This window comes from Xylocopa sonorina, chromosome 12 (assembly GCF_050948175.1).
Source record: "Xylocopa sonorina isolate GNS202 chromosome 12, iyXylSono1_principal, whole genome shotgun sequence".
Lineage (NCBI taxonomy): Eukaryota > Metazoa > Arthropoda > Insecta > Hymenoptera > Apidae > Xylocopa > Xylocopa sonorina.
The window spans coordinates 3,895,535-4,171,780 of NC_135204.1; the positions used below are offsets into that span (position 1 = coordinate 3,895,535).

Here is a 276,246-nt window from a genome sequence, read left to right on the forward strand (position 1 = left end):
TGTGCAATTTTATTAATAATTATTTGTGTTTCAATAAAACTCGATTTTTTTTCGTTTATAAATATCTTGTTTTATCAAAAAAAATGATGTCGATCGTAATGTACAATAAATAAATATTTGCTAATAGCCAAGTAATCGGTGGCTGATAACATTTTTCTTGGAATAATTTTTCTCTACTATAAGCGTGGATAACATTAAATTTTTATCATGAAAATCCAGAAAGTAATTTCAAGTACGTACACTGCAGAAATTGTACGACTTTAAAAGTATCAGTGTTCATGATTTAATAATTGAGACATGAGCGATAATCGTCTCCATTATTGAACCTTCAGAGTTTGATTTACATTGAAAATAATGTAAACACCATACTAAGATAACTATTCTATTTCATTTAATAATTATTATATTTAATTTAATGATATTTTTAAATATTAAAATAAAAATATTTAAATTTGATTGTAAGAATTTAAAATCTTAAGGTCTAATCTCATCTCAGTCAACATGTGAGGAGGAAGTAATTTATTTATTACTTAAGTAATAACGCAAGCAAATTGAAAATGTGCGATCTAGATTTATAATGGATAAAGTTTCTGAAGCTTGTGCGGTTTAATTGAACTTCCTTTCATTACTACGCGAGTTCAAAAGGGTAATTTCCTTTAATAAATCTTCATAGATCAATAAGTAAAAAATTTCCAATGTAATTGCTTACTCGACGAACTGCGTTTTAAAAACAGATGCGCGATATTGTTTCTTACAAAAATATTATTACACTTGTAGTACGTCATACTGAAATAGCTCATCCGTGGAAGCCAATTTATGAATCCCATGCTCTTATCAACGCGATCAATATGGAGATTCATTATGATTCATTTGTTATTGCGGAACAGATTTTGCAAACTAAAAAATTGTAGACGCGTGTAAGTTTGAAAAACAACTGAAATATTCTAAAATAAAGAAGAATCTTGAAAATGGCGAGACGTTTATCCTTTCCGAATGTTTTCCGCAAAAAATTAAATGTCGTTGTCGTTATAATGTACCAACGTTTTTATCAAACTGATAAAAAACTTCTTAACGAGAAGAAACCTTGAGTGACATCATTATAAGAATCAGGATGGGAAAAGATCTGAATGATTTGAAATGTAGATTCATTGGTGGAAAATATTTGAATGAAAAGGGTACACATGTGATGTTTATTTTTAATTAAATGACTGATAATATACGCATCCTGTTGAGAAATATGTATAAAATATTAAAAAGCTGCAATGGCGCAAAAAAATTGAGAAGGACACGTTTCTCTTATTTTAACTTTTTTTTTTAAGTATCCTCGTCGCAGTACAATTTATGGTATACAAAAATAGTTTTCTTGATAAGTTCACTCCTGTGAAGCAATTTAAAAGCAATTTTAAGCAAATAAATATTCCTTTACTCTTATCTTACAAAGACAATATAAATTTTATGATCTTTGTAATTCTGCTCGAAAGTTCTAACGTATCAAACACAAAAGAGATCATAAAATAAAATAATACTTTCTAAACTATTCCGTAAACTGTCACTAAGCGTCCTAAAAAATAATAAAATTGAGATTAAGGAACGACTTACTGCCTGGTTTTAACTTTTTAATACAATTTAAAACTCTTAAAACGAGTTATAAGTGAGAACTACAATTTACTCTAACGTTCCTTAAAAATTGTAGATCTTAGCAAGTGTTTCGCGACTAGAAAAGTTTGGGAAATATTGAAATAAAAAAAGTGTGAAACATTGAGATTCTTGTCTTCCGCGCTGGAGTGGATTCCGTTACAGAGTACAGGTCGTCAGACACTCTGTCTGTGCTACGCAACTATATACTACTTGTTACGTTTAGTTTCACTTCGAACCTTTCTCTACTCAATCGGTTATATCGCGAGTGACAGTAAGATGGTAACACTGTTTAAAGTCTTCCAACAGTGGGACACAAAAATGCACTGGATGATAATTCGCCTTATAATTTGTCGATGCTTCGTTGTACTAACTTTATCAATATTACAATACCATCACAGAAGTATAAATGATAAACTTACCATTTTATACGACTTCGCACAAGACTTCTCACGAACTGAAATACCGATTGCGCAAAAAGCCACGAGTACTGCTGTGCCCTCTACGATTTAAAACTGAAAGTTTAAAAACTGCATGTATTTGAATTTACTCGGGTTGAATATTTTCTATTGGATTTTTTAATGCCAGTAGATCATTGGCGGTTAGGCACTGTGGAGTTGCAGAATCTTTAACTCCACTTGATATTAGTATAATGATATTAGTATAATTTTTTCGTTAACTTCTTCTTTATAATTGTATAATGTAGAATCCATAAGCTTAATGTCAGTACATCTTCCAGTTTATGAAAGAGATCCAAAGTCTTTCTATCTGTGCGCTTCACAATTCCAGCGATCTGGTGTTTAACGTTGCAAAGGCGAAAGAGCACTATTTCTTTCGTAGTGCCAATCCTGATGTGCTAGCGGAAAGTTGTTTTTCTTTTATTCCGCGTACGTTGTGCTTAAAAATCTAAACACGAAAAACTACGATTTTGTCAAGTCTCCGAATAAATTTTCTTTTTATACACGTTCGTTTCCTTTTACATAATTTTAAAACGAAGGCTAAGCATTTTGTGGAACAGCACCCCCACTAATTTTAGCTACGAGACACCACTACAATAGATAGCGTTTAGAAGAACATAATGCTGTTACTTTACCTAATGGAAAACTTTCTCCCTTATCCTTTCTCCTTTCTCCCTACACTTTTTCTTTCCTCTCTCACACTTTTCTCATTGCATGCTCACTCCAAGCATTCTCTCTGCACACTTTTTGCATTTAATATCTTTGCATACATTATTCTTTTTCTAAACTAAAATTCGTTACTCTGCTCTACATCTTCGTTAACCTTTTCATCCCCCTTTTAGTTGCCTTTTACGACATCAGGGGATACTGTGAGTGTATTCTGATCCTCACCAAACAGGAACACCACAGGTACTTATATGCATACATATGAATTTGTGCAATAGAAAATCTTGCTGTACAAGAATTCTTGTCACGTAGCGCATATATTAAGCTACATATCGCTATATTAAGAATAGTTGTTTGAAATAATTGAAAAAATCGATGATAATGAAGAAAACAATGCAATGCTCAATTATAGAAAGTTTAATTTTTATTATATGGTACGTTTTACCAGAAATCGCGTTATATTAAAACAATAATTATGTCATAGTGGAGTTATACGAGAATCTACTGTTCTCGATCTGACCTCCAAAGTTGACTAAGTGCAAATGTATGAACTACGCGTTAGATTCCTCGGCACATAAAGATATATACAATGAACGTGTTAGCCACATTGTTATTCACTTGTCGTGCAACGCTTGCACGTGAAAACCACACGTACAGGTGATAGGGACGAACGTCGTTGGAATGAAATGTTGTTGGAACAGATTCTTTAAATAGAAGCCACGAGTGAAATGGAGTTGTTTGAGAATAACAAATAATATTTTGTTCTAATAAGGGTATCGCATGCCATCGACATCGGCACCTGACGCGTACTGAAATTACTGCTGGAAGTACAGCGTTATTCAATTGAAATGGCTCGTCACCCTGAACTTTCTAAAAGTGGATAAAATATAGATAAAATTATTTCATATACATATTAATAATTTTTCACAGAATGAAAATCTCTTACCTTCTTTCAATTTTTATTAATATTTCGTCTTACTGGAGATTAAGAAATATTTTTAATGAAATAAATCAACGAAAAATTAGGTATGTGAGAAGAGAATCCAAATCAGGCTGTCCACTTTAAAACACGATTCGAATTTCATCATAACAACAGGTAGTATGGCAATAATGAGAAGAGAGCGATAATCTTTTATTAGAAAATATGAACATACTGAACTCGAGATTATTTAACCAGTTAAGTGCGTTTAATGTGTATACTTGTCGTGTAAAATAAAAAATTACCATTCACTACAAAAACTCGAAATCTCAATAAAATGTAATAAGAACATTATTTGGTGGTATGTTTCCTTTATATACATAGCTTGAAATTTTGTAAACTATTTTCTTATTTTTCTTGTTTATTCTTGCTATCTTCAATTTTTCTTATTTATGTATTTTATTATTTCTTGACAATTTTCAAGCTTTTAGTAAGAATAACGTATTTGAAAACGAATTGTTAGTTATTCTGACGAATAAAAATGTAATCCTTCCTCGTTTTTCGTAAAATGTATAATAGTACCATTTTCCCTGCGTTCGACGTGTATACACGTCGTTGCTTGTTCTTAATTCCGCACCCTGTGCTGATCTTTTGAAACTAAATTCCACAGTTAACTGGTTAAACAATATTTGTCAATGCGTGTGCATTACTTCAGTCCATGATAGTTCTTTCCTTAGTAAATGAAAGAGTCTATCCGTAACAGAATGGGTCGGTTACAGGAAATAGAGTCTAGAAACTTCTGATCTGCATCGTTTCGATCGACCTCATCTTTTTTTCTGGGGTCGAAACTTTTTAAAAATCGCAAGCTGGTAATACAATTCTCGGTACAACCACGTCGTTCACTCGCGCATCTGAACAGAAGCGATCACTCGTCGAACGGATGTTATCATCTGGATGTAATGCGTATCGAGTACACTTCGAGGAATCGATTTATGTAATTGATAATCGTCGAACGAACAAAATCTCATGGCTCGCAACGTTGAGGCATGGAAGATGTTTCAGCTGTTGAATTAAGTCCAACATTTTATTTGGAGAATGGTATAATAATAGAACTGGATGAAATGTTTCTTGTTGTTCCTAGAAACATTACATTCCTGGAGAAATACAACATTTAAGGAAAAGAAAACAAACGAAATGTACATGTTACGTTTCTCGTGTAAGTCAATAATTTATATTTTTTTTCTTCAGACAATAGTCTTGGTTTGTTGATTTATTGTTACAAGATTTTGTTTACGTGCAGCAAACGTCTGTATAACGCGAATCTCTACAACGTGGTAAAGATATTGTAATCATTGTTTCTCGATTTCTCGTGTAACACAGCAAATAATAAAAATTAAATCTGCTGTATTTAAGTATTACCTTGTTTTCTTCGTCGTTACTAAATCTTCTATTTTTTCAGGCAATTATTCTTAAATATAGCGATATAAGTATACGTTATGCGAGGATAGTTCCCGTACAGCACAATTTCAGACCATATAATGTCTGTATTTCGGAAAAATAGGACCCACTGTGAAGCAGCTTTCTCCACACTTCCTGTTGCAACTCCTCAGAGCTATTCTTCCAGAGTACAGAGTATAGTTGATCCATTTTTATGGAAAGTACAAAGAAAAAGTAGAGTAATAGAGTAAGTCGCGTATTAACTTCTACTGCATAATTTATTGAAAATATAGAACTTAAAACAGAACAGTTTATGGATATCCAGATATCAATATAAGCGACCATCTTTCGTCTTTCCTGTTTAATAGTTTCAATCCAGTGCGCATGTGTAGATGACGCACGATTTCGTGAATCATTTGATGAATTGTTATCATCTTATGTATCATTCAGACATTTTTGACTCGGAACAATAAAAGATTAGTGCTCGCAATTGCAATGAGAATAATAGGTCACGTCCAATTAACCACAGCACGGCCATGTACATACGATTCGATTACTTTAATGCCCCGTGACTTTTGTACAATAGATACGCGCTTCATACTTTCAATTAGCGTCGCGCATAAATATAACGATTCAACTAATTGGATATTTTGTACTTTCGATTAACCGCGTGAGTAATGTCAGAAATAACAAAATATTAACTATTAATTAGCGAAAAACATAAAAGATGCAAATAAGAAGAAGATGCTGTAGGTAGGAATTATTTATGACTATTTCCATCATGGAAGAGCGATAACAGAAGAAACAGTAGGCTGTAATAAGAAGAAACAGAGTGGTAGAAACATTTTTGCATACATGACACAAACATATTTACTTGCACTTTACACTTGTACAATCAATAATACTATAATATTGCGAACTTTTTACTAGGAAATTCGTATAGTTGAAGAAAAAGTGTAGACGTTCGCAATTAGTAATGCAGCGGAGAAGATTATTAAAAATAACATTTGCGAACTGTTTTTAATCATTTTGAACAGTTCGATTTTATGGATCGTCCATTTTACATGCTTTTAAAAATCGTGAACTAAAGTGAGGATTGCTGTGATTTAGTGCGATCCTAATCATTTTTCTTCGCTTGTATTTTAGTGGTTAGTATACCAATACAATACACCTTGGCTCAGGATTTTCCCTCAACATAACCAAACATAATCTGCAAGGTTAACGTCATTGAACTCGAATTTGGAAAAACCGTGCTCTCATCCATGGACTCCTATCAAATAAAGTGTTAAATAACTTATGTATGCATGCAAATATTATAACAATTAAATGAGAAATATAATGAAATTAAAAATGGTCGAAATTTTCAAACATTTATACATATATACCATAAGAAATAAAAAAGTGGTAATATTTTGTTACCATAATTCCTGAAAACGCGCGTTATAAATAATATTGACAGATATGTATTAATGCTGACACACGAAATCGTACAAGATCGACTAATTGGAATTTCCATGCATGCTATATCCGCTCTGATTTTTTCCAATATTTTTGTATCGTCAGCGTTAATTCACGTGTGCGTACAGCTTAATATTGACAGTGATTAATATTGACTGTTAACAAAGATAGACCGCTGAGATGAAACGCAACAGCGACGATACTCTAAGAATATTAGAAAAAAACATCCAGGAAAATCATCGTTATCGTTCGTGCTTTCTATAAACAAGTGACGCGTTTCCTGCAGAGCGGATATCGACGAACGAAACGCATTTTACCAAGCGCGGGAAACCGCGCTATCTCTCGCGACCCCGCGATGGACCATAGCCTCAATTAATTCGAATCTACGCGTACAAACGATTGCTAATGTCGAGGCAGTGCCTGTTTGAGAGGATCGTCGCGTAACCGTGACGACATGAAACGCGTTGGATTCCGTATAAGCCGTTTCGTAAACAAATCGATGCTCCTTTAAGTGATCTTCGATGCAGATGCGACGTACGAGTGCATATGTAACCTAGTTTGGGTTGCGCAATGATTACTTTTGTCGCTTAGAGGCTCGTGACAAGTGGCATTGTAACGCAAAATGAATGGAGAGGAAGATGTGAACAAAACAATTTGATTTTCCTTCATAAATTCTGGCGAGATGTTTGATTAATAAATAATTTTTTGTACTGTGTTAGAGTGTTTTGTCTACTGTTCTTGTACGAAGAAATTATACAAATTTCTTGCATTAGTTCTGTTTTAGGAAGTCTTGTGATTAGCATTCTGTGATGGTCATTTAGTAGTGCAAAACAAATATGCTTGGAAAAAAGTCATGGTTAAATCGATTGAATTGAGACTGATTGGCTGTTAGAAATAAGAACGTGCGACTCGAGTGTAACTAAAAAAAGTAAATTGATTAATTGGTTAGTTGGAGATATTTATAGTATAGTTGAGATATCAACAAAATCAGTCGTCACTTAGCTCATTGAACATAGATGCATGTGTACAACCTCTTGCATAAAAGATTCATCTATTTCACGACTATTTTTACTCATCCAATACGTATGGATATATAAGGTATACTAATTAGCATACTTCGCTCGTGCGTACTCGCGCAGGCACGCATATCGTTAACTACTATTTTTGCTGGTAAATATGAATTCTTTGCGACAATTTGCTGCCTTTTGTGAAAATAACAATGTTGAAAGCCTCGTCAAGTTGCTTTTTCGAAATTCTAAAGGAAACGCACAGATTAAAGCCATTATGCAAGGACAAAATGCTTCCAAGGTGACATCAATTTTAACTTCTAAGAAAAAACACAACGTTATTTAATTTCTCGTTGGATGAATCGCAGGAGATTGACCAATTTAAATTTCCTGCTAATGGATGATCTCAAACTTTTAAACGATAGTAAACGTATGTTCCAACTTCGGAATGATTACATTCGAAATAATTAATGGTACAATATTACAACTTTTTTAATAATAATAAATTTGTTTATTTTATTATATATAGAAAAAGTTATCAGATAAAATAGCTTTTTTATACTTTTTTTTATTATTCTACAGAAAAAAAATATTGTAACAATTGAAAGAAAGTGAGTAAATGTAACATAAAAGAATTTATTATTATTATTATCATTACACAATAAATTTGAATTCGACGAAACCTACAACGTATATCGTACACTCATATGATATAAAAAAAGTGTAAAAAATGTTGGCAATGATTAACACGTGAATGACTAAGAGAAATTAAAGTACACCTTTCGTTTAAACGTATTATACATAATAAATGCATTGATATTGTTCAACAAATACATGCACGAAATAGAATAATTGTAACTGTAAATAAATCTTTTAATTCAGTAATTTTCGCTAACTAATTAACTACTTGTAAATTATAATATTTTATTCAATCGTAAATATTATTTGATTACACTACTCTTGCTGGATATAGAATTTACACAGATTTGCAGAAACATAGATAAATGTTGAATGGAATGCTTATATTCGCGGAAGAAAACACGTAAGTGAAATAATTTATGATCGACACGACACTAGAATAATTAGGTTTCCTCAAATAAGGATCGTTTAACGTTCTTCCATAAACAATATCAATTATTTACCTAAGAATAGTTGTGAGTATTTAAATGGACGTTTTATAGCTCTTCGTTTGCGAAATAAGAATGAATTATTTATGCATATGAGGCTTATCAAATTAAGGAGATATAAGTAGGTGTTTGCAGTTTTCTGTTTTTCTTCGATGAAATTTTCATCAGTTACAAGCAGCAAATTTCTAGTGGTGTGTTTATAATATTTTTCCTAATACTTTCACTAATTTAAGTGATAGCAATATAATATAAATATAAATAAATAAATTATGCAATACCTTTGATAGAATAGAACAGCACGAAAGAAAGTCATAAAACTAGATTCATTTTCTCAATAAACAAATTAATACTTTTCCCTCTCATTTAAAACCGATAGTAAGAACAAAAAACATAATCACTTTCCTGTTTCCAGCAATTACAAGGCAAGCATAACCATGAAATACTTTTCACTGTACAAATGCTAGAAGCGCCGTTTACAATTATACAAATAGCGTCAAACAGATCACAAGGTGAAAATAAACTGAAGCGATGTGGCATCAAGGAAAGTAATTACAATTGGGATTTCCACCTCCTGTTTTATCCTCAATCCATACGTCACCATCGAAATCATGGTTACCTTGGAACGACAAAGCTGCTACCTGAGCTGGAACCTGTTTCAAATTTTTGAAGCAATTACATCGGAAATCGGTTTCGATTGAATCTCATCGCCGCTTCTCGGTTGACTTTTAACTGAATCAACGGTCACCATCTTTTTTCCCAATTTCATTCGTACTTAGAGTTAATTTAATCAAATGAATATAGAGCAGAGCACCCAAAACATTACAGTGCTTCATCTTTACAAACATCTATTGTGCTTCTAATTCTGTTTAATTAGGATATTGTAGTTTTGAATTTTTCACAGAATGAAAAATCATATTTCATATTATTAATTAATTTAGGAAAATTTTGCGTTTTAAAAACGGTTTCTACGTCTGCAAAAAGGAGGACAATTAAGAGAATACTTAGGAACCGAATGACTAAGATAATTGCCGTTTTAGTTACCATAACTTCCTCAGTATCGTTCACGAGGTGTGTTTACGAAACATTCTAAGGAAATTATATTTGTGGGAAGTACCGAGAAATTTCCGATGTCCTTCCAAACCAAAGATACTCTAAAAAGAAACTCTAAGAAAAAACCACCAAACGTCCAATGTGGTAATCTATTCTGCCTCATAAAATTTTTATTACATTTTGAGTCGAAAGCAGAATATGTTATAGCAATAAAATAATATCCTATGCATCTCTATTCCTGGGTTCACTGTCTCTGGACCAATAAATTTCCGATGTCCTCCCAAACCAAGTATACTCTAGAAAAAAACACCAAACGTCCAATATGGTAATCTATTCTGCCTCATAAAATTTCTATTACATTTTGAGTCGAAAGCAGAATATTCTATAGCGGTAAAAGAATATCCTATGCATCTCTATTCCTGGGTTCACTGTCTCTGGAGCAATCGCGACCATCGAGAGTGCTCGAGCCACTCGAGGATCAGGGCTGGACGAAAGCGAGGACGTTGGAGGAGGTTGGCGATGCTGGCGATGAATTCTTCAGGCGCAGATGAACTTTTCGTCCGGGGTGAAGACCGACCCGGAACGACCCCGCGGTGGCCGCGACTGAAAGACGGGCACACGATCAAGTGGCCAATGAGAGTGTCAGCCATGGCCCTCGCTATCTAGAATCACATGCTGCCCGATAGAGTTCGTCTTCGTATATAGTTGCAGTTGAAAAGCGTGGATCAGCCAGAGGCGCACTCGAGGTGGCACGAATACGAGCTGCAGTCTAATATAAACTAGCCAGGGTGTTTGGGATCGGTGGCCAGTCGAACGCATCCGCGGCAACGTGTGATCTTCGTTTCGATCCTCATCGGCATCGAATGACCGTGAGTACCCTGTTACGTTAACGATCGAATCCCGGGTCGATCACCTCGGCTTTTTGCTCGTGCATTAATCCGGTTCGCGATCGACGCGGATCGTTCGTGTGCTTTCGTGAAAACGCTGCCAATTATCAATTGGACTTGTTAATTCGTGCTGCTTGCCACCATAGACGATAGTGATCGAGCGTTGCGTTGTTGTTTTCAATCAATTTCACGTTTGGCTACTGTCTGGACGTGTGATCGAGGCTTTGTGCTCGGTTTTGTTAGGGGTTGAAGGAGCCTGCTAGTGAAGTACTGTGTACTGGCGAACCGCAAGGATCATATTGCATTTGCGAAGATCGGGTGTTTGTACACGTCCGGTCACGGTACACCTGCTGTTATGCCGTTAGAAAAAACGAATACCTTTCATTCTTTGCACGCTAGGGCATTGACGTGGAAAATGTGTCACCGACTGAGAGCCATGGCGAATCGAATGTTCGACTTCGATTTACCGATTTCTTGCGCGTAAACAGTTTTACGTTACGTAACGTGATTCGTAGCTGATTTAGGATGCTGTGGTTTTGATACAATTATGTGAGGATGATTTTTCAAGTTTTTCACTTTCGATGGGGAAATAGAAGAATTATGATAAACGGTTCGAACGCGGCAATGGGAATACGATTATGCATTTTGCAGTAGTAGCCAAGAATGACCTAGATTCGATGGCTATTTTTAAAAGACTGCGAAGCAAACAGAGAACGTTAATAATGGAATACTATACTGTGCTGTTGTTATGAATGAAAATTTTATCTTCCATTCTTCTGTGAAATATCGTCTCTCGATACAGCGTGTAATTTGTCGTATCACTATATACGTGGATCGCTATATATGTGGGGATTTCAGAATCACCTGTATTTATATATGTACATGGTGCAATTTTATGTAATTATCAGAGCAGAATTTAAAGTATTCAATTTGTTATTTTTTTATACTTTATTTCTTTTTGGTGATGAATGATAACGTTTATATGAGTAAACAGAACGAAGGTTTGTAAAAATAGTGTTAGTTATTTGTGCTTCTGTTTGTATTACTTTATGTTCAATTCTCTTAACTAGATTATTCCATTCTCGTTGCTATCCAGTCTGTTTTCACTGATCGAATATTTTCACTGGAAACATTATATTCGTTTTTATCCAACGAGCATTCATTTTATCGTGTACTGCGTTCCGTGCTTTAAATAATAGGTGACGCATCTGTTACATTCTCGCGGCTGTTATTGCCAATTGTTATGCAACGACTGGAATTGGCTTAGGTTAGGGACAATATATACGAACATCTAACAATTTCAGAAGAAGAGTCTCGCTTTGTGCGATGTTTCAATTCGATTGTCATTCGTAAAGTGTTATTTTTAATTGTACTTGCAAAGTACTTGGATTGTGTAAAACTGGTTCCAAACTCTGAAACGAGTACTTGTAGAATTACAATTAGTACTAATCTTTTGCATTTTGTGATGTATCATTTCTTAGTAACAAAAAAATGAACAGAATAAAACGTGGAATTAGAAAGATAGCAATATTACTTATTGCTGGAAGGATAGAGAAACATCGATAATTGCGACTAGTGACAATTACCGACAATTTGATCAGCTATCGATAATTATCGATAGTTCAAATTCTATAAAAGAAATAAAAGTATGGAAATTCTATAAAAGAATTCAGATAAGCTGGAAGGCAACATAGAATGAAAAATAGAGGAATACTAGACGGAAACATAAAATAATTTATGGTAGCAGCTATTGCTTTTTATCTAAAAAAAAATAACCACGTCAATATTTTTTGCTTTTACTTATGACCTTCTGCTGCATATTATTTGCCCTGTTTTATTGAAAGTTCTTTTAGGTTAGAAGGCTATTTTGTAAATAATCTTTATTTACCTACAAGTAAAAAAAATTGGTTAGATATACAAGAAAGTTTTTACGTGTTTATGCGATATCCAATGATGATGACGATAAATATGTATACGTGTAAGAAATAAAAAATTTATTATACAGTATTGAATCTTTACGGAAAGGGTATACACAAAAATTATACAGTGCAATTTTTATTTTAAGCCGTGCTAAATTGGAATTTAGAACGAAAGTTGGGACAGTTAGAATAACTTAAGACCACTTTCAGAATGATGCGGATTGCCCTCAGTGTCCGCCTTTGAGATCTATTTATTACTCGCACTAGCATACCAACGGCAGAGTGAAAAAATGATCTGTTGTGATTGAAAAAGTGTATTTTACAGTTGCAATTCATATTCTTCATAAATTAATAAATTTATTTTAAATATATAGTGACTATATATTTTTTTATGTCAAAACTTTCGTTTGTTTGTTGTACGTGATAACGATATAATTACAAATTAGCAGAATAATTAAAAATAATTTGGATGTAATGATTTCAGTTATCTTATAATGGCTATGATAATATAATAAATAGAGTTTGAGGTAGATAATAATAAATATTGAAGGAAATTATCGGTTTCTTGTTCTGTGTGCTATAAAATATAATATAAGAATAGTAATAATAAGAATTATGGTGCTTTTAAATAATAATTTTTGAAATACATAAATTTATACAATTCTTTGTTGTTGTTGGTGAAAAAGATATATCAATATATTAGAAAATTGTAGATTTATCTCCTTACGTTTTAAAAATAAATGATATTCACCCAAATAGCATAATTTAAACTGTCCCGATTACTAAAAATAACGCGGTTGAAAATAAAGCAGTGGGTACGCAGATATTAGGCGGGCAGCACCACGTACGTGACACTATTTTCACGAGATAAGGTCGAAAGCCTTTCGTTTACATCTTTGGTTTCTTATTTTCTTCCAAACGCAACTTAATTTAATTTTTAAACCTTATTTGAATGGTGAAACATACTTTGTGCATAAGTGCATTATATATTGTGCACGTAACATCCAATCCACGCTTACGAGAGCCACACATAATAGACTTTGTATAGACAGGTCTGATAAAAACTTGAATTATGAAGACAAGTGGAAAGAAGAAAAAACAAAATTATCCGTTCACTTTGAGTGGCAATGACAACCTATAGAAAGAGACAGAAGAAGAAGGAGGATAAAGGAAGAAGATAGTATATTTACAGGAATTAGAAAAAAGATAATGAATAGAGTATCTATACTAGATAAATAAAGTAGAAAATAGTACACAACTCGATTTACAGGAATGAAAATTTACGATCGACGGTGGAAAGTGAAAAATAATAACAACATGGAGTTAAGACATGAAAATAATAAAGAAAGATTTGAAAAATTCAACAAAAAGCGTGATATTGGATTATTTAGTAATATACAGGCTGTTTTGTAAACATTCAGGTAAATTAAGTGCGTCAGATTTTCAAAAATACAGTCTTATTTAGTCAAACTAAAGATTTCTATTCGAAAAACTATAAAAATTGTCATAGAAAGTGAAAACAAAAATCAGCAGGAATATAATTATGAAACTAGTTTGAACTGAATATTTGATAACGAAAGAATGACTCTTCGGGATTGCCTAATCATAACAAGATTTGCCTAATTTAAAACGTCAGCGTGGAAATGTCCATACACGTGTATCTATGACATATTTTACGTAACTTCCATTGAAAATTGCCATTAACAGGAACTGAATTTTTTAAACTATATCACAAAATTACGTACATTCGGTAAAAAAAAGTTACAGCTCGTAAAATATAGTAACAATATTTACAATTACCTACAAATCAACTACGCTTCATTTTAAATCTAATAATCCACAATACCTTTGATATTGTAATATCATCATAAAAACTCAATCTATAGTCATGTATTAACCATCTACACGTATTCAAAACGTCCATATTCACAATATCTAAAAGTCTCAACTTCAGTTATCTCAAGGTCCGCATTAAATGGGACACGCGTGTCTTTTGAATAATTAACAAATTACTGTTGTCCATAGAAAGTTACTAGTACCTATGCATAGTTAAGGATATATGTTTAACTACTAATACATAACGATATTTTTCGTAAATAGTGCAGGATATATCGATTAGAACATGCAGGACTTAACGACGTTAGATTCGAATATAAAAGAAATCCAATCTCCGCAAGCAAAGGCAAGAAACGGTAAAGATACCGGCCGGTCATGCGGGCACGTGATACACGCGTGACGGATATCCATTCCGTATGATCTTCCTATAGCTTACCACGTCCTTGTCGCCCCAACGGCTCGCTGGCTTTTGCCATTCCACCATTCGGTTTTTACTACGTAACTTTCATGACGAAGTACAAGTGCGATGGAGACAGGTAGAGTCACTGCGTTCGTTTTTTTTTCGAACTACTTTTGAGTCATCTTAACCCAGACCCCTGTAATGAATCTATGTGGCCTGCGAACAAATTTTCAATATTAGTATTTAACTTCTAGTAATTAATCGAATGAATTCTCGATACTTTTATATTTTTTAGAAAGGATTCCGTTATAAAGAATGAAAACTTTTATACTCATCTGTACTTGATATGATCTGTTTGATGTTCAATTTTAATATTTCCTCTGACCCATGAAAATATTTTTTTTTCCAATTCGGCTCGGAGGCAAACGAATGCATTCTCGATACTTTAATATTTTTTAAAAAGGATTCCGTTATAAAGAATGAAAACTTTTATACTCATCTGTACTCGATATGATCTGTTTGATGTTCAATTTTAATATTTCCTTTGATCCATGAAAATATTTTTTTTTCCAATTCGGCTCGGAGACAAAAACAGTTGGCCATGTCTGTCTTAACCTCTGCTATCGTCGTGTCACCTGAATCGATGAAATGCTGAAACCTCAGCAACATGAGAATTCTATGACGAAATATATGTTTTTATTCATTCCCATGCATCAGCACATACGTTTGCGTATGAGTTGCCATCTGATTCATAGAGTATATGTGCATATTGCAATATATCTGATATAATCAGGGCATATATTATATTTTTACAGGCACTACACTAATATAACTAAATATAGCAGATCTTATCACAATTCTGTCATCATTTTATTAATAAAAATGTATTTGGCTGGGTATCATGCACTACTGCCATAGACTACTATCTAATGAAGCGATACTTATTATGTTCTTCTTATGCAAGCAGAGATTTTAATCATTCAAATTGCGTCGATTATTTAAAATATTTGTAAATAATGTCTTTGGTCCAACAATAGATGTTTAATTGTTTGAGGAAAACAGGTAACATTCTTCTCTTATATAACGATGCAAATGATGCAGCGATGCAAACTTTGAAAGTTCGTGTATCATGTTGTTCTGTATTTTAAGGAAATATATAGTAACACAGTTGAAATTAAATTACATGAATAATTTGGTTACTATTATGTAAATACCTATTCGTTCTTTAATAAATTATATTAGTCTTTTGTTTGCACACGAAACGTTTATGCTTGTGTATCACGAATGGTCGACGTGTAAAGATATATGGTTTTAAAATCAGCAGTCGTTATCGCGCCAAAGCGGATGTTTTCAAGAACTTACTAGACGCAGAAGGCATTATAGATACAATGAGCTTACTGAAAAAAATCACTAAACTATTTAACATTTTATTTAATTATGTTAAATTGAAATCTGAAAGGCACTTTAGAAATTAAAAATACTTCAGCGTGTTGGGCAACTCGATTGAAATTTAATTTGCGAATGAAGAAGAATATGCTTGAGGTATTTAAAAGTTAAATTCAAATTGAATTGTGATCAACGAGTTTATGAAGTGAATCATTGCCTCTGCAGCTGGTGACAGTTTTGAACTGCTTTAGAGTATCAAACAAATACGAAAGCTTGAACTATTTAAAATTTCAAATGAAATTGGATATTTTCAACCTTTAACAAATGTTTATAGTAAAAACCTAATATACACTGCAACTTCCTACTTAGAAAAAGATTAATATTTCTTTTCATTTGAAGGAATCTCTAAAACCTATGATGGAACATGCGCAAACATATTAAATAGTGAAACATTTTGTTCTGCCTCCTAAATCGAACACATACAGGTAGTTGAATCCCCCTGAAAAAATTTCAATAGTCAATGAAAATTCATAAAATCCATTAGAGCGTTCTGATCATCAAACGTGTTAACATTATGATCGTTAACAGAACTCAACCGCAAGTGTGTACGAAACTTTACATAACTAAGATGAACCATACGAAACGAAGAATCGAACCAAACGCTCATCGTTACCTCCAGGGCGTAGATTTGTTTCATTGTTGGCACGCATGAGCACAGGCATTCAGAATCCATAGGGATAAGCGCATGCGCCCAGCAGGGAAACGTTCTGGAAGGGAAGGCAAAGAATGTCTCACCGGGAGAGTCGAATTCGGGTGGTCGATCGTACAGGAAGTACTAGATACGTTCAGTGTCCGGGCGTTTGATATATATTCGCTTTTAAAAATCGACTACTCCCCAATTGTAATTACTAGTCACTGCTCGTTCTTTTTTCTTTCATCGATCAGTCGTCGATTAACAATAAATACGCGAAAAGTGATCGAGGCTTCTGGAATCGCGAGCAGAACCGCGTTATCGATCCCGTCCGGGGCCAGCACTGTCGTCGTCCGCTAATTTTCTAAATCCCCATTGGCATAGGGGGCTCCAGCAGCCCGACCATTCGATTTTCAAACGGAAAAATGGGTGCGGACGTGTTCACCTTCCTGTACGAAAACGTGCGCGTCGAGCGTTTTAAGAAGTCCTATTTAGGTAAGCAATTGCCCAGATTTTATTAGATTGCAGATGTTATGTCGCAGAGCACTCGAACGATTCGAAGTGATGCTGCGAGAAGTAGGGGTGGAAAGTGGTACGTCTCGTTGGGTTCATACGTGCGCCATCTTTAGTAATTCTTTTTTAGTAAATAAATTTGTTCAGCACAGAAGAGTAATAAATATAACAGTAGACATGAATTTAATATTTGTTATACGATAAAATTTAATAGGATGAAGTTGTTCATATTGGATAATTAAGTTCTATAGAATTTATTTTAATAACATTTGATTAATTCATCATTTAGAATCGATATTTCTAGAATAACTGATAAATTGATAAGTAAATACGGGTATCTGATATGAATAAATATATCGTTTAGGGATGACGTGCAGTAACATTATTAAATAATAGCGATTTATCATACTGCTCGCAGAATCATGATCACGGAAGTGATGCAGTTTCATTCACAACTGTGATCGCGGTTGTTTTTATCTTCAGTGAATTTGTTTATGTCGATCTTAGTATCGTTCATTCTGATTAAATTATTTTGAATGAAATACTCGAATATAGCTTATATAAAAATATTCGAGTGAAAATTACAATTTCTGTGCATGTATAACATAAATATGTAGTTTATTTAATGCTGAGGGTGAAAAAATGCAATTGAATTCTCTTTCCCTTATTTTATTTCAGCATAATTTTATTTAAAGAGTAAAATTATTATTACATGTCAATATTTTATTTAAAAAGCAAAATATATATTAATTCTCTTTTCTTATGTCAATAATATTATATATATAATTTTTTACAATGATTCGCAAATTATCGTAATCACTTTCGACTGACGAAGAACATAATTACTCTTTGGACTCATCATACATACATATATATGCGTGTGTATGTATGATGAGACCAAAGAATAATTATGTTTTTCATCAGTCGAAAGTGGTTAGATAATTCACAAATCATTGTGAAAAATCATCGTGATCGAAATAATGATTTTCAGCGCCTGAAAAATGCTACTTTATTCAATTTTGATAATAGAGAATGATTGCAATGTTGGGTAACTTTATTACAAACGCGAAATTGTTACAAGGGTGAGATAACATTCTGGTTGAAGTTTGCCCTTTCTCTTTTGGTGTGGTTGATCTTTAAACTATTTTATAATTTCCTTTCTCCATCTATATGCTATGTAAGAAACGTATAAAAAATCATAAATCCGGTAACTACTATACAATGAACTTCAAACTATTTTTTCCTAAGTTCGAGTGCGTAAATATAAATTGTTTAAAAAGTAACTGATCACTTAAAATAATTGAATCAACTGAAATAAATTTATCTGTAGTCGGAATGCTTGCAAAAACTTTTGTGAAAGATTAAATGCCTTTTCACAGCCATCTTAAGTATTACATAGTTATTATCAAGTCTCAGTGGCGAAGTATTTATAGTATGCAGGAAAACGAAAATAAATGGAAAATATTAAATTTTTCGAGCACAAAAGTGTTCTTAATTCACATTGAAATTTCAATGGATCATTCGTTCCAAGTAAAACTAAGTTTATGATCCAAACGCTTATAAGTAATTACTTTTGAGGGTCTAACGTCTTAAAAGCTGTTATAGAATTTTTAAAGCTTCGCATTTCTAATGCTTTGATTCAAAAACTATTGACGTACTAAACCATACAAAACTCTCTGGTATCGCACTCTCCCCTCCCCCCCCCCCCCCCCCCCTCCATTCACTACATGATGGTGACCATTTCGACCTCAAAGACGCAAGTGGATTGATTTTCGCTTGCTTGCAATTATTATATGTAAACTTAAGAACTTAGAATGCGTCTGAGGTCAAATATACCTTTCACATGAAAGCAGACCGATAGAGACTCTCAATTTTCTCTAACAGTCGAATCAGTAACAGAGAAGCCGTTCTGTGCGCTTCAACCTTGCACTTGGCATTCGCGTGTCCTCTCTAAGGGAATATCGCAAGTCTAGCACATCACTCGGATGCCACCTCTGACGAGACATCAGAGTTGATTAATAGTTACGATGGTTTGCTTGATTGCATGCTTGAGATGCATGCTTGTCTCAAGTTTTCTGTTGGAATGGAAATTTTCTATTGCTGGTAGCTAACGCTGAGAAAGGCGACGATTGTAAAGGATTAATGTTAATTTTATTTGTTTCTGTGTTTTATGTCTCTCACAGACATAAATATAGCAGCGAGAGAAATTTTAAATAGAGATAGCAATATCAAACTAATCAGAATATTTTATGCTAGCAGTGAATAGATTATTAATACTGCCCTTACTTTTAATTTCCTTCTTTATTCTTTAAATTTTTAAGGCGATGTTCCTAAGGGCGTCGATTAACCCTTTTACCAACCAATCCTGATTCCTAGAATGGTATTGTCTAAAAAAAAATAAAGATTAATATCATGTAAAAAAGGGCTAGCAAACTGCGAGACAAAATAATGGATTCTGCAATTTTTCTGCAATCTCTTAACTACCCTATTAACTTAAAATATATCTCTACACTGCGAATGCAGAGTCTGATGCATTTTGATAAAGTTGAACACTCTGTCATTATCAAAATGACGTGCATATACTTTTCTATTTTTTGTAATGACACGACGAAATACAATATCTATAACGATTTTTTCTTTACATTTTTATATTTAAAAAGGCGCTGATTACAATTCCCGTTATAAGTACTGAGAAAGGTGATATTATCAGTGACATTTGGTCTATTGATCTTTGTTATTTTAAAGTAATATTTGACGTAATAATTGTTATCACCAGTAAATAGCATCGTTAGCATAAGAAACGACAGCAGACTCTGTCGTAACCAGCTGCAACTGCAGTTGCTCCGAATACGAGATCGATAATTAAACGTCGAGTGCCGAATAAAAATGTTCTGACGTCAAAACTGTAGAAAAGATAGAACACATCCATCTTTGTAGTGATAATAAGTCCTATGTGCGAGTTGTTAGTCAAAAGACTCTTACGTACTGTTAGCATTGTGATATTAAAAAATTAAAGTCAAATGGCGGTTTCTGGACGTAACAATCATTGATAACAATTGAAAAAACGATACGTGTTCAGTATGAAATTTAATTCGTGAATTTTACAGGACACAAACTTTAGTCGTTAAGATAAACTGCGATACGTTCTTTCTCTATGGTAAATCTGTTTCTCTTACTGTCTTCAACTTTTTATTTAACCTTGTTTTAATGAGACATCGAAGGCAAAAGGAGGCTACAGGGTACCTGTAAATTGGTATAATGAATTAACAAATACACGCGAAGCTATAAACTAATAATACAATGATTATGTAACATTCGAATAAGAGATGTAACGTAACAGAATCTTGCAAATAAAAGAACCCTTTTTTTAATAAAAAAGAAGGGTACTTCTGTAGAATAAAATTATTTATTGCACAGGCATATATTTCTATTTAAAACTATTAAATATAATAACCAAATTTAATTAAATATAAGTTAGCTGCAATTTTTCATAAAAATATATAAAATATTTCCAGTATGTTTGGCAACAAAAATTTGAGAAATTTTTATTTACGTACACTACCATATTAGGTTATAATTGTTAGTATATTACAATTTTAGTTATTACCATATCTTTTCTGTATTCTTATTGTTAAGTGGACTTAACTAGACAAATAAACATTTTTTATTCAGACGATGCATCATTGTTCCAAGAATAGTGCAAGTTCGAAATAAACGTTGATGTATACTTCAGGAACTCGTCGATGTAAGCTCGAATTCATGTATATTAGTGCAGATGCAGTTGTAGTTTGCTCAAGGATTCGCTCCTCCTTTTACGAAGCCTTCAAAGTGGTCCAAGGAATACATATTCACGTTTTCAAGGAGAGTCGGTTAAACTTCATTGAATAAAATCGTCAAAAATGGTAGTCCGATACGATATCAGAATAACGATATATTTTTATAGTCTTGAGAAATTGGAAGTCGTAAATCTTTGCAAACTCAAGCTTCTTTACTATAAAAATAGTTATTCGTCAATTATTTACTGAAAAATCTAGGAATTTTCTTTTTCCATCTTTATTTACTGCATTTCTCTTCAAATATTGTCATAGATTTCTCTACCATTGAAAGTCTTTACTTGTTGAAGTCACAAATTTTCTTATTTGCAATTTCTTTTTTCAAGTACATTTTGCAGGTTATTTTCCACATGATTTATTTTTTTATACACTTTGATTCATTTTTACATAAATTATTCCTGGCTGAAAATTCTCTGAACAATCAATACAATTTTTTAATTTGCAATTATTAAGAATAGTATATTCGCCTATTTCAGAAATATTTGAAAAGATTTTTAGAGACTCCAGTATTGTTCAAATTCATATAGCAGCCATTTTTTGTGTTGAAAATGTTTAAATGTTACAGTAGCTATAACAGTCGTTAGATAATCAATACTACTGGATGTTACAAGAACTATGTAAGCGAAACATTTTTGAAAATACTAAGAAATACTTCCGCGTACCTTTCTTACCGCGAAAGGCGGTAGCAATTATATAATAAAGACTTCTTATTCCATAACAAGAAGCCAAGTTGTATAAAACATACGATAAAATTCAACAGCCTTTTTTCATTTAAAAGTTCGATTAGAAAAGTACTATCCGACTAATTGTTGGTTTATATCTTCTATTAGAATAGAATTAATAAAATATTAGGGTTCACTTTGAAGTAAGACTCGTCAAATAACCTTAAATTTGGGTGGGATGAAGGAAGGGAGATGTGGAGTACTATTTCTAAATTTTATAGTTTTCAATTTTTTATATTTTCCTAGATATTAATGAAAATCTTTTGGTAACTAATAAAACAGTTTTCTCCAGAATAGTCGACGTTGGCTGCTAACGAGGGTAAAATGGCTAACGCTTAGTATCTCTAGAGTGTTTAAATTATTAATTGTTCTAAGTCTTGAGCATGCAATTTGTGCTTGAATAAATAATCAAATATAATCGATTTCATGTGGAACATCCTATAGATACTAAACTGGCCATTATTATTACCAGCTAAGACGGTTAATTAGTAACGTTTATGAGCTTTTGACATATGGTACTAAAAGGTTTTTGTTAATATCTTAAAAACTGTTAAATATCCGGAGACAAAATTTTGGATTTTAGAGATTTTTTAAAACAAATAAAAATGTTACGAAATTGATTTTCATTTCCACGATATGCGTATAATAATCGCAACAATAATTATAATAAAGTAGGATGTTGTCTGTTATTAGAATTTGATAAATGAAAAACGTAATGCAATTGAAAATTGTAATTCATTACAAGAAATTGCATTAAACGGTGAAATCAGATGCAAATCTGTGTGCATTGATTGATTGTGCCCAGCCAACCAAAATTATTCATATAACAGATCGATTTAGCAGCGAGTATGCGCATTTCTCTCCTCTCCATTTCATTCACTTGTGTAAATGTCCGTACTGCGCAGGACAGAAATGCCAGAGTGAAAGCAGTGGAAAAGTACTGGGATGCTTTGGATAGTATCGTAAATTTGTTACACACGTACAGTTACAGCTGTAGGGTAGGGAATACACATAGAAAAATAGTAAGAAATCCTTCCCTTTCTAGCCCAGGTAGAAAAATCGACAGCCTTCGGCGTCCTTTTGTAGCCCAAATTTATTCTTTTGTTATCCCTTGTATCTGCAGATTTTCGAGTTTACTTTCCTTGAGATGGAAATGCTTTTTTCAAATAAAAGTTAAAAATAATAAAAGAAAATTAGAACAAGGATACACTTTTAAAATTGTCACGATAAATGGCTTTTTAGTTATCACAAACCGTAAACATTTGCGTTAATATTCTTTACAATGTATTATATAATGATAACAAGTAGAACAATTGAACCAAGTTAATATTAATTAACTGGTCACGTGAACTACAAGTATAAATAAAAGTCTTATTGTTTCAAACAATTCACAAAATTTTAAATATTAACAATGATAGCCACGAATTGCAAGTGTACGTTACTTTCGCGAAGCAATTATCTACATCTGTTTTCCAATAAAAAAACAACAATTTAAATGCATATATGTGCATTGCAATAGTTTTACATAACAATAATTATGAAAATCTTTATCTTCGTATTATTCTCAAGGGTAATAGTACATAGATTATGTCATTTCATCAACAAAAATTGGCATCATGGACGTTAACAATAATAATCATATCTGTGATTGAATTATTTTTAAATACAGTCGTATATATTAAGGATAACGAGTCTAAATCAATCAAATTGGAGTAAATAACATAGTACCATGTGTATTAGATGCATATAACCGAAAGAAGCAGTTGAAGTGGTTGTGAAGTTATGTTTTACTCTTTGTAAAACAAGAAGTACATAAACATGGCTGCCAACATTTTTCATTTCAATGGTATTATTAACACCTCTTTTACAATCAAATTTTTACAGAATAATTACGTGTTCAAATGTAAATACGAACATACGAAAGATTAGCTTTCATTATTTATTTTGATTAGTTGGACCTCAGATAATCGATTATTACAAGAATTTTTTGCAATATATCAGTCACTTTTATCTGATAAGAGGGGCAATTGATTCAAAATTATGTAGATAAAGTATTAGTACTGTATGCGTTTAAATGATTAAAATTCTGTTAGTATTTTATCATATTTTCCATGATGAATGTTAAATATAAAAATGATATGATACATTTAAATATGTAATTGTCTTAAATTTTTAGTAACGGAATTATATATTGATTGATAAATAAATTCGTGAACAAATTTATAGCTTGAATATACTTAATTTTAGAAACTTATGGATATTAATTAACAATTGTATAATTATAAATGTTATTTACCATGTATGACATATTAAAAGTGGTATATCTTTTAATTTCATTTAATGAATTTTTAATATTATAATTAGTAAAGTATAAGGATACTTATTTGATTTTTAGAGAAGATTAGAAATGCTTTCTATTGAAAATTCTGGAAATACACGCAGTTACGATACATCTTTAATCTGATGTATTAATTTATCTGATAACAAATGTTTGATTAAACCTTATGAATCATTTTTGTGAATACGCGAAAAATCTAAAGTACAATTAAATATCCCTTTGTAAATCAAACGATAACTAAAATACTTATAGCATGAGATACTAAGTTAGAATCTTTCAACTTCTTTAAACGTATCAAACTATCTTTAACATAAATTACACTTATCAATTCTGATGTATTACATTTTGCCCATCATAAAACTACAATTATCTAAAATCCTAACTAACAATGATACCTTTAAAACAGCATCAAAAATTCTCAAATAATTCATCTATAAACTGACAATAAACTCGAACTCGATACCGCGTTAACGCTATTGCGAAATTAAGCCACGATTGCCAAATGAGATATCGATTATCGAAGCATCCGTGACATAGATCCCTGTGATCCGCTAATCGCACACGAAAGCATTCTCGAAATTGCTAACCTGCTACGTGGATCGTGTCATATGGAATACACGTTTCCTATATCATCGCCATTTGGTAAACAGAGAATCATGCGCCAGAGAATCGGCCGGCGATAACCTGGAAAACATGCTCACGAAGCGGCCGTGCAACGGGAACCAAGGGGCGAGGGACGAGTCGGGACGAGCACGTGCTCACCGAGTGATAGAAGTTTTTTTTACCCCCACCAGACGGAATAAAGTGACCCCCACTCCAGATAGCGGAGACCTGGCGAACGAGCGAGCGAGCGAGCGTGCAAAGGCGTAAAATCTAAAGAATCGCTGGCGCTAGCGAAACGAGGACGGGGAATTTTTGCCGTGGCTTAAGATAGAATGGGCGAGAGAGAAACGGAGTCACCTGGATGGCCATGGTTAAACGAGAACGGGAATATGTAATGCGTAGGTAGATGGAGGCGCGTGTAGGTGCAAGGGAAGTGGTGGTGTCTCGTGATTCGTTTGCTGGAGAGAGATAGGGTTACGCGAATGAATGAGGGGCAAAGGGATAGTGTATGTGTAAGAAAATGGGAAGGGAGCACTTGCATGTGTAGAAGAGATTACCGTATGAACGTTGGTTTTATAAGGTGGAGAGAAATGGAGCAACTATATAGAAAAGAAGAGGAGGATGTAACAGACTATGAGAATAGTGTGAGAGACTTGAGAATGTGAGTGAGGCAGCTTGAATGCGTGGTCACAGAATGAAGGCAGAGGAGGATAGCACGATCGCGTTGTAAAACTGTGTACACACTGTTACGATGTACTCAATGATATAACGTTGTTGAAAATAAATAACGTTAGACCGATCAAATTCATTTGGTCTTAATAATCTGTATCATTGCTCTGTAGAAAGAGATCCAGCGAACTTAAAGATGGATTTGAATCGTGCATTCTGCTGGTACCTGCGCGCGCAGCTTAATGCGCATGCCATGCATGGATTTGAACGAGCAAACAGGAAGAGGACAGCTGCTTGTTAGAGCGAACGAAACAGAAATAGTATAATCTGGGCATGAGGGTATACGACGTTACGTGAAAAGTAAAACAAGGAACAGAGAAACCTTAAAAATGTATGTACACGGAATATGCATAGAATATTCCAGCAAAACAACTGAATATATTCATATATATATACACACACACACACATATGCACCAAGAAGCGATGAAAATAGCTCCAGATAGTCCAGAACCCTTAAACGAGCAGGAGGGTGCACGCGTCGTGTGTGAAAGACAGAGGTAGACAACTGTGAGAGTGTGTGAATTCAAGCGAGTGAACGAGCGCAAAAGAGGGGGGGTTACACAGAAAAGAGAGAGACGTCAGAGAGAGTTCAGCAGTCCGTAGCGCGGTGTTCGCATTCAGTCGTCTTCGCTACCTTGCACACGCTCTTCGGTTCGGCTTTGGCACTCGAATTTTCGCGAGCTTAGCGCATCCACGAATACCTTTCTCGGTGATAGTTTGCGGGAGGTGATTGTACCTGCGCGGAGTAGCTTTCGAACCGAATCGCCTGCGTTGCGAGTCGCGAGGACACGACCGAAATCGTCCCAATTTTGTCAAGCGTCGCTCGGTTTAAAATTCAAAGGGAAGACACTCGTCGCCGATCGTGTTGCCAACGGAACTCGAGCCGCGTTGGAATAGGGAAAGATTCGCGTCGAACGCGTCGGTAAACAGGGGAATACTGTTTCCACCGTGGACGCAGCTGTTTCGTTTCTTGCATGTTGAGGAGGATGTTTCTGGTTGCACCCGCCGACAATAATCGCTGGGCCTACACGATGCATGGATTGGAGAAGCCTATGGGTCACGTGTCCGGTAATGTTGATACCCAAATTTTTCAGTGATATCGCGGATGGCTTTTATATATTCCATTGGTATACAGTGCTGGACAAAAGTATTGGCACAGCATGATTGTTATGATAAAAATGCTTATAACTATGAAACAAATTGTTAAAAAGGAAAAATTTGTTTACACGTTTATTTATTTATTATTCTAGATTATTATTTAACAGAAACAGTAATATAAATAAAGTGATATGCGAAATAATAACAAAAACATATTTATTGAGCGTTTTAAGCATGGACAAAAGTATTGGCACAAATGATTGAAAGTACTTAGAAATTAAAAATTAATATTTGGTTGGCCCTCCATTCCTCATGATAACTTCCTTCAATCGTTTTGGCATTGAAGTTACCAATTTTTTTGTAAAATCCGGCTCTATATTGTTCCATTCTTGTAAAATAATAGCTTTTAATTGGTTTTTGTTTGTTATATTATATTTTCTAATTTTTTTTTCTAATTCATTCCAAACATGTTCGATGGGATTCATGTCTGGACTCTGGGGTGGGGTATTTAATGTATGTGCGGTATTGTAAACGATCCATTGTCGTACAATATAGGCAGTATGTTTTGGATCATGGTCTTGTTGAAAATAAAAATCACGCGGGAGATTTAATTTATTAGCACTTTTAAATAAATTTTCCTTTAATATATTTAAATATACATATTTGTCCATAATCTCATCTATGAATACTAATTCGCCAACCCCAGACGCTGCAATGGAACCCCATACCATGACTCCACCTCCTCCATGTTTCACAGTGGCTTGTAAATGTTGTGGATCCATTTCCGTATTTGGCTTTCTCCAAACTAATACTCTGCCATCTGATTTAAATATATTAAATTTAGTTTCATCTGAAAATAATACGTTATTCCAGAATGTGGGATCCTTTTTTATAAATTCTTTTGCAAATTCTTTTCTCATCTTCCGATTCTTCTTGGATATGTATGGTTTCCTTCTTGCGACACACGCAGAATATCCCGCATCTTTTAACACTCTCCGTATAGTTTTCGAACTTACTTCTTTTTTATTTTCTTCATTTAACTTTGCTCTAAGTTGTGATGAGTTTAATTTACAATTTATTTTCACTTCCTTTACAATTTTCCGTTTTTCTCTAACTGTTAACTTTGAGGGACGTCCACTTCGATTCCTACTTTTGAAATCTGATTGATTCTCAAATCGTTTTACGACACTTCTAATAGTGAATCGACTTCTATTAACACTTTTTGCTATTTCACTATAAGATTTTCGCATTTTGTGCAAATTTAATATTATTTTTCTCTCTTCACTTGTAGTTTCTTTCCCTCTTCTTGACATTGTTGCTTGTTATATTTCCTATGTTGCTAATCGACTGAACTTAAGGATGACTGTTAGAAAAAATGACTATCAGGGAATCCCCTACCTATACCATCAAGTGACAATCGGATTTTTTTCGGAGAGATACAACTACACTAAATTTTGTATAATGTGCCAATACTTTTGTCCATGCTTAAAACGCTCAATAAATACAGTGCTGGACAAAAGTATTGGCACAGCATGATTGTTATGATAAAAATGCTTATAACTATGAAACAAATTGTTAAAAAGGAAAAATTTGTTTACACGTTTATTTATTTATTATTCTAGATTATTATTTAACAGAAACAGTAATATAAATAAAGTGATATGCGAAATAATAACAAAAACATATTTATTGAGCGTTTTAAGCATGGACAAAAGTATTGGCACATTATACAAAATTTAGTGTAGTTGTATCTCTCCGAAAAAAATCCGATTGTCACTTGATGGTATAGGTAGGGGATTCCCTGATAGTCATTTTTTCTAACAGTCATCCTTAAGTTCAGTCGATTAGCAACATAGGAAATATAACAAGCAACAATGTCAAGAAGAGGGAAAGAAACTACAAGTGAAGAGAGAAAAATAATATTAAATTTGCACAAAATGCGAAAATCTTATAGTGAAATAGCAAAAAGTGTTAATAGAAGTCGATTCACTATTAGAAGTGTCGTAAAACGATTTGAGAATCAATCAGATTTCAAAAGTAGGAATCGAAGTGGACGTCCCTCAAAGTTAACAGTTAGAGAAAAACGGAAAATTGTAAAGGAAGTGAAAATAAATTGTAAATTAAACTCATCACAACTTAGAGCAAAGTTAAATGAAGAAAATAAAAAAGAAGTAAGTTCGAAAACTATACGGAGAGTGTTAAAAGATGCGGGATATTCTGCGTGTGTCGCAAGAAGGAAACCATACATATCCAAGAAGAATCGGAAGATGAGAAAAGAATTTGCAAAAGAATTTATAAAAAAGGATCCCACATTCTGGAATAACGTATTATTTTCAGATGAAACTAAATTTAATATATTTAAATCAGATGGCAGAGTATTAGTTTGGAGAAAGCCAAATACGGAAATGGATCCACAACATTTACAAGCCACTGTGAAACATGGAGGAGGTGGAGTCATGGTATGGGGTTCCATTGCAGCGTCTGGGGTTGGCGAATTAGTATTCATAGATGAGATTATGGACAAATATGTATATTTAAATATATTAAAGGAAAATTTATTTAAAAGTGCTAATAAATTAAATCTCCCGCGTGATTTTTATTTTCAACAAGACCATGATCCAAAACATACTGCCTATATTGTACGACAATGGATCGTTTACAATACCGCACATACATTAAATACCCCACCCCAGAGTCCAGACATGAATCCCATCGAACATGTTTGGAATGAATTAGAAAAAAAAATTAGAAAATATAATATAACAAACAAAAACCAATTAAAAGCTATTATTTTACAAGAATGGAACAATATAGAGCCGGATTTTACAAAAAAATTGGTAACTTCAATGCCAAAACGATTGAAGGAAGTTATCATGAGGAATGGAGGGCCAACCAAATATTAATTTTTAATTTCTAAGTACTTTCAATCATTTGTGCCAATACTTTTGTCCATGCTTAAAACGCTCAATAAATATGTTTTTGTTATTATTTCGCATATCACTTTATTTATATTACTGTTTCTGTTAAATAATAATCTAGAATAATAAATAAATAAACGTGTAAACAAATTTTTCCTTTTTAACAATTTGTTTCATAGTTATAAGCATTTTTATCATAACAATCATGCTGTGCCAATACTTTTGTCCAGCACTGTATGTTTTTGTTATTATTTCGCATATCACTTTATTTATATTACTGTTTCTGTTAAATAATAATCTAGAATAATAAATAAATAAACGTGTAAACAAATTTTTCCTTTTTAACAATTTGTTTCATAGTTATAAGCATTTTTATCATAACAATCATGCTGTGCCAATACTTTTGTCCAGCACTGTATGTAGAATTTTCTCGGTTCTTTAGGTGTCAGCGTAACAGCAAACGAATCTTTAAACAGAATTTTTGATAAATGTATGTGTTGTAACTTATGAGCAAACGTTAATGGTGCGTTGGCTAAGAATGGAGTTTAGTCAGGCGCAAATGGTTTACGGTATGAGACCGGTATAGATATAGTCGCTGAGAACAGAAGATGATCTAGTTAGTCAAAGGCAAGACGGATGAATTCCTTACTTTAAATATTTTATGCTCTACTAAATGAGTGTTCAGTTTCAACCACTTAAGTGGTCTATAAAGCAGTACACGCGTGGCGTAGAATTAAAGGGCCGACGTAATTTTTAGTACATTTAGAGATATTTCTTCATGTCATACATTTAAAATTGATTTCATATTGTTTAATTATACGAGCAAGTGGCACATTAGAAATGTTTGAAGAATTTCATCTAACTGTATAGAGCATAATTGAGTAACTGGTGGATTCTATAATACCGTTTAATATTTACATGCATACATTTATCTAAAATTTGCTTCATAAGTTGAAGATTTTTCAATTAATTACTATTTTAAAAATTATTATTTTGATGAAAATACTTATAACATATTGATCATGATTTGTGAAATGAGGATTCGTGTTGTACTCTGCGTGTGCGCGTATGTTCTTTTATACTTTCTATACATATTTTACACGTATCGATTTCTCCATTGCTTCCATCCTTAAAAGCGATATAATATAGACATTTTACTTTTGTAATATTCTTTTTAATTCGCGGCAGAATAACAAATACAAATGTAAATTAGATATTAATTTATATCCGTTAATCTTAGCTCTCTTCATTGAAGAGAAAATATATTGAATGAGGAGGAATAATAATATTGACTGTCGATATCAGTAATGTTATCTAAATTAGGGTAGAAGCTTTTAAAATACTCAATCATTATCAATATTGTAGTTACAACACTTCAGGATAAATTGAAATATAGCGCAAAATAGTAGTTTTTACGTTTTGATTTATTTTAAGTCTTTTTATACCGCAGTCATTTTTCTTTGCATTATTTTTGCACTGATGGATCTCTTCTGCACTTTGTATGACATTGTGGTAACTTAATGTTTTATGCAAGATTTTGTCTCTTTTCGTACATATCGTCTATTTGAAAATTACAGTGGTGCGCGCAAATATCCTTCTGAATTTTTTGAGAGGGCGTTGCGGTCTCTTAAGAACCACGGACCTTAAATTAAGAATCGCTGTCGTAAAAAATGCTTTACTAATTATATTAGTCGCTTTTAGAAACGAATTAACTTCATTGAGGCATTTTTACACACTGAAAAATGTTTAACAACTACAAAATTTCATTAAAATTAAAATACAGAAATCAAATTTATATTACAAAAATCCCTTATATTCAATTCATATTAGCAGTGATCAATGAATTTGAATACAATACTTCGCAACATTTTCTTCACAAAGTGTTCCATATTTGAATTGAAAACTATAGTCTTTAATTCAAATTTTAGGTACTAATTGAAAGATTCTGTATGAAAATATTCAAAATTGATAAAGAAATCAAATCTAACGAAGTCTCTTTTTTAAGTTGATAAATTTAATTCCTAATCAATTTTAATTAATCTTGTCTAAATAAATAGTAATAATAACTATAGTTAATGATACTATACGAATATCGAAATCATTAGACAAATTTTGGTAAACATTTAACAAATAATTAACTGTTTCTTCTTAATGGTAGACGATTTTATCAAATCGTGACCAATTTTGTTTTTTCAATTTCGATGGGACTTGGTACATTTTATGTCTTCTCTTATCATACATCATATTATTTCAGTATTTTATTACTATTCCAAGAATTAAGGTTATTCTCTTTTTAGCCATTGCGCATAAATGGTCATTGTCTTCTTTTTTATGCAAACCATCATTACGGAATATGCTGGAGAGATCACTTATACGACACACGCGAAAGTTTGTATTTCATTAGGATGAGGGTACCTTATTTACGGATATCGGTATAATATAAGAGGCCGCGGTTTGTTTTCTTTCGACGTGCTCGATGCGCATATGTAAGTGAATGAATCAACGGTACGCAGTATGCGCATTGAGTTCAAATGGCAAAAAACAGTACATAATTCATGATCATATTTTATCTTGTCTTATAACATTTGCATTTCTTTTTTTCATGTTGTGCGTATGCCCAGCCGAATTTTTTAATAATTTATTTCTACGTCACTGGAACTCTGCCCTCCAAATAGATATCATGTGACCAGTATCTTCTTTCATGAATTATTTCCTGAAATTTATTACTATTGGAATACTTCATTAATAAAATATTAATGTCTGTATTAAACAATTTATTAATATTCTTAAAGCATGTGCTCTTCTCTATAATAATCATAAATTAGTTTATGAAAAGGAATATTCCATTAATTATTTTATTATTCTATTTAATACTCCATTAATGATGAATGCAAGATGATTCAGATAATTAAATATCTGAATGCGTACTTTAGATTTTGGTATTTCGATCTGTTTTTAATGCTTTTTAAATACTTGCAAAGAGGTGTAGAATAATCTACATGAAATCGTCAAGCTGGCCTTCGAAACGTTACGTTTAAGCAAAGTAAAAAATGCTAACCTAATATTCCGCTTGAAATCGTGTATTTTTTGCTTCGAATACTTTTTCATGGAATAACTAATTGAGTAGTAATTTTTAAATAGGCAAATCATTCTGTGTACAGTCATACAAATTTTCCTACATTACTAGAACCTCGATAGCGAGGTGGCTCACAAATATGTTTCAAGGCTTATATTTGTAACATTTTAGCCAATCTACTACGTCTGTTAATTTGAAATGCGTTAAATAATACGGTATCCATATAACAATTGCGTCATCTAAATTAGAAAATTTAATAATTTAGCGATCTAGTGTTACGATTTATTAACATTAACAACAATAAATATTTGGAATAATTATGTATAATAATTCGTATGAACGATTAAACTTTGAAAGACAAAATGAAACGATAGAGGAAAGAATATCATTTTTAGAGAATAATTTTAATCGAAACTCCATTTTCTTAATCTAATATACGATACAATTGTGGCTAGAAAATTTCTTACGTAGTTATAACGCAGCACAATGGCGATTGCGAGTAATAAAAATTTGGTGAATTGGGTATAAACATCTCAGACAATCTGAGGAGATCTTCATTACATTTAATGAAAAGATCGTTGAGTGCTATACATTCTTCCTTGAAGCAATTGCATGATTGCAGTCCAACGCGACATGAATAGTTGTGATACCATTCTTGTGCAATTACTGCGTCCTTTCGTAAAAAATTTAATGTTCTAATGGAACTCTTCACTTTTTTGTTGCAAATCAATTTCATTAAAGTGAAGTAATAAGATTTTTTACATCATAAGCAACTTTTAAAATTGTTAGAATACACGTACACATTTAGTACATGTTATGGAATTTTTATTCTATACATCATGTATCATATTATTCAACGAGTGTTTTCATTCAGTTAAGTAATATATTTTTCGATTGTATAATCGTTGCTGCAAGTATTTCTACTACGTTCCATTAGACTTCTGTGTACATGTGCATCTACGCAGTATAGAGTAAGCCTTATTTCCATAGAACGAAAACATGGTTCGACGTTTAGTATTAGCACTTGAAGTTAACATAGTTTGCTTCATGAAGAGAGTCATACACCGCAGGAATAATGAAATACATATTTATAGGCTTGCTGAATGTATTAAGTCGCCATTTTATATATCGTACGATCGAACGTGTTATTTGTATTGAAGGAAAACACTTGTGACAGTTGGCGTTTTGCATTCCTTTTCATAAACTAATTTAGGTTATTAAGGAAAAGAGCAGATGCGTTGGTGATATTAATAAATTGTTTCATGCAGACACTGATATTATCTTCTTACATCCAGCACATGAATTTCTTTGGACTGCTTCATGAAATAAAAGCAATAAAAATGGCGTGCATCTGGCATACTCAAATTCTTTTGTGAAAATTAATTTGGAATCATTCTGAATATCAAAATTTTTAGCACTTTCATTTTGACCAGAAGATACATATCTTCAAATCTTATACGATCTTAAAGTAAAGTTAATATTCCACAAAATACATATTCTGAAATAATTTGAAATTCCTCAGACTGTTTATTTAACGATATTCAATGACTCTGTTACACACAAAGCGATATTTTTTATTTTTTTAAATATTTCAAAATCAAACTGGTTTCTGAACAAATGATCTTTACTTTGTTTAACAGTTCTTATCGAAAGAATTATATGCATCAAAAACCTTTTAGAACAACAAAGTTGACCTTCCTATGTTTTCTGCTTGACCTTCAAATATCTTCACTGCCCACTTATGAAAACATCACTTGCATCACATTATGTGATGTAATCAGACTCAGTTTGCGTCTGATGTATATTTTGGCGTCATTAAACTCAATGGTTATATCATTTTCTAACAGAATTATCGAGACGTTTTGTTTTTAGCAAGGTCAACGACCTTAACCGAAATTCTTTCGCGAATATGATTCTGTTTGGCAAATTTCGAGTTTACTTGTGTATTATCTTAGTTTGGCTGTTCTTGTTGGGTTAATTATAGGCAACCTGGTTGATAAATCTGTATAGTTGTGTCTCGCAGAATTCCCAGCATAATACTTCCTGTTTTTTGAATAACAAATACAACAGAGTTTGTTAAACATTTTTTTCCATGGAAGATATAGTCTCAAGCGGAATTTTATTATTTCCAACTTGTTTTTAAGTTTTCTGATTAACGATCGTTATAAATCCACGATACGAATTACGTGAATACTCAATTGCTCGTTACATCACTTCGAGTATCCATCAAATATGCGATTCAACGATAAGCAAAGTGACAAGAACGGATCGAATTCCATGGAATAACCGCGGTAATGGGACACGACATTGCGTAACAAGGTTCAATTTTACCCTCTCATAGGGAACAAACGTGGGAACAATGCTAGAGCATTTTGTAGAAACAGTATAAATTTGTCATTCTGTGGAGAGGAATTAAATTTGGAATTACTTTTTCGAGATATTCAAAGAAAAGGAATCGTAGAAGTCACATGCGTTATTATGCTTAATATACAAGTCTTCGATCGATTATGAGTATGAAAAAGTGACTGTTGAAACAATCTTTAAATGCATATATTTCAAAATGGTAATTGAAACTTGTTTGGGTAATCAATTACATTTATTGTAATTAGTGTTAAATGAAAACATGTGCAGATTCTGTAGGATTCATTGTCACGGTATATTAAAGTTGACCTCTACCAAATTTTTTACTATTTTTCTTTTTAGAAAAGATATTCCGCGAATTAATAAGAATTCATACACTATCGCAATTAATATCGTAATTATTTGAAAAAATAAGTAGCTATGCTTTCTTGCACAGACTCCATTTGCAACTTTTCTAGACTCCAATTATTCAGCACCATTAAACAGCCTAATTAACAGAAAAAAATTAGAATAAAAAATTTGTTATTCTGCAGTACACATTGGCGCGTAACTTCCAAGTAAGTAACATGGCGCCACAGAGGCCGTTCAAAATGGCGTGTTCGGTATCTAGAGCTAAAAATACTCGGCCTTTATGCGGTTGAACAGTACGGTTGGATCAACAATATTAAAAACGGAATTAACGGTGCATTTCGCTTAAATTACAATGCTTTGTTTAATCACTAATTTACGCTGGACACTTTGCTTTCGATTTTGGTGTACCAGCCGCATTTCTCAACCAAAGTAAATCACCTATTTCTGCCTTAAGGCGTAAGTAGTCGACACTTCGACAGAGAGGAGGGAGTGATACGTGACATGAATCATCCTCGATAGACGCTACTGTGCTAAATTTACGCGGCTCTTTCATAGCTACTGTGTACGAGAGGAGGAGATATGTTTATGTTTGTGAAACGCGATAGGAAGGATGGCTCTTTTTTCTCTCAGTAGAATGTTTCTAGTTTTTGTCGGGCCGTTGCGGAATGAGAGGACAGAGTGGACCAAATTCTGACTCTGTTGCATAATATGGAAACGCGTTTCAAAGTTACGATCATTTTCTTCACCAATTAATAAGAAAATGAGAAATTGTAGACGAGTTGTTTCGAATTTGAAATTGTAAACTTGGGAATTTCATTTTGATGTGAGAGACAGGTATTGTGTTTTATTTTTGTATACAATTTAGTGCATATGTTTAACATTATTGGAAACAATTTTAAAAGTGTCTTCGAATTCCTTGGAATGAACTTGCATATAAACGATATATGGTATAAAATTATAACTGGAAATTTATTTCTGTCTGCATGTTTCACGTTTTGAGAACCGTGAGAAAGTAGCGAGAAGTACAAATTGGTAGATTTTGGGGAAACATCTTGTAATGATATTGTACCAAGAAAGTGGCAACGAAGAGTGGGTGTTGCAATTTCTGAGTACCGCGTAGCTCGTTGCATTTTATTTGAAACTATATTTAGTGCATTCCAAATTGTAGTACGCCAAATAACTTGTAGTAGAGGTATATTAAAAGATGATTATAAATGATGAACGTTAAATTTATTCGCGATTCTACAAATATTTAGAATTTCTATGAATACATTATGGCAGCTCTATATTTAAAAACAGAGACTCAGAAATAAGATCTAAATACTACTACAAATTGCTATATATAAAACTTGCATTTCTAAAGAAGAAAATAACTAAACAGCTAACACGTTGACTGTCACGCCAATTTTATATCGATTGCCATGAGGAATTATTTATTATGCAATATACGAGCGCAATGGTTGTCCATTTTATATGGAAATAAAATCAATCTAAAAAAATATGATTAAAATAGCAATCTAAAAATAAAAAAGCATTAAAGATCTTTTGTGGTTTGCAACAGTCTTATTCATTTTTCATTATTCTATTAACATAGCATTAAGCAATAATAATAGAAAATTTTATTTAAATTGGAGAACTATTTCAAGGCTACTTATATCCGCCTTCTACTTGATAATTCTAGACAAAAGTTCGTTTAAAGATCTACACAAATGTCACTACGTATTAATCCATCAACGTTACAGCTGCTGTTTTTATTTTTTCACCTACTTTGTGTACCGTGTTATTCGAACCTTTTGATCCGTTGTCGATCCAGAAAAACTAGCTGTCGTACAAGGCTAAGACCGAACACTTGTCAGTAGAGGTACAATCCTGAGCGTTAGAACAGTGAAGTGTATATAGTGAAAGCAAAGGCGTTCTAATTAGCGGATATAAATGTGTGAATCGAGTATATCATGTGGGAAGAAAGATATAAATCAATCTCAACTAAATTAGGTATACTATGCGCGTAATCTGATCATTGATGAAGCAATTTATTTTTAATGAAATACCTTTGTTTATAATAATATATGCATGATTTATAAATCATCGAGCACACACTACTTTATAAATAGATATTAATAATTTTTTTTAAGCATATGGCTTCTGCTTGTTTTGAAAATAGTTCATATTTTTTGTTTCTATATTTTTCAGCTGTAATATTGATATTTGTTGCAAGTTTATATTGAAAATTGCTTTTCAAATTAAATCTTACTAAATAATGATGATAATATTATTTGTTATACATACATACATAAAACTATTAATATACTTATAGGAAAAATTGCAGTTTTAAAAAAATAATAATAATATCATCATTAGTTTGAATTTGCTAATATTACTAAATTCAATTACTACTTTTTGTTTTTTTATTATCATTTCATTAGAAGCACAAACTGTGCTATTTCATATTATACCACGTATGTTTCCATACATCTGAATGTCCATGGTATCGTTAATTTTACGCCCAATCCAATTCTACTTTTTCCAGCTGTGCAGCATTTTCTTTGCCTGCTAACGAGGAAACAAGTTTTTCCGTTAACTATCCGCTGTTTATTATCGCCTGCTTGTTGTGCAACGAACGTACGGACTGTGTCTTTCGCTAATAAATATAATCCGTCGCAGCACAATTGATCTTTCGATGATAGCGAACCCGTGACTTCATCATGGCGTCGTTAAGCTACATAGTAAATATGTTTCATTGCCGCGTTACGTAAAAGTCACACTTGTAACGCTGTTCCTTTATTTTATGCCTAGCCATTAAATATTAGTCAAGTGAAGTTGCCAATACTCAATATTCGTTCCGAACCCGCGAGATATGCACGTACTATCGTTTATGCTAATCAAACGTGTCGCGTAATACGTTTCTCGTGTCACTTCGTAAGTTTTCCTTTTAACGAACGTTCGGTTACGTACGGTGAAATTTAAAGCCAGAAAAGTCAAGTAAAAAATACGTATTCCGGTATTTTATTGCTACTAAATGATTGATTATAATAAAGTTATTTATATAAGCTTAAAAGAAGAAATGAAAAAATTCTTTATTGGTTGAAAGAATTGCGTGTGTTATAGTAAATCGAAAAAGTGTATGCTAATTTGCAATTAAGAATGGAAAGTCGGTGCAGCACCTAGAAAAATCTGAAAATATTGCTTTCTAAATAGAAATTATCAGACCTAACCTATATTTTCCTTTTGAAACTTCTAGAAGAAGTGGTTTTAGTTTCATGGGCTGGTTGTAAGATAGTAATTGAAGATGGATTTTTGTATAAATTTTGTGGAAGGTGACAGGAAAACTTTAGCATTCAGGAAACGTTTATACGATATTTGCAATTTGTTAAGGAATGAAGTTTTACGACTGCATTGCACAGCTGCTAACCTTGACGAAGATACAGGAAGGTTTTGTGATAAGGAAACATCCAGGCTTCCTTATCTGGCATGATTGTTGGGAACAATTTTCATTACAAATGATCATTTCGAAAGACAAAAGTAGTAATATAATAATAAAAGAATAAAATATAGAAACAAAGATTTTTACAGTTTTATATTAATCAGTTGTTGTTACATTTTTAGAGACGTTACATTTTACAAAACATTAATAAACTAAGGCAATCAACATCTTAAATGATAAGAAAATGTTTTCCTCTTTATTTTTTCAACTTGTTATTATTATGCTGTGCTTTTTGTAAGAAGTCTGCAGAACTGTAAAGTTTAGAGACTCTTAATATTTTTAAGAATTAAGAAAAGAAACTTTGTAATTTTTAGTTAAATAATGCAAATTTCTTCTGAAGTTCTGAAAGTGTTTTAAAAATATCTTAAAACATTCTAAAAAGAGCAATATAAATTTAAAAAACAAAAGAGAAACTATATTGTATTTATAATTATTTACAATTATAGCAGCTTTCGAATTTCTACGTTCAATTATTAATAAATAGCATAAATTAAATTTCTATCACAATTACAGAATTTGTTCGTTAGAAGTATCAACAACAAATGTGACTTTTTCATCCAAACCGTTGCTTACCCTCCATATATTACAGTTTTTTTCTTCTTTTTAGATACTTTTGCAGATCACGTGCTAATTTTTCTATAAATACGTAACAGAGAGTATAAATTGTAAGTTGGTGACCAAATGTTACGTAACAGTACTTGGTTCATCTACTGTGAAGATAATTGCAAGTTTCTACATTTTTCATGCACATCGTGGTCGTACTAATTGCATCCTCACTTGGCGATAAACTGCTATTAGCAATCAGAGTACGGGTAATGGCTATTCGTTTCGAACGTGTTATTTGAACTAACCGCATTTCAACGACCAATACGGCGTATAGTTTATACTTTCAATCATTTTCGAATTACCGATCATTTACGTAGGAAAGATAAATGACAGAGCCTGAAGATAATTGGTTAAACGAGATAGAAAGCAAATTTGTATGAGTGTATAATAATATTGACGTACGTAAGTGCGTTAATACTAGAACTATGGACGACTGAGATATCTTTATTGACGCTAAAGGAATTAAAATAGAAGATACGTGAAAAATAGCGCATTACGAGAAAAACAAGCTGTTATTGGTATCTTTTTTTGTTATATCTACAAGTGTACCATAGCTAGATCATTTTTACTATTTTTGAAGGCTTGTTGCGTTTGATTTGGCTGAAATTTTACGAATAGCTTGATTTTATATAAAAACAATGCTTGCGAGAAGAACTTTTGTCGGCTCGAACGTTAAAATTTCGAAGGTTAAATTTTCATGTTTTACCACCGCAATGCCATCACCTACATTATCGACACAGCATAAAATGAGGTTAAGGTACTGGTTAAAATAAAGCGAAATACGGTAAATATGTACCTAATGAATCTAACTTAATCTAGACAAGGCTACTAACAAGTCTTATCCATACAATCGGCTTTATTTCGACTAATAATCATGCAATAAAATAGTCAAACATTGCAATCGTTAAAATCCTTCTTGTAAGCATCGTTTATGTGCAAGCTGAAGCTGTTGCAGAATTTAAAAACCAAACTGAATGTGCAAGGCCTTTAAAAGTTTCATTCAATCATCAGTTTAATAGCTTGTGATATCAAAGGTGCATGGAGAATTTCATTTCTTTTTTGTGTTTATAGCGACTACACTTTTAAAACTCACCCAGTTTCGTTTCTTTGCATCGCGCATGACACAAAGCAACTCGCTTACGGTCATCTCGCTGCGCTTGGACATAATTCAGTACCAATTCATTAACTACACACCGATATAGCATTAACGGATCATTTTTTACGCGTCGAGCTGCAATTGCAGAAAAGAATTGTAAATGAAACGTAGTCCCGTTTGTTGCATCGTTTTGACTTGATTAGTTAATAAAGTCAGGGCGAGACTAAACAAGCGGTCAATTCATTCATGACCGTGGCACACGTAAATATGTATATAGAATATGGATTAAAGTCAAGGAGGTGTCAAGAGCACGGAGACCGTAAACAAGAATTGAACGGCGCAGCAATGACGATCACGTGCACCAGAAAATAAACGCAGTTATCTGACAGCTTTGCACAGGCACGTTGCTAATACGAAAAAACACACTGATAAAACGGGTAGTTTTGATCGTAAACTCTTATCAGCGAGCGCTGTTGTCGATGGTATAAATAGACGAGAAAAACTTAGTCTCTTTGTTGACAGTTTTCGCGAAAACAAATTCATGGAGGTTCGCGTTTTCTCGACGAGATTATCGAAAGTCAATACAGTTGCTCAGGAGAATATACGAATGTCAGAAACTTTTCTTCTGTTTTGTATGACCGCGCGATACGTCACGTTTCGTCGCACAGAATTCTCATTTCGTTCACTCTCTGGGAACGTAAGGTCGAGATTCTAACGCTGTAATTCGAAACGCTGTCCGCCAAACTAATCTTGAACAGCTGGCCCTCCACTTCTCGAGCGGTAGAAGTGTTTTTGAATAACTGTTTGCTCGTTCGTGATCTCTCGTAAGGTGCACGATTTTTGCAAGAACTCAGGTTTTTCCTTTGTTGTTCGTCGTTCGAATTTTTTGTTGAGACTGGTTGTATCGATGGACGATTTTTTGGGAGCCCGTTCGTTGCTCGCTTCACCGTGCAGGATGTGAACACTGTTGGCCTTCATCGAAACGATGCAAATAACCAATCAGTGTGCCTCATCCCAGTATCGTTCATACCCTTTTTTTGCGCCCAAACCGCGTTTTCGTTTCAAGAGTTCGTTTTTAGAGATACCAAGCAGATACTAAAACTTGATAAAAATTTGTGCACGATTCTTTCTCAGTTCTTTGACTGAAGTTTCTAAAAAGTGTAAGAATATTTTTGTGGCATTGGAATTCGTTCGCCTTCAGGTTTTTTCTTAATATTTAAAGAACAGTACATGCAATAATAAACCAACGTGCATTTTCTTTTTATTTTCACACCTACATACATCATATAATAATACTGTTTTACACATGTTTATTTAAAATTGCACTTCTGCTCGAACACTGTCTGTCGCCATCTTTGAAATTAGAAATCGTGTTTTCAGTTTGTGGCAATTTTTGCCAAACAGTTTCTTAGCATTCCAGAGGTTTCTTTCGTGCAACGATAAAATATCAAAAGAATTATCAACAGTTCTTAAGATATAACACAAATACAGTATTGTTAGAACTTTGCTTCGAAATAAAAAGTACAAGTTTTTAGATTAGGTGGTATTAATAGCATTTGCCTGTAGAACGTGTTAATCTAATTATATAACAGTTAACTAAAAGAAGTTTCTAGAGTTCCATTTTATATACGAAAGAAGTATATTATTTTTTCAAATTTATTGTATAATCGGAAGAACATTTTTCATGTTTTAAATGCAGACATATTCGTTCAGCAGAACATTCTCGTAGGACCAGGAAGAATTTTATTAGTCTCGATAAGTATAATCAATTACAATGAATGAAAAGTTTTTGAAATTATTATTTACAACTGTGATTTTATTATATACAATCTTATCTGTGATAAGCACAACCACCAGGAAAATACATTATTGAGTTAGGATAGTAAATTCTTTTTATAAATCTTATTAACTGCAATATAAACATCCTGGTAGAAAAATTGTTCACCTATATACATTACACCAAAAATTATCATTGCAAATAAAAGCGTCTTATCATTCATTGTCACTGGCTATTTTTAGTTTTTTTTTTGTTGTGCTGAAAGTAATAAAATAAGTTCAAATGAATTTCAAATTTCGCTGCTTAATTAAGGGTTGAAAGTTCGAAGAGAGATGAAAAATTTGAAAAGTATACGTCTTCCAAACTGTTTATCGTAGCCATTAAATTCAACCTGATACCACACTTTTGACATTTTCATAAATCAGCAAGCAATTTAAGAAACTAATTGTGTAAGGTCAGTATTTTTCCGAAACCGTGAAAAGTATTTTAAAGATTGATATTGTATCTGTTGTTTATGTGCATGGTTGCACTCCAAGTGAAAAATATAATATAGTGGTTGTGATGATGATAACAATACGAAACATGATTTTTTCAGTATTATCAATGTTTTCTGGTAGCCTTGAAACAAAGTTGTTGCAAACAATAACAGTTGAGTCATGAACTCACGTTCTTACTTACAAGGTTGTGATACTAAAATTTATTGAAAACTTTGCTTAAAAAACTGGTGACATTTCTGCTTACTTCCGCTCGATAAGTATACAGATAAAGCAATGGCATTGATATTGCTGCGGTTGGTCAGTGTTTTTTTAATTAACATTTCGTGGTTCGCACAATTACACGCGTTACTAAATTTTAAACAATTAAAATTAAATAATAAAATTTTCAAGGTATCTATGAATAAATGCAAGCCAAACAGACAAAATGGAAGAACAAATGAATGAAAGAGAACTGTTGAGAAAAAAAATTTATTTACGTTGTGACCGGTTTTTCACGTGATACCAACGTGATACCAGTGACAATTAACATTCTGTTTACGTGTGAGAATACCTTATAATTAGTACTATCGAGCTAGTGAAACCGTTAATAATTCGTAGAAAAAACTGAGACGAACATTTTTGTAACGGAAAGCGAATATTTCCTTAATGAAAATCACCCTAAATATTTCTAACAAGATTTAACAAAAATCGCTGTAGATTTCCATGTAACGCAGTTAATTTGTGCGTTCTATGAATTTGTATCGTAAAAAGTCGTAGTGTACAGAATTTTTTGTCGAAAAATAGAAGTTTGCAATAATGAAGATTGAAGCAGATTAAAATTTTATTGTTTACCACATTGCAAAAAGATTGTCGTGTATAAAAATGCAATATCTTTCTCAATTATAGCAAAATTAATATTTATTATTAGAAAACAAGTAACTGTTGAAAGAATTAACGAATTTTCCTCTGATGGGCCTGACCCCCACCCATGGAATGGTGGGGGACAGCTTTCACCCCCGGAAAGCGCCGGCCATCACGATTGGCTACAGAGAGAGGCTTGCTTCTGCTCAAAATGTATATAAGAAACGCAAATTAGTAGTAGGAAGTAGTCGCAATAATCCACGAGCAAGCAGCACCACTTAACGAGTATCAGTAATCGAAGCATCGCGATTATTAACGACAATAAACATAATTCGACTATTACAACTATTTAATAAACGTAAGTTTTCGTTACGCGTAGAAATTAAGAATTTTTTTTCAACTTGAAATTATCTGTGAATCTTGAGAACAGCGACCTTAACCTTTAACAGAATTTAAACGCGATTAATATGCGATGATTCGAGCGAAATCGCAATGTCTGTTTTCAATATTTTATCACTCGTATTAATTGCAAATTACAAATTAAGCCGCGTGAAATTAATAAATAGCAAAAACAGCGATTGAACATAACCGGAATTGGAAAACAGAATATAGAAAAAAAACGGTGATACGCGAAATTAAATATACATCGTTGATAACCTCGCGTTTATCAATGACGTCAATGTCCCTTTACATAATCCCAGCATCGCTATCTGGAGTTGGAAAAGAAGAAGGAAAAACGATTCCCTAAATTCATCGTTATTAATATTATTTATATTACAATTTATTTTTAACTCGACGGATTCATTACTTATATAATACGTATTTTTTCAATCGAGTCAAACGTACGAAATGTTACAAGTATAGCGCAGCAATCGTTCGTTTAATCATCGTAACGAATCTCGAGTTTCAATAACAGATTGGATTTATCGGGTCCAAAACAAACGTCTCGGTTGTCGAACATTTTCAGGACACGTTTCTGATAACGGAAACAAAGTGAAATCCGTGTTATCGGTTGGTTTTCTAAACACAGCCGCGTGTGTACGCGTTAAATGACCGATCAGGGAGCTTTCGTGGAGGGTAAACTAACGATACGATTCATTCTGTTCTTTCCAGCCGGTGGCCTAATGGCGGGTTCCGTGGCTACTTTGGCGATCCTCTGGGTCTCCCTGCAAACTATGGGATTCCTCGGAAGTTCGCACTCGATCGGTGCCTACAAACTGCCGATGTCCTTGCAGAATTACCTCGCCAGTTACACCGGTAAGCCATTTTACTTTTAATTCTGTTATTCCTCTTTTTTTTATCGAGGGAACCTCATTCTTTTTTGAATGATTGCGAATGCTCAGTGCATCTCGACGATAAGTTTTGCTCTGGATTACTGACGTCAAGTCGTTCATTCTTTGATCGTTGAAAAGAGAGAAGTTGAACGGCCGATAAATATTTTGTTGTTCTGTTATTCTGCGATCGTGACGTTCGAAGATTGTTGATGATCGTATGCGTTGTATAAATAACGTTGTTTTCGTTGGTTTTAATGAAAAAATGATCGATTTTAAATAGTTTAGTTCTAGTAATCGTTTTAGAATGATATAAAGATCCTTTTCTTTTAATAATTTGTTATAGTTCTGGGAGATATTCTAAGTTGAATAAGTATTGCTGATTATTTTACCAAGTGCTTTGGCGTTTAAATATAAATACTTTTCATTATAAATATCTTGCAGTTATTTGTTGCAATTTACTTCTTGCTATTATTTTTTAAATTATTTAGAGATTTTGGTAAAAAGATGTTAATTATTAATTTTGTTCACAACTTATATCACAAGAATTAATACGTTACCAAGCAATGTATCGAAACTGATTAGGTTAATAATAAATCTAATTTTATTAATTAGCGAAAATATGAATATTGCTCTAAAAATCTTTCACAGATATAGTAATCTTTATGCAAATTAAAATAATAAGTAGTAATCCAGGGTTAAATATATCGTCCTTTAACAGAGCTTATAATACATATAAAAGTATATCACAACTGTATTTAAAATTTATGATTAACACAGATGTTTGCGAATTGCTTTTTCAAAATATTATCGAAGCTTAACCCTGTTACGATCCTTGATTGTTTTTTGAGTCAATCGTGATCTCATTTCTTCCTTCATTTTTCTCAAAATGAAAAGAATTTTTGAAGAAATTTGGCATATTGAAATGGACAAATGTCGAGGACCGTAACAGGGTTGGATAAAATTCTACTTCGTAATTTTGCAGTTGATGTTCAATAGTTTCAAGTAAGATATATGCAGAAATGTTCGAGCATATGAAAATTAATTGTTTAAAATTAATTTTCAATTTTGTTAGAAATACTTCGTACCATTATGATTCTTATTTTCACGTAAACCTGACAACAGTACCCTTTTTAGGTGCATATAGTCGTAAAATCTTCTCTTCTTTTATAAAAATTACTTTTTTTTATTTTCTAAGCACTTTCCGTGCAAACCAATCAGAAAAGAGTAATCAAAAGACATCAAAATGCTTTACAATAATATATTTACATAATTAGTTTGAAATTTTATAAAATTTTACTCTACTTAAAGGAATAAAGGAATAATATTCGAAATTTTTTATTTATTTTTTTAAATCACGAAATACTCTATCAGTAAAGATTACTTAAAAAAAAAACTTAAATTAACATACCATACTTTATCACATCTTCATCTTTTATTTAATATTCCATCTACTTGACTGTTCACAACTACAGAATACAGAAAGGGGATATTGTCAGAATGTAAATAGCCTGTTCTTATACAATCCATAATTTGCCTGCAAAATTCCTACCAAAAAAAGAAAAAGATAAAACTACTACTTTCTTTATCGACGATGAATCCGTCGAAAATACGATATCTTACACGCAAACTGAAGCGGAAGTGCACGGTCCACTTTAACCAGAACCGCAGTTGCCAACAAGTTGGAAGCAAAGTGAAAATCATAAGTAACAATTTTTCCAGAACATTTTTCCGTTTTCTCTCTTTCTTTCACATCGTTCGCTTTGCTTTCGATTTTCGTCGCAACGAAAACACGCGATCGGTTCGAGTGGACCGCGTAGTTTTCGCCTGTAGAGGTTAAAACGGACAATTGCCAATGGCAAACCCAGTTGCTCTCACTGATTCCTTTTTTACCGACGTTTTTAAAGGTATCCTTTCAGGTTTGCCGATATCGAACTACCCTTACGAGGGCGGCGTCGTAGACACGGGTCGTTCCCATAATCGGCGTTACCATCATATTGACGAGGCCGCCTTGAACAACTCGATCAGTTTCGCGCAAAGGTCGGTCGATCATATGAGCACCCTCGAAAGGAATATCGCGAACGCTGGCGTCGAACTGATGGCAGACACGCCGGCTGGAAAGCAATTCCTTGAATCATATCCTTCCGAGGATGCTTTCGAGAGAGGCCTCGACGCCATCGTCGCGATTAAAGCTTCGTCCTATCTCCTTCATCAGAGCTGCCGCAGGTAACATATACCTCTTAGGTCTCAAACCCTTTTTCATTCGCTGTTTCCTAAATTGGTGAAAGTCGCCTTACGATTGGATTCAACAGTTTCAAGGTGATCGAAGGGCTCGCGTTGATCGATCCGCTGCCGGATGTGATTAGGGCCTTCGAGTCGAAGCACACTTTCGAATTCAGAATCTGTCTGAACGTTATGAAATTGTTTATCTCGTTTTGAAACCTTTTATAGCTGTTTTATAGTGTTACGTCTATTTTTTACGATTCAGATTGATTTATTGCTATTGCAATTGAAGTTATGCAGTTGCTTTGATTACATTAGCTTTCTTGTTGTAAGAAATTGTGAAATATAGTATTAGTTTTTATTCAGACGAGAATTTTTTAAGAAATTTGGTAGCAGTAAAATTTTTGATACATTATTTTTTTAAAAATTGTATTTCTATTATTGGTTTGGAATTAAATTCTAAAAAGCAAAATGGTATATTATTTACACAAGAATTTCTCTTGTAAATATTTAAGATTCTATTGAAAAATGTTTCACTGTGAGCTTAATATTATAAATGAATATGATCGAATTAATACATAGGAATTGTATCTTAGAACAATTGCTATAGTTCAGCTTGACAGGTTTTATCTTTAACCTACGGAAATGCAATTTATTGTGTACTTAAGATAACAATGGGAAGTGTGTTCTTGCGTTTCACGCAATAATGACCCAAGTGTCTCGAGGCTCTGGTTGCATCCAACAGTATAAATGAATGTGGTCGTACCGTGCACCCTTGTCTGCAATGTTCAACACTGTGCCAGTTTGAAATGCAAAATTGGTACGATTTTTTTTTTAGTCCAATAAAACAAACCATTCTGAATGCTTGTGCAAAAGTTGATACGATTGTGTAAATATTTTTTAATTTTTTAAAGCGTTGGATACAATATTGATTTTTAAATTATATGTATGAAACGTTCTAATTTTATATTATTTATATATAATAATAAACATAGTCACATAAATTATTTCAATTATTGAAATTTGTAGATATTCAAGAATTATTAATATTAAAAATGGATAAAAATTTAGTAATTTTCTTTAATCATTTCTTTTTACAGACGTAGTTATTAAATTATAATAAAATTATTTATGTTGCACGAGTTTATTCTCAAATTTTCTTCGCATGGTTGCACGAACGTTCCACGAATGCTTACTTCTAAACGTTGAATCCTTCTACAAAGTGAGTTTCGTTAGTAAAGGAACACTGTATTTATTATATTGCCTGGAAAAGAGGAGATAAAAATTGCACAAAAGGAAGATTCTTTCGATAAAAGACAAAAACGAAAATTATTCTGCACTGCTTGTACATTTACAGGCGTATACATATGTTATAGATGTATTGACTGTTAGTCGAACACTCTATTTGCTTCTACTCTATTAAACACATGGGAATTATTTCACATGAGAACTAAAATTATAATTGGATACCTTTATTACATTCGTTAGAAGCAATTCAAGTAATAAATTTAACAAGATATTTCATAAAATGATTTTTCAATCAAAAAAATCGTTTAATCCGCATAAACATACATCACTTTATCTTCCTGTTGTCTTTATTTATATAAATAGAGATGAGACAGATTACAATAATAATAAATATTATTTTTACATTATAAATATTTTTAGTAGCTCTTGTAGAAGAAATTGAAGTCCTTTGCTAAAACTTCTGCATTAGAAAGCTACTAATAATTATGTAAATCGTAACGTTTGTTACTTGGACTTTCATTCAAACTTCTAATTAAATTTGAATTTTAAATGTCTATAGATCCTGATATAATTTATTGTCAGTATCTGCACAATGAGTTGAATAAACGGAAATGACTTTCTGCGCTATAAGCATATTTACTATTTTGGAATATCAGACAAACATATACAATCGTAATCGCTCTGTGAACAATAATTAAGTTCGAAACTGTCATTTTGTGACATATGTATGCGTTCAAAAATTCTTTAACAAATTACCGAATTAGGTATAAGATTTGAATTTGTGATTTGGATCGTTCCTCTTCATTTATCGCTGAAAGATAATTTTTAAACGCGTATGTATATCTCAAAATTACAATTTCAAACGTAATTGCTGTTTGTAGAATTGCGATAACGATGTATTCCATCAAATTGTTACTTATGTTCAAATAATATTTTAAGATTAAACAACCAATTTAATTAAAATAATTTTATTCTAGGTTTATATGATAAACTTACTTTTGTGTACTTTAAAATGCTTGGAATATGTATAATTTGATTTTATTAAGACAAGTTGTAATTATTTTCATATTCATAGTATGATTTTACAATATTCAATGTATATTTGTCATACGTAAACGATTTGCAATATTAATTTTGCAATTGTTTGCATATCTCAAGCAAAAAGACTTATTTGCAAAATACACGAACAAGAGTAACGCGTTCAAACGCAGAAATTGGATATTTTGTTGCCAATGCAAATCCTGTTTCTTGAGTGAGAATTTTTATAATAAAATATCAACGTTTCTAACGTAACATAACAGAAAGAATTCTAAAAGCTTTTTAAAATTAGATAAAATTATTAATTTGCAAAAAATTGTTATTCTTCGTGTTAAACGTTTCTTTACATAGCACATTGTGATCGATGAATAAAATATACATATTCAATGCATTGATTTAAATTTTATTATATTATTTACTGAACAGAATTATTATATGTAGTTTTTGCGTGGTGTTACGTACTTTTTTGAATGTATTTTCAACGTAACATCTCGCACTTCTATAAACAGAACTTACAAAAGCTTATTGGAATTTTACAACAGTATGACATGTCTGAACCTTTGTAAAGAATGTTTTTATCATATCACTTATCTTAATCGCAAGAAAACTAAAGAATTGCTAGTCTTTGTGGTAACATTCCATGCATTCTACAGGGTGTCTTAAAAACTAGTCCAATATGTATTCTACTTAAGTAATTTCCAAAAATATAAAGATATTAATCGTATATATATAGTTATATATATATATATATATATATATATATATATATATATATATATATATATATACTTTTTTAAAGTTTCGAGAATTAAGCGAAGAAAAGTACAAATTCAAATTTTCCAAATATCGCGTTCTATGCGTAATCATTCCAAATTTCCATAAGAATATTGTTAACTTTTACTCGTCGACTTCAAAAACTTTACATTTCAATAAACCACGAGAAAGGAAATCTGATTCCTTTCAGCTCAAATATTTGTCCGATTTGCACAATACAAGTTTCGAAAATGAATAGATAAGATAACCGCACGTGGTTGAATTATATAGGGCCCGACAATAAATCTCGCGCGTGTCTGCTTCGCAATTATCAAATATGAACTAACGATGTAACGTCAAATTAAATCAGTCGTTCTTGACCTTTTCAGAATCACTGAACAGTTAGAATTTTAAAAGATTTCCGTCTAACACACTCCTAAAATAAAACAGTATATACATCTTTTAAAGCGTATAATAAATAAAAATAAATAAAAAAAACTACTTTATATATAATTCAATTTTTCTCTCGTCTTAAGAACCGTTTCAATTTTTCACTGATTTTCAAATAATATAATTTTGGACATCACTAAACTATGGACTCGATTTTTTAGGACACTCTGTATAAACTAAATACTGCACAGACTAATCTGTACTGGTGACACGAGTTCTACCAACAATAAACAGCCTTTATAATGGAACTAAATTCGTGACCTATAACTCTGTCGGTAACAATGTAACGAACGAGCATTGATGTCTGTTGTAGATTTGGCCTGGACAAATACGATTGCGCTCGTTACATATCGACGCTGCCGCTGCAGGGGACTCCGTTGAACTCAGCCTGCGCGACCTCGCGGTCCTTGATGTGCAATCCCAAAGCCAAATACAGGAGCATCGATGGCAGTTGCAACAACGTCGAAAATCCAACGTGGGGTAGCGCGATGACCGCGTACAACAGAATTCTCTTCCCCCAGTACTTCGATGGTAAGGGTTTTGTCCTACCGTCTGTGACTATCAACAGAAAGATTCAGATAAAGGACTTGTCTACCATATTTCACTACGTAGTTCCCATTATCGCGTGAAGACTCGCGGAAATCCCGTGCAATCATCGTTACGCTCGAATACGTCAACTTTCGTTAACTTCCATTACTTTGTGTCCCGCGTGACCCGCCATATTGGTTCCCAGCGAGATACGCGTCGTTTCTGGCCACTAGCATTCGTTGAACGAGAGAAACGGAAGTAAATCGGTTCGAGACGCGTTCTAAGCTTGTGTACCGTTGGTGTCGTCGTTATTGGTGTGGAATAATAATCGTACAATTATTTGCAGCCTCTGAACGCTTGGCGCTTCCTTCGCCCTCCTCTCACGCAACCATCCTCGTCCTTAGGTTCCCAGCATCGGTCGTTTCTTCTCGTTTCTGTTTCGCATCGTATGAAACTGTTCTTCGCACTGGTTCGCTACGATATTTCTTCTCGTGTTTTGCTGTGGGTCGAACACTTTCAACGGCGCATTTCAGTCGCTCGTGCTGCAATTGTTTTCTTATGCAGGATCTGAGGCGCCTGTCGCAAGGCGTGTGCATAAGGAGACATACGCGTTACGACATGCTACGTGTTGTTTTTCTCGTTGTCGCCAAGTGTCTCGACCCCTGCTCACATGTTTTTTACTTGAGGCCTCTTTGAATATTGATACCAGGTGATAATATGTGTTTCTTCCGGATTTGACATTGAAATCAGCACGATGGTGTCCTAGAATTGTGTTTCCCAGCATTTAAGGAAAATTGCGATTTTTTAATCGGTCTGTATATTGTTTTTAGAGAGTCATACGATTTTTTTTAGCAAAACACAGTGTTCTATTTATTTGTCCAAGTGCATTGATTGTGATTGTACAATTTTTTAAATGTATGTGCGCGAGGTTTTTATTACTGTCGACACTTAAATTAATATTTGAACGCATCAAATTATTTTTTATCAAGTTAATGAATTTTCAGCGACAGAAAACCGCTTTAGAAGGTGAAAGCTACGTAGTAAACAAGATAAAAATGTGAATGAACGGTACTGAGTTGTTTATAAGATTTATTATTTTAACAACAACGATGCAACAATATTCTTAATGAAATTCAATAGAATTCGATTTTTTCAGTAGTTATGTATTATGAATTTGCTTCTCGACGACTTTCTACTTATAGAATTTTCACAAATCAAGAAATTTGTGTTCCAAAATGTGTTCCATTTAACAAATTTAGAGGTTATGTTGTTCTCATTTGCGTCAGAGTAAATCGTACAATCGTACATTATTCATTTAATTTCCACATTTTTCGTTAAATATTCCAATCTATTTATGTCTCCACTTAGAGATGAGTTTTTCTCAGAATTCTTATCGTACACATCGATTAATTTAAATATGCAGTTCGAACCTAGCCTGTAAACTTTGTAGGTTTCCTCAGACTTCCAGACAGCATTAGCAGACTTTAAAGTGCTGGGATGATAAACGAATTTGCGTCAAGCGAAGCTCCTCAAATGCGGTGGAATGTCAAACACTACGATGTAATGGTTAAATGATTCATTAGCAGAATTTATGAAAACAATTATGCCTCAGATAAAACAATTTTTGCCAGACTTTTTATTCGAGTATCATTCGCTCGACAGATTTATCAGCCTTTACGCTCGTGCACAGTTATTTATACGTACGAGTTTCGTTGTTGTCTCGAGGAGGTTAAGACCTTAGATAACGTTAGAGCATGACTCTAGATTTCTGCGGAGCATTTGACAAGGTTCGAACGCGCGTACGTGACTTACGAAGCATAGAACATTCTGTCTGTTTCCAAGCAATTTATCGTATTTGTACCGTATTTGTCACGTTTACTAAACATATCAAGCATTTTAATTAATTCACGCGTAAGTCAAACGCGACAAGCTTCGAGCTTCCTTAACCTTGAGTCGAACTCCAATTAAAATTGTTTACAGATTTGTGACATCTTGATCTTTAACACGTTTTTTTTTTTATTATAAAACATCTTCTTACTTTTGACCTCGTATATGCATTTTAATAAACGATTTCTTTAGTAGGTATATGAATTCTGAATTTGGGTTGTTTTTAGATTTGTTTAATGTAAACGTTTAAAGTTTTATGGAACTCTGTACACCATTAACGAGTATATTATGGCATAGTCAACGTTTTCTGCATAATTTTTGTACTGCTTGCTTGCTTTGAATTAGAATCACATCGAAATCAACTTTTAAAGTACTTTTACAAAGTGCTTTCTAAGAATAATTGATATTATATGTTGAGTTTCAAGATTATCATCGATATGCACGAAATTCCTTTTTGCATACATAATTCTTGGACATCGTCAGTGCATTTCTCTTCGATTCTCTTGCCCAACTCTAGCAGAGGTGTCTCAATCGAATATTCCACCATTTTCAAGTCAACAGCAACGGACCATTAGTCTCTCAGCCATTTCTCATCGGCAAACAGGTTTCTTTCACAACTGCGCATTTTTATTCAAAGCATCCTGTCTTCGAAGGACTCATAAACATCATTCGCCGCAGTCTCATAGTTCACTCATCGCCCATCGAATCTTCTGACACAAGAAATCATAACCGAACGAAAACAGGTGTCCGTTCTGTCTGCTCGCAATTCCAAATTCGCCATAACCGCGTGATATCGCACGCGAGTCACCAACCTCGACCCACTAACCCACCTAGTCCACTCACAACACACCTTGCAGTAATGCAAATACACGACGATACACAGAGAGGCAACCATGTCACACACACGCATCAATACCGCAAAAGACATACATGAAATAGGTGACAAACGTATGAGCAAACAACAATCTATAGTCCGTATATACGAAAACGAACACACTCTCTGATCCTTGGGCGCTAATGGATTTAAAAAAAAAAATAAAAAAATAAAAATAACGTTCGTCGATGGGCTTAACAAATTATATTCTGTGATTTGCATTACAGTTGTTGTGCGATAAGGCACATAGAGCATAAAATGCCTGAGTGTAGCAGTGAATAATACTGCCTACAATAGGGTGACCCGGTCGGGAGATTCTATCCAGCAGTAGAATGTGTATGTAAACTAATTCGGATATACCTAATAATGTATCATATTTATTATTGTAACACTAGTTCAAATATTTTCTGTTAAGTTGATTGCGGTATACGGGTCTCGTTAAAGGTGTCCGAAACGGGTGAATTGGGTTTGAGAGTCGTTCGTGGTCCCGCCATCTTTTGGTCCTATTAGCTACACGAAACTGCTCAGCCATCGATATGTACGCTGGTTATTTGAATTCGTCGATATAACGCATAAGTATATGATAGTGAACGCAAGGCATTCGAGCTCTCAGATCGATTCACTCACTTGGACACCTTCATCAGCCACCTAGATAAGTCACTTAAATTCCTTCTGCGAGCGTTCTCGACGTGATCGACGCGTTTTGCCAAGGGCAAGCCTGAAAGAGCCGTTAGTAGTGCAGAAAATCGACTGAGAACCGTGTTTAAAGCCCCGTTCTCAGCGCGCGCGCGCGTTTCCTCGTCGACAACGCATCAGAACAGCCATGCAAAGCAAACTAAGTAGAAGACAAGTATTTTGTACCGTTGCTTCGCAGCGCGAGAGCAATCGTTTCCCGGTCGAACCAGGGGCCAATCAGCGTCGCGCTGGCGCGGGAGAAAAGGTTCGAGGGTGATTTCGAAAATTCCGTGCGCGCGTGTTCGGAGGTCGACGGGCTCCTCGAACGGCGAGGCGAGACGGTGCGTTTGGTGGTCAAGTTCGGCTGACTGATTGGTCGCTGACGAGTTGGTCGCGATCTGAGGCAGGCTTAGGCGCAGTTAGGCTCGGGATTCTCGTACGCAGGGATTCGTATTTTCGATTCCGGTATCCAGAATCAGGCACGACGCGAATAACATGCTCGCTCTCGCGCTGCATGAACCTATTCTATATGCACCCGCGGCTGACCTCGTCTAAATCGGAGTAATCGTCACGATATTTGAATCTCGCCACGATTCGCGTTCAAAATTGAAATTCTTGACGAAAGATTCGAAGATTCCACTGTTTGCTATCGCGTAACTATCACTGTTAAAATTTTTTAATAAAAGCCGTGTTCTTTCGAAGCATTTCTTTTACAGTCTCCCTCTTGATTGGTCAATAGGGATGACACGTGGATAGTTCCTCGAAAAGAACGAATAATACTGTAGAACGTAACATTCCTCGAACTGTACAAATAGTATTCTTCTTTTTGATTGGATTGGAAATGAATAATTTAATCGAGAGATCGATCGAGCTTGTCTCACGACCTGACATATTTGAAATGTAACGCGGTGTTACTCCGATTTGGCGACATTTGATTGATTAGAACGCGAGAGTAATGCTTAATTTGGCGACCAGGAATTCAAGAGCCGAGGCACATGGGGCGAATGAAACAGCCGCTACCTGGCGCCAGGAAAGTGAGCATGGCTGTGTCTACGCCCAACGATCAGGTGGACGTCAGCAGAACGTTGGCGGTGATGCAGTGGGCCCAGTTTATCGCGCACGACGTCTCTTACACACCGGTGCGCAAGATGCGTAAGTGTCGTTGATGTTTAATCCACGTGAACGCGTAAATGAATTACAGTATTCGTTGGTGAAAAGGAATTTTCATGATTCTGATCGGTTAAAATGTGGTAGGGGAGTAGCTACGGTTTTTTTTGCATAATTATATAATTACAATTATATATTTTATAGCTTTTGTAGTAACAGATTTGTTTTTTAAGTTTAAGTAATAAAGTGCTACATTGAGTTACAAGGTCAAAAGAATTGTTCAGAAAATTGTTAAATTTAGAAAATATAGTAGACTCTTGAATAATACGAATTATTTGCGTGAAAATGGAATCTTTTGATGGTTTCTTGTACAACGCGTTAAATAATAAAAATTAAATTTGATATAATTGAGTACAGTAGACTCTCATATTATTTTTCGTGCAATGCACCAAATAATGAAATTTAAATCTATTATAATTGAGTATCGTAGACTTTTATTACTAGTAAACTTGAATATAATGTTGTATTAATACAATTAAGAGTAGAAAATACTATTCCACATCGAGTATACATATCTATACGTATATAGAATATAATCGAACGATAAGCAGTGGCGTGCAGTGCATAGAAGTTGTGGAAGCTCCACACCCTTAGTATTTATTGTGCGACTATTTTTAGAATATTTATGTTCTATCTATCTGTTTTAAAATCAAAATAAATAAACCGTTTATTTTTGTCATTTTTATAGATTTTTATGCGAACACAGTTTCTTTATCAGCAAATGTCACAGCACGCCACTGACTATAAGCAATTATTTTGTTCCAATTCGAACGATACGTAATATTAAATCGTAATTAATATTTTTCATTGATGATCGTTCACAGTATCGTCAGGGAAACCAATCTCGTGCTGTCTAGCTGATGGGAGCTCCTTGTCTCCGCGATACCAGCATCCCGACTGTTCTGCAATCAAGGTGCCAGACCAGGATCCCATTTACGGAGAGCATTACGTACGGTGCATGAATTACGTGCGATCATTGCCCGTGCTTAAGTCAGAATGCACGTTTGGACCCGCGGAACAGGTTGGTCAACTTTTACATTGTATACGACATTAATAACAGTGTGATTAACATTATCTAATTCATTTGCTGCTTTTATCTTGTTTGAGAATTTATATTGGTAGTTTTCAAACTTTCTTTTTATTGAAAATCACTGTGCAGACTTGTATCGTAATTGGTAACGTAATTGTTAATACAATTCGAGATGATACGATTATGCAAAAAAAAGTTGGGAATTCTGATATGTATCGATTAGATATCCATTTTTAAAGTATCACATTTTTTGAAACTTGGAATATTTTGTAATCTTTGCGTACCTTTCTTATGGTTTAGATGTAGCATTACATATATTTGTATGGTTAAGTAGAAGTACAGCTTTTCTATGTAGCAGATAATTAATAACGTTAACAATTTTTAATCGACAGATGAATCAAGCGACCCACTTTTTGGATGGCTCAGCGATCTACGGATCCAATGTGCGGAAATCTCGTGAACTCCGTGAGTTCGCAGGAGGACGTTTACGGGTACACAAAGAACATAACCATGATTTCTTGCCATTTGGAAAAATTGAAGTGTTGTCCGAATGCAAGGATGGCTGTTACAATTCTGGTAATTATTAACGCTTTTCTACCTGAAAAATACTTTTCTTCTTAATTTAAATACGTCAGTCGAATCATATTTCTATCGTTCAATGTCATTTCAAATTATCAACCATTTTTTCTGATGTAGGCAGTTACTCTATAGTTTTTTATATTTAAAGAGAATTTATTGCTCGTCCTTTTCTTATCAGAAGAATTAACCCACTCCACCATTGACTTTGATGCAAAGCTCATTTCAAAATTGCTCGATCGATTCATAATTAATTTGTTTAGATTCCATGATTTACTTATATTTTTAAATTACAATTCTAGTTTTTTTACCGAATAAATATTGCAGTATTTTCATAATAAAATTTTCTGCTTGTAAGTTCACACTCGAAATATAAATAAGTCAACTTCTGAACACGATTTGAAGTAATCAAAAATGTAGCGTTTGATCTGATTTCGTGATGGGATGGGTTAATATGCAAGTACTAAAAAATTGAGATTTTAAGGGGATCTAATCACCGAGAAATGGATCATTCACGATATAATTCCGTCAGTATATGTTGTCACCCCTTCACTCTAATATTGCAACATGATTCTACAGTGAACAACTTGGTAATGCTAACTACATCTAATTTTAAAATTAACTACCACTGGCACTGTCAACTATTTCATTTCAACTCTTAATAAACACTACTTACTTTCTCGAACCTATAAATTCTTCCAGAATTGTGCGTTTATCATTAATGAAATTTTCTATTAACTTGGTCCTCTTCCAGTTGCAATTGTCCATCTTTATTAAAAGTATTGGTTGACTATAGGTGATTATCGTGTGAACGCGCACCCTCAGCTGGCTGCGATGTACACTGTCTGGCATCGTGAGCACAACAAAATCGCTAACAATCTCGCTGAGCTGAACCCCAGCTGGTCCGACGAGAAGTTGTACCAAGAAGCAAGACGCATAGTGATCGCTGAGATACAGCACATCACGTACAAAGAGTGGCTGCCCGTGTTATTGGGCAAGAGGTACACTCGAGCTGTTGGTCTCACCATTGGGAACAGCTACAGCCGTAATTACAATTCTGAGGATGATCCAGCGGTTACCAACGAAGTTGCAACAGCTGCTCTTCGGTTCTTAACTTCTTTGATGCAAGGAAAGTTGAGGTGAGTCGATGTTTATCAAGTTCGAATCAAATTCAGCTTTCGTAGAGTTGTACAATTTCATAGGTTCGTGTAAAGTACAGTAGGCTGCTTTATAATGAGGTTGGTATGAGGTTATTGGATATTTGGCATTAAATAGATTGGCACTAAACACTTGTAATTCTCATAAATTTTTCTTTCCACTTCAGTTTCTATTTAAATAAAATTGTGATCCGTTTTTGGCATTCTCCGCGTCTAGAGCACAGCTCCGCCATTTTGGTAGCATTATTAAGTTCACTAGTAGGCATAGAAACGTATCTTCTTCTCCATTCTCATATAGTAATCGTGTATCGCTTCACGCATTATATGAATTTGTGTTCTATGAGAATTGTTCTCGTGTACTTATATTGCTATCAATATAGCACTCAATAGTGGTCGTGTGGGAATATAGGGAAAGTCGGTAATGATGAAGAAAAATAATGCAATGCTCTAAATTATAGCAGATTTAATTTTTATTATTTGCCGCGTTGTATGAGAAATTGTGCTATATGAAAACAATAGTCGCAATATCTTTGTGATGTTATAGGGATTTATGTTATGTAGGAATCTGCAGTTCTCAATTATAGCAGATTTAGAGAAATCGCATTTACATGAAAGAAGTAGTCGCAATATCTTTGTTACAATATAGAAATTTACATTATATGTGATAGAGTTATATAGAGCACAGTACTTCCGTATAACGCGGTATAGCAAATCGTTGTTTATGAGAATCTTTCTCACATAACGTGTTACATTAGGAATAGTCGCGTGAAAAAACAAAAACAGTCCGTAACAATGAAGAAAACAATATAATATTAAATTATAGCGGATTTAATATTTGTAATTAGAGAAATTGCATTATATAAAAACAGTAGTTCCGATATCTTTACCGTGTTATAGGAATTATAATTATACGGGAGTCTACTGTACAGTTATTGGTTTTTTTTTAAATAGTAACTCTATTGAAATAAGAATTTTTTTTGAACGACTCGAATTTTTTTGTTGCAGCTTGACAGACGATACCCGTCAGATTAATGAAACACTTTCGTTAGCTGAATACTTTTTCAAGCCCAGCATAATTACGGCGGACGGGGTGTTCGACGGTTTACTTCGTGGTATGGCAACCCAGACCAGTCAGAAAATGGATACCAGCTTAATCGAAGACGTAAGTTTGTGATCTGATTATATCATTTAATTACATTTGTTTTTTGTATTTAAATGCCACCTTTCATCATTCGAAATTATTTAAATCGGCTTTTTTATATTTAAAGTGTGAAATTTCAAATAGACAATTATGCAATCAAAGAAAAAATCTTTTTGTATCTTTTATTGAAGAAAGGGACTTGAATTTTAATTTAAAAAAAGAATTGTAGAAGTAAATTGCAATTAATAATTCATAAAGATGTTTTATCTAGTTTTGGTAAATGATTGTGGAATTACTACATCGTTAATGTAAAATGCACGTTATTTGTATTTTACAGGTAAGAAGCAAGCTGTACGCAGAAAATGAAGACAGTCTGGGTTTAGATTCTATCAGTTTGGACATTCAACGTGGCCGGGATCACGGTTTACCTGGTTATAATTATTATCGTAAATACTGTGATTTTCCAGCTGCCAAGAGTTTTGATGACTTCTTAGATCACATTCCAATGGAGGTAAATATTCTGTGATGAACATTTTTATCAATACTTATGTGACAAAAATATACAACGATATCTATGTTTCATATATTAATTTATGAAATTTCAGTATATCATTTATCTAAATTATAATTTTAAATCTCATCAGTGATATGATGTAGTTTGAATTTTTTATTCAACTAAAAGGTCTTCCTTTCTTAATCCTTTAATAGAAAATTGACAAAATCTATTTCGTCTGCCTTAACGATAAATTTATTTTGTTCTACGCATATAAAATGATTCATCGTAAAAAAATACTTTAAAGTTCGTCAAAAATTAAACAGTCGCGGCAACTCTCGTCTTTAATCTCTGAAATGTTTCACTTGCATGTTTGAACAGATGGTGAAGAAACTGCGCGCCACTTATGCTCATCCTGATGACGTTGATCTTATTGTTGGCGGTATGGCTGAGAGAGCAGTAGAGGATGGATTGTTGGGCCCAACTTTCCGCTGTTTAATTTCCGAGCAATTTTCTAGAACTCGTCGCACCGATAGATATTTCTACGATTCTGTGTATCAGCCATATCCCTTTTCACTTGGTAAGAAATAGTCATTAATATAAATTAAATTATAATTCACGTATGCAATTATCATAATTAATGCAACTTGCTATAATAATTGCAATTTCTTTGCGATATATATAAATTGCTTGCTATAAACAAATTAAACGTTGGATAAATCGTATAACACTTGATATATAAAATTACTGTTATAGTACATGCTATAGTTTGTATTAACATTCGATACAACAGTATTAACTTCATTGTAACTTATTATATTTTTACATTAATAACTTTAGAATTGATGTTCATAGTTATATTTCTTTTAATTAGAAATAATTGTTTAACTAACGAATCCCCAAATTTTTGTTGCAGAACAATTGAGAGAAATACGTAACGTAACATTAGCAAGAGTATTCTGCGACAACGGTAACAATATCACACGTATGCAACCAAACGTGTTCCTCAAACTACGACCAGGGTAAGTCCTTTTATGTTATTTCTTAACTTGTAATCATTAATATATTCTTCAGATTCCTAATACAAAAAATTATAAGACTGCATAGCAATTTAGTATATAGTGTTTGTTCTAAAGTCTCGCTCGCGAAGAACGCTGATTTAAACGAAAAAACATCCAATTTACATATAAACATAATTTGTATACATTTTTGTTGTTATTAGGAATGAGCTTAGGTCCTGTACAGACTTCGAAGCGATTCCCAGCGTGGACTTATTCGCCTGGGCGGAAAGGGCCAAGGCCTATCGTTGAACTCCCCCTCTAATTGGCTGGTCACATTGCCGCATCGATTTGCCCGGGTCGCAGGACGGGCATGACACAGAGGCCACAGAACGACGATGAAACAGCGTATTCGCGGTAACACAGGCGATCGACTCGAAAGCCTTGTCGAATTCTGGCGCGCGCCAGACAGCGTAGTGAAAATGGAGCAGAAGAGCCGCGTATACCGATGCGATCGAGGTACGGGCACGATGAAGTGAAAATCAAACAACTGAACAGCATGCACGCTTACGCGACTATTAATTAAACGAACAATAACGTAACAAAGACAAGGTGCATCCGATACACGTGACTAGTCGATTAAAGGAGAGCCTTTAAGGGGTTGAGCTGCGACGCTCGAGGTCGATGAGGAGGGAAACGAGCGGAGGAACAAGTGTTGTTCGACGTGGGGGGAAAATGGACACAGAGGGACGCTTAGGTCCCGTGGGATGTTTCTTTCTTTTTAGGATAGTCTAGCAATAGCGTGGGTCGAATTCGTTTATGCGAGAATGCGCGTGTGAGAGAACTTAGGGGTTGTGGATTCGTTATGTCTTTTCTTTGATTTTTTTCTCGAAGCCGAGCGTTCACAAGGTCATGTTGCTCGATTTTACTTGTTGGTCCGTCGAGCTTCGTTTTTTCCCATCTTTTGTTCTCTGTTCGAGCAAGTTGAGAGAGGGAGGAGCTCGTTCTCCCTCCCCCCTTTTTTTTCTTCGTGCGTTCTCGCGAAAAAACGTACGTTACATACGTGGTGTACTTTTTTTTTTATACCAGAGCCGCATGATGTTTTGGATGCTCTCTGTGAAGTGTGCAGTGAATGCGTGAGTGAGAGTCTTCGTGTTTGCTGAAACTTACTCATCGTGGTCTAGCAGTTATCATATTTATTGAATTTGCTATTCTAACACATTTAGGGGTTTGATAAAAATTAAATTAATTATGGATGCTCTTGTGCATTCGTATTTGAAGACATTTTGCTCAAACTTAGTGTTTTTTCCAACAAATGGTGTCTTTATTATTTTACAATAAGGAAGGAGGTCCATTTATGTTGAAATTTGAATTGTAGTCGATTGATAATTTCGCAAGACCACGATGAATTAACGCAATGAAGGAACCACATAAAATGTCTCGATATTTTTTTTACTGAAGTATGCCAATATTTTCAAAGTGATTTGAAGCAATGCACTTAAGAATGTAAGAAAATAGATCGAGATGAAAGTGAGTTTAAAAGAGATTTATCAGTTGAGAGAAGAAACGAGAATTCGAACAAGCAATAAGTTTTAAAAAAGTAATCGATATTTTAACAGATAAAATGAATATGCTTAAACGTACACACAATGTACTTGTGCGTGGCTAGCGAGTTTTCAGGTTGATGAAACATGATCCAATGGAGCATAGTAAAATGGCACACTTGTAAAAGAGCGAAGTAGACGCAAATATGAAAATCAAATGAAACAGCGATTTCTCATATTTTTGTGTCAAATTGTCAACTTACCAGTCATGCACAGTAGACATAGAAATGTGTTTAGTGATTCTAAAGCGTTTATAACAAGATCAAAAAGCACTGGAGCAAAAGAAAACGAAAGAAGAACAGTTAGGATTATTTCAAAATTACAAGAAATAAGCAATATATTTGATGACGAATATTTTTTTAATTACGATCAGTAGAGCCATATTGTGCTCTCCGTTTTAGAAAAATATAAAGTTGGAAAATATTTGTACGAGATATGCGATTAAGGATCTATCGCGCGATGAAGTTCTTCTTTAGTTAAAATATAGATATTAATGAAACTATTTTTCTATGTGTAGGGTAATTTTTATCACGATGTCGTTTTGAATTTTTACTATTTATTTGAGATTACAGTAGACTCTCTGTTAAATCGATACACAGAACCTGTTAAATATCGATTATTAAATAAGATTTGCGCACGTAGCTCTTATATTCTATGGCTGCCATTTTAAAGCACTTACGTTTTTTAAACTCACATCTACAATTTTTTTTTCGTATTCATTGTTATTCGCTTCGGAATAATTTCAACGAAACTCTACTTCGCGTTTGGGCTGTTTTGCATGACTTTAAATGATCGAAATACTGTTTAGGAGTATATGAGGAATGACTGATTAGATTTTAAGAAGTGAGTGATACTATTGAGCGTTTTGTACATGATTAGAGTTACTTGTACTTACGGCTTTCAATACGACCCAATCTTTTTACCGAAATTGATTAAGAATGGGATTACTCGTATTGTCTATTTAGAGAATAAAAATGATATTGTCACTACTATTGATGTTTTTCAATTTCTTTTGTTGCAATGTAGTTCTCTATGCCACTTTCACATTCCTTTAAGAATTGAATTCCTACATATCTGGGTTATATCATAAAATAAAATGACTTATTTCGGTAATTAGGTGTGCCTTTAATGATATCATGGATAGACTGACTTATTCTATGTTGTGGATCTAGAGATTTAAACTCATTCACGAAGTTGAAATTGCTTCCATAAATACAAAAACTTTTAATTTAAAGTTATTTAAAAAACGAATCGATTTAGACATTACTTAGGATAATGAATCAGCTCACAAATTATTTAAAAATTTTATCCGAACTAAGTTAAAACTATTTAGAATATTTAATAATTTATACCAAACTATACTATTAAAAATATCAACTAATTTATACCTCTACTTAAATTGTGTAATAACCGATTTATATTAACTTAATTATTATAACACCCAACATATTACTTTGATTACTACAAACGTCTAACTTATGTTATTTAATTACTTCATCGCTCGCTTTTATTCTTAACCTAATTACTTCCTCACTGGCTTTTTTCTAACTTAATTTTCTTCATTCGCTCGCTTTTATTCCAACTTAATTATATCATTCGTTCGCTCGTCTAACTTGGTTACTTCATTAGCTCGATTACTTATGTATTACTTATAAATACTTAAATATTTCCACGCACTACTCAAATCTAATTTATACTAATGTAAACATACCGAAAAGTTAAATTATATAAGTGCATATACACTGCAGATCTTCCTAATGAAGATCTTTCCGAGTTGTTATGCAGGCACTAGTACATGTTATGTTATTAAGTGTATGCTTTAAGACAGTAAATACGACCTCCACAGGAGCTGCTTATTAGCGCTAGCATTGCAATAATGATTGCGAGATAGTCTTCAGCGCACTACCGCGTAGCAATCATGGCGCGTACCACGTGGTCTCACGCGGGGGTGCGAGTTAGAGACCAGAGTGGCTTCAGTTGGCTGCCGTCTAGCAGCGAGGGATGACGTGTGTTATGATTAGAGTTTCGACAAATGATATAATCCAAGTTTTCTCTCTGTCTTCGAATAAACAAAATCCAAGAGATTACACAACTTGTTACTAGTAAATGTTGAGACATTGTGACTTTATTTAAATAGTATTTTTAAACAGATATAGAGAACTTTCTATATAATAGTATTTTTAAATCGTACACGGAGAGCTTCTATTCGCGAAAGGCTTTGTTATTTGATGACAAACGATTGAATACTTTGATTATTTAAAAAGATATCTCCTTCCATTTGAAAGATAAACTGTTCGATTATTTGAAAAGCGGGTACTGAGATTAATTCGAGCAATTGGGGTTCTACTATGTTTTCATGTTTCAAGTGTAGTTAACTCTGTAAATATTTAGAGAATTGTACGGTTGAAAATATGGATATTCTGCAGTTTCAATTTAGAAATTAAACACATGCAGAAATGCAACAGGCATCTAAAAGCAAGGTTCTGCGTTTGGAAGAATATTGAAATTTAAATTTATCGTATTGGTGTGTACTCTGCAATTTTTATTTATTCTATGAAGCATCGATACGAACGTTCTAATAATTTTGAAAGAAAAGTAATCGCATTTCTTAAATGTCGCACAACTTTCTAGGGGACAAATTACAGTCTGTCACTAAAATATTTCGACATTAACGTGATTTCACTTTTTACACTCTGTCTCGCAAAAATATAATTGTAGCATAATTTCAAAAAGGATAGCTCTATAATTTTTATTTTTTAACATGAAGCATACATAGATTAATACATTTAAAGTATTTTTTCCTTTACAAATATAACTTTAAATTTATTTCTTTTTCTACGAAATAAGAACATGGTCATTGTTAATATTTAATATTTAACTAATAATTTTTATTTCCTGTCAATATAGTGTACTATATTCAATTATTATTTCTTGTTGTTATCATGTAAAATGCATGATATTATATGTAGTAATATTCTGGATGAAATGCTTATGTATTTTGTTGTGGCGTGCGATGACATTTGCTGATAGGGAAGCTGTGTTTCCATAAAAATTATAAATAAATACTAAAAATGATAAATATTTAGAACACATATTTTAGAAACTGCAAAGGAAGCAGCTTCCGCGTACTGCATTCCAGTGATACTCAAAGAAATCATTGCTTTATCAAAATTTTAATATGTTCTAATTTTCGAACGACAGTGTACACTCACAATTAAAGAAAAGTTTAAAATTATTATATTACTTATTCCAGTGATACTCAAAGAAATCATTGCTTTATCAAAATTCTAATATGTTCTAATTTTTGGACGACAGTGTATGTTCACAATTAAAGAAAAGTTTATATATAAAAAATTATAGCATATATTTTATTAAAAAATGATTTAAAATTAACTGCCTTCAAATTCGAATTAAAAGAAGAAAAAAAAACAAATTAATTTGAGAATACGTGGGACGGATACTGAGACGTTTCTAAAAATCAGCAGATGTTCGTTGTATGTGGAACTACCTAAGAGAGTGTCGTAAATCCGAGCGACGAACCATGCTGCAGTAAACAGAGCGCACACTAACTTCCTTTACCAAATAATTTACAACGTCGGAAGTCTACAGAAGCATTGAAAAGAGGAATATGTTCCCATTGGTTTGTGGAAAAAGATCCACGGGAGGAACACGTGTTCCCAAAAACAACGAGCGCACGCGTATCTGGTCGTCGACTTCACCGTTTCGACGTTTCGTTTGCACGCAAACGCGTAATTACGGTCTCGTATTGTAATCGAACCTGATGCCTTTTTTACGCTAATTGTACAACCTTCGCTCAGCTGCGACCGCAAAACTTTTTCCTTGTCAAGAGAAAGCAAATAAATCAGAAATAAACGCGTAACAATCCCAGAAACGGGTCGATTTTCCGTTTATGAATTCCTTTCACGTCAAAACGGGCAGCCGGTCCCGAAGAAATTCGTCCACAGGTTTGTTACCGACGGTGAAAAGTAGATCGTGTACGAAAGTGCGTCCCGTAAAAGGCGATCAGCCAACGCGATTGTCCGGGTCCATCTGAACTGGATCGAAAAATTAGCCTTGGAGAAAAGAAGGAAGGATACTCTCTCGAACGATACCTTTTCCGTGAAATTACTCATTGCTAAATTATTCGACGACGTTTTTACTGTTGTTGCGAAGCAGGCGACGAATAAAAAGAGGGGTGTGCGCGCGTTCGGCTGCTGGTTTGTAAAAGTCTGAGAAAAGCGACGGTGCATTCCTTTAGAGCAAAAATGCATCGCGCTCCCACGATAATATAGAGCAGTCCGTAGTAAAAGTGACATAAGAAAGAACTTGAGAGCTTGAGCGGCTCGTTTCGCTTTGTTTTTCGAATCCACTGCCATCGTGTTTTTCATTGTTACCTCAGCTGGATAGTTTAATACTGTAAAGTAAAATAATGACACGTTGCGATGAGAGTTTGTGGGTTCGTTGAAAACTTTTTAAGTAAACGTTATATCTCTGTGAGGAGACTTGAGAGGTGGAAGCGAAAGGGTGGTGAGTAATGAGAGAAGTTATTCAACAATGGCGTGGTAGCGTAAGCGGTGACTCAGTTGCTACTTAGCTATGGTACTGTAATTGCAAACGAGTGGCCGTTTACGATTACTGTTATTTCAATCTGAATATATTAAGAGATGTCTTGTTAAAAATATTTTTTATGCTTAACGCGCTTGTGTATATCTTCTTTCTACTTTTATTTTTAATGATTATAATTTATTTCTTCTGTTGCTCACCTGAGGAATAGACTAGGACAAAAAATCGAGAGTTAGGAAGTACCAAAAGTAGCTCTTAACAGATTTTAATGTTTGATAAAGACAACAATGAGCATAGAAATCGTACTGTCTTAAAAATCAGAATGATTACTGTCTATATTATTAAAACAGTTTATTGTAGCCACAAAGTTTGCAATGTACCTATACATTTCACAAACTGTGTTTTTCTATATGTTTTCTTTTTTGTTCTCAGCTGAAAAAGGGAAAGAAAGACACAGATGCATTCACAAGGTAACTGCATTAACACACTGGCGGATAGTAAAATTTAAAATGAGCATTTCTGACGTTGGACACGATAAAATTGTAATTCATCTTGAGATTAGTAACAATTAATTATCTTGATCTGTTCGTTAGTGTAAATATTAATCAGTTAACTGTGGAATTTAGTTTAAAAAGATCAGCACAGGGTGCGGAATTAAAAACAAGCAACGACGTGTATGCACGTCGAACGCAGGGCAAATGATACTACTATACATTTTACGAAAAACGAGGAAGGATTACATTTTTATTCGTCAAGAGAAACTAACAATTCGTTTCTGAATACGTTATTCTCACTAAAAGCTTGAAGATTATTAAAAAATAATAAAATACATAAACAAGAAAAATTGAAGATAGCAAGAATAAACAAGAGAAATAAGAAAATAATTTAAGTATTGGTAATATAAAGGCAACATGTCACAAAATAATGTTCTTATTACATTTTACTGAGATTTTGAGTTTTTATAGTGAATAGTAATTTTTTATTTCACACGACGAGTATACACGTCGAACGCACTTAACTGGTTAACTAAGTTTGCAAATAAATCACTGCTCTGATCACTGCCTTCACTTTTGAGCCAGAATGTACAGACAGCAGATTCTAGTGACCAATCAAACGCTATCGCAAGCGCAGACACGCCGTCTAATAGGAAACGGCTTTATCTACTGGCATCATTTCTCATCGGTCGGTTGCGTTAGCGCGACACGAGGCGCTGTAATCGTCTACGAATATAATTTTTCAGTTTAATCCCATGATACGCACGTAGACACGTTTATGGAGTAATACGGCTCGCAACATTTCTCCTTTGATTTATATTATATATTATCGTTTCCAATTGTTGGGACGAGGTGATATCAACTTTTCCATCGAGCGAACGAATCCCAAGATACGGATGAATTCATTGGCCAGCTTTACCACGTTTCTCACCATAAACGACAGCCGAACAATAAGATGATACAACCGTATCGTACATTGAATAAAGGCATGAATTTTACATTGTATATGCATATGCATTAGGACAGGTCTTTAGTTACCTGCACATGTCATGTTCACATAATTCTATCCGTTACGGTTGATTCATGTTACTCGTATTTCCACGTTTTGCAATAACAGAAAATATTATTAGATCCTTCTTCGATAAATGTTTATTACCCAGTACGAATCGAGTCGTATTATACGATTTTTCTTTCGCACAGTATAATTCCGTTTTCTCCGGTGCTATTAAAATTCCTTGTAATCACTTCCGTAGAGCACTTACAGTCAAATCACGCTTGCTCATGCATATATATCGAAATTTGTATCGTATCCAGTCGTCCACTTTAAGTTTCCTCAAGTTTACGCCATTATTGGTATGACATATATTGTGGAATATGTAAAGGTAGACAGAGCAGAAACTTTGGAGAATCAGTGATAAAATGCTAATTATCCGTGTGTTCCAGAATGGCTCCAGATGAAGAAGATAATTGGAATTATATTTAATTCAAAAAATATTATGTAAAATTGGGATTTAATGAAATAATTGGAATTATATTTAATTCAAAAAATATCATATCAAATTGGGATTTAATGAAATAATTGGAATTATATTTAATTCAAAAAATATCATAAAAAATTGGGATTTAATGAAATAATTGGAATTATATTTAATTCAAAAAATATTATATAAAATTGGGATTTAATGAAATAATTTGTTTAGATTGTTGTAACTCTTATCAGCTGTATTGTTAGTTATTTATTTTTTATATTATGATATAGGGTGAGAAATTATTGTAATACGATTCAGCAAGGGATGATTTTACGTGGAAAAATAATTAAAAATAAATTTCTTTTTTTATGAAATTTAATTAAAAGTTTAATATTCGCTGAATCTGAATGTGTTGAAGATTCAACGAATATTGGACCATATGAATGAACATAATACATAATTTTATAATTTAATCCAATATTAATATACATTTGATTCCATAATATTTCTACAAATCTTTATGAATAATCCTAAATGAATTTAATTAAATAGAGGATGCTTCAGGTTTGTCTCATTAAACGATGCCAGCATAAGAACAAAAGTTACATAAATATAAACGGTTAGTACAAAAAGTAGGAAATAACGAAATTAGTTCTTTCTATCCACACAGTGTGGGAATAGATCGGCGATATTTAGTTTATTTAATTCCATTTCACAATATAGTTCGCTCTAACCAATACCAAAATGACGTGGACAGTAAATTCGATCGGCTACATTAGAAATCAGATTTTCCTCAATTTCAATGAACGCATTAAATGGTCATTAATTATTCCTGGGCACACCTGCGTCTCGACGAAAATTTTTCTACGCCAAATCTATAGGAAATGAAGTAATCGTAATGATATAGTTAATATCATCGATCTGTTTCCCACGTTGTAACGTACAAAGAACCAGTTCATTATTATTTCGTATTTCTCTTATAACTTTTTAATAAGGCATTTATAAGCCTACGTTTACATAACTTTTTTACTTACTTTTACTCGTGGAACATGCTGGCACCGTTTGTCTAACATCGACTGGCACGTTCTGTGAGGCAAGTGCAGGATAATGATCAATTTTTGAAGAAAGAAGAAATAGATTAAAGAGAAGAAATAGTCTGACTGTTACGTTTTCAATGGCTGTTATACGTACGTCGTGGAAACGTTGATGAGTAGTTGTTAAGAAAGTTATGGTAGTTGATGGTAGTTGTTAAGAAAGTTATTTCATACGATCGTAGCATATTATCTTGAGGATGCAGATCTCTGACGTTTTGAACGTTTGAAATGAACGTGTTTAATTTGCCTATAAAATCTGCTTGGAATTGATGCTTGGAAGGCGTCTTCCGTCATGAAAGCGTCATCCATCATGGAGGCGACCTCCTTTTTTGTAATACAATCAATATATTCAGAAGATATGTTTAAAATGTTCGTTGGGCCATGCGAATTTCATTAAGATATCTCGAAGGTTTGTAATAGATGTTTTTAAGATTGCAATATGAGCTGAAGTAACAAAATAATGATCTGTTTAAACGACGTAGAAATAGAATTGTCTACAAGACGATAGAAATAGATATGTTTAGATTAAGTTAGGTTGCGATTCGCAGTTCCTCTTTATTGTTATCTTTATGAGAATCAGGCTCCATGTACGAATATGCTGGGACACTGATGTGTCGCAGAATGATAAATTTCGTCATAGACAAGGTTTGCAAGACTAAAAAACGAAAGATCTTTAATTTGTATTTTTTACAAATATATAGATATATTATTCTCTGCTATACTTTTTATTTAAGGATATAGATGTATTATTTTTTTTTGTTTGAGAAGCCTTCAGAGTATAATAATCTCTATGTATCCAATACATAATTTTTTTTATTCAAAATTTCTTAAAAATATAGTAATTTTCATATATTCAATACATAATTTTCTTTCTGTTTGAGGCTTCTTCACAATATAGTAATTTCCATATATGCAATACATAATTTTTTTTTTTGTTTAAGACTTCTTCACAATATAATAATTTCCATATATTCAATACATAATTTCCTTTTTCTTCAAGAGTGTCCTGAGTCTAATGATTTCTATATATTCAATACATAATTTTCTTTTTCTTCAAGAGTGTCCAGAGTATAAGAATTTCTATATATCCAATATATAATTTTTTTTAATTCAAAATTTCTTAAAAATATAGTCATTTCCATATATTGAATACATAATTTTCTTTTTCTTCAAGAGTGTCCAAAGCATAATAATTTCTATATATCCAATATACAATTTTTCTTTAATCAAAATTTCTGCAGAATATAATAATTTCCCCTAAACTATAATAATTTCTATATATCCAATACATAACATTTCCTTTTATTCAAGAATCCTCCACAATATATCAATTTCCATACAAACCTTCCACAAAGAAAGAAAAGACATGCAGAGAGAAGGTAAGTACATAAATACTAAGAAAAAAAAAGTAACTAACGTAGAGAAGGATAGCCAAAGAAGCATGGAGGAAAATCGCAAAGAAAAACGGCGAACCGTTACAAAGTGAAAGTGGTTGTTGACAGAAATTGTGGCGGTTTCAGAGGTTCGCGAGGGTCCGATCGCCACGTGCGTGCGAAGGGCAACCGGAGCCGAGTGAAACCTTCGAAAGAAATTAAAAAACAGGAACTTACTACAGAGAAAGCGAGGAGAAGGTACGAAAGTGGAAAAATCGTAGGGGGTATAGGGAAAGCGGTTCGCACGGACCTGGGACGTTAAGTTCGTACGAAAATTGATCGAGTGCTTGTGCAAGACCGTGAGAAACGTAGAGGAGGAATTGAAAAGAACGATCGGAGAAATAAATGTGAACTGGAGGTATCTCGGGTATTCTCATAGAAAAAATGTTATTTCAACTGTGTCGTGGTTACGTTCGCTACGGTACGATGCACCCTATAGTGGCAGAGCGCACAGTGGTAGCTCTGTATAATATAGTTTGATATTGTATACAGCTGTGTATGATACTTAATATTATTTTTAATTACTATATTTTAAATATTACGCTAAAATTTACGTGAAAAAAATAATAATAGTCGAATACGCTACTTCTAATATACATGATGTTTTATATACAGCTATGCATGATACTTAATATTATTTTTAATTACTCTATTTTAAATATTACGCTAAAATCTATTTGAAAACAAATAATAATAAGGAGCAGAAAAATAAAAATGCCAAAATATACACCAGATAATGCCAGAATACACTACTTCTAATATACATGTTGTTTTATATACCTTGATATTATATACAGTTGTGCACGATGCTTAATATTATTTCTAATTACTATACTTTAAATATTGCGCAAAAATTTACGTGAAAAAGGTAATAATAAACACCAGGAAAATGAAAATGCCAAAATACACGATTGAATTTATAGAGTCAAAATGATCGAATACACTACTTCTAATATACATGCTGTTTTATATACCTTGATATTATATACAGCTGTGCATAATGCTTAATATTATTTTTAATTACTCTATTTTAAATATCACGCTAAAATTTATTTCAAAAAAAATAGTAATAAGCACCAGAAAAATGAAAATGCTAAAATACACCATTGAATTTATAGAGTTCACTAGCATTGCTGTCGATGTTCAAAGTGATCGAATATGCTACTTCTAAAATATTGTAGGGCATGAAGTAAGACTGATCGGATATAGTGAACCAATAAGGTACGAAAGAAGAATGTTTGGACTGAAAGACAATTTCTTTGAATGGAGATATATATGATTGGATAGAAGTAGGATGTATACGTGGTAGAAAATTGACAAAAATGTGTGAATCTATGACAGAAGAAGAAAAGAGAAAACTGGGATGATAGTCAAGGGCTTCTTTTTAACATTGTGAATTTAGAATTAATATACTATAATAAATTATATTTCCAACGAATTAACACCACTCATCATATCTTAAAAAGCTTAGAATATATTAATTATAAATATATTAGCAGAATCAATGGAGGATCTATTATGGAGGACACATTTCAAGCAGTCCTGAAAGAAAAATGGTGAAGTCATTGCAAGTGTGGCACTGCACCCTAATTAAGATATAAAGTAGAAACTAGACAAGACCAGAAGTATAAAAAAGGAGCTTTCAGCTTTTAATAAGACGAATTAGTAGAATGTCTATATTGTACATTGAAAAGTGTGTTTACCTTCTGGCCAAATTGAGCAAGACTATTGGCGTTCCACGTCACGTGCAGTTTTAACTCGCATATAACAATTAGTGGTAGATTTAAAAGGTTTATTATCTGTTCCTTTCATTTGATACGAAAATTCGCGTTTCATATTAACCGCTTTTTCTGTAGCTCTACAATCCATTGGTTTAAACGCATTTCGTTCACAAAACGTACAAAATTATTGTAATCTGTGGATTTACATAAGAATAAGTGACTTCAGTTTAAAACTTTCATGGATTTCAGCATTTTAGCTCATCCGCGTATCCTGGGTGTCCGAGAACGCTCAGATCGATTGCCTTGTCGGAAGTTTTAACTTCTAATTTGATTGAGAGCTCTTCTGCCTCCATTTTACCTCCCTTGCGATTGATCGTGGCACATTTGTCTTCGACAAGTGTGCTAGGTGCAAGCTGATTGCATTATGACTTGCATTACCGGTGATATTTCTCTTTATTACATCACATCCGTAAGAAATTGGTGTTTATAAAATTAATCCAGTTATGGGCAGTTTGAAACAAGTTTGTGGTGTCTCCGCCATTGTTGTGTCTCTCATTTATTTACATCACAAGAAGCTAGTTTTTTCGTTTATATATTACATTTATTATGAATACCAATTTCGTTTTCGTTTATTGCACAGAAAAGTGTAAAAGTGTAAAAGTGAAATTGTAAGAAACTTTCTTTTACTGTTTCTTGTGGTTTCAGAGGATTTCGCCAACGTTCAAGACTGCAAAAGAAGAAAGCAAAACAGTGGACAATCGCTGAAGATTTTTTATTATTCTAGCAAATTTTTCGTTCAACATTAGTGAATTTTTGCTTCGAATACTTTATTCTTGGACTTAAATTCAAATGAAAAATCAACAAAGAAACGACACTAACGTCAAAATGTCGTTCGATGCATTCGACTCACCCTCCAACTCCAATTATAATTCATTCTCTGATAATCACGAATATACTCGTAGGTTCTTAGCAGAATCTTAACGATTACATTTTATTATATATTTCAAATGTATTTTAATATTAATATATGCATTGAAAAGCAAAAAATACAAAAACAACGAAGCTTATACAAATGCAATAATTTAAAACGACTATAGAAATGACTATACTAATACAATCACAAAATTATGTACCAACAACGTATGGATCAATACAATCAATGCATACCGTGCACTGTTGTACAAAATACCACAAATAATTTCAAAATAAAAATCCCAGAAGAAATCTAATCCACCCAACGACCGTGAGTGACCATCGTCTCGCGTCTGTCCTCGCCCAACGACTCAGTCGCGATACTTAACACTTTGATGCACATTTTTGACTTTACGATCGCCCTCAGAAACACATTTCTTTCGATTGTTTATGACTGCCAAATGAAATCGAGTGTAAGTTGTACGTTTGTAAGTGAAAATGATCACATTTTGCCACAGTTTTTTCCAAAAAACTTTCGACAGCTATAATCGTCATTTGCTCAGCATGTCATGTTTCTATTCCAAAGCAAATGACTATACGGCATTTGCTTTACTAATTCGTTGTATTTACTTAATTCATGAAAAAATACAGAATAAATGGTTCGTCTTCACAGAATCATCTTTCGACTGTTATAGCAGTCAGTTGTCTCTAGATACTCAAATGTTCCAAAGCGAAAAAAGACAGCTAATATACTATCTGGCATGCTATCACTTTATTTCTAGTTGCGTTACTCAATAATTTAACAAGTGTATGTGTTAGTACACTTCGTACTAACGCTGTTCTTTTTTTCTCGATTAACCAGTTAAGTGCGTTTGACGAGTATACTCGTCGTGTAAAATAAAAAATTACCATTCACTACAGAAACTCGAAATCTCAATAAAACGTAGTAAGAACATTATTTGGTAATATGTTCCCTTTATATACATAGCTTGAAATTTTGTAAACCATTTTCTTATTTTTCTTGTTTATTCTTGCTATCTTCAATTTTCCTTGATCACGTATTTTATTATTTCTTGATAATTTTCAAGATTTTAGCAAGAATAACGTATTCAAAAACGAATCGTTAGTTTCTTTGACGAATAAAAATGTAATCCTTCCTCGTTTTTCGTAAAATGTATAATAGTACCATATTCCCTGCGTTCGACGTGTATATACGTCGCTGCATGTTTTTAATTCCGCACCCTGTGCTGATCTTTTGAAACTATATTCCAAAGTTAACTGGTTAAAATATGCACGACGGTTATAACCGTCATTTGCGTCCAAGTATCTGACGGCTATAGACGTCATTTGTTCATCAAAGTATTAAAATATGCACGACGGCTATAACCGTCATTTGCGTAGACACATTGCCAAGGATTTGACGGCTATAGACGTCATTTGTTCATCAAAGTGTTAAAATATGCACGACGGCTATAACCGTCATTTGCGTAGATACATTGCCAAGGATCTGACGGCTATAGACGTCATTTGTTCATCAGAGCGTTAAAATATGCACGACGGCTATAACCGTCATTTGCGTAGACATATCGCCAAGGATCTGACGGCTATAGACGTCATTTAGATAAAAGTGTTAAAAGCACGTCGACGAAACGGCCGTGGACGACGTTGACGTTCGACCCGCTGAACGGACGCGCGGTTCCGTCGCGAGACGGGGAAAGAAAGCGAGGTGGTCCTTTCTAAAAGCCAGACGGTAATCGTTGGTATAAAGACACGAGGCCTCGCGGTGCGAAAAATCGTAAGGCGTAGATCGGGAGCTTTTGGCAGCGTGGGGTACCTGTCGATCTCCGATCCAGCACCAACTGCACTTTCTCCCAACAATTATAAAGTTCGCCCCGTATCTCGCACTCGTTCAGTCGTTCTGCCAGCACGTGTTTGGAATATTGTCCGGGAACTGGCAGGACTAGCCGGCCCGTGCGCAGTGGACACGACGGTTCCGATTTTGTGCGTCGAACTTTTAAGTTTGCCAAAGGAGAGTGCGAGTGACGTCGAGCAGCCGAAGACATCCCGGTGGGTCTGATTTTCTATAATTTTCCGCGATTTACCGAGCGATTGGTATCGCGTGGACTTGTTACGGCTCGTTTTATCGATGGACCACGGTTTTCTTACTTTGTAGGGGTTGCCATGTCTGTTTTGTCGCGAATCGATCGGTTGGTAGCTTAATGAATCGAAATAGGGGATTTCTATGTTGGAGGATTCGAATTTTTATTGTACGTGTTGTTTGTATTTTTTTGATGAGCTCTGTTGACGCGTGATCGACGAAAGGATGTGATTTTATGACACTTTGATGGTAATTGATATTTATTTGAAGTGAGTTTTTGTATAATTTGATTTTTTGTTAATGTGTAGTTGATGTTGGGTTGATCAAACGTTTTAGTTTTACGTTTCCTTTTTGCTAATCTAGACTGCTGAATTGTATTGGCTAAAATGACTTGCGAATATAAGAAATTGTTTGAATAAAGTAATTTGTTGAATAACTTTGTTGTTTCTTTAAGTGAAGAATGTGGATTTGGAAAATTATAATCGCTAGTCGAGTCGGTTTGACTTTATGACGAGGTAAATTGGGATGCACACATGAATGTTTCTATCGTAGAAAATTTGAATGACGGATTAATGTCAAGTGAGACATAAATGCTTTCCTTACGTTACTTGTTACGTAAGTATGAAATTGTATAATTCGCAGGAAGATGACAATCTTTTGAGTTGGACGTAAAATGACTTGTAAATTTCCAGTGATTTACTTTCTAATGTGAAGTTAAATGGATTGCATGAGAGACTTGTTGATTTGAAGGAATAGTAATACTCGTGTAAGAACAATAAAACTTCATAAATTAAGTGACAATGCCTTCTTTTTGCAATATATTTATTTTATTCTGTACTTTCAAACACTCTCTCTCTCTCTCTCTTTCTCCCTCTCTCTTAATAGACACATTTCATGGTGATGAATAATGAAAAATAACGATTACACAGAATGTTACAAAATAGTACATTTTTGCATTTAAATTATTCCACATTGACAAATAGACTGCAGTGAATATTCAAATAATTATGGAATACTTTGTTTTAATATTTTCGAATTATAGAACTCGTTAATACTTGGAATACATTTAAGTTCTAAAATAAATTTCTATTTAGTTTCCTTTTTTTAAATTAATAAAATGTGTACAAATGCGGATAAATCTATTTTTTTAAGACACGAGTCGTATTCGTGTTGGGAATTCTTTTCAAATTCGCGCAAGATCTCACAAATCTGCTTTCGCTGCTGCATTCATGTAATTTTTGAAATTTGACTCAAATTTTCAAATTTTACACAAATTATATTTGTTTCTTTTCTTTCTTTACAGATTTTCATATTTTCAGATATTTCTCTCTTTCGTTACAAATTTTAATATTTAATTACACAACAGTGTATGAGAATATTTTCAAAATTAAAAATTTGAAATAAATATAAGAAATCGTGAATCAAATTTTAAAACTGTGAGTATCCAAGTACACTCTTGGCAATTTATTCGAGAGGTGGATGCCCGTGCACCCTTAATTTGCAACAATTTCCTCGTTTGATCAAAATTGAATGACTTCTACAATTACAAAAGTGAAAATGATAAATATGAATATTTAACATTCTGTTGAGAGATATGGCAAACAAAATGATCTAAATCTGCTAAAATATTATAAATTCAATAATCTGTCGTGCTTTTGTTTTTGTCAAGTACCAAGCATACTCGAGGAAGCTTTAAAACACTTACATGGTGCTCTCGTTAAATGAATGCGACGAAACAATGACACAAAAAGGACCTCGTCCAAGCATGCTATGGAAAATACCTTGGACTTGCCATTTAGGAGTTACCGTGCGAAGATTTTGACAATTAAATGTTAAATAGTGCCTAGCTATGTCACGAGTGCATTCTACTAGATCAATACTTTCTATTTGTTTCTTTTTTTCAAAGATAAATGATGAGAAAATAATTAAGAAATATTAATATAAATGGCAACATGATGGTTTTTAAATAATAAATTATTTTAATTAATCCGTTAATAATTCAATTTTAATTTTATTTTAATTATTGTACTCTTGTTCGCTGCGTTACTCATTAATGTTATTATCAATTTTAATAAGATATTTCTAATAAAACTTCATAATTTGAAGAACTATTAGAATAGCAACTCTAAAATTTCTCCAATACTACAGCTAATTATTTCATAAATTTCATTGCGTATTTCATACAATATTGCTTTATTTTGCTTTATACAGATATTTTACAATATTTTGCCTTTCGTTGCACGTACACGATGTTAAAATATTTATCAAGAGATCTTTGATTCACTTTATACAGTACAGTGTAGCTTTAATATCTCTCCAATCGTAATAAATCAATTCTCATCACACTTTTGCCATCAACAAAGAAATGAACTTAGATAAAAACAAAATTTCCTACGATATCAAACCAGGAAACTGGTTGAACAGAAAACAGTGGCTTGATCGCGTGTAAATCAGCCTCCAGCCTGTTCGTTTGTGTAATTACCGTGAAAATAAATAATTAATCAGGATCACAGTCTATTCTCCGGAATCGAAATAGCAGATAAACAAACCTGTACTTTCTCTTTTCATTATGCTCGCAAATTAGCATTGTTTAATGTACGGCGAGCGGCGATCATTAAAGAGATCTCAACGCTCACTGCGGCTTGTCCTTGATAAACAATGCTAGGACGAAACGTGCGTGAAAATGTTGCAAAAACGCGTGCTAAACACTTTTTGAGTGCTTTCAATGGTTTATTTTTTCTTTACAACACGATTTTCTGGATAAAAATTACTAAGTGTATCATCAAAAGTAACAGTAGCATAATCAGTAGACAAATTTATATTAATTTTGTTCAAGCACGTTGTTTCAATTAGTCACTTCTTGCTAAATCAATTTTTACATGTCAATGTAAAAGTTAATATGTAAATAATGATAAAAATGGTTATTTCTACAGGATGTACAAAGTTGATGTGCCACGATCGCTGTAGCAACATTTTACAGATTTGGATGATGGCGATCTGTTAAAAAAGTGGTCCTTGAGGCAATGTATCAAGGCCAAATTTTTTCTACTCGTAGAGAGGATAAAAATTGTAGATGAAATTATACATCCCAACTACATCGTTTTACTGAGAAATTATATAAAAGTTAGTTCGATGGTATTAGTTCTTTGATTCATTTTATTTGCAAAGTGCTTAGACTTTGTAAGCAAGTACAGTGTAAATAGTGTGCTATTGACGGGACGAGAGGAAATTATATTTAAGCTTGGGAAATACCATAATCCATTGCGAAATAATGGTAAATTACTGAGTCCACTTAGAGATTTCATGGTTGACGCTACTTTTATCGACTGGATCAACAGTTTGAAGGTCGAGAAATTTTATTAAATACTACATTACAGTAGACATTACGTGCATTAGCGAAAGTGGTAACTTTTCTGCGATAACGCTTAACCTGTTACATGTATGACAGTTCTTAATCAGATTACAATTGACAAGTTTGTTAATTTTTGAATGAAATATTCGAAATACTCTTTGTTCATCAGATTTGACAGCTTTATTAAGTATTTACAGTCCATCTCTGCAATTAAAATACCAAATTCAACGATTTTTCACAAACTGTTAATAAGATCGATATAAATGGCGTCCATCTTGGTATCTACTGTGGACGTAGTGGTCTCTCTGCTACATTTCAGTGAATTACAGTATATTTTTGGGAATAAAAAATAATTTTTCTTCGTTTCATTGATAATAGATTATTTATAACATTTTATGAATAAAGTGTGAACTGTTACATAATCTTTTACGAAAAAAATTGGGTCGCGATCTGTGATTTCTCTGCCGCTTCCGTTATTTCAATGAATAGAATGAGTTGTATAAAAGAAATTTGACTTTAAAGAAGTGGCTGAAGGACAATTTCACGGCTCACTTTTTTAACAGGTCTTCACCGACTCAATAGCGTAGAATTATTCTATGATGGTTGGGACAAGAGTACGTTTGAATAATTTTATGGAAGCAATTGCTTAGATTAAAGTATCATTCATAAATGGACCAATATTTATTCAAAAAAATTACAATAATACTTCTAATTTATGTCACAATTGTTTATACACTCTTCTATGAAGTGTTTAATACATTTATGAAAGTAATTGCTTAGATTGAAGTATCAATCATAAATGGACGAATATTTATTTAAAAAAAAGCATAAAATTACAATAATACTTCTAACACGTGTCATAATTGTTTATACACTCTTCTATGAAGTGTTTCATCCACCATGATTTCAATAACTCTTTTTAATTGCTCGATTTAAAAAAGAGAAATATGTATAAATAATTTCAATCTGAAGTGCCATTTAAAAATAAAAAATAAGCACGAAAATGACTGAATTCAGATTTGAAACCGGCACACCGGTTGGAAAGGGAAAATGTAGTCGATCATGCGAGAAGCGAGAACAAATGTTTTTAAGTATGTTCATTTACAGCCGCTATTGTGAAAAGGGAACGGAAGCATAAACAGTTTATTCCGTGCTTCGCGAAGTATATCCTTCATTTCTAATGGGAAGTGATGTCTACGTTGCGCGTTCGTTACAAGGAATTTTAATCGAGACATTAATCTTTTCGGATGCGCTTTTGAAATTTATAGCTCTGATTCTTAACTGTAGCATTTTCAATTCCAACATTAATTTTCAACAGAACTAGACAACTTGAAGCTATCAATTTATTTGAATAATATAATAATAATAATAATAATAATAAACATCATTATATACCTTGCAATAATAATAATATTAATAATAATAATAATAATTAACGTCGTTATATACCTTGTTATACATACAAAAAACCAGAATATATTATACAATCCTTAACAATTTTGTACGCACTCGATATAGTTGTATCATTAAATGCAACCGCTAGTTTTTATTTACTTACTGCAGAGGTAATCAACTTTGTGCCCGCGGGCGCACATGCGCACTCGGAACTATTTAAATGCGCCCGCGGCAAAGTGTTGAAATAATGACAAAAAATTAAATTTTTTAACTAAAGAAAATAAATAAAAAGTTAAGAAACACGTTACAAAATGTATGTTACAATAAACGACGCAATAGTTACTTATTTATTTATTTATTTCTTAATCAAATTGAGCTTGTCACTATTTTCTGCAATCTCGAATGCATCCGTGTCACAGAATGCTCGAGAACTCCTGACTTACTGTATAGACCTACTAGTCCACAGCAAATTTGTCTTTAAATAACCCACAACCTGATTGTTGTACTAGAAAACGTGTCAAACGAAACCTTGTATGGTACCAAGATGTAGAGCACGATAATTGGTTAATTGTTACTTCATTTCTATATCGAGACATAAAGGTCACCTCTAACCTTTTCTTATCCTGCAATTCGAAACAGTGTTAAATACAAACTGAGTAAAGAGATGCTATAAAAGATATATGGGAATTAAAACTAGTACGAACATATTTACGACTGTTCAAACTGGCGACGTCTATAACTGGTCTTAGAGAGAACTTATACGTATAAGGAGATTCTTAAGAGTATTTTGAGTTTGGAGGAGTTAGAGAGGAGAGGGAGAAGTGTAGCCATGGTTTTCCACATTTTGTTCTTCAAGGCAGACACCCATTGCAAATGGTTGTTGATGAGTACTCCAAGGTATTTTACTTGCGAAGCTTAAGTAGACAAAGAGAGAGCCAATTCGGGTTTGAACAATGGTTTTTCTAACCTCAAAGCACTGAATGGCGAGAATCTAATCAACTCAGCTATTGTGGAGGGGATGTGGAATTACCGTATCGTACGTTCCTTTCATGACTGACAATGATTAGCTTAGGCTAGGTTTAGCAAAGTCTAATTTCTTCTTTTTCATTCTCAACACTTGATACATACACCATTCAACTCCCCTAATCAAGTGGAATCAAAATATATATGTATAATGTTTAATTTTTGGAACTAATTCCAGAAGTTACTTTGTTAAAATGTGTTTGGAGTCTCTTAATAAGTGGGAAAAGGTCCCAAGAGGAATTAATTAATGCGGTGTCATCTGTAAATAGGGCAATTTTATTGTTTTCTCTCGTTTAAAAGACCATAACAGTGTCCTTATTTCTAAATTTCTATTTTTACATATAAAGTTGCAAAGAAGTGGTACACCAAATCAGCTTACTGCCTAGAATTTGGAGTGATATTGGTCGCTAGCTTGTCGTGAAGGTAGAAAAATTGAAAAATCCATCGAATGAGGGATGGATCGGGTCAAACGACCAAGTGAATAATACCTAAGTGGTTTTACGTTTATGGTACGTCAATAGCTATTGTATTAAGGCATTAACAGTTTGAATCTTTACAGACTCTAAAGCCACCCTTAAGATCGCAATTCCTGCGTCTCTAATTATGAAACAAATCATGCAGAAAGTAAATAGCAATTGGAAGTCCTAAAAAATAATTAACTACAAGTGTTCGTATCGTAAATTTGGTTTTAATTATACTGTATTTTAATGATACGTAACATTACCCAATATTGGATCCGATATTGCAATTAAGCGTCACGAGGTTAGCAAATTGTAAACTGGGACACGATTCGCGGAACATTCACATACCAGTCAACGATACTTAGCTCCCCGTTGAGGAATGTCATACCCATTTTTAACCGCAGGAAATTCACCAGTCGGTTTCTCAATCTGCCATCAGTCGTCACTTGCCGCTAACCGTGATCTCGAAATTAGCGCGCGCTATGGCCATAAACCGTGACAATTGTCGACGCGATCCGTAACCATCAAATCTGATTTACGCGCGCAACATGAAATGCTCGACGCGGTTGGCGCGATTCTCGTCTCAAGTTGTTTCAGTTTCGAATTTTAAGTGAGATTGGATGTGACAACGGCAATTTAACGCTAGCATTGCCGAGGGCGTAAAACTATACGCGTGTACTGTGTACGTTTTGCATTGTGCCATGAAGTAATTAAAATATTTTAGTTTATCATGCTCTATCTTATTTTTAGTAAATTGTATGAATAGTTTATATCATACGTTTCTTACTTTTGTTTTATTTTTTTCTATTTAAAATTACATGTATATGTATATACGTACATTTTATGGGATTGTCAGGGTGATTACTATATTGCAGCAGTTTATATTAATGTTATTGCATAAGTCATTCTACTGTTTTACTAATAACAAAATTATAAATTTTAGACGTATGTGCTGGGGCTTGTTTCACAGTTGGCCACTTTTTGCTAGATAAATTAAACTAATTGAAGAAAATATGTATTGTTTAGAAATTATAAGAAGTTTTTTTATATTGTTTATAGTTAATTACAGAATTTTTAATATTTTTATATGCTACATTTATTGATATATATACACTGAAATAAATAATTTTTAATCTTTAAGGAATATAATATCACATTGGAGTTGCAAAAGATTTTTAGCCAATCTCAGAACAGGTCACATGTTTCCTAAAATTATAAACGCAAACCTGTGAGAATTTGCTGAAATATCATAACGAACCCACTTATTTAACGTCTTAAAATTTAGCATTAACAGAACGGAAAGTATGGGAAGAATGAAACTGGTTGACTAATGAGATTAGCCGATTAATCTCCTCTAATTATCGTATTATACAGCGACTATAATTGAAAGATTGACGATCACAAGCACTATCTGTTTTATAATGCAGCAGTTAGGGGGAACTAGTCAATTAACTCTATTAGTCAATTAGCTGCAGTCTATTTTATATACTCCTAATAAACTACTGGTAACTTATGATCACGTAAAGAAGAATAAACATATTCTTCTTCCTTTGACGTGTCTCGTTCTTTTACGAAATAAATTATTTTAAATAATAAACGCAACAGAATCTTTAATATTCACTGAATATTAAGTAATGAAGTGCCTTAAGTAATCGAGGACAAAAGATTGTTTAATTTGACATATTTTATGAATATTAATATTTGAAAATAGAAATTTTTCTGAACATTTTTCTGCAATCGACGAGTGCTTTAATAATCGAAATGTCGTCTCGTAATAATTAGAAAACTATAAATTGTGAATATAGTTTTGCAATTACCCAGCATGTACATTAATTAGGAAGTTGAAAGTTTAAATAAATAAACGCATGAGCTTCAGCCTAGGATCCATTTATGGATCCTAGATCCATTTACTTCTTCTTTTCTATCTAGATTCGCAATTTCTGATGAAACGTGATGCAATAAATAACAGGGTTATCCTAATCAAATGTTCCATATAGAGTGACAATAAAAACGCGATCACATCGAGGTATAAACTAATTAATTCTTTACAGTCGAGGGAAAAAGTAACAGCATTATTATTTTCATAACATTTCTAATTTTCTAAGAGAATAAAAAAGTTATTACGATTCCTTATTATCCTTATGTCATAAACTGAAAATTATCTGCATTGTCTCCATCAAGGAACATTCGAGTTTTAAGATCAATTTTAACTGGTTCTGCTTCGAAGCCCTCGAGTGCAAAGGGTTAATTAATAGAAACGCTAAAAAGTCGCCAACTCTCAATTCTTCAATTATGCACCATTACTCCATATTCGAACGGGTTATACAATTTACAAACCTCAAATGCAACCGCAAAAACCGACAACGTTCCAGAACTTTAGTGTCAGTTAACGATTCCTCGCGAAAAACCCACGAGACTTGTATCGTCTCCATCAAGGAACATTCGAGTTTTAAGATAAATTTTAACTGGCTCTGCTTCGAAGCCCTCGAGTGCAAAGGGCTAATTAATAGAAACGCTAAAAAGTCGCCAACTCTCAATTCTTCAATTATGCACCATTACTCCATATTCGAACGGGTTATACAATTTACAAACCTCAAATGCAACCGCAAAAACCGACAACGTTCCAGAACTTTAGTGTCAGTTAACGATTCATCGCGAAAAACTCGCGTGATTAGATCGTTCGTCGTTGCAGAAATCGATCAGGGCGTTCCCCTGCGCCCCTCGCAGGACCTCGTCAGTGACGTTTCTTGGAATGTCAATGGTTGAGGGACGCGGATAGATGAAAACGAGGCTCGCCCCAAGCGAGTTACACGGTGTTTCAGTTGATCGGCAATCAGGTGGAAAAAACATTGTCAGTTTTCTTGTTCGGTGCTTGCATAATGCGACGGTCGCACTGCAGTTGCTGACTAGCACCGATTGCCACCGACTGCCGCCATTCAGTGGCGAAAATATCGTTTGTTCGTGGGTGATACAATAAATCTTTTCGAGATAGTCACGTTTCTTTTCTTGTATAGATTGCAGGGTTGAACGGTTATTTGTACTTGTCGAATTTCATTTTCTTACTTGAGAATCAAACTGTTAGGTTTTAATCCTTTGCGCTCAACGATTTTTTTTTTCTGATTCTTAAAACTACCAAAGTAGTCAAAATAACTCGCTTGCAACTCCTTATAGAGACTTATTTCTTAGAATTTTCTACATAATTTATAGCTGTTATTTAATCAAGTAAGCATTTTTGCCTAAAAGAAGAAAACACAAATTTTGCAGTAGAATTTAACTTTATGGATATGCATTTTATTTCATTAATCAATGGTAAACATTTTAAATGGATATAAACCACAAACCTATTTCATTCCCAACAATTTCAAAATTATTTCAGATCTTCCAATCATTTAATAACCAAAACTAACATCACAATCGTTTCCAACCCTAATAATTTATAAATTACGTCCAAGAGCAATTCTTTCCAAGAGCAATTCTTTCCATTCCTCACCAAACACGAACTCCACAGCCTGCTCCATTCGCTAGACCCACCCAGTATGCAGAGTACTCAATTTCAAAGGACTCTTTTCAATTTCTCCCTACTTTCATCGACGAATCGACAGTATACATTTTCCTATTCACAATATACGCCTTTAGAAAATGTTTCTCTTCCTTGGATGGTTCACTTTGGGTCCACGTAGCCGTTAAAGAAGAAGCAATCGATGATCGCCTTCCAGACATCCTCTGGGAATATCGATAAAACGCACAAATACCATAGAATGCGAACAATGAATCAACGATCGACTTTTTTATCTCATCTTCGCGATTCGTTTCACGATTGCGTTAATCGTCGACGCGAAAATTTGAACGAGTCGAATCGACGGACTCGACGAACGTTTGAACGTTCGACGGACGTTGCCACGTCGTGAACCGTGATTTCGATTGGCTGAACACCCCCGTAATGGCCGTTAAACTCGCGTAACCTTCGCTCGAGTCGTAGCCGGTTTGTGTAATCGAGTAATTACACCCGCTGTGCCTGTATAATTACCGCGCTCTTAATTAACGCGTGGAAACACGTGGCGGAGTTCCGCGTGAAAAATCAGGAGAAGAAAGCGCATTCTTCTTCGCTTCTTTGACTTGGGAATCGTTCCTGTCGCGCGACGCTCTTTTATTCAAGTTAAACGATGTTACAATCGGTTTAATGGCTGTCTGTTTTTCTGATCGTTTTTAGAATGAACGTTCTGCTCGTTTGGTCTGGGCTATTTTTATTAAAATTGGAAAATTAGCATATATTGTGGATTTAAAGAGATATTGAAATTGCTGTTTTCGTATAACGCAAAATTAATTTGTTATAGTTGAGTATTACATTCTTTTCCTCTCTTTTAATTAAAACGCAACCAGTTTCAATATAGCGATATAGATATAGCAAATTCTTGTGTAACACGAATTCTTATAACACAGTTAAGATATCGCGATTACCATTTTCATAACACAATTTTTTTAATAGTAAATATTAAACTTACTGCAATGAAGCATTGCATTGTTTTCTTCGTCATTATCGACTTTTTTCATTTTTTATGCTACCACTTTTTAATATAGCGATATGAGTATGCGTCATGTGAGAAAAATTCTCGTACACCACGATTTATATAGAGCGTGATATATCTATTAACTACGTTATACAGTAAGTCTACTGTACACACAAAACTATTTGTATTTTTTCCAAGTAATGTGTTTTATACAATTATGCTGTACGTGTATTGCAGAAAACATTTATATGCGTTCATAATAAATTATTACTTAACTTTAGAAGATTTTGCATATACTACAAAAATGATTACTTAACTTCAAAAGATTCTGCATACTTCGTAGTATAATAGTAAGTATTTAGATATTCTTACAATGGTTTGCCATTTTAAGCACTGACTTTATAAAATGAAACCTTGAACAACATGCTTATGGATTTTTCGTTTTCAACTACTGCAGCAGACGCTTGGGGTCTGCTTTATGGCTTCGCCTATTGCTCTTAGGTGGATGACATAAAACGAGACTCAAGGGTGCGTTTAAATCAGTCCACACGACGACAACGAGAAAATCTTTTCCAAGAGGGCAAATTTTCAGTTCTAGTTTAATCTGAATTTGAGAAACACTCGTGTTTGGTTTTTGAAAAGAATAGTATTGGTAAAAAATTGAGGCAGAATGATCTATACATAAACATTATCCTGAACATTATAATTGGAACCACGTACTACACTATATATGTCTAGTTATACAGATTAAAACATTGTGATTTTGAATTTGATGATTTTTCATACTCGCAGTTATAAAAAAGTAAGTACTAAACAATTTCAAATCACCATCTTGATTCGTTTCATAAAGGTAGAAGCGAGATAAGAGGCGCCATTTTGACCTATCTTTGTGGCGTTTTAATTGCGTTCTTTATTGCCATTTATTTATCAAGATAGCACATGCCTCTCGGTAGTCTTGATGTCTTAGCGAGCAAATTGATCAGAATTCCTTTGCCAGAGATGTGATGAACAGGCTCGCAACTCGACTACCGCAAGATATCGCGTGTAAATTGCCTCCTTCCAATTATTCTGTCACTTGACTTTCAGTTTCATTAATCACGCGCGAAATCAATCGCAAAAAAAACCGAATGATTGAATCCCATGAATGGAGAACAGGTTTCACTTCGATGTAGCGTTGCCGAATATGGGACATGTTAGGAAAAAGCAAGGAATTCCTGTAGTAAAAATTGCTACGAGGTACTTTTAACTATCGATACGACTAATGTACTTAACTTGAAGATAAGAAAGATGATATAACAGTGGAAATATTAAATAATTTAAATAACCAGCAAATTGATCGCATAACAATGGAAATTTTTAAAAAATACAGAATATTTGTATTAAAAACTTATTTATTTTGCAGATGTGAATCGAACTGCTTGTGCGAGAAACAATAATTTAAAAATATGGAACTGTTTAAAAAATACAGAATATTTGTACTAAAAAATTATTTACTGTGTAAATGTGAACAATAATTTAATTATATAATTTCTTTCTTTTATTATTTTCTTAACGAAGTAATTTTAAAAATAGATAAATAGAAAATAGTTTGCGTTCATTTACACAAAACAGGGTTGCAAACGAATGGTTTCCTGTGACATAAATTACACACGTATATAAAATACATATTAAATATTATATGTAGAACGAAATCATTGATACATATTGCTTTTTGTATATTTCTATATCTAAGAAAATGGAAGGAGAAATTTTTCATTTTTAGATTCGATTAGGTTTTCATTTTTAGGTTATATAGTGAAAATTATCAGAATAAAGTTATCTGACAGACTTATACTTCGTTGTGAGACATACAAATATTAAAGAAAAATTAGCATTATAATTTAATTAAATTATAGGTAATATAATATAAGGTAATTATAATTTCTTATTTAGGACTTAAAAGGTGGAAAAAAGGACTTGTGGGAGATTGTAACTACTGTTGTCTCTCTGATGAATATCGAAGTAACTAAGAAACATCTATATAGCATCGAGACTAAAATGACTCTCAGAAAAGGTGTTCTTCTAAATGGAATTCATTTTTGATTGATATGAAATTCAAAGTGGATGGAGTATCGCAATATTATTAGATCTATAGAGAATTGAATAAATCAAGAAAAATCTGTTATTCTTATATCGAAAATATTAGTTAAAAATGACTACGATTAGTCAACGTACCATGCATCACATTTTCGCTTTGGATTTCTCTTTGGAAAGTGCAGGTGAACCCAATGGTTTCGTTAGATACGCAGCTTTTTATTCAGCTACGTGCAGACGTTATCGAAAGAAGTTCGTGACATGCAACCGGAAAGCGATCGTAGAGTCTTGCACGTGCCATTTCGATTGCATTTACCAAGTTTCTCGCACGTGGTTAGCACCAAATCGTTGGTCTACGTAACTTTGATCTTGTCGTAAAATATCCAGCATGAAAGTAAGAACGTAATATCAATCGCTGTTCCCATTCGCCGAGCATATTTCGTTTCTCTGCGATTACGATTTCGATTTGCTAAGAACTTGAACATTATGCAATATTTATTCTCTCTTTTTCTTTTCTACTGTTCTCATTAATTTTTTCCAAGACAAATGTTATTCAAATTTCGAAACACTTACGAAGCTCTTAGAAATTAATTCATTTTTTATTAGAATTATATCAAATAAGGATTATTTTATTAAATAAACATTATTTTCAATGGATTTTTCCCGATGTAACGACATTTATTCGTTTATTAAAGTATGTGCTTTAATTTCGTAAAACTAAATATATTAAATTTGTATGAAAACTATATAATGAAGTATATGCTTTTATTGCGAAACACTAAATTTACTAGAATATTTATACAAAAACAGTTTCACGATGGTGTTTTATGTCTCTACAGAGCTGCACAATTTCCTTGTCATGCACCACCGTACCTTGCATACGAAATTCAAGAAAAAACCAAGGGAAAGTAGTATGATACTACAGTTTCCACATGATCGAATTTACTTTTCTTCTGATTAACTAAACACGTTCTAAATACCATTAAATTAAAACCGTGTACCACTTTGTCACTTTCTTCTTTCTACATATATCAACAGTTTATTATGTTTCAAGACAAAGTGCTTTGTTTAAATTTAATAAATTTTATTATATCTCGATCAAGTAAATATCGAATAATTTTGTCAAAATTTTGCACGATGAAAAAGAATAAATTGATATAAAAAAGTTCAACTTTCATATAAATTTAAATATCGATTTTATAATGCATTATTGTTAAAATTTGATAAATTCAGGTAATAAATTATACTATAAATTCATAATTTGTGCATTATACGTGTATATAATGATTTGTTACAAAAGTTTTAAGACGCATGTACAACTGCAAGATCACAAGTGATATGTTTGTAGCCATATGTCAGACTGCACTGCCAGTAGATTACTCCGTTTATGATCAGACGTATCTCGTCACTATAGAATCATCGATAAAGTATCAAACCGTTATAACAATAAATTATAATACAAAAATTGTGCGTCCACTTTTAGAATCTGTGAGAAATATAGATTTAACGTGAGCCAATTAAATTTGCAAAATAATACATTCAAGAATGTGCAAAATAATGAGAAATATTCGTTATACTCATTTGTGGCCTGAAGAAACAGTCAAAATTTGTTAATAAAATGTAGTTTACATAGAATACAGAAAATTTGTGGAGATATAATTTGTTTAATTATAATGTGAATTAATTAGATATAATTCCATTATAATATTTTTTTGTATTATTTAAAAATCATTCGATAAATAAACTACTTTGACAATAAGTAATTTATTAGAGTATATGTTGTTTCTTAACATAAATATAATATTTTATGAATTTTTAAAATAGTTAATACGTTAGTTTTTCACATGTAAATTCATTAAGATTTATTGGAAAATTAAATATTGTACTGTGAAGTCACTTAACATTATTGTACATCTATTTTTTGTACAAATAAATTATATGTGCCACCACATATTTTATTTGCGAATAAATTTCATTTGCCATTGTCGCATGTGCCATATTTTGTTCACGCAAAAATTGTAATGCAAAATATCATGGCGTTTTGATATTTTTTATTGAAATTCGTTTAACGTTGCAATTTATTGATTTGGTTGCGATTTATGTTTCAGCAACATGAAGAGACGAACAGACCGATGGATTGCAATAACGTTCGTCGTCGCGTTTCTAATGAAAGATGCGACCATAGTGAATAGCAACAATATTTCATCCGAAGATGAGAAGTCGTCGAAAAGCGCAAGTACGAATTGAATTAAACTTAAAATTAATAAATGAAATTCAGAATTAAGAAGTAGCAACAAAATTAAAATGTTATTTGCATACTTTTTGATACGAGACTCTAATTAACAGTTTTACTTGTACTGTTACACTGCAATCTAAAATTGTATGTATCTTAGTTGCAAAACGTGTGCAATTTAGAATTCTGAACCTGTTTTTCTGTTACAACTTTGATATTAATCACGACAAAATGTCATGGCGTTTTACTTTCAAATATTTCAGATCAAGAATTCGTCGAACAAGAATTTTTATAATTGCCACAACGTTAAAAGAAACTGATCACGTTTACTTCATAACGCTAGGTATTTTCAACAGAGCACTATCTTTACTTTCAAAGCAAAATCATTTAATGCAAATCAGGCAGCGAATTATTGTTTCTTAAATTCAGTACTAATGAATTTTACATTAAAAATAATATACAGTAAGTTTTCGTATAACATCTGAAGAAATTTTCCATGTTTCCAAATTTCCACCTCGAATAGCCGTCGAATAATTAATCAATACAGAAGCTGCACGCATTTCTAGTAATTAGCTACATTATTCATGATTCCTGGTCTATGGAAACGGAGCTTAAAACACCTCCAACAGAGACCAAATACAGAAGCACAAAAGCACGCGAACACCCACGTTCATAGAATTAAACAGAGCACCAGGTGTTTCCACTTCCTCTATTCTACATTCTCAAACAGAGGCATTAGGAAACCATTACAAACGGCATTAACAAGTAGCACATCCGTATGCTTTACAGTGCTGCGCGAGTTTTTATCCCCCTGGCTTACCCTTTCTCTAATGGCGATCGATCGCGATAAGGGACAGCAATATAGCAGAAAAACGAGAGAAAACAAAGTAACAGAACAAAAGTGGTTGCTTGCGTTTCTTCGAGGCGTTGAACGGTTTGCTTTTGTACCCCTTTCGCTTTCTCGAATGGCGGTTAAAGCGTTAATAATCGAAGTAAGGGGCAGGTGGCACGAAGCGAAAGAAACTGGAGCAACGAGTCTCCTTGTGCAACAAGTGGGAGTTAATACTCGTAAGAAATAGTCGGCGAGATAGGAACTGTTTGCATGCGCCGTGACGTATCGGGATTTTTGTCCTGGCTTTTTCAGGGACGTTTCTACGAGCGCAATGTGTTATAGAAACATGGCTGCTGTGGATCGATGATGTTTTGACAAATGGTGGTTATATATATACTAGTTTAAAAGGCTTAAGATACTTCTGCCACTTTTATTAGTGTAGGTATCTCGAAAGATTTAGAAATTTTCACTATTTAATAAGAGTATCTAGAGAACGGGTTTAAAATAAATTACATTAGTTATTTTTGTTAAAAAATGTCAAATTTTATCAAAGCAATGCCTGATAAGATTAAAATAAAATTTGCATTGCTACAAAAGACATATTCATCTTATTCTACTTCAAATCACTTCAATTCGAGTAACTTAACAGTAGTCACAATATCTTTATTCGGATTCTACGAACTCGCATTACAGAGAGAATCTACTGCATCTGAATTATTCTAACATTTCAAGAGAAACATTTTAGCTACTCAAATATTTCCCTCCCAGTGCGAATCGAACCCCTTAAAAGCTTCCACTAAATCATTAAGCAGAAATCGAATCGCTGTTTACCAAATCGGTCGTAGGGCACGTGGCGTCCGCGTAACTTCCGCAACAGCGACCTCTCTAAATACTGGCGCGCGAGCAATTTGGCCACGCTCCAAGGCGATACTCCCCTTTGCTGATTGAAATTCAAATTCAGCCAAGAGTAGACCAAACGCCCTATAATCAGCGCGCGCAGCTGACTAGGTCCGTTCATTTACAGAGTTGGCCCGCGGTCGCATCGATAAGATCTGTCTCGTTGCTGTAGCATTTATCGTTCCGACTGAAAGCAGTGAAAGGTATCCGGCTGTGCGAGCCAGGGGTTCTCAAGCTTGCGTCTGAGGGCGCACATGCGCCCTCGAAGTTATTTACATACGCCAAAGTGTTAAAATAACGAAATCAACGTCTCCATTATATTAGTTATCATTGCGTACTCTCGCTACTATTTTTTGCAATCCTGAATGCCTTTACCATTATTATTTCAAATCTTGAATGCGCTCATCACTATTTTTTGCAACCTCGAATGTGCTCGCCATTATTATCTGCAATTTTAAACGCGCTAGCCGTTATTATTTGTAATTTTGAATGCACTTGCCTCTAGTTTTTGCAATCCTGAATGCCTTTACCATTATTATTTCAAATCTTGAATGCGCTCATCACTATTTTTTGCAACCTCGAATGTGCTCGCCATTATTATCTGCAATTTTAAACGCGCTAGCCGTTATTATTTGTAATTTTGAATGCACTTGCCTCTATTTTTTTGCAATCCTGAATGCGTTCGCCATTGTTATTTCAAGTCTTGAATACGCTCGTCACTATTTTTTACACTCTCGAATGTGCTCGCCATTATTATTTGCAATTTTAAATGCGCTAGCCGTTATTATTTGTAATTTTGAATGCACTTGCCTCTATTTTTTGCAATCCTGAATGCGTTCGCCATTGTTATTTCAAATCTTAAATACGCTCGTCACTATTTTTTGCAACCTCGAATGCACTCGCCATTATTATTTGCAATTTTAAATGCGCTAGCCGTTATTATTTGTAATTTTGAATGCACTTGCCTCTATTATTTTGTAATCTCGAATGCATCGTCGGCATAAAAATGATTGAGAGCCCCTGGTGTAAACGAACGTACGTGTTTCACGATCTATTACAGAGCCATTGAATTTCTGCGATCATTTATGTGTAGTCTGGTGGATGTAGGTTTGATTCGATGATACGAGCGTGTAGCAAACTTTTTACCCATGGGATGCGTGTACATAACTTCACTTTTAGATGAACATCTTCGGATGCATATCTTATTGGTGCGCTATCTTCATCGTGGGAGCGACTAATGTCCTTCTGTCGAAGCAGAGGGAGCACAATGCAACCGACTGGCATTAAACGATACACATTCGCTCCACTCTTGATTAGAATGATCGCAGTTACGCACCGACTGCCACAGTTCCGGGTAATCGAGTTGGGAAACCGGCGAATGGATCGAGACGCGTGATTGAATTGGAACATGTTCTTGGATGTATGTGGAAATGGCCACTGAAGAGGATCGTAATTTAATTGTGATTAATATGTGTCACATTATTTTATTTTGCTCATTTGTATGAATAATATTAACAGTTGTATCGTAATATATATTTTAAGAATGTCGTTTGTGGTGGATTCTATTTTCTTTAGGCCATAGGTTAATTACTTTTATACTTTTGGGATATTTTGCTCATTTGTATGAATAATACTAGCAGTTGTATCATAATATATATTTTAAGAATATCGTTTGTGGTGGGTTCTATGTTTTTTAGGGCACAGGTCAATTACTTTTATACTTTTGGGATATTTTGCTCATTTGTATGAATAATATTAACAGTTGTATCGTAATATATATTTTAAAATTATCGTTTGTGGTGGGTTCTATTTTCTTTAGGGCATAGGCTAATTACTTTTATACTTTTGGGATAGAGTTATTTTATTTTTTAGTTTATGGAATGGACGGTTGTGGACTTAATGTGCACGCCATACATATTTCGCTGATTCATTGAATCTGATATAACGTTTGACATTTAGGGATACTTCGAATGTGCTTTTCAAACACCTGGATGCTTAGAAACTCGGTGTTGGCGGCTCCTACATACACTTAGTATACTTTATGATAAATTGGGTACCGATTCCATCTCTTATTTTATTTCCTTTTCAATATTTTCCTTAATGGTTTAAGAAACATGCATTTAAAAGTAAAATTGAAATCTTTGTTTAAACACAATTTTCTATGTAATGTTTGACGAAAAATATTAACTTTATTTTTTCATGTTATACGTATGGGGATATAATAATTGAGAGTAAAATAAATTAGAAATTCTCTTTCTTACGAAGAAAGATACAATATAAAATCCAATATTACAAAGTTTGTAAATATAAATACCCAATATTTTAATTGCACCAAATGTATTTATTCTATTGATAATAAATACATGTTAATTATTTTGCACCCAGTAACTTGCATTTATAGAAGCTACTCATGATTTGGCGATAGTTCTGTACTCCCGTAACCAGTAACATTTTTGATACAAAAGACTCTGTTTTACATGCTAAAAGTGAAAGGAATCGAACTAAAAATAGAATGTCCAATTAGACCCGGAAGTTACCTTTAGCAGAACTTTCAGACTGCTCTATTTCTAAATTTCACGCCACCAGTTGTCAATTATGTCACAATACGATTTATTAAGATTGAACTACATCGAATATACATATATGCAAGATGTTTTCCAGATGCCTCACGCCCACACGCACAAAATAAATGATAATTATTAGTTCAAAAAAGTCATTACACACACAAGAAACATATTCACGACCATAGAATTGATTGTCTACAAAAAAAAGCAATAATTCTCGTTTACTTCTTGTAGAAACACTATTTATACCAAATGCATTGGAAGTTATTGTAAATGTAGTAGAAACATATTCTAAGCAAAGCGTTAAAGGTTAATAAGGATGAAAAAAACAGCAGAAAAATGGTGTTATACTGGGTCATGCCTTACATTTTGACCTTTTATACCTGTCTTACCAAAGCTCTGAGTCAGAGAATGCTTTGTTTCCCTGCTGAAAGTTTCGCTTCCGCTAATGCATTATAATAGGTCATCAATGAGTCAGTTAGCATAGAATGTGTTACGGGATCGTTACCGCGTCGTCTGAACTATACCGATATTCGTGTGTCTCGTTTTATCTCGTATCGAAACTGGGGAAATCCGTGCAATCGATGTGCGCAGAAAATTTTCAGCTCTCACGGTATCGAGGCGATCTGATGCAGTTATGCTTGACGCAACGCACCGAGAAATTAATTAGAAATTCAATTGTATTGCGTTTGGTAAGGTATCGGAGGATCTGTACATATATCGTGCGTTACAGTATATTGGCCAATACGGTTTGTAATCGTTAAATCGTTCTTCTTTCAGAGAACAAGGAGAATTTATCGGACTTGGAGGGATCAGAGACCTCCTATAGCTTTGGACAGGTGTACCAACCGTTCTCCTCGCTGCCATTACATACTGCTCTTTCGACCTATTTCCCAAGTAGTGTGTAAGTACTTTTTAATGACTTTTTACTTTTAGTGTAAGTAATTTTTTAATGAAAAAAAAAGAAGAACAATAAAATGGATTTAACTTTAAAGTAATAGATAGTATTTATGAATGATTTTTATTCTTTAATTAGAGTAGTTTCGTGTATTTAAATGGAGAATCCAAGTAAGGATATAACATTTTTTATTAGCCAGTAGAATTGAAATGAAAATGGTATTTTGTTATAAAAAATTTAATGAACGTGTGTGGCATGCAGCTGTGTTATTACAAATTGTAATTTGCAAAAGTTTACTATCGTATGTGATTTATATAACTATTTCTTATTCATTAGACGTTTCTGGATCGATATATACATTTATGCACCCTTCAGACACACTTAGTGGACATAAAGTAATGAAAAATTCATCGCTGCAGTTATGAAATATCAGGCTATCAGTCGGTAGTGCTACTCACGTTTCATGGAACATTAAATTATATATCTTTCTAGGATCTTATTGAAAGACTAATTTAATAAGAACTTCGCTCGAAGCATTCAAGCTTCCGGTGACTTATAGACGTGGGTGTATATTAATCTCAGAATCTGTATTACAAGAATAACGTGAATCAGAACATGAGAATTTAAATGAAAATCAGGACACGGATGAAATTTTGAAAAGCTGAGCTTTGAAAATAATAAAATAATGTTGCAAATTAAGTATTGGTGGTCCAAATTACAACTTGACAAATTATTCAACTATTTCTGCGCCAATATTTAATCGATGATTAATGTAATAAAAACGTTATGTAAGATAAAGCTAAGAAATGCAAAATATGGCTGACCATGTTGAGTAGTTTAAGCATTTTTTCTCTTCGACGTCCTCAGAAAGAATACGCAATCCTTGGACCACAATCGCATAATTTTTAAACTCCATTTTTACAACCTAGTACTGAGAAAAACCTAATTTATGATTAGTGTCCATCGATTTCCTTATTCGGTTCAATTATTTTTGTATTCAATTACAAATGTTGTTTATTCTTAATATTTTTGGTTTTAGAAACAAATGGGTGTTTACTGCTCGAAATGAGTTGTGTGTCAACGCCCCACGTACCTGTCAAAAATCTAGATATCGAACGTACGATGGCTCTTGCAACAATCAGCTGAATCCTACTTGGGGTATGGTGAACACGAGATACGGACGATTATTGTCGTCCAATTATGCAGACGGTAAGTGAACGAATTATTTTCAATTTGGCTTCGATAACTTACTTTATACTTGTTTATTATAGTAAGAAACAAAGTTTTGAACAAAATGTTTCTATAATTGGTAACATTGTTAAAGCTTTTTATAATATGCTTTTTCAACAGAAGACAACATTTTTCCAAATTAACTAATAAAATTATTCTATTTTCTATGCAATTGTTAACTTTCATTGGAATTATGTTTTTATTTATAAATTAAACAGATATGATACTTTGATTAAATCGATTTTATATTTTTCTAAAAATTGTGAAATATTAAAATTACTTGATAACAAATAATACCCAATATTACACGCAAAATAAATATTTTGAGAGTATTCAAAAACTTAACAAATTAATTAACTATTTTTAAATATAGAAAATATTTATTTACTATATCCGCTATTTTATGAAACAAAGAAAAAGGAGTAAGGTGACATATTTACAGAGTGTTAATTTTAGATTATTTCCTCTGTCATTAAAGGTAAGAAAGAACGACTGAATAGGGTTTAAGTACGTTCAAAACGTATCTGATGGTGATAAAACACTGTGAAACCATTAAAATCCTATTTAGCCATTTTTCCTACCATTAATAGTAGCGGAAATAATTGAGATGCTCAGTTTCAAATTGACACCCTGTAAATAACTCAATTATGGAAAGAAAATGGACTCAGATTAGTCTAACTCTCAGATACAGTATTATTAGATATCCAAACCTATAATCATAATTCAACAGAAATTGTTGCAATTTTAAAAAATGTTACAATCTATATTGTAACTTTGTAATAAAGCTTTACTGGTCGACTTTTATATAAAATATTTGTCTTATTTTCATGCATAGGATGCATTGACAAAAATGTCAAACACCCAGTATACATCAATAAGATAAAACAACAGAAAACATTTTAATAAAGTTTTTCTTAGCGAATGAGGTTTCAGAGGATTTCTTAGATGGATTTAAATCGTATCTTTCGATGGTCCATATCGTGTTATCTAATGACTTCTCTCGCTATTATCCAATTTATAGTCGACAAATGTTGCTTCCGTAATAAATACAAAATAAATCGCGACTTTCACCATTCGCCACCCGATCTAATTTGTTCTGGCGCATGCAATCGGTCAAGATTTTGTTTAACCAGTAGAGACAATTATGCATGGCAATCGGTTCCCTACCATAACGAATTTTTTCCCAGGCGACGACGGTCGATTTCCCCTGGCAAACTTGTAGAGTACGTCGAGCAAAAAGCTCGTCAACGTGAAAAATGTTCGAGCAAAATTTTTCGAGCCCTTTTTCTGCTGCATTTTCGAGCTCATTGCATTATATAAATCGAGTTCAACTAAAAGCTTTCTCTTATATTTTGCTTACGGTTTAGCGCGTGGGATTCATAAAACGCCTTTTCACGGTTAGCAGTTGTCGTAAACCGTTGCAGGTATTCAAATGGTTGCAAACATTGTGCATGCAATTTGTGTCTGCGATAACTGCCACTAACGTATGCACGCATTTACATAAATGTGTTTAATGCGACGTTAAAACGTTTAACTTCGTTTCTTGCTAATTATCTGTGAAATTAATTTTATTTAAGTGACAGTAAAACATTTCGAAGCAAACAACAGAATAACATTCATTTCACGAAGTAAGATTTAACAATTAATATTTGTATAAATGTAAAAATAAAAAATATTGTTTTTGATTCGATAATAAATTTATTTTTAATGCTCGAGTAGTGAAATGTCTGTACCAAAAGCTTCTTAACAAACAATAGTACTTTCATTAGAATATTTTCAGTAACCCAAGAAACAAAATGCAGCTTTAGAGTTGTTAACAAATTTTCATAAAATACCTAAAAATCAACTACATCTTTAAAAATAACAAACGCGATCGTATTCTTAATAATTTATCATCACATTTACATACACTTTCAAACAGTTGACAGTTGATTCTAGACTTACAAATATATTTTATGCTGATTTAATAAAATTCGACGAAGAAATGAAACAAATTGTAAAAGGAACATGTGCTTAACATTGTAGCTACAAACGTTTCAATAATTAATATTTATGATAATGAAGGACTCTAAAATGCGCGATATGAATCGAGTGATGTGCATTAGGAAATCAGAATTCCACGAATGGTACGTGCCCGCGCGGATTAAATGGTCGAAATATCGTGGTCCATGATTTCCGATAACGACTGGAGGGAATGCGCGTCGAGGCAAATTCCGTGCAACATGCAGCGTTCATTTTTTTCGAAATGGCCGTCGATAAATAGTTCCGCGTAACGGTCACGGTCCGCTTCGCCTCGCAATGAAACAGATCGGAGTTTCAACGGAATTGTTCTACACCGAGGGTGCATTAAATGGCTTGCGGTGCAAAATCCGTGGTTTCCTCGGGACAACGATAGCGCATCGCGAATACCAGCTTCCCTCCAGCATGAAGGGGAGAAAAAATTACAGTTTTCTTAAATTGCTGCGACTTTTGTGGCTGGTAAATTTACATATCGATTGTAACTTTAGAAAGCTTTTATTTTTAAATTGTGGTATTATATAATTTGGAATTTTAAAAATTTAGAATTGTGGAATTTTGAAAATTTAGAACTGTGGAATTGTAAAATTTAGGATTGTAGAATTGTAAAATTAGAACTGTGGAATTGTAAAATTTACAATTGTGGAATTTTGAAGATTTAGTATTGTGGAATTATAAAATTTAGAATTGTGGAATTTTGAAAATTTAGAACTGTGGAATTGTAAAATTTATAATTGTGGAATTTTGAAGATTTAGAATTGTGGAATTATAAAATTTAGAATTGTGGAATTTTGAATATTTAGAACTGTGGAATTGTAAAATTTATAATTGTGGAATTTTGAAGATTTAGAATTGTGGAATTATAAAATTTAGAATTGTGGAATTTTGAATATTTAGAACTGTGGAATTGTAAAATTTGGAATATTGAAAATTTGAAATTGTGGAATAGTAAAGTTTGGAATTTTATAAGTAGAAAATTATAAAATTTTTAAATCTGAAATTGTGAAATTTCAGAATTGTAGAATTTGTAGTCGTACACGATAATCTGTACTCAATTTTGTACAATTTGTTTTTATAAGATTACGTTACCAAGAAGCGCGAATTATTTTCGAATATCATGTACTTAGGAATACGCAGATAAGGAAAGTGCAACTAAGCGTTTGCTTCGATACAGATCACTAGATTTCAGATAACTACATATCTACTACTCGTTCGTATTCAGAAAAAGTTATGACGTAAGCCAGAGAGAGAAAAATGCAATACTAGGTCTGACAGCAAAATTTGTTGCGAAACATTGTTGCAAGCAAATAGTATAGTACCTTGTATAATGATACTGATGAAAATCAAAAACAATTTGATTTATTACTCCGTTTCTACTTTTGCCTTGAAATTATTGCATACCATCGACTAAATTAATTAACGAATTAAAATAACTACAAAGAAATCGTATTACTCCGTTTCTCTTTATTATTAATGAAGCCATTTAAAAGCTGGAAAGTTACTTTAGCTGTGTTTGCAAATTTCTACTTGTTCAGTTCAAATGAAAAGCTAATGAAATAAGGAATTTTGTATTATTAGCTCTTCACAGCACCGTTCGAAATTTTATTTTTTCTATTGTCATATTGTATATAATACTTACTTTATTTTCTAAAATCAAGAATTTGTTTCTCTGTGACCTCTACAGATAAAATACTGCGCGACGTTATGGATACCCTTTGCACGTTTACTGGTTTGTAACTGGGGTCGTAAAACTCAGTTGTTTCCACGGTTAATGCCTCCCGTAACAAATATCCACTTTCACAGAAACTTGCTTCAGTATCAGCGGTGCGGACACGTTCGAAATGTGATTTATAGATTAGGTTTGGAACTAGTTTGCCTCCTACTTTACAAACTTTACAACGTCGTCATGTATCAACGAATATCAACTCGCAAATGTCACTCTGTGACTTTCCTTCTTGTTTCTCTTTGCGCAGAAAAGTCGAACACTTGCGAATGTCATTGAAGAAATTACATTTTCTGGTATGCTTATTTCAATCAATTCTTTGTTCGTTCGAATGTTGAAGTAATTAATTGATAAACTAATTGAATACCACTGCAAATTCTGAAATAGTTGAAGAGCAAGGTTAAATAGGTTTCTATTGAAGAAATGAAATTCTAACATACTTGGGTAATTTTTAATCCTTTTGTTCGAGTGTGTAGATGGAGCTTTTTATGTTTAGAGTGTTTCATCGCAAATATAATATATTTTTTATAATTAGATACCTAATGTAACCCTCTGTATTTAGAACTTTTCCAAAATAGTTCAAATTGATAACTGGAGAGGATTAATTATTCTTTATTTTCCAATTACATTGGCTTACAAATGGCTGGTGACTCGTTATGTAGACGTTGACTGTAGGAACCATAGATTTAACATGAATGACGAGAATAGTTAGCGCTAGTATCGAAAGGATCAAAGACATATGCTGCCATTTGGCAAGAAACGCTATTATTCTTTTATGTAACAAATATGTAAATCTGAAAGTAGTAAAGTTACATGTTATGTTTAAATAAAAGTAATTAATGTTTGTCATTGTACGTCTGTGGTTAAAATAATCATACGTCTTAAAGTCTTGATCGAATTAAATCGAAGTTACTTCAACTCTATAAACGTGACTTCAAAATTATGATTACACAAGTCAAATTACTTGTCTTGATGTTATTTTTAGTTGATAACTAAAAAGTCATCGTATAGTTTATTCTTTTTTTATATATAAAATGAATTTCTAAGTAAAAAAAATACTGTTAAATGGTTCTAAAGAGATATTTTAAGTCAAGTAAATAATAACTGGTTGACATTGGCAAAGTAGTTGCAAGTTATCAGAAATAAATTCAAGAAACTCGAAGAAAAATGATTTAATTTATGAAAACTATTACGAGGTGGTATTTCTTCAAGGAAAGTGACTTGTCTAATGAAAGCGAGCGTAGAAACTTGAAATGGAATTTAACTTTAAGCAAACGATCAGATTTATATTGGAGTGATTCGAATTTAAGTGTCTCGACTGATCAGAATGAGATTTTACGACGAAGCATCAATTTATTGAATGGAAAGGTGAGAAATCAAGAAAGAAACTTTCGATTTCTTTACAATGTACCATTCTAGTCGTGCAGAGTAGTAATATTGGTAAAGAATTCTCTGTACGATAATGATATTAACCTTTACGACGACACATTTAATATCCTAAGATGATGACTGAAGAAATATCAAATCGTGGGGAAACATCGAATCGTGACGCATTGGAAATACCAATGAAAGAATAACGAATGGACCGTGTCCCATTTTATTATATAAACGTCGGTCAAGACAATGATTTCACGACGAACAAGTTTTGCAATTGTTTGACTTTCTACAAATGGATTGAAATTTGCACAATCCGCGATTCTCGCGGGAAAGTGGTTAATTAAGTTTTGCTGCGTTCCAGGATCTCTGTTTGCGTAGAAAAAAGAACGCAAACGCGTGACATTTCGCGACGATTGCCACACGTTAGACAGGATCCGTTGCGAAATAATCGAAATTTCAAAAATAGAAAAAATTAGTAACGCCACCTGTTGCTAAATGTAATTAAGAAATATGCTCCACTTCAAAGTGTCTATTAGGACATTTCCTTAATTGTTATTAATGCCTCAAGAAAGTTACGATATGGCTCATAAATTTCACTCTATATCTATGTTGTACCATATTCTGTTCTGTTTTTACATTAAAAAATATATTTGAACTAGAATATTGTTGAAAAACAATAATTATAAATCTCTCAATTAAAATTAAATTACATTAGACATGACTTTATACTCTTATTTTTATTACATACTCGTACTGGAAATTTTTAAATAAAAAAGAAGCAAATTGAAGAGAATTAAAGTGAAATATGAAGTAAAATTAATTAATCGAAGTTTTCTCATTAATCGCTAAGATAAATACAATGCTTTTCTAATTCATCGATATTTTAATTAATCGAATGTTTTGTTGTCTATGTAATACGAGTGACAAGCACGAAACGGAAATGCTTATACGAATTGGACACGAAACCATAAAAACGGCTGTCAATTAAGAACTAAACGGACTTTCATTCGATGAAATAGGCCATTAATTTTGCTAATAAGATAAACGAACGGATTTCTAACTTTCATTTGCTTTACGCTGTCTTGATTCACTATTTGAATCGTTCATTTCGACAGGAATACGAGCACCCACGATTTCGATAACAGGAGAAAATTTACCATCCGCTCGGTTACTCAGTTATACACTGTTTCCCGACGTCAACATAAAGGACCCAAAATGGACACTGGCAGCGATGCAATGGGGGCAAATTATGGCCCACGATATGGGTTTGGTCGCTGGAAGTACTCAATCAAGTATGCTAATCTTACTTTTTATTTCTTTTTAAAACAATTTTAATCGTTTGTCCAGATTTTAAATACATTTTGTTATTTTGTAACGTATATAAGAATGTCGATTGCGTTAAGGTAATAATTAAAGTAATTTTACTTAGTCGACTTAATCTTAGTTGAAACACAACATAGTTGAAACACATATTTTCACAATGTTCTATTGGTCGGTGAATTTTACGTCTGAATATCGTATTTATCTTAATTGACACGTCAAACAAGTTGTCCGGCAACTTACGGCTCAACTGTTCCGATTAACCAGTTTTCTACAATCTAAAAATGTGCATGAAAATTCTGCCAGGAAGTGATTAGTTAGTTTACCTTTCAATTTCAGAATATTAAATGGAAAAATAGAGAAAATAGAAAATTCGAGTCTCATAAAATTTTAAGTAACACGAGACCTGCCCATTCAGTGGTTATAATAATATATAAAGTTTAAATTCCAAATTAATTGCGAGCAATAATCAAATTTATGATATTTCGATTATTACTTACACACATAAACGCATTGCTTTTAATTACAAATAATTACTTTAAGAAATACTATATCACAAAATTATACAAAGTCAGTAAAATAAAAGATTAATTATTGCTATTATTTTTATTTTCATTAATGTTAAATTATAGAAGCAGAAAAATTGAAAACAACAAAATTAATATTCTAATTAAATTATAAAAATAACAAATATAATATTCCAATTTCTTCTTTTCATTCAATTTTCTAAATATAAATAAAGATTTATTCAATTTCCAAAAGAATAAAGAAAAGTACTCTATTACAACTAAAAAATAACAAATATAATATTCTAATTTCTTCTTGTCATTCAATCTACTAAATATAAATAAAGACACATTCAATTTTCCAAAAGAATAAAGAAAAGTATTCTATCACAACTAAAAAGCATGCACAATTATTAACACAACGTGCATTAATTTTTTTACTCGTTTTCGTATTAGAACCACACTCGACGCAATGCTGCACGAGAGACGGCCAATTGTTAGACCCACGATTGCTTGACAGTCAATGCTTCCCCATAATCGTACCAATCGACGACCCAGTCTTCAGCAAGGCCAACATCAGGTGCTTCAACTTCGTTCGTGGCACAACTGACATTGACCGTGGCTGTTCGTCGGGTTACAAACCAGCAGAACAGGTTTGCTATTCCTTACCGTGCGATGGCTTCGTTACTTAACACGCTTAACGCGAATGCACATCGAGAAAGGTCAAACCCTCGATCTTCGATGACACCACGTGCACGGCTCATGAGAATTTCGAGGAATGCGAGGCGTACACGTGGCTACAGATACGAAAGTATTATAATTATCTTCGTCTATCATCACGCTCGCACGTGTTACATTGGTATTAACATATTAAAAATTAATCATTATCAGAAACACTTTATCTGTTTCTCTGTCGACGACTTTAAGTTTCATTTCAATTGTATAAAGAAGACTGACACAAATGATTTTTTTAATGAAACTTGTGTTTCCTTTTTAATTGTTTTATTATAGTTGACAATAATTTGCTTTTCTTTGCTTCTTTGCATGATAATTTGTAAGATGTGGGTTTTCTAGTTGACTTCTGTAACCCATTTCCTGGATCTCTCTGTCGTCTATGGATCCACCAACGAAATGGCTGCCACTTTACGAGCTGGCGTTGGTGGCCGTTTAAGGGTGGATGTTAGGTACAACAGAGAGTGGCCACCATCGCCAACCAACAAGAGCAGTGTTTGCGAAAATAGATTCCAGACTGAAGTTTGCTACGTGGCTGGTACGTTTTTACGAAATCATTGTCATTACGACAGCAAGATTGTGAAGAATATTTACTTTTGATCGAATGGTACCAATTACTCGTTATTGAGTGGTGTCATATTAATATTTTTAATTCTTATGTTTCATGTATGTTTAACGTATGTTTCACTTGTTTGGTATTAATAACCTCTGACGCAGGTATTTCTGTTCTTATTTCAGGCGACACACGAGTCAATCAGAATACGCAGCTGACCGTTTTGCAAATAGTACTGCTTAGAGAGCATAATCGTATCGCGGATGCTTTAGCTCGTTTAAATCCCCATTGGACAGACGAGACAATTTTCCAAGAGACGCGACGAATTCTAATCGCAGAACATCAATACATTTCTTACTACGAATGGATGCCAATATTTTTAGGTGAAATTGTATTCTAATTAATTCATAACATCTACCCACGCCATTTTAAAATATATAAATTATTGCTATTTTGCTGTTTATACGCTATTTTAAAATATATATATTTATAATATATAAATTAGTATATTAATATATTTATAATATATAAATATATATTTTTTAAAATATCGTATAAATAGCACAATATATTATAATATATAAATATATAAATATACTTGATATTGCCTAACGCAAAACTTATTTATACAAACAGTAATATTTCTTAAATCGCTATTCATTCGAGTTGCAAATATGTTTCTTCAATTCACTTTACATTGCTAGTAATTTAATTCCAAGCTGAGTTCTTTCAAAGTCGAAATCCAATATTTAAATCGATTTAGCGTATTCGAAAATGACGGACACCCAACTTGATTTAACTTTTATTTCTCTCGACTTTAAGTGATTTTAATATTTAATTCTCCTGACTCGAATTGTACTTTTTAGGCACGGAGGCAACATATGGCAATCAAATTTTGTACGATACCAAGAACTACGTCAGCGACTACGATTCACGCGTGAATCCATCTACTCTGAACGAGCACGCGAACGGAGCTTTCAGATATTTCCATACCCTCGTCGCTGGTTACCTGAAGTAAGTATATTATTATAAATATACTAATCACGTTACACGCGTAGTATTTGTTATTTAAAAAAAATGGAACGTGACGATAAATGCTTCCGTAGCATAGTGCTTTTATGACAAGGAACAAATAACGAGAGCCCTTCTATAACACAATTCTTCAATTTTTCATTTCACGTCGTTTTCTTATTTTATTTTTCTTATATTAAATTCAATAAATGTAACACATTTGTAGTCTGTTGCACCTGTAAAATTTTATTCTGCAACATGGTGCTCGATATAACGCGAATGAGACAGAACAAGTGTAATTAATATGACTTCATTACATCTATAATAAAATTTATCTTCATTTAATGTAATTTCAAATACGACGCAATTTTTTGAAATTATTAATATTTAAATAGAAATGTCATAGTAGTTCCATAATTTATTTGTGAAAGAATATAATTGGTGACATGCGGAAACACAATGAATAATTTATTTTCCAGATACAGACTGATAAAAATTAGTCTTCTAATTAATTATTAACTATGCTCTCTAATATTAATCTGTCAACTACAATCAATCTAGTTAATTAATTATTAACTATACTCTCTACTATTAATCTGTTAACAACAATCAATCTAGAAACCATAGTTTTGTAAAAAATAACACTTTGATCCTCAGCAATACAAATTGCATTTCAAGTGAGATTTTTATGCTAAAAAGTTTGCAAATAAAATATTTTCTGCAGAAAATAGATTCCCTGAAATGTTTCCAAACGCACTACGAAACAGAAGAATAAACATTGTTTCTTTAACTATTAATAATCAATTAAAAATAATCTGATTTCTATTGCATTCGAACACATTTTAATTGGACAGGTTACATTAATTAGCTAATAATTTCTACGCGTTGCGATGAAACTGAAATCGTAGAAGTTCCGTTTCTATGAGTCAGAATGGCTGACTCGTCGCGTTACCTACGCGTCGAGTGCAAGGAATGGCGGAAACAGTAGAGTTGCATTACGGGAAATGCTTCGAGCTACGTTTCGAGGGACATTACCGTGCCATGTCAGGTGATACGCATAATTTCATCCAGAAATTATGCACACCGTTAGATTTCTCTACGAAATACTACTTTCTATTCTTATTTACATAGGTTACATACGTAATCTAGTTGTATCCAACTTTGAAAGGACACATTTCTGCCGTTGTTTCTCTCGTAGTGAATAATTCACCTAACATTAGGTACTTGTATCGAATTGTGAAAGTGTACCTGATCAAAATTGTTTTTTTTATTAAGAATTCGATATTTCTGAAAATCATTAACAGTAAAGAAAATATTTAAAAGATTAATAATCGATAATTCGATTTACCCTGAATTACTGGAAATTAATTAATATTATGTACTGTGATATGACGATAAAATGTTTATTATTATGTATATCTTAGATTCTGATGAGATGAAATAAAGCTGTGTGTCAAAGGTTATTCTTATAATCTTAGCAAGAAAATTAAAAAACTGCTTGCAATTTTCAAAAGTTCAAAACTGAAGTTTTCGAAGTTCTTCGTTAAAATAAAAGTAAATACAAAAAATATTGTTTTATCACATTATTCTTATAATAATATTTCCACAAAATTTATACTAAATTAAATTAATTTACAAAACTTACAAACTTACAAAATTTACAAATCTACAAAACTTACAAACTTACAAAAGTTACAAATTTACAAAACTTGCACACTTACAAAATTTACAAATTTACAAAAATATATAGAACTTACAAAATGTACAAATTTACAAAAATGTCATTACATGACATGAAACTACATCGTTAGCGACCAGTTAAGGACTTAAAAATGGCATTACTTAACCTGTGTCGCCTGTTGGGAATATCTAAATCTAAGTTTCACGATTCGCTCTTTTATTAACCATTTAGCCTGGTGACCGAGAGTCGGTATTCGAGTAGTGCCCTGAGGCTGAGCGATTATTTCAACCGACCAGGAGTTATTGAAGAGGGCACCAACATGGATGACCTGGCAAGAGGACTGGCTTACCAACCACAAGAAGCTAGCGATGAATACTTTGATGAAGAGGTACAGGAAGCGATTAACATCATTTAAAACCCCGAATGCGATCATTTTGGTACAGTTATGTTCCATGTTTTCAGATATACTTTTATGCATTCAACGAATGATCCTCTTCTAAAAATATTTTACAGGATTTTTTAGCCTATACTTTCGTATTCAGTTATATTTATAAAATATTTGAAGTATCCCCGCTTTTTCTTTCAAAATTTGAAATTTGAAAAAGTATATGCGTAGACTTTTATGACTGACTGTGATTAAATTTTCTTTATAACTTAAACAAAACGAGTCAATCACTTGAAAAGTGATATACTTTTCGTTATTTACTTCAAAAATGGATCACAAACAAGTGACTCTCCTATTATTTATATTTTTTTCTTATATTTCCAATGATACTTAATTAGTATAAATATGACTAACGAAATTTAGAAAATTGTCTGCGCTTAAAATGAACTGCAACGGGGTTCTAAATAATATGTAAAAGTTTCTGGAATTAGAAAATTAAGTGACATACAATCGTGACGAAATTAAACCATAGAATTTTCACATATTTTAGATCACGTCATATTTATTCAGAAATGGACAGCCGCTGGGAAGCGATCTTCATGCAACAGATATTCAAAGGAATCGTGATCACGGACTCGCGTCGTACAACATGTTCCGCGAATATTGCGGTTTGCCCAGAGCGAAAACTTTCCAGGAATTCACCGATTATATTTCTCCCTCGGTAGGTAGACGTTCCACAAAAGAATAATTGGAAATCGCAAATAATTGCCTCGTGCAATTATTTGAAAAATTGTTTTTAACTATTTCAACTTTCTACATGAATTACGTACATTTCGATTTTCCATAATCAATTGAAAACGTCTAAAAAATATTTTAAACTTTAAAGGTAGTAGTAAGTGAACTAAGAAAATATTTTGAAATTTTTTTATATGATTGCCAACAGTGCTAAGAAATGGTATTAATGATAAATCGAAATTACATCGTCGCTTCAGTAAAAAATCAAGCTAATAATTTCTTAATTTTTATCTCTAATTGGTTTCTTATAAAAGCAATTTGAGGAAATTAGAAACAAACAGAACTGGCACTTGCAATATTTAAAAATTCAAACAAGTGTCACATCGAGTTTTCCCTACGACTAATAAATGACGTACACAGAGTTCCCTACAAACATTTTTCAAATGTTAATTTCGCTCGCTAATAAGAACTCTAACTGCAACCACTTTGCGCGCCAATTGCACATAAGTGGTAATTAGTAACGATGGCTGGGAACAAATGTTGCGAGGGGAATTAAATTTCATTGTGGAGCATCGATCCTTTCAGAAAGGTGACTCTTTTTAACACTCAATGATAATCTAAGATTTTCATTATTGACTTTCCTCTGAATATTTTCCCACGGTTGCACCTAATAGGGTGCGATGGTGATAGTCTCAGAAATACCAGATCTACTCGAAAGATGTACGACACTATTTTAATTCATGAATTTTAATATTCATCATCGTATATCTCTTCGCAGAAAATCGCTCGAGTATCGCTTAACAATAATTCCTAATCAGAACCAAATTTCTTCTTCCGTTTGCTTCATCGCTACGAAACGACGATCAGCGTGCAAACCGCACATTCGATCAAATGTAAGACTTTAAAGATCAGACATTTATTTGCAATGCGTTTCATAGTTCGAGAAGCGTGATTATTTCTGTTGTATAACTACGCAGAAATGGGTGATAAATTATGATGGAATATTATATAAGAAAATCTCGATAGACTGCGAACGTGGTCTCCACGAATTTCTTTCAAACGATAAACACTATTACGCCATCGTTCACGTAACAGTTATGCATCAAATGTTAACCGTTAACAAAGGAGTCGTTATTGTCTTATTTATATTATCTCGTTTCTAGAACGTGGAAAAATTGGCCCAATTGTATGCCAGTCCTGACGACGTCGATTTGCATGTTGGAGGATCGTTGGAGAGATCTGTACCAGGCACGCTCACCGGTCCAACGTTCTTGTGCATCTTCGTTAGGCAATTTTATCGAACGCGTGTGGGTGATCGCTACTGGTTCGAGACAGACGATCGCGAATTAGCGTTCACAATAGGTAAAACGTTTCACTTTCTCATTAATTTCACCATTCTTAGATTCGAGTTGATTATGTCCTCCAGTTTTCCGAGCAATTAATTACCTGATCTTAATCGTTACTCGGTTACCATCTTAATAATACCGTGTAACGCGTACCACGTTTTGCAGTAAGTAATTACATATTTGAAATACATATATATTATAGTTAATTAGATATTAAAATATTTGGAAATATTAAATTATTTAGAAATAATATTAAATATTCTCGTATTTTATACAATTTTATTCCAAATTGTCCATTAACATTAAAAAAATGTTTTTCATTTGAAAGAAAATTAAGTTTGACAAAGTTAAGCTATAAAATGGCTGCGAATAATTATTAAGTACCATTTTTTATTTTATTTTGGGTGATTAAATTAGGCTATTTTCAGAATTTAAAATTTAGAGAGAGAGAAGTGGAAAAGAAGTACAAAACTTATTCTTTTCAAAATCATATACATTGCACCTCATTTAAAAAGTAAAACAAAACTAAGAATGAAGGAAGCTGTTAATCTCGAGATCTTGTTGCAAATATTTTCAGAACAATTAAACGAGATACGAAAAAGTAGTATAGCCAGATTATTATGCGATAACGGCGACCAGATCAGAAGAATGCAGCCAAGAGGATTCCAACAAGTATCTGCAACGTAAGCTTTCCGCTCGTACATTAAAATACAGCTTGTAATCTAGAAACAGTTTCATCCGATTAAGAGATTTCATTAATTTCAGTAATCCTATTATGGACTGCGACGACATTCCCTCGATCGATCTATCGTTGTGGAGGGATTACGCGCCGGAAGTGAATCATCGAAACTCACCGTACCCCCATTTCAAGTAGTAGAAACGCCCGCGAGGACGACATCAATGGAATATTGTTATTATATTACCAAATACTATAGATAATTTCATTTAGATACAACTTCGATGCCACAAATCAAGTATTATCGATGAATGTAAAGCTGTGAAGGTTGTTCTGCGTGGCATTGCTAATTAAATCTATTATTTTTTGTAAAATTGTGCTTTTTCTTAACTATAGTGTTACCATTATTATATACTATTAATAGAATCACATGTATGTATTATGTACCTATCATTACCGTATTTACGTAGTGTCAGTTGCAGCCACTGCTGTTCTTCCTACATTTTTCTCTGGGACCAAATGAGAATAGAATGAGATACGTAAACGTTTAAGAATTCACTTAACTTTAGAAGGCAATAAAAAGTAAATACATCAATTACTACAATACATTATTTAATTCTACTATTACTTATACTTACTTATATTTAAATATTGTGTATAATTGCGTGCATATAGTTTTCGATTTTGTTGTTACAAAATTTCACAGTGTTTCATACGTTCCTGCAAAATTAAAAAAATTATTTTTGAGGATCAGATAAGAATGGGTTTCTTCTAAAGAAAGTTACTTTCTTTTTATTTGTTCTTTAGTGGCCATTCTTTAGCCATTTCTTTTTTTTTTTTGCAAATATTGAAATAAGAAATGTATGACAATCGTTTAGAACGGAAATAGTATCAAGTTAATTATCTCTCGTGCCTTTTAAAATACATGTTGCCGCTATTAAATGGAAGACACGTGTAACAAACGGTCTACCACGAGTTTAGCGAAATACACAAATATGTACACGCGGATTTCTAATGACGCTTAGTCAATCGCGTAAATATTTGAGCACGGATTTTGAATGACGTTTAATCAAATACACAAATGTGTGTACAAACCGTAATATGTTGATACACCTTTAAATTCCTGATAACACAACAGTACTTACACATAACTTAATGCCTACAATTGCACGAACTGCAAAGATCATTAATCATGCATTAATTCCAATACTATTTTTGTGTAATTATCAATTATCGTCGAGGATGTATATATTAGTGCTTTTGCAAGACCAGATTACGTCTTCCTTGCATAACCTGAAAGTATAACGATGATACTGCAATTTCTTCTTTAATGACGTGTTACGATTAATTGGAATTCACATAAATTATAAAATACTGAAAAATCAGAATTTTGTTTTGCATTCTTTATATTTTTAATGGCACGTGTTTATTTAATGGTGTATACATGCACGTATTCTCATAAAAGTTATAAAATCCATTTAACGTAACCCAATAGTAAAATTGATCAAACATTTCAATTCCAGAATTTTACTTTACATTCTCTATGTTTTATATGGATGTTATAAAAGTTAATGAATCCATTAAACGCAACCTAACATTGAAAAGTTCGTTCTTAGCATTAAATTTGATTGAAATATTGAAATTTCAGAATTTTTATTTTACATTCTCTATATTCTTAATAGAAATCTCAATATCACGTCTACATAAATAACAAAATACCAGTATTAAGTCCTACACGGTCTAAAACAAGGTTGTACTAATTACACGTGTAGCTCTAACGCGAGTTGAAGCCATGACCCCCCCTGATTTTAACTGTAACAGATTATGCGAGCATAATACGGGAACGACACGTGACGGAAACCTTACTTATTCGAGATCCTCGTGCTGTGACGATCGTATCATGTTCCGATCACGTTCGTAAATAATGAATTGGTGTATCATACAACAATCAACGATTGCCATTCGTAATCGCTGAACCATTTCGTGATATCGATGGTAGATAAGAGATCGAAAGTGAGATGGAAATAAATCTTCAGAAAATCTTGACACAGTTTAAATATTAATGAAAATACTTTCTTCAAAGATCAACAATTTTTACATTATTGCATGCAATTTGTATAATTGTATGCAGATAGTTTTCAGTTATTTCATTAGAATTAAATGTATACAATTAGATGAAATCCTGGCTCTAATAAAAAGCAAACATTTAATCGCATGTAGACGCACCTGTTCATTAAAATGAAAACAGATTTGCATTTTCGTAGAGATAAAGAAAGGATTATTTATAGAAATATTATAGAAGTAATAAAGTTTATTTAAAGTGCATATTATCGACAGAATATTACGACGAGTAGAAAAAACGAGAACGCTGCGAAACGATTTTCGCGCTCGTGAGATCATCGTAACGAAAATACGAAAAGAAACAATCTGTCGTGGCGTGGTTTATTGAAGCTGCGATGTTTTAATTTGCCACGTGATATTACAGCGTGCTTTATCAAGTCACCGTTTATTTGCAATATATTCTGGCGTAAAATAGAATTTACGACTCATCCCAGCACGTTCAATAAACTTTCTTATCTTACACATGTTTACGACCGTCTGAGCAACGTTTTCTATTCAGAAACGGAATATCAAATCAATTTCGAAACGATCGCAATCATCGAATCCTGGAAGAACGCGACGGTTATCGAAATACACGTCGTTACGAGCACGACAAAATTTCGTGAAAAATTGCCCAAAAAATGTCAATCGTTTAAACGCTGCTTAGCTTCTTCCGCTACGACTTTGTTATGCCTTTGTTTCTCGATACGGAAAGGAAACGGCTACGTATCGATCGATACATCGTCGCTTACAAATTCTCCGGCAGATAACGAAATTAATTGAAAAGTATATCGCGAATCGGCTAAAAAATCGGAGTCATCGAAGAAGCTTCGCGAAGTTGAAACTTTTCACCCGATAATAATGTTGTTTTCGCTTGTTTAATCGTAACGCTGATTACATTAAATGATGAAACATAGCATGTATTACCGTAGATTCGTATCGAACGTTCCGACAGAATTTTAAAACGTGGACAAAGGAAGAACGAAGAGTTTCGTATTTTGCTTTAATACAGTATCTCGAGATTTAATGCAGCACCCATTGTACTCGATTCGTGTCTCGATTCGGATCTTCGACAAATCTGTAACCAAACTCGTGTTACGCATCGAGAAAGAAATCGCTGTGAGAGTCTGTGTTTGTTTTTAAATTAACTATTATTTTGAAGATTATATATACACATATGCATGTTGCACTGAGAAAATATAGAAAGCTATACTCACATAAAATACGACATCGCAATATTCTCGTTCCTTTACGATAAAAGCAGACTCGTTTACACTCATCAAAAATTCAAAAACAACTCGATAACGTTTGACAGTAAAATTCGTGCAAACCCGTCTGTTTTGTTATTATTGCGATAGTAATTGTAAGACATTGGCAACAAAATTATAGCTGGAGTAATAGCTAAGTTATTACGTAGGCGTGCTAGAATACTTTATTCGATTCGTTCTCGATAGATTTTTTAAAAATATCCATTGAGTAAAGATGCGACTGTAAGTGCTTGAAAATAGAGTAAACAAAATTACAGATGATATAAGAACGATTAAATAACGGATAAAATGTTTAAAAGTGCTGTAAGTTATTTTCAAAATCGAGAACAATCAGATAGATACAAAATTATTGATTAAAAACAATTGTTGGTGGTTTGATAATAAAAACATTTATTTTTCCTCATTATTGCCATTAGTATAAAATATTTCTGAGCAAATACATACCATGCGATATACAATACATTGTACAAGTATGTAACACATAACATTTATGAAGAATTATTGCAAAAATAACAGAGTACATTCTGAATCGTCATTCAGTTGCATTAGATACAAATCGTTATGTAATTAAACATATTCTCATTGAGAGAAACATGTTCTGAAATCTCTGCACATTAGTCTATGTGTAAATAGACACCCATGTATTTCAGAGTATTTCATAAAGTTATATGACATACTTATTTGTTACTGCCCCATGTGGTTGCTTCTGTGTATCCGCGTAACTGGGAAACGTTGGATTGTTCGCAAAGTTCGTAATGTGTTTAACGGATTTTAATATTATGATTTACTGTATAGTGAAACTGAAAGTCGAGTTACCCCTTACCAAATTCTACTAAATAATACAAGACATAATTATTAAAAAGCACCTCCACGAAATTAATTGATAGAAAATACGTGATGAAACAATAATAATTATAAATTTACCGTTTTTGAATTGTTTCATAGATTGTTCTTGGGAATTTGCGACACTGAATAATGTCGTAATCCTTCGTCATCTATTTTACACTGGCCTAACATTTAAATAGCGTACTCGTACAGCATTAGAACGAGGCAAAACATTTAAATTGCATTTTTAAGGAAATTTTAATTCTTCAGTTATGTATCGATGTCAAATTGTATTCAACTGTAGCAGCAAATGAGTAATATATCGATGAAGAGAAATCTTATTGCACCGTTTCATTATTGTTTAATTTTGTTGAAAAATATTTTTATCAAAAGACCCAGGAAATTATTTTTCTTAAATTCATTGCTTTAAAAAACGAAACATTGAAGCTATCGAATGAACGATAAAAAACTACAGAAACACATGGTGCACACGATATATTATGCGAACATGTTGCCTTTAAATTTCGCCTCGAACTTTTCGAAAAACCCAATAAAAAGGCTATTTCATTAATAGTTTACTTTGAGTAAAAAGTAAACAATTTTCAAGCGAGACGATATATCAACATCCGATAATACTGTCTTAAACAATAAAGTTCGCTCCCCTTGGTTTCGATTTGTATGGCAGTGTCGGTTTTAAAAATATATTTGAAATTTTATTGTGCAGCTGTTTAATGCATTCCGGAAGAGGAGCATGCTCGGTTAGATTCTCTAACAGCGGTCGCTTGAAAAGCCTTTTTGCTTCCTGATGTTGTTCTGGAGTCACAGTTCTGTCGTCCAGGTGTACCAAATGAGGAAACCAAGATATGACGAACAACCTTTTGTTTTTATAAAAAGAATTATAAGAACAAGATGCAAACGCACGCGTTCAATGTGTACGCGTATTTTACTGTTTTATTAATATTATTTTTGTGTTATTATATTTTGTGATATTATTTGTATCTTGCTGACTATTTTGCAAATTTCTTATTTTCATACCTGTACTGAAGATAGTCATAAAACGTTCCACCGTTTAAATAACTTGGCGCTGCCTTGTTCCCCATAAGGCACAGATACCTGAGGTTGGGTACACTCTCATAGAGATTCTTAATAAATGGATACAATTCCTCTATATTATTATTATTTAACCACAGAAGTTGAAGTTTCGGCATATGTGGGAATACAGTGTGGTCATCTATATTATTATGGTCTAAATTTAATGATGTTAAATTTTCAAATTCACCCAAAAATTGCAAGTTTCTAAAAACGTAATTGAGAAAAAATATTTTAAACTGTAAGCTCGTCGATTATAACCACGTCGTTTAAACGACCTCATTGATTTATACATGCATAATAATACATGTATAAATATTTTATCTAACAGATACGTACCTACTAAATTTATTATGACTAATGTCCAACGTACGCAAGACATTACCATAATTTTCAATAATGTCAAAGGGCATGTAAAAAAGATTCTCGAAAGCAAGAGACAAAGAATCAACAACATCTACAGACAGTTTATCTGACGATAAAGACTTTGGGTGTCTACAATGTATGTCTACAAATATTAGTTTTCCTAAGGAAGTCATGGCGAATTGTTCCACTTCGTCTGCTTCTTTTTGTAATTCTAACTCATCACTGTAATCCAACCTGCAAAAAGTTATCCTATTTAATGTAGCAATGTTCTGTACATCTGCTAATTAATCAGTCTAAATTCTCTCAAATTTATGTAAGGAATTAATTCGGCAAATCTGTCAAACACTAGCTAATGAATAACTGCTGAAAAATCAAAAAATACTCTGTGATGTAAAGCATGTAATATTAAGTCGTGTGATATTAAATTCTACTTGAACACTATCTGTTCTTTAATACAGGTAGACTTAAAAACGTATTACTTTATCTACAGCAGACTTTACAAAGAACGTTAGATAATTTTCTTGTATTTTATGTGTTCTTAGTGTGAAATCATATTAGAAATTCTTCAATATTTTCCTTAAATATAATTTCCTTCTATTAGACCTGTCATGCTAATTATATTAAACAAATTGGATCAACTACAATATGTTATTCTCATGTATTGCACTTTCAAATGTTATGAAATTCAGAATTTTTATATTTTGTGATAATAAAATTACGTGATTACACTACTAACAAGGACAACAAAAACAACATAAGCATTAAGTTTTAATATTAATATTTGTTAATAAATTGTTAATTCAATTGTTAATTTATGGAGCAAGATTTCTAAAAATTATAATTTACATGCAATTTTAATGACTTTTCATTTGTATATAAATTACAGAAAAGTTTGGAGATAAAGAATTATATCTCTAGCTTCTGTTATTATGAAATGAAAATGTTGTTCAGCAAATCATAGCACGTCTAACATAATAAAGCATTTATATCAAAATAATTACCGTAAGTTGCTAAAACGAAGTGATTAGAAGAAATATTAGAAATAATCATGTAGATGAAAGAACTAATTGACTTGGTTACAGAATGTTGTTTACTTTTCAAATACAAATACGAGTATGTAAATTTTTAATACTTCAGGGTGACCAATGAAGTCGTTGATAAGATACATTCCTTAATACTTACATTATGCCTCGACTTTTATCACCTTACGGGGCAGTAACTTCAAACGAACAATCAACGCGTTAGAGTCATGCAATACACTTTTCACTCACTACATTTATCTATACCGTTAACCCTAACATAAATTAAAGCTACAGCTTGCATTTACAGATAATGTTGCGTACATAGAAAATTGTGCAAGGCTGTAAGGCTTCAGTGTAATATGCAATGCATACAGTAATTGGTTGAACCATAGTGAGTCTTCAGAGCGGTAGAATTGATACTGAGCATTTCTTTTGTCAAGGTGGTATATATAACCTATCGTTATTATCTTACGGAACCGATAAGATACGAGCGAGATAGATTCGCAGGTAAAACGTTAAGGATCTACATTACAAGCGATTCGAATATCGAAAAACAGATAACTTTGAGGTTAGAACTTTAACGATTATGTAACATTGTAATGTCAGATTATGCGTTACATAGCGCAGATGAGATGTCGTTGATACTGGTCGACGTAAGAGAACAAGATTACTTCGAACAATGCGTGGTACTCACCGAATTTTCTTGCATATCTTATTTTCAAATTTTCCCACCGCATCCGTTAGGCAGACGTCGCACTTACTTTGTGTCGTGGTAGCGAGACGGTGCTGCCAGTCTCAGCACTTGTCAATTGTCACGCTGCGATTGAAAATCGAACTGCGCCTCGCGTCACGTCGATTAATCGCTTTATCGTTCGTTATTTTTCAGTTTCGCGGTTGTGCATAGTGTGCTTATTTTTCTGAAAGTTGCGCAGCGAAAAGTAATATCTTCCCGTTTTCAGCGAATGGAAAAATACGAGGTAATAAATAGTTTCAATGGATAAACAAAAATGATTACCTAAGCAATCCAGATGGCATAACGTGTTAGAGGTCTTAAATTCACTGCTGGCTGAAGACATTCTGTGTCTTCAGCGGACAATGTAAATATCTTAAAGGTTATTAGAAACGGATGATACAGTTATTTATGCTTGCAATACGTTTTTCCTTCGATTCTAATGAATAATCAGTGCCGTATTATTGCATCGTTTATTTATGCCAGACTAATAGTTAATTGTTAGTTATATTTTGACCTATTGTCACCATAAGAGTATTGTACTAAATCAATTTCTATAAAAATTAGTCGATAATTAGAATAATAAGATAATTGTATCATCATGAGTAACTGTTCACTATAAAACTGCAGCATTTTCTATTTTCATTTAATACTATCGATAACATTAAATATAATGTCTATTTTTCTTTCATTCTTTCGTGATACTTGTACATTTTATAATCCTTAAGCTTAACGTTAGTAGCCATGCCCCAGTTTATAAAAAAAGATAGAAAAATCTTTATATGAAACTTTACGCTCCACAGTTTCAGCGGTGTGGCGTCTGGCTGTTATGCGCATGCGCACGTAGGAAGCGCGCTGGAGAGAGAGCACTGTCGTTCCCACAGTGCCCACCCTGACGTGTTAGAGGAAGGTAGTATTTTTTTTACTCCGCGTGTGTTGTACTTAAAAACTTGAAAAATGGGATTTTATCAAGTTTCTAAATAAATTTTCTGTTTATGGATGTTCATTTCCTTTTATATTCTGCTAATTTTAGCTCCGATCCGCCACTGGTCCTGAGGTATGTACCTATTTTTCTACGCAGTTAAATATAGCTATAGATATTTCCAAAATGATAGTTTTTATTAATCTGTAATATCTTATATCGAAATACATGGAAGGAGATCAGCTTAAAGAATAATAAAACATATAATGGTACTCCTTTATTTTGTAATATAGTAATTAAAATAATATTGGTATGGTAATATTAATATTTTCTTTTTGAATATAATTTCTCTATTATAAATAGATATCCTAATAATAATAATAGACAAATTATATCATAATAATTGCAAACTAAAATTATGTTATGATCTATTTCTGTTAAACGAATGATATTTCAATAGATAGTATTAATTTCAAGAGATAATTCCTAAAATATACTACCTAAAATATAAAGTATACTTTCTCTGATTTTATGAAGTTTCAAAATTCACTATTTTGCGAAAATACAATTGAAAATAGTATAATGTTTCGATTCACGAATAGTACATATTTTAATTAATAAAGATGTACTAATTAAACTAAAAGGGACGTCTCAATAATTGTGGTTTAATCACTCAGCTATTGATATTAATAATACACAAATTTAAAGCGATTTCCTTAATATAAAAAGTTTCGAAAAGAAATGAATCTGCACTACAAAAAGTTAACGCTATAAAAAATGATAAACGAAATAAATTACACGCCACAAAATTGAAGTCTCTACGGACACATTTATTTAAAGAGTGAACGTGCATTTGACTTTTACATAACTTCAGTCGTGCCGCTATCGACACAATTCATAAACAGTCAGTAACACCATTAATCTATTTCGTAACAACAGTATCCCATACGTTCGCGAAGACCAACAACTATGGGTTATCATTTCTTCAGTAAAACTCGCAACCGGTGCGATATGCGAATTCGCGTCTTTAAATATCGTTTCATTTTTCTCGTCGATTTTCTTCTCCTGTTACAACAATCACCATAATAAACGACAGGTCAGGATTTATCGTCGTGCATCGGCGCAGTCGTCTCTAACAGATTATGCTCGACTCTGTTTACACGTTCGCACTGCTTCGATGCGCGCATTTGCACGCGTATCTTCAGCGGGCAGTGATTGATGATACAAGCGGACACCAAAGCGGATCTTACAGTACTGTCGTCCCCTAACACGGTAGAATGTGCATGTCGCGTATCTGAGAATTGTTAGTGACGCGCGTACAAATTGAACGTATGTTCCCCTCGCTGCTACGCGAGATTACCGATGAAATCGGCTTTTAAAAAGCGTTCGTTGGAGTATCTGCCCTGTACCTTGTTGTATGCCATTTACATTAATTACAAAGTAATCTCAGGCTTCCTGTTGCGTTCGAGCATATTTTCAACGCGATAAATCGTAGCGTGCAGGGGAACCGTTTCTCCGATAGTCGCGATTCTTTATTGTAACGTGTTTTAATTAACGATACATCAAACGGAAGATGACTCTGCGCTACGAAATGCTAGGAAAATGAAGAATCGAGTTCCTTTTGTGTTCTCTGTTTTTTTGTTGGGGTCTTCGCTTTCGAAGAAGATTAGATTTGAGGGTGTTGAGTTATTGTTCCAAGTGCATTATTTAATAATACAAATTGACTTATTGACTGACTCGATTATTTTATTTTCATTCACTTTTTATTTAGAATCTTGAATTCAGTGAGTAATACAACATTTTTTATATGCAATCAAATTAATCGTAAAAAAGGATTTGTAAAGAATTGTTTGATCTTCTTCTGAAGAATTTTGAAATTACTAAATGATCAATGAATTTTTTATGTCAATAGCAGAGTATGTTTATAGATTTATTAGTTAACAAATTTGAAAACATGTTAAAGCATATATACTGATATTGCAATTTTGTAAATATTACAACTGTTGTAACAAATTTCAATATTCCTTGATGAAGGTGTCAAAGTGTATGCTTGTCAGATGTATCTGCACAACGTATCTATAAATTTATTAAATAATTTTTTAAACATTAGACATTCTATTCTATAAATTATTAAGGTGTTGTAAGAAAGAATTATTGAGCTACTTTATTAATCATTAACAATAGAAATTTGACAACGCATCTGTATAACAATTTAACATGATTTATTTACTGTATATTTGCTCGTGTTGATTGAAAATCTAGGAAATCAATTCCTGCGTTACTATTTTCTCAATTAGCTTTTATTGTACATTTAGAATTACATGACAGACTATATTAAATCGCAAAACGACGTTATTGTTCGATACCTTGAAGCACGAGGAAGTCTCGAAGGATACAACTGAACGCGAATTTTCTTCGAATCATATTCGTACACATTTCCATAGTTTCCCCTAAGTAAAAAAACGTTTTAGAGTAAATAATATTTTTCTTCCTTTGAACGCCAAGGAAATGGTAACATTATTTAAAACGAGTGTTTAACTAATCTAAAAACATAAGGATATGTTACATTTCTTCATTTCCGCTTTAAGGCATGTATACAAATACGAGTGTAATTACTTTACTTTAATCTTTAGCTTCGTCCAAATTTATTATATTATTTTATTCTATTGCCCATGAAATTATTATCGACACCATTGATGATATCGTCTTTGTATCGTTATTAACAAATAATAGAGTAACAGAGGAAAATATGTATTAATTTTTAAATGTACAATTTTTATTTAAAAATGTTCTGAAATCAAGAAAAAGTAAACAATAGCATAACGCAATATTGAAGAAATTTAACCAGAAAATTTGGGCAGTCGCAGATGAAATGGCTAGAAATAAAAATACGTACCAGCTGTTCAATTCTTCGATTGCGCCTTCAAGTTAACATCAATTAAAATTTAAAAACCTCTTTAATTATAATCTATCGAAAACTGTCATTTTCAAATATATATATATATATTTATATATTTCTGTAGCTATATGTATGTCCTTTTTTACTTTTCTTATAACAGCATATATAATGTCTATACAAGACACATTTAGGGCAATATCGAAACTCGTTTAAAATATAATAATTCATCTTTGCGATAATCCTTACACGATAATTAAGCCAACATTTTGTTACGTTTAATCCATCTCTAGTTTATTTCTGTCAATGATTACACGAAGATATATCCATTATTCTTTTTTTTTTTTTTTTCATTTGTTTTTGCTTTTTCTTCTCGAACATTTTTCCACGTCGATCTGTTCTTTTTTTCTTCCCCTCGACAATACATAAATACGCTGAAAACTATTGTAATCCAACAGCGCACGTACACGTGGCGTACGCCCGCGCGCAGGAGTATCTTTATTCCGAACAAGTTTTACTTTTAAACTTTGAAAATACTATCCGTTCAACAATGGAGGGAGATATTTGCTCGCTATTTAGAATCGAACGAGAATCGATCGTTTGATGCGCCGCGGTCTCGAGAACATAACGGCTCATGCGACACCGAACGTGAAGGTTTGCTTGCTGCACAGGTTATTATTATAGTTCGCCTCCTTACATTTAGAATACGCTACACAGATATACAAACATACAGTGAGATTACGTTTTATTACCGTGCGGCGTTTCGCGTCGACGGAAGGAGTCTCGCTGTTTGCGCAGAACGAACGGCGCATCGTTTCGTCCGTAGAAGTGAGGTATGGAACCGACACGCCAGCTCGACGCCACGCGGGACGATTATTTACAAATCGTCAGGGTGGAGGAAGTCGTCTGAAAGGGGATAGGATCGGGAAATCGCTGTGCGCAAATGATCGTAATCGTTCGAGCTGGTAGTTTACGAAACGAAATAATCACTTCTCTTTTATTCGTTGTCGAACAAAAGGTGGTTGGATCGGCTCGTAGTTCGAGCCTGGGCCGCGGATTGGCCGCGAGAAATCGGCAGAATGGAGAGTAGAGTGTGACGCAAGGTAGTGTAATATATAATATATGCTTCCCGTGGCTCGAAGGCGAGTTAGAAGGAAGTCTTTCCGAAAATAAAGTTTCCGGCTGCGGCTGGCTCGTCCGAGGAGAAATATTGCTTCCAGAGGTTGGTGAATTTATCCCAGGTTATTTCCTGACCCTGCGCAAAGAAACGATGATACGAAATCAGTGGTTCGTTACGGGTGAGAGGGAATTTGGACGGATCTACCGCGTGATCATCACACTTACGACTCCTAACTTTTTGAAGGCCTCCCTAGCCTCGGCCTCTGCGACACCGTGGTATCTGCAGACGTTGCAGAATTCCTTCTCGTCGATCGATTTGTCACCTGACGAGGAAGAACGACAGATCTTTCGATTAACAGTTCATTTTTCAATAATGTTGAATTTATAAGCTACATGTCTTGTTGTTTGCTTCGCACAAGTTAGTATTGGTTCAGTGTATACATGTACGTAGCTATTATTGTTTTATTGTGTGTAATTTTTTGATTGGGGTTCTTTCGATAAAATGTGTTGTTATTCAATGGCTTTTAAGCTGAGATAAGTAACTGAATTAAATTAGGAATTTTTACATACTCTCTTAATGCTAATATGAAATAATAGGTACCCTTTTTTTAGAATTTGATAAATGAACATCTGTCAAACGATTATAGGTTGTCTCGCTCGTTCATTTTAGCGTCACACGTTATGATTCATCAATTAGGTGAATATTAGTGACGTGGCAGGATCAAGTGCCTAATGTGTGGACTCTGGGCACATGACATGTACGCTGGTCCAGAATTTGACACTTATGATCATTGTAAATAACTATTTTTTTGTGTATTACTTAAATTATATTATCAAACATTTAAAGCAATAATTTACTTCTATTTTAAGAGATGCACAGAATCAATAGTAAAACAAAATTATATATTTCGCGTATCGATCATCATCTATTATTTACAAACTTCTAATTCGACCCCGTTTCCAAATTGTTTCAGAAATGTTTAATAAATCTCCTGAAAGTATTGGAAAAAGTGTACTCCATTTTTTGGTCAGCATTTTAGAAAATTCGGGGTATAAGAAACTTACCAGATGCATCGAACAATTGGAATGTCACAGACATGTACGCTTGCTGCCATTCGGACGGGTTCGCTGGATTTTTCGCGTATTCTTCCCACAGCGAAAACCATTCCTCTCGACTAACCTATGAGAAGTAAAAATAAGAGAAAAGTCGTAATTTTTCTGTTCTTTTTCAAATTTTACGTTGTTCTTTCTCCTTAAACATATATCGACAAGTAGGTGGACTTCATGTACAAAAAATTGATTTACCTGGCCGTCTTGATCTGTATCAGCTCCTTGCCTCAAATTGTCCCACATTTTAAGCAAAGTATCCCTTATACTTTGAGCTTTAGGATTATCGGCAGCCCAGCCCCTGTTTTCATTGATTCGCTGGAATAAAACGATAAGAACTATTCAGGGAGAATAACTCGACACTAAATAAAATTTATCATAGGAATTTCGTTATCTATTTTAACGAAACAGTTCGATACAATTATTTCTTAACGCAATTAAAATTCATGTAATAACAAAACATTGAATACTTACTTGTATAGCAAGGTCGAGATCTTTCCTGTCAATTGCACCACTTTGATTGACATCTAAAACCATCGAAAATCAGTGTCATCACAATAATCAGATATTTTAACCACAATAATATATACAACTCGCAAATAAAAGAAATCTCCCGCAAATTTACTAATAAAAAATAAAATATTTACTTATTTTGTGTGAAAGCTTTACAATTGACTTAATTATTGAAGCCTGTTGTCGCAGATTCATCGTTAAATCTATTCCATAATTATTAACTCTATTCAATATAATAATTAATATACAAAAGTATTAAAAACAATTTCTTTTAACTCATACCAACTACCAATACGTAAATTTTCATAAATTGTGCGCAATCAAATGAGTTAAAGGCACCCCTAATTAAAGCGTGTAACATAACTCGCAATAAATACCAAAATACGCAGTTTACGCTCGAAATCGTGCAGCAAAGTGTCACGAGGGAAGGAATTACCTTTGAATCGACCGCGGTTGACTTCATTAATCTTTAATCATTGGAAGCGCGAAGCTGTCGCGAGCAACTACCACGCGATACAGTGAAATTCCGTTAAATTCGGTACACGCGGGACGTCGTCAATGCCAGATTACCAAATATGCCGGATTATTGGACTACATCCGTGTAATGCGGTAAAAACGAGCGGAATAATTTTGACAGCGGTCAGGGTTGGCCCTTTCATGACCAAATTACATTGTCGATTGAATCTGTTCTTGTCAATTATTAAAACAATAGGAAGGTAAACAGAACTTCGTGTAGAATTTTGTAACCCTGGTTGCAATCATAGGATAAAATATATTATAGATTTCTTATGAGAAAAGTCCTCTAGAGGAACTGTTTCTTTTTTAAAATTTTTGTAATTTTTGTTTTTAATTGTATATACTTAGAAACTAGTTCTTAAACACTGGAATTATTTTTACATTTAATTGAATATACAAAGTAATGTAGGGCAACGAGTAATTGAAAAGGATTGCTAAATATTTGCTCGATACCTCGTGTTTTTTGTAAATATTAACGCATCTGAAATATTTGAAAATAAACAATCTTGTTTTACGCGGAAACAGAGTAATTCGATTATCTGAAATATTCGATTATTTGAACAACGCGTGTAATGTTTAGTTCGAGATTTTACTGTACATCTTTTTCGTGCTTTCGAAGAGAAGAAATAAACGCAGTTTAATTAAAAACCTGTTTCGCCGAATGCGAGTATGCTTGATTTGTTTTAGTTAATTAAAACTCGATTTCATACGTCGATGCTCGCGTATCAAGCGAGAGAAAGAGTTAATACAATATTATAATTAATTTTTCCCAAAAGTGAAGTATATTCTCCATATAATTCCTGCCACTTGATCGTTATCGATCATTTTTAATTATTTCCAATTTTTCTTTCCTCAAGGTACTTTGAAACATTTAGAATTCTATATTCTCGATAAAAAAAAAGAGGAAGTAACAACGTCTCATACATTATTTAGGATTCTAGTTCATTTATCGTAACCCTTACAAGTGGTTTGATTAATTTCTTGGGTCTTCAAAATATATCTTAAGACAATTGACATAAGTAGAACAAAATCGATGCAGTAGTATTATAAAATTGATTAAACACTGCGTAAAATTCCTTCAAAGCAGAATGTCCACTTGTTTTCTAACCATTCGGCTCTTAAAAAGAAAAAAAGGAGGAAAACATTATGAGAAATACTCATTACGCCTGTAACGTCGTAGCTAATCGGTACGCGTGGGATGTACCATCTGGCAAACCCAACCGTTGGATGCTGGATTATCGGAATTTTACTGGAACCAACTCATCAGGCTTGTACGAGATATTAGAATCCTCGAGATGCGAAATAGCCGTTTCTGAGAAATTGAACAGGTAGATCGAAAGGACTAGGTGAGAAAGAAGTGCCTTGGTGCCTATACGCGTGGTTTGGCACGAGACCAATCGAAAGAAACACAGTGTCGTATATAAAGCGTGGTGGGATGCCACGGCGTAATGTCGAGGCGACGTCAAAGGCACCGTCATCGCATTAAATCAGCCCCCAACCACGTTAAACGGTAATAAGGTAGCCCCCAGGAGTTAGCCACGTCAGCTAATCGTTTCACACGCGTTCTGACGAGGATCGAAACAAAACCGTCGGTGGTTCCGCGCTCTAATGCTTTCAGACGAGAAAAGAGGCTCGATCACGTAGGCAAAACACGTGACAAGGAATCGATGTAATGAAATATGGCCGTATTTTGGCCTGTATCCAGCCGGATCGCGCGGCGAATCCGTGGAAAGAACGCGGCATTCATCGTTCACGGCAAGGTCGCCGTCGTCCCAGTCGTTTCAATCGAACGTCATTAGTTTTCGCGAAGTCGACCCAATTGCGCGGCTCGTTCGACGTCCCTGCCCCTTTTCAGGTGTCGCCTATCGTCCTTAAACCTTCGCTGGGATCCTCTTTGTTTATTAATTCTAATTTCGTCGAGCGAGTCCTTCCTCTTCCTGCGTTCCCTTCTACCTTACCCTCGTTTACTATTTCTCCGCGTATCCGACCCTCCTTTATTGCCCTTCCGGTCCTCCCTATATAGTTTCGTCCCTCCTACCACGCTCCTTTTCTTTCTTTCTTTTCGAGCTGGGCTACCGTGTTGAACAGCAATTGTCAACGCGGTGTAGAATTTGAAATTTCAGTGGCGCACAAGTCTCGTCGTGGGCCACGACGAAATAATTCAACGGCTGAACGTATCCGTGGCATGCTACGTGTCTTGTTGTGTCATACGTCGTCGAGCTGCGGGGACCTTTTATCTGATCTCGAATTGATTAAGTGACACGCGCCTGCCTGACGTGGTTCCTGCGCTATCCTACGACCTGGTAAAAGTTAAGATTCGCGCGTTCTCGAATAATTTTGCTTGGATGATAACCATCCTGCTGTTTTGCATTTATAAAATTGTTCGAACGCATAAATTTGAGAAGGTTGCGAAATACGAGCAAATATATTTCTGAGATTATCGTGCTAAAAGTGGAGAATAATTTATTTCCGTGGATATTTAGTACCTTACTTAATTTGAAAATGTCTGCGGTTATTCTACAGAGTTTCTTGAATCGCTGAAAATTTGTTGTATCGACGTTTTTTTTTTTTGTTGTCATAGGAAATAATTACTGAGATATTAGATTAGTTTGTTGTACATGTAGGTACTATATGAGCACTGATATTTATTGCAAAAAGTAACTGGTTTTAAGGATCGCAGAATCAGATAATTTAATTCAGTAATTTCCAGATAAAATATCGGAATGGTTTAAAGTCAGCGAAATATTTACATATCAAATGTGTTTTCAGAAGTGCGTTTGTTCTGATATATTTATTCTCTATCCATGTAGCATGAGTTTTTTCCTAACATATTTATTTTTTGCATTTATTCAACTTTTATTTGCTTTACGATTCACATTAAATTATTTATCATATTTCTGTCACAGAACATATAAATGTACAAACATTGCAGTTTGTTGATTTAATATCTAACGATACTCTAAATAATATGTAATATTTTGTTATATGCTTCTTTCTCAACTTTTGCAACGATACTATTCCTTTTGTTTTAATTAAAAACAAATTATTAACATAATTCTATTCTGTTTCGTATTCAATAATTTTTATTGAATAGACACGTTTGGGTGTCTTGTTTAACTAACAAATAAGGCGAATTTTATAAATGAATGGCAACAAGATCCAATACAATATATAAATTTATAAAAAGATCAAATACAAACTTCTTGTAAGTTATAATGTTGTAACATTATACTGAAAAATATAAGAACAACTGACGAATTTATATGACTATAATGATTATACATATAAGCTGAAGAATTATTTAAAAAGTTTAATAATAATAATAACTTGCGTTTAGAGAAGCTTTCAGAATATTGACGTTCTTTATGTTCCTCCTTTCGTTATCAAAACCTCAATCAACATTATTGAAAAGGAAAAAAATTACTTGAAATCATGCCAGGAATCACTTCTTAAATATTGTCTCGCTATTTTTAGGGTATCTTATACACTTCGATATTAGACGGCGATAAGATGACTTTGGTTCTTATTAGTCCAGTCACTTTCTTTAATATTAATATATCCACAAAGTGGCGCGATAGTTCGCTCCTAAAGTTTCGTCTCGATCTTCGAAACATCCACTTTAAATTATACCTAATCAATCACGTTATACCTATCAATCTACCGTGAACCGTGATTCCACCAAATCAAAGTAATTGCCTAAGAAATACCATTACATTCTTCGAAATTACTATGCTTATTGTCCTCTCAACCAATTGCTTTCAGTATTTATTTCAATATTTCACGACATCCATAAAAAATAATTTCTCCAAAACTTCGCAGAGCTCAAGAATTACATACAATTCGTATTCGAGGGACAGCCTGGCAACTTATCATGCCTATTGTCAAAACCGATATCAATAACTCACGAATCGTGGCGTGTGCGGTGGAACTCCTGGTTTTCACGAGAAGATTCGCGACTCACCGCACCGTTCACGGTTTCTCTGGGTCACGGTGAAATACCGTGTCGATGGCGAAGAACAGCCCCGCAGGATATGTTTAGCAGCCGATCGACGGTCAAAGAAGGGAAGAAAGTAAGGGGCTAATGAGGGCCACGAAGCGTGTACACGCCTGTGACCTACACGCTCCACACGAGCAGCCCCGTTCACATAACCGCACACACGTACCAATTCTACTCGTAAGTATTCTTCGTTAATTGTACGTAATATTTCCACAGTACGTTGTTACAACTCTTCATAAACCCTTTTTCGACCACTTCCTTCTCAAATGTCATGTAAAAAATTTTCTGCCACGAATTTCTCAATGTCTACATGCATGCGCGTGTTCCTAAAAGCACATAGAGCCACGAACAACTGGTACGAACGATTATCGTCATCGAATAATTCAGACGAAGACCAACTCATCGCTCTCGTTTCCAAGATAAACGTGCACGATCGAACGTATGATTCGAACCCTACAAGCCAGCCCCTTAACTGCGTCTATTGTTCATCTGCTCCTGTTCGTACCGTAAATAGATGTCCAGCCTGACTTACTTTTGCCCAACCGCTAGCCAACCACATAGGTGCCGTAGAGAGACCGAACGAAACGCCCCTGTGCAGACTTGATTCCCGTTTTCAGCACCCAAAAATACCCTCGAGAGGATACATTCCACCCTTCGCCTATCCCAGAAACTTCCTGACCGTATTTCATTTCGCTGGAAGCGGCGTGGCTGGTCGCGTTGCTTTCCGCGATAGCCCAGGAAGGGATCGCAGGACGAAGGGAGTGCTGTTAGCCAACCACTCGCCGCTAAGAAAAGTGGTATATACAGGAAATGCGTTACGACCTGAGGAACGGCAATCGGTTTCGTTATTTCGTTACCAGGTGACGCTTCTTAGGGGAGGAAAATAGTGGCCCATTCGCGACGGAAGCCACCTATATAGCTCTGGCAGATAACATCTAAGGCAGTTCGTTTTGATGAACTCGCTGGCAGAATTCTCTTCAGGCAATTAGGTGTTGTTAAGGATTCTAGATAGCTGAGAGGAAATTGGATGATTCGCGACTTTGACGATCACGTGTTTGGTAATCGTTAACGAAAATGTTTTTTTTGCGAGGATTACGTTTTTAAGCCCCCGTTTGGTACTTCGTAGAAGTGGCAAAGTAGTTCAATAAAATGGTTGATGTGATTTTGTAGAGATTTTCTTTTCTAATTTTTGCTTTCTATAATGCTCGTTTTGCATTTGTAGTATTTTCTTTTGATGCTTATTATTATCTATCCTTTTTGAAGCAAATTAGTGCATATTAATCGTCGCTAGTTCTAATGATAAATGTATTATTAACACTCTGTTTCTTTTTTCGTTTAAATAGTATCTCATGTTTAAGAAATACACATGCAATCAATATTGTTTAATAAGTCTTTTTTTATATCTGCAAATATGGAACGTATTAGTTTGTTCTTTATATAGCGTAGAGGTTTCTTTCTCTAACCAAATTTTAATTTCACAACCAAAACAAAAATTTAATTCGCTGCACATAGCAATTTGCAAACATTATTTCAAGATGAGAATATTTCAAAACTATTTTTACACATTCACAAATTGTTAACAATATTTCCTAAAAACGTGTTTCAGAAGTTTCATCGAAATTGTTTCTTCTAACGTTGAACTAAAACTAAGGTTAATTAATTGAAGCTTGCACAAAACTATGTTCCCAGACTATGGTGCAGAGGTGATATCAGGACACATTGCTGTAGACATTGTTTACTCACCGAAGAAGGTGTTGAAAACGTAGAGCAACTTCTTTTTACGGAACTCTGACAGTGTCATGTTGTCAATCTGCAACAGAGAGAAATAAGGGGGTTGCTAGGTGTGCTTGTACGTTCGTGTGCGCCGTGTTAATATTCATTCTCCGATCGAATGGCGATCAGGGTCGATTGTCTCGAGCGACCGACCCTTATTTTATCTCACCGGTAAAAAGTAATCGTGGTTTGCTTTTATCGAGCTGCTTTGTACGACGCCTCGATATTTACAAGGCCGCCGTGAAGACACAAAGTCGACTTAATTCAGGTATACACATCGACAACTCGTTAAATGTTAAATGACCACTTTTTCTGATACTCGAACAATAATTAAAAAGCATCCGATTCTTATTTTCGTGGCTACCCTCGAGTACGCGAATAACCCTTTATTATATGTATACGCGTCTGACCTGAGGCTTTAAATACGATTTTCATCGTCAACGACAATTCCTGATATTCCATATTACAAGAGTGTTTCATCGTACGTATTTTATAGAGATACAATAGTGTAGAATTTAGAAATTAGAGTGTGTAACACTATACGATAAGTGATTGAAGAAGGATTGAAATAAGTGGAAAACTATGCTGTTAGAATAATTGAAAGAACTAAACCAATACGTTATTTAGATTAGCGTATAGCAAGTGGATAAATATGCTTCTATTAGTAATTTTCTAATCAACCACGACTAGGAGTATTTATTTGCCTGTCGTTACGTCGTTATGCTAATGTTTCTGTCATTACTTTGTTAAATGTTCACTTAAACGTTGCAAACTTACAAGGGAAGTCAGCCAATTAGAAAATTCTGCACTTAATGACGGTTCATACAAGTAATTTAACTTGGTGAAATATCTAATCGACACGATGTTTTTGTAATTAAAATGTATTTGATTTAAAAGGAGAAAATAGTTGTTAAAGTAGATAGAGCCTCTTTTATAACTATTTTGGATAGAATAAAACACTGAAGCCTTGTTACAAATTTAAGTTTGCGCTTAGAAAGGTCAAGTTGTTTCAAATAGCGAATACTTAAAATAGCCTTGACTTCCATTCAGTTTTTTAGGTTGTGGAATCACTTGTTATGTATAATATCACACACTTCTATCAGTTTGCTTGAATCTCACAGTGTACAATTTATTTCACACCACGTAAGTGCATTTTAAGTGAATTAAATTTCAGAGAACTTCGAATTCACTCGAGACTTAAAAGGGAATGCTTCGAGTTGGTAAGACGTTTTCGAGTCACTCGAATTCAATCATCTTGAACTCAAGTACGAAAATATGCAGAAACTTGAAAGGATTTTCCAAGTTAAATAAATAAAAATTGTTCACAAGATGTTCATCGATCAGATTTAGCACTTTTAGTTCCTACAACTTCATCGATTTGAATTCGAGTGACTCGACCAATCACAGAACGAGACCCAACGCACGATGCAGAAGAATTACTGAACACTCGTTTTTTTACCGTTTTTGAATCCTTCCTTGCTCTTTAAGCTGAAGCGACTGAGAGCTTCCCATGAGAGGCAACCCTTTATATAATAAGATTTAAAAGCCTTTCCTTACCGATGATAACGTGTATGTTTGAGTGTTTAATGACGCACATTTCGTCGTAATTCCATGGTAATACTGTAGATGTTATTTAAGATATCTACAAACATCAGAAATGTATTATTGCCCGGAATGTGACGCAAGTTTTGTTGACGTGATTCACGCTGGTAATTTTTCTTTTATTGTTACATCACTTACGCCATTCACAATTGGTTACTATTTAAATCGCGGTACTAATTGTCCAGTGATTCATAAGGTTTTGGAAATTCTTACGCTCACGGCTATTGTGCTCTGTTATATAATATTATGCGGCTGGATGACGTTACTTTTGTACTTTCCAAAATTTATGCGAAGCAATTTTTTTATTTATTCGAAAAAATTCGCGTTCGACTGATTTCTCGAAGGATCGTTAGCTTGTCGGTAATTTAAAGCTTACTCATGTAAAATTACTTCTCGATAACCGAAAAGTTATTATTAAACGCTTAATCATGCGTGATTCAAATTAAAATTGAATCGCAAACAAGTCAGTTAATTTTACGATTTGGAGATAGTAAAATGTAAAACGTGCAAAATTTACTTGCTGTTTTTTTTTATGGCAGAACAAGAATTCAAAATAGAAATTATTCTTTAGTTTAAATACGGATAATAGGTTTTATGTGAATTATAGGTAATTAAAGTGATTTTAATTAATATTATGAAAATGTATTAGTACTACTCTTATTATAAAAATTGAAGGTACAGTTTTCACCAATTGATATTGCAAATAATTAATTCTTTTACAAAAATTCATTATACGTACGTTTTCATGAACTTCCTTATACTATTTTAATTATCATTAGGCACGTCTGAGTAAAGAACAATTATATTAATAACTCATAGAAAGTAAAAGAAGTGATACTTGTGTTTTTTCGCAAACCGTTCAATTCTCCCTTACCATTCGTACGTTAAGTCATCATTGCTCTCAACCAACACGATACAAGTTGAACTGCAAAGGAAGCAACGGATCAATCAATTCAGCTTGACAAACCCATTCTACCGATCCATTACGTAACGATAACTAACATCAAACTTGGGCCATCGTAGACGAAGCGGTACAGGTTCATCGCATGACATTATCAATCGTAGCCTGAGGCACAATAAATAAAAAGGAGCAACGCGTAATCAACACTGATAAGAATCGATTCGAGGTAGCCACTTTGAAAAGAAAGCCACCAGTCAACACTGTAATCGCGCACAGCATCGTTACTCGCCAAGGTGAATGTTGACGTCAATCTTCAGAGTGGTTAATGTTACACGGCAATCTTTTCATTTCACCATTCTGTCAGTTGACAGCAGCCGCTAACGAGAGCTGAAACGCGAACGAAACTAGTCGATGCCCGCGAAAAGTTCCCGCGTAACTCGTCGTTCCTTTGGGTCGATCGTTCGATTCGCCATGCGATGCGTTCGAACGAAGTCAACCTCGTGTGGGCCAGAGGACGCTCTTGTTGTTTAGCGCGCGATGCACTCTCGTCGATATTTTATAACGCGTAAGTCAATTGGGAACTTCCTCAGACCTGTCTCGTCGGTCGTTCGAGCAGTTTCGCGGTAACTTCTGGCAGCATTATTGACCGTGCACGTGTTGCCGGCTGGCGAACAACCAGTGCCACGGAACTGATTAAGTTGCCACGAATTTCCCTACGGATCGAACTTGAACGTAGGGCGAACCAATTTTGCTACTTTGTTTATTCGACTTTGAACTCTGCTGCTGGATGCACCAATTGTTTTCAGGCAAACAACGTCTTTTGATGCTTATAATGCTGTTAGATGCTTTTTTATGTGTGTTGGAATTGTTTTAGCATTGTCTGTATTTTCTTTCGTAGTTTCATTAATTAGCGAAAATAGCTTTGATCATAGCTCTTTTCTTTCTATAAAATGCGGATTATAGTAGTTATTTGTATTGTTATTTATTAAAATTTTCATTTCTTCTACCGCACGTGAATATTTTTTTAATTATCAAGTGAAAACGATATTTTTAACTCAATAGGTTTAAATAGATAGGATTTGAAAATTGAAACATTCAGTGATGTTTGATAAATAGGATAGGAAGAGTAAGAATCAATCAGAATTATTAAAATAATTGTTAATGATTTATGTAAATGTGTAACTGTACAATGTTATTTAAACAAATTTTATTAGTTTTGTTTTCAAAGCAGCTGGTTTTATAATTTAATTTGAAATTGTTACGTGAATTCTATTAATTTTTCCTGGGATTTCTTTTGAAGTTTTTTGCTTGTTGTATAGCTTTATTGTTCGAAAGTAATTACGTTTCGAAGTAAATTAATTCTTTTCAGAATAAAAACACCGAGGTAAAAGTTATGTCTAAATTATCGCTATATTAATTATCTTCATTAATTATCTTCATTAATAAAAAGGAAGTAATTGATTTACGTTCTTTAAATCGCCATAATTTTATCTCTCAATGTTCTACAATTTCGAAAAGAAACAATAAAATGAAATTCAAAGACATTTGTTTGGCGTCTAACAATTTTAAATAGCAAAGAAAAAGTTTGCTGGCTGAAAATATCCTTTAATTCATCGGATCGTAAATGGACGGTGACTTTTTGAAAAATTTCAAACTGGAATTTAAATCTCAGTTCTCCCTATTAGAAAGTTTATCTCTCTCTCCGCGGGAAGTTGGCGAGAGAAAAGTTAAAAAAAAAAAACTTCACGACCCCATATTTTGTGCGAAGGTGATGGACCTTTTCCTCGTTTCTGTTAACATTTAATAAACTGTACCTTGCGTACGAAATTGTGTCACGTATCTCAGATTTAAAGTTTCATTTCATTATCAAGCGATATGCACACATAGTTGCACTATACCAATAATTACTATTTTCGTACTTTTACGTTATTCAAAAGGAATCTTCTATGATCTCCAAAAACTTTCATTACTTAGTGCTTACAATGAATAGTAATTAATTATTTTTAATCGTTGAACCTTCAAGATGATGCTTGCTTAAAATTCCACATAGTACCATTATGAACGAGTATAAAATTTCCAATTAGAATTATCTTTTATTTAATTTTGAAGTATTTTAAATCGAGATAATCGTACCATAAAATGTGAGATTAAAGAAAAATTAATTAACTTCAAGACACTCTTATCTAAAGTTATCTATGCTAATTGAGGCACGAATTTATGTGATCTCTGCACTATTTCACAAAAGCGAACTGGTTACTTTTGATACCTATATTATTGTATTTAATTTGTCTGAATATTGGTAATATAATGGTACTTTGTTATAAAAGATATTACTTCAGGTTCTTTATAATTTTCAAATACAATAATTGTGAATTTTCTAGAAGATAAAGCCTTAAATTTAAACAAAATTTATTCTATTATAATATTTATTTTTTGTTTACGTGTTAAATTAATTTAGCAAGATAAGTATTTGAAGCATACAATTAAAATATTTCATTCTACACTTCGAAATAGCAAAATAGAAATATTGTATAAGAATTATTACTTATTAAAACATCTCATTTTATATTTTTCTAGCTCTCCTCAATAGCTCTGCTTTTGCGTCTTGCCATTGTACAATTCGAATATCGAAGGTTCTACAATATCTGATCGGAAAAATGTTTCTCGACACTCTATTAATCCACACCTAGACTCGTTCGTTCGGCTAATCAATAATGTACGAATTGACGATCGGATAGAATTCGTAAATAATAAGGCGATGAGATAACTCCGTGAAACTGTCTAACAACGTGGCATGAAGTTTTCGCTGGGAACAAAAAGGAAACTTTTAACGGTTATCGCGAAACCGATGAAAGCTTTGAACACGGACGACGGGCAGAAATGAAGCGTGGAATAAAAATGAAACGAAAAACCGGCAAATAATAAACAGATAAATGGTGGCGCTCGAAATTTGGCGTCCGTGAGATAGCGCGAGCTAAACAATATGGCGTCGCGACACAAAGATCGCCGGTAAGTTCTAAGTCTATTGTCTCTGTTAGCGCTACGAACGACCTCTATTCACTTGCCACGTAAAATAGAGGAGGGATGCGTTGCAGCCTCGTTATCTGCTCCTGCCAATATATCAAACTGTCAATACGCTAAATCTTGTACAGATTTGATGAGGTCTGTGTGTGGACGACCGGCAATAATGATGACAAGTGTCGCTGAAGATGGTACAACGTGTTTCGTTGATATATCGAAGCGATCCTAGCGCTATTTACGGTTCTGGGTGCTAATTTTTGTGTCAAATCAACTACGCTTGCGTGGTAATTGGAAATATGTTGTAAGAGTGAGAGTAAATTGGTAATGAAGTAATTAAGAGTTATTTGAGAGTATAATGGTCAGAAAAAATTTTAATTTATGACAATTTATGACAATTTTTAATATTATTTTTTATGTTTTACTTAATTTGTATTTATGTTATTTGTATTATATTATTTCTATTACTTTGAACACTTGAAAATTAAGTGTTTAATTATTGTATTGAAAATTTTAGTGAAATTTCAGGTTTGAACGAATATTGGTAATTGTGATACTTGTGAAGATGATAGTGGAATTCTTAAAATGCAGAGGAATTTGGAATTATTTGGTAAATGATATGTAAAGAAATTTGGAATTTGTAAAATGGAACTGTTTAGATTTTAAGTCCGTTAATCAATATTTGCGCTTTGATAGTGAAATTACAGTAATTCAAGGCTGACTAATTTTAGTTACGACAGGTTTAGAGACAGCTCGGTGATGAACTACAGTTCAGTGAATAGTCAATTTGAGATGCTCCGAAATTTCAATATTTGAAGACATAAAGATTGCTGAAAATGTGATTTTCTGTACACACTAAATCGTGTACATATATCAAAATTAAAAAGGACGAAATTTTAATTTAAAACTAGAATTATACAAATCAATTATTACAAAATAACTTATAACATATAACACTGCTTTAGTAATATTTGAAATTAAAAATAAATGATATTTTTAATGTCCATATAGTGACGACAAAATAAAAAATAAAATTAAAATTCCAACGTTACAACAATTCTCAAGTAATTTTTTATATAAATGAGGGTACTTAAATAGACAAGATGATTAGGAAATTCAAGAGAAACGTACGATAATGAATAAAGTAATTTACAGATTATCAGACGTCCTTTCATCTGATAAGCATTATTAATCGCGTGTTCCTCAAGATAAGACTTCGCATTTTCGAAAACTTTTGCCCCGTTTTCAACTCGAAGGGATAACAATGTCACGTCACAGCTACAATAGACATTTTAAGCGACGCAAGATAATTAATCAGTATATTACAGAAGCATTGTCGTGTAACTATTTATTATATGAAGTAGTATTGCAAATCGCGTGTGAATAAACAAAATGTAATAATAGAAACAATGGAATTTTCTAAAGAAAATGTTTCCACATTCCAAATAACATTCAAACGAACTTCGTGAAAGTAATATAATAGAACGTAAAAGAACTAGAGAATTTCACGTATTCCGTGGCATGTCCCATAGGTTCTTCGCGACGGACATTAATCTCACGTGACATTTGTCGATAAAAATGTATTTCAACGTTATGGATTCGTAATATATTTCCCGGATCTCCTCGTGTGTCCCTTCTTACTTCACGTTCGAACATTTTGAATTATTACGAGGAATCAAACACGGAAATCGTAAAATTGCGATAAAAACTCGGAACTCCGTGTCATTTAGTATCCTCTAGAAAAACGACTTCAAAAATCCATAAGAAACGAATGCATTTGTGGGAGAAATAACGCGAGGACTGTGTACATGTAAAAATATGGCATTGCTGCGTAGAGACGGCAACGTTGCACTGACTTATGGGATTTTTTCGTTACCGTGAGTATTCTTATACTTTTGAGTGAGAGTACATGCAGACATTAATGGTATGTGTCCATTATAAGTGCGACGCAGGTGTCAGTAACTTGTTGCGATAGGTTAGAGGCTTTCACCATTTAGTGCACGTGTTCGTGAAATTGTTTAGAGAGTTTGGGATATTTTCAAACTGTCGTTCATTCGAAGAAGAACAGCTGACATAACCTCGAGTGAATACGTTGGATACAAAATGCACTTGTTCTCGTTCACTTTCGAGAACAATCTCGAACAATTTTGAAATTTATCAACATTTGAAAATTATCTTTCGTCAGTGTGTCTCGTCCATTCCGTTTCTAACGCGTGTAGTATGTCTATTTCATTTTTAAATTGAGTACTACATTAAGAGCAAAATAATTACCCTTTTTCACAGAAGGTAAACCAGTTATAATAAATCAGGGGTGAAACAGTGTATCGCAGAGGCAGTGCAGATAGATTAACGCAAAAATTCAGTAGCGAATTAACTTGGTCATTTATTATTTAAATTGCTGGATTGATATAATCGTCTGAGATAAAGCACAAATAATCCAGCTTTAATCAAGTAGGCCAAGTTAGCAGGAATTTGTAATTATGAAATACGAGTTTTACTTATTATTAATTTTAATACTGCTGAGAACAAAGAAATGAATTTACTGGTTGGCCGTGTTGAATGCAGACAGCCAACAAATTTATCGAATTGTGCAGCAACGTGATCGCTGGCGGAAAATATGAGGGTTGTATTCGCCGTTTTGGCACACCCTGAATACCGGATTGCTAATGACAAATTAATATATAATTTCTACAATTAAATCGTCCAAATTATTATACTAATCACGTTTGTTAATTACTGTCCGATCAATATCAATGGAATACTAACTACAATCAATACATAGATACTGCCATACATCATTTTTAATGTATCAATTAAAATAATTGCAGAACACGAAACAGTTCTTAATAGTAGACCATTAAAGTGGTCAAATTGATTAATCTTTTTTGCATAATTTTTCATTTCTTTGGTACAAATATATAATATACTATCCAAAAAATTTATTTATTGCGCTTAAAATTCTACGATTTCATCTATCGTTCAGCAGATTTTTCGTTTCATCGAATGACTTCGTTTTTGAAAAGATGTAACGAAATTGCACGGAAACAACGCGTCTTCTTTCCACAGATTATTTTTAATTCTAATACTATGCAAACGGTTAATACTTATTTCAAGATGTTTCATTGTTACACAAAACAGTGCACGCGGTCACGTGTCTGAAAGCAACGCAGGAATGGTTTCGCACCAATGAAGGAACAATGAATTCGTTACTATCGCGACCACTTTTTTTTATTGCACGGTGCTTAAAGATTTTAATCACAGTGCTTAACGGCGCTCGTAGGGGTAAACAGCCTTAATCTTGGCAGAAGTTACTTCTCCGCATTGTTTGCACCGCGCATAAGCCGCGCAGTTACCGTGTCGAGATTGCACTTCATTTTATACTGACCGTTTGTGTAAGAAATTAAGTATTTTTACGATTAGAAGCGACTGAGGTTTCAGTTGCAAATATCCTCAAATGCAGCTTTCAATTATTTCTTATTTTCAAGAGTGTCAAATTGCTAATGATTTACAAACTGTGTGTTCTGCTAATTTATGTTTAAGTACTATTAAGTTGTGGGTAATATAGGAAATGCGTTTATCTGCTAGGTTAAGATACATATTAAGTTCTGCAGTTTACCAAATTTGAGTATTATTAGAATACAAGATAATTTAATGTATATCTGGACTTAATTAATGAATACGTGAATGTCAAAATAAATACAGCAATAATTATATTTGTAAAATGTTACAATATGTATAAAAACTGTAAAATGTTATATAATTGTAAATTTTGTTATAGTTACAAAGAAGTTGCAATTTGTTATTCGATATGTAATAATATTGGCGAATAATAACAAGAATTGAGGTTAATTTAATCAAATGAACAAAGTTACCCCTTTCTCTTCACGTTTTTGTTCATTATTTGCGATTATTAAAGTAACTAACACGCATTGATGTTTTAAATTCCGACTTATTTCAGGTGTTTCAGGTTTTTACGGACAGCATGTATGGTCTCAAGTTTTGTTAAATATTTTGCATTTCAAGAACGTTGTTTTTATTCGTCAGTATTAACCGAGTTGCATTATTCTCTCTTATAAAATTTTTTGTCCCGAATTTTGTCGCTACGTATGGTCGCTTTGAAATTTAAAATTCGGAGGAGTGCTGAAACTTCTCTTGACAAATTTGGCAAGAGTATATATGTGTACAGTATACTCTGAAAATTAGCTTTAATTTTAGTAATACTCTGCTCTCTGCAGCTTTTGGAAAAAATATTCAAATTCACGTCACAGAAACGAAAAGAAAATTTAGTAGAGGTGTATAATTTGTATGTATTTAATTATGTAACTTGTATTTAATTATGGTTAACTAAAATTTTTATTCAAAATTATCGTGTATATTTAATTACGATAATAATTAACCAACTTTTGACATCAATGTTTGTAGTATTTTAGCATAGAAAGGATTAAATTGCTATTTTGTAAATTACAAATTTTTTTAAATATGTGAAGGCATGGAAATATCCTAATTTTTGTCCAGTTTAAAGTATAGAAGCTGCTCTTATAAATATTTTTCGAAAACTTTAATCTAGAAGATTTAACTTGTTCTGATTATATTTTTGTTTTTTGCTTGCAAAATTTACGATTTTTACTTTAGGACGTCGGATTTTGTTAAATTAAAGAAAAATATGACTGTATTCATTACAACTCTAGTAATAAAATAAGTGTATGCTAAAACGAAATCTTGAGATTTGATATTGCAGTAATCCATTAAATAAAAATTGCACTTTATTTTTAATATATGAGAGGACATTGTTTAAAAAAAAATTAGAACAAATATACGTAAAATATTTTTGAAAAATTCATAAAAAATTCTCTTAAACCCTTCATCCTTTCTAATTTTACACGCATTGTCTCATATTTCATTTTGGGACCGCCAAATACCTAAAGTCAAGGGATGATGATTTTCAAACGAAACAATCCAAGTAGTTTATTCGTGATTAGATCGTCCATATTTCATATGACACGTATACATAGTTTGGAAATCAACAAACTTGAATTTCATGGAACATGTTTGGAATACGTTGTCGGAGCCAGAGAATCGGTGAAGAGATCGTAATGTAACTCGTGTCAGATAGCTTTTAAAACGTACACAATGCTGTGCCACGAAGATGTTAAAGTTCTGGTGAAATGGAACGTGCCATTGTACTACACTTATACATATTTAACATTTGCTCCAGTTTTCAATGGGTGTACATACATACCGTGGCCAATTTAAACGTTTGAACATGTGAATTGAATTCAATTATTAATTATGCGTAGTAACAATAGTATATAACAATATAAATTAATATGAACAACATAACTATACGAATAATAAATGTATATGTAATTACTTTTGTGCATATGTGTATATATATAATTACTTTTATGACTTACATTTTGCTAAAATTATATATAAAGTTTTGTGATTTTTATGATGAATAAATTTTATATTTAATTGCGTCGTGAACTTTTTGCAACATGTGTGCACATTCTAGTTACCAAAATATGTAGAAAATATAAACAATACACTTGTTGTTCAATATAATCAGTCAATAATTACATTCACAAAATTTGAAATTATTAATGAATTTTTATAGTCATATCTTACATATAATCACAGTATTAATTGTAAAAAAGCATCAATGGACTCCATTAGTACTAAATACACAAATAGTGTTGTTATAATGTATATATAATATCTAATCACAGATAAACTACTTGAATTATTTCGTTTGAAAATGATCACCCTTTGACTTTGATATTTAGCGGTCCCAAAATGAAATACGACACAATGCGTATGAAATTAAAAAGAATGAAGGGTTTAAAAGAATTTTTTATGGACTTTTCAAAAATATGTTACAGATATTTGTCTTAATTTTTTTTTTAAACAGTGTCTTCTCATATATTAAAAATAAAGTGCAATGTTTGTTTAATGTATATGTCGTTATAATATAATATATGTATAATTGTATATATTCAAGGTTCTTATTTTTGTTTAATATTTAAAATTCGAGAAGTGTACACGTGTGTATACTACTTTCGTGGTCGAGAATGTACGTATCTATATATAAACACAACGAGCACAGTTTCTGAGAAACTCGCAAGGCGGTTTGCATATCTTATGGAAATAAAGTCTCCTCGATCAGAAGGTGCAAGTTGGTTCGCTCGCAAAGTGTACCCTGGCACGTGTGTGGACAGAAATCGAGGAAAGGAAGCGGTGGGTATGTGCACGCGGAACGAAAAGCGGAAGGTCGAGGAGCACTTTGGGTCACCTATTACACAAGGACCCGGAAAAACGTTAATGCGTGTGCCTTGTAACGTCAATCAAATGGAACGTCTACACGGTTGCATTGTATGCAAATGAAAGGAGGGTTCATAAAAAGTTGAAGCTTTTTGCTGTTTCGTGATTGCCCCTTGGACAAATAAATTCGTGAATTAATAATTATGTAACGACAGCGATGCTGTTTCGCATTTTTGTTAGACATTTAAAGTACAAAATTTTCTACTCGTTTCTTCTTTACCTTCAGTTTCTTCCGTAGTTTATGTCAACGACGTGAAAAGAGAATATCGAGCGACTTTGATTTACAAATTGCTGTCCAACTTTGTTAAGAGGTATCATTTTTGAAAATTTATGGTAACGCAAAAGTATAATAGAACTAAAAAATATATTCTGTATGTTAAGAAGGATTAAATGTTGGAGAAAATTTGAGTATAACTCGTAGAAACGTATACTTAATTTATAAATTGATATTTGAACATTTAATTTCCAATAGCCTTTCCGTTTACGTGCTTCTCGTTTTAGATTCGAAGACGTGGGATGGTCTGGACTTGATAAAAATCGAAGTCAGCAAAAATAATAGCTTTATTAAGCTGTCTGACTTTGACAGCGTCTTCGTTACGAAATATCCTCCTTTCACACTCCCTTTTGCGCTATGTAGCCACGCTTACTCACACATTTACGCGCGTGCACACTTGCTCTCGAATTCGGTAGCAGCTGATCATACGGGGGTGGTAACATCCCTTGTGCTTCGAACAGTGATACCACGACTTCCTTGGAAGATCGATATGAGATTCGAAAAAAGAGGCATTGTATTGAAACTGAAGAATTTTTAGACATATATGAAACAATATATTTTATTTTTGTTAATTAAATTATGCACATGATGAAATTTCTTTTAAATAATTTTTTGTTGCATTACAATTTTATATACACTCACACGTGTTTAAAATTGAACTACTTATTAGTTTCAAAGCAATTTACTCTTAATTCCCAAAGTATTGCTTGAATCGTTAATGTATCATTAAGTAAATTATTCAAATTGTTTATTATAAGAAAAGGCAACGATACTCGATACTATTAGTAACTGAAACGAAGTCGAGCGTTCGATAATATATTTTTTAATACATGAAACTGAATAATGGACTTGAATACAAGTATTTTTATAAAATACTGAGTGCAAGATATAATATTGCATAAATAATATTATCAGAGAAAATATATAAAGTGAATCTTATTGAAAACGAATTTATACCTGCGTGAAAAAATATTTTTTATAAAAAAAATTAATTGAAGACGCAATGATAAAGTTGCATGACACTAGCTGGTATGGAAAATGCACTTCATTAGAAACACTGTAATGAAACTTATATGTGTATATGTGTACGAGTCTTCTTCGTGAATTCAAGAAGTAATAATTGCACATTAATTCGTATAGAAAGTATAGAAACATATTTCTCGATTTATTTATTAATCGCATCTAACAAGGGGGCCATAACGCATGATCTATTTCCTTCATCAGACGCTCTCGGTGTTTAATTAAAATCGTATTCAATTTGGCGTGGAATGCATCGCCGCTATCATCAGAATGATCGTATTTTCTCTTCAGTTTCATCGCGCGGAAAATCCGAAGGAATGCGCGGATCAGTTAAAAAAATAGTCATTCAAAACGTGCAAGGGTGTCTCTCAAATTTACCTACTTTTTTCTTGATAATGTTAAATAATAACAATAGATATACCCTATGTACGTGATTTCTAATTATAAATGGTATGCTGTTGTTTATTTATAATAAGCATTAATATTGAAATTTTTGTTATTTAATTTTAAATTGAGCACACTCGAAATTGACAGTTAAAATATGTAAATTGAGGTATTAAGGACATTTATTTTTTGAAATATTAAAATGTTATTTTGAATAAGTTTATTAAATTACATATAATATTATATAATATTAAAATAAAATTATATAAATTAAAATATATAAAATATTATACAATATTAAAATAGAAAATTTAATTCCCTTTTTAATTTAAATTGAGTAATTTGAAGAATTGGGGTTATCAGAGATATCTTGTAGTATTTAATTAATATTAAGAAATTGTAGTAATGATAAATTATGATCGTTACAAATTTTACTGCCACTTTTATTTGTATTTCAAAGCAAACAAAATGGCAAGGACTTTTTAAACAACGAAAAGTACAAAATAAACAGGTTTTCTATATTATACTTGTAAAATTTCTATGAAAAGTTGCAAATTGGGTACTTTGACTGCTTTGGAACTGTACTTTCAGTATTAACATATGCATAGACCAATTTTCAATCTGTTAAATACTAAAAATTTCATTGACGTAGAATTTACGTTTGCAACGATTAAAATTTTCGATCAATCTCGTGCTCTCTATTTTTATTAAACTAAAAAAACCATTTTTCTTGTATATTGTAAAATTTACTATTTAAAGTAATATGAATTTCCATCAAAAGTTGATGAATATTTATTCCTAGTTTTTGCTTGACCAACGTTGCTCTGATTTTGAATAAAAACGAAAATAAAGGGTGCACAATTTCTCGTACAGCCCTTTAAAAGAAAAAAAAAACATATTCCAGCACACGAAAATGTACTGCGTCTATTAATCGCGTCATTTGAATTTCATATTTCAGAATTTTCATAAAGTACAAGGAAGTACATATTGCGCTTTTAAATCGAGCCATTTAATATTTTCACGTTAAAATTAGCGTCATGGATGGCTTTCATCGCTGAATATCGATGAACGTTTTTCAATGGGGGGACTTTTCCAAAAAAACTCATATCGACATTTTTGTTCATCGATTACAGGTTTAAAAACGATGTCCTCGAAACTCATTTTTGCTTTCAGTTTTAGTGCAATTTCGATACGTTTGCAGGCACGTAATAAGCGTTTAAAAACTCCACGCATGTTGATATATATTCGTTTTTCAAAATAACTTGCTGACTGTACCTTTTAACAATTTTGCCGATATTAAAGAGCTTTTAAAATGTCGCATTTAACGTTTTCTGTATTTCTTTCGGGTCAGAAATTAGGAGAGAGAATTTTTTACAGAAGAAATTGTTATTATTGGTTTTCAAATATTATTGAAATAAAGATATTTTTATGTATGAGGATTTTGGTCAAATATAATATTAACATATGTATTCAATTTATATCCAAAGGTTTTAATATTATTCATACTAATATTGTTAATAATATTACTGAAATAATTATGTATGCTACATATATAGATTGTAAAGAAGTATTGTTATACATACATACATATATAAAGAAATTGTCGTTAATAATGAACAATATTTTATTTGGTCGCAATTAAATAATATTTTTCAATTAAATACCATTTTATGCACTATTTCAACAAAATCTTCACCATCTACATATATATATTATTCATTTGACCAATCATAATAAAAATTCCACAGATAATTCGCAATTGATTGTCTCAAATAGATAAAATCAATTAGAAGTATTATATTATTAACGACAGCACTAATATTTAATTTTGAAACGAAATTATATTTTTATTGCGCTTAGTTTAATTCGTATTAAAATTGTAACATTTTAACATTTTAGCTGTAAGAAACTTGCATGAAATTTTTTGAAACTTCTTTGAAAGATATGAAAAAGTTTTTTCAGCAATTTAATATATGTATAGGGTGTTTTTAAGAATCGTGGTTGAAGCAGGAAGGAAGTAATTGTGCGCAAATAAGTTGAAAATATTAAATGGAATTTCTTAGAATGGAAACTTGGTGCAGAGGTGCGATTTTTGGATGCGCGGTCGCATCATTTCCTCTTTTCTTCTCAGCTGAGAATGAAAGAGACTGCAAGCAAGTAGACTCGCGTTCCAAAAAGTCAGTCGTCTGCAACGAATCTTAGATTCTACTTTCCGACAAATCGAATTTGTATGTTTGTAACAGTGCGCTTGCATTTGACTGCTCGTAAATTTCGATTTCAAATTCAGAAAACGATCTACACGAAAAATAATTAAAATTTTATACATAGAAATATTGTTGCACAGTAATATCGTAAGAATTAAACAAATTTCAATTGATAAAGTGCTTTCATATCCAAGAAACATTTTTATTCGAGTGTTTAAGAAATGAAGCATCATGCGAGAAGATTTAATTCCATTTTTAATGTTCTTTTTTACACAAATTGCAATTGATAAAGTGCTTTCATATCCAAGAAACATTTTTATTCGAGTGTTTAAGAAATGAAGCATCATGCGAGAAGATTTAATTCCATTTTTTATTTTTTTTTTTTACACGAAAGATTTGTCGTTGCATTCCAACTGTAACGCAATTTTCGAAACACGCAGTATTTGAGTGCAATGGAAATCAATATCGCTATGTGCACACACGGTTTTCCAATTTTCGTGTATTTGCAACGGCAATATTACACTTTCAATTTTCTCAGTAGTATTGCTATTCATTTATCACAGAAAATTGTACTCCACCGATTTCTCTGAAAATCGTGCGTTTCGTAAATCATAAAACCATTTTTTACTAACTAAACTAAGAAACAATGGTATATTAATATTTTGTACGCGTTTGGACTTCATTTGCAGTAAATAAAACCATAAAATTCCAATTTCCGCCATGACAATCGCAGTCAAAACGATTTAACATCGCATACTGCTGAAACTAATAAATTATTTACTTAAAACGAAGTAAGGTTAAATTTTAAATTTCTCTAACGACAAAATTGAAACAGTTTAATCAACTATACTAAATAAAATCTTTGAGTTTGATGCGTTAATATCCATAAATTTTAATCTACACGAAACCAAATCATAGGCTAACTGTCTCTGTTTCAAAGTTCCAAACGAAACTGAGTCACTAATAAATGAACTACCCTATATCAGCCAGAGTCACAATTCGAACCATTTAATCTCCCGTTTCTAGCCACGTTTCATCGTCCAGTTAAACGAGAATCGACGCTGCGATATCTAATACGTCGCGAGTGTTTGTTTACGCGGAACGAGGCCATTGCAGTTTCAATTTTCCCGGGCGATAATCGCCGGGCGAGCAAGCAAGAAGTGCGTTCCGCTAAATTTTCACAGAATTACATTTCCAATTGCGTTTCGCGGTGGCAGTTCCACGCGATCGTTCGAGGGGCGGCTGAAAAATTGCAAAACGCGAAAGCCTCTTACTCTGCCCCTCCTGAAAGTGCAAATTAAATTGCGTCCGCGGCTGACAATAAAAAATAAGAAAGACTCGCGGCTCGCTGCGATTCCCTTTTATCCTGCTGATTATTCTGATCCCTTTCGCTGGCTGAAGCTTATTTCGCGGCAGAAACGCCGTCGTTAATAAAACGGTGGCTCCTCTCGCGTCGTTCGTTCGTTCTATCGTCAGCGAGCCGCGTTTCGCGTCTTGTAAATCGGAGAGAAAATGGACAGCCGATTCTCGCAGGCATCGGATAAAATTCCCGATAAATCATCGCTGGTCAAATACTCGATATCAAATAAACAAAATGTACCGTGGAATTTCAGACTGCGATCGTTGCAACGTTTTGTTAATCTTCTACTAAATTCTTTGGCAGAGATTTATTGCACGCGTTTCTTTGTCGATGGAGGCACTCTTTGTATTGTGTTTCCATGTTTGGAAGAATTTTTGTGCTTAGTTTTTTTTTAGTTACAATTGTAGGAAATTTATTAATTAATGAGAATTACAAGATTATTAGATAGTTGTTTTAAATTGAGATATTACTTGAAAGACTGCTAATGAATAACTAACCGATCGTTTTAAAACATTCACACGAAAAACTCATTTACTCCGCACATTCGCTCTTGCTCGCATTCTAGACTATTCCACGCACATAACATTTGAAACTTGAATTATTGATTAATTTTTAAAATTAAGATAATTTCATTATCCTACACAATGGTTGATTAGCTTTAATGGTGTCATTAATGAAATTTGAAATCGAATTTAGTATAGCTTTACTTTGTGTTTAGAAGAATGGTTAAAATTGATGTGTGAATTATATTGGATAATTCTTAAAAATGGTTGAAGAATGCTTGAATTATTGATTAATTTTTAAAATTAAGATAATTTCATTATCCTACACAATGGTTGATTAGCTTTAATGGTGTCATTAATGAAATATGAAATCGAATTTAGTATAGCTTTACTTTGTGTTTAGAAGAATGGTTAAAATTGATGTGTGAATTATATTGGATAATTCTTAAAAATGGTTGAAGAATCATAATGTTGATGGGGTCTAATGAAAAATGTATAATGGGTTTCTATTTTATTGTAAGTCTGTCAAGTTCTATATTATTTTGTGGAGAGCCAGTGTGAATTGTTTGAAAATCCTCCAAAACTTGCATTGTAGTAGAGAACAACATTACCATCAGAGGTGAACATTTGAAGATCGCATCATTGCTTCGAATGCGCAAATGTTCATTCGAAACGGCACGGAATAGCTGCCACACTGTCCTGCCTTACACCCCTGTAACTTCTTTTTATGGTGTTACGTAAAGAATGGAACGCGCGGAATTGTAACTGAAAAGAAAATCCTTCAACTGAAAAATGACGTGCCATTTAAATTCTGATCGTTAAAGAAGATAGCTTTCAGTTTGTAATCGATGAGTTTGAATTCAGCAAACTGTGCGTCGCAATTGCTGATGGAAAATATGTTGAAAATATTATTGTTTACACACACACACATGAAATTATTAATACGTTGACGCTCGCTCAGAATTCTATGATGGACAACAAAAGCAAATTCGTTTAATTACTCGATTTTTGGAACGTTCGATAAACATTTCATACTTGCAGAATAAAATTATCATTTCTAACAAATTTTTCTAAAAATTGTCTGACATCTACAACCGTCATTTACATTTACAATCCAAGCATTGAACATCTATAAATGGCATTTACGTGAACGTGTTAAAAATATCTAAAAAGATTCTTTTTCTGGAAGGTTGAAGTTAGCTTTCATGTGAATTAATTGACATAGAATGATTCGATGTAATTAAATAATTTTAGAATCGGATTGCTTTCAGTAATTGATTTCTATATATAAAGAAATGGTAACGAAAGGAGCAGGATATCATTTCTGAAAATACATTAACGGCAAAAATCCACTAATTTTAAATTTACAAGAAAGAAACTTTCTTCTTTAATGATACATGTTTAGTAGCACAATTATTGCACATGATAACATTTTTGTAAAATGATTAATATAACGAATTTTATCCGCGTTGCAACAACTTACTTATACAATTAACCTTCTCGATGAGGCTGTTTTTTTTTTAGTGTCCTTTCAGCATACCAGTACTTAAATCGAGAGGGTGGCGCTAGTTGCAGGCCAATTACGACACGAACATATACTTTACCGCGGATGTAGCCCAAGATTTGATACTCTCGCGCATGTAAATTAATGGAAATTAATGGAAATTGCGGGTGAATTGCCTGTGACAAAAAATAAATCGATCGCTAAGGAGTGTTCGATTGAAGTTACGAGTTAATTCAACGTTTTAACGGATGACTGTAATCAACAGAAGTATTGAAAGGGTTAAAATAATAGATCACATATTCATATGACTATAGAATACTATACAATGTATTATATTGCATTAATAAATTAATATTCTGTTGAATATCAAGAAAAAGAAGAAGCAAAGAGCATGTAAAGCTTTGTTCACAATGTTTGCATGTATACAAAACATAAGAAAAATAAAATTGAGATTATATTATTGCATAATTAAAAACAAATATTTAAGTATCTGCAATGAAGAGTTAATTTAATATAATTAGCGAAAGAATTATGTCTCGATTATAGAAAATAATTTCTATAAGCAAGTAATTAATAAATTTCTCTAAAAGTGTGCTTAGAGTAAATGTAAAGGGTTTTTTTTATCATTGTTGAAGGATATACAATGTATAATATTGCATTAATAAATTAATATTTTGTTGAATATCAAGAAAAAGGAGAAGCAAAGAGCATGTAAAGCTTTGTTCACAATGTTTGCATGTGTATAAAACATAAGAAAAATAAAATTGAGATTATATTATTGCATAATTAAAAACAAATATTTAAGTATCTGCAATAAAGATTTAATTTAATATAATTAGCGAAAGAATTATGTGCCGATTATAGAAAATAATTTCTACAAGCAAGTAATTAATAAATTTCTCTAAAAGTGTGCTTAGAGTAAATGTAAAGGGTTTTTTGTCATTTTTGGAGGAATTTAAGAGAAAAGATGTAAAGAAGATTTTCGTCAACGCATCGAAGTGAACTGTGAAACAATTTTTGAGGTTTCTGTTTCGACAGAAAACCGATTCGACTGGAACAACCTATTATTTCTTTTGATAAAGGCGATATTCCGCGGGGAGTGTCCGTAGATTTAAAAACAATACACTTCGCGTTCAATCGTGGCGCAGGAAAAATCAGTTTCATCCTTTAATGCGTTATGGATGTATCGTTGGAGATTTATATCCGAGTTATGGAATCGTCGTAACACACTGCGGTTTATTATGTTACAGGAGGGGAAAAGATTGCGCTTCATCCCTTCTTAAATTCGAAAAGAGGGAATTCGTACCTCGAACATCGATCTATTCGCAGTTTAAATATTAAATCGTACACGTGCACGACGAATGCTCTGATCAAAAATTTTAGTTGTAATAATGATCAATAATTAGTTTAGAGAATATAAAAAAATGAAATTTTTCACGAATGGATAAATAAAGAAATATTTATTTGCCTTACATTAAAGCATGAGAATTTTCAAGGTAGAAAATATTTGGATAAATTTTAAAACATTGAATAAATAATTAGCAAAAAATAATATAATATTATTCTAAAATGAAAATATATGAAAATTTAAATTTGAATAAATTTAAAATTGTCTGTTATTTTTAATAATAAAAGAATGATCTATTATTTTATAAAAGTAGATTAGATTTTAAATAATATACATTTTATTTCAATAAATATATGTTTTAGGATTATGAAAATTGCCAGCAATTATTCTAATTAGTAACTTTGCAAAATTTAGTTTAAATCCGTCAAAGGGTTGAGAAATTAACGGAGAACATACATTCAACTTTATTGCATGCTATTTTAAAGCACTCGATATTGCTTAGGCTTCTTACGTTCAGACCGCCAGCGTTCGTTTGTGGAAATGAAACAATAATACGATAAAATTAATTCATATTAACTGTGTTATCCACTTTCTGTTGTTAAAATAAGAATACTTTAGAAAAAGTTATTACATTTTATACAGTTAAAAAATATATTTTCTGTTGTTCTGTGATTCAGAAAAATATTAGCTAAGATTCTGCTTAAAAAAAATATCTTAAACACGAAAGCCAAATAAATTTTCAAATTACTTAATCTTAAGTTAAATATCCTAAACAATTAATTTCAATACAAAATTAATTTCAATTGAAAATAGCGAAGAAAGCATAGTAGTTTATTTCAAATGTTAAATCTATGAAATACAATTATTAAAATAATAGAAAAGATTATAAAAATATAGGGTGTCACAAAATTTTTGAGGGGCACTTGTTACTCTCATTAAGGCTGACCATTTTCATGATTTAATGTATGGTGCAATTGTTGTTTATGGTTATAGCTTTGTAACGCAAAACGTTTGGTGCACTCGTATACAATTTAAATACATCACTTCGTTTCACGATTTCCAAAGGAATAAAAATGGTACGTGATTCTATAACAATTACACTTTCGGAATATAAAGGAGGTTTTAAAGCGTATTGCGTTTCCGTACTCGTTACACATAATGATAAAAAGTAACGCGACGTGTTTTACATTCTTGTCCTGCATACATTTTGAAATTTAGCGATAAATAATAAAATAAATTTCTGTTATTCTTTCCAATGCCATCAACGAAGATAAATAAGAAAAACATTATAATTTTTAAAAGACTGAAGGTTATGAAATGTAAATTTAATATTTCTTATAAATTAAGCTACGGATTAATAATAAAATAATAGTAATCTATAAAAATAATAATAGTTGTAAACTTCACAATATATTCTTTTCTTAAATAGTACTCGATAATATTTTAATGTGATTTTCCAACATTTGATTTACTTTAGAGAAAGTAAAGAATTCTGAAATTCCAAAATTTCCATAGAATTTCTGTTTATGCATCTCATTTTTCATATGAAGTTCTCTTCTCTTTGCTCTCTCTCTATTTTATATTAAAATTTTTTTTTATACATAGCTTTATAAGTCTTTTATATACAGAGTGTATTCTAAAACCCTCAAAGTAGAGAAAAAAGTGAGTACTTCACATTCCTACCCCGTTTTTTCTAAATTAAATTATATGATATATAAATAATACTAAATTAGTTTAATTCAAATTAGAAAATTTGTTCGACACCACGTTCCAATTATTCTTCACGCGATAACCAATTAGACATACATCCTGTTTATTGCGGTTAAATAAACAATTTCAGAGCGATTGCTCCGACGGAACTCTCATCAGCCTCGAAGAATTGAAAGTTGTTTACACGAGCCGCTCGTGATATTGGCAGCTGACAGTTACAAAATAGGATGATCGTGGAACTTTGCAATTACTAGTTTCTACGAAACCTGTTAATGGCTAACGATGTGATGTTTTAAAGGGGAAAGAAAACGATAGGAGCGGAAAAGCTATTGCTATTAGTATTTCAATAAAATCTCATATAATTATATCTTGCGTCCGATATATAAACTGTCACCCTGTATTTTCCATTTCTATTTTAATGGTAGAAAAACTTCCAGTCAATTATGCACGTCAAATTCAATTTTCTCGAAAACGAACGAATTTTATTCCTTCCTCGATTTGTTTTTTCATTTAAATTCACTCTATTTGGATTTATACCACCAGATTGATAACACCCTGTATGTGATAATATTATAAAACATGGATTTTAATTAGATAAACTTAGTTAAGTATATTTAGAATTATTTCAATTATAAAATGTTTGTAATCTTCACAAATTTCTTCATTTACTCATATACAATAAGCTTGTACATTTGCAACACCCAAAATGGTCGCAAATGTGTGATATTCGTTTAATAAAAAAATTAACAGAAATAATTATGAACATTTATTAGAACAGATGTTTTTTCAATAATGTCTGCGTTATAATTGTTTCATTATTTACATGAATTGTTATGCATTATGTATGATATTCATTTAATAAAAAAATTAACAGAAATAATTATGAACATTTATTAGAACAAATGTTTTTTCAATAATGTCTGCGTTATAATTGTTTCATTATTTACATGAATTGTTATGCATTTCCAAATATTTGGTTCTCTAGGTTGCGTAAGAGTCATAGTGTCATAGATCACTAGATTGAGCTTGATGTAAAAATGCAATTGCATTGAAACAAACATCGATGACTCGAATCGCAAAAAAAATAATTTTGAGTGGAATTGACTGTTCACCACGATGTTTGCCTCGTCGAATAAAACTATTCGTTCCTGCGATATTTTTGCGTCTGATTAAAAGTGGGATGCGTTACTTTGCAACTGAGTCAATGGGACATAACCGCTGAAAAATTGTGTATCACGCGTCAGAAGTATATTCGATCATAACAAGCAGGGGAGTTATAACAAACTGGTAGGTTGACAGCTCGTTCATCCATCTTGAATTTCAGCGGTGAAGTTGTAGAACAAACTCGACGTGTCAATAAAGGTGCATTATTTGTAATCGCGAGAATAACTTTGCCAAGTTATTCGAGACCCACGGCGAACGACTCGAGCATATCTCGTTAAAAGTTACCAAATTTATCACTAAAATAGAAAATCTATTAAATAATAATTAATATAAATTAATATAATATGTCAAATAATGAATACGTAAGAGTTTAAATTTCAAATTGGTCTGTAATTTATTTTAGTGGACGAATAAAAAGTACTGTCACAAAGTTCACTCGTTCAATTTACATGAAAATTACAATTATTCCCTACTTCTTACTAACGAATAATAAGATTAACAATAAATGAAAATTAAGTAGCAAGTTTACTAAAAGATAATTTCAGTTCCCCTATTTTTCCATAATGCCACTCGAAAGAAGCCACACCAATAAAGATAGAAGAAGAAATCCCAAATAAGAACAAACTCAACGTATCAATAAGGGTGCGTTATTTGTATCGCGAGAATAACTTTGCCAAGTTATTCGAGACCCACGGCGAACGACTCGAGCAGATCTCGTTAAAAGTTACCAAATTTATCACTAAAATAGAAAATAATTAATATAAATTAATATAATATATCAAATAATGAATAGCTAAAAATTTAAAATTACTCAAATTAGTCTGTAATTCATTTTAGCGGACAAATAAAAAGTACCATTAGACAATTCACTCGTTCAATTTACACAAAAATTACAATTACTCCTTACTTCTTACTAACGACTAACAACACTGGCAATAAATAGCAAATTTACTAAAAAATAATTTCAGTTCCCCTATTTTCCACAATGCGACTCGTAAGAAGCCACACGAATAAAAATAGAAGAGTAAATCCCAAATAAGAACGACGAATAAAAAGTACCGTCGATACAATTCACACGTTTAATTTACACGAAAATTACAATTACTCCCTACTTCTTACTAACGACTAACAACATTAACAGTAAATAGCAAATTTACTAAAAAATAATTTCAGTTCCCCTATTTTCCACATTGCGACTCGTAAGAAGCCACACGAATAAAAATAGAAGAGTAAATCCCAAATAAGAACGACGAATAAAAAGTACCGTCGATACAGTTCACACGTTTAATTTACACGAAAATTACAATTACTCCCTGCTTATTACTAACGACTAACAACACTAACAGTAAATAGCAAATTTACTAAAAAATAATTTCAATTCCCCTATTTTCCACAATGCGACTCGAACGAATAAAAGGTACCGTCTAAATAACAACAATAACAATAAATGAAAATTAAATCGTAAGTTAACTAAAAAAATAATTTCAGTTTCCCTATTTCCCACAATGCCATTCGTAAGAAACCACACCAATAAAGATAGAAGAGGAAATCCCAAAAAAGAACGACGAATAAAAAGTACCATCGATACAGTTCACACGTTTAATTTACACGAAAATTACAATTACTCCCTACTTATTACTAACGACTAACAACACTAACAGTAAATAGCAAATTTACTAAAAAATAATTTCAGTTCCCCTATTTTCCATATTGCAACTCGTAAGAAGCCGCACGAATAAAAATAGAAGAGTAAATCCCAAATAAGAAACGCGTATTCACCGTCGTCGAAGCGCAGCCGCTTCCGAGAAGCATTTTTGTTCCACGGAATGGCATTAGCTCTCATTGAGGGTATTAAAGCGTCGCAGAAGTAACGATTGGCCTTAAATGGAGCGAGCGGGCGGGCACGAGCCGAATTGTCGGTCGGCACAAACGAAGCCGGAAGTTTCATCTGAATCGTGCGGTGTTTATCGGCCAGCAGCCGAGGGCCTGGTAAACGGCGCTGAATTAAGTGCACGCGCACCCTAACCCGGCTAAGAAGCTTACTAAATCACGTGCGCCGTGGATTCGCGCGTTTATCCGCGGCGAAGGTGTCTCGTCCGCGCGACGACATCGCGAATTGTCGAAGGATAACTGCGAGGCCGCGTCGCGCGTATTCTCTTTTCAACGCCAGCCAGGCGACAGCTGCGCGAGATTTACGTGCAAACCGGGTCTAACGATTTCAGCTGTTTCCCTTGCGACCGTGAGAACCGCCTTCCGACCTCCGCGAAACTTCGCCACGAGTCAGCCCTCGCTATCTTCCCGAGAAGCCAAGAAATGGAACCTGTCGTGTTTATCCCTTCGACTCGATAATGAGCGGAACGTTGCGCTTGTGTGCGCGCAACCACGGTTCCGGGCATTTAAGCAGTTAACCAGTTAAGCGCACGTTCGACGTGTATACTCGTCGAACCAAATCTCTACTGCGATGCGTTTCACGCGTATACTCGTCGTGGAAAATAAAAAATTACCATTTACTATAAAAACTCGAAATCTTAATAAAATGTAATTAGAATATTGTTTGGTGGTATTGCTGCGTCCTTAATTTCTCCTCGCTTACTTGACTAATGATTTTGACTAGCTCATTTCACAAAATGTACACTTAGATACAGTTCAGCAGTCAGCCAATCCGCGAGCTGCTTGATTTTTGGGCTTATGATACGTCAATAGCTATTGAAGAAAAACATTAAGAGGTAAACTAAGTTTTCCAGCAACCTTTTAATGCCTTGATTCCGGTTAAGAAGTTAATCAGAAAAAGTAATAAACAGAAAGTGGGACTCTTCAAAAATAACTAATTATATGCGAGCGTAGCATAAACTTGGTTCAACCATATGTTTCGAGGACGGAACAGGTATGTTCCCTTTATATACATAGCTTGAAATTTTGTAAACTATTTTCTTATTTTTCTTGTTCATGTATTTTATTATTTCTTGACAATTTTCAAGCTTTTAGTAAGAATAACGGATTCAGAAACGAATAGTTAGTTTCTTTGACGGATAAAAATGTAATCCCTCGTTTTTCGTAAAATGTATAATAGTCCATTTGCCCTGCGTTCGACGTGTACACACGTCGTTGCTTGTTTTTAATTCCGCACCCTGTGCTGATCTTTTGAAACTAAATTCCACAGTTAACTGGTTATTTCATTATTTACAGTGCAAGAAACATTAAAATTTAAATGTCTCAAGTTAGATACTCAAGTCAAGTAAATTTAAATATCTACCAAAAATCAATTTTAATTAAATTTAAAATGGAAACTCGTTACATTGAAAAATAATGTTTCTTAATATAATGAAATAATAATTGCTATTTCGTGCAGAAATTATGAATCGGCCTTTTTTTAATATCTTTGTAAAAAGAAAGTTTTCCGTTGGACAAAATAAGAGCAGTGCGCTCTTTATAAACGCCACCTACTGAATCATGTGCTAAGTAAAGATTATTATTGTAATAGTGCAGGTGATCAGTAGAAAACTAATAAACGTAAACATAAAACATCTTTGTAATGTTTATGGATTAGACCAGTGTTCTCCAAATTGTTCTTATCGTAGAACGAATTTCAAGCTGTAGAATTTTTAAGGCACGCTTAAGTAAATTTGGGTTTTTAAATTTTGTGAAAAATTGTGTTTCAAATTGTGTTAAACGTATAAGAGCAGACGATGTTTTATTGCTTTCTATTTTAAATCATTTTCATCATTTTTATACTTACTGATTGCTTGTGCAGTACCAAAAAAGAAATTGTAAGTAAGAATCCAAATTTATTCTAGCGAAGTTTAGGAAACTCTGACTTGGGAGGCTCTTAGAGTTCGTGCTCGTCCTAGAGTTTGTTAATCGCGTTATATATGTACTTCTGCCTCAGAAATTTCGCTGTAAACTACTCTAACCTGTAAGAAAACACGAAACTCCAAACGATCATGGCGGTTGCTCCTGCCAGTGCGAGAGTCGATGGAGGAGGAAGATGGTAGACGTTAGAGGGTGCGTTTAACGTGTTTGGAAATGAGTATTACCCCCTGGTTGCTTTATCAGTTCTTGGCATCGCTCTTGCATGTTAAGTACACACTAAACACGTACTACACACGAGGTACAAGTCTCTTCATGGCGTACGTGCAGTTACTCTAATGCCAGAGTCGCAGTTTTCGCTTAAAGTGCAATAAAGTGGCGACTAAAAGTCGTACATCAAGTTTTTAGGAGTCATTGTGATGGGAGAGATTCCCTTTTATAAAGGCTGTAAAATGAATCGCGACAAGAAGTTGCGCAATTTTTAAAAATAAGCTTTAGTTCTCTTTCTACTTTGTTTCTTAATACGTAGAGTTTTCGAAGAAATTCATCTCAGGAATACAAGAATAGCATCGCACTGATGTGATGATCTTTTTCACAAAGTTATAAAAATTCAAAAATTGTTAGCTTTTCAACCAGTGATCCTCTATTTCTGTAGAAAAGTATAGAACAATATACTTCTTGTCATTAGTTGTATTTATGGAAAAATTATTATTTTAATAAAAAATGTTCATCAAATAAATAATCATTTCTACAAAATGATAAGAAACATTTTTCATCGCCCATGTAAAAAGAACTGAATAAAATAATTCTCCGCACAAAAGAGTAAAAAATATGGTACTTACGTTACCATCAGAAATAATAGAAATAAAATTGGAAAATATAAACTCGTAGTGGTGGCTCGGTACCTCCGACACAACAATATAAAACTTATACGATATTTCTTTCCTTCTTGAATTTAAATCTACCTCATACACAGTGACGTGTACGTAAATACGAAGACAATGGCCTCAGCTTACCGCTAAATCAAGAATGTTCTTTCTATAAAGAAACAAGTTTGTAAATAAAACAAACGCGTCAGACTACCGGAAACTTCTTCCGCGAAACATTTTTAGTTTCAGGTGAAAACAGTTGTAGAATATCTTACAGCGATTTTTTATTCATAACACGTGTACACTGTGGTCCATATTAAAACTCATTACATCTGTTTTAGAGAAAGATGAAGAATTTTTGAAAAAGAATTTTTTTTTCATAGTAAATAGTACGTCTAAATTAACCAACTATATTGTTTTTAACAATTTTTGAAAGAACAGAATGTTTTTCTTACCATAAATAGTATGTCTAAATTAACTAACTATATTGTTTTTAACAATTTTTGAAAGAAGAGAATGTTCTTTTTACTATAAATAGTGTGTCCAAATTAACTAACTATATTTTTTTAATAGAATCATAATTATACAGATTTTTTGCTCGTGTTAGATATCTATTTGTGTATTGTTCAATTCAGAAATAATAAGTAAAAGATTCGAGTGACTCTAATTTAGGAAAGTATTTAAGACTGTTCGAACGAACGATTCTTGCTTCATTTACATTTACAATATTTTTATGTCACCTTTGGTGCGGATATTGCTCGAATTTTGTGCGAATACATTATCTGATGGATATTACACCATGACACGGTACCCATATTTTCCTTTCAGACGTAAATCATGAGCAATTGACACTATTTGCATGGAAAGTGTGACGCTCAGAGTAAAGGTACCCCAGGTGTGCAAGAAAGTTGATGTGTCTTTCAAAAGACCCCGATATGCATCAGAAAGTAAAGTGTGTGTGATATGTTATCACATCTGTGATTACGTTCTAACGCTCTGTATAAACAATGGAAAATACGTGTGTATGTGTGTGTGTGCGGTAAAATTAAGTACACCATATGTAAATTTTAGAGATAACGTCAACAATTTTGTTACGAAATGCAAATCGAGCGCAAATTTAATTTACGTTTCATAATTTCTGCACGAAATAGAAATTATTATTTCATTATATTAAGAAACATTATTTTTCAATGTAATAAGTTTCTATTTTAAATTTAATTAAAATTGATTTTTGGTAGATATTTAAATTTACTTGATTTGAGTATCTAACTTGAGACATTTAAATTTTAATGTTCCATGCACTGTAAATAATAAAATTATGAAATATTCATTTGCGCTATAAACACTTATTTACTTTTTTATTTACTTTTTGGAGAAGGAGGGGGGTATATTTGTTTTTGAAACATTTAAGAAACATTAATGCTGACTCGAAACAAAAATTGCAAAAGAACTTTAGTAGCTTTCTTCAATTACTTTAATATTGCATCGAAGTAATATTTGAGTCATTAGCGATGAATTTCAACTTTTATTATCCATAGTTTATCCATATTTTTAAATAGAAAATTCTTTTCGAATAATACTACTGCCTTTACACAACAGATATTAAAGATATCTCCATATGCTTGTGATATGATCGTTTATGCGTTCACATTAATGATCACGTTTCTTTCCATCTAAAATTATAAATGCACCACGTATAGCACACGATTTCCTTAGTATAGAAAATTACCGTTCCACTCATTATGCGCCTTGGACTAGAAACACACATACACCGCTCTTTTCTTCTATGGCGCGAGTTAATACGTTTAATTTCCCACAGAACGCCTAATTTAATGCCCCTAGATTCCTTTTTTTCTGAGGTCATCTGATAAAAAAGATTTATGCGCTGGCTGATGCGAAGTTACCGTATTATTACTGCGTGCAGCTACCAGAATAGCATTGTAACATTCGAGATCTACGAGGCAATCGGTCATGCTTCAGTTTCACGTGACATTCAAATTTTCGTATTAAGAACACCTTAGATAATCGTGAATGCAAGCGCGGTATAATCTTCGTCATGGCAATTGCGAATTCACTGAGAATTGATGTTAAATTTTGGTTCGTGATTTTTAGTATTTTTGTGTATATTCATCTTTTGGTTGTTATTATTGAAGAAAGTAAAGTGCACATCGAGATTTAGATTAGTTTCTTTCTGATATATCCAAGTATGACGCACTCCATCTTTTTTACTCAACTTTTGCAGATTTCTCGAGTTCACGGAATATATTCTATACGTATTTTCTTTTTATCGACAAACGTTCGTATTGAAAAGGTGAATAAGCATTCAAAGATGAAAATCGAAAATGTAGTTTCTGTCGTGTGGAATATCTCGAGGACGCGACGCCATAAGAAGAGTATTTTTTTTCAATTATAGGATTTTTAATGTGCTTTTTTTAAAACGATTTAAAAATACCCTTCTTAGTTCAAATTATTTATTCAAAATTGTTATTCTCTTTAGAATTCTTTTTGCAAAATATTAATTCAAGTTCTAATAAACTTGCATACACGAATTGGGTATTTGAATGGATATTTGTCAAAAAGATTTCAAACATCTAAGATATCAAGATTACACCTGATGTTCTTTTTCTAAAACGATTTAAAAATACCCTTCTTAGTTCAAATTATTTATTCAAAATTGTTATTCTCTTTAGAATTCTTTTTGCAAAATATTAATTCAAGTTCTAATAAACTTGCATACATGAATTGGGTATCCGAATGGATATTTGTCAAAAAGATTACGAACATTCAGGATATCAAGATTACAGCTGATGTTTAGTTTCTGAGAAAAATGACTTTGGAAATCCATGTCAAAGTACACGTATGTGTGCATGTGTGCATTAATGCTGAGAGGCCATTGCGAGCACAATGCGGGTACCAGTGCACAGCCACAAAGGTTTCTGGTCGCACGTACGTACCTTCCTACTTGGCCGATTTTCAAAGTCATATTTCTCGAGAACGAAGTTCCAAACGTACTTTTGTCATTCTTGATTTCCGTCTTATCTTGTCTTCTAAAAAATATTTCTTAAAGGCTTTTCTACAGGAATCTAGAACACATTCTCGAATACTACAAAAACAAAAAATTAAAAATTCAATATAGTCCATTGTTTACATATATGAAGGAAAGAAGTTTAAAATTTTGCAAGAAAATTGCTAAAAGAAAATATTTTCGAAAAAAATTGTTCAACCCCCAAATAACGCGTAAGAATAGTTTAAAGCAACTGTTTTATATAATTGCAAATTACTCTATTTGAGATTGATAAAAAAATTCTATAAATGTACAAAGAGACATAAAAAAGAAATGTCGTGGTTAAAATTAGCCTTTTCAAAGACATTGACACATATATGTAGGTTTAATTTCTTTTAATTAAAATAGTTTTAAATAAAAGAAAGATTAAAATTTGTTAGAAAATTGTTGACTATGGAATCTTTCAACAATAAAAATGAAAAGACATCTTGTGACAGCACTGATAATATTTTACTCTACTTAATAATCACTGCTTTTTAAATTTAATAGCATTGCCTTTGATCTGTTAAACTTCTTTCTGTTATTTGAAAAATATCGTTAATATTTGACAAATAAAATACAAGATATACAAAATATGATTAGATTAATAAGTGTATCGATTTAAATCAAGAATAATAACTGTAAATAACTCATATACGTGACTGTCCTTGCAGAACTTAATAATGACTTCTCATGCACTTCTATTAGATTACTAAAACAGTATTTCCTGTGTTCTCACATAGATAGTGTTGTGATTGCTTTGAAAAACTGTCAATGCTACAATTTTTCCTTTTGACATTTAATTTTCTTTGCAGCTGTTACTTTATTTATTGCATACAAAAAAATGAGTTTCATTTCACACTAAAAAACAGAAAATACTTAAAACTGTCAATGCTACAATTTTTCTTTCTGACATTTAACATTTGTCAAATTTAGATTTAGTCACAAGCAAGTTGAACATAATTTTCTTTGTACCTGTTACCTTATTTATTGCATATAAAAAATGAGTTTCATTTCACAATACAAAAACGAAAATATTTTCTTAACAATCCAATGTTACTGACATTTAGAAAAATTCCGACTAGACACGGCTAAAGCGAAATAATTAGTGGAACGCGAAGTTCTGTTCTCAGTTTGTTGTCGTCGATGGAAGGATTTAACTATCCAGAAATGAACTAAGCAGCTAGCCCCCAAGCGAAGGCTGTTTCGCGCATGAAGTACGCGTGAAGCACGGACGGGGGCCCGCCTTATTTAATTAACTCGCCCGATTGCGTCTCGTCTACGTCGCCCCGCATCCGATACACTTTCAATTTGAAGCTGGCAATCTAAACTTTTCGGAAACTCGCGCGCGATACCGCGGCAAGAGAAAAGTCGCTGGTTTAATTATCCAGCCTCAGCGACGAGGAAATACGGAATAGTTTCGCACCTTCCGCCATCGTGTTCAATCTTACGGTAGTTACGATGGAATTTGCTGCTTCGACGTTCCTCTTCAAGAAATCGAATGGAAACGCGCGACTTTGTGGTCGTCGCTTTAAGTTCACGTTATTATTTATTGCTTCGTAGTTGTGTTTAAAATTACTGGTGTTTTTTAAATTTTAATTATGTTGTATTATGTTAAAAGTACAATCGTGCTGTGGAGAAAAATATAATCTTGATCGTTCGAACTTGACACTCTGCATAATGTTCAAATATTTCGCAAAAAATTATAGTTTAATAAAATTAAAGAAATATAGATTGAAATTATGTAAAAAATGTTGTACATTTGTTTTTAAACATTTAAGAAACATTAATGTTGGTTATTATTTATTGTTTCATAGTCGTGTTTAAAATTGATGTTGTTTTTTAAATTTTAATTATGTTATACTATGTCAAAAGTACAATCGTGTTGTGGAGAACAATATAATCTCAATCGTTCGAACTTGACACTTTGCACAATATTCTAATATTTTGGAAAAAAATTATAATTTAATGAAATAAAAAAAAGTATAGTGTGAAATTATGTGAAAAAAATGTTGTACATTTGCTTTGAAACATTTAAGAATTAATATCGACTCGAAACAAACAGTGTAATAAAACTTTAGTAGCTTTCTTCAGTTACTTGTTGTTTGGAAAATCGAAGTTCTAATGTAATTTGTTGTAGTAAACATTTAATGCACCTCTTCAAATCTAACATTACTGAACATATTATATTTATAACAGAATTTTGTCTGTTTTTCAGATTTTTACTTTTTATTATCTCTGCTATAAAAATCCATTTTTTACTTTTTCGTTTAAGTCTTGTCATACCACCATATATCTATATTTTTAAGAACTGTTTATATTGTGTTCTGTGCGATTACACTATTTTGTTGCGTCAGTATGTTATTAGGTTGCCATTAAATAACAGATTATTGACAATTACTATACTTGGAACGTCGTGAAAGATAGTAGGTGACCTATGAGCCTGTGCAGTTGGCGGAGCTACCCCTATCTAGGGTCACGGACGATTACCCTTATGCGCTATGACGTTAGAATTCTCAAATATAATAGGTGCAACATATATATATATATATAGGTATGATTTATAGATGTGTCAACTGATTGGCAAGAATTGTTGTCAAACGACAAAACTGATTGTAAGAATAGGATGATACCTCAGGATTTTGTAGAGAAAATAATAATGCAGCCATATTTTAGTGACTCGAACTTTGTCACTCTTTTCGTATGAATAACAAATTATTAATTTCTTTTTAAAAAAAAAATTAACTTCTGCTTAATGCTTAATGTTCACATTAAGAATTCATATTATCAATAGTAAAATGCTAATTTTTGAGGATAAAAGGACGTTTCTTAATTCATTGTCTTTTATCTTATTTTGGATTTTTACAAAAATGAATAGAAAATGAATGAGAATTACAGTTAAAATAGTATTTAAGTGCAGTTTAGTAGTTGAAACAACGTGAATTGGAGTGTGTCTGAAATATTGCAAGAGAAATTTTAAAATCCAGTCCAAACTCATTCTAGCTTAAACCTTGTACTGATTATACAAACTGCACCCTATGGAACTATTTAACTATAGCACTGAAACCATTAGAACTTCGTACAAACTTGTGTTATTTAAATTATTATAGTTCTTACTATCTGTTTTTCAAATATTTCATAATGGATTTAAATTACTGTAATATACTGTACTGAAATTTATTGAAAAGTGGTTGTAACTATCATCTTAGCCAAAATCAATAGTTGGAATCAATTCTAAATACTAATTTTCAGTCTACAATTACAACAAATTAATGAATTCACTCACGTTTAAAAATAATTAGGGGTTCCCTATCTGCTATTCTCCTTTAATATCTCCCAATACAACCGCACGAATAAGTTTTACTCTCTACAAAATATAATACCCATCATAATTCTCTTCAGAAGAGATAAAGGGGTGGAATTCAATTTTCCCTCTTCTTTCGCTTTCTCGTTAAGAAAGGACGAGCTTAATTACATCGAGGAGTTAGATTTAATCGAACAACGGCTTGAAATTCGAAAGAACGACTTTCAGAAAATTTTCAGTCCACCGGGAAGACACGTTCTTTGCATCGTTCTTCACTTTTTAATCCACCCCCGTTTTCTCAACCTTGCGCTCGACGCGTAAGTATATCATCACTTAGCAAATGGCGTTCTTAGAAAATATTAAAGAGTCGAATTCTCATCGACGCACGCCTACGGTGCTTAATGAAGCACATCTGCGCCTCCAGTTCCATTTTTCTTTCGACCCTATCGGTCGCTGTGCCTCCTTCGACCAACCGTTGCGCAAGAAACTCGCGGATATTGGCATCTTGTCAGGCCAGTGTTCGAGATTCATCAATCTGTGAGATACAGAGCTCCTTGTAATAAGTGGCTTATCAAGAGGAACGAAATTATTCGGAAAAATTGATCCGTAACGCGACGTGACTTCCTATTATTAGATGTACAGTGTACGACTGTATAAGCGGTGCACTGTTTGATTGGTTGGAATGCTTCTTCGACAGGGAAGAAATATTTGATGAATTTTTATTCTGTGTCGTTTAAATTGGATTCTCGTCAATTTTGTTGCATCACGTATGCTACTGTAACAAATCTCTTTTATATTAATTTATATATTTTATATTAATTTATAATTTAAATTATATTTTTAATATACATCCATAAATTATATTTAAATTTATATTTTATATTAAGTTGTAATAACTTTTTATATTAATTTGAGTTTATTGCCACAGATATATGACTCTTGTTGCAACCTTTCCAATCATTTATTCTTAACATATTGTTTGCAAATCACGTAAAATTACGTTTTTATGATACATTTCTAGTAAGATGATTAAAATTACTTTTAGTTTTATTTTTTAAGCGATCATTACTTTCGTTCTCTTTTTTGCAAAATTGTTCTCCTCGTTCAAATATTATTCCTCCATATTTTATTAAAAAGTTACCGTGTTCTGGACTGTCGTAAATGTTTGGTTAAACGATTCAAATGTTTGTATATATTAGATACAAAACAAGGAAAATCAACGCTTTAGCTAATTTAATTTATTACAAATATAGCAGAGCATCGATTATTAGAACCTCAGTGGATTGAAGAAAATTGCGAAATTTTTGCTGAAAAGCTTTCGTTTATGCTTAAATGTCAACATTGGTAAAATGTTTCAAAGCAAACGGTCCTTTCCATGCGAAAGCAGAGTTATTCGATTATCCGAAATATTCGATTATTCGATGAGCGTGCGCGTGTTTGGTACGGATAATCGAAATTTCACCGTGCAAAGATATTCATAAAAAGCTTTTTTTTTGAACGTTCGATTTGCGAATTAAAATCCATTTAATTGTAAAAAATGATGATTAGATTATTAAATTTTTTTGTTATCCGAAACTTACTGATTTGTTGAACATATTATCAATTTCATTCACAGTTCTGTTTTCTTAATTTTATTTTTGTATTATAGTTTACGAGAATATTTTTCAAAAATGATATATTCTACTCAATGTAAGTTATTCCTTCTTTGTAGATACGAATAACAGCTACATGTATAGCAGACTCCATCGTAATAAATTTTGGTGAAGTGCGCGTATATCGTAAATATACATCGTGCACTCGATTTCCTCAAAATGAAAGCTTCAGATGAAATGATTATATTATATATATTCGATTTATTTCTTGTTGCAGCATTATTTCTTCAATTGTTCGTTACATAATATTTTTAACGCGTATCAAATGACGTTTGAAAAAGTAAAGAAGGATGGAATGGACAATTATTGCGCCTAAAAACTTTCAATTAACTCTTCATACAATTTTAGTCACATAATTCAGAAATTTATAAAAACATTTTGAAAATTTCAGCTACTTTGCCTCTTATTGTATTTTATTTTCTAATAAAAACGAAATTTGTTAACATTTATATATAAGAAATAGAAAATTGTACGCATCTGGTAATTAAAAGCGAGTTACACGTAGAGAATGGATAAGCTTTTATAATTAGTTATTTAAATTTCAGAGTAACCGATATCCAAGAATATTCATGTCGATTTCAATAAGGATTCAAAGGAATAAAACACTCTTAAGGGTGGGAAATCCATCGCTGCATATAATCCACGCGTTTCCTCTCGACTATCAATTTCTCTGTAATTTATTCAAAGGCACGTTTGCAAAAATTGCTCTGTTGTTCGCGTTTGCCCGAACGACTCTACTCTGAGCTACAAAATGGAAGTAACATAGACATTTTTTCTGTATACAATTTAAGTGGCAACGTTCAATTTTTTTTAATCAATATTCTTAAACATATAATTTGATTGATAATTAATTAAATTGTAGTGAATTTCAGTTATATGCATTTGTTATGCTTCTTATTCGATTACTCTGCTTTCTTTCGAATTCTTTCAAATCCTTTCGATTACTTTTTAAAAAATTAATTACCAAACATAATAACAGGTTCATCTCAGTTTCAATTTAGACAATTGTTTAATTTGAAACTTATCAGAATTGCATCAGAAAATAATTACAATGCTTATCGTAATTAATATGTATTCTAAATTATGACAAATTATAATACATAAGGTGTCTAAATTTCTTTCTGTTGAAATAGTTTAGAATATTTTGATGGTACATAAAACAGACTGTACTGAATACAAAATTCTAAGTAATCACAGGTCGAATGGTCAACTGTTTCTCAGATGTAAACATTTTCGTTCGCTAGCATCTAGATTTAATTTACTTGCTTTCATCGCACGCGATGTTTCCTTTGGTGTTTATAAACCGCTCATTGAAAGGACCTCGTTCGAGTGTCAACAGTAGATTTCATGCGAAATCAGTCAGTTGTTCGTCGACGATCGTGGATCTTAGTTGCGCTACACAGTTCCTAAGTATCGTGAGCGTATAATTGTGAGCATATTAATCTAATTGTGATTCCTAGTTCTGCTCCAATGCTGTTCAAGACTTTTTAGAAGAAAGGTTTTATTCACAAGGTACGTGGTTTCTAGTCAAATATGCCACAAATATTTTAGATAAATAATTAAAATTGTGTGGGTTTTGTAACTTTGAAATAGTATTTGTGATTACCTCAACAATTACTAAAAGAATCTTATCTCACATCCAAGTGAGCCATAAATAATTCCAGATATTTTTAGTGTACTGTAAATCAAAAAAAAAGTTGAAAAACGCTGATATAAATATGTTTTCTTAATACTTCGTACTAATACTTAGGTACGTGGTTTCTAGTCAAATATGCCACTAATATTTTAGACAAATAATTAAAATTGCGTGAGTTTTGTAATTTTGAAATAGTATTTGTGATTACCTCAACAGTTACTAAAAAAATCTTATCCTACATCCAAGTGTGCCATAAATAATTCCAGATATTTTTAGTGTACTGTAAACAAAAAAAAAAGTTAAAAAGCGCTGATATAAATATGTTTTTTTAATACTTAGGCCATTTAAAGAAAAGATATTGTCACGCGATTTTCAATTCTTCCAGAATTTTTAAACCAAAAAGAAATTGAAAAACACTGATATAAATACCTTTTTTTAGATCTTCGACCATTTAAGAAAAAAATATTGTCACGTGATTTTCAATTCTTCCAGAATTTTTAAACCAAAAAGAAATTGAAAAACACTGATATAAATACATTTTTTTAGATCTTCGTCCATTTAAGAAAAAAATATTGTCACCTGATTTTCAATTCTTCCAGAATTTTTAAATAATTATTTCAGTGATTTATATGCGATTGATGCAAAGTATACTTAGTCTTGCGAATGTTTAAAATATGGTAATCAATATCGAAGAGGAGGTGAAAAAGGAACGGGTGTATGTATGTTTAAGGCAATACTGCCGCAAATAAGAATAAAGAGACGAACCTTATAAACTTAGGGCCACAAATCAATTCTGTCAAGCGCAGCCTCAAACATAATTCAAACAGAGGCTTAGTTCAAAGAAGCTATTTTTGAGAGCCAGTTTACTCTTACCTCGAGCATTTCTGAAAATGCTTTTGTCGAGGGGAACGTTTAATATTCTAGGTTAACCGTATTTTTCTTATCGATATTATTGAACAGTTTAATGGCAGCTTGTTCGAACTCTTCATTCTTAAAATCATAATAAAAGAACATCGTACGCCTTGGTTTTTGTAACGCATTTTAGACTCACGATTTCATAAAAAATTATGAAATAATAAGCTCCACCTAATTTTCGATATGTGTCTACTAAGAAATAATTAAAAATATATTAACAGCCTCATTAAGCTATATTAAAGTTAGAAAAAGGTTTTAGAAATTTATGGATATATATTTCGAACTATAAATAATAAAATCAATATTATATAGTGTTCTTCGCGATATTTTTTCAAAATTGCAATGAATTAAAGTAGAAGAACAATTTTAGACGTGAAATTCAGTCTCCATTGATTATATCCGAATTTTCAGTACAATTAAAAATTTATTCTAAAAATAATTATGAACTATTAAGACGAAAAAAATCATCTGAAAGCATTTGTAATATTTTCTGCGAAGCAATTTTAATAAAAAATGTAAGGAAAACAGAAAAGTTTATGGAAAGCTGTGAATTAATTAAGGTTCACTATAATTATCTTTACTCGATCAGAGTTGCATTATTAAACTCAATCAAGAGGTGGGCGATAGTTGAATCTATACGTGCAATATTTATTAACGTAACGTTAAATCAATACGGTTTCTATAATAATAGAAAGCTTTCAGGAACGTAATTTTAACGTGGTTACAACTACAGCGTAATTATTTGGGGTTAATAGGCGTGCAATATCTCTTTCAGGTTTCAGTGAAATGCGTATACTGGGTGGCATCGAAATTGACGGCCACACTTTTGTACTGTACTTCACTTATTTATTACTTAATATTTACTTATTACTTTTACAGTATATTTGCTTGTTACTCACTACTTTATTACTTAATATCTCTCATATTAACTTATTATACTCTGTACACTTTTGTACTGTACTCTGCTATTTCTAAATATTTGCAGAAATTCTGGAAGCTAGCTTAAAACTTGCTGCACACCATTTTTGGTTGTAAAAATGTATACTTTACATCAATGTTTTGCAAATCTATATCAAGATTTGTTTTTTTTAGTGTCATTTAAATCTGCATCAACAGAATTATTAACAATGTTCTCCAAATTCTATAAATATATTATCAAGATGACAACACAGATTAAAATTTCACATTTGATAATCACTATAATTAAATATATTTTAATAAAAAAAATTGCTTGTATCTATTTACGAAAAAAAGTATTACATAACATCTTTCATTTGTAGGAAGATCAAAATATTAACCACGTATTTAAATGTCACCCTGTACACCGCATAAATCAATTATAATAACATCGAAAGCAAATCGAATTTTTTTCTCAATAATTCAGTTTTTAAATTAATATGAACCTCGACGTGCTTTTGTAAGCAAATATATGTGCTTTGAAGAATTGTGTACAGCCATTACGTTCTTGCTGCCTGTATTTGCATGTTACCAGATTTTATGTAAAATTCTGCCACTGCTTACGTTAGTTTCTTATAACGTTCCCTATATAAAAGCAGATTTAATTGACCCCATTTGATACGATACCAATTCAATAAAAACGCCTTTTTGCATAATGGAAAATCTGCGTGCTTTATGCTTTATCGGTGATTTTACGATGAGTAAAGGGGATGATAACTTAAAACAGGAGTTCGAAGAGTATAAATTGTGAGATAATCGTTTGATTATAATAGAATTTTGCGATAATTATAAAAACGTTGTACGTAAAACATTATCATTGTTTCATTTCTTAAAATTTTCAAACTCTACAATATACATGTTATATTTTTCAATTCGATTAAAAGTAGTTTTTAATAGTGTTGAATATTTAACAATATTTGTTTTAATATAAGTTAATTACATGAATTTTTATTTCAGTTTTATAACATTCTTAACTGGCCAAAATAACGTGCACTAATTTGAAATAGTAAGTACACATTACTCTTCTTAGCTTTCTTTGTATTATTTTGCAATTTATTTTGTATTATTTATTACTGATTATTCTTAAGAAAAATTTTTAAAATTATGATTCCAGACAATTTGCAATAAAACCTTCTCTTTTACACCTCTATTGCAAAATCCTGTAAGCAATTGTATTATTTAAAATATGAGAATTATTTAGTTATAAATTATTATTAAAAATGTGTACAAGTTTCCTTTTATTATCAACAGAAATTCAGATAAATCTGATTTTGTTTCGATTGGTTATTTCTATAAATCTTTGAACACTTTAAACAATTAACGTTTAATGAACCAAGAACACATCCAGCACGTGCGTGACTGACGTAGTTCGTCTGGCGGATTTACGCGAAAACGTAACGCATGAACATTCCTGCCGCGCTGATAATTATGCTAATCACGATTATGGAGATAAAGCAGTCAACGCTATTAATCATGAGCTGCACGGCCGTGATACAGGCGAATTAGACCGTCATCGTCGTCGCGTTCGAAGTAAAGACGGTAACCCGCGAAATTTCTCCCACAATTTTGCGAGCTGAAATTCTTCGAACCATCGCCCAGTTAAAACTTAAACGCAAAAACTTGGAGCTTCAAATTTTGTGGCGTCGCAGTTACACACTCGATTTGCATGGAGCGTCCATTAAATCCACGATTTCTGAGCATTCGGGGTATATTCCACTTTGGCAATTTAGAAACGACATTTGGAACTTTCCTGCGCGCACCATTTCTATTCTTGTGTCATTTTTTTTTTTATTTCTACATATTTTATTTTAAGAAATTCCAAATTTTATTTTTACGAAAACTAGAGATATGAAGTAATTATAATATAATATAGAACTATAGATTGCATGACGAAGTGATTGTAAATTAATTTGTGAACAAATTTATAGAAAGCAGAAATTTTCATTAATTCATGTTTGGCTTATCACTTAATTCGAAATCAAATAGAAAGCGTTGTTACGTGCATTTTGTCGTTTGTTTCTGAAAAATTTTAGTATTGTTTCTGAAAAAATTGATATGTTTAGGAAATGGTGAAGTACGTGAAGAGTAATTCTCAACTGAACGCGTTCGTTGGGGTCAATTCATTTGTAGAATAACTTTCGTGGTCGAAATAACCTTCTATCTTGTTCTACACTAGTTTTACACTAAACTACTATAAACAAATACGTAAATTCGATTTTCTCGAAAATGAGGCATTGTACGACTTTCGACTTGAAATAATTTTTTATCTTTCTACTTTTTTGTAATATTTTTTTTAAAATATAGCACACAGAAGCACATGTAGTATATACATAGTATACAGATCATAATTTCTAGTCTGTTATATTGTTCATTCTAAATTTCAAACTTAAAGTTCGCGTGTAATGTTTAATTCGCACGTTTAACAGCTGCGAAACAAACTCTGACAGCTTGCGAAATGTCTTATAAAGATACGTGTAAACGTAATGTATGGTTCCATGTATGTGTCACGGTGTTTGGAAATTTGTATTTTAGCTACACAAAGATGCGCATCACTGGCGCTTGTTTCGTGATATAAATGTACGTCACGTGTCAACTCTTTTCGAGTACTGTCCTTTGCATTTTGTAATTCATATTTTTCAAAAAAAAATTCGTTAACGTATATGTAAAACATATCTTTAAAAAAGTCAGTAAAATACATGTCGTATTATATATTATGTACTAAACAAATTATCTGAAATTTAATTTTACTAGTTTAGTTCAATATCAGTATGTATAAAAAGATTTTTTTGAAAGATAGTTTTTACAAAAATAGTTTAAATAAAGGATGGTAAATTTTTAATATTATAAATATTTTATACATATATTTTTTTTGTGAGCATATATTTTCAAGACTTTTGTAGCATTTTTTGATACATTGTATATAATATAAATCATAATTAAATTAAAGATAATAATAATCATCCAATGACGATATTTTTAAAGCCTTAGTTAAGGAATTATAAAATAATAAAAGGTAATTGTTCTTGCAATTTTTTATAGTATTAAAATATTTTAGTATTATATATATATATACTATAAAAAATTGCAAGAACAATTACCTTTTACTATTTTATAATCCTTCAAATCAGCCTTTAAAAATGTCGTCATTGGATAATTATTATTATCTTCCATTTAATTATGATTTATATTATATACAGTGTTTGTAAATGCTACAAAAGTCTTGAAAATATATGCTCACAAAATCAGCGAAATATGTTAAATAACAGTGGATACAAGTATATTTTTTTGAAAATTATTAATTATTTTCGTTCACTTATACATGGCGTCATTTAAAGCCTTTTTGTAAGAGGTGCATTAGTTTACATACATATTATACAGAAGCAAATAACAGATTATTGCATAAAAATAGAAGAACAATGTTAAATTTTCGAATGTGTGCTACAATATTTGAAGAGATTCCCTTTAATTTTGGATTAAAGTGGTCAGTGGAATTGTGAACAGCTATTATCGGAAAAGTTAACGATCCACCCTTTATCTATCCGCGTAATAGATGATTTTTGCGAGAATATTTAGCTATTCAACATTTGTTACTTGTAATTTATTTTACTGAGTACGATATATCATTAAAATTTAATGCAGCATTTTCTGAGCACTTCACACACTATATAACTTCCATCCCATAAACTTTTGGGCATTAATTTATCCAGCTACTTAAACATGTACGTATATTTATATACCCAACAATTTACGCAACTGGAACGAGTTATACGTCTTCTCTGATTGCAATTAGAAAAATGTATTACGGTAGGGAAATGAATGGCTTAAAGGGGACTACATTTTCAGAGCTACGCATATTTTGTAACAATGAATATGCATTTTACAGTTACATTACTCTTCAGAATTTGTGGAAATTTATACTTCTTCCTTTTTTTAAATCCTCTCAATATTTTTCATGATTTAAACTCAAATTTTACTGTTCTGGTGCAATTATAATTTTGTTTCCCACAGAAGTTTTGTTTTTGGTTATTGAATAACTAATACCTGCAACTCTTAACAATTTAATTAATAGTTTTTCTTATCTGCATCGTTTGAAGTATTCTAATATCCTATTACTTGTCCAATGAATCGTAAAAATCATATTTTTCCATCTCAATTTATAAATATCTCGTGCAGAACGAAAATGCATTCTGAATATACCTTGCAATTTATACAAAATATCTGTCAAACATCAAATATCAATCACCATCGACTCACTTCACAAAAAAGCCTGCTCAGCAACAAAAGAACAAATCATACAAAAAAAAATATTCCATCAAAAAAAAACCTAGTACAACTTTTTCAAAACGAACACGTACCGTCCATCTCGTTCCAGCAAACTGCAACCGGAAGATACGACTAACTCGAATCGCGCGAATCACCCGTACATATTTGATTTACGCTCGCGCCCAGAAGCACCATAAACGAAACACCTGTCCGTTCATAAATTGCGCGCACGGAGCCGGATCTTCATTAAAAAAAAAAAGGAGAAAAAAAAATAGCCAGAAAGCCGTGCGTTCTAAAAATACGCGGGTTCGTAACCTCGTCTCCCTGCGCGAAAACGAGACGCCCTGTGCGAATAAGGGTTGGACAGTTCCGCGGGCAACATCGAAAGTTCCACCGCTGAGGCGGAAGTGTCATTGTTCCGGCGTTTCGAAATTAATTATCGACGCTGCGAGGTGGCGAGTCCTCCCCAAGGGTGGTCGTCCCCGCCGCGAGCAACTTTCCGAGCTTCCGTTGTCCATTGAAATCCCGCGGAGGGATTTCTGAGCAATTGAAACTACGCCGCAACGTACCCTGGGAACGGACGGCAGCGCCACCACGGCTGAGGTTTCGCGCATTGTTGTACAAACGGGCCACGGACACACGCGACAACCAACCGTCTGCCCGCCTAATGGTCGATCACGGAACATCTCGACGAGGTTCGACCGTTAAATTAGTCGGCAACCTTCAAAGATTAACTGGCCTGTCCTTTGTACCCTCATTGACCCGGGTCGTGTCTCTGACACAATGCGGAGGACCTCCGTCGGCCACCGTTCGGCCATTACTGGACGGACGTAACGAGGGGACGGTGATTGGCGCTTCTTTCCTTCGTTCGGTGAAGTCGTTCGACGATGTCTTGGAAAATTGATTTTGTATTATTTACGCGGGTTATTAGTTTTGGTAATGTTAAGAAATATCTGTGAAATGAATCTTCTTTTTTTGTATTATTACAGAGGGGGACGGAGTTTACGTAGGTTTTTTAGTTTTGGCAATATTAAGAAATATGTATGAAATGATTGAGGTAAGATTATTTTTTGTTAAGGAACTTTGTGAAACAAATCTTCTTTTTTTGTATTATTCCAGGAGGGGATATGAAAATTGTTTTTGTATTATTTACGTAGGTTTTTTAGTTTTGATAATGTTAAGAAATATCTGTGAAATGATTGAGGTAAGATTGTTTTTTGTTAAGGAATTTTGTGGAATTAAACTTTTCTTTGTATTATTGCAGAGGGGGACGGACGTAACGAGGGGACGGTGATTGGCGCTTCTTTCCTTCGTTCGGTGAAGTCGTTCGACGATGTGTTGTAAAATTGCTTTTGTATTATTTACGCGGGTTTTTTTAGTTTTGGTAATGTTAAGAAATATCTGTGAAATAATTGAGGTAAGATTGTTCTTTGTTGAGGAATTTTGTGGAATGAATCTTCTTTTTTTGTATTGTTGCAAAGGTTTTGGTAATTTGTTTTAAGTTAATGCGTAAAATGTTGGAATATTGTAATTAAAAGGATATTAGGTAATTATAGTACACTTTATGAAAAATTAAATATTCGTTAATGAAAATTTCACACTTACTTTTTTCTTTCAAAGAAAATTAGTATATGTATTCTAAAAAATATGGAATATGATATACAAATAGTTCGCATTATTCATTGCATTGATACAGATATTCTATTTGATAAAATGCGTAATGTGAAGGACCAATATTTTTTTTAACTTCCATTTTTGTGCATTCGTGTATCTACTATGTCATTATTTGGCAAAATTAAATATTTATAGTTTAGTAATACTTAAATCTCGCCTGCGCCTTAATTTTATTATCATTAATTTTCTATTTTTATATTTATATCATTAGAGTTCGACAGGATAATATTTTAAATTGATTATTTAAGGTTTGTACAAGTTTATATTATTTTCAAGGTATATTTTATTTTAAATTCTCCTAATTTGTTACAAACGTGAAGACATAGCACAAGCGCAATTAAAAATTACTTTGTGCATACGAGAACGACCATTACTACGTATGTGATGACTGAACACACGTTGGGAATGAACGCGAGAACAATCATGAATGAAAGTGGACACATAATCTCTCTAAAATAAAGAGTGCAGGAAGCAATTAAAAAAAGCAACTATCGCACAAGTGTAGCATTTCTTTTTGCTCTTCCCGCGTCTCTCCTCTTTCATCCCAAGCATATTTAATCCTTTTACATGGCGACTTTAATCCTCTTTTACGCGGCAACTATATTACTTTTTTAAATACCTGTCTAATTTTTCGACAAATGTAAAGGAATCCTTGTTCCTTCCTCTCGCGGTTTGTTAAGCAGAAAATAAGACCACATTTGAAATCAAAAAGCGCTAACACTAATCCCTGCGTCTACTTTTATGCACAATTCGTTACACGATTACATTGTGATATGTACATACGTCTAAATATGTCGCTAATTAGCAAACAAGTTTGATATCCAAACGTAGGCTAATTAGACATTTCCACGTAAGCGAAACCTGAACGAATTCGCTTTCAAAACATTCACAGAAACAACTGTTCGACCAGAGTGTTACGTTTTACGTCTGAAATTCATTTCCTCACGGTGAAACACTCCCCTCGCGAGATTCGCGTTTCACGCGATCCTCAAGTTCGCGCGCAGTGTGCTCTAAAAATATTGAATGAAACTCGAACGGCGGTAAAGCGAAAGAAAGCAACGGCGAGATCGCCTGTATCGCGTGCGCCGCGGACTCGTCAGTCGCAGGGATGTGTTTATGAGACGAAAAAATAAAGAGCGGGCGAATTTTTACGGTAAACGTCTCGTAAATCGCTCGCCTCCCGCCTCGCGGAGTAAATATTATTAGTTTTACTATTCCAAGAGCTGACGTTACGCGGAAAGTCGTTAAATTGCGAATGGTATACGACGAGACTTCGCCCTGTCAGATGCAAACCGTTACTACACCCTCGTACTTAACCACGAACCCCCTGCAATTCGTTCGCGCGACAAAAAGGACGAATCTTCACCGACACGCTCGCTCCTAACCGCTATACCACGCTCCTGTAATTACGTACTTGGACCTAAAGGACGTGCTTGTGCAGGTTCAACCAGCACACATAAAACCATCATCCTGTCAGGGACTATCGCGTCGGATATTAGCGAAATCTGTCCAATAGAAATTGTGTTTTTGCGGCATGATTTAGTGATTGGAAATAAGAATTATATTGGGCGCAGCAAACGTGTTTTCTTATTTATCGACAGTCACTTCTTGCATCTAAGTATTTGTAGGTTTTCTGCAGAGGATATTTTCAAACTATTGTAGGATAATGAAATTATCTTAATTTAAAAATCAATCAATAATTCAAGTTTCAGGTGTTATGTGCGTGGAATAGTCTAGAATGCGAGGGAGTTTTACCAGCACACATAAAACCATCATCTTGTCAGCGACTATCGCGTCGGATATTAGCGAAATCTGTCCAATAGAAATTGTGTTTTTGCGGCATGATTTAGTGATTGGAAATAAGAATTGTATTGGGCGCAGCAAACGTGTTTTCTTACTTATCGACAGTCACTTTTTGCATCTAAGTATTTGTAGGTTTGTTGTAAAGGATATTTTCAAACTATTGTAGGATAATGAAATTATCTTAATTTAAAAATTAATCAATAATTCTAGTTTCAAATGTTATGTGTGTGGAATAGTCTAGAATGCGAGCGAGAACGAATGTGCGGAGTAAATGAGTTTTTCGTGTGAATGTTCTAAAACGATCAGTTAGTTGTTCATTAGCAGTCTCTCAAGTAATATCTCAATTTAAAAGAACTGTCTAATGATATTGTAATTGTCATTAATTAATAAATTTGCTACACTATTTGAAGTTTCTAATTTTGTTGTAAAATCAGATTATCTATTAATTTAGAAATTGTTTAGTAATTTTGTAGTAGAAATAGATGAGTTAGGTTTCTCACATGTGAAACAAGATATTTGTTTGTAATGTCTATGAGAAAATTGACAAACAGTCAAGCCTTTAAAATAATTATAATTGTGCTGGACCAATCGATAGAATTAATATTTTAAAAAATTATTAAATTCGAAATATGAATTTTTTATTGAAACAGAATCCTTTCTACGATTATATATTTAAAGTTACTGCGCATTTAAATAACTACAGCTGCCTTGTAAAGACAGAAGTAGATTTTTTAAATTATACTTCGAGTTCTTATATTTTATCTGAAGCATCCTCGACTGCATCCTCATTTGAAACACCCTTGTTCGCAACATTTTGAGTTGAAGATGCACTCGACAAATATACATTACTTTCGTTCTAACTTATCTTCACCTCAGCAGTCTACACCCGGCTCCAATCCGTCATTTTCAATTACAAGAGATCGCGTCATGGTGCAGTAAATATGAGTAACCCCGATAAATTGAATGTTTCATGTATCAAACTGTCATTTTTAAAGAATAATTTTTATTCGTGGATATTGTTTCGTTTGCGAGATCAAGAAATCATTTTAATCGTTCAGAATTAATTAATTCTAGTCATCTAATGTCTTTTTATGCCGAAATCTATGCTTTGCATTAATTAAGCAATGCTTTTTATAATAATTACCCTTCACACATTTTGTACATTTATTTTGCATAAAAAATAAAAAAGTTAAGAATGCAATAAAGTATTAGTACACATGCAGACGAGAGACAACTTCCTTAAGAGTAAGAAGCAATGTTAACATTTAGAAATAGTGACTAAAGTTACATCATTCTGACAATACATAATTTGAACCACTTGTTACAATACTTTATTAGTAAAATATAATTATTGATCATGAAATGTCCTCAGTATAAATTTCATTGATATTTCTAACGAATTTTTGCACAATAATAACACTTGAATGTAATTCTATATTTTAATTAAATATTTATACATTTATGTAATTTAATTAAATATTTCATTGGGCATTAATCATGCTTCCATTCGCGAAGATTCTTTGACGAAACTGTTTAATTAATTGCTAATAATAATAATTAAAAAATGCTTCAAGAGTAATTTGAAATTCTTAATTATAATTTCCTCTGATTCACAGCACTGTAAGGGAGCAATAAAGTCACTGGACTGGAAGATTGATGGAGAAGATGATAACCTACTTGTAAGGGATATATCTCGGAGTTTGGAAAGGAATTAACACAAAGCAGGACTAATGAAGTGAAGTTCAATGGGTCGAGCGAAATGAAAGGTGAGAAATTTTAATTAAAGCTTAAAAAAACTAAATTTTTATCCTTGCTTTGTTAATTAGAAGAAGGCAATAATTGAAATAAGCATTTCACAAAATTGTATGCAAATTTGTCCTAATCGTTCACAGCTTGTGATTCTTGGTTGAAGCTTAAATTAATGGCGTGCATAAAACGGTGACTGTTCTTTGGTTCCACTCGTGGCCACATTTTTTACGCCATTTAATCGTAACGATACCACCCATGTAGCGTGACGTAGATATGTATAATTTGATTACATGATCTTAGGAACAGATTGCGAAATACGACATCGTGAACTGTGTCGTGAGTCGAGTGCATTATTTTAATCTACGCGAAGCAAAAATGCAATGAAGTGCAAAGAGTACAATTTAAAAAGCATATTTCTTCTCATTTTAGCTAGGCATTTTTTGCACTCGTTATATCAAGTATAAGAAACATGCAATTTCGATAATAAAATGTAATCGTACACAATACACAATGCAATTAAAATCTAAAAATTATGGTAGTCTATATTTGATAACAAATAAATTTTTATTATATCCAGATTTTAAATATGCCGCAAATTGAAACTATAAGTGCATTTTGCATGCTTTTTGCTTTATTTTTTACATTAACTACTGTAATAAATATTAATTTATTTACGTATTTAGTTAGTTAATTAACGATGGCGAGAAAAATTAAATTATGTTTACAATTCTGTAAATATCTATCGAACGAATTAACGCATCAACGTAATTAATGACAGTGATGAACTACCCCAGGATTCATTAAAAACGATCTACTTGCACGCAATCTACTTTAATAAATTTAAATAGCAAAATTTTATCTGTGGCAATAGAATAACAAAATTTATAAAATAAATTTTGCAAAATTTAGGTACTTTCAATATAATATTCAATTATAGTATTAATAGTAGAAAATAAAAGATAACTGTTATATAAGGTGTAAAGTATTCAAAGAAATTTTACTCACAACACATTTCAAAAGAGGAGCCAAAAATTTCGAATTTGAAATCCTGTCAAAAATGTTCCAAGATACAAAACATTTCGCGTAAATAAAAGGACGAAAATGGCAGAGAAACCCCGTCGCTCGTGTTCGAATCATGTCACATCGCAGTCGTCGTGTTTCAATTTTTTTGCCCAGCATCTCGCAATTCCCCTCTGCACATAGTTCGCAGCTAGCAGCAGCGTTCATCGATTTGATTGACTGCTCTTATTTGAACGATATTTTATTTCGCGTTCAGGCACGACGGAGGATACGTTCGTCAAACATCTGACACGATCGTTGAAACCGCTTAAAAACGGACACCTGCGCGAGCCATCACCCCCCATTCTCTGTTTTCATTTCGTGGACAAGGAACGAACGACGCTCCTCCATTTGCGTGACATTTAATGCTCTGTTATGCCTCCCTCGATGAACGTACAGCTTCTTGGCGAATACGTTTTCGCGAGGATAGAGCAGGCTAGCTGAGAACCGTTCGTATCGATTTTCGCGTTCAACTTTAATGAGATGAACAGTACTCTGATGAATTTAGAGGAACACTGATACACGTACATATAGGGTACGCTCGAAGCATAGAACAATATGAAGGCACACGCGAAGCCTCGACCTGTTTCAATGAAAATCGTTGGTAATTTCGTGCGAAGTTTCAGTAAAGTATACGCGTAGAGAGAAAAGTGTAGATTAAATACAGTTCGAGGTAACTCGTCTTTGGAGTTCAAAGCACAGCTGCCATTGATTAAAGATGGAGCGCGAAAGTTTCCTAAACATTTTCGGTTTAACGACTTTGGCTGCCTGTCCTTTTCTCTTCGAATCCTTTCTTCGAGTCTTGGAGGTCATTTACCTTAGTTTCGCGTACTTAGCATGTGATCAACTTCCGAGGCAAAAGATCCAGCTGAGTTAAGTGCAATGTACGTTAAGTCTCTGGTCTTTGGTTCATCCATTTGCTTGAAAGGACTTGGTTTACGTAGTCATTATATCGTGACCTACATAGTTGTTCTATTTAAATACAATAGTATCAAAAATTGTCTTTCTTTTTGCTTAGAATAGATTGTGCGTAATACTTTTGTGAATAATTTTCTTTAGCGTAGCACTTACTTAAGCTAATAAAAAATACATAAATTTGTCATCAGTTATTTTATTAGTATTGTATTATATTTATATTGTATTAGTATTTATATTTTTTTATTTTATTAGTATAGTATTATATTTATATCAGTTGCAACGCAAAATCACTATTTATAGTTATGAAAAATAACGACGCAAAGTCTGCAGGTATTTTTCTTCCAAATCTTCAGATCTAAACAGTTGCAGACTCTTTCGAACACTCACTTAAGTTGAAATGAAATACATAAACTTGTCATCAGTTATTTCATTAATATTGGCCAGTTGTAACATGAAATCACTATTTATAGTTATGAAAAATAACAACGCAAAGTCTGCAGGTATTTTTCTTCCAAATCTTCAGGTCTAAACAACTGTAGACTTCCTCGAACACTCACTTAAGTTGATATGAAATACATAAACTTGTCATCAGTTATTTTATTAGTATTGGCCAATTGTAACATAAATCCGCTATTAATATTTATGAAAAATAACGACGCAAAGTCTGCAGGTGTTTTTCTTCCAGGTCTTTAGATCTAAACAGTTGCAGACTCCCTCAAAAACTCACTTAAATTGATATAAAATACATAAACTTGTCATCAGTTATTTTATTAGTCTTGGCCAGTTGTAACACAAAATCACTATTTACACTTATGAAAAATAACGACGCAAAGTCTGCAGGTGTTTTTCTTCCAGGTCCTCAGATCTAAACAGTCGCAGACTCTCTCGAACTGATAGGTTTCGTTCTCACTGTTTATATACAATCGTACACTTCTGTATCGCAATTAAATCCACGGAACACCAGTTGGGAACCACTGCCTAGGCTGCAGTTATAATTTCAGAGCGAGTCTTTTTGCGAACGAAGATTTAAATTTAAACGAAGCATTAATCGTAATTGTCATTTGAACAATTAAGAGGAGCAATTGAATTCTCTGGTACGTTGCATTCATCGCGCGGGTCTACGTTTTCCCCTTTATCGTGTAGCCAGAGTGCAATAAAGACACTCGAAGCACGTTACACCATTCCTCGATTGCTCGTAATCTAATATTACTCAGGCTTAAGAGCTTATTATCAATTCAATGTTCGTGATCGTTTGACATAGGGTTTAGATAGATTGGATTACAATCGTGCAGCATCTAACGAAGTTAATGTTCTAGAGCAACCTCTGCTGTAACAACCAATTGCTCCTGAACCCTGTTATTGAACGATGCTTTTAGGAACGCGACGTGAATTTTATTTCCCTCGTTAATCTTGTTGTATAGTTTTAAAGGTGAACTATGCGAATACACGCTGCTATCCTATAATGTTGACAGTCTTCGAATTTCTTCATTTTTTTTTATGATGCGAAATGGTTTGAAATAAAAAACTGCAAATGAAAAATTGTTGAATCACAATTGTTATTAATGTCATTGTTATGTTTAAACTATCTTTCACAAATTTGTATTATTGATTTAAGTGTTTAATATTTTTAGATTGCTTGCATATAATTTGTTTAATTAGATTGTTTAACTGGACAAAGTTTGTTGCTTGACACATTGTAAAAGGCTAATGTTTGATTTTACTAAAATACTTAAGAAGAAAATTTGCAACATAAAGTAAAAAGTTTTTATTGTATTTGCATTGTAATATTTTGTGTTACGTATTTAATTAATAGTGAATTTTAATGTAAAAGGCGAATTGGAAGACATATTGTGAGAAATACAAGCAAACAGATTTAAAAGGCAGTTAAACGACCAATCGAGTACAATTTATATTAAAAATCTACGAAAATCATTTTACAAACTTTAAATGACGTTCTTCATCCGCTTGCAATTAAAAAGGAGTTGATAACTTTATTTTTGTACTTTCATTCTTACGAAAATTTAGTTGCATTTTACGAAAGTTTGCTAGGAGGTAAAAACGTTCAAGAAATTTCAGGCATTTCTGGAATTCGCGGTTACAGTTTACCTCCACAACACCCCTGCAGAGCCATTACTTTAACGTAAAATCGCCAGACAAAGCGTGCCTATGCATGCTTTCGTAACACCGAATGCTCTACCTCTCCCTTCGAATGCCTTTGTAATTTGTCTGTAAAATTTTAATGGAGTTTCTATGTTACATTCGTTTGCCCTTTTTGTTTTAAAAATCGTACACCACAATAAATGCAGAATTCACTTAACCTAACCTTAACCACCTATAAAATTACCATAGTTAATGGCTTCAAATAATTTTTTATTATTATGTTCCATATTTTTTTAATTTTACATTTAAAACGTAATTTACATTTAAAAACGTATCTTTTAACGTTATTGGAATGGTATGACGAAATATAATTACTAGAATTAGCAACGAGAATTATTTTGATTTTTTTATTGTACGATAACTACGTATGTAGATTCAGACTGAAAAATATTTTACTCCCAAATTATTACGAGATGAGATATTTCTCGGTTTCTGGGTTGCTTGGCAATGCAAATTATTCATCTGATTAAGCTCCTCGTAATTTCATTGTGTTTCCATGACACAAAATTCCAATGAATGGCACCCGCTGCGATGACATTCCAACCTGTCATTCCTAAAGTAGATCTACAGAAATCTATTCATTTGTTAGATGACCCAGCGGTTGCATTAATACCCGGAAACATACTTCGAATTCAATGATTTTCATTAGATATGATCAATGTGGTCCCAAATAATAATATTTTCTCGAAAGAACACGGTCTTGCGGGTATACAACCCTACAATAATTTTTCTTAATGTTCGTTTATTATAGAAATGTGTACCTCCAAATAAATTACCATTTTTGCATAATTTTTCTATCAGATTTTTAGTTTTACAGCAAAAAGATTTAAATATTCGTACAGAAGTGTTAATTGTATAATAAATTGAAGACTACAGTTAATAATAAGTATAATGAAAAATTCAAGAACGCTAATCATGTTAATAAAATATCATATTATCAATACTTTAAAAATTCGCCACAGTATTAAAGCCATTAATAATAAATACTATACGTATATACAATCACTAAAGAAACTTTCAGACAAGGTATTAATATCTTTTGTAATTTAAGGGTCATAAATGGTGTGTTTTCTTTCTCAAAGTAATTTTAGGATTTAATAAACATGGTAGAATATTTTATCAAAATTGTCGCCTATCAACATTCCTATTTACTGTATTTTACTTTCAAGCTAAAGATAATGCAGCCTAACGCCCATAAGAAAGCGCCATTACCAAGGAATCTGCAGAAAATGAACTCTTATCGTTTCCTCCCCAACTCTTCCACGGATACTAACTGATTTGTTACGTAATTCCGTTCAACATGAAGGTACAACACGATACAATTACGATATTATATTAAAAACGCAAACGAGTAGCCATATAAAAGCCATATAAAATAATTTTTACTTCGATATTCAATTTCCTCTTTCCCCTACTCTTTTTTTTTTAATATATCAAACCATGAAACGAATCATGGAAATGGCGCAGAAAAGATAAATTGAAATCGTTTTTAGCCGCTTGATACGTGAAAATGGTAAAATCTCGCAATTGTATAAAAGCAATATTTATTTCCGATATAAACGGTCCATAATAAACCGATTTATTTGCGTTTCACCTTCCCAACGGCCAACCGCGTTGAGGTTAGCCGAATACTCGGAAACGGAAGGCCACGTACGCGTTCGAATTCGTCGCGAGCGAACGTTCGAGGATCGTGGTCAAGCGAGAACGTAACGAATAGCGATGAAAATTTGTTTATGCTTGTTCAACCGTGTCCAGGCTGAATTTTGCACGCGGTTGCCTGGCCCTTTCTGTTCGTTACCTCGACAAACTTCGATAATGAACGAAAAGGGAGCGAAATAAAATGACACGCGGTACATTTGTAAAGTGTACCACTGAAATACGTGACATAATATATCGAGCGAGTTCAACAGATGAAAGAGGAGCCTATGAACACAATTTTCAGCATATTTTTTCCGGTGACAAGAGCTTCATAGACGCCCTTATAACACTTCCTTTATACTCACAGGGCATCGACATGATTTATGCATGATACTGCTCGCTCATATTTTCCTCGCACTTTTCAAAAACGTTTGATGGCTCTTCACGGAAAGTGAGCAGGTTAAAAATAGGTAAATAGCACCTGGTATGTAATTTTGTATTAGAAATTCTGCAAACTTGCAGTTCGTATCGTTTATTTTAGGTACTTCGTTCTTTAATTTGTGTTGTTTCTTTTTTACGAGCATTAGTATGCATTATTTGGTCTTTATTTAATATTAAAATTAGCAAAATAATTATTAGGTCGATTTCGAATGTTTTGAAATATTATATGTTTAAAAGATTTGTAGAATAATTTCCTTTCTTATCTAATCACTAATTTCATTAGAAACATCAATTTTTCTTATGGAATTAATCGCTACAAATGTTTCCTTAATTTGTAATATTTTTAATTTGTAATATTAAGTACTTTTTTAATTTTTATTTTTTAATCAGCGAAATAAAAGTCTGCTTTATTTATGTAATAGTGAGAATGGATGTTTTTTGAAAATATTGACTTATTAATTTATAAACCTTGCTATCCATGTTGGTTCATTTCTCTTTGGAATTGGATTACGATAAATCACCATTTTGTATCATCTAAAAGAGATTGTTTAATGTAATTTACTTTTCCCCATTTAGAATATAGAGAAATATTTTTTTTTCTGAAATTCTTAATATTTCCATATTACAGATATTTTTTAATTTTGTGTAATTTTTTTAAAACTGTGTGCAGTATATTTACATATATTTTTGACTGGTAAAGAGAATTATATTTGTTTTGGGATTGTTCGAGTTTCTTCGAAATATAAAATTATTTGATGAATGATTTATGAGCAGAATTTTAACGTAGTTTCAACTATACGTGTATAATGTATAATGCGGTTTTGATAAATCGTAAACCAAAATATATACCAGACGGATGGAAGTAGATATTGTGTGGAGGCAACGTAGGGACCTGTTGATGCTACCTCTATCGTGGTTAAACGTCCAAAATGCTATTGAAACCTGCCAGGCAAAAACAGAAAGCGTAAAAGCGAATGCATCTTGAACTCATAATGTGATTTTAGTGATTTTATAAAATTATAAACCATTTATATTGTATTCATTTTGTTCTTCTACAGAATATAAGTAAGTGATTAACAAATTTAACATTTATAATCTCCTTTTATATTTCATATACTGTTAATGGCGATAAAAAGTTCCATTTCGTAAAACAGCTCCACGTATTTCTTATATTCCTAGCAAATACATTAATGCGATGCTTTCGTTTTCTATACTTTGTTCAGTAGTCCCATTCACAATGAATCTATGCAAATTTTATGCTAACATACCGCGACACTGTGTCCTTTCGTATGTAAAACCAACTTCAGTAAGAGGTGCGAATTTCAAACGTACAAGTATAATCTAAGTTAAAATTTTAAGTCACTTGTATATATTCGAGTATTTCTTTTTAACTTCATCAAATATTTTACAGACACTCTGCATTTAAATTTCATGTGTTTTTTCGCCTTATCGAGCTAGAATCCACTGGAAATTTTCTTTTTTTCGATGGCAAACCGCTACCGCTGGAAATAAACGACGCACAACCATAAAAATGGCCGACGAATAACAAACGTGGCATAGACAACGAAATGACGATATTGCCACGATATAAAAACGCATTCTACTGCTGAGTTGCTAAATTTTAGTGAAAATTAAGTATCATTTAATAACCCTGACATACGTTCTCCCAATTCGAGAATCCCTTATCTACGTATAGTTCAAACGTTTTATTAAAATCCAATATTACCTTACACAACACGTTTCCAAATATTTCCAGACGTGACCAAACGATGGCTCCGAAGCCAGAGTTCATCTTTTAAACCTATTCCATATATTTCAGTCGAGCTCCCTCGATGGTATCACGCGTCAATAGTAGGTTATGTACGCGATGAGGGGGAAGAGACCAGTTGCGTGAGGCGCTGCTCCATCCGTGGATATGGCTAGAGCCATGTTTATCCCAGCTACGCTTCGGATAAACCTAACCTATGGAATGTTATATACTCGAGCGTTTGATCCAAGTAAGCGTCGCACGAGCGCTGTTTTATTCATGCGCACCCTGGCAATCACGATCGATTACACGCTTGGTTCGATCGGATGCATCACAATTACGAGTATTATATTTGTCCACGCGCGAGCAAAGAACTGTTGGACATGAGAGAGGAGTTTCGTGGAGAGCCCACTTCACACGTAGACTTAAGTGTGAATAGTAAAAGTTTGAATATCGATGGCACGGTAGACAAAGTGTTTAATAGTTTTCAAATAGAAGGGTGAATTGAACGAGTTTTGTAGATTCGAATCTCTGGTTTCACTCTTAATGTCAGTCTTATGAAGCTATTTCGAAGATTAAGTAAGCTTAGTAAGTCGTAAATTGGGCAATGATAAGTTACTCTGATAAGTTAGTTAGTCGAAGGTGTTGGAAATGTGTCTGTCCACTGCTGAATTTTGACTTGTTGGTTAATTTATAGGAGGTGAATTGACTTGAGGTAGCCCACAGATAATCATTACACGCTTGGTTGGATCGGATACATCACAATTACGAGTATTATATTTGTCCACGCGCGAGCAAAGAACTGTTGGACATGAGAGAGGACTTTCGTGGAAAACCCACTTCACACGCAAACTTAAATGCGAATAGTGAAAGTTTGAGTATCGATAGCACAGTAGACTCGTATAACAAAGTATTTAATAATTTCCAAAAAGCAAAGTGAATTAAGTGAGTTTTGTAAATTCGAATCTCTGTTTTCACTCTTAAAGTCAGTCTTCTGAAGCTATTTCGAAGATTAAGTAAGCTTAGTAAGTCGTAAATTAGAGAATGATAAATTACTTTGATATGTTAGTTAGTCGAAGGTGTGGGAAATGTGTCTGTCTACTGAATTTTGACTTGTTGGTTAATTTATAGGAGGTGGATTGACTTGAGGTACCCCATAGATAATTATTTCACCCTTGGGTAGTTGTGTAACCACTACTCATGCATTATTACATTTTTCATACACCATTGTAATGCAACTATGCTGTTCCTTGTGGCTAATTAATAAATCAGTCGTATAATCAACCAAGGTGGCTGAAGGAGTGCTCGTTAATTCTCGCCTACCCTAATCCCTATAAATCAGTGCAAGTCACTGTAATGGGACAACATGGGAGTCCTGTGTGTCCTAAACTGACTGTAGCGTAATAAACCAGAAGAGCCCCTCCACTTCAGTCAATAGAGAGTAAAAATTAAATATTTTGGGCGCGAAGTTATAGACTATTGTTGCAAATCTGAATAAGGCGATAATAGAACTTGGAAATTACGATCAAAGTAGATAAAGTGGACTGTAATAAAACACGATACGCGGTAATTCTAAAATTCTCTTCGTATTTGACCTTTTTTACACAGTAATAATATTTGATAATCAAATTATAGTTAAAAGTTATCGTAATATCGAAGAAACATGGCGGCAGTTGTCACGTGATATGAAAATAGAGACGTGCAGCCAAGAAAAAATTAGTTAAATATAAGGAAATTTTTAACTCGTAACGGTTTTATTGTTCATAACTGACCAAGAAGAAATTATCGAAGAAAAAAGAGGTAAAAATTGGGTGGAAGGGTAGTTTACTGTGAAGCTGTTAGAGGACCCCTCGGTAAAGCTACCTAGCAGGTTCGTGTCTTATTGTTAGACGCGGAGATAGTGGACTCGGGTTAGAAAGTTGTTATATAGGAACTGCAGGAAATTGTGTAGTACGAAGTCTCTAGTGGCGATTGCACGGATGCTGGCGCAGGCCCTTAAAAGCCACTACGTTCCAAGTTGCTGAGAAATAGTGTTCCCTGGCCAGTTTTGCGTTTGGTATATACCTTGTTAAAGGCTACACCTTCTGTCATTTTATTCGAGATGGAATATAAATATTTGGTCCTTCAAAGGTAAGTTGGTCCAACAAAGAAACAGACAAATAACAATTATGCAATTAAACATAAAGTACATATATAAAACTCTAAAATATTTCAACTAAGGCAAATTAGTGGAACACACCACTTCATTTAATGGGTTAATAAGTACATATACTAATCATTCATAGGTATCAATACGTATTACTCGAATCATTTGACAGTATCAACTCAGAATAAATTTGTTCAATTCGCTGTCACTAAAAGTACATTACTTAAAAAATTATGCAAATAAGTAATTGAGTGACAATCAGAGATGTGTCATCTCAGATTGTTGTTGTGCGTAATGCTAAAAATCAAACTTGTTCATTGTCTCTTTCTTTTGATCGATTGAGTGTCAGAAATTCTGTTTTCCAAAAAGACCAGGAATTGACAGTTATAAATTGTTGACGACGCGAATATCACGCACACTGTTCGATAATTGGCCCCATAATTGAACGTAATTGTTTTAAATCAGGATAGTCCGGATAGCATGCCTCGGGAATTAATCAGCTTGGACGTGGCTAATTAGCGAAATTAAGCGTGTCCGATATATCGGACGCCGCGGAAAGGTTAAACCTCGACATTGCGCCACATTTTAAATAGGTCCAGGAATTTTGATGGCCGCTCCGCGCATTTATTACACGTCGGCTTGTTTTATCGATCCGTGGCGTTTAATTATTTTTAACTACGATGTGCACGACCAAGTCATTAATGCAGTAGAAACTTTTCACCGCCATTGGATACCTGGAACCGTGAAGTGTGAAATATCGATGTCGATCAGATCTCTCTCTCTCTCTCTCTCTCTCTTTCCCTCTCTTACTCCCCATCTCTCTCTCTCTCTCTCTCTCTGCCTCTCTCTCTTTCCCTCTCTTACTCCCCATCTCTCTCTCTCTCTCTCTATCTTATACTTCTTATCCCGCAAAACGGAAACTGATGCGGTTGCGTTAAAAAAAGAAAAACATTGAGAAATGAAAGTTTTTCGCAATTCGATATTTCTTTGTTACATTACACGTATGCCACATAGTGGTACACTTTTGGCTAGAAAAATTGATTGCTACTGCAACGTGGCGAGAATTAAATGTTTCCTTAATTTTCATGTCTTTCACTTTCCTTATTTGTTAAGAGTATTCTTTTCCAGTATCAAGTACATGTCACAATCGAAAGCATCGATACTAAAGGTATCCTCAGAGACGGATTTACAAATGTCTCGTCTGTGGATCGAACTAAATCGTCGTCTATGCTATGTTTCTTACAAAGTTAAAAGTGGACAATAAAATAAGAAATGCGAAAGTTATGCAAACGTTTGTGCAAAAGAAAGATAAGAAATTTGGCGAAATTGATATTCCGTTTTTAGTTTTACTCCTCGTCTGTGCTATATTCCTTACAAAATTAAAAATAGACAATAAAATAAGAAATGCGAAAGTTATGCAAACGTTTGTGCAAAAGAAAGATAAGAAATTTGGCGAAATTGATATTCCGTTTTTAGTTTTACTCCTCGTCTGTGCTATATTCCTTACAAAATTAAAAATGGAGAATAAAATAAGAAATGCGAAAGTTATGCAAATGTTTGTGCAAAAAAGAGATAAGAAATTAGGCGAAATTGATACATTTTTAGTCACCATAGAAAAAATGTCCGTCTATAAAAATTTGCCGCCATAAGTTACAGCCTAACTAACTTATTTAGAAATTGGCCACTGAGTAATCTATTTATCTGCAGTGAAATGTTATAATATCTTAAAACAGTATTCTCAGACTATTTTCGTTCTAAAATTTGAAAAAATCCGAATGAATCCTTCTTACACGTAAGGAAAATGCATGTACACACGTGAGCTTGAAAACAGAGAGAGAGGATGGGATTGAAAAGTGAAAACTGTGCACGTGGGACGTTACATTGTCGAGAAAAAGCTATTGACCTGCGAGTTACGGTCACGTGTGGGTTACACGTTACACACTGTACAAAATATATTTATCCTATACCATCTCAACATTCCAAAACTTTTTAATATCGCTCTTTTGTTCGCTTAAAAAGTTTAAATGCAATGTCTGCTTCCATATGTCTAACACAATTTGAAGTTCCAAACAAATTGTTACTAAAACCTTAAATTTTAGAACTTAAAAGGTGCTTTGCCATGAAAAAAGTTTGAGAATAATTGTTCTAGAGCATTTTGAGAGCTATATGTACATATAGAGTACAGCAAGTAGTTATTGTTGTCGTCCACAGGTTTTGAAACCGCTCTATATACATATTGATTTCAAGTTTTTTTACATTGAATCGATATCTCCAATGGTTTCGAAGAAAATAGCTTGTAACATTTTATGTGACCTGTCGTGTAGAATAGAACGATGATTACTAGTTAGGGGACAATTCAGACGGAATAAATAGGTGATATTGATCGGCAGAACTTTCAGATGAAGGGAAATGTTAATCAGGCATTAAATATAGTAAGATTTAACATCCATTGAACAATACAGAAAAGCTATAATATTTCCCATAAAAACTGTTAATGCTTTTATCTTCAAAATAAATTAACAGTTGAAACTCGTTCAGCCGATTTTTTAATTAATAATTAATAATCTACACGTACTCCAAGTAGTTTCACATTCGACTTTCTCCAAAACAAAGCCACGTGTCAATAATTATAATTTTACACTTTCGATTTATTTCTTCATAAAGAATTCTTTTTCATGGCACCACGATTTTCGATACACCCTGTACACAGTTATGGTGGTCGTCATATCGTAACCATAAATATATTTTTAATTTTAAAATTATTCGATACAGTTTCGATATTTTTCGTTTGCTTTATTTCATATTTGTAGAGGCTAATGAATTGCTTGAACAAATGAAAAAAGTTATAAGTGACACGGGGTTCAATCAAGAATAATATTAAAAGCGGATATATTGTTTTTTAAACGCGTGACATCGTAACTTGGTTGCATTTAATAAAATAGATATTAGCATTTAATGAAACTTTTTTAATGAATAATTGAGAACCCTTTTGTGACGTTGATATTTGGGCGAAGAATAAAGTCGAGTCATTTGTTCCATTATTCACATAAATTTTCATCCGCTTGTATTAACTTCGCGCATGAAACGATTTTATTTGCCACGCGTTAAGCTTATTACCGTAATTAATTTATACCGAGGTTCGCAAGGATAATTAATTTTAATGCACTTAAACGGTTGATTTTCGAGCGAACGAGCTTCAACTCCTGCTCCACGAATAATGGCGGAATGTTGGACTATGTTTATTCGAATGAACACTCTCGACGCTCGATTTTTTTCTGTTTGAATTATAATGCCCAAATAGACGTAGAATATTTCTTCGACTTTTCTCTGACAATTTATCAATTTATTTAACATTCAAAGAAGCGCCAAATAATAGTCGTTGAAAGAATTGATAAAAAGAAACCTAAGACTGTTTTACATGTTTCTAGATTTAATAATTAAACATAATTCTTATGTGAAAAATGCATCGAAAATGCAACACGAATTTGTTTTCGAGCAAACTGACTTTGAGAATGCAATTATTTTTCATTTACTTGAAAATTAGTAGTATTTTTGCATAAATGACTATCTTATTTTCAATTATATATTTTATATTCGTTTTTTAGTATAATTGAAAATGAATCTTCAAGTATAGTATTTGAATAATGAAGTCCAAGAGCATGGTTAATTAAATATTTTTTACCCTTCGTAAGCATGAAAACCAGAGAAAAAGGAAACGAGAAAAGCAACGTTGGAGCTCATTTTCGTTTGTCCTCTCATTTATTTTAATTGTTCACTTAATTGCCCAAGTGTCTTTCCTTCTCTTCAAGCATTTGTAAAAGCATTATTTCAATGGTAAGAAATGCAATTACGAGTTATGTAGAATACATTTAAACAAATATGAATTAATATAACTCAAAAGTATAATATATTTATAAATAATTCAATTATTACAGTGTGTGCAATAATGACATTATGAATATAGTAACAAATCATCACGAAAGATGGAATTCGTTTTATAATATTATAATCTATTTAATACCAATTCTTCTACTAATTTTGATGCAAACATTTTCTCCTTTTTAATATTATTTAGACTTTTACTGTCAGCATCTCTTTTAAATAACATATAAGTAACTATGTTCAATTCTGTGGTATATAGATCAATTGCAGAACAATATAAGACAATAATGTTCAATAATTATAATTATAGAGAAATTAGATATTAATTTCAATATATATTGAATAGCCAATATTAATGATTAGCAAACATTTTAAAACCAGAAATACTTATCCCATATAATTAACTTTTATAAATTATTATTCAATTAATATTCGTTGTTCTAGTGAACGCAACGTCAATATAATAATTACGAAGAAAATTAATTTTTCAGCAATTAAGTAAATTAAGAAAAATTAAATAGACTTGTCGTCGTATTAGAGGAAATACTAATTTCAAATCTGAAAATAATGTAACAGGGCTGATTGATATTTGAGATGTCGTGTAGCCAATAATTCCAGCCCTGAAATTACAGTAATCACTTAGAAGCTAAGCAAACCGTAATACTAAAGATTAAATTCTCTAAACGCTTTTCAGTCGAGTAATTGTGGAGTTTGATTAGTTCAGATCAGATGGCTTAAATGTCACCAGCTATTAGCTCAATCCTGTCATTTGCTTCACTGTTATTCATATTACAGCATATCACAAATTACTCTAGAAATGTGTGAAATATTTAACCATTATTTTTCTCATTTTTAAGTGACATAGTAAATGAAATAGTTCAACAAAATTAAAAAATTACAAATAAATAAAACTACTTTACAACCATTGCAATTAAAATATATTGAAATTAATGCTCAAAACTGCAAAAGGATACTAATATATTCTTTTTATCTCTCGTAATTACATTGCAGTATTTATTTTCGTCAAATACTTGGTTTGTTCTCAACAAATGTCAGGAAACAATATGCAAAGAAGTGGTTAGCGAACTCCTTGAAAGCAACAGAGAACCACGGAGTGCAATACGTCCCTGAAAATGGATTTTTTTTATTCGCATTTGAACTTTTTTCACGACGAGCATGGCGCACGTTTCCACCAGGATATATCACCTATGGAAACATGCTACCAAGGCATATGGAACCCGAAAATGCTCGCGAGTGCTTTGCTCAACTCTAGAAAGAGATTTCCTCGAGCTAAATGGAGCAGAAAATCGATCATATGTACATTTCGCGTGAATTATTCTCTGCCGTAATAAAAGAGTGGTAAATTTCGAAATAATTTCAAAAGTTTATCTCTATATTTCACACTGCTCGAGACGCGGTTTGTGGTGGTACACGAAAAATGTTTCACGCAAACGTAACTCGTGTACATAAATAATGCTGGAACGTTACTTTCTACCCTGATAGAGCGTGTTCCCGCTAGGCAAACGCAGGTGATCGATCATCGCTTTTCAAACCGTAAACTACATTTGCCATAAGTGACTGACGACATTTATCTAGCATGGCGGCTCATGCGCGTCACGTAGATAAAGACGTATATATATCAGAACACATGTTGCTCGTTGCTTCTACCTTATCAAGGCTGTGGTACGAACCGTTAATATATTTTTGAAGCACGATTGCGATCAATTAATATTCATTTCTAATCGATGATGAGTGATGGTATAATTGTGAAGTGTTAAAAGTATGATATTGGAAATGTCAAAATTACGTACGAATTAAAGGAAATAAATTATAAATCCATTTTAATTATGTTATTGTTCTTGACGTTATTGTGTTCTAGTTTTCAATATAGATTATACATTATATATTAGATTTAAACATAGTTGTACACTGTTTAAAAAAGATGCTCAGAATAGAAGTATAAATAATACAGAAAAGAAGCAAATACTTTTTTATAATCTATATTTATTATATTCATTATATTATGTAGAAATAAGCTGTTTTCTGTGAAACCATTGTAGATATCGTATTTTTTAAGTTAAATTTTTGAGAAAAAAATGGAGACAAACAATTAGTACAACATTTGTCTGAAACATTTTTAAATATTCCGCATAGCAACTATAATTGTTTTTAATTGTCGGAACCATCTTTGAATGAATATATTTATTTCAAAACTGCAATTTTTAACTTGAGAAACATTGCAAACAGCCTGTCAATATCTTAATAGACGTGAAAATTCGGTCGAAAAGAGATTTCGCAAAACGTGGAACGAGAACTAGCTGGATTTCTCAGCGAAAACAGAGAGTAACTGTAAAATGCTATTATTGCGAATGCTTACTGGACCAATCGTAGATAATTCTGTACGAGCGTAAACTGGCGAATCCCGGACGCCATTTCCTGTAATTCCAGATAAGCCAGTGTCGAGCGGTTTCGCACAAATATCATTTCACTGTCTACTTAAGGTGCAGTTTGTTGGCATATCGTGGCAAATGGTGAACAGCCGGTTTTACTGCGCATTCTGCACGCTAACAAGCGTCAAATTGCCATTAACTAGCTATATAGCTAAATACGTCGAACTTTCTTTATGATCGTCGTCCACAGCGATTCAAATCTGTGGAACAACTGTTTAATTGGCTATGTCCACCATTAATTTCTTATTGCCACGATTTCCTCGATAAACTTCAACAGATAATCACGAAGTCTGCGTATATATTAAATATGCTTGTGATTTTAAATAAATAAAATAAAAAGTTAGAAAGTTCTTTAAAAATTCGAAAGTATTTTAGTTACATACATCTCTGAGGCGTATTATTAATAAATCTTCGAACATGCGTGTGACTTTAACTGAATAGAATAAAAAAATTTGATGCTTTTGAATTTTTAGAGAACCTTAGAAATCTTTTTATTTTATTTATTTAAAGTCACATGCATGTTTCATATTATATATTATATATACGTACACCATGTGATTCATTGAACCTTTAAATAGTCTCAGAGTGAGAATTTCAATATTCAAATCTACGATAATTAAAGTCGAGAACGAGCTGTTTTTAATTCAAAGATTTGCTTGATTTTGTACAATTTTGAAAGAAGTAATTCATCTTCTGCTTCCTGCTCCAATTTTATAGTGCAAAAATAACTTGGAGGAAAATTAACTTGGGTAACCGAAAGCTGATGGTTTCTATGCATGACCAATTAGTATTCTGCTTGCTTTTCAATAACCCCTAACTTTCCAACTTTCGAGTATCGAACTCGCTGCTAATAGTACAAGCTAGTATGTTAGCTATCTATTTGGGGTGTAAAAAACGAAGGAATGAGTGTTTGAGAAGTTTAAAAAGAGCAACTTTAATAAAAATAAAATTAACTTTTCAATTCGCATATATATAAACCAAAAATTTGGAAACTTTAGCGAACAAATGATTTTTAATTTCAAAAAAATTGTCAACCTAAACTTGGGTACGAAGTTTGAAGTTAAGTATGCGATACAGGAGGAAAAGTGTATTTGCTATTCGGAGGATCAAAGAAAATAGTTTGTAGATTTATACATTTTGGGTTGCGAAGTATTGCTGGAAGTTTTCATCTCAAAGTTTGCAAGTTTCAAGTTGAAGAGGATCGAGGAAGTTCTGTGGAGCAGAACGAAGTTGGTAACGTGTAAACATGTAATAATGGAGGGATAGATTAAATTTGTAATCTCTGTTCTCTAGGGTAGAAACAGTTTTACATGTAATGATTATTAAGTAATGAAGTTGAAGATAATTTGGACGATTATTAATTAAATTATCGACAGATTTCTTTACAAATTTGAAAAATAATCATTTCCTCTCTTTGCAGAAAGATGATTTCCAATGATTTAGAACTTTTGATAATTAGTATTTATTTATCTTTATTTTTTGTTAAACGTATTTCGATTAAAATTATTAAAATCCATAAACATTTGCAAGCTGTAAAAAATCATACATTATTAAAAGAATATATTTTTCTTCATTTAACATTGTCATTATATTCTTTTATTTAATTTTTAAGAGCCAAAAATTTTTTTGTCAGATTAAGTGACTTTTTGAACAGTTCTCTGTTATTCTATCGCTATTCACAAATATCGTTAATTAGCAAATTAATAGTATTCTAAATATTCTGCCATTACAGACAACAAAAATAGGAAACGTGGAAGTTTATTATTAAAATCAATTCCGATCGTTTCGTAATTTTACGCCACTAGCCATTAAAGTTACTCTTTAAATCTCTTGATACTTTCAACTTCTTGCAATTACGTTTTAGTTTATGAACCATTAAAACCGAGATCGTAAATCTATAATGAGTGAACTTTCTCTCTGAAACTTGCAACTTCCTGGAAGCGCTATTACTTTGACACACGCGGACAGGAATATTGAATTCTCAACAAAGTTGAAACATTGATTCGCAAATTGCAGTACAATTATGCGCAACAGTATTTTGTAAATATGAAATTACTCAATTTCTAAGACACAAATGGTTGATTGCTATCTGTGATTTAAATGAGCATTCAGAACAGTTAATGCAATGCAAGAGAATATTATTTTGCATCCAACAAGAACTGCAAAATGCAGAATATTATTTTTTTAAATTAGAAATTTCGTTTTCGAGAACAATGAATTAGAAATTTTGTCGCACATGCGTATATCTGACCCAAGTATGGATACTGTAACAGGAAACTGTCGCCACAAAATAAAAATGGTTACTGTATATCAGAGCAATTATATTTTAACATAGAAATTCATTTGGAAATGCAAATGTAATAATAAAATAAATTAGAAAGGTCGAAATATCTTCCGCGTGTTGTTCGGAAATTTTAATTGTGTACAACCACAGGGGAAATCACGACAAAATCAGTTTCATTGATCTTCCAGTTTCTAGATTATAAAATCGAAACAATTAAAAATGAGTATTTCAACATAGATGTAAGCCAGATATAGTTATAAACCAAAAAAAAAATTACTATACGCTTCCAAAATTAAGTACAAGCCTTTCGAAAACATTTCAAATTAATTTTCGCGCTAACAATTTCGAAAAAAAATTGTAAAACATCGAAACAAACTGTGGCTGCCCTTCGACTATCGCCATTAGAGATACAATGACACCAATAGTTTCTCGAAAGCACACGATTGCCCATCCGTTTCAATATATACCACTTCTTAATCTCTCTTTAACATCCCAGCGTCTAAGGCAGAGCCTGCTAGATAGTTTTACTGATGATTTGCTGCGCTGTTTTTACACTTCACGTTGTGTTTACACCCTTCGACGTATATGTAAATTTTGGGCGCTAAAAGAAAAACTCTAATGTATAAAATAGATCATACTGTCCAAGAAAAAGAAAGCAACAAACTAACATCCCGTAAACCAAATAAAGTCGACGAGCACTAAAAATAATAAATTATAACATAAAATAAGTTAGATTAAGCGTTTATATAACTCTCATAAATGTAATCCTCAGCATAGCTAACAAACGTATTTAAAAAAAAGATAATAGCCTTACTGATGAGTCCTCTAGGAGGTCCAGAACGAAACGTTCTTCTCTCTCTTTTCCTCCCACTTTTCCTCTTTCTTTAGCAAACTGAATCAACGCGCGAACCACCAAAAACAATTTACCATAAATCACAACGTCCCAAACACATAATTATCAAATAAAGCCAGAAGTACTTCGAAAAAGAGGTTAGAATTACAACTAAATAAATTACCCTCTAATCTGCTGTTCCCAATAACCAAGTACACCACCATCATTGTAACCAAAGTATTAAAAGCGTCAAAAGTAGTCGAAATTTCGAAGAAGCAACGTAACGACACACTAATTTTATGCTCGTTATTAACTTCGTTTATCCTTGAGACGACGAAGAAGTTGAAAACAGTCTCGAATTCTCTAGCAAACCAAACCAACACGCTTTAAAACTATTCAAACGAACCACCAAAATCAATTACCATAAATCACAACATTTCAACCATATCATTAACAAATAAAACCAGAAATAATTCGAAAAAGAGGTTAGAATTACAACTAAATAAATTACCGTCGAATCTGCTGTTCCCAATAACCAAGTACACCACCATCATTGTAACCAAAGTATTAAAAGCGTCAAAAGTAGTCGAAATTTCGAAGAAGCAACGTAACGACACACTAATTTTATGCTCGTTATTAACTTCGTTTATCCTTGAGACGACGAAGAAGTTGAAAACAGTCTCGAATTCTCTAGGAAACCAAACCAACACGCTTTAAAACTATTCAAACGAACCACCAAAATCAATTACCATAAATAACAACATTTCAACCATATCATTATCAAATAAAGCCAGAAATACTTCGAAAAAGAGGTTAGAAATATAACTAAATAAATTACCGTCGAATCTGCTGTTCCCAATAACCAAGTACACCGCCATCATTGTAACCAAAGTATTAAAAGCATCAGAGGTAGTCGAAATTTCGAAGAAGCAACGTAACGACACGCCGTGCACACTAATCTTATGCTCGTTATTAACTTCGTTTATCCTCGAGACGAAGAAGAAGTTGAAAACAATCTCGAATCGCACAAAGCAGTAACGATATTCGCGAGGCAAGGGTTGGCAGCCCTCGAAGGCGTCGTCTGCGACGAGGGAAACTGGCGAAGAGAAGAAAGTAACGCAATTATGCTTTTTACTCGGTGCCGGCTGGGATCGCTCGTCGTTCCGCTAATCACAGATCAACGCGTTCCGTCGTTTAGAACCGCGCCTAGGTTTAACGACGCTCGAGGGCGTCGTTCCGCTGCTTCGCGCTGTTATATTGTATATCCGATCGAAACTGTCCAGCCACAGTTGCGTATTGAAATTTCAACGTGGCGCGAAGTGAAAAGCGTGATAGATATTAGAACGCAATTAGCACTGGATAGATGCGAAATTCGAGTTGGTATATAACGAGTGTTCGAGCAAAACTAGTAGAGTAGGTGTGTAGATGCAGGTACAGTTGGTATACAGCTTTGTTCTAGAGCAGACTTTGCTCTAAACGCGATTTTAGATTTCTGTTGAAACTTGTATGTGCGTTTGATAGTCGTTTCTCAGGATTAGCAAAATTTAAAATGTTTGGAATAGTTTCAGGATGGTTTTAATCAAATAAAACATATTTTAATGTTTGTATTACGTAATCTGATATTGTTAAAAAAGTATATTAATTATATATTCATAGCAGAATGCGATAATGGACATTGTTTAATAATAATTTACAAGAATTCTGATACTTTTGATTGAATGTATGAACTGAGTCATGAAGTCTTGCCAAGTTTTCATCATCCTGTTCTGTCCATTGATCACTGTAATCAAGTAACGTTATTCATACGTAATTGGCAATTAAACAGTTAGCAGAACGATGGCGATTAAAGAGGAAAAGCTACGCTTAGAGTACAGAGCGTTCCAGGAAATATTCTATTTAAGTTTAAAAGTGTATTTTTTAACCACCATATTTGAACTAATTAATGTTTCAATTCGAAATTTTTAGTCACATATTTTAAGCATAATTTGTGAATTATTTAGACTATTTAGAGAATGAAATATTTATTCCCAAATTATATCTTCAACTTTTTTCAGAAAGAATTCACACTTGAATCTATCTAAAAGAAAATTACAAGAAAACGTCAATAAAAATAATTTTAATGGAATGTCCAATTGTCGTTTGTCAATTGTCATTTGAAACAAAAAAATAACGTTCAGGATTTTATTTCCTACATTTTTAACAGAACAAAATTATAGCATGCAAATTTTAAATACAATTCAAAATTCCTTATTTTCTTTTTCATTTCTGTTTATCTATAACATAATTTACGTGAACATTATTAATAAAACTTTCTGAGAAAAATAAGAAGAAACAATTTTTCTTCCATGTATTAAATTTTTTATTTTCATCACAGTTTAATATGCAATATTTTTGTTAGATTGTTATTTTCGTTAAATTTAGTTTCATATGCAATTTGTTAAGAATATCTTGTACCATGCGGTAATCTTTCGCGATTTAACGTGGTCACGTTCGCGTGCAGCTGTTAGCGCCCCATGGAAATACAGTTTAAGAGGGTGGAAACGATTTTTTATGTTAGCCAACATTAATAGTGTCAGCTGTTCTAATCCGTATAAAGGAATGGCTCCGACAAAGATTTCTCAAGTAGCCTGCATCTGTGCGAAAGTCCTGAACAAACTACGGATAATTTATGGTGGCTGTAGAGGGTTCGATCTCTCACTAGGTTGGTAATATATCACGTGAAACGCACGAAATCGAACCGCAGGGTGTCAGGTGTGGCTTATTTCTTTACTCTGATAGAAAGTCTTACGTACAAGGTTTGTTGTTTGTCGCACGAGTTGTAAGAAACACGTCGCACCTTCGACCATTACTCTTCTAAAAGAAAGAAAAAATTACGTACAAATTTTCTATTGCGTTTAAACGTTGCTTTTATCCCAGCAGGAACTTTGAAACGAATAATACACGTTAAAAGTAAAATCTTGACTAAAATATTTTATTCAACAGCTTTTCGTTTAAACCTTTCAGTGTATTTATCGTATCGTTTTAATCAAATAATCAAAAAGTATAGTTTGTTTCATATTTTTTTAGTTTCGTGTCGCTGGAAAATAGAAATGCCAAGAAGCATCGACTTCAGAAAGAAGAAACCAGTAAATGTTAAAAATATTTTCACTGCTTCGATATTTGAATTATTACAGTACAGTGAAAACATTTTTAATTAAATCGTTCGTACAGTATATTGTAAACACTACGTATATAAACTCAATATGACGTATTTACTGATTTTTATTAGTTTCAATAAATTATCATTTAAAATAGACTTTCTTTTTCATAATAAACGCTACTACAATATCATTTATTGAATAATATTGCACATATTTTTATGTATGCACTGAATATTGCAATTAGACATAATTCAAATGAAATTACTATATACTTCCTCAGAGACATCTTCAATTTTTGCTTCTAATTTTTTTTAAATTGAAGTGTACATTTGAAAGTAGTATTTTTAAAAAAGCATCGTATATAAGACAGTAATTTTTATTTTGGTGTCGCTGGAAAATAGAAATATCAAGAAGCATCCACTTCAAAAAGAAGAAACCAGTAAATGTTAAAAATATTTTTACTTCTTCGATATTTGAATTATTACAGTACAGTGAAAACATTTTTAATTAAATCGATCGTACAGTAAACTGTAAACATTACGTATATAAACTCAATAAATTATCATTTAAAATAGACTTTCTTTTTCATAATAAACGCTACTACAATATCATTTATTGAATAATATTGCACATATTTTTATGTATGCACTGAATATTGCAATTAGACATAATTCAAATGAAATTACTATATACTTCCTCAGAGACACTTTCAACTTTTGCTTCTAATTTTTCTACTTTGAAGTGCACATTTCATCAGACAGTAATTTTTAAAGAAGCGATACACCTTGGCAAAGGATCCGCCACGTGAGAATCGCTACTCGTAAGTTTAAAGAGCGAGCTCTCGAAACTTTCACGGGACAAGATTTATGAAAGTTCGCGATTCCTTCGAAAAAGCTTTGGCGCGCGAAGGCGCTCGGTTACGAAATCATTCATGCGTTACAATTTAGCGCGGAGCCCCGCGATGAGATAATATTCGAAATCGCTTTTGAACCTGCCCTCCAGTCAAGACTCTTCCGTGCTCCTAACTTCCTTGATTAAAAGCTACACCCGCGCACCTATTAATGCCACTCAAATAACCATCAATTTTCTGAAAATTCACTTCGTTGTTGTTGCAACGTGCCAATTTGACATTTCGACTTTTCTTAATTCACTCTCATACAGAAATATATAATAATTTTTACTATTTAAGAGAAACCTTTTTTTGATAATTATTCATAGTGAATAATAATATTCCAGAACGAAAAATTTTCCTTAATTCACCCTCGTACAGAAATATATAATGATTTTGATTATTTAAGGAAGACCTTTTGATAATTATTCATAGTGAATAATAATATTCTAGAACGAAAGATTTTCCTTAATTCACCCTCGTACAGAAATATATAATGATTTTTATTATTTAAGAGAAACCTTTTTTTGATAATTATTCATAGTGAATAATAATATTCTAGAACGAAAGATTTTCCTTAATTCACCCTGGTACAGAAATATATAATGATTTTTATTATTTTATAGAAACCTTTTTTTAATAATTATTCATAGTGAATAATAATATTCTAGAACGAAAAATTTTCCTTAATTCACCCTGGTACAGAAATATATAATGATTTTGATTATTTAAGGAAGACCTTCTTTTGATAATTATTCATAGTGAACGATAATATTTTAGAACGAAAAATTAGAAATTTTATTTTAATTGTGCTTTATTTATTACTATTTTAATTATATTTGTTTAAGTTGTACACATTAACGTATCGTGAGCAGATCTTAATGGAATGCTTTAATGATTAACGAGAAATAAATTGTGCTAAATATTATATTCATAAAAAGAAATTGAACTATATTGTAATAAAAAAAAATTATATAACAGGAGTAATCTGACGCTAATGATAATTTCATAGCAAACACGTAGATTGCAACTATCATTCCTCGTTAATGAAATATTCTTCGGCTTACGAACGAAATATTGCACACGTGACGCAAGAAAGTTCCCCGCTAATGCATGTACAGCTTTTGAAACAATTTCTAGCTTGCACGAGCTTAGATTTTATCAAATTTCAGTTAGCTCGTGAAATCTGGGTCGAATCTAATACCAGCTTAGCAACTAATCCAAAAAAAATGAGGACAAAACTAAAATGACTTAAATACGATGATAAAATTCGACTGTAATTAACGCAGAGCAAAAATTCTCTGCGACACTTCCGTTATTTAGAGACGTAAAAAAAACTAGAATCTCTCGTGTCGTCCGTTATTCGCATTTAATATCGCAACATTTCGCGGTACCAAAATGTCCTCGATCCTCTGACAATGGGACCAACGAAAGGGAATCAAATGTGATTCACTACGCCGTGGTTTTATTTGCATTGCGAGCTGAACGGCCCTCCATTGTAATCCAATATTTATGGCGACTAAACCATTCGTCTTATCGTGGTATTTCCTCAGGAGCAGGGCTGTCCTTCCGGGAGAAAAATCATTGGGAAAGAGGACGCAACGTCGATCTCGTCTGTCCCAGGTATTGGGGAGAAAGTCTCGCTTACGGTACTGGAAGATTGGATTTATTATATTCGACTGTAATGGGCAATAACGCTGTTATCATTGTCCGGTCGATCTAACACGGACGAGTATGGTCGTCGACTGGACCCTCTACGAACCTCTTCCCATTCGAAAAAACCGTTATCGCTTTTACGAGCAGGGCACAGGAAAAATTCAAATTCGATGGGATTTCGATATAAGCTGATTTAACGGTGAGATTTCTCGTCAGCTTTAATCGATAGTCCATAAAAAAGAAAAAATTCGATGCGAAAATGAAAGGGGTTGTTCTTTTTTATTTATCCCAGTGATGGTTCTGAATATTGTTTTCTTGTTTGTAAAGTTGAGGAGATTGTCAATTGAATTGTATAATAAGTTTGAATTGAAACAAGCAGAAAAATGTCAGCTTTAATCGATAGTCCATAAAAAAAAAATTGGATGCGAAAATGAAAGGAGTTGTTCTTTTTTATTTATCCCAGTGATGGTTCTGAATATTGTTTTCTCGTTTGTAAAGTTGAGGAGATTGTCAATTGAATTGTGTAATAAGTTTGAATTGAAACAAGCAGAAAAATGTCAGCTTTAATCGATAGTCCATAAAAAAAAAAAAATTGGATGCGAATATGAAAGGGGTTGTTTTTTTCTTTTTATCCCAGTGATGGTTCTGAATATTGTTTTCTCGTTTGTAAAGTTGAGGAGATTGTCAATTGAATTGTATAATAAGTTTGAATTGAAGCAAGTAAAAAAGTGTTACGTTTGTATAGAAATCTAGAAGAAAAAAGTCAGATTATGCAAGCAACGAGTATCATTTCTAATGACATAATAAACATTTAAGACTTGTAAGGAATTTCAGTCATATTATCTAATAAAGATTTAATTTTATTTGAGAAAATGATACTAAGATAGAAACTATAAAAAAAATTATTTTAACAGAAGAGTATATTTTAAAAATATAATTTAAAAAAGTCAACATTGTTATAAAATAAATTTTTATTTATATTTTACATAAGAAAATTAAAAAATAAAAATAACACAGCTTCTTTAATAATGGATTGACTTCACCATAGTACGGTTAATATAAATATACCATAATTCGTAAAGTATCGAATTTTTCGAGTTAATATACTAACAACTACAAGTTTTGCAATATACATCTGGTGTAATAAAACAATTGGAATTCCTGGGCGATTTAATAATAAAGTTTAACGATTTTATAGGTCAAAAAGAACGTAACGTATATTAAAGTTCCTCTACATTACTTCGAATCCTTGTTCCCCGTTAAATTGCTCGTAAGGTACAGAAAATCCCGCAGTTTGTTTACTGAAACCATGATAAATAAATGCTGGGAGCAAACTGCATAGAACCGCGACGGTATAAATCATCATAAATCTCACCTACGAATGAAATCTCCAGGGAAAGTGAAATATTGTATCGCTTTGATCATCCTACCAACAGAAAGAAACTGTTTAGGACGAAACTCTAAGAAAAGAAAGTTTTGCCTCACATACCATCGCGTATAACGTTTTTTTTTTACAGAACAAAGTTTCGAAAAGTGTATCGCAAAATTTTACGAACGCCAGATCAAATATTTTATTATTAGGAAGCTTAAAGGGGATGCATGGGACACATAACTCCATCGTATACCATCGGGACGTATTAATCTCAGACGAAAAAGGAGTTAAAATTTACTTCTTAAACGATCTGCACAGAAAAATGTTAATTGCACATGGAAATATTGCAAGCATTGCATATTGAAACAAACTGAAAAATATAACATTTGCACAAAAAATGATTAGGTTAGAAAATATTTGAGGTTATGTTACATGAAAACAGTGCACAACCCGTGGTATCAGTGGGACAGTAAATTTAGTCACTAAATTTTCATCTATCAGAAATTTTTTCATTTCCCACTGGAATGTATATGTTTCATCGATAGTGAAAGGGTTGAGCAAGTAAAATTACATTATAAACGTTGTACCTATATCGAAACTGTTAAAAGACACTGAAATTAGTGGAATTAAAAGTATAGCTTGTTCAGATGCGAGTGAATCGAATGTTTGATATGAAAGAATAATCTTTCAGGCGTGCTCGCTTCTCACAGTAACATTAATGGCGAGCAAATAATCAAAAGTGGATATATGGAAGATACAACATAATAGTTGAAAATGGAAAATAACATTTTATTTGATATTAAACACGTGTTGCTTTAAAAAAAATAAGAATCTGATCTGTTTGTCTTTGAGTATGTATTTGTAATAGTTTTCACAGGGTATACAATAAAAAATAATACACATAGATTGGTTGGCTCACGTTTTAGTAGGAAATATGGAAGGGTTTTCTTCGATCTTATTTATCAAGCCAAGTTTTGAGGTACGATGCCCTTTTTTGGCGAGTGATAACTCGCAGGTACTAAATTCACCCCTGTCTGACGCACGAAGGAATACTGTGTGTTCCAAACTGACCGTAACGGGAAATAAACCTAAGAAACGCCTCGACTATAACTATGAATATAAAATTCGAAGATTTGGTGAATGAGATTATTGATTGTTATTGCAGACATAAATATAGCAACAAGAGGGCGAAAATTCTAGAAAAGTAACGGCTTTTCATCTATTATTATTATTGTTATAGCTAACTTTGCACTTCAAAATTGTTTTATATTAGATATAATGAAGAAAAGGCCATTGAAAGTGTCTAATGACCATGTTATTGAATTCTAATATATCTAGACCATAATTATTAATTTTATTCTGTAACACAACTAATAAAATTAAAAATAATGCAACAGTAAGATTGAAAAGCTTAAAAATTGTGTCTGAAATATTATTAATATTTGCACAACGTGTACTTAAATTTGTTATTTAACACCAAGAATCGTTTAAAGTATCCCATAAACAGTAAATTATAGGTTATATAAATAGGAAACGCGATGAAACAGCTATTTCGGTGGAAACCCGGTTTTAACCCGCGTTTCAATGAAAGCGTATCATTTTTGAGCCACATTGCAGAACGTTTCATGCCACTCGTTATTGCTTTCAGAATGTCAGCTTCGATATTGGAATATTTACGCGACACTGGCCGGCTCGTACAGGTAATTTTCTCGCCACTTTATGGCAGTCACGCTACTTGAAACTATTTGTTAGAAATAATACGTTAATTCAACACCTGAAACGTTCAAACCCTCTTCTCGAAATTTATTGGTTTCTCCATTTGCATTCTGCTGAGCAATTTTTATTGCATCATTTGCCAGTGTTGTTGTATTTTATTTGAAAGAAGGAGCGATGTCTATTAATAATAGTCCTTGCTATTGAAATTAGAAAGCAATTAAAGGTTCCACGTGACAATTTCTAACATTCTTTGACGCTCCCATTTGCATTCTGCTGAGCAATTTTTATTGCATCATTTGCCAATGTTGTTGTATTTTATTTGAAAGAAGGAGCGATGTCTATTAATAATAGTCCTTGCTATTGAAATTAGAAAGCAATTAAATGTTCCAAACGACAATTTCTGACATTCTTTGACGCTCGCCGCTAGATGGACAGGAACTTGTATGGTCTCCCACAAGTCCTCACTTCCGCCTTCATTTGGAACTACGCTTCACTTCTAGCTTTACTGATGAATTCGCCAGCAAGCACAAAATGAAACGTCCCCCTTCCTTTTCTATTTTCTATTTTCACTCACGTACACGTAACAGTACAGGCATATTTAATTACGAATGGATTCGGAACGTCAAATAAAACAAAATGCACTTTCGCAATACTCCAGGGTCAGTTCGTGGACAGACTACCTGATTTTTTGTTCTACTAACTCTGGATAATTTTATATGCCACTTTCAGGGCTTATACGTGTGTCAAAAAGTGAAAAGATTAATAAGTTCGTGGTTCACATCATTAGAACTGATATTGCAATAAATTTGAAGTTAATATTTAGAAATATTTTCGTCTAAGAAATTTTGAAGACCTTATGTGAAATAAAATACAAGTTAAGTCTAGAAATATTATTTAATAAATTGCTATTGTTCTCTGTAAATATACAAAATATCATTTGGTGAATAGGTTCATATTAAACTGTTATTTAATTTATTTAATATCTTAAGGAATGGTGAAAAACAGATCCCAAAGTTTGAAATTAAATTAAATTGGGTTGTAATAGAAAAATAGTAATTTTGCAATGAAAATTCAATTATATTTTATATAATATTTTATGATAGAAGAGCCACTGAAGAAAATCCAAAGGAAAAGTTAATATAAATTAATATAAAATTAATATAAACAATGTGATTCGATACATCAAAAATTACTTCTAGAAATCATAAATGAAATAAGCCCAATATCTGTATTGAAAGAATTAGTATTGAACACATATTAATAAACTGTTCAAAGTACAAAAATGAAAGGACACGATACAAAATTCCAAGCAACATTAAGGTATATAAACCGACTCCATTAAATCATCTTTTACAAATTTAAAAAGACGTTACTGCATTATTTGTTATGTGCTAAAATTTGTTGTGTTAGTTTAATTTATGATTACATTCGATTATGATAACGTAAATTTGTGTATCCTACTTCGTAAGTATAATTTTTTACCATTTCTAAGATGAAGACGCATCCTAAAGACTAATAACAAATAGCAGAAGAGAAACGCAAATAAATATTTGAACGACTTTATGAGGTAACCAGGAATAGGTTAAGCAAGTTATATATGGCTTCCTACATGCAAAACTTTGGTGCCTATGGAGCACGTTTTCTCGTTATTATTTCATTGTGAATACATACATGTATAGTGTGTATTTATGAATATATTATGCTATCTTTTACGACTTAGGACCATTTTAGGGTGCGAAACTGAAAATATTCGAAGATCGTAAAATAAAAGTACTCTAAGCTGCTTTAATAAATATAGAGTGGTGTCCTATTTTTCGCTTCGACAATTCGTTATAAACAGAAACCTTTCACTCTAAAAATATTTAAGGTAAGAATGAACGAACTTATAATTTTAGTTGAATACCTTTCATTAATAATTATCAAGCATCTGTGGCATCACCTTAGAAGAAACCAAATTGAAGAAACAATTTTAATTAAAAATATACTGAACAATGAACGTTTATATGTTTGTGTATGTATGAATTCTAATAAAACACAGTAATTAATATAAATAATATGACTCGATGCACCAAAAATTACTTCTAGAACTAATAATAAAAGAAATAAGCCCAAACTGTTCGAATTTAATATACTATTCTTGTTAATTACTTACTTTTATTAAAATTTACTTTAAAGAGCTCTTATACGCATATACATTCGTAACAAAAATTTTATTAGAAATTCTGAGACACATCGTTTAATCTGAATCAATTTCTTCACAAAAATATCTTTAGAAGAATCGATTGACGAACACAACAATTTATTCTATCTTCTACATATTTAAATATCAAGAGTCGAACCAGCATCAGGTAATCGCAGCCTAAGCGAACTTTTCTTGGACCTTCCCAGTTAACCTTGCTCATGTTATCCGCTCCAATAGTCAATTAACAAAATGTTCGCTCGAGTCTCCCAGCCCTTCTCGTCTCGCGAATGAACCCTTAATTGTATATTTGTACATGCAATCAGTGTGTAGTTCAACTGATCGCAGCAGCTAAACGACACTCCGCCGTGCTGTAATCGTCGTTTCGGCAAATTGAAGGAAACTTTAGCCGTGCCTGATGCACCTTTTGGTGGTGCACTCCGATTTCCAGCGAAAACGAACGGAAAAGTTTGCCCCGAATTTTTCTGGGCAACGCTTCTAAGTGGATACGCTGGGATTAGAGACGTGTGTGTGTGTATGAAACAGAATGTCCAATTGCATTCGAATTATTGAAACTCGATAATTCCTAGGTAATTTTCAGTTGTATTTTCTCAAACGGATGTTTATTTTTGTTTATTAACTGAAGATAATTTTAAAAGTTTGCCCCGAATTTTTCTGGGCAACGCTTCTAAGTGGATACGCTGGGATTAGAGACGCGTGTGTGTGTATGAAACAGAATGTCCAATTGCATTCGAATTATTGAAACTCGATAATTTCTAGGTAATTTTCAGTTGCACACTCTCAAACGGATGTTTATTTTTGTTTATTAACTGAAGATAATTTTAAAAGTTTGCCCCGAATTTTTCTGGGCAACGCTCCTAAGTGGATACGCTGGGATTAGAGACGTGTGTGTGTGTATGAAACAGAATGTCCAATTGCATTCGAATTATTGAAACTCGATAATTCCTAGGTAATTTTCAGTTGCATTTTCTCAAACGGATGTTTATTTTTGTTTATTAACTGAAAATAATTTTTAAAAATATTGATTTGTTATATAAAATTATAATAAGTAATAAATTTCGTAATAAGGTTGGAAAATCAAGTTTTTCAAAATATGGTAAATGATGGAATGTATTTGACGATTTAGTTGAGAGTTTCTATGCTAAAGAAGTAATTAAACTGGATGGGAGTTATATCTGGATAATAAAATTTTGATTCATTCTTTATTCACTTCCGATTTTTAAATATTATTATAGGCAAATTTAATTTAAGATGGAAAAAGAGAAATTCATATTATTATTTACTTTTTTCTGTTAGAGCAGAAAAATATTATTAAGACTTGTTTTTTCTGTGCACCAGTAACGTAATTGAAAGTTACTAATTTTAGATTAGAACGTGTCACACTGAAATATGTGATCAAAATGATTATGAAATTAATATTTGAAGGATAATGAAATTTTCTTAATTTAAAAGTTAATCGATAATTCAGGTTTCAAATGTTATGTGCGTGGAATATTCTAGCGGAATAAATGAGTTTTTCGTGTAAATGTTTTAAGACCATGATGCAGTTGTTCATTAGCAGTCTTTCTTGTAAAAAATCTTGTAATTGTCTTTAATTAATAAATTTCCTACATATTTAATATTAACAAAAGTGTAATATTTATGTACATATCTTCTACAAGATGCAGCGTCACTTTTAATCAATGTTTCCAAATTCCAATCATTAATAGACCAAATATTTGTACCGCGAAATCTCCAAGAGTAAATACGGATCCCTAATCACATTACTAACGAACTAACCAACTAATTCGCGCAGGTCTTTGATTTACTGCTGAATTCGTAATCAAATTTGCATTTACCTACATATATGCATATAAACGCAATGTAATTGTTTGAGTTGTAACTGTTTCAATTTTTATTTAATCTTCAACTTTCGAGCAATTTAAAGATCGATCAAGAGGAAGGTACTTTCAAAGATAATATTTTTGCAAATATATTCAGAAATATTCATAGCACTAGAAGCAATAATAAGAAATTATGAAAGAAAAACACGAAGATAGTCTCGTAAAACTATTAGCATATTAGAAAAGGACAAAAATGATTTAAAACATACGTAATACTACGTCTAAAAAAACTTATAAATTAATGTGACATGCGTCTGTACATCAAAACTCGAAACACAAATTTGGTATTCTCGATTTCCGTTTCGTTTTATCTTCTGGAACCACTCTTTTAATTTCAGTCCACTTGTAACTCTATGTAACATGTGTCGCAAATATTTATAGAATAATAATTGACCTTAATGTTCAAACTTCAAATATAAATATAGAGAAGAAATTAAACGTGCAAACAAATCAATTTTCATCATGGTTTCCAAATTAGACCACTCATAGCTGTACACCTCTCATAAATTAACAATTCCCACCTCAGAACTTAACAAACCATTAACAAATACTATTTTCCACCAAAGAATGTCTTCTTCAAAACATTTACCTCCTGCTTTTACAATTTCAATAATAACTCCCTCTGTTCGACAAAAGAGACGCATAAAATAGTGAAAACGCATTCTGCCTCAATTTTTTTTCGAACACAATAGTGTCGCGCTAATTGGCCGCGGATCACGAATGAATCTGACCGGTTAACAAGAGAGGATCCATACCGGAAATTCTGCCTCGACAAATGGATAGAGAGATAAGGCGGGACAGAAATAACCAATATTTCACTTAAGATGTTTGTTTGTGTTAGATAGGAAACGCGAGAGGTTCGCGCTACAAAGCAACGTACAACGAATAGTGGTTAATGGGGATAGCGACGTGACGGTCAGTTAACAAGACGCTGGTTAGCAGAATTCCGTCCAGTAGCGAGACGCTGCTGCCGTACCCAACAATTAGTGCAATTGCTGGGGACGTTCAATTAATTAAAATGTATTTCTTCGCGGAAGATGAGTAAGCTAGTCGCCGTAAAAAATGAGGACATTTCTCAACAAACGATAAAGGAACAATTTCCACAAAGGGTTTCTTTAAAGCAGTTATCTTCCTTTAATCGAACAAAGTTGCCTCCAAAAGTGTAAAATATGTTGTTTGTAATATTGCTGCGCGAAGTTTAATAAGTCTAAAATCAAATTTTCATTATTTCTTTCAGAATTTTAACTAATTTTTAGTTTCTTTAAAGCGGTTATCTTTCTTTAATCGAACAAAGTTGCCTCCAAAAGTGTAAAATATGTCGTTTGTAATATTGCTGCGCAAAGTTTAATAAATGTAAAATCAAATTTTCATCATTTCTTTCAGAATTCTATCTAATTTTTATAGAATTAAAAAATTGTTGTTTGGAGAATATTGAAAATGATATTTTCGTTAAATGGTTCATGGAAAACTTCAATTTTCGGCTGGACAGTGAAAGGGTTGAGGCACAAACGCGTATCAGTGAATTGTGGCAATTTTGAGCGCGCATTTTCAAAATTTCTCTCAGAATTCTATCTAATTTTTATGGAATTAAGATATTGTCGTTTGGAGAATATTGAAAATGATATTTTCGCTGGATGGTTCATGGAAAACTTCAATTTTCGGGTGGACAGTGAAAGGGTTGAGGCACAAACGCGTATCAGTGAATTGTGGCAATTTTGAGCGCGCATTTTCAAAATTTCTCTCAGAATTCTATCTAATTTTTATGGAATTAAAAAATTGTCGTTTGGAGAATATTGGAAATGATATTTTCGCTGGATGATTCATGGAAAACTTCAATCTTCGGCTGGACAGTGAAAGGGTTGAGGCACAAACGCGTATCAGTGAATTGTGGCAATTTTGAGCGCGCGACGTCCTATCGACTCAAGTCTGAATGGTCAGGGAGAAACGGAGCGGCCAGATATTGCCGCCACACGCTCGCCCCTCCGCCCACACTTAAATCCTTTGGATGCCATCGTCTCTAGTTAATTGAACGGCACTGTGTGTATCATTTAGCTAAACCAGATACAACGGAACAATTGCTGGACCGTTTGTATACGAGAACAAGCGGTTACAGATTTTCCACGGTCCCCGCAGCGAAGCTCGATACGCGGGGGATTTAACGGACTTTAAGTGGTGGGATTGAAGGCACATCTGTGTAAACGTCATTTACTTTAGCAAATTAATAATTAAATATGACAGAAAATTGAATAGAATAAAATTGAAAATATTAAATCAACTTTTGCTCAGTATTTTGTTATAACAACGTCAGCATAAAAATATTAATATACAATACATAAATAGCGAATGGTCAGTATAAATGAGAAACAGTAAGTATGGAATTAATTAATGGTTAGTATCATACAGTCAATAAAATTAATAAACGGACTTATAAAACAGAGAAAACGCAGTGTTAATTCTATTCCACTGTAGATTCACCGTAAATAGAAAAATAAGTACGTTTTTGACTAATTGGTATTAGTTTATCTGCCACTGGAAGCTTCATATATTTCCAAAGAATACTGACCTCTCATATTTATATACTGACATTTAATATTTAGATGCTGGCGCAAAGGATTAAAATACTGACCAATAAAATAGAAGCTATTAAATAGCTTTAATACACGACTGCATTCTGGAGTAACACAGTGTGCATGGCGAATTACAAGATAAATAGAATTAAGTTCTGGAATGTCAGATTAAAATAGAACGAACGTATTTTGAATATTTTTATATTTTAACATAATTAACGGTTAAATATGCGAGCTTTATTTTGTATAATTAAAAAGCTCAGTTTTACTGGAAAAATAGAATTCATGGTAACAGTTTGGTGTACAGGTAAAACGTTAAATCGAAGTAATTTTAATTTTCCTTCGATATTCTACCATTTCAATTAATTTTATTTTAGTAATATCTTTTTAATCTCATTTGTTTGATCGATTTTTTAAATTCCACGAAAAATCGAGCCGCCCCTGTATCGTTTGCTTTAGCAATTTTTTTATACACGAAGCGCAATCCAAAAGTGATTAACGCATCCGCTGTTAATAGAATTGAAATCGCGACGTAACACGCAACTGCTACAGGATTCTACGGTCGCACTCGATTTTCGAACGTGTTTGCGCAAAGTGATTGCTTCGTTTCGCTGACGATTATTTCGATGTCCCGCGCATTCGTGTACATCAAACGAGCTGTATCCATGTCGATGGTAAAATTTCCAGAAATTCAAATAGCATTGCTAATGTATACAAATTTATCTTTTACGGAATTATATGCAATATTTACAAAGTCGTTTTAATTACATTTTATTTTATTATTATTGTATATTTTAAAAATGATTTGCACTGTATTCTATTTTATTTTATTATATTTATGTTGCAAGAAACTTGTTTGAAAAAAGGCTTTAGATAAATTATATTTTATGCATGGACACTATTATCCTTGGTATCATATAATGCAGCGTGCAAGAAATGAGAAAACGTGTTTGAATAATGAACTAAGAGATTTGGATAAACCAGTTCGTTTAATATAGATTTCATCCGTAATGAAGCAGTTTATCTCACGAGAAAAGAAATATGTTCTTTAAGTTACGTGTAAAAATCCATTTATTTCTAGAGGTAACTGCATTTGCAAAAAAATATTAATTGTCAAGATGACCTATTATAACCGCACGCAATTAATATCGCTTGCTTGAAATTTTCTTCTTGCTTCAAAACTCAAAATGTGTCATACATCGATTTATGTATTTTAATTATATTACATTTGAAAATCTATAAATTAAATGAAGAGTGCAATTGTTACATTCGAGTTGCGTGAATGTAATTATCGTATATGTTGCATTTCAATAGTTGTCAGAATTTTAATATTTCTAAATAGTTACGTTTACAAATTAAAGTTATACAATTACTTAAAATTGTATAATTGAATTTACCATTTTATTTCGAATTCTTTATGCGCGTTCTCTTCTTTCTGAATAATAACGACAGCGAAATTAGGAATTGCAGATTTTATCTTGTACAGGTGACAAAAATTAGAGCAAAGTGAAATAATCCATTACTATTTCTCCGTGACGTTAATACGCGATATCTTCTGGGCATTACAGAAGTTTCGCCGTTTGCCTTTCCAAATTGGGAATTCCCCCTTGCAATTCGCATTTAAATAAACTCTCACGAAATTTCTTCTACAATCAACATTTTATTTTCCTGAAGGGAGGATAATTCGAAAAGTTTGAAGCATTCTCGAAAGCTATCATGATAGTACCAATCTTGCGGCAAATATCGAAAAGCTCATTGCTGGAACAGAAATCCTTCGACATCGACTTAGCTTTCTTTTCAAAGATAACGAATTCGACGTTTAAAATGTGTGTATTTAATAAAGCAGTGTTATCAGAATTTTAGCTGCGAATAAATCGGATTTTCTCCACTATTATGTACCACCATCTATTTTAATTGCACGATTGTAATGAAAGACGTCTTCTTCCATTTTTCAAGAGCCGTACAAAAGGATAGAAAATAAAAACGTGGATGTATAACACTGACTTATATAATTCTAAACCACAACGTGCAACATTCCTTTGAACACTTTTTATTTTTAAATGCATTGTACTTGAAAACACATTTGTCTGTGATTCAATTTGCGAAAAATTGAACAGAAATACATCCTGTTTTCTTGTCACGCGTCTTTGGTTTGGTAAAATATTAGAAGAGCATTAGAATTATTTTTTTCTGATAAAAAGATATGCAAAGTGCGCAAGAGCAAAAAATAAAACTTTCTCATACTAATTAAAATGCAAAGCATTAAAACCCGATACATAAGGGACAATCAAACGCCAAAGCTTTCTCTACCGTGCAGAGCCCAAGAAGATGGCGATGAATCCCAGAAGACCGCGCGGGAAACTTTCCAAAGTTCTCCCAGCGTCGGCTTGAAAAAGTACGCATCCTTTAACTTCTCGCTCGAGCAGATTTCTCAGCCGCGGATAAAGAAAAAAAGAAAGAAAGACGCCTCCGTTGTACTTCCGCTGAAGCTGATTTCCAACGTCCGAAGTTTCCGCGACGCCATCGTTGGACGTTGGCGCGTAACAGCGGCATATTTCGTTTCTTGGGCCCGCGGGGGTCGTCGAATTTCGCCCCTTTTTTCTTCTCCTTTTTTATCCACGCACCGAATGCATCCGCGCGGGGTTAAATTGTTACTTCGCAGCGGAAGCTGGGGAATATGGCGCGCGCTCAATGCGCGGCGCTGCTGGTTGGAAAACAAAGAACGCGGCGCGTGACGTACGACCATCGACCATTTATATCTTCGCGATATTGTGCATCGTGGCGGCGCGAATAAAAAAACAGGGCCTGCGAGAGGGTTGGAGGGGAGTTAAACGAGATTAAATTGATAAGCCGCATAAGAGACAGCGTCGAAGTGGCGTTTCCTTATCGAGCTTTTTCGTACCTCAAAGGAAGATTATCGCCCAGCTGACCGGCTGTGTTACTTTTCTGTTCGAGGTTAAGTGCGCGGAAGGTTAAGTGTTTGATCGAGACGCGATTCGACGACAAAATAATTGGAGTTTCCTGGGGAAAGACTTAGACTCCTTGGCTGGTTGTTTTTAGATCGGGAAACTTCAGTTTTTTAAAATGGCTTTCGCGTGCGGGTATTATGTATCAGGGATGGATATGGCGAGTATGAAAGCTTATGTGCACGTTAAATAAAGTGACCAGGCGTGTCAAATCACATTTGGGTTTCTTGTCCCGCAAAAGTCTCACACTTTGTTTGATTTGCTCGAATTTGTTGTCTATTGCTTAACTGAGATTGTGCTAAGAATTAATTTGGAAAATATCCAATTTTGATTTAAAAAGAGATGCTTTGCAAGTGATTGGAAAATATTGGATATACCAATATTGTAAATATTGATATATATATTTAAGGAAGTATCAATGTCGACTACATTTTTGTATACAGCAGCCATTGCACTATTAAACTTAAATTTGCTATTATTAAACTTTGCATCTTAGAAATAAAAATTTAGGATGAACGCGTATTTCGATGATAAAGCCTGTCAATAATGAGTTAATCTAAATTGCGATACGATTTATGAAAACCAGTGATAGGTTATGGATTAAATATTTATTGACCTATTCACTTCTCGTTTTACTTTCTTAGACCATTTCTGTAGAATACTTATATAATGGAATCAAATTTATAATCATTAAGAGACACGATATACGCTTGCGACCTAAGTGCTTCTTAGTCTAAGAATTTATGGTCATTCTCTCCTCCATACTTCATGATTATCATATCTAACCTTCAATTTTACGACCTCTTACTAGACTAATAATCAAAATTTGAACTAATCCTTTTTGCACAGCGATCGTCTATAGCTTGATTAAAATTAACGATATAATACTTCCGCCATTTTCATTAAATGTCGTAGGAAAGTGTATCCTTTCGTTACGTAAATTTGTGCGCTGTTTAAAATACCTACGCGATCACCCACGCAAACGGAATGACCAGTATTTTCAGTTATAGATTTTTCTTTCTTTTTTAAGAAAAAACCGATACTATTTCATTTATGACAGCTTTTATAATTAATTAAGTTTCTGAAATCTGCTACGTCCACCATTTGTAATTATATTGAGTGGTGCGCGCCATTTTATCATTTCAGTGTAATCAAGTATTTATTATATAATTCAGAATTTTATTTTGCAATTTGGAATTTTATTTATGTTAAATACAATTTTCTTCTTGTTTTATATACATTACACAGTGCGTGAGATTGTTGAAATAATATTATATAATAATTGCTGTTAGATAAATATTTTAATGATATAATTGACAAACCTTCTATTATTTAAACAATAATACGTAGTAAAGAAATATATTTTCTTGTATTTTAATTATCTATAAATTCTATTAATATATAGTAACACAAGTATAATTGAGAACATTAAAGAAAAATTCTATTTTTATTTTAAGTGGATGTCACATCGTTCCATTAAAAAATTTGTAAAAAGCACGAGGAGCATAAAATAATTTTTAATAACAGGCGAAGGAATTATAACCTTATAGAATTTAATGGCGGCACTCTCTCCACATCTCTCAGCCTCAATTTCTGTTATTAAATATCGTAGAAAACTGCGTCCTTTTAATTCACCGCCACAACGTAACGAAATAATAGACGCCTCACAATGGAATACCACTGTTCGATATTTATTGTCAATCGTGTTATAATAACGGCGATTGCAAAAATGCGTTTCATTATACTCTGTCCATTAACATCAGCTCATACGAGACACGATTACATCATTAAACACAACAGCGTTAAACACAGCGTTAAGCAGAATCGCGCGCATATTGGAAAATGAAAATAAACGAGAAAGAAAAATTGTTTAAAAATCATTTCGAAGTTCGAATCATTGAAACAGTTTCTCAAAATGTCAGATATCTTAAAAATTTTTATATTACTACTTGTAACACTGTGAACGACAAATTTTAGTAAGAATTTTTTAAAACTTTCTAAAGGATACTAAAAAAATCTTACTCATTTTACGATACGTAAAATAGCTAGCATTTTAAGTATATTTTATATTGGCATATAAATTACATTCAACATCACCAATTTGCATAATCATACAGAAGCTTCCCAAAATTATTATGCTTCTCTTGTATCGGTTCTCAATATTTCACGTGCAAGCATCACTGTGCGCTACTCGCTGAAGAATATTATAAATTTACATATAATAAACACGTCAATTACACAAACAATATATCGAAGCGCGTAATGAAGCAAAATGAGGTTCACGTGTGCGCCATGAATCATTAACCGCTAAATTACAATGGATGGTCTTCAGAGGCTCGAGTCAGTGAATTTCGAAATAAATATCGAACGCTTTCAACGTATTCGTTTAAGCTTCAAATGTCATCGAATTAAACCTGCGAGAAATATAACTGCGTAATTGAAAACGAATTGAACGATGGAGGACGGAAGAAAATTCGATAAAAGTAGCCGAGTGTCTCGTCGTATCTGGGAACTAAATAACACTCTCAGCCTGGCGATTATAGCCCATCCATTTAACGATATAATCGACTGTACGATCGCAGGAAAGCGAAGAAATGAAATCTGACGATCGAGAGATCAACGCTTCGTTTACTATCGTATCTATAAATCGAACGTGGCTCTCGTTGGCTGGGAAAAAAGAATCATCGGAAACGATCGCTGCATCCACAAGATAGAACTCCGCCATCGCGATGTATGCGAAATTCTCGAACGCAGTGTCGCCCTAAGGCAACTCTCGAACTCGAGTGCTCGTTACAATTAGGACTTCGAAATAACAATTTGGTGTCTTTATACACGGTGACCAGAAAAAGTATCGATAATATTTTCACAGCACTGTGCTTCTTAATTCTCGCACTAAGGCACTGGTAAACATTAAGAAATTTATGTAAGCTGGATAATTAATTAATAAGACAAATCGTGCGCTACTGCTTCTGGAGAATCGTTTTATGGAGAATTAATTCTTTACGTTAATAAACTTTGTAAAACTCTATGAGAAAGGTAGAATACACGTTCAAAGAAACGTAGAATACATTTATTAAAATGTTCAGTTAATGTTAAGTTAATTGCTACATTTGCAGTTAGTACATATATTTTAAATAATTATACAGACTTTTTTGTGATCAGATTTTTAACACAAAAAAAGGAGAAAGAATTGTAAAACTCTATAAGGAAGATTCAATTTTCTTTACTTCTCTTTTTGTTTTTTTTTGTTAATGTTAAAAATCTAAGAGTTATCTCACAGAATAGACTGTATAATTGTTTAAAATATACGTATTGTATAATTGTTAAAATATAAATACTGGCTGCAAATGTAGAATTAACTTAGCAATAAATTAAAAGCTTTAGGTAGAACGTTTTAGCTGAAGAGGATAATAATAATTTTCTTAATCCTGTACTTTGATCACTAATTGATATTTTGTGATGATAAACGTTAATGTGAAGGATATCTTCAAGATAATTTAGGATTATCAGTCTTTCCTATTCATTTTTTTCAAACATCTGCTACTTGTATAATAATATAAAATATTATATAAATTGCAAACAACTGATGGCTATGCATGGGGTTATATAATTTCTATTTAACTCATATATTTATGTGCTAATTTAACGAACACATATTTACACCTTAATATAATTATGAACTCTGATGATAAATACCATTTTCATTCCCTTGTAACACGAGATTAAATCAATAATTAATTTGCAATTAATTAGTTTAACGAGTCATTGGTCGCCACTTAATTCATTATTTAGTAAGAATTGTATTTCGTGAAACATCACCTATCGGAGGATATTCTTTCATTATTTATCCGTCGAGAGCGTTGAATAAATGAAAATATTCCCTCTTCTCGTGCTTTTAAAGCCATAAATACGTTCGTTTGCGTCGTAGTTTTTTGGTTTTATCGATCATAGAAGGGAATATAACAAGCAGAAAATATGTTTCATGTTCTGAAAAATGATATCGTTTTCCTCCTACGATAGTTTCGATACTTTTTATTTATGCAGATATCTAAAAACCTGAATAAAATGGCAATTTAAACCAGTACGTTATAAAAATATTAACAATTACTACATGTCGTTGATTTAAATAAACTATAAAATTATGTTTAAACAAGAAATATTTTATACATCAAATTTGGAAAAATTTAATAGCAAAAGCAATATTACACAGGAAACACGACTTCTTTAGTTGATATGACATACAACAGCAATTAACCAATTACACGTTTTAAACTTATTTGAATGTGCTTTTACTTTGTAAGAATCTTAAATCTTCTTGTCAAGAAAATACTTCCAAAACTTTGTCATTTCGTTTGCTTTAAAACTTACGTAATTACTTTAATTATAAATAATAACATGTTTTAAATTCACAATAAGAACTCCTGTTTACGTTTAATAAAAAATAGAATTTCCTTAGACTTAAAAGTGCAACTCTCCATACTTTAGAGACTTTTCAGTAATCCACTTTTGCAACTACCTCAGCACTTTCAAAAATCAGATCAGTAACAAATCACACCAATTTCCACGAACTAAAACAAAAAAAATACAAAATCTAGCTTCCATTTTCCAACAACAAACGTTTCACTGTCCCAAACCCGCAACTGCCTCAACAACTCCAACACTTTCCATTCCACCCTTAAAAACGACAAAAAAAAAAAAATCAAAACGCAGCATCGCTAATCAAGCAATAAATCAAATTAACTCCATTACAACTGGAAAGCACACCTGAAAACCGCCCTCAGAATACTCCCGCAGCTTAATCGCTGGAACGCAGCACCCAAATGCTTTCCATTCCATTTCACTCTCAGTCGCTCGAGACGCATCATAATCACCATTCGCGTATCAAAGAATCGAGTCTCGACCAGCTCACTCGCGCAGAGGAACCCGCGAAAGCGCGATATCCACGCACGAACATTTAAACGAGCAGGATCAATCGTCCCGTGTGCGTGAAAGAAAGAAAGAAAAACAAAAGAACCGCTGTGTCCACCTACCTGGTCGAGCTGAGCTGGGTCCGGTCGAAGCGGAAACCGCGAACGGAAACAGAGGATGTAGCGTAACCAGTGGACGTCGACGAGGCGGTGGTGGCCGCTGGGACTCGTTTGTCTCGCGGTCGTGCGGATGGTAACGAGCGGTGAAATCAGGCGGGCTTGGATCAACCGTGAACCAACAACGAACGTGGCGGACTGCTGGTACGCGCGACGCGAATGACGGACAGATGAAGCACAAAGTGCGCGCAGTCAGCCCTCGCTTCTCCTTTTTATACCCTCGAACTTGCACCTGTGCTTGCGCAGATCGGCCTCTTAAGCTTCGTCCACTCGGTGTACCCCTGCTCGGCACGACGCGAGCCACCACGTGTTCGAGCCGCGTATCGATGCCTGGTTCATAATTCAAACAGGACCTTTCACGCCTCCGAGCGGTTCCGCCGATTCCCGCCCGCGGAGATTTAAGGCCGGCCGACCTGTCCGCTCGCTGCGAGCAAAAATCGAAACGCCATTTTTCCTGCGGACTGTGCCTTGCGCCAGGGTTATTTATACTTTTACGGGCATATTCGCGCGTGCAAAATTTTAATTTTTCCCCTTGAAATCGTAATGCCGACTGTTTAATAATTTTAGAATTGAAATTGGGAAAGGGAGAAAATTTTTAAATCGTAACGCTAACTGTTTAATAATTTTAGAATTGAAATTGAGAAAGGGAGAAAATTTATAAATCGTAATGCTAACTGTTTAATAATTTTGGAATTGAAATTGAGAAAGGGAAAAAATGAGAGAGGGAGACAATTTTTAAATCCTAACGCTAACTGTTTAATAATTTTAGAATTGAAATTGAGAAAGGGAGACAATTTTTAAATCGTAACGCTAACTGTTTAATAATTTTAGAATTGAAATTGAGAAAGGGAGACAATTTTTAAATCGCAACGCTAACTGTTTAATAATTTTAGAATTGAAATTGAGAAAGGGAAAATATAAGAAAGGGAGAAAATTTTTAAATCGTAACGCTAACTGTTTAATAATTTTGGAATTGAAATTGAGAAAGAGAAAAAATGAGAGAGGGAGACAATTTTTAAATCGTAACGCTAACTGTTTAATGATTTTAGAATTGAAATTGAGAAAGGGAGAAAATTTTTAAATCGTAACGCTAACTGTTTAATAATTTTAGAATTGAAATTGAGAAAGGGAAATAATTTTTTAATCGTAATGCTAACTGTTCGAGTACTCTGGCGCGTTTAATAATTTTAGAATTGAAATTATTTCGAGCTGGGAGGAAATTTAAAATCGTAATGCTAACTGTTCGAGTACGCGCGCGTTTAATAATTTTAGAATTGAAATTATTTCGAGCTGGGAGGAAATTTAAAATCGTAATGCTAACTGTTCGAGTACGCGCGCGTTTAATAATTTTAGAATTGAAATTATTTCGAGCTGGGAGGAAATTTAAAATCGTAATGCTAACTGTTCGAGTACGCGAGCGTTTAATAATTTTAGAATTGAAATTATTTCGAGCTGGGGGAAATTTTAATTCGCTTCAGGAATACTCAGAGCGGATGTTTTAAGGATTAAAGATGAGTAAAGTTGTATGTTTGTACTGGTAATATTTTAGTCGATTTGATAGTCGCTGCTTGCTGAATAATTCAATGTTGTCAGTGATGTGTTAGAATTCTTTTGATTATTTGAAGGATATCGTTAACACATTCGAGACGAGGCGTTTCCTTGAAAAGCATTTTTCTTCGTTTTTGTTAATTACTTTTTAGTAAAAAAATTGATCGCGATATACAATTTCTTGCTGTGTTTTTGATAATGATACATTGATAACATATCGTTATGTATTTTATTCCCACAATTACTCTTTTACTAATGACTGATAATTCAAGAATGGGTTAATATTTGATAAATAAAATAGCAGATATATAAAATTTAGTCAGTTTTAACAATTTTACCAATTTTAAAACACAATTCATAGTGTCAGTGTTTTCGAAAAACTTAATACTATATCTATGTATATTACCTTGATATTAAATAGGAAAAAGAAATATTATAAATGCAGAAAAGTATCTTTTACAAAGATTATTTACGAAAAATCATTAAAGTTTGTGAAATTATAGAATAATTATTTTTTTATTATTCCATATAAACGCAAGATAAAAATAGGTATATTTTATTCATATTAAACAGTTTATGATAGACACACTCAACGTGTGCATAAAGCTACGGTTTCAATGCGAGACAATTTTTAAAAATATACACTTTTAGATAATGAGAATGAGATAATCAAAGTAGATTTTCGTGTTAAATTGTTTGTATCAGGGACGTCCAATATCTGCTGAGATAAAACAGCGCGTCTTTCTTCAGCTAAACTTTAAAAAAGTTCGTCGCGCGAATTTAAAAGGAAATAGTTCCACGAAAGAGGCAGATAAAATTTTCGTTAAATCGAAGGACATGCAAAGAATTAATTGCAGTAGGAAAATTACGTTTAGGTACAATTGCCAAGTTGGACTTTACAGAAACTGTAACAGCATAGAAAAAATATTTTACTTTAAACGTGTATTTAAGAAAAAATGATTATAATTGTAAAAGTTCAATTTTCTTAATTCATTCTAAAATGAGTAAATAATCAGATTTCCGATAAAACAGAAAGAGAATTGCAGTTAATTAAATGATTACACCGAATCTACATAATTTAACGAATTGGATCTTCAATTTTCAAATCGATTAAGAATTTCGATTCTAATTCACAGGCGAAATTGCCGTTTAACTATTTAATTAGCGGATGATTTGAATTTCCATGCTATAATGACGTTTTTGCATGCAGTCTGCTAATTTACAATGTAATTAGATGGTAATAGAATTCTGTGGTTTTCATCTACAAGTGTTAACCATTTATTGAATTCGCATTTCCCAGCGGAGCTACGAAACACTTAAGGAGAAAAAGAGAAGACATTAATTAATTAATATTTCGAAGCTTTAATCGCAGACTACGCTCGGTAATTTGTGGTCAGGTTTACGAATAATTAGAGTTTTGTCGTCCCGTTTTTCTCGTTCGTCCCTTCGCGTTGACCTCGCGCGGACCAGGATGGGCAATTAGCCAAGGACCCAGTTTTGGGGTGGCGTTGGAAACACGCACCTGTATAATTTGTAGTCTATTGTTTAATGGCGCCTCCTTGCACCCGATTATATCGTACACTGTGCAGCGATATTTCGAATAGGCGCGCGCAGGGCGTACACACGTTTTTCCGACGCTAAAATTCTGAACACCAAATAATACATGCCTCTTTGAACTCAGTATTGCATATTAAAATGTTGCATCGACACAAATTGTTGGACACTGGTGTCAGAATGGTTTCTGGCACATTTCTATGCATACTTTTCCATATTCGCCTGTTGTCAATCTGTCTACATTTGCGTTACTGTCATAGATACACCTAAACTGTTGAGACAATCTGTACTGCTTGGTCGAGTGAAAGTGACATCGCTAACTCGCACATTTTCAATGAGAAACTAAAAAATGTCAGAAATCTTGTTTTTTACTACTTTACAGCCTAGCATTGTTCTGTTTAAGAGGAAGCTGCGTATTAGCTTAACAATAGCCTCTTGCGACGTAGTCACGGTCATCATAACACGATACGATATCAAATAGCACGGAAAATAACTAGCTAGAGCCAATGTTATGAAAAGAACTGTTAAATCTTTACATTGAAAAATGGTAAAATAAGTATACTCCTTCATACTTAACGTCTTCCTCTTTAATTAGCCAAGGACCCAGGTTTGGAGTGGCGTTGGAAACACGCACCTGAATAATTTGTAGTCTATTGTTTAATGGCGCCTCCTTGCACCCGATTATATCGTACACTGTGCAGCGATATTTCGAATAGGCACGCGCAGGGCGTACACACGTTTTTCTGACGCTAAAATTCTGAACACCAAATAATACATGCCTCTTTGAACAGGGTAATGCGATTTAAAATTTCAAGGAAGGCACGGAAGGCACGTGGATGCGTGCGCGAGCGTCTATCTCGTGCTCAAAGTGTACTATCGCGGAAATTATTCTTCCATCCATTCAGAATTCGCGTTTCTCCAAGCAAATATTAATGAACCGCCTCTTCCACCAAGGTTTCTGAAATCGTAGCCTCCCTCCGGTTTCTTACGAGCTTCCAATGATTTCCTGAAACTTATCTCTTTATAAGAATATGTTTATCTCTAATGAATCTTTTTTATAGGATTGTACAAGTTATTTTGAAAATTGTTTCAAACACAATTGTTTTAAGGATCACGTAATTCGAATGTAAATTCTTTTATTTTAGATAAATCAAATCTGTCAGAACGTACGTCTGCGAAACTATTTATTTTCGAATTGTATTTCCACACGATGCATGCAAAATTGAAATCCGTTTTATGACAGAAATTATAACTGTTTGCACGTTAATTTAAATTATTATACAGAACAATAAATGATTAAATTATAACCATTGGATTACGTGAATTTGCAGTTATATTCGTAATTGTTCAGTTAAATTTGACAATTAATTACTTATACGAGTCGTACAATTAAATTTTCAATAATTGTCTCGTACAATTAAATAAAAATATATGGTCTGTCATTCGTCGTCTTTCATATTTAATCTCAATAACTGCGCACCGCAATTTTACCTGAAACGCATCACGACGAAACTAAAACTTTCAAATTAAACGAGAATCGTACGTTTTATTTCGATTTATACTACTTACGTGGAATGCAAACGTCACAGTTTAAAAATATAGACGCGACGCGTGTACATTTATGATTGAATCTGGTTCGCGATTAAAATATATTCAAAGATTCGTTAGAAAGTGGTAAACGAGTCGAAACAACGCCATATTGGTAAGTCTCGAAGTAGAAGTTCCGTTGCGAACGCTTGCTTAAGATCGATTCGTGCGGCTGAGAATCCTGTATCGAGAACAGTGGAACCAGATGGAGGATCAATCAGTTACACATTGCTGTGATTGATACGCTTGGCAGACGTACAATGGAGCGTCAATTAAACAAACTAATCGATGTCATAATGACGCCCTTCGAATGACCAACATTTTTTCGAAAGACTCGCGGCAAACTTGTAATCGCACGCGTTTGAAATTCAAAATTCGATCTAACTATTTTACTTTCTTTCTACTTGCATAAATTAATGATATGATTGTTAATGGAAAATTGTAAGAATTGCTGGCACGTATATCGATGACACTGAAAATCTCTGTCGACGACAGTTCGAACTTATTAAACTAACTTAAGCGATTTAAATCATCCATTTTTTTGTTTTCAGAAAATGATGCTTCGTTATTTGCAATTCGAATTGGAAATTAGCTTCTTTCGTTGAGAACGAATGTCGCATAGAACTCCATCGTTGCATCCTGGTCTAAAACTGAGAAAACGTAATTAAAACTCATTGCATCATTTTCTGTTTCTTATTCACCATGCACGAAGAGTGTTTAAAAGTTTTCTTGGGTCCATAAGAAGAATCTAGTGTCACACTATTTTTTTTTACTAAAATAGAAAGTTACATTTATATAAAACATTTCATTTCAGAGTAATGAAACATTGCCAGATGTCGCAGAATGTAATTTTAAAGGAAATAAGACAAAAACTCGTGATTTACTAAACCTAATAGAGTCTACAAAGAGGCCATTTTTACAGCTGCGTGGTATCGCCAAATTGGTAACCTATATTATCGACATTTTTGTATGTCACTCAGCACTGCATATTAAAATGTTGCTTCGACACAAATTGTTGGACATTGGTGTCAGAATGGTTTCTGGCACATTTCTATGCATACTTTTCCATATTCGCCTGTTGTCAATCTGTCTACATTTGCGTTACTGTCATAGATACACCTAAATTGTTGAGACAATCTGTACTGCTTGGTCGAGTGAAAGTGACATCGCTAACTCGCGCATTTTCAATGAGAAACTAAAAAATGTCGGAAATCTTGCTTTTTACTACTTTATAGCCTAGCATTGTCCTGTTTAAGAGGAAGCTGCGTATTAGCTTAACAATAGCCTCTTGCGACGTAGTCACGGTCATCATAACACGATATGATATCAATAGCACGGAAAATAACTAGCTAGAGCCAATGTTATGAAAAGAACTGTTAAATCTTTACATTGAAAAATGGTAAAATAATTATACTCATCCATACTTAACTTCTTCCCTTTCTTTGACTTTCTTTGTACGTAACCTCAATTTGTAGTATAACTTTGCTCAAGATTTAAACAATTTTTTAATGTTTGAATTAACACATTGTTAATGAAATTTTCTGAAATTTTACTAAGTATTTGACATGTGAGTTCAATGAGAAATATTGGCAGATATTACAGCAGTCGTTTTGCTTGCAGAATTGCATACTCAAGTGTACACGTATGTTCGAATTGGATTTCCTTGAAAACTATACGTTGGATGAAAAAGTTTGGTTGAGAATTTTTTTATTTTTATACAGAGAGCCATTTTTTTCTGTCTACGCTATCAGTTTGATTGCATTCTATGTGTAGAATAATAACACAAATACTTTTGTAAACAAATACGGATTTTCGTTTGTTTACAGAATTATTTATATAATTAATACATATCATAATGATATGTGTTTTGTTACTGTTGCCACGCAAAATGTACAACTTATTATGTTCTCTGGTAAAGGGATATACTATTCTCCTGCAAACGATTTCATCTCAAAATCATTGCTGTTATTAAATTACGCAACGCCGTTCCAGACGTCGTTCAACGTGGCGAAATTAAAGCCAGAAACCCTGATTAATAGAATCTGACATTATATACGCGAAGCAGCCGATCGTAATTTATTGCACGTACATAATGCGGGTTAAATTCATGAAATTCGCAATGCTGCATTTTTGCATTAGCGTCTAGCTGATGCTCCAAACGTGTTACGTACTTCATTCAATTGTGAGACAAATTTTGCGATTTATATATTATTACAATCTCATCAAACTCGAAATTTTAATACTACACACTTTTATATAAATAAAAACCATTATTGATATTATAATTTTCCAAATAGTGGCTCTAATAAGATATTTATTATCCAACTGATAAATTTACTTAAAAAATGAAAGATGTAAATTGTACATTAAGTTTTTATTATTATATTATTAATTTTTTCATATTTTGTTTCACACTTTACTAATCAATGTGAAACGAATAACTTCCTTGGAAATTTGCAAATCTGTAATCACAATTGATAAAAGAAGATAACAATTTTTGTAATTAAATATGAATAAATATAAGATAATTCTATTTCATTGAATTCTATTTTCTTATTCCAGTTACAACATCAAAGATATGCAACAGAAAATGTATGCTGCGCATCGACACAATTAGCATAGGATTAACACTGGACAATAGCAGAGGATTATGGTAAGGAACTAAATAAAGTAGCGTCATTTTTCAAATAGTCGTCCAGCAGTGTCTGGAACGTATATTTTAGAACTTATGGGTCAGCTTCCTTCAACAAAGAGGTTTTACGCAACGTTTCACAAAATAGCCGCAGTAATGTTTTTATAGGCATTACGTAAGCAGGAAATTTATTAGGCTTTGCGATTGAATGGAAAATTAAATTTCAAGACTAGTGCTACTTCATTTAATTATAATTAATATAAAACACTCTTGGGATCGATGAATACTTTCAGGCTTCATACTTTAGTGTTTTCGAAACTTCGTTGCTAAAAATGTGTTTTATGCACAGTATTGCTATTATTTTCAAAAAAATATGCATCACGATATGCAATTAATAAATATTATACCTTTTTCTAATTCAAATAATTCTAAAATGTTATAACACTACAGGTACTAAATAAAATAAGAAATCTCAAGAAATTTTTCATATCTCAGAAAGTGACTCATTCTTTGAAATTTGTAAGACTTAATTCACACGCGAATTTCTGAACAGTTATTTAGTTTTGCAATTAATAAATATTATATCTTCTTCGAATTCAAATGACTCTAAAATGTTATAACACTACAAGTACTAAATAAAATAAGAGGTCCTAAGAAATTTTTTATATCTCAGAAAGTGACTCATTTTTTTAAATTTTGAGGATTTGATTCACTCGCGAATTTCTCAACAGTTATTTAGTTTAGCAATTAATAAATATTATATTTTCTTCTAATTTAAATAATTCTAAAATGTTATAACACTACGAGTGCTAAATAAAATAAGAAATCCCAAGAAATTTTCGATACCTCAGAAAGTGACTCATTGTTTGAAATTTTCAGGATTTAATTCACGCGCGAATTTCTGAACAGTTATTTAGTTTTGCAATTAATAAATATTATATCTCCTTCTAATTCAAATGATTCTAAAATGTTATAACACTACAAGTACTAAATAAAATAAGAAATTCCAAGAAATATTCCATATCTCAGAAAGTGACTCATTCTTTGAAATTTTCAGGATTTTAATTCGCACGCGAATTTCTGAACAGTTATTTAGTTAATTATGCAAATGCTTGACATGCCAACTCGGATTCTACGACGTACGCCTGTACGACACCGGCGGAAAGCGATGCTTTCATTTACTGGCTTCCGTCAATCAAACCAGAACTTACCAACCAGCCACCTTCGATCGCGGATTTCATGGGTTTCGGTTCACGTCGGTTAACTTGATTTATAAGAGGTATAAATTGCTATCCTTGCCGGGCCAGCGTGTGCAATGCCAAGATCTATTATATTAATTAGGGTTTCTCGATTTAATTTCGCGACGTGGAACATCTCGAACGCCACGTGCTACGAGGGTGAATAAATAACTTCATACCATTTATAACGAATGATTTTATATCCTACTCAAGTGGCATCGTTTTCAAATATAATTTGAACAAGTTTCATTACCATCTGGTATTTACTAGCATCTTGAATTAATAGTATAAGTGGCTTAAAATTGATGCGTGTGCATGCATATTCAATTTTTCGAAATTAAATTTACTCTAAATGAAAAAAAGTTGACATATTTTGCTTGATAACCACAGCTTTGCAAATATCTGAACGTCCCCATTGCTGTCTTACAATTCCCTTGATTATTTGAAGGATATCTTTAATATTTGACAAACAAAATAGCAGCCATATAAAATCTACTCATACTAAAAAAAATTTGTGTTATTAATCTCTTTTTGATAGAAATTAGTGTCCTTAAAGAGATTAAATTAAGAAAATTACTAATGATACATTTAGATATTATAATATAGTTCACAACATACTTGTATTTAATGTTCACTCGCTGTCTAACAATTTTCATCAGTTTCACACATCAACCAATACACTTTTACGAACAGTTTCTCGCTAGTCATACGATTTTTGGCAACTGTCACTGAAAAAGTTTCATTCATCGTTGCAGTAGTCCTCGAGTGGCTGCGGAAGATCTGACAGATCAGCAGTCGAACGATAGGCGAGAAATTGTCAGATTCAATCGAGGATGGGTCGGCCCTCGAGCCTACTTCGTCGCCCTGGTGATTCCTTGAGTCGACTCAGCAATCGCAGGCGTCAACGATTTATCGAAACTGAACGAAGGAATCCGCCTCGACCATCGAACGTTCCACGCGCTGCGAACAGCTGATCGTATCGTGCCTGTCGACGGCGTGGAACGAGTCCAACGCGACCCCTCAGCCTTGAATAAGGTAAGCAACTTTCCTGTTTTTTCCCTTCTTTTTCACGTGCGACGCGTTTTTTGCTTCTTTTTGTTTTTTCTTTTTTTTTTTTTTTATATTCTTCAGACGTTCCCTTCCGGCACGCGATCATGAGCAGACGAGCAACCATTCGAGTGTTGACGGTTCTGGAGTAAAGAGTGAAACTTCTTGTTGTTCCTTCTTTTTTTAGTCAACAAGGTTATACAATCTCCTCGTGCCTGGGTTACTTCAGATTTTGTTTAAGTGCCGGGATTTCCGTGAATTAATTATTCATTTCAGCGGATGCTGTTTGGAAAGAAGAAAATATACACGTGCACGTTATAATGGTCCATTTACATTTGGTTAATGAAAGAGTAATCCGTGGTTGGGATTTTTTTAACGTTTCTGTATAGTTTTATTAATATTAATAATGCAAGGTGGTACCTTAATTTCTTTTTGTCTTCTAACTCCTTGATGATGACAAAATTATTTTAAAATGTATATAAATAATAACAGCTGTGTTTGTTTTACTATAATGTAGTCATACTCTGTTGTCTCATTTAATATTCAGTTTGCAATTTCTTTCAAAATGATATGATACATATTCATTTTTTCCCAAAATCATCGCATAAATAAAACAAATAATTTCCAGCAATATTTAATATCATTGTCATATTAAAAATATGCAGTTTAAATAAAATGATTTCACGAGCAATAGAAGACCACAGAGTTCTCGCAAACGTCATCTACAAGTGAAAATATTTATAATGCAAATTGCAGAGAAATAAAACTTGGACTTAAATCTGAAATAATTTAATTGCAGATGGATGGTTCGTCTCGTGGAATCGAACTGCTTCGAGTAACGCATTTTATCATGTACAGTTCAGTTCGCTTTTGTAGAAAGTTTGGGAAGTGTGGGGAAGGGGGGCTGTAATTTGCACTTTGTCACGTATCGTAACTGATAATGATCTCTATGCAGGTCTGCTGGGTAAAATAGGTGCGGGTGGCTACCTCGAGATTTATTCAGCGCTCTAATACGGCCTCCTAAGAACAGAATTGCTTAGCTCACAATTTCACGTCGTAACGTAGCCCCCTTATATTGCCGCCCCCGGATATAATGGACTTCATTCTCTTTTTTATATCGATATTTCACGACTCGAACCGCGAACGCCGCGTGATGTTTTTCCGCACTTCCGTTTGGATCACCGCACGAGCGATCGCCATCTTATATCCACCAGCGAAATATACAACGACCAATATCTTGGATTTAATTATTAATTATCTATCGCAATTTTCGTAAAAAAAATCTGTGTGCAATACTGGCACTTTGAATTCACCCGCTGAAAGTTTGATAATTATTACGCATACGCCATTCGAATGACACATTTACATTCGTTTGACTGTTTTTTTTTTTATTAGATTAATATATGTATATATGTTATACTTTATGAGTGAAGAAATTTGTGTGGGGAAAATATTCTTACGTCACTTCTCAGCAAATATTTCGACGTACATTTTATGCAGAATACTTTGTGCGATTTTATACTTCGCAATAAAAGGAAATCTTTTATTAGGCTTGCCTACTGATTTACAGATGGGAACAGACAGAAATATATCGAAGACCTCCTATAGAATTATTTTGCTTCGTCATTGCATAAATCTGTCCGCAGAAATGATGTTTATATTATTAAATGTTTATATTATAAAATTTTTGATTTTTTATAACTTGATTTATATCTGGTGATTTCTCAAGTAAAATATTTAAGTAGAAATACTTGTGATTTGCAGAGGGTGCAATATTTCGAGATTATATATTATTATATATTATTATATATAATCTCGAAATATTGCACCCTCTGCAAATCACAAGTATTTCTACTTAAATATTTTACTTGAGAAATCACCAAATATTGATTAAGTTAAAAAAAATCAAAAATGTCATTCAAAAAGGTACGGATATTTATTTAAACTTAATTATCACTTCCATGAAGACAGTAATTGTAATGTTGTTGTCTGAAAAATTTTTAATTTGCAAAAGCACCATTGTAGTTCGTTCAATAATTATTCTTCGAGCTTTGTGAGATGGTACTCGAATTTATGATAGTTTCTCTAGTCGAATGTTTGGACTATCTCGAACCATTTGAATTTTTCAATATTCATGGCTTCAGGGGATGTGTACGCATTACCTTCACAGGACAAATGCTCCAAAATGAAAGAAGTTATTCTGTGGAGTGAAATGAGATCAAAGAATTTTGTTTCAAGCTTTGTTTTCAAGAAAAGCAACTTTGAAAAGCTTCTGATTTATGCGTAAATTAATTTTATCATATGATGAAACTAAATTGTCAACGATATTAAATTATAACGATAATACAATTGTTAGGATATCATAGGATGATAAAACAGTTTCTATCTACGTTATCTAGTGTTCATAATGTAAAAGATCAATTTTATCTTCAGATGATAATAAAGCAACTGACAATAAACTTATAAAATAATAAAGCAAATGCAAGAAGTAGATATCAAAATAATAGTAGATATTAGTAAAAGATAATTATATTGCATAATATTTACTAAAATAAAAACTTAATAAACCACATGAGATTAAAAATGATGAACTGCCAATTATGAAAATATAAAAATTTTTTTTATCACAATTATATTATTTATTAAGATATTCCTCCACTAATATATTTCAATCAAGTTTGTAATATTATATTTTAATCATTGGTAGGGTTTACCTCCTGCCAATATATTAGAATAATTAAATTTAATTATAAGTGCATACTTTTATTTAGTAATACTACATAAATAAAATTAGTTGTAGCAATACAAAATATGTAATAAAAATTGACAATATATAAACCTTAGTCCTTTTTATAATATAAAATTATTTGTGCAACCGTTGGTAACATACATAGCGTACATATGAAGAATGCATTCTATAGCTACAAGATACTCAAATAAATTATAAATTAAAGAAAAAGAATTAAATTACAACCTCATAACTTCAAACCAAATATAATAATGGAGGAAATAGCGAAATCAATCTTATAATAAGAAATACAGATGGACTATGGTGAACGAGTGAACAAAATAAAGGATGGAATACAGTGTCAAGGTCATACGTCGTCAGTTATGAAACCTGCTGATGCAATGGCGCCTTTATCGTTGAACTGTACTACTACTGCAGCATCAACAAGTGATATAGGTCAGTGGAACACTTTCGATCAGTAAATACTCGGACTTGTTGCGCTCGGGACTTTACTTTGATAATTAGCATTTTTATTGTTTTTCTTCTCCAAATATACGCTTATAAATTCAGTAAAAAATATAAAATAAAAGCTTCAAATTGCATAATATATGGAACTATCACAATATTAAATTACCTAAACATTAACTAAAACTTTAAGTTAAAAATAAATTGATGCATGCTTTTATTTACAGTTTAGTTGACACGCATTTTTTACATAAATAAATTTGTCGTATACACAAGTTATTCTTAAAAAATTAATGCTTTGCAAAATACAATGGCAAATATAAATGTTTGAACTGCTTGAATTTTGATGATTTTCTGAAATATTATGAAAAGGCATTTCTCAACATTTTTATTGACTCACTTGTGAAATATTTCGAGATTATATATTATTATTAGACATCATTTCTGTGGACAGATTTATGCAATGAGGAAGCAAAACAATCCTGTAGGAGAGCTTCGATATGTTTCTGTCTGTTCACATAAATCAGTAGGCAAGCCTAATAAAAGATTTCCTTTTATTGCGAAGTATAAAATCGCACAAAGTATTCTGCATAAAATGTACGTCGAAATGTTTGCTGAGAAGTGACGTCAAAATATTTTCCCCCCACAAATTTCTTCACTCATAAAGTATGACATATATACATATATTAATCTAATAAAAAAAAAATAGTCAAACGAATGTAAATGTGCCATTCGAATGGCGTATGCGTAATAATTATAAAACTTTCAGCGTATCTATCTCAATAATTAATGTTTGTACGTACTTATCGCCCACCCTAATTACTAATTCCATTACTCCTCTACTTTTAATGTTAAACTTTGTTCATTTGCACTGCAATTGATATAATTAAATTCGTCCAAGGCGTATTTAACACACTAATTTTACATATTAATTTTTATTTAACAAATTATAGCACTAAACTTTAACAAATTATAGTACTAAACTTTAACAGATTATAGCACTTTTTTAAAACAAATTATAGTACTAAACTTTAACAGATTATAGCACTAAACTTTAACAAATTATAGTACTAAACTTTAACAGATTATAGCACTTTTTTTAAACAAATTGTAGTACTAAACTTTAACAGATTATAGCACTTTTCTTTAACAAATTATAATAAATTTTATATCAATTCTATGTAATATATAAGTATTTATTTATCTCAATATATTTATTAAGTCACAGTTCTTCAATAACAATATAATACTTTTTACATTATTCATAGAACTTATATCTTTCTTTGCTGTGGTAAGTTGTTTTTATTACATCAATACAGATATTGATACTAATGGGCGGGGTTCAGTATATATGCTATTTCGCTATCGAATTTTATATGTAATATAAGAGCCTACAAGTTACAGGAAGCAAGTACATACTCCGTCTGCATTTGTTTTGATGGTAAAACAAACAGGGAATGCAATACACTGTTCGTATGACAGAACGTTTGTATAGCACTCTGTTCGTATACTGAAATTAGAGATTCCACTATACTTGTCCTCCAATATAATAATTATACTTTTTTATATTATTATATTAGACTTTGCAAAAATGACAATTACATGGACGAAAATTGGCAAAGTTTACGAAAATATTTTACATACTATAAAATAAATTTAAGTTATTACCAAAAAAAAACAAAAATAGTGGTTTATTATTATATTAGACTTTGCGAAAATTACAATTACGCGAAGAAAAATTGGCAAAGTTTACGAAAATATTTTACATACTATAAAATAAATTTAAGTTATTACCAAAAAAAAACAAAAATAGTGGTTTATTATTATATTAGACTTTGCAAAAATTACAATTACGCGAAGAAAAATTGGCAAAGTTTACGAAAATATTTTACATACTATAAAATAAATTTAAATTCTAACCATTTAAGTTATTACCAAAAAAAAAATAGTGGTTTCAAGGCATACCAAATTGACACAGCCAACAAAGGTGTCCTTCGTCGTAACATTGAAAAGTTCGTCCCGTTAAATCGCTCGCGTTCGCTTGAATATTCATATCCGTCGCGTGGTCATTTTCCGGCGATTTCGAGCGATACGTTTATGCCAAAACGATGGCCCACCGTAACGCGCCGTGGCGTCGAATTCACGCGGACGAAGAAGCCCGTTTAATCCGGCGCATCCGTAAAAATAAAAGGGCAACGACGCGAAACACCGCCCACGATGGTGATTGACGCGCTGCGACGTTTCACGCGCCTCGTTTCTCACCCTTTTTTATTGCAAATGCATATCGAACGTTAATGCGCAATGGCTTGTGATGCGCCCGCAACGCGTGCCTCTCGCGTTTCTCCGTTTGCCGCCTCTGCTCGACGTTTCGAGTCGCTTCGAACGTGAACTTAAGGCGGATTAAATTGGCATTAGAAACGCGTGGAAAGTAAATCGATGCGTTAAATTACGCGCAGGAAAAGTAGGTGGGTCCCATGATGGTCGTCATAAAGACAAACTGACTGCAGCTTTCGAACCGAATGAAAGCAGCCACGGTTACGACTTTGAAGAATTACCTGCTTCTTTTATTATTCCAATTGCGTCGAAAACAGGACGTTTCCATTATAATTTCAGTACGTTTTTAACTTAGCCTAAGTTTCTTTATTATTGTGCTACTTTTTATGGGGCTTGATAGTCATTGTTAAAATATACGGCTTGTTTTTGACAGAAAGTACATCGAAAATTCATCGTATTTGTAGCGACAATAAGTGCTCATTATTGTAACGATGATAAAAGTCCCCTGGCGATTATTCAAACGTCACACTCGAATAAGCTTTTAATAGTGAACACTTGCAGGATTTTCTTCTCGGAAGTAAAACTACAAACACAAAACTGTTATCCCTCATTTTCGCTTAATATCGATAGATTCATCCATTAAAATTTCTATCGACGGTTGTCGAATATGCATTTGTATGTTTAAAATGAATCTGCATTTTTGTCAATTTTTATCTTTCGACACTTTCAGCAGTTCTATCTTTATCTGTTCTTGTTATAGTCCCCTATACTTCAGCTCAACTTAAAGTTTACGATTGAATGTATGTGATCCATGCTTTAAAATTGAAATTCTATTAAATGTGCAATTTCATTTTATTATAAAATATTGCATTCGAATTTTTTGTCAATCAAACATCATTAAAAATAAAAGTATACGATACTAGTTAAAAGTCTCTAGAGAATACCTGATTACTCGAATAATTGAAGGTCTAAAACAACACAGTATACACGTATATAATTGACAATTCCATTAAATACAATGCATTTGTAAAAATATAAAATAGTTTTTAGTAAACTGTACAAATAACGAGTTACTTCTTATCTTGTGTACGAATATCGAATACACTTGTGTATTAATATAAAGTTAACATGTGAGATGACGAAGACAACAAAATAATGGGCTACGGTCGTCGTTCGCGGATACAATGATCGCAGAAACATTTATATGATTTAAATCCCTAATTATCCATTCGCAATCTCCGGACTAAACGAATAGCATTCGTAATCAGTATTGATTCAGAAATAGAAGAGAAATATGTCAGAGGGCAACGTATCTCGCTTAATTAAAGCACTTCCTGGCTGTAAAACGACTTACGTATTGCGCTCGTTTCTCAGGGAACACTCGACTTTGCTCGAATATGTGGACAATTTTTAACGGCCGCCATGGAAAGCTAACACGTAATCCATTTATGCAGTCGCGTTTCTATGCGAACGAAACATTGAAAAATGGCTTTCAGAGCGATTTGAATTTTTGAAAGGTTTTTTTAGTACGGTTTACAAAATACTTGATTCAGGTTAAATTACGTTGTTACGGATAAAAGTTTCTTGCGTTACGATTTAATTGTCGACGGTGAAATTTCTCTCTTAATGTGACTCAATATGTATTCTTAATTAGTTATCGTGTTCTAAAAAAATGTCAGACGAGTGAGTCAATGCTTTAATTTATTTTAAATATTCTGTTTTATTTTCAGTGGCTGTAAGTACAGATTTTCTATACATATAATCTCTTCAGTAGTGGAAGCATTTCTACATTAATATATCTCATGATAGAAAGTAAAGTAGAAACAAAATTTATGCGACGAAGGAATCTCGTTTTGGAATCGAATATTGTGTAAAAGAAAATTAATTCCATACTTTGCTTCAAACTGTACTATACAAATCCTACATTATAAAAGTCTGTATTTTATGTAAATAAATAAATTTTCCTCTGATAAATAATAAGAGTACAGAAAATGCGATCAGATTGCACCAACAAGTTGCCATTGTATTATGGTTTTGACATATGTGTGGTTATAACAAAAGTTTTCTTAGAGATATTGGATAGCATGGTGCACGAGTGGTCAAAGAGGGCCATGTGCATTTTCTCACTGAATCGCCTCTCTCTGGGACCTTGTCTAAACACACTGGATTGGCCTTGGCCTTGATGATGTCCTCAAGACTAACACAAACGGCTTAAGAAGGCAGTGTTGTACGAACCTTCGTACTGAGAACAACTGAATAAAGTATTTTTTAGAATTACGCTTACATACCGCTTAGCCATTAATTTTACTGTAATAAAGTAACATATAGGTGCGAAAATATCTATTATTCTTTAATATTTTTTTTATAAATATGTACAGTATGTACCAAGAACGAAATAATGCTTTTGTCAACGACCATACTACGCAGGTGAAATACCAGTTCTCGTCCGATCACTGAAGTTAAGCTGCGTTAGGCACGGATAGTACTTAGATGGGTGACCGCTTGGGAACTCCGTGTGTTGTTGGCAATCTTTTTTTTCTTATTTCTAATAATTAATAATTTTTCTAATAATTAAATTTTTTTTTCTTCTTTCTAATTAATAAGCAATATTTAATGTATGTTGCATCAAGCACATATACGGATATAATATTTAAATAAGCAGGGAGAAACAGATATAAACTGGTAGAGATAGGAAGAAACAGGGAGAGAGAGAGAGAGAAAGAAAGAGAGAGATAGAGAAAGTAATATAGTTTGGTAGAGATAAGAGGAAACATGGAGAGAGAAAGAGGGAGAGAGAGAGTGACTAGGTGAGTTTGGTGAAGATAGGCAGAGATAAAGTGGGGAGAGACTAGGTGAAAGTGAAAGAGACAGGGAGAAACTGACAGAGACAGAGAGATAGTAGGAGAGACAAAAAAAATGACTCTTTTTATATATTATACTTTACTTATTTTCTATATATTTTTTTCTATATATTATACTTTACTTTACATTATTACTTTCCCAAGAATATCATCTTCTACCTATTCCTATTGTAACAATGAAATTAGAGGAAGAGAGAGAGTATGTGAATATGTGTCAATGGTGTAAACATTGTAGATACACTATACAAAATATAATTGTTACGTACTAATAATACAAATTGTTGACAAATTATTTTCAAGTATTACAATTATTTCTGAATTAGTTATTTTATTGTAAAACATGTAGAAGGAAAAATCTAATTTAGAAAGGAAAGAACTGTGAGCAATTTAAACAGTTTTTAATTACATGCACTGCAATAGATCTCTATTATATTCACTATAACGTTACAAATGATTAGTGCACACGTAACTCGAGCAACATAAACTTGCTGAAGCGAGGGACGCTCATATTCAACGAGAGCCATTGAAGTGCATCAAGAACTATAATGTTTTTCGGAGGACATTAAACGAATGTATAGAAAGGCCATTTCGTTATTGCGTTGTTCACACGCAGTGATGTAATTGAGAACGAAAGTCAAGCTGCTAGTCTTCCTTCTTCTGATGACTTAGGTTTTACGACTATCGTGAGTCCGCGGTCTGCGATAAAACTTTGTTGACAACATTTGCTATCTGATGAGAAACTTGTCATATCCTCTATCAAATTTTTAGATTGTGAACATTTATATTAAAGAAAGCATACGTCGTTTAAACATTAATACAAACTTTGCTGCAATTTTTTCTTATCTTAGATTTAAGTAAATCTGAGTGTTCTTTGATGAAATGTTTGTTAACACAGTGTCATTATATTATAATTAATTAGACTTATAAATTAATTGTTTTCTAGGCACTCTTTAGTAACCAACGATAAAGAATTTTAAAATATATTAATTACAAAAATGATTATTGTAGTTTTAATATAAATATGGCAAGATATCTTTAAATCATTGAAATACCTCGATTTAAATGAAAAGTTTGCGAAAAATAGCCGGATGTGAATGTGTTAATACGTTACGAACAGAGATATTTCTATGGGTTTGAAAGTTTGCGGCACTTGAGATGCTAATCCACGTGTATATGAAATTTCCCTACAATTTGTGGGTTTCCAAGATTTCCAAGTTCGAAATTAAGAACTTCGAAAGTGCCAGAAACGGTAAGCACGAAGAAATTTGCAAACATAAAATGAAAAGTAGAGGAATACTTGAAAATAACAGAATTTACAAATTACAAAATTTAAATCTTTGCGATGTTTCAGGTATACGCAACGTATCTAACTAATTTAACATGCTACGCAACAAATTTCAAATAAAACTAGGACATTACCTAGTTACTTCTGGTATTTCAAGAGTGTTACACATATAATAACTAAACTTACTTTATGCGCTCGTGAAAATGTACAAATATTAATATTACACTCGTGGTTAACACGTTTACCATTCTAAAAGTGTATTTGATTCACAAAGCTGTTTTTATTAATATATTAAGCACGTATGATTATTTATTAAACTTTCTTTGCTATGGCACTAAACAAATTTCGCTGCACAGTTATTTTTAAAACGATTTGAATACTTAGGTCTGTTGCCATGTTAGAAAAACAAATTTTGCTGCTAAATCGCTGAATCTTAGTGAAAATTAAATATTATTGCCGCTGCACCCAGTCTGGACATCTCTGATCTGCGCTTGCATCAAACGTTTCCTTTACTTGCGAGAATATACAGTACCTACACAGAGTATTAACATACCACTGAATTTATTTCAACAAGTACATACATTCTGGGTAATTAAATCTAATAATAGTCTGCTGTGGAAACAAAACGTAGAATCTATTTAAAAAAGCAACTTGTTGGAGAGTGTGGATAAATTCCAATGCCTGTTATAACTGCTGCGTGCATGTGAGTGAACCTACAAAGTGAAATGAGAAACAACATGAAAAAAATTGAATTATTTAATCTGCTTCATAATTGCATCAACAAATATCAATTATTTTTTTACCAAATTCCACCAGTCATTCGTAAAGTTAAATATTCTTAAATTATTTTAATCTTCGGATACTTTCACCGTTTCTATCTTTATCTGTTCTTGTTGCATCAACAAACATCAATTATTTTTTTACCAAATTCCATGAGTCATCCGTAAAATTAAATATCTTTAAATTATTTTTATCTTTGAATATTTTCACCGTTTCTATCTTTATTTGTTCATGTTGCATCAACAAACATTAATTACTTTTTTACCAAATTCCACGAGTCATCCATAAAGTTAAATATCTTTAAGTTACTTATTTCAATATAGAATATGCAGACAGAAATAAGAAATTTATAAAGAGAAGAACTGTGAGCAATTTAAATAGTTTTTAATTACACGTGGATCTTGAATGGATCCTTATGGTGTGCAATACAAGCGATATTTTATACTACGAAATTTCAATGAACAGGGGGATGACGCACGCAGCTAAAACCGGATGAAATATTAAGACGCGAGATTTATGATCCATGTATAATGATATTGGGTTAGAATAACAGGTTCCAGGTGTGCGACTACGTGACTTTGTGTCATGCGGTCGGACTCTGAATCGTCGTTACTACTTAAGACCATCTGGCCGACTCAAACAAAACCTCTACCACTTACACGATCTTTAGACAGAGCGCGCCACGATCCGCGAGAATTACCAGCATCCGTAATTCATTTTGCCTACGCGTGCAAACATTTTTCCTCGATAATCGCACAATTCGCGATTCAATACGAAATAAGCTTGCATAAATGTTGTGTCGATTCTTGTTCTTCATCTTCCTCAAAATCAAATCCCATAATAATAATTGGGAGCCCTCAAAAATAGCTAATTGTACGCATCTGTACTGTAAACTTGGTTCTACAATTCATTTTGCCTACGCGTGCAAACATTTTTCCTCGATAATCGCACAATTCACGATTCAATACGAAATAAACTTGCATAAATGTTGTGTCGGTTCTGGTTCTTCTCCTTCTTCAAGATCAAATCCCATAATAATAATTGGGAGTCCTAAAAAATAGCTAATTGTACGCATCTGTACTGTAAACTTGGTTCTACAATTCATTTTGCCTACGCGTGCAAACATTTTTCCTCGATAATCGCACAATTTGCGATTCAATACGAAATAAACTTGCATAAATGTTGTGTCGATTCTTGTTCTTCTCCTTCCTCAAGATCAAATCTCATAGTAATAATTGGGAGTCCTCAAAAATAGCTAATTGTACGCATCTGTACTGTAAACTTGGTTCTACAATTCATTTTGCCTACGCGTGCAAACATTTTTCCTCGATAATCGCACAATTCGCGATTCAATACGAAATAAGCTTGCATAAATGTTGTGTCGATTCTTGTTCTTCATCTTCCTCAAAATCAAATCCCATAATAATAATTGGGAGCCCTCAAAAATAGCTAATTGTACGCATCTGTACTGTAAACTTGGTTCTACAATTCATTTTGCCTACGCGTGCAAACATTTTTCCTCGATAATCGCACAATTCGCGATTCAATACGAAATAAGCTTGCATAAATGTTGTGTCGATTCTTGTTCTTCTCCTTCCTCAAGATCAAATCTCATAGTAATAATTGGGAGTTCTAGAAAATAGCTAATTGTACGCATCTATATTGTAAACGTGGTTCTACAAATTATGAGGGTGGCTATTATCGTAACTCAACAAAGAGTTTTCTATTTAATTCTGAATTAAAAGAACTTCGAATAAAAGTCTAAGTGACTGTTGTCAGATATTAAAATTTTTCTGCTTAACAAATTCAACAGCCTATAATCAAATTTCTTTCTCAACAGTATATTTAGTCTAAATGATCACAATTAATAACAATGCTACAACAAAAATCGTGTAAGCGCGATAAATAATCGATTACTCGCGTTACATACGTATGTAATTAATGTGGGTTTAAGAACTTATTGTAAACTAATAATACAATTCACAATTATTAAAATGTATCATCACTGTAACAGCAAGGCATTTCGCATGAAATAAGCATAATTAATTTTTCGATTAATAATGAATACTTTATATAAAACCGTAGAAATTATAATAAAGTTCAAGGAATTAATAACGTATATCGCGAACTGTAAAATGTAGTTAATATACAGTAAAAGCTACATACATTTTAATATAGACATCCTTGCTGCCCACGATACATGAATAGAGAACACCTACTGATAGGTGCCTACTGCCTGCGACTTTATAGCAAGAAATCACAATTAGTGCGACTAGTTTGACCTTAAATATTAATTCAAGGTAAATTGAGAATTGATAACAACGAATGTCTACGATATACTATAACCGTTAATATACATAAATTTTTCTAACTTATGGTCGAAATAAATAATCTGTAAATACGTTCAATCTTGCAAGTGTTAGTAGAGTAACAATTTTTAATAACTATATTATCAAAATATATTATAAATATAAGTTTAATGGGACGTAAATTACGTTGATAGACGAATTTATGCACGAATTCGGATTTATTATGACTTTATAATTCATTAATTTGTGTTTACACATGGCGAATAGGAACAGAAAAAAAGGAAACTATTTTAATTTAGAAAATATTTTTATTTACATTTTTCAGCGCTAAAATCATGAAAATTATTTAAGATAAGTTGGCAGAATTTTGATTTTTGATGGAACAAAATTCCAATCGTTAGTTTCGTTTGTTGGGAAGATTAGAACAGAGAGTTCGTGAATTTAACATTTATTTCCACAACATAACTAAAACATACATAATAAAATTAACTATTGTTTCGATACAACAGTTACACATGAATCTTCGCTGGGTTAATCAACTTTTTGATGAACTCCAAAGCGCAGTAATTATGCGCTGACAACAAGAAATATTTGCTCGTATTCATATTCGCCAATAAAGCTGTTCTTGTTCGAGTTTTATATTTCACTTTCACGGTATCAAATGTTTGTACTCGTGTAAAAGTAACCGTTAATTAATCGGGTTTTGTATTTCACTTTCACGTTACCAAATTTTTTTGTATTCGTACGAAAGTACCGTTAATTAATCGCGTACAATATTTGGTATACTTTTATTGGATCGATCGATACAAAAAAAGGTAAAGTAAAATCCAATGCTGTAGAAATGTTCTTTGCAACTACTATAGGTAAACATGGAATGAGATTTTGCTGTACTCGGCATAGTCTTTGACGTAACTTCGCGAAGGTTGCGATGTTTATCTTTCCTTTTAACCAATTAGAAAGTTTCACGTAAAAGGGAAGATCGTGTTAATTTTGGTTGTAGTTTTAGATAATAGAAATAATGCTCAGCGCGATCTTGAATGAAGTTGAAAATTTCCGTAAACATCTGCCAGATATTACACGTAAATATTTATAAATAAAAAATATCTTCATCTCCTTCATTTTTTAATAGAAAAAATTATTGTAAATATTATTCTTTTCGTTTCTGTTTTACGACACTTTTGAAATCTCAAATTTTTGGAGAGAATTTTCTTGTAATTTTCTCTAGTTTATCTAACAAAAATTCGTAACAAGTTGTACTTGAATTATAATTATCGAATTCAAGAAAAATACAATTCTTTAATATCTAAAAAGTTTCAAAGAGGAGGAAGCTTCAAAGAAGAAAAATTAAATTGAATAAAAAAGATATAAGTAAGAGTGTTGGTTGAGAGTCACGTGGTCAAATTGTATCTCTGGAAATTGTCACACCAGACTTTTTCAAAGACAAGAATTATTTCTACACTTTGTACTTATTTGAACGACGCAAAAAGAATTTTAAAATATATTTCTTTCGAAAAAATTCAAAATTGACAATATTATGTATAACAGACAATCATTTTTTTCAAATTGCACTAAATTTTTATTACATTCATTATATTCCTTAATACAAACCATTTCGCTAAACGAATTTTGCACAGCAGTCGATTTTTAATTAACTGACAATTTTATTACAAATTTATTATTTAATTTAGAATATTTAATAAAATAGCTGAAACTGAACGAATTTTGGTATACTTGATACCAAATTTTCATGGTACTTTAACGTAATTCTACGCGATAGTTCTTACCATAGTTGAATTAATACCGGTAGAGGTAGCCAATTTCATTTTCAAATATACCCAGTCATTTCCTGCAGATTCAAAACTTTACTTTAAGCAGACCATTCTAAAACTTTGAACGATTGGAAACGTACCCACTTCGCCATACTTTTCGCAGTATATTCCAGATGGTTACCATGTTAAAACACAGATACCAATATTATATCTCGTACTGGTGTACGCTGAATCGTTTTCCACAAGTTTTTTTCCTGAAATGCCTTTATACATCTCATATTTAACTTGTACTGTTGATTCGACGTACGCTGTGATACGCCTCCATGCTATAAGGGAACCACCACTCAAATTTGCCATCGTATTTGTTTATGCAATCTAACATGGCGAAAGAGATACAATTTTAGTTTCTAAAAATTGAAATTCATATTTTTCGTGGAAAAACGAAAGCCCACGGTACGTTATACTTAATTTGAAATTCTCGAAATGTTTATGGTACAAAATTTCATTTCAAAAAAGCTACAAATTTCGTTATAGACTTATCGTAAGTCGAGAAATAATTAGGTTTTCGACCAATTGGTATTTGTATAGCTGCCAGTGGGGGCTTCAAAGGATACTGACCCTCCATATTTAAATACTGACCAAAAGGTAATTAAAACACTCACCAGTAAAATGCAAGCCTTCAAAAAATCATTTCTGTTTCTCTTTCTCAGAGGTGGAACATCGCGCGTATTATAAATCTCAGCTAACGTGTACAACGATTTAATTCGAAGTGCGTTAAAGGGTGGGTGTTTCACAGTTTCATCAAGCCTGACACGCGTCATAGAGATTTTCCTTTATTACGCGCAGTTTAAGAGCGACGATAGGCCTACTCTGTCCACGTAATTAAATTTCATCCTGGTCGTACGTTTCAGATTCAGCGGACTCGTGCTACGTTTCAATTTCTGGCGTACATTTCAGTAAAATGTATGTTGAAATGTAAATTCGAAGTTCAAGAAGAACTTGTATAAAAGATAATATTATTTTATTTTATCACAAGGTTATGCAATAATTAGGAAACGCGAGTAAAAAAGAAATAGTGTTACTCTAAATCGTGAAATTTAAAAAAAGGAAACGAAAATATAATAAATCTACTTAACATTCGAGTTTTATTATATTTATTATTGAATATAGTTATATACTTTTAATTAATGTAAGTATTTTATTATATTATCATGCTTTTCGAGAACACTGACACACATGTATATATTTAGTTTTTTTCTTTAATAAAATTATTCCAATTGAAAAAAAAACTGATATCTATTAGAGAAATATTTACCAAAAAATTGTTAAACTATAAAAATTAGAAATTCATCATATGGAAGCACTGATAATATTTTATTGTATTTGATAATACTTTATAGTTATTATAATATCGCCATTGATATATTATAATTCTTTTCATTATTTGAAAGCGCCATAAATAAAGTAGATGTGTAAAATACAATTATATTAATTTACAAACGCACACATGTATATACTTAGCTTCTTCTTTTCTTTAAATTATTCCAATTGAAAAAAAAACTGAAATCTGTTAGAGAAATATTTACCAAAAAATTGTTAAACAATAAAAATTAGAAATTCATCATATGAAAGCACTGATAATATTTTATTGTATTTGATAACATTTTATAGATATTATAACATCGCCATTGATATGTTATAATTATTTTCATTATTTGGAGAACGTCATAAATAAAATAGATGTGTGAAATATAATTATATTAATTTACAAACGCAATTTTACAAAAAGTTATAAACGCACACGCGTGTATCCCTGAAGAGATTAATAAAAAAGCTTCCAACAAATCATCAACTCATTTTAAGACTTTAACAAATTTAATTAATTTAGTGTCCAAAGTATGTTTATATTACGTATAAATATTTAGTATCGTATAAATGATAGAACAAAGATCCAATTTAGACAAAAAACAAATTTTCTCGGAACAGTAAGAAACAGTACATGGATTTACCCTCTCCATCAACTGAACGCTCGAGCCATCTCTCACCCCTACTGTCTTATTAGCCGTATCCTCCTCGTGACTTTATCGTTCGACAACGACGCTTGCAGACCAGTAAGCACACGTCGTATACCTTCGCTTCGCGTGTATATTCGCAAATTTTAACATCATACTGCACAAGGAGAATCGTTCGTAGCTCTAACGCCCCCGGCATTTACAACCCCACGTCTTTACCACCACTCTATATGCGTCACCTTTCAGTTACCACGGTGCAGTCGAAATCTAAATCGAGACAATAATACAAAAAAAATAATACAAAAATTTTTAACACTGGGAAACAAGGAACACGGAATTATCAGTTTCGCAATTGGTCACTTTATCGTTATACTTTTTAGTGAATATTTAGAAAAATATTCTGTTCTTTTTATTCTTTTTTTTGTAATTTATTAATTTAATTTAATTTGTGTTTATTTTTATTGATGCCATATCATTGGTAAACGTAAAAAATAAATAATATTCGACCTTGTTTTATTTCGTATTTCTTAGTACATGCGATTTGATTTCGTATGAGCTGACTAATCCAAGGGTTGCTTTGCGTAGCTGTACTTTCCACTCCCTCAGTTATGTGCCCTAATTTATTATATTAACAATTTTCCTTGAAACGTACTCTAAAGCAACACCTCTGAACAAATTCTCCCTGTCAAATATTGAGTCTAAAGCAATCATCTCAGCAGACATATTCGATAATAGCTCGACTTTAAGACTTTAAAGGTAGTCTCACGTATCCCTGCTGTTTTTTCCTGAATGTATATTTATAAATTGCATACCATACTTACATAGTATAGTTCTACACCACACATTAAACTTTCATGCAATGAACACGTAATCTACAGACTAATTGACGCACTCTTAACCAGTAATGAAATGTTTGCATCAATGTTAATTTTATATTCTTTAGTTGCAAAGTATTAGAATAAACATAAACTGAATACATATTTTATTACAGTGTAATTTTGTTTAATAGAAAATTAATTGACAAAATATTAATTTTCATATACTAATTCATTTAGATTGTACGCAACATGTGTATTAAAGAGACGCATCTCTTTGCTTATGAAAATATGAATTAGAATGCAGTTCTGAAATATCAATAATAATGTTAATTTTATTTTCCTTAGTTACGAAGTATTAGAATAAACATAAACTGAACTCATATTTTATTATTACTTACTTGTATTTATTATTACAGCGTAATTTTTTTGTAATAGAAAATTAATTGACAAAATATTAATTTTCATATACTAATTCATTTAGGTTGAATGCAACATGTGTATTAAAGAGACGCATCTCTTTTCGTATGAAAATATGAATTACAACGCAGTTCTGAAATATCAATAATAATATGAGGAACATGCAGAAAATTAGAACAGGGGAACTTAATTACAGATTAAAATCCATTAAATCCTAAATGAAGTAGCTTGAAAAAAGAGTATCATTACTTCGTACGACGATCCAATATTCGTGTCTTTGATTTCTATTTCCGGCATTCCTGATATTCATAGATCGAGGAGATATATTTAAGCATTTTTAAATACATTTTTATGCGTATGTCAGACTGCATGTGATAATTAAACTCCTTCCCTTTCAGTACTCCTTATTAAAGCACCATTTTCGTTTGTACGTACTTATTTATAGATTACTGTAAATAAGACTGAGTTCATATTATTTTGAATTTTTAATAAATTTATATAATTGTGTGCTAATTTCAAAAAATTTTACTATGTTTAATTGTGATAAAATTAATTTCGCATAATTTATACTATTTGATATTAATATATATATATATTTGAGAAAGGAATTGTACAAAATCAGACAAAATTAATCGATCATAAGATATTTGAATACTCGTGAAAAATGATGAAATGATTTTTCGTTTTGAAATAAGAAATACAATAATACAAAAATTTTTGTTTAAAATATACATTGTGTTGAATTTTCTTAAACTTAAGTTTCAATATTTTTCCTTTTCTTGTCTGACTTAAAATACTTTTCTGAAAATATTCTTTTAAAATACTCTTTTTGTTTCATCGTAAAATAACAATTTGTCTCGAGCAAACTGTCTCCATGTCCTTCTTGTGTCTACCGTATCCAACTATACCTTCGTTTAATTTCATTATTACCTCAATGTTTCTAATGTTATCACTTTAGACGTAGTTAATCAAATTTTTACTGACATTTTTTTTAAATAAGAAGACTAGTTCTTAATACAATCTTGGATTTTTAAATCTTGCAACATCAAGTACTATGAAAATTGTAAAGTCTTTAGTTACAGTTAATGTAGAAACATTTTATAGTAAATCTTGTGGTAAGAGAAGAAGTGACCAATTATGTATTTTACTTTTCTATGTATTTTACATAAGCAAAGTCAAAGCAAATAATTCTTTTATAACTAAAACACCATATCTCAAGTATTAATCTATGTCAAAGAAACAACTCAAACTGCGAATGAACTCAACGCAACAGAAAATCTCTCCTCTCATAACATATGCTCTTTAACTCACTCGCCGTCAAATTCTAAAGCTACGAGTACCATAAACACAAAGAATGCAAAAGTCACTCCAAACTTACAAACATTTACTTCAGTTCCAAAATATACTCTTATCACGAGGACATTGTACAATACAGTCGAAAAAGTCCAAAAGCAGAGTCCTGCGATCAAATATACAATCGTTTTCACCGTTTCAATATTTCTTACCATTCCATAACGTTCCGTTCAATCTGTTGGACCCAAAATAAATTCACGAAACTTGGAAACCCGAAATCTTTCTCACCGTCGACCCACGAAGTCCAATCCAACAGTATCATCGAGAACGTGAATTAGTGCGCATAAATCGCGGAAACTGTATATTCGAACGCGAAACTTTCGCCTGAGATCCACTTGGAAAATATTACGCTCCCCTGGCTCGTGCGACAAAGGTCCTGTGCGTAAATTGGGAAGAGGAATCCGTAATTCCTTAGGACGTGCAAACACGGTGCCCATGCCTGATCCCAGGAGAGACCGTCCCTATCCGCCAACGCAGGTGCGCACGCTGAGTTAACCCCCCACCATCGCGCCACGATGCCCGACCGTGTGCCAGACACGTCTATAAAAGCCCTCATCGCACGACCTACTGGCTTCGAGTTAACTCGTCGAGCCCTTCGATCGGGATCCTGCACAGTTCGAGCGTGTGTCGCCCCCGATTTTGGTGAACCTGTGCGAGCGGACCGGTACCAACGACCCCAACGTTCCCCGCCTGCCGGACGTCCTCGTTTCTCGACTCGAAGGTGAACAGACTTCACAATTACGCATTATAAGAAGTCGCGAGTACGGGAGTAGAATCGTTCCGTCTGTTTACAATTGAACGGTCGTCTCGTTCGACGAGAGTGTTCGCAATTTTTATTCTCGTCCAACGTGTGGTCTATTCTTTTTTTCGTCGCGGTTAGGTGAACAGACTTGACAATTAAGCATTATAAGAAGTCGCAAGTACGGGAGTAGAATTAGTCCGTCTGTTTACGTTCGAACGGTCGTCTAGTCGAGATCGACGGTTCGACGAGAGTGCTTGCAATTTTTATTCTCGTTCGACGTGTGGTCTATTCTTTCTTTCGTCGCGGTTAGGTGAGCAGACTTGACAATTAAGCATTATAAGAAGTCGCGAGTACGGGAGTAGAATCGTTCCGTCTGTTTACGTTCGAACGGTCGTCTCGTTCGACGAGAGTGTTCGCAATTTTTATTCTCGTCCAACGTGTGGTCTATTCTTTCTTTCGTCGCGGTTAGGTGAACAGACTTGACAATTAAGCATTATAAGAACTCGCGAGTACGGGAGTAGAATCGTCACGTTTTAATTGGTTCGTCTGTTTACGTTTGAACGGTCGTCTCGTCGAGATCGACGGTTCGACGAGAGTGCTTGCAATTTTTATTCTCGTTCGACGTGTGGTCTATTCTTTCTTTCGTCGCGGTTAGGTGAACAGACTTGACAATTAAGCATTATAAGAAGTCGCGAGTACGGGAGTAGAATTGGTCCGTCTGTTTACGTTCGAACGGTCGTCTAGTCGAGATCGACGGTTCGACGAGAGTGCTTGCAATTTTTATTCTCGTTCGACGTGTGGTCTATTCTTTCTTTCGTCGCGGTTAGGTGAACAGACTTGACAATTAAGCATTATAAGAAGTCGCGAGTACGGGAGTAGAATTGGTCCGTCTGTTTACAATCGAACGGTCGTCTCGTTCGACGAGAGTGTTCGCAATTTTTGTTCTCATCCAACGTGTGGTCTATTCTGTTTTTCATCGCGATTAGGTGAACAGACTTGACAATTACGCATTATAAGAACTCGCGAGTACGGGAGTAGAATCGTCACGTTTTAATTGGTTCGTTTGTTTTCGTTTGAACGGTCGTCTCGTTCGACGAGAGTGTTCGCAATTTTTGTTCTCATCCAACGTGTGGTCTATTCTGTTTTTCATCGCGATTAGGTGAACAGACTTGACAATTACGAATTATAAGAAGTCATTCATACGGGAGTAGAATCGTTCCGTCTTAATTGGTCCGTCTGTTTACGTTCGAACGGTCGTCTCGTCGAAATCGACGAGAGTGTTCGCAATTTTTATTCTCGTCCAACGTGTAGTTCTGTCTTTCATCGCGATTCGGTTTCTTGCTCTTCAGGGGTGGGTTTACTTTTGAAAGTAATGGTATTCAAAGAGATATCGATGAGGAAGTGATGCTCGAGGGATACGAGAATTTGGGAATTGAGAAAGTGGTTTTGAAGTTTGTTTGAATTAATTGGTTAGTTTTTCGAATTGGGAGCACAGTGGATTGTTGAAAAAAGAGATAGATTGGGGAAGTGTTGAGTAAAATTTTGTTTTGTTTAAAGTAGGAATTATGATCGTTAAATTTTGGGGAAGAATATTGGGGAACCTTTTAGAAATTTGTTTTCATTGATATTGCATTAATTTTTAACTTGGTTAATTTATATTTTCTTTTAACTTTAATTCATAGGCTCAAGAATAGTTCGATCATTCTTCGTTCGATGAATGTGTTGCATGTTACTTTTCTGTGTGCATTGGAAGTTGAGGGCCAGAAGAAATAATTTGGAAAATCATTCGAAAATATAAAATACTCAAAACGAAGTTGCGTGGAGATTTTTATTTAAATTTATGCAGCAACTTTTTAGTTAATTACTACATTGTTACTTTTACATTTCTTCGAAGCAAAAGTTCAAATTTCTTAACTAAAAATCTGTATCAAATACGCGTTGTTACTTTTTTTTAATTAAAAGTGATAAATATAAGGAACGATATGTACAATTAGATTCATTTTATTTGCTCGAGTTTCATTAATACGGAAAAATTAATTACATTTATTGAAAATGCACAATAGCTCACAAGAATATTCTAATGTTTACCATTTGTGACTAGTAGTAAGTAAAATACATACACTAAATTCAAGTGTTTAAAACAATATAATATTCATAAGTAGAGACGAGAATCCAAAATATATGTAAATAATTGTAAAATTAGAAAAAATAATTTAATGATATTTTTTCGTACAATGCATTTATTAAGTATGGACCATCGAAGGACCACAGAAATATTGAAACACACAAGTGTACCCTAAATGCAATATCGTTACAAACATTTGAATTTAACATATATAGTTTACTTCTTGAAAGTTGCAATTGTCAATGATCAAATCATGATACATTCTTACTTTAGAACTAGCTATTTTTTTTTTAATTCATATTCCTGAATTAAAAATGAAACAATAGAACTAATACCAGTGAATTTAAAGAGAACTACTCGCTCGAAGTCATTTCGTACGAAGTAACCAGGTTTTACATAGCGAATGTCTACAGTGGCGCTTAAATGGTATTCTTTATAGTTGTAATAAGTTTTCAATTAGATCTGACATTTTTGCCTGCTTACTTCTCGTCCACAGTGTACAATTCATGTACCATTATTGATAAAACGAGGACATAATTAAAAACATATCAATTTCATTTGAAATTTGAAAGAGTATTTCAAGTGAAATAAAATTAATTAAATTGCGATATTTTATTAGTTTCGCAATTAATTTTTCATCTATTAACTTAGCTCTTCATATTTTGGAACAAATTAAAGAAATTATTTATCAATCCTTTAGTTAAATTTGAAAATACAGATTTGTGGTGTTTCTAGGTTTCTAGTAAACAAATATGATTGTAGTATTTTATTTTTACTGCCTAGGTTTTTATTTAAGGTCGAAGAAAACGAAATAAAAAGTAACTTGAAAGTTCGCAGAAGTATGTCTCATCGGAACAGAAATGTGCAAGAACTTTATATCAAGGCTGAATCTCTTTACTCCACTTTAATTGTACTTTGTTCACCTTCAATTGATATGAATTTTAAACACAATGCCTAGCAATTGTGTTTTGATTATTTTTCAAGTTCAAAAATTAATTTGTTATTACTATTTACATTTTTTAGTTGTAGATAAAAGGCAACAAGTGTTTAAAAAGGAGTCTGTACTGTATAACAGGGAACGTAAAAACTTTTCTTGCCATTATTTAAATAGTAATTAAAATCTTTACCCATTTTTACTTTCAATATGCAAATTAATATCCCTCAAAATTGATTATAACTGCTTCTATCCTGATTAATAAGATAAAAATGAAAATATATGTGGGAATACGAAGAATTCATGTTTCCTTAAACATAAAAATTTCTCAGAATAATTAAATAATTATAATCTGTCTAAATTTAGCTTGATGTGAACAATTCAGTTCGTTCAAAGTGACGATAAAAGTTTGACTGGTCTGGAAATATATTCAAGCAAAAATAATTTTTAATACTAATATCTTTTTGTTTATCAAATAGTTCGAAATAAATTTATTTCTATAGGATCATATTTCATGTTACTCGAAATGTGTAATTACATTGAATTATTATATTAAAAGTACATAAATCTAGTGCTTCACGAACATATATTACAACGATCTACGCATTCATTTTAATAACTGTTAATTAAACAAAAATTGTTGGCACAGTATAGATACTTTTCGCTAGGATCATACGCTGGAAAATGAACTCACATCCTTCCTGATTAATAACCAACATAAATTAAATAACTCCAGCTACAACAAATTGCTCTATTCATCTTCGTAACGCAAACATATCAACTAACGCTGGTAAAAAATAATATCCCAAATGCGAAATGTGTCAGCTTTCGAATGAAATTCATTAGAGTTTCATCTGAAATTAATTTAACAGTTTTACTCCAAAGATTAAAACATTCCAGTGGATTCGAATACATTGATCCTAACATTCCCAGCAACGCACCCACCTTCCGCGATCTGTTTCATTGCATGCTTCAAATTTCTAGAGCTCACTGAACATGCATTCTTCTCACTTCCCAACTCTAGACTCCCTTTCCCAAAGAAATAGGATAAGGAATCAAAGGAGGCCAATACGGTGGGCGTTGTAACATTGTGAACGACGCGAATCTCTTTTCGAGCGAAATGGTTCGAAGGAAACTAAAATTTTCGCGCAATACCAAACGCAAGTAAATGTTTGCGCGAAATTACTTGTGAAACGACTGACCAAAGTCTCTTTCTCGCGTGTCAATAAGAATAGATCCAGTTAAAGGTCTGTGTTGCCATCTGTGATGAGAAACAAAATTATTCTGCGGACTTTCTGGTCGCGCCTCGTGTTCATGGAAAGCTCCATGCAGAAAGTGGTTTTACGATACATCAGAAATGTACGTTCTTTCATGAATAACGCGATTATTCTTTTCGTACATGTCTGATAAATTGAATATTCTGATTGTCTGACCTCTTCGATGTTAAGTGTGAATTAGTATGGTCGTTTACCATGTGTAATTATTATTTTAATAATAGAGTTAATAATAGAGTATAATATATAGAGTAAATATATAATAATGAATAAATTTATTTTATTATTCCAAATGTTTTGGTTTATCTTTCTGTTGTATTCTCTGACGAACGTACTACATTAATAGTAGAACCATCAAGACAGAGAAAATTACTGCGATTCATTTCATGGAATTTTTCGCAATTTCTTTTTAAAAGCGTGCATGAAAAATGCTTGTATGGAATTCGTACTATTTTTATTTCATTGCTTATGATTTTAATTAGTTGAGAACAAACTGATATACAGAAGAATAGTTAAACAATTTAACTTTTTTTAAATTTTTTCCTTAAATGATTAACAAAATTGATCGTGATTGTCGATTTTGTACACAGAACTTCATATTTTCATGGATATTATGATTATAACAATTAGAGGAATGAAATCAGAATATGCACATAAATTTTGATCCGCTTTCGTCCTACATCTGTCTACAGATTTCTTGTTCTTTACGTTTATCTAATTGATATGCAAAATGCATCGTACTCATGTTTGTCTGTTTAGGAACGCCCATTACGAAATGTCAATTAAGCTGCTGCATGTAATGCACTTTTAGATTGCGTTCTTCTCATTTAGATTGCGTTACAAATACTAACAGCATCATATTTTGTTATAAAAATTATATTAATTATTACCGTTTGCTTTTGAGCTTTAAATGTTCTTAGAATGAATGATCGAATGGTCGCATTATTTATTCCTTTATTTTCCATTTCTCATTTACCATTGCCAATAAAAGAAATAAAAGATAATAAAGAGGCAAAAGAGGGTATACATTTTCATTATAAATTTGCTTTGAAATGATTATTTTTTCTGTAATGGAATAGTATATTAACGGCTGATATATACATTTTAATATAATTACTTTCATTACTGAATGGTTCCTTGATGAAATTTCACGAAATCATATAAAAATAGTAACAAAGTAAATGTAATAAAGTTAAATTTTTGCATTATTTTCTATAGATACGAAAGTGCACATGACCCTACTTTTATTAATTAAAGCAAACAGACAAAAAGTATTAATCGAATGAAGTAACAAATTTGTTTAACAAAAATTCTTGTGTATTAAATAAATATGAAAATGCGTTTGAACATACATGCTCTCATATACTCGTTACTTTTTGACAAAATGTATGTTTTACTACAACCTCGTTATGTTATGTTTTATCTAAAAAGAGTATGCAAAAAGAAACTCGTATGTTTTCTTTTTTTGAAGAATCGTTTTACTTTCGAGATCATTTCTAGCAAATTCGCGATTATAAACAATAATTTTTATGAAAAAAAAAAACATCACATCTTTATAATCATACAAATATAATTATTTGCGGTTCTAAATACCAAAAGGATAAATTCAATCAATATTTAATAGAAAGCACTTAAATTTATCATAATAGTTTAATCTTGAAAAACATTTGGCTACATATTTGTTTATTGTTCAGGGCAGAATACCACTCTTCACATGGCGATCGCTTCGGAGAACTCAGTCACGATTATTATACGAACATGGATCTTCATGATTATCTTCTGTTTCGCAGGATGTGCAGCTGGTGAGTACGAACTTGTATAAATATTCATTCTTCGTAACGATACAATCTCTATATAATGCCTGATATTGATATATTATAAATGTTCATAATTATCCACAAAAATACTTTTTAACGTTATTAGTTTTTTTAAAAGAATCTAACATTCTTTATTCTAGCAATAATGCATATATATAAGTAACGATTAAGCAATAGAATTTGTTTAAAATAACCTACTACTTTGCCATTACAAGAAATTAAAACTGTTACAATAATCTAAAAATATATTCTATTTCAATTTATTCTTACTATTTATTTTGAATATTTATTCTATGAAAATAATATACAATGCAAATGGAAAAAATGGTAAAATATCAGAAAAATTCTAATATTAATGTACTTAACTTCTGAAAGTTTGAGTAACAAAAATTCTAATTTAATGCAATCTGTAAATATGAATTAATTTAGGTGCTGCAAAATCTCAAAAGACTAAACAGAAATGTATTGCCTGACCTAGCCTTAAATATATTCAGTAGTACTCGTGTCTTCACGAAGAAAACTTTCATTAATGTTTGCATTCGCTGAATACTGTCGTAATAAAAAAATTTGAAGTGTAATGCACTAAGTCATCACAAATATTAAAAGTATTAAAGGACAAAATACTTTTCACCGTATGCATTGAAGCAATCGCTGCTCTGACGCGACATGATTTAACATACATAAAAGAAGAAGAAAATAAGCTCTATACTTTTCATGCCGCAATTAGAAAAATCTTAAACGAAAAAACTCAGTGACTACGATTAAATACTTAAGTTCTGTCGAGTTCTCGAAAAATAAAATGCTTTACAATAATCATTCGAATTATATTCACAAGCAAAACGTTAATGAAGATATCGTATATGTAACGAACTGAAACTTTAACGCAGCAGCGAAACTTGATCGCAGAAAATAATATCCGTATTATTAAAAAGCAATCTTGTTACGAGTAACGTACATTCGCGTTGGATAATATGTCGCGAGACAATTTACATTTGATGAAATTTCGAAATAGGACGTGTCAATACCTCCAACGAGCCCGTGGGAAATGTCACGTGACGAACTTAATAGAACAATCTGCGCTTTACGTTGCATTTTGATATTTGAAGAAATTAACTTTATAAACTGTCAGTTGCATTTTTTTCACGCTATGAATCTTATTACGTAAAATGTCATAACGTAGCTGGCGCGCCAAGGGTGAACGAAAGGTGGTGCTCGTCGCGCGTTACGAACTGTGCAGTCTTGCTCCGGTTTTCGAGGAAATTACGTTAGCGAACAAAAACTTGCAAATATTTTATCCATAGTTGACGTCTGAAGGCGCTTAGAAAAGTTGCGCTTGCGACAATGTAGACGCTTAAAGGCACTTAGAAAAATTGCAACGCTGCAATGCAAAATGCAAAGAAATGAATAATATTGTTTCACTATTTTGATTATTCCATTATACTTTCTCAGAAATGCACGTCCAACGAAAAGTTTCGCCGTTCACACCTGTTATAGTCAAAGAGTTATGATATCTAGCAACGAATTGTTTAAATGCAACTATATTAAATGTAACTATATCGCAATTTTAATAAATTAAATGATAATTATGATATCTAGCAACGAGTTGTTTAAATGCAATTATATTAAATGTAACTATATCGCAATTTTAATAAATTAAATGATAATTATGATATCTAGCAACGAGTTGTTTAAATGCAATTATATTAAATGTAACTATATTGCAATTTTAATAGATTAAATCTTTGCAGTCATATGTCGCCATATAATCGTATGTCGATTGGTAGTTTTCGCAAATATAAGTACCAGTGCAAATGGTTTAATTAGTAGAGCTTCCGAATAAATAATAGAAAAACTTTATCTTGCTGAATCAGATATTATTAAACAATAAAATATCGAAATAGTGGATTAAGTTACCAATTTTGTTAAGATCAAGTTGTCACCTGCCTCTGATGTACGCATCCTTGTCATATACTTCCGATTAAGCAATAGTTCAAAGCATAACAGGTGTAGGAATTGATTGGTTAATTTTATTATTATTAAAGATAGTATACGGTTACTTTTCTTAAACTAAACTCGCGCTCCAGACGCACACCCTTTTATACATTCATGCATTGAATATTCTCGATTCTTTTTCCAGAATTTACATGCATTCCCTTGTTTTCTCAGGCACTCGCATTCACGCACACGCACACTCTTTTGCGTAAAATTTGGAATATTCTCGAATATTCATAATTACGTCCTAAGTTTTCGTGCATACAATAACTCATCTATATATTAAAATAATGGATATTTTCTAAATTACTTTCAGTTTATTTTAAGTAATAGTTCAAAACATAACAGATGTATGTATAATTTTCCCTTCTAATTTTGTTTTCAATTATTCAAAACAGTTGACTAAAAATATACAATTATAATCAAAATACTATTATAATAAAATTAAAATAACTATTATATTAACAAATCAAACATTTGTAGTACATACTTTCAATATTAGAAGCATATAGTATTTACACGCATACATGCACACCTCTGTTTAAAAAGATCTCAGTATCGGTATCAAATATTAAAACTGCAATTGGTTCACAGAACTTCTCGCAGGTATAAAAAATGAACATTCTTCTCATGAAACGTAACCATATTTGCTGCTTCAGTTTATGGTTCCATGAAACTAACTTCATTCGTGTTTCTAAACTATGAAAAGTGAAGAGAAGTTCTTAACGTCCAATAAGTTAGTTTCGTCATGTCATTAACCTTAATTAATCAACGTTGGATATTGAACTATTTTATGATCAAATTTCATTGATCACTAGTGGCCATTAAATTGGAACACCCACTATAATATCGTTTCATTTTTGCGTCATTCTGGTACTTAGAGTTTCTATTCGAACTTATTTTGCTTTGTCCTCGAGAATTTCAAAAATCAAAGTCATAATTTAGAATTAACTTTAAAACGCAGATTCAACATTCTTTAAATTAATATATCGATTTTGATAATCTTTCTTGTTAAATCCTTGTTAAAATGGGAATATTGCCTTTGGAAGTTTAAATAATTATAAAGTTTAAGAATTATAAATAATAAATACGTGCAACTTGAAACTGTGTTCGTACTCAATAAAATCGTCAAGTCGTGCGAGATACTTTTAGGAACCCCCAATTCGATGCTTTTCCAACCCTTTCAGGCCATCAGGTTCGCAACATTTCCGCGCAGATTTCTAGTCAACGGTCTTTTGATCACGAAATTAACACTTTCCTTTCAATTTTAAAGAACCCCGACTCCCTTCTCAACGTTAATTAAAACGATATTTAGTAATTAATTTCTCAATGGCAGAATATTATTTTGCGGGCTTCTTTAAACTGAAGAGTTAAACCTGCGAGTTCATTATTTATTATTCTGTTAAATTGCTACAAGAACAATTATTATTTACGAGAGAATTTAAGATAGCCTTGAAATGTTTCCAATTATCACCACGATACTTACATTTTAAACGTTAAACAAACAAAATGTTATTGACGAAGGAATCACATAGCAATTGTAACGAAGAATTCACATATGAGAGGGAATAAAATTTTTTTATTCACAATTAACGATCGTAATCTTAAATTATGAGTAATTTCTTTCAACACGTTGCGTGTCTCGTACATATATATGTTTATACACGTAACACTAATGTTTCCTGTGTGGCCACGTCGTTTATACATATATGACAAGTATACTGAATTAAACATATGTAAATATATCAGTATATAACTCGTAATGATAATAATATTACGTGAAAAATGAAATTTTTTTCTATCGAAACAAGCTATCTGAAAAAGAAAAAGGAAAAACATTTTTATCTTCCTGCAGAAGAGAAAATATTCATAAAATTCTCTTGGCACGCAATGTGGTAAACAATGATGAATGCACGTATAAGAACCGTCGGAAATCGAGCAGGAAAATATCGCAAGGCTTGGCCGCGTCGCGTCGACTTGTTTACGATCCGCAAAGTGTCGCGTAAGAAGAAACTCATCTAACATTATACACTTCGGTATATTTAAACGAACGAGTAAAAAATTCCCGCAATTAATCCCGTTTCCGGGGCGGAAAGTAATTATGGAAATTAAAAGTGAACCAGGAGCCCCTTTTCATTTCTTTTAAACGCGTAGTTCGCGTAAGTTCCGCGAGAATGCACGCGATCGTGGGATCCTAATTCAGGCAAAAGAAGATATATTACAATGAAGACGCTACTGCACGTGTTATTTGGCTAGTGCAAACAAATAATTAATATACGCTTCTAATTAATATCTCTTATACAGCGTGCACAGATCATTTTTAGTTTAAATTGAAAGTTTTCATAACTCTGTAATATGTGCTTTAATTAACGTATTCGATAAGAACGGTGGAATCTCTTTGAAAGTGCATCAGTTCTGTAAACGATCAAATGAGATCGTAAGAGGAGGTAAAGGGAAGAAGAGTTGACGATACTTGCCTGATTGAGGCAAAATAATTTTAAATATTGATATTGCATTAATAATTATTGGTAATGTTAGATTCATATTTTATTACGTTAGATCATGATAGATGATTTCTCGTCAAATACAGCAAATAATACAAATTAAACTTCCTACAATTGATCATTACGTTGCTTTCTTCATTGTCATCGACTTCCATTGTTTCATAGTTGTTTGTTTTCTAATTACACAATTTTCTATAACGTATCACGCGTTAAACAGAAGTCTGCTATATTATCAATTCTCAAAATACAAAATAAAACTATTCAAAGAGTAAAATAATTTATAAACTCTGCCAAATTTCGTGCTACTGCCGTTACTGAACACAATTCAAATTTATTATTGAAAATGAAAAAGTGAATCGCAAGCTGGCAAATGAAATTTCGCAGAACAATTGCTGATTATAATTAAAGCCTATAAATAACAAGTTCCAACATTTCGCGCGAGTCCGTAAACAATACTAATCCTGATTGAAAATTTCAGTGAACGGGGAAAGGCTGTTATTAAATGCAAAACACACGGCTAACGGAAATGCCGGCTTAAGAAGATCCAGCGTGAACAATAACGACGAAGTTCGTGCATCTTCGTTAATGGGATCATTCGCGGTCTGGTGATCCCTGGTTCCCATCGGGCAGCGTTAAATTTTAATTACATATAGAGAATCCACGGTTATAGGTTACAAGATTAGCAACTTCACGCGTTCCAACAGTTGCGTGCCCGTAACCTGTTGCAGCTAATCCGTCGGGATCAGGGTTCTGTTGCTCCACGATGTTGCTGATCGATATTTCGGGATACGCGGCTGATATTTCGTAACACACGTAAACGAACCCTAGAAACCTTCTTTTCTTCTCTTCTGCGAAATTTAACTACAGGTAAATGTTTATTGTACGATGACGATGACTCGAGAGGCGAATTGTAGTTTTCCTTAGAAGTTCGACGTCACATCGACATCTTGATTAGGTTAGGTTAGGTTTATTATCGATTGAATACAATTTTTATGTATTTCTGTGAAGTTAATTCACATTTTCTGAATTCGTGTACAAAACGATTTGAAGTGTCTGTAAAAAAGATTTTACAGTGTCCCATTTTCAACTATTCTCTTCTTCTTGTTCAGATTTCCATTGGTTAATGTCTTTTAATATATCATAAGCTTTCTTTTTGTTACTTGTCATCCATGTTCGACTCCATTCCTCTTTAGTATTGTTCATTGTTATACAGTGACTTAAGTCCTTTGTTCATATAGTTTACAAACTTTTTCAGTGGCTACTTATCACACATTTATTATAATATCTGCAGGAATTAGCATTCACAATTAATATTTAAATAGTACCTCTTATTTGCATTTTTCAATTTTCTTCGCAAATATTATTTATTCCGTTTCGTTGATCCTCTTTTTTAATCAAGACGGTCATTCTTTACGAGCTTTCACATTTGTAAGATGTAAAACGCAATCGCTAAACTTAAGGTAGTTCAGTTTATATTGAGGATGTTGCAACTTGTTAAAGACCGCGATGCGCCTCATTACAGGTAAATGAATCGCGAACTCTGATGTTGTTTAGTTTGTTCTTAATTATTAAGTTTGTTCTCAAAATAGAATTACATGATCCTTAATACAATAATTGGTTCAATAATTTAAGTTAGCATTTCTTCGAGAAAAGAATATGATTATTATAAAGTACAATATGTAACAATATGTTTTTTTTTAATTAATATAAACATGTTGTGCGCAGTTAAAAACACGATTAGTCGAATGCAAACTTGTTGCTTCTCCAAAGAGAAGCAGTACACACCTTGTTCGCTTTACTTACAATTAGTTTCGTCTAACTTTCGTAACCGTAGTGAATCATTAATAAGCTAGAATTTGCAATAATTGCAATAGCACATATAAGAAAATTGTTCAAACTGTTGAAATTCTCTACAAATTTATTTAAATTTTATTGAATTACACACTCAAAGTATAGATTGAATACACATAATGCATCCAGCAAAAAATAGTTCTACATCAGAAACTAAATAGAAAACATGTAGAAAAAGTTTTATATCCGAGACTTCCTCTGATAAGAAATCAAACTTAATCATTCCTTCAGTAGACGCTCGCTTTGCTAATTGCCACCGTAAACAGCTACGCGAAACGCGTTCAACCGGAAGTCAACAAACCGTACGCACAGTGGACAAATATACAAACTCGATCTTCTCGAAAACGAGGTGGAAACATTTTATTTCCCATTTACATTTTCATAGAAAATAATTTCCTTCTCAGACGCACCACTCATCCCAATATACCCTGTGTGCATTAAGAAAAGTAAAATTATTTGAAACGAAGACTTGAGACATCGCAGTCTGAACGAATAGCAACGATAAAGGTTTCATCGCGCGTCAAATTTCGACGGGTTTCGCGTTCGAAATTGATCCGCTTGCGGGCCGTGCTGTACATTCTAAAATATTCTCCCACGTCCAACGGATATTCCAGTGGGAATAAAGGGGAATGCGTTCGTGTCTCGCCTGCGCATCCCAGGTGGGCAACTGGCGAGGAGGAGCGCGAGAAAGGAAAGAGAAGACGGACGCAACGGTCCGTTGAGAACAGCGAAATCAGAAAACCAATTGTTGCCTTTGTCAGCTGGCCGATGCGAGTTACGTGGATATGGAAATGGATGTTGTTGCGCCTGTCTTTCTCCAGCACGCTGATGTATACGAATTACGAATATGTCACCGGAACGTATTGCATATAATATTCAATTCCATGAATATTTGTGCTCCATTTTAGCTATTCTTCATATATCGCGTCTATTAATGTATCATTAAACGTTTGAATGGGGAGAATGAGATTTATGAATTTTTTGCTGACTGAATATTCTTAGTTGAATTTAAAAATTAATTTTACTAAAATTTTTATATATTAATACGTAATAATATGTAATTTTATTAAATGTATAACTAAAATTAATGTGATTTCGTAAGTTGAGTTGAAACTAATTTCTTTTTTTATTAAATAATTATATTTTATAGGATTCGATATAGTTGAAACTAATTTCTTTTTTTATCAAATAATTATTTGTATAGGATTTGATATAATTGAAACTAATAGGATTGATATAGTTGAAACCAATTTCTTTTTTTATTAATTAATTATTTGTATAGAATTTGATATGAAAAATTTATAAATGCAAAGGAAGGAGAGAATTTTATCATTGATATGACTAACTTTGGTTTTACTATTACGGTTGGAATTGATGGGAACGTATTTGAAAACGTTTGAAAAAATAGACCATAGACGGTGAGTGCAGATGTACCACGAAAGTGAAGTCAAGGCACGTGTGCCCCTAGAATTTTATGACGCTACAAACGAGCTTACAGTTGAATAGTTATTTTTAAACTGCACGAATGTGAGCATAAAACGATTCAGGTATAAAAACGTCAAACGTTTGATCTAAATTCTCCTTAAAACAAAATAAATCGCGGATCCGTGTCCATTCTCTTCATTGATATGAAATAACTTTTCAGGAATCTAACCAGAGAACTATTTATAATTAATAACATGAAAAACTATATATAACTAATATTAATTCAGCAATACCACAGTTCATTACTGAGTTTAATAATATATTCTATGTAGCAAATTAGGAAGTTATTGAAAATACATTCGCGAACAATGATTATTATTTACATACAGTTTTCTAAAATAATTACAATTAATTTCAAGTTGTTTCAAGTTTCAATGCATTGGTAGTATTATCAAAAATGATTTTTAATTTATGAAGACTTCTGTTGATAAAATAATTTTTATTTCGATCAAACGCAAGTTAATAGAAATAAAAATTGGACAGGATAAATTCAACGCATTGTTAATACTATAAAAAATAATTTTTAATCTGTGAAACCTCCTCCTAACAAAATAATTTCTACTTTTTTTTCAAACGCAAGTTAATAGAAATAAAAATTAGACAAAACAAATTCACGCATTGTTAATATTATAAAAAATTATTTTTAATCTGTGAAACCTCCTCCTAATAAAATAATTTCTACTTTTTTTCAAACGCAAATTAATAGAAATAAAAATTAGACAAAACAAATTCACGCATTGTTAATATTATAAAAAATTATTTTTAATCTATGAAACCTCCTCCTAATAAAATAATTTCTACTTTTTTTCAAACGCAAGTTAATAGAAATAAAAATTAATATTTAAAAAAATAATTTTTAATTTGTGAAACCTTCTCCTAATAAAATTTCTACTTTGATCAAACGCAAGTTAATAGAAACAAAATTTAAAAAAGATGAATCAGATCACTGTGAGAGATCACAAATGTAATAGATGCACGTGTCAGTAAGAATTTCGATCCATAGATATGTTCGCAATTGACTTAACGTTAAACCCCAAACGCATACACAGTTTGCTAGTGTCTGGTTATGGAACAACCTGTGCAATAGAGGACACATAACGCGTCTGTCACAGTCAAAGGACGAGTAAACCAACGTCTAAGACTGTGCATTCACGCGAGCGTTAATTCCAAATGAGCTTCGAACGAGCATCAAATGAGGAAGTGTTTAAACAGTATGTATATCGAGTCGAACGTGTTACGTGCCATTGGATTTGTGCAATCGATTCTAGCTCATTATTCAGAGCAAATTCTTAGACGAACATCCCATCTTAGAATCGTTTATACCCAATTTGTCGCTGAATTCTTAAATGCAGCTACTTAACATTTGCTACTCTGTTAGAAGTAACTTTCATCGCAACTGAATTTGTAATTTTACTCATTTGGCAACAGAACTATTTTTCAAAATAGAAACAGATTCTTTTGGAATATAAATTAATAATTTGTTAATATTGTACAATAATTTCTTAGTACTGCAGCAACAGAACTGTTTCTCAAAATAGAAACAGATTTTTTTGGAATATAAATTAATAATTTGTTAATATTGTACAATAATTTCTTAGTATTGTAGCAACAGAACTGTTTCCCAAGATAGAAACAGAATCTTTTGGTATATAAATTAATAATTTCTTAATATTCTACAATAATTTCTTAGTACTGCAGCAACAGAACTGTTTCTCAAAATAGAAACAGATTTTTTTGGAATATAAATTGATAATTTCTTAGTATTGTAGAATTTGATATTATCTTTTAAACGACCACAGTATTTAAATTTGATAATGCAATTCAATAAAATTGTTATTTTTTTTGTATTAAAGGTCATTGTACATATGTCGCATAGAAATCGATAAATTCTTCTGACAATGTTTACGCGTTACAAAAAAAGAAATTTCGAAATCAAATTTCATTCGTACATGTCAAACGAGCGTAAAAATAGAATTCAAGTAACATACGCGGATACGTTTAATTGACACTCGAAGATATACGCCAATTTACAATTTCAATACAGCCCAATGCAATTCATGGAGCTTTTCATGTCGATACAGAAGCCACTTAGACGAGCTATTGAATTTTTAATTAACCCAGTGCATCGTGCGAGCAGCCACACTCGCATTGTCTCAGCGTTAATTTAGGGAATCCTAATGAGATTTAGTCGCCCACCTAAGATCATTGTCCGCAATGAAATCCAGGGGATAATTCACGCTGAATGTACGAGCTTGCTCTAAAAATGTACGTCAGACGCGTACGTTGGATCCTGGTCGAAGGAATCAAGTAGAACGCGTTTTAAATTCCAACGAAAGGTTTTATTCACAAGCAGTCTAACGTGATGTGCTGAATTCTGAATTACGAACATGAAAAGCTGTTCTAGTTTGTGAACCTGGTATTTAAGAATTTTGAAAGGAGCTTGCAAAGAGATAATTTGATAGATTGGAGGAAGTAGCCAAGAGTAAGGAATGAGACATAAGTTGAAAGTTACACAAGGGATGAGTAATACTTTGGGCTTACCACTGTTTCAGATGAATCGATGTTTATAAAAGATAATGGTAATAACTATGGCATATGAAATAATGAATTGACCAACCAACACGTGGACCGTTTATTTTGAAAGTAGTACAAGTCCATTTTCTTTTGTTTCGAGAAGATTGGATGTTAACAGATCTGACAATTAAAAAATATAAGCTAATTATATGAAGTCTGGGAATGTTTTTACTAATTTATGAATATGTAATTTGATTATATAAATTTCTTTTAGGCGAATTTAACTAAAATAATTGACAATTTCCAGGCTGCAAATGGACTTACACCACTTTCATAATTAGTCAGTTGCAAGTATCATTTAATTTCAATTTTTAAATAATAAATATCACTTAAAATATATCTCATATTAGTCCAGTTTTGTTTATAAATAATAACAAAGAATAAAATAGGATTAGCATTTTTTATTATGAACGTTAATTACATTTATATATTGTTAAACTTAACACAAGATATTGGTATTATTAATTATTTATGTTCTTCGTGTAGCAGTGTTTTGAAATATTCATGGTGCACCATAGTTGTTGCATATCTTTATATTTTTCGAATGTAATAGACTTGGCATCGTGATACAACATTTAAATAGAACAAAACATTGGCATTTTTTAAGATATTAAATACTAACTAGTTACAAACAAAAAGTTTACACTAAATTAAGCATAAATTACACCATATCTCATTTTTTTTTAAAAGGATTTACACCACATTCAAAATAAATGGTCCACATATTTTATTTGAACAAAGCATTGGCATTTTTTAAGATATTAAATACTAACTAGTTATAAACAAGAAGTTTACACTAAATTAAGCATAAATTACACCATATCTCATTTTTTTAAAAAAGAATTTACACCACTTTTAAAATAAACGGTCAAGATTTAATTAATTTCCACCCACTTCGTTAAAACTACTTCATATATCTTTGCATATTATATCATCCATCGAAATTGTATATTATAAAATTTGTATCTTACGCGAGTACTGCTGTGCGAATAATCGTTAGTGATTTTCAGCAATACGTGTAATTGTGGTTAATAAATTATTAATACGAGATATTCATGCGTTTGTAATGAATAATTTATAGACAAACATGAAATACAGAATGTATCTTTAATAATTACAATTAATATACGTTTTGCAAAATTATGCCTCGTTAAACATAAACGGATTTTAAATTATTTTCTGGTATCAGAAATGAACGATTTGCCAGTGAAGCACTATAATTAATGCAATATTTATTACGATGTTGGTTCATTGTTATTGATTGTAAAATTTGTTGCAGGTTCTTGTCTAAGCTATGGACACTCGTGTTGGGGAGGTACGTCTTTCTCTGATTTTAATTTTTTAATCAAACATTTCTTTTATATGTTAGAATTCTACTCATTGAAGTTACAAGAGACAAGAGTATTAAAACAGAATATTCAAAAATTGTATCGTAATTCGAAAAAGCATTCAAATATTGTCCTCTTTAAAGTTTATCCTGTTCTTCTCATATTTCGATAACCCACGTGCGATATGTGCGATACAATAAAGTAGAATCGTGACTTAGAAACTTAGGATAGTTTTCCATCCGGATCCACAAGATGGATGAATAAAACTTATACGGCAACGTAACGGAAAAACGAGGTTCTTCTTCTCTTGACGATACAATTTCCACGAGATCAAACTGTATACACGTTTTCTTACAATGAACTGGTTGAAAAGCAACTTCTTAGAAAGTTAGGTGCTTACTTAAATAATTTGGTACGTTGCGTTTTTCGAAACCAATAAGTGCATAAAACACAAATACAGCTAACGGATAATTAAATGGAACGATGTGCTTTTCTATCACGTAATTGAAACTCTTGCTTTATTAACTCTTTGGAATTTAATTAACTTCGAAAGAAAACTTTCCTATCGCGTAACTTTGTTAATCTGATATGTGTACTTTATAAATGTGCAATAATAATATAAACTTAGCTGCAGTATGTACACATTATAAATTCAATTAAAAGTGATTAAAAGCAATTAACAATATTTGCTACACGTTGAGCAATAAAGATATTCGTTTGCTTTGAACTACTGCATGTGGAATTAAAACATAAAAATGAGATACTCTTATCGATTACGCATAAAATAGTAGTAATATATATTAATATATTATTGTATATGATATAATAAAATAATAAATAATAAAAATGTAATTACAGCTCACGGTAAACGCAGTGGCGCACACAATAACGCATATTTAGTGCCATCGAAGACGCTGAACGACATCCAACAAGACATACCCTCGCTTACAAAGGAGCAACTGATACTTTCTCGTTTGGTCGGACGGCCATTGACGTCTAACAAGTATAAAGGAAGATGGGACAGGTTCTTCAAAATAAAAATGAATTTTCCTGAACACTTCGACGACGATGAACTTAATGCACATCTAAGCGACGTGTCCATTCGGTAAGAACAATTACCAAATACTGAGATTGTGCAGAAAATCCATTTGGTTCATTCACAGACATATCTTCAATTAAAATTAAAGTTAACGTCAATAAATATTATGCGATATTCACGTTTAATCTAAGAGATTGACCTTTACACATTTATTTTTTATGTACGTTCGTTATAAATAGTCAATTCTTTTGTAATTTCATTCTATTTTAGGAATATATAAAGAAATACCTATCGTTGATATTTTAAAAATATATTAACTTCATTGAAAATTTTTGGAGACTATATTCTATTAAAATAAATTATTGGCAAATGGTTTGGTAAATTTAAAAGAGCAAATATTAAGATCCACAACGCGTAGAAAAATTACTCGAAAGGTAATAAAAGTCTTATATTTTGGGGAAAATGAAATCTTTTAAAGATGGCGGAAGATTATACTCAAAACTATTCTATATCTTGATTAATAATGCTAAATTTGCCTTATTTAATTAGAATATGGCATATACCTTTTGTAAAATTCCTAGTAAATGAATGCAATAATTTGTTAATATAAAAGTTACTTGATAGGAGAAAGAATAGAAAAGTTACTTGAAAGCTAACACAAATCTTATATTTTTGGGGAAAATGGAATTTTTCAAAGATGGAGGAAGATTATACTCAAAACTGTTTTATATCTTGATGAATAATGCCAAATTTTCCTTATTTAATTAAAATATAGCGTATACCTTTTGTAAAATACCTAGTTAAAGAATTCAATAAATTGTTAACAAGTAAGTGTAAAAATGTATGCATGAAAATGTAAGAATACAAATATTGGCTCAGAGTTAGAAAAGACCACTTGATAAGTGATATAAGTATATAATAATGCCTTTACAAGCGGTTTCAATTGACCCACGTTCTGTTCGCCAAAGTTAATCAATTTTCAATGCTTTATCGGAGAATCCTGTAAAAGATTAACCATTATAGATACAACAACATCGATATCTATTTATCTGTGAGCCGATTTAACCTTTAATTCCATCTGAGAACCTCTGTGCCAAGTTTAAGCTCGTCGTTCTACGCCAAGCGGATTGCTTTTATACGTTGTCTTTGGAATTTCGTAAAATTCGAAGTATAGCGTAGTCCACGTAAAAGTAAACGAAATTTAAATTATCGTTTCGAAGATTACGAAATTATTTAAAAAATATTTTCTCGTAAATCATTTTCACAATAGAATACTTTAATTTCGATCATCAATTTTTGTTTCACTTGTTACTTGCGATGGCTGCTAAGTTCCTTACTTATAAACTAAACCACTTAATAGAAACTGAGAATTTTAATTTTGGAGGATTATATAAAAATTGAAAAATAAAAATAATTCGTTTAAGTCTCAACTTTGTCATTGTATAATCTATAAAAAAATTGCATTAATCAGAAGAATTGTAGTACGCACAACATTCATTCCTAAATTATCTTGATGTATCATTGTTGGCCATATTTTCGAATTTCTTCTCGTTTTCGTTTATCCAACGTATTAATCCTTTTTTTAGGGATCAAAATAATAACGAAGGTATGGACGAGGAGAAAAGAAGACGTACGAGCAACGCGCGAGATGTGATGGAAAGTATCGACGACGACAGGAAACAGATTCCGGAAATACTGCTGGTATCGAACAACGAGGACAGTCAGCATGGGAGCAAACCGCAGAACGTTGAGCTATTCAAATTTCTGGTAACTTAAAGTACGATTAATCATTGGAATTCTACGCATCGCGCGTAATTAATTTTGCCGTTTTCATTTCCAGAGCGACGTAAATGGTAACTTCGAGTAAAGGGAACCGTGGATTTCTGTGAATTATAATGTAAAATAGAAATTGTCATAATCGGATTGTAATCGAACTGATAAGAGAGTATTGTTTAAAACTAATTTACTACAGATTTTGTTCTGCGAATAAAACTCATTCGTCTGTCCTGTCAATAATTCAGTGCGCAATCCCGAATATTTATTTTTATAAATTAATCGATCGTAATGTACGAAATCAGAGTACGCTTGAATATTTGTCACATTTGGTTCATTAAACTGGAACGCATATTATTTATGTACAGTATTAGTAATTAATCTTAGAGTTTATTTTGGTAAATTTAAGTTATTTTAGAAAACTATTAGAAATTCTTCACTATTTATAATTATGAGTTGAATATTATGAGTATAATATACTTAGTGAGATTCTAGTGAAAATTCCTTTAATTATCTCAAGTAGTTTTAATGACAAATAAAACGAAACCTTATTTAAGTAAAAATGACTTAGTAAAAAGCGAGATGATAAGTATAATAATTATAATTCATGAATAAATACGCTCTGTTTCAAATGATGTATATTATAATTGATCAAAATTAATTAAGAATACAAATTTATTTATTTTAACTTCAAGAAATGGATATTTCGTACGTTACGACCTACATGTGTCTCTGATAATCTAAATTTTTATTAGTAACAATAAATTATTACTCTATTAAAAAAATACAGATATTTTAATTATTATTGCATAAAAGAATCAATAAATAATTAACAACAACAAGATTCTGGTTTATTTTTCATATAATAATATTAATTTAGTTCTGTTATTAAACAAGTTTGTAATATATAAATGAAAACGCATAAATTAAAGAATTACAGTGAGTAAAACAGCTCCATTTATTTTACTACCTTTCTCACGTAATTGAATAAAATCTATTAACGCATGGTATCAAATATCAATTAAAATAGTATGATTTAAAATTTAATTCACACAAATTGTAATACTTACTTCTGAAAACAAGAAATATATAAACAACTTAAGAAAATTATGCTGCACGAATTATAAAAAATTAGAAGAAATTTCAAGAATTGAATTTATATTTATTTGTTTAATTCTTGTTTCTTAATTGCTACATATTAATTTTTAATGGCAAGAATTGTATTAGACAAATAAAATCACAGATGACGGTGCGTGTATTAGTACCAAACATTGAAAACATCCTTATCGACGGTGTATAAAACCGTAATTTACTTTTTCCAATGATGATAATAATAAAATGAACCAAAAAATTATTACAAATACACCTGAAATATTGATAATTTTGAAGAACACCAGAAGATGGCTTCGATTTTCACAACTAATCGCTTCTATCCACATTTCCATGAGTTTACTGTTATCTGTTATTAATAATTACTGTTGATTAATAATTACACCGACCACTGTACTATTATGCTATAATATAAAGATCTATAACTTAGTTACAATAATACATGTGCACATCGTTTCGAAATAATCTTCTGGTTTATTATAAAATAATTAAAATCATTTCTTTCTCAATTTTTTGAGTTACAAATATAGATTATAAAATTATCTATTATTAAAATTATATAATTATCTATATATTATTATATAGATTATATAATTATCTATTATATAAATTAAATTATTTT

At 32.6% G+C, this 276,246-nt stretch overlaps 5 protein-coding genes and 1 non-coding gene across 12 annotated transcripts; 4 read left to right on the forward strand and 2 right to left on the reverse strand.

Moving 5' to 3' along the window:
• Positions 1-17,219: 17,219 nt before the first annotated feature.
• LOC143429904 (peroxidase) lies at positions 17,220-63,819 on the forward strand. Of its 5 annotated transcripts, none has more exons than XM_076905751.1 (13): positions 17,220-17,371; positions 44,831-44,974; positions 46,896-47,214; positions 51,014-51,231; positions 55,640-55,816; positions 56,656-56,852; positions 57,254-57,437; positions 58,234-58,576; positions 59,600-59,756; positions 60,073-60,246; positions 60,610-60,808; positions 61,145-61,250; positions 61,451-63,819. In XM_076905751.1, exons 1-13 carry the CDS (start codon positions 17,302-17,304, stop codon positions 61,536-61,538), a joined length of 2,376 nt encoding a protein of 791 aa, XP_076761866.1. In that variant the 5' UTR covers positions 17,220-17,301; the 3' UTR covers positions 61,539-63,819. The 5 variants fall into 5 exon arrangements, with proteins under 5 accessions (XP_076761866.1, XP_076761864.1, XP_076761865.1 ...); XM_076905749.1 differs by lacking the exon at positions 17,220-17,371 and adding an exon at positions 26,455-26,684; XM_076905750.1 differs by lacking the exon at positions 17,220-17,371 and adding an exon at positions 26,455-26,684 and having other exon boundaries at positions 46,908-47,214.
• Positions 63,820-85,747: 21,928 nt separating this feature from the next.
• Positions 85,748-112,477, forward strand: LOC143429905 (peroxidase). Its single transcript, XM_076905755.1, has 14 exons — positions 85,748-85,806; positions 91,535-91,662; positions 96,733-96,856; positions 97,890-98,059; positions 104,312-104,488; positions 105,479-105,675; positions 106,097-106,292; positions 106,493-106,690; positions 107,174-107,321; positions 109,231-109,387; positions 109,935-110,105; positions 111,283-111,481; positions 112,043-112,148; positions 112,231-112,477. The coding sequence occupies exons 2-14, from the start codon at positions 91,539-91,541 to the stop codon at positions 112,337-112,339; spliced, it is 2,076 nt and encodes a 691-aa protein (XP_076761870.1). The 5' UTR covers positions 85,748-85,806; positions 91,535-91,538; the 3' UTR covers positions 112,340-112,477.
• A 4,235-nt stretch (positions 112,478-116,712) lies between these two features.
• On the reverse strand, positions 116,713-119,646 carry LOC143429854 (leucine-rich melanocyte differentiation-associated protein). Of its 2 annotated transcripts, none has more exons than XM_076905672.1 (4): positions 118,972-119,371; positions 117,763-118,023; positions 117,370-117,630; positions 116,713-117,209 (listed from the first exon to the last, which is right to left on the reverse strand). In XM_076905672.1, coding segments are annotated over exons 1-4 (759 nt in total). In that variant the 5' UTR covers positions 118,974-119,371; the 3' UTR covers positions 116,713-116,974. The 2 variants fall into 2 exon arrangements, with proteins under 2 accessions (XP_076761787.1, XP_076761788.1); XM_076905673.1 differs by lacking the exon at positions 118,972-119,371 and adding an exon at positions 119,506-119,646 and having other exon boundaries at positions 116,716-117,209.
• A 4,676-nt stretch (positions 119,647-124,322) lies between these two features.
• On the reverse strand, positions 124,323-224,382 carry Scp2 (Sarcoplasmic calcium-binding protein 2). Of its 2 annotated transcripts, none has more exons than XM_076905757.1 (7): positions 224,346-224,382; positions 132,355-132,421; positions 126,060-126,112; positions 125,784-125,903; positions 125,544-125,658; positions 124,704-124,801; positions 124,323-124,614 (listed from the first exon to the last, which is right to left on the reverse strand). In XM_076905757.1, the coding sequence occupies exons 2-7, from the start codon at positions 132,410-132,412 to the stop codon at positions 124,507-124,509; spliced, it is 552 nt and encodes a 183-aa protein (XP_076761872.1). In that variant the 5' UTR covers positions 132,413-132,421; positions 224,346-224,382; the 3' UTR covers positions 124,323-124,506. The 2 variants fall into 2 exon arrangements, with proteins under 2 accessions (XP_076761872.1, XP_076761871.1); XM_076905756.1 differs by lacking the exon at positions 224,346-224,382 and adding an exon at positions 133,844-133,907.
• Positions 224,383-241,878: 17,496 nt separating this feature from the next.
• On the forward strand, positions 241,879-241,999 carry LOC143430067 (5S ribosomal RNA). Its single transcript, XR_013102601.1, has one exon. It is a non-coding gene; the product is annotated as a 5S ribosomal RNA (ribosomal RNA).
• A 17,860-nt stretch (positions 242,000-259,859) lies between these two features.
• Ccha1 (neuropeptide CCHamide 1) lies at positions 259,860-274,690 on the forward strand. The gene is made up of 5 exons (XM_076905731.1): positions 259,860-259,953; positions 271,654-271,689; positions 272,561-272,807; positions 274,328-274,508; positions 274,582-274,690. Exons 1-5 carry the CDS (start codon positions 259,866-259,868, stop codon positions 274,606-274,608), a joined length of 579 nt encoding a protein of 192 aa, XP_076761846.1. The 5' UTR covers positions 259,860-259,865; the 3' UTR covers positions 274,609-274,690.
• The last annotated feature ends 1,556 nt before the right edge of the window (positions 274,691-276,246 follow it).

What these genes read in the sequence shown, in the direction of transcription:
- LOC143429904 (XM_076905749.1), top strand. Translation starts at nt 26,591, where the DNA reads ATGTTGAGGAGGATGTTTCTGGTTGCACCCGCCGACAATAATCGCTGG. An exon ending in CACACCGGTGCGCAAGATGC is followed by an intron (nt 55,817 to 56,655) that starts GTAAGTGTCGTT and finishes GATCGTTCACAG; the next exon opens with TATCGTCAGGGAAACCAATC. An exon ending in TTGATGCAAGGAAAGTTGAG is followed by an intron (nt 58,577 to 59,599) that starts GTGAGTCGATGT and finishes TTTTTGTTGCAG; the next exon opens with CTTGACAGACGATACCCGTC.
- LOC143429905 (XM_076905755.1), top strand. Translation starts at nt 91,539, where the DNA reads ATGAAGAGACGAACAGACCGATGGATTGCAATAACGTTCGTCGTCGCG. An exon ending in GAAGTCGTCGAAAAGCGCAA is followed by an intron (nt 91,663 to 96,732) that starts GTACGAATTGAA and finishes TTCTTCTTTCAG; the next exon opens with AGAACAAGGAGAATTTATCG. An exon ending in ATGAATACTTTGATGAAGAG is followed by an intron (nt 109,388 to 109,934) that starts GTACAGGAAGCG and finishes CACATATTTTAG; the next exon opens with ATCACGTCATATTTATTCAG.
- LOC143429854 (XM_076905672.1), bottom strand. An exon ending in AGTCATAATAAATTTAGTAG is followed by an intron (nt 117,631 to 117,762) that starts GTACGTATCTGT and finishes TTACGTTTTTAG; the next exon opens with AAACTTGCAATTTTTGGGTG. An exon ending in TATGACTATCTTCAGTACAG is followed by an intron (nt 117,210 to 117,369) that starts GTATGAAAATAA and finishes TAAAAACAAAAG; the next exon opens with GTTGTTCGTCATATCTTGGT.
- Scp2 (XM_076905757.1), bottom strand. Translation starts at nt 132,412, where the DNA reads ATGACACTGTCAGAGTTCCGTAAAAAGAAGTTGCTCTACGTTTTCAAC. An exon ending in CCAATTGTTCGATGCATCTG is followed by an intron (nt 124,802 to 125,543) that starts GTAAGTTTCTTA and finishes CTTCCTCGTCAG; the next exon opens with GTGACAAATCGATCGACGAG. An exon ending in CCTTCAAAAAGTTAGGAGTC is followed by an intron (nt 124,615 to 124,703) that starts GTAAGTGTGATG and finishes TTCTTTGCGCAG; the next exon opens with GGTCAGGAAATAACCTGGGA.
- Ccha1 (XM_076905731.1), top strand. Translation starts at nt 259,866, where the DNA reads ATGGCGATCGCTTCGGAGAACTCAGTCACGATTATTATACGAACATGG. An exon ending in TGGACACTCGTGTTGGGGAG is followed by an intron (nt 271,690 to 272,560) that starts GTACGTCTTTCT and finishes ATGTAATTACAG; the next exon opens with CTCACGGTAAACGCAGTGGC. An exon ending in CTAAGCGACGTGTCCATTCG is followed by an intron (nt 272,808 to 274,327) that starts GTAAGAACAATT and finishes TCCTTTTTTTAG; the next exon opens with GGATCAAAATAATAACGAAG.